General features: G+C 41.1%; 8 protein-coding genes and 1 long non-coding RNA gene across 37 annotated transcripts in view; 5 read left to right on the plus strand and 4 right to left on the minus strand.

The window, feature by feature from the left end:
* Positions 1-2,374: 2,374 nt before the first annotated feature.
* On the minus strand, positions 2,375-40,252 carry prim2 (DNA primase subunit 2). The gene is made up of 14 exons (XM_050071982.1): positions 40,160-40,252; positions 38,988-39,140; positions 38,745-38,857; positions 38,336-38,430; positions 38,108-38,228; positions 36,856-36,951; positions 31,359-31,496; positions 26,648-26,715; positions 24,492-24,564; positions 24,018-24,203; positions 9,495-9,621; positions 9,149-9,231; positions 6,520-6,588; positions 2,375-3,216 (listed from the first exon to the last, which is right to left on the minus strand). The coding sequence occupies exons 2-14, from the start codon at positions 39,133-39,135 to the stop codon at positions 2,983-2,985; spliced, it is 1,551 nt and encodes a 516-aa protein (XP_049927939.1). The 5' UTR covers positions 39,136-39,140; positions 40,160-40,252; the 3' UTR covers positions 2,375-2,982.
* Positions 40,253-41,545: 1,293 nt separating this feature from the next.
* rab23 (RAB23, member RAS oncogene family) lies at positions 41,546-48,823 on the plus strand. Of its 2 annotated transcripts, none has more exons than XM_050071524.1 (7): positions 41,546-41,920; positions 44,471-44,704; positions 44,789-44,874; positions 45,198-45,354; positions 46,035-46,117; positions 46,217-46,309; positions 46,405-48,823. In XM_050071524.1, exons 2-7 carry the CDS (start codon positions 44,550-44,552, stop codon positions 46,536-46,538), a joined length of 708 nt encoding a protein of 235 aa, XP_049927481.1. In that variant the 5' UTR covers positions 41,546-41,920; positions 44,471-44,549; the 3' UTR covers positions 46,539-48,823. The 2 variants fall into 2 exon arrangements, with proteins under 2 accessions (XP_049927481.1, XP_049927480.1); XM_050071523.1 differs by having other exon boundaries at positions 41,546-41,932; positions 46,405-48,821.
* Positions 48,824-50,196: 1,373 nt separating this feature from the next.
* bag2 (BCL2 associated athanogene 2) lies at positions 50,197-54,537 on the minus strand. Its single transcript, XM_050071525.1, has 3 exons — positions 54,033-54,537; positions 53,649-53,758; positions 50,197-51,188 (listed from the first exon to the last, which is right to left on the minus strand). The coding sequence occupies exons 1-3, from the start codon at positions 54,152-54,154 to the stop codon at positions 50,794-50,796; spliced, it is 627 nt and encodes a 208-aa protein (XP_049927482.1). The 5' UTR covers positions 54,155-54,537; the 3' UTR covers positions 50,197-50,793.
* A 2,428-nt stretch (positions 54,538-56,965) lies between these two features.
* znf451 (zinc finger protein 451) lies at positions 56,966-66,799 on the minus strand. 3 transcript variants are annotated; one of them, XM_050071695.1, is made up of 13 exons: positions 64,992-66,798; positions 63,491-63,551; positions 63,190-63,273; positions 62,988-63,101; positions 62,076-62,187; positions 61,771-61,921; positions 61,545-61,671; positions 61,280-61,439; positions 60,955-61,102; positions 59,258-60,759; positions 59,103-59,174; positions 57,896-57,958; positions 56,966-57,107 (listed from the first exon to the last, which is right to left on the minus strand). In XM_050071695.1, the coding sequence occupies exons 2-13, from the start codon at positions 63,545-63,547 to the stop codon at positions 57,067-57,069; spliced, it is 2,631 nt and encodes an 876-aa protein (XP_049927652.1). In that variant the 5' UTR covers positions 63,548-63,551; positions 64,992-66,798; the 3' UTR covers positions 56,966-57,066. The 3 variants fall into 3 exon arrangements, with proteins under 3 accessions (XP_049927652.1, XP_049927651.1, XP_049927653.1); XM_050071694.1 differs by having other exon boundaries at positions 64,988-66,765; XM_050071696.1 differs by lacking the exon at positions 56,966-57,107 and adding an exon at positions 57,139-57,297 and having other exon boundaries at positions 64,988-66,799.
* A 10,416-nt stretch (positions 66,800-77,215) lies between these two features.
* Positions 77,216-198,599, plus strand: dst (dystonin). 24 transcript variants are annotated; one of them, XM_050071946.1, is made up of 103 exons: positions 77,217-77,532; positions 77,833-78,046; positions 96,643-96,704; positions 100,413-100,502; positions 103,839-103,937; positions 105,131-105,208; positions 107,563-107,655; positions 115,782-115,948; positions 116,292-116,404; positions 116,569-116,675; positions 116,774-116,893; positions 117,230-117,325; positions 117,427-117,554; positions 119,098-119,191; positions 119,877-120,031; positions 120,121-120,589; positions 120,692-120,820; positions 121,434-121,511; positions 121,598-121,759; positions 122,051-122,155; positions 122,318-122,413; positions 122,501-122,626; positions 122,718-122,870; positions 122,962-123,116; positions 123,656-123,782; positions 123,885-124,068; positions 124,738-124,895; positions 124,980-125,158; positions 125,268-125,406; positions 125,493-125,686; positions 125,803-125,965; positions 126,054-126,137; positions 126,274-126,381; positions 126,476-126,574; positions 133,651-133,797; positions 135,545-135,633; positions 135,720-135,828; positions 136,408-140,529; positions 141,003-141,149; positions 141,241-141,456; positions 141,532-141,675; positions 141,763-141,999; positions 142,767-142,919; positions 143,705-143,938; positions 144,049-144,333; positions 144,805-145,353; positions 145,590-145,766; positions 147,631-147,754; positions 148,386-148,594; positions 148,734-149,051; positions 149,141-149,307; positions 149,437-149,593; positions 150,958-151,084; positions 151,273-151,323; positions 152,599-152,834; positions 152,962-153,091; positions 153,490-153,689; positions 154,596-155,094; positions 155,448-156,916; positions 164,910-165,071; positions 165,277-165,447; positions 165,735-165,901; positions 167,517-167,676; positions 167,894-168,220; positions 168,381-168,465; positions 170,049-170,290; positions 170,424-170,630; positions 170,780-170,899; positions 171,039-171,146; positions 171,233-171,451; positions 171,534-171,737; positions 172,514-172,745; positions 173,251-173,477; positions 173,829-173,951; positions 174,063-174,164; positions 174,698-174,799; positions 175,112-175,285; positions 175,716-175,871; positions 176,022-176,219; positions 176,847-176,975; positions 178,838-179,008; positions 180,147-180,302; positions 181,777-181,983; positions 182,260-182,379; positions 183,004-183,173; positions 183,907-184,066; positions 184,630-184,824; positions 184,906-185,034; positions 185,326-185,469; positions 185,654-185,842; positions 186,351-186,480; positions 186,671-186,834; positions 186,948-187,110; positions 187,200-187,354; positions 187,444-187,518; positions 187,719-187,736; positions 189,277-189,393; positions 191,432-191,549; positions 193,045-193,158; positions 195,223-195,413; positions 195,618-195,728; positions 196,312-196,438; positions 197,514-198,599. In XM_050071946.1, the coding sequence occupies exons 1-103, from the start codon at positions 77,521-77,523 to the stop codon at positions 197,768-197,770; spliced, it is 21,828 nt and encodes a 7,275-aa protein (XP_049927903.1). In that variant the 5' UTR covers positions 77,217-77,520; the 3' UTR covers positions 197,771-198,599. The 24 variants fall into 24 exon arrangements, with proteins under 24 accessions (XP_049927922.1, XP_049927903.1, XP_049927909.1 ...); XM_050071952.1 differs by lacking the exon at positions 103,839-103,937 and having other exon boundaries at positions 77,219-77,532; XM_050071953.1 differs by lacking the exons at positions 77,217-77,532; positions 77,833-78,046 and adding an exon at positions 79,267-79,444.
* Positions 131,167-133,698, plus strand: LOC126407228 (plectin-like). Its single transcript, XM_050071967.1, has one exon. It carries the CDS (start codon positions 131,268-131,270, stop codon positions 133,347-133,349), a length of 2,082 nt encoding a protein of 693 aa, XP_049927924.1. The 5' UTR covers positions 131,167-131,267; the 3' UTR covers positions 133,350-133,698.
* A 1,569-nt stretch (positions 198,600-200,168) lies between the features above and the next one.
* zmp:0000000760 (collagen alpha-1(IX) chain) lies at positions 200,169-218,634 on the plus strand. Of its 2 annotated transcripts, XM_050071826.1 has the most exons (27): positions 200,174-200,685; positions 201,199-201,310; positions 202,281-202,404; positions 203,876-204,269; positions 204,356-204,433; positions 204,516-204,611; positions 204,691-204,744; positions 208,745-208,798; positions 208,888-208,941; positions 209,024-209,077; positions 209,227-209,280; positions 209,363-209,416; positions 209,498-209,551; positions 209,932-209,985; positions 210,129-210,173; positions 210,260-210,313; positions 210,395-210,448; positions 210,542-210,595; positions 210,724-210,795; positions 210,881-210,916; positions 211,256-211,300; positions 211,400-211,432; positions 214,198-214,344; positions 214,792-214,968; positions 215,636-215,726; positions 217,224-217,301; positions 217,597-218,630. In XM_050071826.1, exons 2-27 carry the CDS (start codon positions 201,232-201,234, stop codon positions 217,797-217,799), a joined length of 2,292 nt encoding a protein of 763 aa, XP_049927783.1. In that variant the 5' UTR covers positions 200,174-200,685; positions 201,199-201,231; the 3' UTR covers positions 217,800-218,630. The 2 variants fall into 2 exon arrangements, with proteins under 2 accessions (XP_049927784.1, XP_049927783.1); XM_050071827.1 differs by lacking the exon at positions 214,792-214,968 and having other exon boundaries at positions 200,169-200,685; positions 217,597-218,634.
* A 6,714-nt stretch (positions 218,635-225,348) lies between these two features.
* Positions 225,349-248,620, plus strand: part of col21a1 (collagen, type XXI, alpha 1) — a 35,231-nt gene continuing 11,959 nt past the window's right edge. The window contains exons 1-12 of the mRNA XM_050071192.1: positions 225,349-225,536; positions 232,016-232,143; positions 232,344-232,904; positions 233,105-233,270; positions 233,349-233,577; positions 236,082-236,252; positions 238,613-238,690; positions 240,530-240,613; positions 242,337-242,399; positions 242,807-242,860; positions 242,949-243,002; positions 243,101-243,154. Of these exons, the coding sequence (XP_049927149.1) occupies positions 232,047-232,143; positions 232,344-232,904; positions 233,105-233,270; positions 233,349-233,577; positions 236,082-236,252; positions 238,613-238,690; positions 240,530-240,613; positions 242,337-242,399; positions 242,807-242,860; positions 242,949-243,002; positions 243,101-243,154 (1,611 nt within the window). The 5' untranslated portion in view covers positions 225,349-225,536; positions 232,016-232,046. The remainder of the gene's footprint in view (positions 225,537-232,015; positions 232,144-232,343; positions 232,905-233,104; positions 233,271-233,348; positions 233,578-236,081; positions 236,253-238,612; positions 238,691-240,529; positions 240,614-242,336; positions 242,400-242,806; positions 242,861-242,948; positions 243,003-243,100; positions 243,155-248,620) is intronic.
* The window catches only part of LOC126406731 (uncharacterized), a 54,554-nt gene continuing 42,345 nt past the window's right edge, over positions 236,412-248,620 (minus strand). For both annotated transcript variants that reach the window (XR_007571735.1, XR_007571734.1), the window contains exon 5: positions 236,412-237,507. This is a non-coding gene — a long non-coding RNA (uncharacterized LOC126406731). The remainder of the gene's footprint in view (positions 237,508-248,620) is intronic.

The raw sequence follows: 248,620 nt of genomic DNA on the forward strand, positions 1-248,620 counted from the left end.
GCTATTTTGTTGCTTTCTGTTGTCGTCACATCCCTCCTTGAGTATATCCAATCAGCACCAAGTAATCCCCAAGCCCCAGCCAGGAGTCTTTCGGGGCTGTTCTGAGTACCTATCCCGAGGCAGGGACTTGTTTAGCCCCTGTAAAAGTTCCGGAACTTTGTCCTTCGGGGGTGGTTCCTGTGGTGGAGACACGCACCAAAGGCCCCGGCCCCGTAAAATTACCCCAAAGTTCCTGCGGTGGAAACGGGCCTTTAGAGATAGGGTAAGGAGGAAAGACATCCGGAGGGAGCTCGGAGTAGAGCCGCTGCTCCTTCACATCGAAAGGGGTTAGTTGAGGTGGTTTGGGCATCTGATGAGGATGCCTCCTGGGTGCCCCCTGCTGGAGGTGTTTCAGGCACGTCCCACTGGTAGGAGGCCCTGGGGCAGACCCAGAACACACTGGAGGGATTACATATCTCATTTGGCCTGGGAACACCTTTGGTCACTACCCTGGAAAGCGTTGCTGGGGAGAGGGACGTCTGGGGTGCTTTGCTTGGCCTGCTGCCCACACGACCTGGCCCCGGATGAAAATGGATGGCTGAATGGAGTTTCATTATATTTGAGAGAAGGTAGATATCTACGGCCAATATCTTTAAGACTCAGCAACTCACATCAAAACAATCTAGACTGATAAATAGCTCTACAGGTAAGAGGAAAAATGTTTTTGATTTGGGGGTGAACTGTCCCTTTAAGCTCTGTCCTCCACACTCGAGCTTAACCCAAGATGTTGTTACTAATTTAACCTCAATCAGGCTTTACTTCGGATCTGCTCAAACTTTTTATTGCCCTGTAAAAAAAAATAGCATTTCCTAAAAGTGTGGCAGCGACTCGGGCGCAGTGAGGATAAAGTTTGTGACTGCAGTGCAGCTAATTTGACAAGAATCCACTAAAACCCTCAAAATAATCTGCTCTTCCTCCCACTGAAAGCTAATACTCCATCATGCCTGCACAACCTTTTATGAGATCTGAAATGAGGAATGAGACAGTTATCAAATAAACTGTGCTCATTTTTGTAATGCTCGAGGGCGAGATGTACAAGTGTACGTTATGGGATGTTATCTAATCGCTAAAAATAAGCAGAAAACAAAATGCACACAAATTCCAATATTAAGCAGAGCTGTTTCTGGTGAAGCATATTGAATAACAAATCAAACTGCTGCACATTTGGTCCCCAGGGTGAAATTATATTAGGGAGAGGACAAAGAGAAACATCATGCTATGAATAGAAATGTACAATGGAATCAATGTTGAGTATTCAATACTATTGACAGACAACCTTATGATTGGTTCTGGTGCATTTTCACCAGGCAGGTGATAATTGTATTCTGTAACTCTCCTTTAAAATACCTTAAGTTTTGCTTTCTGTTATTTGAATTGATATAACTCGTCTACGGATACGATGCAAATGAACCAGAGGTTGTTGTGTTTGCAGCGTTTACAAGCTCAAGATTGCAACACACTCACAAAGCTTCACTCCAGCTACACGGCACATCCCTGCATACAGATTCACCCTGCATGTCAGCTTCCATACGAGACTCATGGAACAAATGTTGCGGTTCAGTCTTGGATTAAATTTCTTGCCCTTTCGGATAATGCACCATCCCCAGAACACCTCTCGCCCATGTAATGAGCAAGGGGAGAGAACAAATTGCACGACGAAAAAGCAAGCAAGTTCATGACTAATGATTGTAAATCCATTCGGAGGAGATAAACACCGTCCTAGTCAACTGCCTGCCCACAGTCTAAGAAAGTGCCAGCTTTGTCAAACGTAGTCATGCACGACCAAATATTAAACATCAAGGGTGTCTTGCTGACAGCAGCCCAGCTGCGCTCTGTTATCCAGTTGCCTTATTATGCTGGATAAATCCTCTCTGTGTCAAGCACCATGCCTGGATTTTAAGACCTAATTTAATTCAAGCTATGTGCAGCTCTGGTGCAGGCCATGTGTTTGCGCTCTGACGTTACAGGCTTGAGACAGTGATGAACTGTGGTGTGAGTGTCACAAAGTCTTAAAAGAAAAGCCTGCGGAGCAAATGTGCATAACTGGTATGAATTTTTTTTTTCATTTGGCACTCTCAGGGAGACCAAATTAGATTTTTCTAATCATTAAATTACAGGAGGTTTTCATTCATACATTCAACATTTCCCTGACCTCCTGGAAAACACATTTGTATTCATGCAATTCAGGGCTGCCTGTTCGCTGCCTCTAATTGGATCTAAAGTTAGTAATCTTATAAAATGCATATAGTAAGAGTGGAGATAAGGGTGCACCACTGTACCTCCTAAAGAACAAAGAAGAGCAGCCTGTGTCACCACTCTAGTGCGAAAGGTTCCTGACTTTCAGACAGCCATTTCTCACAAATTACTGCAGACAGAAGTTGGAGAGAAGAAGGAGGAAATATCTCCTGACCACGTATGCTTTGAATAAATTGCATTGTGCATTATGAGGCAATATTCCAAGGCGACATAATACAACTGTGGAAATTGTTTATTTTCATCCGTCCTCCTGCCACCATTCATCCATACTCCTGCCAGCAAATACAATGACATTGTTTCTGAGACAGCTGGGAAATGTTCTAGTCATCACCCCCACAACCACGTCCCTGCCAAAACTCTGTGCACTGAGACTGGGCATAAGCCATCTGAGTTCAGACCAGAGGGAAAACAAAGAAAGAAAAACTGAGAGACCGCTTTTAACACTCGACTGCAGCAGCGAAATGTCACTAACATAACAAGGAATTTTAAGGTGGAAAACTCTGCTTTGGTCTGAAGTTTATAATAATGTCAAGTCAAGGTTAACACAAAGTCTGCTATGTTGAGATAGACACTAGACAAATCGGGGAGAAATAACTGATATGCAACTTTAATACTCAAAAAGTCATGTACATTTAGAGATTCCACCCCAATCTCCAGTCCTCATACGAAAAAATGTATAAAAATACATCAGGCATCTTGAAAGTAAGAGTCTAGGTCCTCCGTGTTTTCAGCCAAACCCTGAGAGGCGTTTGCTGCTGCTGCTGCTTCACGAGTTGCGCCGGATCCTCTGGCGGCTGAGTTTTCCTGCGACCTCTGTGGAGCGTCCATCTCTCGCTTTATGTCCTTGCCTCCTCCCAGAAGTCTCTGGCTCTCTATAAAGTACTGGTTGGGGTGATTGAGCGAGAAATTGGAGTCCTCGATCTGCTCAATAAAATAAAGGAAACACAGGAGAATATAACAGTCTTTGTTGTCACAGAAGTCGCAGCTTGGTAAAATACTGACTGACTGATTCTATGCTTTGTCACCTTTTATGAGATGGTGATGTAACATCTGCTTGGTTTACTAATTTACCAACAATTTACTAATTTATTAACAATGATGAGGACAGCAGACTTTAATGGCCAAATTAGCGAGCTAATTCTGTGAAAAGATGAAATGCCCTTTCAGGAAATAAAATGTCAAAATCACTCACGAGAAGTAAAAACCTATGAATCAATTAACAGATGGGGTTTGAGCTCTTTCCGTGACCTTTTCATTGTTTTTAAACCATTATGTGATTGTGATTGATATTTTCAAAACCATTGAATGGGAGTAAATGTTTTAAATGACAGTGACAGATCTGTACACAACAGTATCAGCGTCCTCCATGTGCCAAATGAAGGTCGGACATTTCACTTTGCTGTTTTCATCTGTTGAAGCACGAGAGTGAAGAAACTTATTGTATAAAAAAAATGTTTTGGTCCCATTTAAGGGCAGTGAGGATTTCACTGCTTCTTCGAAAAGCTGAAAGGGTTGTTGATCAAAACTGACAAAACATAATACACAACATAGTTCAGCTGAAAGTTTGCTTTTATCACCTTGTAGCTTCACAAGAATTCTGCAGAACACATATTTGGGTTTTTTGTCAGTGAGCAAACATGTGACCCCAACATTTTCCATTCTAGTCAACAACCAGCGTTGTTGTTGTGTTTACTCACCACCGAACTGAAAGGTTAAAGGAACTAAAGGAATACTTTGACATTTTGAGGACAACTCTTACTTGCTTTTGTATTGAAAGTTATTGTGGACATTAAGCTGGAGCCCAGAGTGTATTAGCTTTGTTTACGTCCTTGTCATTTTTACTCTTACATGTGTATGTTTGCGTACAAAACCGACGAGAGGGTTTGTTAATTAGTGACCTTTAGAGGTGCTGGCACTGTAGGTGGATTTTTTTTTTTTTTTCACTTTGGAAAGAGCCAAGCTGTTGTTTTCCCTGTTTCTAGTCTTTATGCTATGTACAGGGTTTCCACACAAATGTTGTATGGATGACATTTCTAAACTTTTACATGACTTTTCCCCACTTGCCCAATGTTTTTCATACATCAAACACTATTGAAAATACATAATTTCAGCTAGCTGGCACACATGAAGGGAGAGACGACACAATGACACATATTAGTGCTACATTTTGTCGACAGCTACAGAAAATAACTTTGCTATTACATTACATTATGTGGAAGGTTATCCACAAAGGATTACTGTAACAATGTAAGTACACACAACAAAGTTCCATGACTCTCCGAGGCCTGGAAAACGTGATTGTGAAATTCCATGACTTTTCCAGGTTTTCCATGACCATGGGAATCCTGTACATAGGGCTGGGTATCGTTTAAAAAAATGACAATACCAGCACCTTTAAAGTGATAGCAATACCAATAGAGTACTTCTTTTGATATCCATAATGTAAATGGGGTGGTGTGTAGTATACCCTAAGACTGTGCAATTAATCGTCTGGTGATCACGATTACGATTTTGAGGTCAAACGATTTCAAAATGAATGAAATAGAGGGAAAGCGATTTTTGGTCACGGATGCCTGGAGATGTTATTTTGTCTTCTACGGAAGCCGAGCATGCGCAATACCGCCCCCTCCCCTCCCCTCCCCTCCTCTATTCACTCCATGAGCCAGTCAAGTAGGTGAACTATGAATAATGCGAGGGGCAGGTGATCGCGGAAGATTTAAAAAACAGTGTGCGGAAAATGGCAGAGGGAGAGCGAGAGAGATTGGTCTGTGTGTGTGTGTGTGTGTGTGCGCGCGCGCGCGTGCGCACCTGAACTCCACCGTGCGTGATACAGAGAGCAGATAAGAATTGTAAACGCGTGACCATGTAGAGACAGAAATGACATGCCGTCGTGTCAACAATATAAGTCATCACGTGCGCCGCATAATCGTTTGCATAATCGTGATTTAAATTTTGACCAAAATAATTGTGATTATGATTTTTTCCAGAATCGAGCAGCCCTAGTATAGCCATACTTTCAAATGTTTTATTGGCATCTTGGCAAGCTGAACTGCCAACTACACCCAGCCGCACGCACACATTGACAGGGCTAAAACACATCTACCGTTAGTTACAGTTATTAACAGGTTTAACGACATAGTCGAGTCGTTTGGGCGTCAGTGTGAGTTTGATCCTACTGTTTAATGGTTCGGATTTGGATGTCAGCTGCTGCTGTTGTGTTAGCTCGTGCTAACCAGGCAGATGTTGAACTGACAGCGGCTACAGAGACGGCAGCAACAGAAAGTTTGCTGATCCGATTAGGAGTCGAGACTGTCCAGAATCACAATAAGTGGGAAAAGGATCGAATGCAGGTATTGCTTGACTGGAGACATTTTTATACTATTTAATACTGGGTTATTTCAGTCAATACCTTACTGCTCTTGAGTACCAATACCTGGCCCTGATGCTAAGCTAAGTGTCATCTAGTTTCATACTTTGTGTATAGACATGACGCTGAATCAATCTTCTCATCCAGCTGTCAGTGAATAAGTGTAGTTCAGTGCACATATGACAGTAAAAATGTAATGACACACAAAGCAAGCCTGTTTCGTGACTGTAGTTTCTGTAGATTGACCTCCCCACCCTCACCCTAAAACACGTTTAATGCTGTGCTTTAAAAACATGTATTATTTGCAATTGATTTTTCTGAACCTGACTTGTAACAGCAAAGGCACTTCTTTCCAGACAATCACAGTAGTTACACAATGGTGCTTTCAAGTGATTCATGGTTTTACACTGCTTTAATACTATGGAGGAACATTATCAACTGATGCACACTCCACCCTTGAATTTATATAACCCCGTCCAACATCTTGACCGTACCAAACTCAGCTGAATTTCAAGCATTTGAAGTCACAAATATGTTTTGAGTTCAAGACCTTGTTCTTTTTTTCCAATCCCTGCTTTTCTCTAAAACGAGGTCCTTGAGTGTGACTGAAAGGGATGATGACTCAAGCATCCAAACTAAAACAGATTAAATTAAATAAGTAACCATGGGGGACAAAATAGATCTAAATGCTATAATAAACCTAAAAAAATTAAGTGGCTATGACAGCCAGCTAATGATGGAGCCGGTGACAGTTCTGGGTCTCCTGAGCCTTCATGCATGAGATGTGAGGACCAAGCCACTGCGTCTGACACAGGTAGCCCCAGTTACTACATGCTTCAAATTAAATCTGCACTTACATTGTGTGTCAGCTCAAAGTACTTCTGGCACGCAAGCTGATAGTGCATCCCTTTAACCAGCTCCAGGATCTGCAACAAAAACGGTAGAGGATAGAAAAAGAGAAGACAGCAGGTTAGGCTTTAATTTGACTTTCCCTCTACTGTTCAACTGTTACACCTCAGATACGGACACAGTACATTTACAGGGGGTAATGTCAACATTTTGGGTTGGAGCAGCCCCGTATTCAAAATTGTTTTAACTGGCTTTCGGTCAGCTACCTACACAAACATTCCTCATGAATCATAATGTCAGCAGTGAAAACATCCTTCAAGACATCTTTGCAAATGCAGTGAAAACAGATCACAGGCTTATTTGGGCTAATTTAAATATTTACGCCCTGAGTCAACTCTGCTGCTAACTGCTGGCACCTCTAACACCTTCTGAAACACCTCGGTGGTGGAATCCCCTGTTTTCTCTTATTTTCTGAAGCTAAGTTAAAAAGAGAGGATGTGAGCAGATATTTTCAAGCCCAGGCTTTGGTTGGGTCACATAAGAACTCTCCCATTCTTGCACTAAAAGCACTGTGGTGTTGGCGTGACTGCATACTCAGGGTGACTGACCTGCTAAAAAATAAATCCAAGGTCTTCTGCAGCACTCACTAAGAGAGAGACTCTTCTGAGGAATCCGCCTGTATTCGGCTCCTTCATTATTCCCTATATTCCTGAAGGCTGCCTGCAGCGTGATACTGCCACTAGCATGCTCAACACTGGAGCTGCTATTAGATCAGTCATGAGCTGTTCTTAGTCTCTACCGGATATTGCAGTCTTTATTATTTTGTTTAGGGGAATACCAGGAACATTTGCAAAAATGCAAAGAAAACACTGATTAGAATGGGCAAACACTTGCTGTGCTGTGACTAATTATTTTTTCTCTCATGAAAAAGGGCAAATATCACACTGATGTGATATTAGTACTTCACATCCAATTAGTGAGCTTTACTCTGGACTGGAAGGTTGTTAGGGACTTAAAGAAACAACATGTCGAACATCCAAAAGACACTTGGTTGTACTATTACACTCTTAACTGTTTCTACATTTCAGGTCTTATTAGAAATAAACCACTACTGTAGGAAGTAAATTGTGGGTTTTACTGTGGAAACAGTATCATTTTAATTTTTAATACTTGTGTGTCTGTGGATTGCTGCAGACATTCATGAATGAGTCCTAATCACTTTGGTGATCCTGAGTTTTCAACTAGCACCACCAGCAGGTCAAAGTTTCACACATCATGTGAAATATAACCTCCTGTTTATTCTTTATACTGTAGATACGGTGAATACAAAGACAATGGGCTCTAGTTTCCCAGCGCGGCGCAGGGTGGCGAACCCCGCGCAGAGCTAGTTTCAAGCAGCGCAACCCGAGGCGCGCTCAGTTTGGTAGTTTGGCAGACCGAGGTGCGCTGAGATGGGTGTGGCCACGCAGCAGGGGGAGGTTTCGACAGATGCAGCTTGGCGCAGTGACAGTTTCGTGCCAAAAGGCTTCGCCGAAGGTNAAAGAGAGAGCGCGCGCACGTACGAGAGAAACGGAACATTGATTTACGATTGTGGTGACCTCCTCCCAGGCTACCTTTGCATCATCAGCCCGTGGAGGTCTGCTCGCAGTTCCGTATATTCGGACACTGCGAGCTTGGACTTCCCGGACCAAAACATCAGTTTCCTCCTGGGAGAAGTTTGGCTATCTGACACTGCCGCTCTCTTCTGCCACGGCGAATTGAGTAAACTCTCATTACGCCTTCGCGCAGTGCATTTAAGGGCAAGGAGAGGGGCTCATTTGATTGGTGTGATGTGTGTAAAACCCACTCCACGCCTTCTCTCCTCCCTCTTTCCACCTTGCGTAGGTAGGAGGGACGGAGGTGGGAAAGAGGAGTAGCTACGGCAGCGCGCACGGTGTGCCAAACTTGCAAAATCTGCTTGACCACACCCAGTTGGCGAAGCGCAGGTACGCTGCGCCTCCGCCTCGCCCGGTCTGCAAAACTAGAGGTCTATGTCTGAAGGCCCAGACACACCAAGCCGACAGTCAGCTGGCGGCTGTTGGTGAGCGTCTGCCAGCCTTTTTAGTGCAGTGTGTCCTGCACTGTTAGCTCTAGTTAGCGCTAGCTGTTTTGTTTTGTTTTTTCATAGATTCAGCATGTTGATATGGTGTTGGCAACAGTGGATCCCGCTGGTGAATGAAATCACTGTGACTGGCGGTTCAGCTCAGCGCACAAGAAGAGAAACGGAAGTGAGGAACGTGAACAAAAAACTAACATCCAGAGGGAGTAAGGTTGAAACTGTCTCTGACTGTCTCATTGAAAAAGGAAAACAAACACTGCTGAGATGGCTACTGTGATCTAACTTAGGTTGTGTTGCCGAATGGAGCTATTTTGTCTCACCGTAACTCGTCAGGGCACAATAAACGAAATTTTGCCATAATTTTTTATGTCAATTTAAAAAAAAAAATTACATTTTAGTTATGAAATAAAATAATGCAGTGAGTAGTTAGTGGCAAAATTGTCTTGCCAAAACAACGCTGCCCAGTTAGAAGCAGATAATGGTGGCTAGAGAGCTTTCCGACCATTTGGGAGGGCTACAGAAGACAGGAGGGCACCCACCTGACTGATCCCGTTGGGAGACACCTTGTAGAACTGAAGCTTCTGCTTCAGCAGCTCTGGGTCACTGTGGCGGAAAGGACACCCTACAAACACAAAATTAAAGTTAATTAGAATAAATGGATATATAAGTAAGCAATTAACACAGCACATTAGTTGTTCCACTGATGGGAGGAGACGGAAATACTCAGCATGTTAAACTACATATGCAAAGATGTTTGTAATGACAATGTCTACAGTCAGCTGTGTCACGATTTCCGGGCAAAGTACTTTAACTAAAAAGCCTGATAATGACAGTAGAGTGGCTCATCACATGGGTAATGGCTTCTCTCAACAGCCATCAACTCACCATGATGGTCGCCTTGGCTGGGTGCGTTTGATAAAATCACCTTCATGCAACTGTAGGGGGTGTAGTCTGTTCGTTTGCCTTCTTTGCCAAACATGTGGCGGATGCTGTACGCGTATGCTTTGTCAAACTACAGAGAGATGGAGAGAGGAGAGGGGAGAGGAGGCATTAGCGAGGATGAGAGTGTAAGAGGGACAAGGTTGGGGTGAAAAGAGACATCGTCATACATCATGTCAGTTTTGACAGGGTGTTTTCCTCTATGAAATATAGAGCTATTAGAGAGAACCTGCTGTAGAGGTGTCGTCACACTCGAGATAGCTGAATTACTGTAGAATAGCCATCTTTTCCTCTCATTTCTTTTGCCCCTTGTCCTGCTGAGTCCCTTAATACAATAATATCAAGAGTGGGCTTTAAATTAAATAATAAATGTAGGAAATCCCAGTACAACATACCAGTAGTCACTGCAATGTGCCCACTGTTCCTACCTAACAAGCCAGCAATTCCAATCCCAATTCCACTTTTATAATACTTAATAATTCTACTCTACTTCTTTGCAGGGGAGTGGGGGATGTGGTGGGGGGCTGCAGGCTGGAATTGAACCTGCGGCCGCTGCAGCAAAGACGTTGCCTTCATGTATGGGATGCCTGCTCTACCCACTAAACCGCCAGGCACCTCATGTTGAACAATATTAAACAGATGGTTGTGGTTCTTTATTGATTGGCTGTGCCGTGTTCTAAGCCATCGCAAAATACTCTATAAACAGTATTACTGCACCAATTAGTCATGTATTGTCAAATGGGACGCAGAGCTAAAGAGGGCAACCGCCAACTGGAGCCCGAATCATTCATCATCCACCAGGACGAGAAAGGTCAGAGGTACGCAACGCTGTCTTTCAATGAATGCACAAAAAAACCATTAAGATGCAGCGACAGAAACAAAAGAGAGCCTGCAGGACTTTATGTGTGAACAGCCAGGGAACCCACTGTGTCCTGTTGAGTCACTGGAGAAATACCAGTTATTGCTGCCACCCAATCCACTGGCTTTCTTTTTTTTCCATCCAAAGTGGACAAACTACACCAACAATCTACAGCAGGTCAATGATGTAGCTAGTAATGGTTGTTGACAGTGGATGCGTATGTGGTAAGTAACTGTAACATGATGAGAACTTTTCTTTTATTTCTGCCAATGATACATATACTAGAGCAGACAGAGGTGAACTTTTTTTGGCTCCACATTGCCACAGATTTGTAAAGCACCTGGCAGTTTTTGCTGCATCTGTGTGTTGCTTGGAAAACTTTGCCGAATTCTGTAATAACATGACAGCACAATATTTTCTGAGACAGTTATCGTACCGTGAAAATATCATACTGTTGGATCCCTAATATGTAGTAACAGCTAAGGGGCGTTCTTAGTAGGGATGAGCGAGTACACCATTATCTGTATCTGTTCAACCAACTACACTATCAGTATCTGTACTAAAAGTGGGTGGAGTTTAATTTGAAAGTGGGTTAAGCCTAATCAGAAGTTGCTTTTTTAAGCCTGAAATTTATATGGATTGATCAGATGTTGCAATACTTACTGATGAGAACGCGGAGCACAGAGAAGCAGTCAGAGCTACAGGCTACAGTGAGGCTAAAAACAGAGTTCACATGACGTTTTTCAAAACAACTTTTTATGTCGCAGCTGCAGCACACTTGGATCACTACGGATGAGCAGTATGGAGATACTCTGTGGATTCAATTTTGTGTTCTTGGACGTTAGGGTTAGGGTTGGCCTTAGGTATGCTAGCCGCTCCACCCACCGATCTCCGCAAGGGATGTGAGCACTCTAAAACTTCACCAGGGCCTCTGTCGGCATATGGGTGAGTAGATAATGGCTGAATTTTCATTTTTGGGTGCACTATCCCTTTAATTTTACTCTACTACAACTATAGTTACAGGTTACAGGTTACAAAAAGAAGCTGTGTAAAGCAGAGGTTGTTAGTAATTTCATCAAAGAGATATTTCTCATCTAAACGTCTTTGATGATGTAATTTAATTACAGTAAAAGGTAAGAGGTAAAATTATCCAACATTTCTCAAAGACAGAAGCTCCAAAACATGATTTCAGAATTTCGTTTTTTTTTTCTTCTTCTTTCCTTTCCCATCTGACAACCCCTCAGATTCATTTTAAAACTCACAGGAGGGGGGCTGACCTTTCGGTTGGACTTGAATTCAGTTAAACTATGCGAGTCCCTGATTTAATATCTGGAAAAATCGTTATATGGTCTCTCAAAAAAGCAAAATATCAAAGTCAAGGACACAAGTGAACTCTTTCAATAAAATGTCAAGTGCTAAACATCTGCAGACATTCACATTTTCCTCTGTCCAGTTTGTTCCAAACCTAAAAACCCTCATACTTTCTTTGATGGGGGTCATTCCACACAATCTTCACAGTGAGCTCTTTTTATATGTACAGAGCTCATGTGCAACCGTTAAAAATGATTTACAGAGACCCTGCCTCTGAAAATCAAACGGTAAAATACACACAGCGTGCTTCGGCAGTGGCAGAACACAATCACCGCGACTGCTCCCGTCATAACACGTTAATGTTGCAATAAAACCCTTGAACTTGCTAATGTGACAAGTTGCAGCGGCAATTCACAAATCCATAAAATCTTCTTTAAGTACAATAAATCAAATATTAATTATGTAGAGCTTCGAAGGATTCAAGAGGCAGTTTTCTGATTTAAGACCCCCCTACTCTATTAAAACGGATCTTGGAACTCCGCTGGCACTAAAGTGTGTTTAATATGTATTATGTGAAATAATTAGGGCATAAAAAGATCCTATGTGGTCCAAAAGAAGTGATACTAAGACTGTGAAATGATATATTAAACTTTCTTCCTTCAGGTAAGACCAAGGGGGTCTGACTTTTATTTGCTAAAAATGGAGATTGAACATAGAATTTAACAAGAACAACAGATTATAAAACTCTTTCTTGAATTCTGGGATTAAACACAAACAGGTTTTTGACTTGCCATTTTCTAAAGACATTTCATTTGTGTCCTCAAAAACAGTATTCAGATTCCCCTAAATGTGGCTCGCAGTTTGTTCACAACTCGTCCTATTTTTACTTGTACTGAATGCAACTCCTCTAAATATAATATGATATTTTCGGCATTCCTTTTAATCACCAACTGTGTTCCTACACTTCAGCCCACACTTCAGATAATCCTGGATATACTCTAACACAGCTGACCTCCAAACTGAGGGAATTCAGAAAAATCACAGTCGAGAGTCTGAGCACAAGCACAAAAGCTGCATTAAAGGAGCAGAGCCACAGCTCTTCTAGTGCACAGCTTGGCTCATGGGGCTACATCACTGTAACATCCCCCCACACTCTAGGACACATTCACAAAAACCTGCGGCGATGGAGACAGAGAAATAGGACACAATCAAAGGGATTACGTACGTGTGTGTGCGTCTATGTGTGTAAACTTGGCATGGCTTCTTAGGCTCAGTCCATAGTGACTGATGTGCCTGCAGCTCCAATTTCTCTTATATGTAATACCATTAAAATACTTCCCATTTTAAGCGGCACTACAGGCGTTTACAGAGCCTAAAAACAATAAAAAGGTGAGGGAACTATAAAAGACTGCAAGTGCACAAGTTAAGAGGTTTGATGTTGCAGACAGAAAAAAGGGACGGCTTTTTAAAAAGGTCATTTACACCCAGTGCACAAATAGAATTCTAAATTAAAAGGCAGTGGAGCCAAATTAGAACTGCAAAGGCCCTAAAATGCTGTCACAAGCCTGCTGCACACCCTAAGAGCTGCACTGTGCATCAAACCCAATAAAAGAGCCCCAATGTCACTGAAAAAAATTAAAATTCTGTCGTTAGATCTTATAAATCATACTTGTTGTTATGCAATTACACATCAACAGCAAAAACAAGTCAGTGCTTTCCGGTGCATGTAAAAACACAGTTTCTAAATTACCTCAAGCATGTCGTTGATATTTCTGTACTAAAATCTCTTCATACTAATCAGCCAACACGTGGCGATACAGATGTATCGGTGATAAGCTATACCATCAGTTATATAATTACCTGGTGTTAGTGTGTATTTCTCAGTGAAAGTAAATGCCACTTGTACAAGTAGCATGAGTAGTAAAAATTAAGCTTGGTTACATCCTCTGTATGATTTGAGCCCATTTTAGAAATTATTTCTGTGTAATTCCAACTCCTACTGTACGAGTAAATCATCTGCGATGTTAAGTCAAAGCTCATGAGTTATCTGCTCATACTGTATGATCTAATTATCAGGCTATGACCTGAGTGCTCACACTGTATGTGTAAAATTGAAAATAAAAGAAGCCTGTTAGCTCCTGCTGACCGTTGCAGCTATTGACAATTTTTGATTAGGCTGGTTTGAAAACTCTAAGGTGGCACGGTGGTACAGTGGTTAGCACTGTTCCTGGTACGAACCCTGGGTGGGGGAGCCCTTCTGTGCAGAGTCTGGGTACTCCAGCTTCCTCCCACAGTCCAAAGACATGCAGGTTAATTGGTGACTCTAAATTGTCCGTAGGTGTGAATGTGAGTGTGAATGGTTGTCTGTCTCTATGTGTCAGCCCTGTGATAGTCTGGCGACCTGTCCAGGGTGTACCCCACCCCTCGCCTCGTGTCAGCTGGGATAAGCTCCAGCCCCCCCGTGACCTCCAACAGGATAAGCAATTACGGAAAATGAATGAATGAAAGATCTGAGGTAGGTAGGAGTTTGTTAGCTAGTGGAGGTCTCTATCGTTATACCCGTACAGTTCACAATAATACACCAACATTTCTCTCCTTCATATCGGTCTTGATATAAGGAGGAAACATCAAAGAGGAACATATGCTGTTGCCAAGGCTTGACCAACCTGGTCTCCATATTTTACGTCCATATGACGCATCGTGTTGCTATGGTACTTTCAGGCGCAGTCAGAGTAAAAAGGCATCGAAACGTGGCTCTGTTTCAACTGTGCAAGAGCCTGGTGACAGCCAAACAAAATTTCTTATGTGTGAGAAAATGATTTGAACATTGGATAGTCAGTCGGGAGCACCTAATGGACCATGATCAGTTCTTGCCCCCCAGTACACTGCATGACCAACGATACCAGATGAAGCTGAAATTCTGGCCAACTCTAAAATGAGTCATGTGGCTTAAAGAATTCGGGTCAGAAATGGGCTCAAATCGTAAAGCGTATGCCCAGCTTAAGCACAATTCTCTACACATTTCAGTTTTAATCATTTATGTCAGATAAATAGTGTATTTGGCGATATTCTGTTTAATTAGGGATATGGATCATGATTGTCAACTTGTTGAAACAGTAGCACAACTCCGCAAGCAACTCAGTGTAGAAGATAAATGACACAAAGCCTTGGTAGGAGTCTCAATGAATTCCTAGATCTTAATGAAAGAATGACCCTTCTTTCTAATTACCACCAAATTGCCTCTGTTGTATCTCTTTAAGAAGAAAAAAAAACTTGTATTCTGAAGAGGAAAAATCAGGATATATTTTTATACAGGGTCACAGAAGGCACTCGGGGCTATTTTCAAAACGTGCTGGAAATACCAGTAATAAAACAATAACATGGTGTACCTCTGTAAGCAAACTTCCAGAGCAGTTAATATAAAGTGTCGTCCCATAAAAATCTGCCATTGTTGGAAAAGACCCCAGAGCAAACCAAAACTATAATGTGAAAAATGATGTCAGTTAGTGGAAATTAATTAACCTGAAGTTAACATCTGTAAAACAAGCAGTTCAAAAGCAGCCCGACCCCCGAGGCAATACAACACACTCAATGTGGTTCAAATAGACACTCCTCCAAATGAATAGGCTAACTTCTGTGGCAAGAAAAATGGATAGATCAAGTTGATTTCATCAATTTTCTCTCTCCCTCTAGTCTAATATTACCATCGCCTCTTCCTCCAGGCCTCCCTCTCGGCATCGCTGCCTCCCATCTTTTTCCTCTGTGCCTGTCGCATACTAATGAGCAGGCTTTGTGCAGCATGCCACAAAGTGCAGTCCCTGACTTAACACATACATCATTGTGAGAGCTGCGATCTGGTCAGCACCATTCTGCTGCCTCTGCCGAGGAACAAGAGCTGGGCTTTGTGCAGAACCCATCACACTTTCTCTGAGAGCTTGTACATGGGAACCAAGCCACCTTGGAAATGGGGCATCGAAGAGGGCTGTAACACGAATCCACTGCACTGTAGTTGCCACGAGGCTTACTGAGGGCCAACAGCAGATACTGGGACAGCAGAGACTGAAGGCAGAGTGGTTGGACACTGCTTCATTAGTCTAACAACATGCTTTAAAAGGTGTCAGTGGCAAGGCTGCACAAAAGATAGGAAATCTTTAGATGCCTCAACTAAATGTAGGCACACACACAAACATTTTTTAACAAATCTTTAGAGAGTAAAGAAAACCACAACTCAAAAATAACCATCCTGACTTTTAACATATTTTTGCTGCAGTGCGAAACCATTTCAAAGAGCTCCTCCACAAATTACTGGTGATATTTTTGTTTACGTTTCATCTCAGATTAGTAATGCAACCTTATTAGTTCTCTGTATCATTTCCCCTTCCAGTATTTTCCCCCAGTCTTAAACACAGGTGCTCACTGCATTTAACAGCTAACGCAGCAGGATACTTGTTTTTATAAATATAGAAGGATATATTTGCATTTTACGGTTTGATTTTTTAGAGGCAGGGTACCTGTGAATCATTTCTAATGGTTGCACATGAGCTCTGTACACATAAAAGTTCACTCTGAAGATTGTGCAAAATGACTCCCATCAAGAAAGTATGTTTTTTTTGGTTCAGAGCAAATCGTCAACCAAACGTTAGTTGACCAGAAAGGTCATTAGTCGGCAAGATTTCATTGGTCTCTCAGTCTGAGAAAAAAAAAAAACAATAAGAAAACATGAAACTCTATTAGGAGCTGCAAGTTGTCAAAATAAATCAAAACCTATATGACTGGACCATGTGGGAATTTATTTTGAAAAGAAAGACACAGGAAGAGGCCATGCTAAGCAGTCAGACAGGAGTCACGTTACAAACCAATCACAGCCGACAGATATCTTTCCCTTCTTGTGTAAATTTTCAGTCTGATAAACCGAGAAATGTTGATCATGATAGTCAGCGCTCGACAGTGCGAGTGTTTCACTCGCATTTGCGACTAAAAATAGGTGTGTGCGAACTGTAAAAAATATTTAGGGGCACGTGTGCATAAAAATATCAGCCGAAGCAGCCTATATTTTTGTCAATAAAAAAATATGATAATCTAACCGCAAATGTTGGAGGAACTCCAGCCGCCTTCCCTCTTCCCTCTTCCCTGTGTGACACGGTTATGGGCGGTTTTCAAAGCCACTGTCGGCACAATGAATATAAGTCCCACTGTCGGCAGGGTGGAAATAAGTCAAAGTGTTGCGGAGGAGACGGACCAGGTTAAGCAGCGGACCTCCGGGGAAGCCCTCTCCCCTCTCCCCGCAGTGATGGACCGTTCTCCAAGCTACCGCTGCTGGGCAGCGTGGAAATAAGTCAAAGTGTGGAGGAGACAGACCAGGTTAAGCGGCGGACCTCCGTGGAAGCCTACTCCGTTCTCCCCGCAGTTAGGGACCGTTCTCCACAGCCAGGCTGTCGGCTGGGTGGAAATAAGTCAAAGTGTGGCGGAGGAGACGGACCGGGAAAAGCGGTGGACCTCCGGGGAAGCCTGCTCCGTTCTCCCCGCAGTTAGGGACCGTTCGCCACGGTGCCACTGCTGAGCAGGGTGGAAATAAGTCCTGCAGAGTTTCAGAGGACCTGGAGAATGTTTTAGGATAGTAATAACATTATATAAGATAATCATATTGCAAAGATAATATATATAAGATAATAACATTAAAGACAAAATTAAATTGCAATACTTTTTCAAAACTTGATGATTTTACCTTTCTGTACATTTTGTATACAAATTCATTAAATAATTTTGCTTGTAAATGTCTATTTGCATCACGTTTATTACGGAAAACACATTATTTGATCAATTTACATTGTGCCCCTAAAGTTCTTTGTGCGCTCCTTACTTTTTCAACTTAGGAGCACATGTGCTCCTTGGGGAAAAAAGCGTAAAGCCCTGTTAGTGCAGGGCTACCCAGAGCTTTATATCTGTCCTGCGGACGATAGGCCTACACACTTATAAACAGCACCTGGAAGGAGATCAGCTCTGCACTCAGGATTTCAAAATAGGCTATATGGTGCTTGTTAAGGTTGCTTAGCAACCTCAGACGCAACTTCCCACCATGCTCTTAAAAGTTGGCACAGAAAAGGGACAAGAGTAGCACCCAGTGCCCGACCTCATGTTTTCCAGGGTGTTAAAGATGCAACGCTGGTACCTGCTGTTATTCCACAGGTTAGTTGATAACATGTCGGGCAGGAAATCCAAAGTGTGGGATCATTTTGAGAAGGTGAAGGGCGAACCCAAGGTGATATGTAAACTCATCTTCATTGGTCGACTACAAACATGACGTATCATCTGAAACATGTAAGTAGCTACTAGGGATGGGCAAACGATCAAAATTCATTATTCGATCATCAAAAAAATTAACGATCAATTATCGATTAATTGATAAGTGGGTATTTCAAAAGAGAGAAAACAAAAGAGTGCAGTGCAGACTGTCGCCGCAAGAAAGCGCAGCTGCCCCAGTTTTGAGCTTCAACCCCCCAGGCCAAAGAGGAAAAATGGCGCGCATGCACAGTTCACCCCTGCGTGTTTACAACCGTTGCCAGCCAGAGTTACAGGCTTCAGTTTTCAGCAAAACCTCCGTCTTTCAATGGCGTAGTGTTTTCAGAGGCCTCAAGGGAAGCCGCCGAGGCTTTGGAGAGCGATGAGAGCCTCCGTCTGTTAATGATTTTTTTTGCCTGGCATAGGTCCAGCGGGGGTCTCGTAGGCCCGTGCTCGCCGGGCGGAAGGGTCTCGTTGGCACGGCAACTCGCCGGGCGGGTCTCGCCCGTTCTCGTTTGCACGGTGGCTCTCCGGACCTATGCCAGGCATTGTAGGGGAAACACTGCGACTATCGATCAAAATTATTTGTGATCGATCAAAAGCCTTAACAATCAATCATCGATAATCGAAAATTGACGCCCATCCCTAGCAGCTACATGCCCATTAGCCACTTAGCACAATCATTAATGCTTTGCCGACAGCGTCGTTAACAGGCGGCTCGCTCAGTGTGTGACGTGCACTTGTAGATTAAATATAGGCCTATATTAATGAAGGTTCATTAGTACGGTTTTGTATTTCTCTGTAATGTAGCACAGTGTTAACAATGTTACTGATACTATTCTTTCTCACACCTTGAACTCAAACCATTGTGTTGCCCCGCCCAAAATATGATTTAATAATTTAATCAATATGGTAAACATGCGGACGACTAGTGGACTAATGGCTCTAAATGACGACTATTGGTCGACAAGGAAAATTCTTAGTCAGGGGCAGCCTTAGACTGGACAGAAGATGGTGAGCGTTTGCAGCCTTCTGGCTCTTATTGATACACTTCACTCATGTCCTTGAATTTGATGTTTTGCTTTCTGGGAGATTTTTCTATTAGGTACAATTTTTATTTGATTGAAAACTGAAAAAGTTTTGAACACATTTTAGATTTTTTTGTGGCTTTTATGGTTTAATTTTCCACAATTAGCGACACAGCACAGTTCAGGTCAACATTGTCTGCTCAATTAATGTTAGACATCAGACTTGCTAATTTCATTTTCTATTCACACCACGTTCACTGAGGATTTTGGGCATGGTTTAATGCTTTAACCTCTTTGTCACTCACATTATTCCTGTATAAAAAATCTGCTTCGCACTAATTGTGTATTAGTACACTCATTTCCCTCTTCTCTACACACTTATTCTTTTGCACGGAGCAAAAAGATGTGAAAACCTTACAAGCGACACCGTATCAGATTTTTGAACAGTTAAAAACATGAAGGACTCTCCGTGTAACATCGTGCATCAGAGACTAGTCAGAATTCTTTGATGTGTGCTCTCATTACATCTGAAACTGTGGCACCAGCAGGAAACAAAGGCTCAAGATATGCCCACAACATGCCAGGATACTTTGTCTGGCTGATGCAACACGTGTTTCCACACTGGAAAGAGTGCAGACAACCTGGAGTGACGTGCCAGCCATGTGATCTGCTACCACAAATTATTATCTGAGGACAAGACAGCCCGGGGATCAAGGCCTACTATGCGCACATACTTTGCCAGACTGCTGCACAGGGTGTCCATTCAGCTCACAGTGAAATTATTTCTTGGCACTCACCTTGCACCCTGTTAATACTGCAGCTTCTGATGAGCACCCAAAAATGAAGCACACTTATGTGTGAGTTTAATCTGTGTTTATTGGTGCGGGTCCAATGGAACATTTTTCTTGCGCTTGTACTTTTCAAATATAAATTACAAAATGAAAATCATTATTAAAACAGCTTACGTGGCTGATAACTGTGTCACAGTGCAGTCAGATCATGCTGATTTGATGAGTGTCAAATACTCCTAACCAGAGCTGGGCAATAAACACTCTTATGAGGTGGACATATAGTACTTTTATACATGTGTATTTAAAATGCAGGAATCATAAAATTACACAAACGCACAAATACAAAACTACATGGTGACAACCAGATGAGAACGATAGATATCTGAATAAAGACCAAACAGTTTCCCTACCAAGAAAAGACTTAAGCGACACATCTGATTCAGTCCCTTCAGGATTTTGCGGGCTGTTTTTGGGATTGTTGCGGCCTGATTTCATGGCAGCTTTTCAAAAAAGTTGCAGTGCATGTTGCGATGTTTATAGGCGTTTTTTGTGATACATTGCAGGGGCAAGTAAAATCTGCAAAAATAGTTGTGATACCGTCTAGGATTCAGAGCGTAGTATTATGAGCATTCAGTGTTTCTCACAGAATTAGAATCTATTTGTGATGGCAGTGACAGCTGTTCCTGCTTTTTGACACGGCACTGAAGGACTGTCCCCGTGTGACGTTCTCCTCCTGCTCTCTCTACCTGGTTAGCACAAGCTAACACACCCCAACATGATCTCATCACTACTCATCACATTTTGCTGCTTGGGCAGATGCCCAAATAGCAGCTGTTAACATCAGTCACCAAGCCGTTAATCTCACACTGACATCAAAATGGATTGGGTAACATTAGCTTTGTGATGCTAACAGTTAGCCCTGTCACTGTGTGTGTGAGAATTTGTCCCAAGCACAGAGCTCTGGTCCTGCAGCAGAAGTCTCATGATAAACAGAGAGAAAGTGAGGGGCTGAGTGAATCCTACACTGCGCGCAGCTCCACAATGAAATGAGATTTTAGCCCTTTAAATAGTCAAATTTTCAGTATAGTTGCAGTGACTTAACAAAAGTGCAAGGTCGTACAGAATTCATGGAGACTGGCTGAATTTGCGTTAATTGTAGCGATCACAGCATCGCAAAATCCTGGAGACACATTAGAAATGTAAGTTTTCAAAGTAAAAATCTGATACTTATACCTTTAAAATTAAGAAATATACCACAATATATTTCACAAATCTATTAGACATGTCAAGCAAATTATGCTGTTTCAGAAAGAAAGAAAAAAAAAAAAATCCCGAAATGTGTGTTTTTTTTTGTGTGTGTGTGTATGTGTGATTATAAGCCTGATTATTATTTGTTAGTATTGCATGTTGCATTCAGGGAACCTTTGAGAACAAAGTTACTGACATCCTGAAGGGTTTTGCTGAGAAGGGAAAACATAAACTGTTGTGAGTCAGAGCTGAAACTGCCACGATTTTACTTGTCAAAATCCTTAAAGTTTAACATTAAAATTTATTTTTTTAATGCCTGGATTTAGTTTTTACTGCTGCAGATGATGTCAGAGAATTAAGTTAACTCACTTAAATTCAAAGTTCATTTTCACATTTCATGAGCTTAGAGTGCATGATATCTTGACAACATATTCCTAAGTGGCTGCAGAGAGGATAAAAACTACTCAAAAACCTCAGTGAACTTTGAATCCTCCATATCTCTTAGATAGGCCAGCCGAGGCGAGGAGGCATACAAGGATGTTCTAACAGCCTTTAGTGGATACGATACACTCATATCTGTAAAAGCAAATCAATACGAGCCGAGCAATTATCTATTTAACAGGCAGTTATTTTCATGACAGCTTTGCTTGAGTACATGGTTCAGAAGTCTGACCTTATAAATGTTAATGCATTTCCTTATTGACTAAGGCTGTGTAACAACATATCTGCAGCTATCTAATGACCTGAGAGAGGAAACAAAACCTAATGCTGCTGAATGTTAACAACATCCTGTCAGAGCTGTTAAATAAATGTTGCTGTAGTCCAGGCTCGTTTAAAACGCATTTATATTAAAATCGTTACAACAAGAATCCGCAGCATGAAATCCTGTCTGTTCTAGCCGAACTGTTCCATCACGCAGAGTCTCCTGTCACTATCGTCTGTGACTCACATAAAGAGTAGTGGCTCTCCTCATGCAGAACAAATGTTAATGTCTTTACTGTGTCTCTGTCTTCTATTGAGAGACACAATATCTGAACCCACAACCACTTAAGTCTTCATTAGCCTCAACACAGTGCTGCGTGCAAATAATGATACCAGTGAACTTTCTTTTAATCAATACAGCTTTGATGGGGTCACTCTGTCATGAATGAAACAGCACCACCCATTTAAGTGTTGAATAGCACTCTGGAGAGGGAGACGCATTCAGACATAAAGACTGCTGTCCTATTGTCCACGGATCTTATGTTCAAGGATAAACTTTCAAAAAAATTAACAATAAAACTTGCTGGGTATTTTGTCAGGTTGTATATCATTTAGAAAAGCTGTTAAAGGTCTAGTGTGGAGGATTTAGTGGCATCTAGTGGTGATGATGCAGATTGCAACCGACTGAGATACTTCAGCCCCGTTTCCACCGAGCAGCACAGTACGGTTCGGTTCAGTTTGGTACACTACTGAGAAAAGTTGTAGATGGTAGCAATGAAACCGTTCTGTATTGTTTCCATTTTTGGTCCCCCCTCTGTTGGGGTACCTAGCACACAGATCTGGTACTAAAAGGTGGAGCTGTGAACACTGCAGTCTGTTGATTGGTCAGTAGCGGACGGTCACTCTGCTCAGGGATGAGTTGTGGCTGGTTTTGAAGCTCATGTAACCACTGTTCATATCATGGAGTTTTACACATATTAGTAAACTGTAACTATAAAATGAAAGGATGTTTTGCTGCCAGCAGCTGTAGTCTGAGAAAAATTATTCAGTGGGCCAACTGCCGGCAACTTTTAAATAGGAACCTTTACTTGTAATGATACTTCATGCATGAGTTGACGACGTGAATCCATCAACACAGTTTAAATTTCAATGTGACAACTTGACCTTTACTTTAGTTCTTATTCTCTCTCTTGGGTGAAACAGACTTTTAGTAATAAGTGGATCTTCAAGCGTTTATATATATTCATTTCAACTGTGGGAAGTGCATATATTCTAATCTGAGAAGAAAAAAAAAAGCGCATTGCGGTGCTTCGTTCCTGTGGGCTCCAGAAACACTAAACCCCCAAGCTTGCCTTAGAAGAACTAAATGCACAAACCTGGTATTTTAAAATATCACATCAAGAGACACTTTTACTGCAGCCTGTTTTATTTGGTTCTGAAAACCTTGTTCTGTGGACAATAACTGGGGACCAGACTTCCATCTGTGTCACCTATGATGGGGAAATACAGCCAGACTTCCATCTGTGTCACCTATGATGGGGAAATACAGTCAGTGCTGGACGGAGCAGCGGGGCTTCCAAAGGTAGCACGCCAAAAGTGTCTGATAGAGGTAAAGAAAACAAGTGAGTTTAAACTAATAAAAACATAGTCAGAAATATTTTATTTCATTTCTGCCAATACACTTGCCTAATCCAACACACTGGACTTTTACAAATAAATGGGCTTTTAAAACCAAGTATTTGATAAGAGATTTTAAAAAAAGGGGTTATTTTGACCAAACCATAGACTAACTAACTAAATGACTAACATGACTAAACAAGATGGTTTTGGTGAGTTTTATTTTGTGTGTTTAAAGTGTGTCTTATGATCAGGTAACAGGCAATTAAGCTAACAATAGTTGTAGTTTCGTGAAAGAGAGAAATTTAGGAAGTGTATGGTTGTATTTCTCTGTTTATTATGGGCAATGAATCTAATAATATTAAGTTTCTTGTCATTTTGTGAGTTTATATTGTTGGGCTGAGATTGTGCTGCACACTAATATCATCATATATTGTACCTCAGTGAAATTTCAAGAAATATAGATACCGCCCAATGAGGAAATGAGGAATGAGGAATTAAAAAATAGCGGCATCTGCTCATGTCTTTTATGATATGAGTGAACTAGGTTATTGCATAAGTCACATTCAAATCAACATTTAACAGGAATTTCAAAGTAAAAAATATATGCAAGTTTTCATGTTGTCAGTATTACCTTGTCTGCATCCACTTTGCCTCTGATGAACTCTGACCTCCAGAACTGCAGCGCTTGCTCCAGAGAGAGGCCGATACCTTTGAGGAAGAGGCCGTACTGCATGCGGCCACCGTGGCGGAGATGGTGGTTCTCTCTGAGGCTCTGGTGGAGCTGCCTCATGCAGAGCGGGAATGACTTTCCTGAAAGCTGGAGGCAGGCAACAATTAATGTCTAACATGCAGATAAGGACTACTACAATCCATGTATTCCTGTAAATACCTATTTACCTTCTTGTTTATTTTTTCATCTTATATTTTAAACCATACCTTCCTTTTCTAAGCGGCACATGTTACATAATGTGAACTGATTGGTCCTAGCTCTGGGCCACCAAAATTAACAGTCAAACCTCATTTCTTCCCTTCTACGCCTCCCATTCGAGGGCGAAATTGCACCTTGAGCTTGACATTTTAAGAATAAATGGTCGATGCAACTTACCGAATCAATTTGTTCCAAGGAGATTTTCCCAACATTCTTCTGGATGCTGTAATCCTGTCCCACGTAGGCATGGCTACAATAAGAAAAATACATTTTTTTAATAATAAATCATCAAGACTGTGACAAAAAGTCAATGGTAATGCAATTTTAGAAGCAATCATGGCTGCCATGAAATCTGATTATATTGTTTCCTTAATGTAATTAATTCTTTTGTTAGAAAATTAGACCTTACACTATTGAGCGGACATTTAAGACTGGACACAATCATTTCAAAATAAATACAAAACATGCCCTGTGCCCTCCTGCCAAACAAACTTAAACCCGCTAAGCTGCTATCATCAGATCTTTTAAAATCGATGACTTTGGAAACCCACTGAGTCCTGTATGGCACTGCTTTACATCACATTGTGTTCCCCCTACCAAAGAGATTAGTGGCCGGCCCACTAATCTCAACAACCTGCCCACTAATCCCCATCAACAATCACACAACACGACTTCTTCCACCCCTATATTCATGTTCTTACTTCTATCTAAAGTAAGATAAACACCCTCACTGTGATCTGAGCTGCTCTCCTCTGCTATTGAAGCTGAAATGAAGGCTGCTGCTATTAAGCCTCTCTTTAATGCAAACTCGCGCACTGTGGCTGATTCACATTAAGTTTCTATGGTGAACAAGTTTAAGGTTTTCACATTAAAAGGCATCTACAGGAGGTGCAGCCTTAGCAAGAGGAGTCAGAGGCGGTTCTGATAACTTTCATGACATTTCAGGTGCTTTGCTGTTCTTGGGTACAGTTTTTAATATTGGATGTTTTTGTGAAGTACATGAAGCAGCAGGTTTGTATTGCATTTGAGATGAAATGTAGCCCTCCTACACATCAGGAGAAGCAACAGCTTTTACAGCACCTTCCCTGTCCTGGAACACCTCTAGCACTGTGTTCACATCACTGGCTCTGATCCCAACATCAAGTAGGTACCAAGCTGGGGCTGAAAGGATTCCTCGAGGAACTTGAGTAACTCGATTACCAAGACTAGTCAATGCAAATTCGTTGCACTGAAGCTTTGATTAATCCAGATAATTATATACAGCGCAGTGTGTTTCGCACAGATGATTATTATTGTCACACAACGTGAACGTGCCAACGCTGTGGACAGGTGATGTCATGTCATGGTGCGGGAATGCAAAATGGAGAAAGAGAAAACAGAGAGGCGAAGAGAAGAGACAGGCAGCAAGCATCCAAAGTTTGGGATCATTTCAAGCTCCATACAATGCGTCTATTAAACTAGCCTACCACAAGAGCAGGTCATGCTTCAGTATCTCATCAGAGAGCATCCAATCCACAGAGTGGACCTGACACAAGGTAACGTTAACGCTAGAATTTAACGTAAACCAATATGACTGCTAGTTAAGGTGAGAGTCCCCTAGTGCTGGGGTTTGCGCTTGTTGAATTGAAGTTGCTACAGCTGCTAACTGAAGGTCTGTCTCTGTGGCTGGTGTCCCTTTTCCTCCCAGCGAAGTAGTCTCCAAGCAGCAGGAAGAGTGGTGGCATGCTACTACAAAACTCTCCCTTTCTCTCACACACACCCCCACATACACAGGAGACCTGTCTTATTTTCTCCTTTTTATATTTACTACTGCTTTTTATGACGCAAAAATATTTCTTGTTCTATTACTCAATGGAATAATATGTAAAATACCCGATAACTGCAGCTCTAATCCACACAATATGGAAGTTCTTATCCAGGGTGCACACTGAGCCCTGTCTGTATTATCTTCACCATGAAAATGCACCTCTGTACATACATGTGCATGTACTGTATATGTACATTTTATAAATTACTACTGAGGGAAAGCATGGCCACAAAACTAAACCACCAATACAGTGCATGTGAAATTGTTGGAGGAACAATGCACATGTTGCGTAGTCCTAATCACCGCAAGACTGAGTAACAATAGGAATAGATGATGCTACACACGCACCCAGGCACCGCAAGTTCCCTCAACATCTGGACTTGTCTACATGGACAGATGGGGTTTACTCAGACCAGAAACAAGCCCCCAATGTTCTCTGGTGCCAAAGGATCAATCCTGCTAAATCTCTTTTTCAACCGAGTCCTGGCAAAGTGGCAGCAAAGTTATCAATCGTGCTGCTGCTTACCTGAGGTGGTTAAGGAGCGGTTGGAGCCGTTCATCAGACTGCACTGCTGGTAGCGAGCGGGCTGTCAGCTGCAGATAAGATGGACATCACATGAGTAATGGTAAATAGTTGTAGGTCACTGTCAGTATAGCCCAATATTACAGGTTAAAGATTAAAGATTAAGTACTACATGGAACAATCAATAAAATACAAGGTAACGGCTCAGTGACTGAAGCAAGAGGAGTAAAAGAAGAAAGAAAGATGTTTTATTTATCGATTCACACAAGCAGTTTGACACAATGCAGCTGAAATGTTAGAACTCTCTTTACACACACATCACACACATGCTCATTCAAAGGGGTAGCACAGGGTCAGCCATATTAAACGTCCCTGGAGCTTTCTGGGCGTCTGGTGCCTTGCTGAAGGGCAACTCGGCAGTGCTCAGGAGGCAAACTGACACCTCTTCAACTAACAGTCCATGTGGGAGGAAGCAGGAGAGCCCATAGACGGGGAAAACATGCAAGGTGGCTCCCCGACCTTCGAACCAGGAACCGTTTTTGCTGTGAGGCAACAATGCTAACCACGGCTCCTCGTGCTGCCTAGAGGAATACTTCACCCACACAATGACCATTTGTATATCAATAAGTAATGCCGTGTTACCTTGATTCATGCCTCCACAGAAAACTGCAAACATCATTGACTTCTTCATTGATTGGGGACCACATTCAACAACAGCAAGGGCATCCATTTAAAAACTCTCACACAACAGTATAATCCAAGTCTCATTTATCCAGTTGTATGCTCAGTACTTCCCAACATGCATTTTCACTGAAAAGCCTTAGTATTGGAGTCTGACTTTGAAGAGAGCAGAGATAAGGTCAGTTTTAAAAGGCAAAATTACAAGAATTTAGCAAAAATGCATGTGTTTGGGAAGAACTGAGCATACGACTGGATAAATGGGACTTGGATTATACTGCACGAGTTGTATGAGAGTTTGTAAAGAGATGGTTGTGCTGTTGTTAATTGTGGCCCCCAGTCAATCAATATGTTCGCCATTATATGTGGAGGCATGTGAGCAAAACAAAGATTTCTTCACAAATTCAAGGTTACACAGCATGACTAAGTGATACGCAAACGATTATTTTGTGGGTGAAGTATTGCTTTAAAGGCTCGTGAACACACAGACGTCAGAGGAACAGCTTCCCAACTCAGGAAATGGGGCCATCTGAGTAGCATGTGACTGCAGTATTAGTACTTTATGTTACTGAATGTTTGATGATGGTACCAGAAGGCCGACTGTCACCACGGTGTGTGAGGGGCCCTTTAAAGTGATGACGTTAAAATTAAATGACACCATTATGAAACATCTGTATCATATGAAACAACTGTCAAGCGCTCCCGACGTTCGGTTTTCACATCCTGTCTCAGTCTGAACACAGAGTTCAGCTCGATGTGAACTGTTTCAGCTGTCTGTCCGACTGTATGCGCATTAGTGCCAAACAACAAGCTTCACTTAGTTTAATTGCTTTATGAACATGACTCCCATCAGCAAAACAAGCAAGAGTCCACAGTCTGAACCATTTCAAGGTCTGCTTTACACAGACGCAAAAAACCCCCCAAAAAAACAGCTTAACATACTATATTTCTGTTAATTTCTGTTAAAATGAACATCCACCCAGTAACTGCAGTCATATGGAGAAGCAGCTTTCAATTTCATGCCTTTTTAATGACACATTTTCCGCGATGCCCCTTTGTTGTCCCCAGTGGAGGAGAATAACCATTATAGCAACACACAAACAGTCACAATGGCACAGTTACAAGAAAAATAGTTTTGGAGCATTATTCCATTCCAACAGTTAGTGGTCCGGATAATTACCAAGAAATGGGAGAATGGCAGAACTGGACCCAGTTGCTCTTTTTATTTGTTTTGCCTTTTGTAATTTGGAAAAGATGGTCCTGCCTGTCCCGCGATGGAGGACATGTGTTAAAGCAAATCACGTACATGGTGCCTGCTGTGCCAAGATTACGACAAAGGCAGTGACTTTCTATACTACACCATGAGCAACACACAATCTAGTGTCCAATCACACTAGATTGAGTACATTGAACTCGGAGATTAGTAAGCCACATCCAAACTACTCAGCTATCACTATTTTCTAATTTTGTTAATTAGGTACATTCCATATTGTCAGTACCCACTTTTAGATGAGTGCTCCAATTTGCCAGTAGGCATTTTAGATCCCTGGCTAAACAGAGTCCACTCTGTGTCATGAACACAGGCATTACCTGCAGACGCACTGACTCAAAGTGACTACACAGTTAAATACAACGAGTGGGACGGCACAACAAAACCACAGGACAAAATGGACTTTTGTTCAAACTGCCAAATGATTGTCTGTGCACAAAGCAAAGGACTGCCGGTGATAAGGCAGACTCAAACAGCTGCTTTGTAAAGGCACTGCAATTGATGTGTCTTTTGATAGAGCGCTCTGTGAATGGACGAATGACATATTGTAAATATGTCATTCGTCCAACAATGATTTTATTAACTATCCTGTGACACGTATGACCATTCTTTCATTCATTTTCAGTAACTGCTTATCCTGTCAGGGGTCACGGGGGGGCTGGAGCCTATACCAGCCGACATTGGGCGATAGGCAGGGTACACCCTGGACAGGTCACCAGACTATCACAGGGCTGACACATAGAGACAGACAACCATTCGTACTCACATTCACACCTACGGACAATTTAGAGTCACTAATTAACCTGCATGTCTTTGGACTGTGTGTGGAAGCTGGAGTACCTGGAGAAAACCATCACTGACACAAGGAGAACATGCAAACTCTACACAGAAGGGCCCCTCCACCCTGGAGTTCGAACCAGGAACCCTCTTGCTGTGAGGTGACAATGCTAAACACTGCCCCACCGTGCTGCTCCACACATATGACCAGTGCAGGAGTAATACACACCGATATATTGATCCCATATTTTTCCACTAAATTCAAAAGAAGTTTAATACATAGTTTTTTTCTTCAGAGACCTATGTATACTTCAAGCTTTTTATCTAAGGGGGCTTTCACATCAAGGACCTGAGCCCGGGTCCAGCACACTTAAACCAGGGTCCAGTTTGATTAGTGCGAATACTGAGAACTGTACCCAGGCATGCCAATCCATGCTCAAGTCCACTTGAAAAGGTGGTCCGGTTCATGTGTACTCTGGTCCGGTAAGTCTCAGGTGTGAACACCACCTGAACCAACTTCTATCTAACACAACTACAAAGAGTTTTTAAGTGGTTATGAAACAGTCTCAGTTTAATACTGATGCCTCTATAACAGACAGCAGCAAAGCCTGCTGCAGCTTTGTTGCTGCCTTCAACCTGCAGTTGGGGCTCTGGTGGGAGGCAGAGAGCTCTGTGCCCGACAGCAGCGACTCCTCCTCTGGCCAGGAGCAGAGCTTCGCATTGCTGCTCCGCCGGTCCCTGCTGATGATGGTCCCCGGGGCAGCAGTGTCTGTCTACTGTGCCCTTTTCTACACTGAAGCACAACAAACATGTCACACAGTGACAAGTGTACTTGAGTACGAAACAACATTACTAATGTGAATACTGAGCGGCGGCAGAGTGGAAAGGAGGGGCACTCGTACTCGGGCACGGTATCAGTCAATCATACCTAATATAAAAATGCCTTTAATGGCAAAGACATCATGGATCAGACTGAGGACACGATCTTCTCTTTGTCACTGTTATCACTACTGTTACAATAATGTAAGTAATGCTTACATGATTACTTCAGGTGTAGCATTCACACATAACGCTGGCCAATGACACATGACATCTACATAACTGTATGTAGATTACAAAGGTTGAGACTCCAATCAGAACAGTAACGATTTGCAGGTCTTTATATTGGCATTTTCATCATTTCCTCTCTTTGGCTGTGAGTCATCCATATTGCAGATTTCTTCCACCTCATTAATAGGAAAAGTCTATTCATAAACCAGTAAGTGCCACTGCCTATGGCTGTTAAGCATGCTTGTGCCTGCTCCCTAGTCAGGACCCATCGCCACGATGTAACTCAACCTTGGCTGTCTTCTCACATGTATTATAAAGAATGCCTCTGGTCCCCAAAACACCATGTTCCACGTCCCTGAGGGCTTTCAACGATGCAATGCATGAGCATGCGGATACCCCCTTCCACAGCCTTTAAAAAAAGAACATCATGCCTGTAGGGATAATGAGCACTTTCATACTTGCTGTCCTAAATCTTCCCTCTAGACATTTTATGTCATGTGTGCATACTTAATTCCCCTCATCTGAACCCTGCATTTTCCCAGTTTCCCTCAGGGCACAGAGAGAAACAACCACAGCTGAAATTTAATATTTTTTCTTGTGGACCCAGACTTACAGTATACACGGAATGTATCTACATAAACTACATATCGAAGGTGTAGAAGGGTCAGAAGGGTGTTTATTAAATCTCTCTTACTTGATTTTAGTTCAGAGTCGTTGTTATATTGGATTATATTGCAAGACATTTCTAGTCTTGATTTACAGTCCTGTACATACACATACAATATAAATTTATGTTTCCATCATGAAACGCAGCAGAGAATGACTGGAGTTGTCACGTTAAGTTCAAAGGCAAATTCTCATTTGTCTTTGAGCTGTGTGTGATACTACAGGACTTATTATTCATCCTTTCTAAAACAGTGAAGAGCTGCAAACACTTACTGCGAGAGCTTTCGATAGCCGGGTGCGGAAATCGTTGAGTACGATGGTGACAATGTCCTGGTGAGGGATGTACACGTAGCCTGCTTTCAGGTACACTTTCCTCGCTCGCACTAGATCCAGGGCATCTTGAAATGGGACCTTTCAAATAAAACAAGAACCGGAGAGGAAAAAAAATGTTTAAATTATGAATGCATTTAAAAGATATAGATGTTAATATACCATTTGCATGCATAGTGAGTGTAAGGCCAACACTTTCATCATTTTAGCTGTGATATGAGGACTTACACTTACTCTAGTGCTGTTTAATAAAGGGTGTGTGATGATTTACATGCTCTCAACCACTAAGACTGTCAGTAAGAGGGCCTAAAATGTACTTTTAAAGTCAAGTAGCAGGCCGTGACATTTTCCCCCTTCATTTTCATTTTGTGAACAGACAAACTTTAGATTTAAATCCACTCAGCTGTGATGGGATATGACAGTAATCTGTCAATCAGCCCATTATTTTCCAGGCTTACCATTCATACTGATTCCTCCACTACATGAACATTCAGTGACTCAACAAAATTATGCCAAAACATTTCTTTAGAAGTAAGGCAAGGTGCTCATGCAGAGTGGAAATTCTACATTTGGGAGAACATGAGTTCTCCAATAAGTTGATTTAAAACTGCCTCAGGGACCAATATTTTCTCACTTATTTCATATCATAAATGGTCTGTCTCCATCTGACAAAATAATGGCCCCGAAGGTAGGGGAACTGAGGAAGAAAATAGAACTAAGCAGACAAATCAGTGTTTTACAGGCAGTTCACTGCCCTGCTTGGCTGGTCCTCTTGGGCATGTTAGGATTACACAGTGGAAGTGAAACGCATCAGAAAACTTGTGCAGTAATTAGTTCAAGACACTTGACACATGGCAGAAGTTACTCCAAACTATAGATGCAAGTTTTCCTGTAAATTCGATCCATATTGATTGACGTCACTGAAGACATTGTGCAAAGCCAGGTATACACTGTGTGATTTTGTTCTGTCCCAGAAGAAAGATGACCAGTGTGAAAGAACTGTGACAATATCTTTAGTCGTGGCTCCAAAACGGTGGTCCTACGTCACACTATGCGGTGAGAGATGTTCAAGGATGGCCGGCCTGGGATAACATTCTGACAATGTCAGAAATTTGGGATGACCACTCACTGTGTGACTGCTGTTAAGGCCAATGTCTACTAACCAACCTACAGAAACGCAGCATGAAATAACGCACTGGTGCTAAACACACACAAACAGACGGATAGCAGCTCGCCATGGAGGCTAAACGTGCTAAAAGAAACGTGTGGGATTCCAGCAAAGAGGAAAACCTTATCGAGTTGTGGCAGCAGAAGCCTTGCCTGTAAGATGTGTCCTCCAGCTCTTAACATGATTGCGTAAAGCATGGAAGGAAATGGCGGTGGAGTTGCAGCTGCCAGGTGAGCAAACTACCAGCTAGCAAACACACACACACACACACACACACACACACACACACACACACACACACACACAGCAGTCTACAGTGCCCACAAACTTCAGGTTATTTAGCCTGCGATTCAGTAGGCGCTGTCATCGTACAGTCTGCATACATCAAACTTGATGTTGTACCCAAGTTTATTAGATCCATGTCGCACAGTTTAGCTGCATTAAACACTGCAAAGTGTGTGATCTTACATGTCGTGGTGGTGGTTGGTTTCACAAAGACAAAGAGGGTTCGTTTGCCCAATGTTTGGCCAAGTAATCATTTAACCTGTTATCAGCATGGCGATGTGAAATACCGCACCTGTTCCGTCGCCACCTGCACATATGACCAATTAGTGTCACAAGCTGACCTGACCCAATCCGCCAACACAAGATCTGCGGCCTGACCAAGGTGGCAAATCCTCTGATACCCATGCACTGTTTCAATAATTCGGTCAGGCAACACGTCTAGTGTGATCATTTTGGGCCATTTCTTACATGTGAAACCAAAATAATAAATTTAAAAACGGAAGTAATTCAGAAAATACAATTTAAATTAATATTTTTTTGCATATTCTCATAACACTGAGCAGCACATCTCCACAGTTAACGTGCCTGTTAGTAACACTCCTGATTGAAGCGGCTCTCATATTCCAGCTGGCACAGAGAGGACAGAGCCGACAAGTAAAAAAGTCTGCCGTCAAGGGACTGAACGGTTAAAATATTCAATTAAATTATTATTTTCTTATTTAATTTTAATATATTTATCATCTGACACCAGCAGTCCGACCCATGTGTTCCTTGTTTAACCCAGAAGTGAACCCGGATATAAAATTAAGACAAAACACCACCCGCAATCACCTATTTGGCAGATCACCAGCCGGGTGCCTGACCTGATGCAGGACTCTGCCTGTTATAAGATGGTTTGTAATGATCATAGAGGGGTGCTGCAGCAACTTAGCACTGCACCTCCATACAGCTGGGGGACTCGCAAGAGATAGATTTAAAAAGAAAAGGTCAAACTTGTAACAGCAGAGGCCGAGATACTCTGACTTTTAGTCCTCAGTATGGGTCAAGCTCCAAAAACACTCTGGAGCTTACGTTACCCATAATGGCACTCTAAATCAGTGGTTCCTAAATGGTGGGTCCTGGTCCCCCAAAGTGGGTTGCGTATCCATTCTGAATGGACCACAAGTGACTCGTGAACGTGTCAAGTTTGTAAAAAACACTTTATTTTGAAGTATGGTGAATTTCCAGCACAGAGCTTTTATTTTGAAGTGCCGTTCTCTGCCGTTCTCTGCTGACTAGCGGACAGCTTCTTGACAGATGGTGCTTCTCAAAGTTGAGGAAGGATCCTTCAATTTCGGCTGAATTTCAAGGATGCTACGTCATCGAATCCCACAGAAGGACTGTCAAGGATCAGTGTCAAGAATCCTTTGAATTCTGCCGAGGACTGAGTCAGAGAATTTTCAAGGATGCATGTTTGTATTCTCAGTGGGCATGAAGCACCTACAATTCTTTGTGCATGATTTGCTAGAATTAAAGGCAGGGCCTTGTCAATGACGCACACCTGGGCACTCGCTAGCTCGTGTGTGTTCACTGAATGCTAGGAGGGAGTCTTGCCTAGCCTCTGAAGGACCTCACTTGGAAGGACCTGTCCTACCAAGGAAGTATCCTTGACTTTGAGAGGCACTTGAGGGACAGCAAACCTGCTCGACGACATGGCCAAAAGCAAGAATGATGCTGAGTATATTAAACTGTGTGGACCTTGAACTAATGACTAAGGAGAAATCTGGACCCTGAAGCTGGAGCCACTGCTCTGAAGCATCTTTTGTTTGACCTTCAATGACTAGTAAACACCACAACTTTTAAAATCCACACCTTCAGTGTGTAACGCAGCCTTCCTGTTAAAAATCTGAAGTCTGATGACATCATCAGGTTATTCTTTCAAACCGAGTGCTCTATCCAGAGTTTCAACAGGCCGACTAGTAACCCTCATAACAAGTAATCTTAACATCATGTGTAAAACTGGTGGAGTGCCCCTTTAACTAGTGCTGCATGATTAATCTAATCGCAGTTGCAATCGCAATGTCAGGCTGTGCGATTACATAACCGCATAAAAGGCTGCAATTTAATGTAAATGACTGTTAACGTGTGTGCCTGTGGACGTGACTACCTCTCCTGTAGTGTGTGGAGTTTGTTGACATCACGCCCACAAGTTATCCTGGTGTGTAAAGCACATATGGTCAGGTGACCTGACCTGGTGTGCAGCAGTGACCAACACAGACGCTGAAGAAGAGCATGAGCACGACCAAGAACAGGCTGAGTTGGTGGCAAAAAATAACCCAATGCCTATTATATGGCGATACTTTGGATTCAGGTATGGCAGTGTTGACCAGAAAGACGTGCTGTGTAAAACTTTAAAAGTTAAAGTCGCCACGACCCGCGGCAACACGACCAATCTATATCAGCACTTGAGACAGCACAGAGAAAAGTAGAAGAATGCATGCGAGAGAAAGACAAGCTGAGTAACTTCAAAGACAAAGAGACAACTGAGACCCTCATAAAACAACAACAAAGCACAATTACACATACATTCGTAAGTGTCACGTCATACGACAAGACCTCAAAGAGACACAGGAAAAATCATGGACTCTGTAACAATCTATGTAATAACAAATGAAAAATTGAGCAATTTTGCTCGGTTTCGGCCCACATGACATGCTGCTGTGTTGTGCAACGGCCTATTCACATGCTGGAATTTGTCATTTATGTGACAACGCCTGAACACAACACAGGCTCCACTCCGCTGTAGGTACAGTGCCGTGCTGCGCTGCTATGCGAGAGCCATGTTTGACTGTGTGTAACAGCAGTCTGTTGATGGTCATTTACACACTGTCCCTAACAATAACTATGTCAGCTCAGGTCAGTGCCCCCCTCATATAATGTAGGGGAAACACTGAATCAAGCAAGAAGACTCATGGTACCATTTATTTATTATATTTTATACAACAGTTAGTTCCGGCCCTGCAATCTGATTGGTCGAGAGACAGTAAAACCGTGACGATATTGGAGTACAACATCACGGTTATTTCACTGTGTATGTATCACTCCGCCTCACAGCTGATTGCAATCAACAATCAAATCAAAACTGACGGTTAGTGTCAGTTAGGTCAGCAGTTGCGTTGTAGGCTAATTAATTCATCCACTGTCAAACAGCCAAAAATATGGATTTATTTCCTAAAATAAGTTTTGAATTGAACTATGAATGGTCATCAGAGGAAGATGAGGGAGAGGAGAAGCTGAATCCATCTGAGCACACATCCAGGTTTGTCAGTGTTTCATCAGCGGAGCTCAATGACTTGGAGAAAAGCAACATACTGTCAGATATTGTCACGGCTGTGATTGTCTTCGGCACTCGGCCTGCAGCCACGTGCCTATGACCGAATCACAGCCGTCACGATATATGAGTATAACATCACTCCCTCTCGTGTGATATTGCTTAAGTAATTGCAACCGCAATGGCGATATTGTCCTCAAAATCGCAATCGCACATTTTTATCAAATCGTGCAGCACTACCTTTAACATGAAAATCCACAGTGCAGAGTTGCTGTTGTTTCATGATTCTGGACACGTCTTTGTCAAACTGAGCATTGACAACTCAAAAGTAGCCCAATAATGGACTCATGGGGGAAACACTAGAGCTTTTGATGGTAAATGCAGATAATAATCACTGAAGATAATTACAGGGTGATTTTAACAAAAGAACATTTTCTTGTCTGTGAAGATACCAATGCTAACACTGCCTTTTCTTTTTCAAAGTTCTGACATTTAGAACACAAAACAATGAGTTAACAGCACTATGTCTCGATGGCTTGCTTCTTCATTCACTGTGGGAACTACAGGAATATAAATCGTAGAATAACGGTGTACATAAAATGTGTTTTGTGGAGGCATAGGCACTTAAACATTATTAGTGGTCTCAGTGGAGAGAAAGAGAGAAATGAGTAACTCACTTTGTAGAAGTCCTGGTTCTCCACGGTGATTCCACTGACGGCGTAACTGGAGTTGACAAGTTTATCCGACAGGGCCTTCTTCTCCTCGACACTAATCTGAAAAGTTATTGATGAGAGTGATGAATTTCAGCGAAGAGCTGCACAGACAGAACTTCGCCAGTGTTTAGACACTGAAGGCTGAGGCTCACATCGTTTATCAGATGAACGCGCCGTTTTCGTCCTTGCTTGACACATTATGTTTGGATAAATTATTGAATAGCTTTTTTCCATTTTTCCTTTTAGGAGTCACCTCCATTTCATGGAAACCTGTTGCAGTGCCTTCCCTGAGTGGGTCTAAAGATGCACTTAAAAGTAAAAGACACTAAAAACAGAAATTCACATTTAATCAGGATTACTACGAATGTTAAAAATCGCACGTGTGTATATCACCTTGGAAACACTGTTTGTTCACACATTAAAACAACTATAGTACAAGACAAATGCTTTTAACATTAAAACTTTTTTTATCACCCTTCAAGGAAACCCTCAACATTCATGGGTCCTGTTACAGTGATCAAACAGCTCCACCTAGTGAACATGCAGCTGAGCACAAATATTACTTTCCCTGCCCTGTTTTTGGTTTTCTTTTCCCAATATCCACTAATACATGAGATTCTGTGTCGGCTTCTTTTTCAGTCAGATTTTTAATTATTCCACAATTACAACAGGACCCTACAAAGTCAGGGGAGACATGTGCCGAACAGTATCTGTCATTAGTGACATCAGTAGATATCATTTTAGCTGATATAAAACCTCAACTCTGCTCACTACTTTCAGAGTCTAAACACAGTTTTGCTCATATTTGAAGGTTTGTATAAATACATATCCTAAAAACACTTTCATATAGTGCCCTGTTCAGATCAGTCCACAAGCCTTTATTTGTATATATTTTATTTGTAAAAACAGATAAGAGATATTTTTAAAATGAATAACCACTAATTTGATTGATATTTATTTGATCGTACAAGAAAAACCTGCTTTATAAAAATGTAAAAACCCTGAAATATCTTATGAAAACATCCAACATCTGCTTGACTGATATTTCCTGGCTTGCAAATACACACATACGGCAAATATGGAAAATAAATGAAAATTGAGTTATCTGGTTTTCAAATAAACCCTTCAAATATTGTAGTAATTTTTAAGCAATAAATTAACATTTTGAGTCAAAGTATTTTTCTACATCAAAGTAAAAAGTGGTGTTAAAACTTACCGTGTCATACTGCAGATTATTTCTGTGCAGGAATTCAAGCTTTTGTTCGGGATACAGCTCGTTGAAGCGGTAGCGGAAAAGATCGACTTCCTGTTGGATAAACCACCGTCTCAAGTCCTCCCTTTAAGATGCAATTACAAATAAACATTTATTAAGACACTCAATTTCACAGCATGTTTATTCTTTTTTTTATTAACAACAATCATTCTTCAGAAACTACAGACTTACGTTTGGCAGTAGGCAAGTCTGAGGATGAAGTGGGAGATATGGTCCTTTCTTCGTTTCTCGAATTCAGTCGGTCCAGTCTGAGTTTTTCGGTCATCCTTAATGGGTTAAGGTACAGTATTTTTATGACATATTTGTTGTCATGATTCACAACTTTTAACTTGTGTTGGCTTGTTGGGCATAATTTTACTTGCAAGGTAAAATAAAAGATTTTTAAAGAAGGTTTTGTGACCATATCCACAAGTCAAGAGCGTGTTGTATACTATTTACAACAGTGATGTTTACAATACCTGTATGCCATCTTACATTAATTTAGGCTATGGGAATTCAGCTTTATTTGGGCAAGTAAGCAGCTTTTATGACTCATGGCAGGCAGTAATGTGACAATGTGCATCCTGTTAAACATACTCACAGCATCTGATCTGTACGCAAAGTTCAGGGTTTTACACTCATGTTCCAGTTTCTTTGTGTACTGCTCTGACAGCTTCACATAGCTCACTCCCAAATTCTCAATTGTCTTCAGCACTGTAGTGGTAACAAAAACAGACATTATAAATATCAGGCCATTTTTAAGCATATTACAAATGTATTTCATTACAGCAGTGAAAACACTAAATTTAAATATCATTAGACTGGAAAGAGACCCAGGTCTTACATTTCAGTCTGTCCACAGCAAACGCCTCAAATTCAGCAAGAGAGATGTTTTCAAGAGGAGGCTGCACATAGAACTGCAGAGGATGTCCATACAGCTCCGCCTGGCCTTCAATGGCGGCGATCTTCCTTCTTCTGCCAGAAAACAGCATAGTTCCTGATGGTATAGGAAAATAAGAATGTCTTTTAATAAAGAAGCATCATGTATCACCAGACAATAGGATACAAGTCATCATCACCACACTGGCATGTTTGGTACAACTACAATTTTCAGTAGAGACCAGTGGGAGCTTCAATATAAGTTCATGAAAATGAAATAAGTAGCAAGTGTCTTCTCCAATGCACCACGCTGTATTTCTGTTGATAGAGGCTTCAGATATTTTGTCTTCATTAAATGGTTGCTGGCATTTGGGGGGGAAATAAAATGTATATACATATATATATGTGTGTGTGTGTGTGTGTGTGTGTGTGTGTTTGAGACTAATTATTAGACGCCCCTCTTGTCAAAAATTAGCAATCCATTTACCTCATTTGGTCTGTCCTCTTTACACACACAAAAACATTAAAAATACTGCCTATTGTCTGAGCTGTATAACTTGGGCCCCTGTAAGATGGGCAGCAGATTACAGATGTGTTCACATACCACAAATCATAGTCCACCTGTTAAAGAACATGTAAGGGTATAGAAAGAAAATATTCATGCAGAGAGCATTTTATCCATGTCAAAATATGTTTTCATCTGCAACAACTTGGCTACAAAGCTGCTTACACTGAACAAGGTCTATTGTGCAGCTCTCTGCACATAAGGCACAAACTGACAGGCATCAAACCATTGAAATGACCTGATAACATTAGCTAACGTTAGCAATTTATTGTGTTACAACACAACTAAATAAGTGGTATCCCCCTTTCCCATAAAACCAGCTGTACCCACACGACATAATTAAGCATGAAACGACTTCGCTAAAGCTAACAATACTGTATCTTCAGCGCAAAGTTAGTCAACAACAATGACACATTTCCCCAACGCAGACACATATGCTAGCTAACACACAGCAGTTAACTCCATGGAAACGGGGTCGACGAGGACCGACTAAAACTATTCCAGGGACGTATCACACAACTTGAAACAAGTACAATAGCAGCATTTAAACGGTTATATTGTCGTTACATTACCGATTAGACGATGAAGCTGCTTCTTCTTAGTTCAATCCCGCCAAACAAAGTGGGCGGTTCAACTAACGCGGGTAAATGATGACGATTTTAGACAAACCAGGAAGAGAAACCTGTCACACAGTGTGAGCGCTCGTTTAGTTGTTCCGGCCGGCCTGCCATGTCTCTGCCATTGACGATATCCTTTGTGAAAGCATACAAGAAGAAAATGCTTCTCAGTTTTCTATGATGACTACAAACCAGTCGTGCAGCTGAATATATAAAATAAGCACTGGCTTATTTAGTGTGCAATTTTTATGACTTTTTTTCCCGCCGTCGACCTAAGTGCAACAGCGGCTTTCGGGATTATCTGCACTACATAACAAACGCACCCAGAACTTGTGGTTTTACCATAACCTGAAATGCAGATTTGTGATTTCTAAAATGCAAAATGTAGGTACCAGTGTGTCTATTTAACGAGATAGTCCCTGCAGTTACTAATAAAAGTAAATAGAAGGTTTGAAAAACTATAAACTATTATCTTGGTTGTTCTGTAATTAAGTGTAAATCCACGAACACAATAAATATTCATAACATTCCAACAAATGTCAAAAATAGGCTGTAGTGGAAAGTAACTAAGTTTATAGACTCAAGAACTGTACCAAAGTACATGCACTTTACTTAAGTATTCAAATGTTCTGCTTTATTTTGCAAATTATTTCAACAGCAGTCAGACTCTTTAACAAGACAGCATAGATAGATAGATAGAATATTTATTCATAAAATACATATAATACATATTCACATATATATGTTCACATCCATATCCTTTGTATTTATACTGTGTAACATGCTTGTGCAATTTCATACTGTACAATACTCAACCACTACTGTGCAATAATATTTATAGGTTACATTTCTATATCTTTACAGTAAATATACTACACACCATGAGTGTATTTCAGTTACCCTGTGCTACTATCAATCATGAACATACAGTATCTGTATAGGAGAAGGGTGTATATGTATTTAGATTTAATTTAATTTAATTTTATTTTATTTTATTTTATTTTATTATCTGTTTTGTCATTTTTTATGACGTAATCACATGTTTTACCTGCTTCTGACTCTTAAACTGCTGGGATTAATAAAGCCTTACTTATTATTAGTATTATTATTATTAGTAGTAGTAGTAGTAGTAGTAGTATCATTATTATTATTACTGAAAATATGCACATTTTATACCTTTACATCAGTTTCTCTGGAAAGCAATGTACACAGTATTGACATTTTATTTTTTATCATTATTACAGTATACCAGTTGGTGGCGGTAATGCGATACCTCAACACCGCCACAAACTAAACAGTAATAGAAGAAGAAGAAGACTCCTGCTGCTTAGCAACAAACATTAGCGAGCTAGCCAGTTGCCTGGTTGGCTAGTTACTCTCATGCGCAACGTAGTTAGCTGGAACGAAGGCTTGCGGATAGAAAGCAATGCGCTTTCATGCAGTAAATGTCACAGATTTTACTCAGTTGTCGACGTTAGTTAAACTTTACCCGACGTTTTGATGCAGAGAGCATTAGGTACGAGTAGTCATTAGCTTGGCATCATTAACGGGCGGAGCAGAGGGCTCTTTTCTCTGGGAAAAGTGGCTAACCTTAGCTAGGTAACCTTAGCACCGGAGTCACTGGCGTCTCCTCCTGCCACAGAGAAGAGCACAGGCAGGCTGAAGATATGTGAATGTGGATTAGCTCATGTTGGTGGACACTGGATGATCTGAAACGTGAGTTTACAGGTAAGACATTGCTCACTCTGTGGGTCTGCTAGCTTTACATCTTTCCTCACCGGCACAGTCAGTCTTTGAGTCATCTCTAACGGGCTACACCAGCAGCTGCTTGGTACCTGGAGACCTTCCTGCCAGCTATTCAACAGGTCCTATCTTGACCAAGGCAAGGCACTGTGATTTGAGGGTGTTAAAGCAGAATAAACAGTTGACTTAATACTTAATTCCCCTCACAGACTTTGGAAATACCACCTGCAGCCACAGCAAGTCTCAACAGAAATAAGTAGTACATCTTATAGCATTATAATAGTTTTATTCTCTGTAACATTGTCTCTTAACGGTGCCCCACCTTGAGGCCTGGGGGAAAGCAATGGTGAGTCTGTGAAGATGACTCACAGTCCAGGAGGGGAGGTGGGTTGTCTTCTACATACTTATCAGACCTCATTTATATGTGCATTGTAATGCATAGGATAACCTGCTATCTAAAATACAGGAGTACATTTCAGATTGTCTGTCATGTTTTAATATGTGTAGCATCAAAGGGAAAATTGTCTCATTGTAGTGTTGTCACCATACTGGGATTTCTAACTTTGATACAGTATCTAAAAAACCATTGATATTCAATACTATTTTTAACATCACAGGGAAAAATTGACATTCAGGGCATATAGTTTGAAATTCTTTATAAAAAGCTAAATAAAGCAAAGCTATAACATGACAACAACTATTCTTTTCTTGGTCAATAGCAGAGAACAGCAGAATAACTGAGGTTAACACTAACAAGAGAGAGGAGAAAGTGCAGCTGGTACCAGACCGGGGTATCAATACCGCAAAAAATTGAGTATTGACACAGTTTTAAATACTCAGAATCGATATGTATTGATAGATCAATATTTTTGACAACAGTATCTCATTGTAGATAGAAAAATATAATAACTGGAAGACCCACAATATACACAGGATAGTTGTTTGTGCTGATACAGAAAATCAGTTGTTTAAATGTCTGATTGGTGTTTATCATACTGGCGTTGATGGTAATGGGGTGTCACACTGGAACTCTCATTTTCGGCTGCCAATCTCAGGTATTTTAGAAATGATTGTAGGAGAACGTTGATGTCTTAATTTTAAATTTTCAGATTGAACCACACTTTGAGTAGAATATTCAAGATAAAACGTGATAGACAGTAACTGATCATTACTTATTACCTGCCCACCCCTATTATTGATGTTAACATCAGGATATATATATATATGTGTGTGTGTGTGTGTGTGTGTAGAGGTGGTGACACAAAATAGCAGCCAGAGTACATAGCCAGCCTTTGACTCCATTTCTGTCACTCTGTAACAAATTTCAATAACGCATGTAGAAATTATTACAGAGAGAGAGGAGAGAATTGCAAATGTGTAACTTGGCTTGTGAATCAAACTGGAAAGAAAGAAGGGGGTCTTGAGTCATAATATGAGTTAGATATATATAAGAGATTGCAGAGGTGAAATCAAAGCCCGAATGTATATTTTGCTGTAAACTAATTAAAAGAATTCATATCAAAAAGTCTATAAAAACAAGAGCACGCTGTTTATTTTAAGCCGCTCTTTGCCCGCCTGTTCCAACAACTGCTGCGTCACACAACTCAATTATAGTTGATGAATAATATCGTTGACTGCAATACATATTGTGACTCAAATCCAGACAGGCTGTTGGACACCACAGTCACACAGTAGGTTGTCAGTATCCACTGGGAACAGCTTTCCCACAATATGTTGTTTAGCATTGCACCCAGCAGCTACACGCATACAACTGTGGATGACCCAGTTGCTATGCGGAGTCTGCTGCTCTCACTGCTAATGGAAGAATAAACACATTGCACAGTCGCTGCAAACACGATCCTCGTAAAAATTTACAACAGCTAGTCCGACGTGAGCACACATGATAGTTAAAAGGACAACTCCAGTCATTGTGCATATAAAACCGTCTACTAGAGTGCAGTCCCTCAACAGTGCAGTTGTTGTCGTAAACTGTAGTGCTGATAGTAATAAATTTAGAATTTGGCAGGCTATATAAAATTTAAATTAAATACTTCAGAGTTTTCATATGTGTACAAAAAGATAAATGGAAAATTGTGTTTCATATTATTGCCAGATCCACTGATTTGTGTGCTAATATGTCATCATATAAAAGCTGACTACTTTCAGTTATATCAGTTATTATAAATCATATTAATGGAAAGGAACTATTTTTATTTTTTTGTTGGCAAATCGGAGCAAAGTTTAGTAGAAGCACAGATCTCACACATGGATTAATCAGTTTGGTGTCTCAAATTGGTTCAGTTTGGTGTCTAATAAAAGCTAAAGTAAGTAGATACAAGGGAGTAATTTCATTGTAACTGTTCCTCTGATAATAATAAACAGAAATCCATATTGATTTATTGAGTAAAGAGAGCTTACATTGGAATACAAGCTACAGTTAGTTTCCTGCTGTTTCTGCTGGATGCCTTTTACTTCTCCAAACATATGTCATACAATAATGTTTTGCTTATTTTACACTTCCAGGTGGTATATGTGTCCGTGTCACGTCACTGAAACTACCCAGACAGAGTGGAACTGAGTAAACCAGCCAAAGGTTGCCACCATGTTGGAGGAGGACATGGAAGTGGCCATCAAGGTGGTCGTGGTCGGCAATGGAGCTGTTGGCAAGTCCAGTATGATCCAACGGTACTGCAAGGGCATCTTCACTAAGGACTACAAAAAGACTATCGGAGTTGACTTCCTGGAAAGGCAGATAGTGTAAGCAGCTTGTTTCACAGATGTTTACATTCCTCTATCAATCATAGCCTATATTTCATCATCACTGCCTTCTCTTTGTTTTAGTGTAAATGACGAGGAGGTGCGGCTAATGCTGTGGGACACTGCTGGGCAGGAGGAGTTTGACGCTATTACCAAGGCCTACTACCGTGGTAAGACCCCTCCACCATGACAAATATAACACTGCTGCTCTGGCTCGCTGACCTCCCTGACCGCTGAAGTTAAGTTTAGATTCTTCACAGATTTTACGCTCCACTGGCAGCGTGGCTTTTAACCAGAGCACATGCACTGCACATGTTGCACTGTAAACATGTCTTTGAGCTAAAAATGAATCTCCAGTAGGGTTGCTCTAAAGTTGACCCAATGTTTTCCATCCTCAAGGTGGAGGATGAACTATATATTAGGTCAAAGTCATTTTTTTAAAGAATGACCAACTTGAAAACATGAATTGTTTCTGTGTTGTTTTACATTCTAGGGGCCCAAGCATGTGTGCTAGTCTTCTCTACCACAGACAGGGAGTCGTTTCAGGCTATCGACAGTTGGAGGGAGAAGGTGGAGGCGGAGGTCGGAGACATTCCCACAGTTCTCGTGCAAAACAAAATTGACCTTCTGGAAGAAACCGTTATAAAAAAGTAAGTAGATGTGTCTTTTTTTTTGTTGCAAAAATCACACAGTAACAGTAATCCATTGAATGTTAAAGGTATACTGTGCAGTAATTGTTGGTCACTAAACACAGCACAACATTCAAACGTGGCCCCTCCTCACTATACACTGCTTTTACATACACTGCTTTGTTATAACAGAAAAGCAGATAATTTAGAAAGCTAACTAAGCTAACCGTTGGCACCTACCCGTCCCACAGAAAACAAGCCAACTCTGTGTCACTCCTCATCCTAACCTTCAGCGCTCACCAGTGAAAATGAAAGCCAACTTCAGATTCGCTCTTGTTTTGGAACAAACTTTGTCTGCTCAGTATTTCACCAGCTATATTTGTTTTTTGTTTTTTGTAGCTGTCTGCAGGCATTTTTCACAGTTTTCTCTTGGATGCATGCTGTGACTCGCTACCTTTTTAGAAAATCTGCTGGCATTGGCTGGTAGCTACACACATAAACAAACATAGCAAAATGAGAAGATAAAGGCAGAGGGCAGAGTCTCTGCAGATAAATACACCGCCACACTATTCTAGTGGATAAAAAGTGATGATGAAGAGGGATTTCTTTTGCATTTGTCTCATTTTTTTAATTCTGCGTAGTATACCCTTGAAGACAAATAGTACTGAGTTTGAATTGTATTTTCTTTATCTCAATTGCAGCGAGGAGGCAGAAGGTTTGGCTAAAAGGCTCAAGCTGAGATTTTACCGAGCTTCAGTAAAAGAGGACCTCAATGTCAACGAGGGTGGGTTACTGAAAATTTGGACAACTTGTCTAATGCAACTGAAACAGTCTCATTCTAGATGTTAGTATTGTAACATTTCTGCTGGTTCTCTCTTTTTAGTTTTTAAGTACTTAGCTGAGAAGTATCTCCAGAGACTCAAACAGCAAACGGCAGAAGAGACAGAGGTGCTCCACACAACAAGCAATAAAATAGGTGAGGAGTCTTTCTGTTTATCATTTTTTATGTTACACTTTAAGTTTTATTTTGTCAGTAGGGTGACATTACTCATATATTCTGTTTTTCCCAAGGTGTTTTTAATACCACGAGTAGTAACGTCTGCAACCAGAGCTCCAGCAACGGCAGAGAAGTCATCACTTTGCGACCTAACAAACAAAGGACCAAGAAGAGTAAAAATCCTTTTGGAAGCTGCAGTGTACTCTAGATAAGAATAATTTAGTTTTAGTGACTCAATATTGTTTCTGAGACTAAAATTGGTCATTATTTTACTTTGTGGAGGTAGCCACATTTAGAAACCAAAGCCTAAACAGACTGGGAAACACAACTCCATACTACTTTAATAACCTGACGTTTAATCTGTAAGTTTTCTCCCCACACTGATGGCTGAATTTCCCTCAATTCAGCCTCGGCTCTCCGGCAATGATCTGCGCACAAACCTTTGTATCTTTGTATCCTTGTGGTTGCCCTCAGTAACAGCAGCAGCTACAGTACCTGTTTGTTATTTAGATACGACTCGACATACAATCCTGTCATCAAAGCAGCAAAGGTTGCACTCCTGATCTATGAAAACTCCTCTTTATGATTTCGACAGTCTCCCCTTCCTGTGTTTGACATTTCAACTGTGCAATATGTTTGCGTGTATTGTAGGATACAAAAAAAAAAAAAGTACCATATTTTTTCTGTCAGCACAATATGGTTCAAACTTTTATTGTGGACAAAACACTATCGAATCCACAGTTAATTCTCTGTGCAGAAGTATTTTTGTACGAATCAAAACAGTGTTGGGTGATATTTTCACTAAAGTGTTGACATAGTGCCAAATTTCCTCTTTCTGAACGTAACACTGCGGTGATGATGGATGTAACATGAAATGAATAGAATGTGCTTTTATCTATAACCAAATATCAATAACTATCGACACAAAATATTCCTCTATATATCTGCTCACACTCTTATTTACAGATTTGCTAATCGGGACTTTCACAAAGTTTTTACTTTGTGATGTAAAACACGAGTTGAAGTCACAGTCAGTTATAGCGTTATGTTTTTAATTGCAGTTGTTTACATTTTACATATGTAAATGCTTTTCTTTAACTTTGGTACAGCTTTTCCAGAGTAAGCAAATATCAGTATCTATGTTTTCATGTTTCACTTTATTTCTAACATTTCAAACACTAAACATGGTACAAGATTTTGGATTTTATTTCTCAGTTTTGCTTCTGTAGTATCTAATCAATTTCTACTTTGTAAATATTATTCTGCTCCTTTTTGATGGGTAAAAAAAGGAGGAGGAGTGGGACTAGAAAGTTGAAAAGCTCACTGCTCAGTAATGAGTGACCTCATGATACGGAGTTTTGAGCGGAATGTGAACCCCGGCTCTCTGAACGTACAAAAAGCTGACCTTCAGGGTGGGACGTTTTGCTTGTGTGTGCCTGAATATGCAAGAAAATTCAGTTTCTCCTCACTATTTGAGGGCCCTCCAAAACAGATCTCCCAAATGAATGCTCAATACTCAGTACATATCTGTGAACTGTGTCACTGCCTTGTCTGCACCATGCCTTTTATTTTCTTTCCCCCCAAATCTCATGAAGACACCGGTTTACTAAGCACAACAAAATTATCAACATTTCCATATTAATAGTATTTTACATGCATTTAGAAAACACGGGGCATCTGGGAATACATGTGCATGCATTTTGTCTTTTTAAAAAGTTTTGCAACTGATCTCAGATCTGTTTTAAATGAACTTTATTTTCGAGATGTTAAAGATGGGACTGTTGTGAAAATCCCAACAGGTGCTTAAACTATGTTCCAGTTCTACCATTGGTACGAAGATTATGTCACATTTCAAGCTCTCTCATTAGGTTGTCTGTAAACCGTGCTGTTTTGTAAAAAAGAAAAAAAAGTGGCATAACTGTAATGCATGCAAGCCTTTTTTCCACATCGGTGAATGTGCAGCCACGGCTGCAACGCCATAATGCCTTGTCTTTGTTTACATTCTCCCCCTCTGACCACCAGTAAGCATTTCAGTCCCTCCTCTTGCTGTTTGTTTTAATTGCCTGCACAGTAAATCTGTACATAATTATTTCCCTAAGCTTTCTTTTATTTGTAACATTGTGTTCACTTTGCCTTTTTTGCTTTTTTGACTGAATGGATTTAGCGCACTTTATCTTGACGATGGCATGTAATCTTAAGAGAACCGTTAAGTAAAAACTAACCATACTTATGTGCTGTCACTCAGGTGTTGTAATGATCTCTGTGTCTTACTGTTACTCTGCTTCTTCACAAATCAATTTCACACATTTAGATAGACAAACCGTATGTATGCTCTCACTCTGACAAAAACAACACTCATTGTTGGATTTTTTTTTAACAATAAAAAATATATCACTTTAACTTTAAGCGTGCCACACTGCTGTGCACCTGATGTTATGTTTGGGGGGGAGTCGATGGTAATCTGATATAAATAAAACTTTACTTTTTTTCCTTGGGCATCCAGTGTGTAATTTCAAATGACAATATTCCTCTGCCAGTACAATCTTTTAAAGGGACAGTTCCTCCCAAAATAAAACATAATTCAAATAACACTGCACTCTTATTCTGGAATAAAGGCAAAATGTGTAGAGTTTTGAAAACATGATCAACATTAACATGATTGCTTGACTGCAGAGCAAGACTGATTATAGATAATAAGGTAGGTGTGTTGGGAGCCTTCCCAGCATGTACTGAGGCAATAGATAAATGGTCTCTTTATGTGTGAACTAACTTGCATTGATATGGGTATCATTTTGTTCTACATTGTTTGCCACCGTGTTTCCATACTGTTAAACATTAGATATTACCAGTGAATGCTGGTACATGATGAGGTGAGGGTCTCCTCAGTGGATATGCAAGAGACTTTTAAGAGATAATCAAGCCTAATTGTGAAAGCCATTCATAATTTAAAGGTCCAGTGTGTAAGATTTAGGTGGATATGTTGGCAGAAATTGAGTATAATATTCATATCTATGTTTTCTTTAGTGTATAATTACCTGGAACTAAGAATCATTGTGTTTTCATTACCTAGAATGACCAGCTTTTGTCTATGTAAATTTGACTTTGTGATATTGTTTCTACAGTAGCCCAGAACGGACAAACCAAACAGTGGCTCTAGACAGAGCCAGCTGCATTTTCGCATCAATAGCCAAAGTTTTCCCGCATGCTTGACACACAGGAGAAATTTCAGTTGGTTGCAATTTGCAACCTCACCACTAGATGCCACTAAATCCTGCACACTAGACCTTTTATAAGTTTTAGTGTTCAAATGACAAATTTTAATTATAGTGTCAAATTAAATGCTGTTCTGGCTCCATTGTTCTTTTAAACAGAATCTTTTGGCTGCATTTATGTATTTTTGCTCACAGTATCTCAACTACATTTACATTGCCTCTTTTTTCTCTACAGACCTTTATTTTGTTTATATTTGATCATGTATAAGTATAGGCAACTTAAGTTAACTTAAGGTAACTTAAGTTGTGATAAAAAAGTAAAGATTCCTCAATAAGCTGCATGTTCTCTTCTAAAATTACATCACTTGGATTATAAATCAAAGGAAGCGAGAGACTTGTATTTAAAAACTACTTTATGTAGCATGTGGTTCATGATCCAGCAAACTGTTAATAAGCCTGCCATTTTGCAAGTTCAGGTTTAAGACTTGTTGCTCTAACAACAGTTTCAGATATTAATTAAGACAGCTTGAAAGAACCAAAAAAAAAAAATCTGACTCACTGGGTCATACATGTACGAAGAACAGGGCCCTGAATAAATAAATGTAGCTGCTTCATCTACTGTATATGTGTTTACATGACAACAAAAGGCCACCCTTGTCAGAGGACTTATTTTATGTTTTTTTTTTATTAATGTAAATTACACATAATCTGACACCAAAACTGCTTTGTGCAAAATGTGAACTACAATCCACAGCTTAATGTGATCAGTGTCGCCTTCACACAAAGAGGTAGTGTATGCACATCCAAAAACATTACAGAGCGTCTATTTTAAGAGGTGGGACAATAAAAGGAAAAGATACTTCATCATTGGGTTCATTGTTTGTCAAGCACTGGATTTAACAAGAAACTGTGACCAAACCTGCAACGGTGCACTATGCAATTGAATCTTTTTCTGTTACCTCAGTGCACATGTGAGCACACATTGTGAAGTGGGAATACACATTTTAAAAAATAATATTTAGTAGGGATATGATAGTAATCTAAAGGTACAACTTGATTATGTCCAGAAATCACTGTAACATTCCTTCTGGTTCAGTTGTGCTTTGTATTTTTGGCCCAAAGGTTCAGCATTAATGTAATTTCCCCAGAAGACCTGGACTTGCTGCTACGTTTAGAGTCCCTCTAAAAGTTAGTACACGAACAGTTCTTGGTGAGGTTAGTGGTATTTAAGACATGTTTTGGTGATGGGTCTTATTTACAGCCGTTGGCTTTTGGGATCTCCACTTTTTGGTGATCCATAATCTTGATGTTCTTTTCAGCATTTTCAGTGTTCCTCAACAAAGTCTCCAGCCTCCGCTTGATCTTCTTCTGGTCCTCCAGAGCACAGCTAATCACTATGGCCTGAAACTTCTGGTCGATGGGGACGGGCGGGGCCTCTGTCACACAGGCCGCATGCAGGGCCAGGAGCCGCTGCCGGCCGCTCTCCATGTCATCCAGTAACTTTTTCACTATTTCATCGATCAGAGCTGTGGCCTTGTTTAGAGCCTCCTCCTGCTGGGAGTTTCTGATTGTGTTTACACAGACCTCCACAGCCAGCGTCCGGCCCATCAGACGGTTTGCAGTCAAATTTAACTCCTCTCTCTCCCCTAGAAAATACAACACAAGAAAGAAATCAGTGCTGCATCTTTAGAGAACACTGGCTATACAGTGGTGGACACAATAAGATCACCTATATGATGTAATGCAAGGGGTAGCGCATTGGCTCAGTGTCACCTCAGGGCACGGAGATTTTGGTTTCAAATTATTTCCCTTTTCTCATGTGTGTGGAATTTCAATTGTGTTGCAGCCTCCTCCCTCCTCCACCCTTCAATATACTGCAATATAGCAATACAACAGTGCAAAACTATAGCTTCCACAAAACTGATTTTAAGGTTCACAGCGGTGGTATTTATGGCAAGGTTACTGCACTGGATTGTACCAGAATACTGTACTGATGAACACAGAGGAAAATGTTGGTTTCTCATCTGTTCTTTAGCATGATGCTATAGCACAGCTGCCACACAAAGACATTTTTAAGCCCTTATATGGTTCTTTAGATGTGCTCCACTGGTTCTTTCCTCACCAAACTAAAGTAAACTAAACTAAAGAACCAGTAAAGGACCTTTTAAGCCCCCGTATTGTTCTTGAGAGGTCCTTCAGTGGCACTTTCCTCACCAAACTAAACTAAACCAAACCGGAGAACTAGTAGAGAACCTTTTAAGCCCCTGTATTGTTCTTTAGAGGTTCTCCACTGGTTCTTGCGTTACTAAACTATACTAAACTAAACTAAACTAAACTAAACTAAACCTGAAGAACCAGTAAAGAACCTTTTAAGTCTCTGTATGATTCTTTGGAGGTTCACTGTTCTTTCCCTACCAAACTAAACTAAACAACCAGTAAAGGACCTTTAAAGCCCCCGTATTGTTCTTGAGAGGTTCTATACTGGCTCTTTCCTTAGTAAACTTAACTTAACTTAACTTAACTTAACTAAACTAAACTAAACTAAACTAAACTAAACTAAACTAAACTAAACTTAACGTTAACGTATTTGGCTTTCCCTGTTTTGTTAGCTTTGCTAGACCCTCCAGGAGAGCCTCTTTTCTTTTCCTCTGAGGCCATTCCACCTCGCAAGCTAGCGGGCTAAATGAGCGAGCTGTCCGTTAGCTAATGCTAGACAGGTGTGGAAATAGCTGAATAATTTGTTAGCGGGGCTAAACAAATATCCGTTAGCGGAGCTAAATGGCAGAGAGTGCGGCTAGTTAGCAAGCTTAACAAGCACAACGCAGAAACCAGCCTCGATAGGGACGTCCTGGGTAGGGAACTAGCTCACCTACTGTCGGACAGTTAAGTCTCTAGCGAGGGTTCTGCTGGTTGAGGACATGAGACTGTACAGGGTATTTATAGTCCTAACAGTCTCATTGGCCTTTACAGACGTTTTGAAAAAGGTTCTTCAGGTTGGTCATGTGAGGACGCAATCCCCATACATAGGCCTATGTGTTGTACCAAATGTAGGCCTACCGACCAAAAGGGAACCAGTAGAGAACCTTTTAAGCCCCCCGTATTGTTCTTGAGAGTTTCTCCACTGGCTCTTTCCTCACGAAACTAAACTAAACTAAACTAAAGAGCCAGCAGATAACCATAAGCCCTTGTCTTGTTCTTTAGAGGTTCTCCACTAGTTATTTCCCCAGTAAAATAAACTAAACTAAACTAAATTGAAGAACCTGTAGAGAACCTTTTAAGCCCCTGTATTTTCTTTTGTGGCTCCCTGCCAATTCTTCAGCTTAGTTTATTTTTCTAGGGAATAAAAAGAATGAAAACGCTACATAAAAATAGCCTACAAACACTGCATTTCCTGAGGATAACACATCAGAGCACAGACTCTCAACCCTTTAGCCCCCATGTGCACAGATATTCCAGTTCTCAAAGGTGATGTGTTTGTCAGTGAGCTTTTCGATTAGAACTTTTAAGCCAATAGTTCATAAGAAATGACTAATAATCATTCACATTTCAAGTAAAAGAGTCTTTTAAAAGTATACTGACTCCTAAGTGGTATCATCTGGCATCATATAGGGCCCACTAGGCTCAAAAATGTAATTTTATGGTAGCCTACTTTATGGAACCTTTAATGGTCCAATTGACAAATGCATCATTTAGCACCTTTCCTATGATTATATGCCAAAGAACCATCTTTGGTCACTGTTTAGCACCATTTTCTTTTAAATGAGGACATACTGTATGATCATTTGAATGTAAATAACTTTTGTGTTCTATAATGTAAAATATAGGAGGAAAATAAACTCCATGAACTCGGGTGGGGTGCAATAACTATCATGTTGCCTCCCTTCTTGAGTTCCCTGATGTTCTTGAATGACACCACCCAACTACAAAGCAGCATTCAAAGCATAACCTCACTGGATCACAATGTTACAGTGAAACCAAAGCAGCTGCAGAAACACGTGGATTACTGACACATTACTGAGTACTACACAGTCAAACAGGGTGGATCTGACTCTGTAATAGTTTTTCTGTAATGTCAGCCTTAAATTCACAGTAAACTCGTGACTCACCAGCGCTGATGTTTCTCAGTTCCTGGCCATTCTGAATGGACTGGATCATTTCCAGGATGCTCTCCCTTTCCTGCTCCATGACCGATGCTGTCTCGCGGAGAGCCTCCACCCTGACAGAGACAACAGGACATGACCACAACCATCCATTCAAAACCACATCCTTTCACATGAAAAATAACAAACTAGTGTAAAAACATAGGAATATTATAATGATTTGAGTATCATAATATATCCAGATGGTAAAGTACTATATGAATACAATACCTACATATTGTAATTGAATTAGATGCGATCGGCTGCCTCCAATAATATTTCTATAATACATAATGCGTGCAGCACCACAGTAGTGCCATGCCTGTATAATGCACATGGTGGGCCTCTTACCTCATTTCCAGCTGATCCAAACTTTCCAGGAGTTGTCCGGCGCGATCTGCCATGGACAGCGTCCTGCTGAACTTGCTGCACGTAGCCTCGTTCATTTTCGCTTGTATTTTAGCCTGAGCCATGATGGTAAATTATTAGTACTATTATTATTATCGTTATTATTATTATGATCCGTCTCGGAGAGAGATCCCGTGTGCGATCACCACCCTGAGCTGTCCGGTTGACTGCAGCAGAGCCTCAGGGAGAAGATTTCCTAACATGGGCTGCGACTTCCTTCACTCACTCCTCACAGAAGCTTCCCGAGGAGACCAGAACACTGGTTCTCAATGTCAGGTGCGAGGACCCCCTACAGGTCCCTGAGGAGCTCCAGCTGGTCGCAGAAGTACTTAGATTAAGCTGTATTAAAATTTAAGTAAAACTTTGCCATTTCTTTATAACAAATATAGCTGATGTTTTTAAGCACAAGGCATCAGAAAATAGGTACTTATTACAACTTTTTGGGATCCCTGGTTTAGAGTGGACCTGTTTTGTATTTTAAGTGGTTAATTTTTAACATAACTGGCAAATAAGATAAAAGAGCAAACACAAATGGCAGGGCAAAGGCACCTGACACAAGAGCTACATGTGCACCTGTTCAAATCTGAGTGTTAATCTGGGTTGATGTGTCAGGAAGTTAGTCTTTCATGCCGCAAAACTTTCCTCAACCAGGTGGCCTAAATAACACTTAAATCTACTTGTGAAACATTTCAGTTATATTTACTTCCATTAGTGACTAGAATATTATAAAAGACTGTATATTTTATGTATACCATAAAACTTCAATTAAAAGCGCAGTCCTTTTTGCTAGCCTGGGGTGGTTAAATGTTTTGACAAATAAATGCCTGTTTCAATTAGACGCCTGGTCTGGCTGCAAAGCAGTTCATTTTTTTCTATGTATAAAACCATGTTGTTGGCTACTTCAAATTATGTGTCCATTCCTTGATTACCCTGCAAGTTATTCATATTCCTTTAGTCCGTAAGGGTCCTCAGATTGAAAGAATCAAAATGGTTTTGTGAGAGTTGTTTTAAGAGGATAAAGTGGTGGTGTGTCGGTATGCCTGGTGCTGTAATCCTTGAGTGCTGTAACTCTCTCTAAAGTCCTGCCTGTCGGAGCTAGATCAAATGAATGATTCATTATTGATATATTATCTGAAGCCTAATTTTTGTACAAGTAATATTCATACAGGTTTAAATAAATAATTTGATTGTATTTCCCATCTTTGCTGAGCAAGTTTTGCATGAAAGGAATTAAAGGCCTGTCCCTAATGTAGGCCTGTTGATTTCAGTGATTTAATTGGTTGCCATGTTCAACACAACTTACTGAAGGCTCTGTAGTCTTCCCATCTAAATGAGAATTGCAGGGCTTCCCTCATCACATTCAGTCTTAGAGGAAACTTCACCTCTGAAGCTGTTGTTAGATGGTAGCTGCCAAATTCTACAACCAGGAGGCTCCAGTCCCAAGTAACTTGTTCCATGAGTGCATAAACATTCGCTGTTTCCCATCTGTCACTATCTCAAACTATTTTAGTACATTGGAGTTTCCTCCATTTTCCAGTTGATCTATAATTAAACTAGCAACAATCACAAATTAAAAACAGACAAGTGAGTAAGAAGACATGGAATAGCAAAACCTTTTTTTTCTTTTAAATGTATGTACCAGTTACAAAGGCAGCAACCCAAAATACGTCTGAATACCAATTTGTAGTGTGAACTCACTGTAAAAGGAATCTGTCAGAGACCTTCTAATGATTTTGGAGACAACATGAGGAAACTAATAGAGCCCAAAGAGCTGTTGCCAGAATTGCAGCTGCGCTTAAACACTTCCACTTTATCTTTTAGAGCAGGGGGGTCAAACATACGACCCAGAGGCCAGAACAGGCCCGCCAAAGGGTCCCACTGGGTGAATTTGCACACCTAATATTGATGAACTTCTGAAGGCTAAGAGGAGCCAGGTTTAAACAGTGAGTAGATACTTAATGTAAAATGCTGCCTCAGAGGCTTCTCCACCCCGACCAGACCACAGCTCTCTGAAATAACAATGAATACCTCACTGATCAGATTTAAAGACACTGAACATTGTGCAAAATATTGTCAACCAGAGGCTTCAGTACAAAAGAAATCTGTATCAGACTAATATCTTAAAACCCGGCTGCTGAGGCACTGACAAAACTTCAGTCTAAATGGTTTATAAGGCAGAGGATGACTTCATCTGCTGCTTCAACAGCTTTGACTTCAGTGGAAAATTATTTTAAAAAGTCTCTTGTAATGACAGTGAGTAGTAGACTGACTGAATGTGGAAAAACTGAGACATACTGTTGACTTTGTTCATATTTTTCTGAGGATATCACGGGCTGTTCATCATTTGTTTTGTAAATGGATGAACATTTTCAGAATGAACTTTACACTGAAGGGAAAAAATTGAAGGGCTTGTTTTACTGGTCTGACCCACTTGAGATCAAACTAGGCTGTATGAACTAAAATGAGTTTGACAGCCCTGTTTCAGAGGAGTGGTCTAATACCCTATCACCAAAAAATCTGGATCTACATGACATTACTTCAACAACATATAAAGGTTGTCCCTGTTCCTTACAGTGCCTACAATACATGCATTTCAAGTCTGCAATGACAACAGACTGCAGTTGGAGATTCAGTGAGCACTGTGGTCACAAGTTCAGCCTCGGCATTTTGCAGCGTCATCGATGCCATCTATAGCACATGTGTCGACACACCAAAGTGTTGGCTCTTCAAAGCAGAGGACATAAATCCACAGCCACAACCAACCTCCTACCAACTGAGTGGTTCCCTGTTATGGAAATGCCCTATGTTTATTTTATTATATTTATTATGTATTCACATACTGATACATTTATAAAATGATTAAAAGCTCAGAAAACTTAGAATAGCAACTGTTTATTCAATATATTCTGAACACAAATACCTGGTACAAAACATCTCAGTGGACATTGTGTCACAAAAACCGAATCAGATCACGTCCTTAGAACTCCAGAAGACTTCTTTTAAGAGCTTCTTCCAACTCTGTGAGAAAATAAAACAAAACGAATAGAAGGATCAAAGTTACACTATATCCCCAAAACACACGCTGCAGGGACTGACTGATCTTGTAAAGCACTTTCTCAACATTTTCAATCAAACTTACATATTGAGTTGTTAAATGTATATCCTCATTAAGTTCCACATTCATGTAAACATGTTGTCACTGCAAACACTAGGCAAGGCAAGACAACATTAAGTATATAGCACAATTCATCTGCAGTGCTGTACAGAGTAATGAAAATACAGTTAAGATAAAAGACTTATAATTAAGTGTGCAGACAACAGATACAAAAGATAAGGACAAACCTATCAATCCAGTAAAATGAAGGCTGCTTAAAAGCTAAGCTGAGCTAAGTTTTAAGCCACTATAGAGTAGAGTGCGTAGTGTAGAGGAGGAAAGTTTTTAGCTTTGACTTTTGACTTAAAGTTGGTCAGAGTCAGGGCTTGTCTAATATTATTTGGAATAATAAATATTTATTTATTTTTATTTTATTTTAAAATTTATTCCAGGTCTGTGTTGCATGGTGGCAAAACGGTGCCTAACCGTGTTTTGTTCTAACTCTTAGGACAGCCAGTAGGCAAAGCCCCAGATGTTCGATTAAACTTATTGTCTTCAGTTTATCCTCAACTAGCCCATTTCAGATCATTGTAGCCTGACTTATCACATATTTCAAATTTGTAACCAGCAGAGCAACCATAACAAGTACTCAACATATATTAGATTTTTACTAGAGTTTAACTGTCTCTGTATCAGCCATATAAACACATACCTGCTGACTCTCTTTCCTCTGCACTCAAAGATGGTTCATGGTTCATCTCATCATCTGATTCATCTGTGACAGAGCACAAAATATATGAGCAGCTGATATATGAAAATAAGTATTAAGACACTGGTTCCCATAATGGTGGTACACAAGCCCCCTTTAGTGATACAGAGGAATCCCCAAAATATTAAAAAACAGTAAAACATTCATTTAAGTAAATATGATGCTATCAAAAACTACAACAACTCAAATGAAAACGCTTTTAAACTTAGAAATATGATACAAATTAAAATAAGTTTTGCCTTTTCTGTAATATTTCTGTTTTGATAATAGCCTGCTATATAGTCACGGTCATGAACATAGCGTGCAAATATATCTATAATTAGTTATAAGCTAAGCTTTGATCGCATGATAGTAAAGGAAGGTAAAATAAATGGTTGAATGGCTATTAACCAAACTATTAGAAAGTGAAATGATCTTGTGATTAGGAATACATCTGACTCCTGTGGCTGAATAGTTTGCCTACACTACTGTATTATAATGTTTGTCACAGTAATGGTAAATGGATGGTAAATGGACCTACATTTGTATAGCGCCTGTCTAGTCATCTGACCACTCAAAGCGCTTTTTACACTATGAATCACATTCACCCATTCACACACACACTGGTGGCTGAGGCTACCATACAAGGTGCCACCTGCTACTCAGTTTTTCACACACTCACACACCGATGGAACAGCCATCGGGAGCAATTTGGGGTTCAGTATCTTGCTCAAGGATACTGCGACATGCAGACTGGAGGAGCCGGGGATCGAACCGCTGATCTTTCGATTGGTGGACGATGATTGGTGGACGACCACCTCACAGCCGCCCCACAGTGGCGGTACTTGAAGAGCCTAATATTTTATGAGGTGGTACTTGGTGTAAAAAGTATGAGAATCACTGAATCAAGATATCCAAACACTATTTTTTATAAAACAGGCATTACACATATATTCACAATCTTTTTCACAATCTGATTTCATGATGGACAACATTTCTAGCTATTTTAAATCTATTTAAATAAAGTTATTTAAAAGAACAAAAAGTCAAATAAAGTGTAATAATAATATTCTGTATATATGTTAAAGTAAGCTACGCTGTGCATTTGCTTGCTACCTATTTGTTTATATTGCATGAGTGACACAGTGTTAATGCATTGTTAACAGCCTACTTTCACATGCTTCACTCTCTTTGTTGGCCTGATCCATCTCCAATAACGTCACCAGTGTTTCATCTTCGATCTCTGAAATGACAATATGAAAACAGGATTAAATGCTGCACGCAAAAATAGTTAATAAATGTTAAAAAAAATTGTAACTGATTTACCAGTGGTGTCTGCTCTGATCTCCACAGCATTGAGCACTTTTACATTGGTGGGTTCTGCTATCATGTCTTTCCTGCAGGTCCTGGAGCTCATGCAAGGTTCCAGTGTACAGTGTAGGGCATGATAGTGTTTATGGAAACTTGGTACACCCATAAAACTCTCCTGGCAAGCTTTACATTCTACATTAAAGGTCTTGTCCAGGTTCAAGGCTGCGTGCTTTGTGTGGACGTGAGTCTTCATCTGTGCGTAGGAGGGCACAGATACGTCACAAGGAGCGCACACATACTGACATTTTCCCTCAGCGGACAGATTCCTCATGCATTGTGTATACGTAGCTTTCATTTCCTTGTTGCTCTTTTCTGGACCCATGCATGGGCATGTAGGCTCGCTGGTGCTTTCAGCGACAGCAGGCTGAACGACTTCAGCATCATCCATACAGTAGTAGTCCTTACTGTGAAGACTCTTATAGTGCTCCAAGAACTCGCCCTCGGTTTCAAACTGCATGCTGTCGCAGAGGCCGCAGAAGTGGGAGCTCTGTATCTGCCCGTCATGCTCGTTCATACAGTGTCTGCGTACAGTGGACTCTTTAAAGAACTTCTGCGGGCAGTGTCCACAGATGAATCTCTGAAAGCTGTGACTGCTCACATCACTGCAGTGTTTGCGGACGGCCTGTTCGGAGTCAAAGATGTCTTCACACATACGACACATCCAAGTCTGCTCTGCTTTTACAGAAGACGTCTCTACTGTGTTCTGCTGGATTCTGGACTTGGAGGATGAATGCAGGGTGACTTCTGTGCTGGTGGACGGCTTGGCATCAATGACTGTGGTGAGCTCCTCTGGCACTTCCTGCTCGGCGAAGAAGGTGTGGCCGCTGTGAGTGTCTGATACGTGTGACAGGATATCTTCATACCGAGGCATTTCCACTTTGCACTTGCGGCAGTAGAAGAGGAAGTTGGAGAGATGAGCTCCCCCGTGGAAGCGACTCATGTGCAGGCGGGTAATTGAGGACTCTCCCATGTGTTTGCCGCACACGCCACACTGATGGAAAATTTGGTTCGCAGCCAAGAGATGCTTACTGGCTGCAGTCTCCTCTGAGAACTGTATGCCACACTCGCAGAACCATGCCGTTACCGAATTTCTGCTGAAGCTACCATTCACACTCTGTCTCCTCTGTTTGGCTGGAAATTCCTCACCATCACTCCCCTTCTTGTGTCTTTTTTGAAAAGGAGCTTCAAGGCCAGCGGATTGTCTTTTCCTCCGCGCCTCTCTATCCCTCTGGGTGTGTTGAATTTCACTAAACCTGCAGTATTGAAGCAGGGCTTTCTCCATTGTTTGGTTGACCTCCACATCATGCTGGGTCGATTCTTTGTGTTTCTCAATTTCAGCTTGGCTGAAGAAGATTTTGCAGCAGAGGGAGCACTGCCCTCGCACCTGCAGCTGTTTCATCACCTGCACTACAGTTTTATCTGCCTTTGCCACCGCACAGCCCTGTCTGCAGTGCACACTGGGAAAAAGAAAGGAAAAATCAGTTCAACAAAACATCTGAACAAAATCTGTGTCAACAAAAGGTAATATCAAAAGACATTAATACATTTGCGTGGTACTGAATTGGGTATGGACAACTGTGGAATTTCACTGGTACTGGTATCGACTACTGAATTTCCAGTATTGTGACATCCCTAATCACAGTTTAACTTACTTAAAGTGAGCTTGAGCTGCCTGATGTGACACCAGCACTTTGTGGCATAAAGAGCACCGGACACTGAACGTTGCATCCTTGCACAAAGTGATGAGACGATTCTTAACGTATTGTGAGATGGGAACTGGCAGCGCTCTTCCTCTGGGTTCTTAAACAGGAGAAAGTAAAGGGTACATATTACTTGCTCATATCATATTTCTTACGTGCTTCTTTTAAGATGATCTTGTGTAAAATAAAGCTTAAGCTGACAAGAAACATTTGAGATTTGAATGTAAGAGATCTAAATGAGGATGTACAGAAAATAAAGATGTTGAATAAACCTTACCTGTCATGGCGAGTGACTCTGTGAAGTGGTTTTTGGCCGACATGTGCTGAAGACACTCATCCCGGAGGTTGAAGAGGAAGTAGCAAGCAGGACAGGCAAAACACACAATCCGCTGATAGTTCTGATTGATGCTGTGACCATCGGCAGTAGATGAGGACACCTGGTGATCAAAAGAACATCATTCAAAACATGTATCTTCTCAAATTGATTAGTGCACTACTGTCAATCAATAGTTTGTCATAGCACAGTCACAAAATGCACGAACCTTAGATTTCACATGTTTCCTCCACGCTTCTTCAGTCTGAAAATGTTGACCACAGGCAACACAGGCAAAGAGCTCAGATGGGCATCCTTTAAGATTGATGGTGGGGTCACAAGGGGAGTGATCAAACCTACACGAGACATGTTATTGCAAAATATGCCATATTCATACTCAGGGAAATGGTTAAATAAGTATTACACCTACACTGAGATAAAGAGAAAAGGATTACCTTTTTAAATGGCCATCGAGGAGGGACGCATTGTCATAAACTCGACCACAGTTGATCACTGGACAGGTGTGTCTAGTTGAAATATTCGGAGGGAAAGAAGCAGGTCTGTGTCTTCTTCCAAAACCAGCATTGATCACTCCAGGTTTAGGACCTACATAAAGACAAAGGTACAGTATGATAAGTTGACACAACATGTAGCATCACTGTGAAAGGATGACATGACAGACCCGGGCTTTTAAAGTTGTTAACTGGCTTGAATCACCTCCAACACTGACATATTTACAAGTGAGAGATGAATAATGTACCTGGCATCTTTAACCACATGTCTACACAGTGTTTTGCTTCCTGGTTAATTCCATTTGTAGAACTGAAAGCAAGCTCCTGTTGTCCATGAGCTCTTTGTAGTATTTGCTTCTCCTGAAAGAGAGACATAAAGAGATGTACAGTAAGGCACTCTAGTCTTCATCTGTTTCACACTTGCCTTATGTAACAGATGTCAGAAAAACCTACAGACACTGTCTCAAACTGTATGATCCTGTATGGAGTGAATACACCGCTGTATTTATTCTAGTACTGCAGATTGTTACAGTTATTTGTTTTCTATGCCTTCTGCCCACAAGGTGGCACCATTGCTAAGACAACTGACCTTATTTGACCCCTTGTATCAATATACCACACAAAACAATTCTACTGTGCATTTAAAGTCACATTTACTCTAAAAATGAAACAAATAAACAAACAAAAACAAAAAGCAGCAGTTATATCCTTATTTGTGTGGTTTTGGTTGCACTGAAGCTGCATGCAAAAATAGATAAGGACCTGTTAAGAATACAAACACATTATTTGCAGAGTAGTTTATGAATAAAATATTACGTATTGATAATATAGCAGTTGTAATTCAAGGTAGATCCCTGAGACTGCTTAAGGCAGTGGCCTCTTTCCTTTGCCAGTGATGATGTCGCAGATTTGGATTGATACACTGAGAGAATATCTCAGCACTGATTACATCAGATTTGAATGTGGAAACCTTATAGTATACATTACAACATTTCTTTTGCTTTTCAATACCATTCTGTGTGAGTCATTGTGCTTTTCAATGCAAGATGATGAAACCAACTGCAGACAATGGTCTAATATAGATTAAATATGTAATAGCTATTTCACGGTCTAACAAGCAACAACTTATAACAGCTCATATCATTCTGAAGCATCCATACCTTGAACGCTCTGCATTTATCTGATCTCTCCTTTTTCTCGAGGGCCACCTGGTGTGCAAGTCTGTCCAGTGTAGATGTGACATGCGCTTTATGACGGCTGATTTTATCCTCAATCTACAGGTGAATAAAACATACACCAATTTCAGAAATCTCTGGTAAGACACTATCTAATATGAAAAAAATATTCTTTACAGCAACTTACTGTGCCTGCCAGTGATGAACAGCCCTCATCCTCACTATCACTCAGCAGATCAATACAGTCCACTACTGGTCGGAGTGGGCCCTCCTGAAGCAAGTGGAAGACACCATGATATTTAGTGTTATAAAACACACCCACATTTCTAAGACTCAAATACATCTGCAAAAACTGTATGATGTAAAAGGGTGGTTTCTTCATTTTAACAATTCAGTCTGATTATCTAGGTTTAAGATTTTACACAGTTAGTCAAGAAGAGACTGAAAGTAGGCAAATTTCTGTTAAATAAATTGTACTCGTGACTTACTGATACAAACTCCACTTCTTCCACCTCATCATCGTCCGCTTGAGCTGGAGAAGACATTTATCTGTGGAAAAACAAACTGATGTCACTGTTGAAGCTGCAGCCCTTACTCTGAACATGCATGTAAGAGGAGGGTGTGTGTGTGTACTAGGTGTACTAAGTGAGCGAAATGAGTTTCCTCCGTTGGGTGGCTGGGCTCAGCCTTAGAGATAGGGTAAGGAGCTCGGACATCCAGAGGGAGCTCAGAGTAGAACCGCTCCTCCTTCGTGTCAAAAGGGGTCAGCTTAGGTGTTTCGGGCACGTCCCATGGGTAAAAGGCCCCAGGGCAGACCCAAAGAACGGTAGAGGGATTACATATCTCATCTGCCCTGGGAACACCTTTGGGTTCCCCAGGAGTGAACTGGAAAGCGTTGCTGGGGAGAGGGAAGTCTGGGGTGCTTTGCTTGGCCTGCTGCCCCCGTGACCCGGCCCCAGATAAGTGGATGAAAATGGATGGATGGATGTGAGATATATCAGAGGGCAGTTATTAAACTCAGCAAGCGTTAGGGAGATTTCGCATTGATGTGACACTTGAGTAAGGTAACAAAAACACAACTTACTTTGATATAATACAACAATATAATATAACATTGGGTGTATTTTATTTCATTGCCTACCCACCCGAGTACTGGTGGTGATGACGAGTGAGTCAAATCTGGCCTGCAACCATTTTCGAATTCACAATGAAAATAAGTTGATTGAAAATGGGAATTTCTTTTTCACTTTTAACATAACTAGCATACCAGGGGGCATAAAGAGAGCTTGTTTTTTAAGAAAGTGCCAGAGGAGGATCCCCCTGGCCCCTGACAGGGGTCCAGGCAAAGCCCCGGATGTCCTCAAATCCTAAACACGCCCCTGCGTAAACCTGCCCTGTGAACGGCTTCTGCACCTGGCCCCTGGCCACCTGTCATTTTGCAAAAGTGGCCCCTGGACAGAGCGAGTTGAGTATCTCTTGTCTATGCACTTAAATCGCGGTGTTGTTGCCCTACATCATTTGGCCACCTGTAGCAGCACTGAGCACAGAGCTGCTGAAAAGCACCCCAACCGTCGAGAAGTTAGCGCCACTGCAATTCCTATGGTCTGTATTGAGTTCAGCGTTAAAAGTCACATAGCTAGCTGTAACCCATCGGCTTAAGTCGTATTTCTGCTACTTGACATCGGTGTGAAACATCCTACTCCGTCCCTGAGAAGTTCAACTGCCTTCTGATGTGTTTGTATTATCAACCGTCTCCTGTTTAGCAACTTTAATAGCAGCGAAATCTTGTAATGAGCGTTTCAGTCTGACGGAAGTGGTGCCTAACGTCCAGGCTTTGGGTAAGCTAACGTTAGCTTTCTTACGTTAGCGGTTGCAGCGTCTTCACCTCAAGGTAACGCACGGCAAACACGCTAAGTTCGACTTGGGTTGGCTATATTGAAATATGGTTGAAATCAACAGATGAGTGAAGCTGAGCATCACATTACCTACTGCTTACTGTGTTGGCTCCTCAGTTTGACGGAGTGGTAGCTAGCTACAACATCGCAAATCAAAGCAAACGCAGCTAGTCTGGTCTGCAACGTCACATGGGAGTGAAGCGCTCCTTTTCTATGCGGAGTGTGCCGCACGGGCGGGGTTACTGGTCGTTGAGATAGAACAAATTAGAGAAGAACTCCGCCCGTCATACATTGTCCGGGCTGAAGTGTGAAACCATCGCAAACTATCACTCTGAATAACTTAAAGCTGTACTTACCGTACACTATTAACAGAATACTGCAAGTAATTTATACGCAACACAAATGCGTGGTCATGCTGGAATAACTGCAGGTTCAAAAATATTTTAATAATGTTTATTTATAAATGCATTGTGATTGTGTGGACATAACTTTTATGGTGCAACTGTAGTGCTTAAACACAACATTCATGTCTATAAGTAATTCGCAGTGTCCAGTCCAAGTCTCTTTCATTAGGTTTTACAGTCTTAAAGTCTCTTTACAGTCACATAGACATATATATTGACATACTCAAAACTCACCACTCTTGGCAGTTAATTGTATGGATATATATTAACATATGTGGTACAAACTTAACAGGTAGGTACAGGTACCCATATGCTGACATAGAGAATCATTCATATTTTGTTACGGCTTGTATGCAAGTATATAAATAGCAATAACATCCATTTATTACATTTAATAATACTATACAAGGCAACGTATGGTATATCCTCCTGAGACCCCAGCTTTTGTTTGGTATGCATTTTTAATTTCTCAGAGCTATTTGGGAATGTAGGACCTGATAAGTATAAAAATCTAAGTATTGCCTTTGAACAGGAGAAAGTTTTTGGAAAAAAGGATGTCCTCATATGGGGACACTGGGTTTATTTTTAATAGTCAAGTGTGTAATAAAGTAAAAAACTGTTAATTTAAATACCTGACCACTGTTGTGCAAAAACAAAATTACAAACAATGCAACAATTGTTTAATGCCTTGTAACTGAATGGGTTAGAGGTCACTGTTCACATCTACAACTGTTGATTTCAATGCCTGAACATGGCTGTGCAAAACAAAATTGCAAATAATGCAAAATATCTAAAAGCTCTGTATTATATTTTCTCTGCTCTGTACTACAGTCTATGAATGTCCTTTTTATCTGTGGGAACAGTCACGCCTATTTGGCCTGTGTGAAATGATGGGATAGTACAATAATAAAGTCCCAGTGTCCTCAAGCCAGATGATAATTAAGTATCAAAGTCCTCAAATGAGTACTTCCTAATTAACAGCACTTTAGCTTGTTGCTAAAATTTGTCAAATGTGTATTCCATATCAAACTACAGACGGTTATTTAGCACAAATAAACTAATTTCAACCATGAAATCTGATCAGCTTTTGTACCTTGTCCACTTTTGTGTCAGCTGTAGACTGATCATAAAGGTGCCCTCAAAGGAGGACAACAAGTCTAAGTTGAGCAAAATGAAGTATGAGGTGCAGGAAACCCAAAATGTGATGTCCTCATATGAGGATGCTGGGTCTAAGGAGGATATAAACATTCCAGTAGTTTAAATGTATGGTAACATACATGTATGGTTGTAGCGGTATACGGGTTGTAGAGCTTGATATGAAAGTTAACAGTTTTCACACCATGTACATTTACTTACCCACGATATTTGAGAAAAAAAAAGGTAACTTGACAGAGAATCCCACCTTTATTTTAGTCATTTTCAAAAGGAAGACTTTTTACACATACTCAAAACATGGTTTCAAGTTTCAGTTATAATAATAAAATGTTTCTTTCAACCAAAAATAACTCCTCCATTTCCTCTTTAAAGGGTCATTCTGACTGATAATAATTCTGACATACTGTGAAACTGTTAAATTGCAACATTTTCTGAGACGGTTGTTGTACTGTGAAAATGTTGCACTGTTGCAACCCTACATACATGACAATCATTTATTTTGTCATCATGTAAAATTTATATTGACACATGCAATGTATGGTATATTGGTTTACTGTACATATAGACACATTCACATACACAAACAGAATGGCTGTTGCATATTAGGTAGGGGCGGGGGAAAAAGCGAGATAGCGTAGTATCATGATCTATTGTGTGGCAATATTGTATTGTTAGACGGACACTAAGTATACATTTTTTTTTAAATTAAATTATTGATATTACAAATACAAATTAAACTTTAGGTAGCCTACTAGAATAGTATTACTAGTTGCTTTGAGTTGAGATGAACAGACTGTTACATACTGATACATACCTACAGATTGTTTGTTTGGATGCAAAATTGGTCTTTTTAATACTATAAATAAAATGTTTTTCTCGTCACACTTTGCTTGCCTGTGTCTTTTATTTGACTGAAGAAAAAACAAACGCTCTAAATGACATCAGTTCATCCCAAAAAATTACATAACCCATGTTGGATTATGATTAGAGTTGGTTCCTATTTTTTGCTCTAATCCTAAAAGGGTCTGTTCATTGCACCTGCCTCATTTCAGAGCCTTTTAGAACAACAGAGTACATTTCACTACTTAAAATGAATTATGTCAGACATACATATTGCATTACTAATGATATATTGTAGTAACATTGTTGGTGTATTATAGGATGGAAATGCACATTACGTTCCCTATAAACTGTGTCACTGTACTGTTGAGCTTCACAGAAACACATAGGTCTGTAATAGTAGTTAATAGTATGACAGCATCATGGTTTGGTCAGCCGACTCTGCAGCAGATTACTGCGATGCTCAGCTGAATCTGCTGACTCTCCCTGCCCCTGTTAGAAAAAAATAAATAAATAAAACTTGCGTCTCTGCTGAGTCATGCATTGTACCCTACAATAATGATATCAATAGTCTGGGCTGTCTTCTTTGAACCTGTGCGCTTTACGCGGTGTGCTGTGCGATGCTTCACGTATGTCAGTCAGTGTCTTTCTCCTCATCTTGAGCTCTCAGCAGCAGCGACACATCGGCAGGAGAGGAGCCTGCTGTCTGAGGCTGCGGGATCTGTCCTACATCTCGCCTTATGATGATTGCTGCGGCGTTTTTGGTGCTGTTAAGGCCGTACAGTATCCAATGTGTGCTGCTCTTATTGTTGCTTTTGCTCGGGACTATAGCGACTATTTTGTTTTTCTGCTGCTGGCATCGCAGGCTCCGTAATGGGAAACATCCAATAAAATCAGTGCTCTCCGGACGCACCAAGAGCCGCGGTGAGTAACGCAGGCCAGCCGCATCTCCTCATCCTGACAGCTAATGTCTGTAACTGCATATTCTGGATGTATTCTGTCTGTTTTATATCATATAGCAAGCTGTAAAGTCTACCCATATCTGCAGTATGGGCTGTAGGTGACAACATATGCGCACTCATATTGACTGTGAAGACACTGAGGGTGTTATTAGTTTGTAGCTTAAAATATCTGTATTTATTATTGATTATATAACAGTCTATAGTTGGTATCTGCCATGTCATACTTGAATGTAAATGTTCTCATACTAACATCTGTTATCTGTCCCATAGTGGGCCTCCGGTCACATCATTTTCGATCAGAGGTAGGATGAACTTTTTTAATTATGAGCCTGACTCAGTCCCCTGTGATATCAAACAGCTAGAATGACATCAGGAGTTAGATACGTGAACGCCTCATGCAGTTATGAGCTTCCAGAATAATACGAGAGATGCTTCACCCAAAAGCCTGCTTCTTTGGACTTTTACAGTTAACTGCATGACTATTTTAAGGACCGTGATGTGCGCAATGCGCATGTGTTACCATCAATAAATAATGTAGGAGATTCTGCAGTTTCATTCTTTGAGCAGAGTTGAATATCTGTACAGTGTTCTCAGAAAGGCTTAGGTTAAATCTGAGGTGTAAGTAAGCCAGGAGAAAAGCAAACTATTTTATGATACATAGCCTAAGCTATTTACAGTATGTCATCATGTTTGATGCCAAAATGTGTTAAGTAGAGATTCAGCCGCTCTGTTTCCGTTTTACGCACTTTGCTTTCAAAATAAAACTAGGAAAATGAAGTCTTATTAAAATGCATGGAAAGAACTTAAAACCACAACCACCTCCAAATAAAAAAAATGTATATCATGGCAAAAGCTGTCTTAGTAAACATAAGTATTTCAATAATTGATCTTCCTTGCAGGGTATCATTTATTTTTTAAATTTTCTGTAATTTAATTCAATCTAAAAAGGGGTTTGTGAAAAGTAATGTGGCACATTTCAATAAACTTTAAGCAAACTCATTATTTATTGATATTGAAAGTGCCATACACTGTAGGCCTTTGAGTTTTGTTACTGTATATTGCATTTGCATTTAATATGCCTAAAAATAAAACTCACTATACTAAAGTTATTATGTGAATCTCTGTGGTTTTGAAGTTCCAAATGTAAAAGTTTCAAATAGTTACCTTCCTTTGCAGGTTATGTTATTGAACCACAGGACAATGAATCCCCACCGGCTCAGTACTGTGGCCGGTGGGGATTCAGTATCATGTTCAAGGGCACAACAGCATGACAGCTGCTGAGCCTACATGTTGAAGAGTCTCCCATCCTTACCTTCAAAAATGTTCAGTGAAGGAAAACTATGTGTCAATTTGTGAGATTGCATAGTTTGTTTTTCCTTTTCCTGTCGTGATTGGAGTTGCTGACTCATCTTCCTCTAACACTTCTGACTCTGAAATCTAGGTCATATACTACAACAGTGCCTCCCCAGCCTGAATCACAATTAGTATTCATATTATGTTCAGAGCTGTTAATTTCTCTTGCCATGTCTGCTCACAGTATAATCTGTTCCCAGTCTGACATTTGCTCATGTTTCCCAGGGCTTCAGGCACAGTCCACGTCACGCGAGAAGGAGCATACATGCTCGAGTGACAGAGGAAAAGCCCAATCTGGTCGAGATTCCTGAGAGTGAACCCGATTCATCGTCGACTCTGAGAAAACGCAAAGTAAAGAAGAGAGTCCTGCCAGAATTTTACCAGTCTGTACAAGTCACCCCCACACGCAAACCTGTAGGTATCCCCCTTTTAACTGTACCCATGAAAAATACTGATGCTATTTTTTGCTTGCTCCCCTCCACAGGGACCTCAGTGTGCCTTTGAACCTGGTGGATTCAGTAGGTTGCTCAAGGACGCAGGGCAAGTGTTTGTCTACACAGTAAAATCACTGCTCTCAAAGGATGCTCATTTATAGAGCCTACGTTTGTTTGTTTTGTTTTAAAGGGTGAGATCACCCCCAGGTAAAAAATACATATTTTTACTCTTACCTGTAGTGCTATTTATCAATCTAGACTGTTCTGGTTTGAGTTACAGAGTGTTGGAGATATTGGCTGCAGAGATGTCTGCCTTCTCTCCAATATAATGGAGCTAGATGGCACTCAGCTTGTGGTGCTCAAAGTGCCAAAAATACATTTGAAAAACTCAATAGCAATGTCTCTTTCCAGAAATCATGAGCTGGTTACTCAAGATAATCCACAGACCTTTTTGTGAGCAGTTTCATGTAGGAACTATTTTCTTTCTACAAAACTACACCCACCAACCACATCACCAAGGAGAGGAAAGTGTGCATTTACTGCTAGCTCACCTAGCACCACTGAGCTAGCGAATACAGCTCAGTCAAGGACGACACCATTAATGTTTCATCTTGCACTGTCACAAGCACGAGCCTCTCCTCCATGAGTAGATGCACACTTCCTTCTGCACGGCGATACGGTTGGTGGATGTAGTTCGGTGGAAAGAAAATACACTCACTGGCCACTTTATGAGGTACACCTTGCTAGTACTTGGTTGGACCCCTTTTGCCTTAAGAACTGCCTTAATTCTTCATGACATAGATTCAACAAGGTGCTGGAAACATTCCTCAGAGATTTTGGTCCATATTGACATGATAGCATCACGCAATTGCTGCAGATTTGTCAGCTGCACATTCATGATGTGAATCTCCCGTTCCACCACATCCCAAAGGTGCTCTATTGGATTGAGATCTGGTGACTGTGGAGGCCATTGGAGTACAGTGAACTCATTGTCATGTTCAAGAAACCAGTTTGAGATGATTTGAGCTTTGTGACATGGTGCGTTATCCTGCTGGAAGTAGCCATCAGAAGATGGGTACACTGTGGTCATAAAGGGATGGACACGGTCAGCAACAATACTCAGGTAGGCTGTGATGTTTAAACCATGCTCAGTTGGTACTAAGGGGCCCAAAGTGTGCCAAGAAAATGGCCCCCACACCATTACACCACCACCACCAGCCTGAACCGTTGATACAAGGCAGGATGGATCCATGCTGTCATGTTGTTTACGCCTAATTCTGACCCTACCATCTGAATGTCACAGCAGAAATCGAGACTCATCAGACCCAGCGTTTTTCCAATCTTCTATTGTCCAGTTTTGGTGAGCCTGTGTAAATTATAGCCTTGTTCCTAGTTGACAGGAGTGACACCTGGCGTGGTCTTCTGCTGCTGTAGCCCATCTGCTTCAAGTTCGACATGTTGGTCTTCTGCATACCTCAGACGAGAGAATTGATGCTCACTGGATATTTTCTCTTTTTCGGACCATCCTCTGATATCCCTTGATAAATAGCACTACAGATGAGAGAATATGTATTTCTGATTTGGGGCTGCACTGTCCCTTTAAAGACAGATTCTATGTATACACTAATTTAGGACGAACAATTTAACATTTCTGCAATAGGTAATCTAATTTTGCTTTAATTTTCTTTTAAAGCCAAATACAAGTTTGTGTCATTAGAAATATTTGTTCATTACCAAATAAAACTATAAATTTGGCTTAGATTCAAAGTGAGACACCATACTGTAGTTAAAACTCAAAACAACTTAATTAATCCCACTGGGAGAATTAGTTATGTCTCTAAAGGTTTCTAAAGGTGTTGCAGCTTTGCATTAAAAAGAAAGTAATATATATCTGGCATCAGCAGATCACTGAGCATAAAATCATTAATCTATATGCATCATTTGTTGGCCATTCTGTAGTTACCAGAGGGAGTGCACAAACATATATTAATATGTGTCAGCTGTGTATCATATATATATATATATATATATATATATATATATATATTACCGATTTCCAGTGTGAATGTCAAATGATAATCCTCTATTTGAACAGACTCAATGATATCTTTTCATGTTGCCTTATTGTAGTGATCTAAGTTGACATACTGGTACAGGTCCTCTCTAATCCATTCAAGTCTGTTAACAATTTACTATGTTGGCATGGGAACATATCCTCATATGGATCAACAGCTCAGCTCTTTGTTAACAAGAGTAAGGCCTTCTGTGATCCTTTCTGTATCTTTGTTTCCTCGTGAATTAGCTGCTCTGCTTCCAAACAGGAGTGTGCTCCATCCTTCAGTTGCTGTACCGGTTTGTTTCAGATGGTGTCGTTAAAAAGTAATGTGTGGAAACAGACAGTGTAACATCTGACCCATGTATTGATCATTTTCTTCCTGGAAGGGAATGTATAAAAGTGCAGGAACAGAGAACAGAGAGCCGAAAAATCACAGGGCCTCAGCGGGACGTGTACTTGTGGGAACATAAGACATAACCACACTGGCCCCCTTTGGTTTGTCAGGTTTACTGTATGTGCTGCTGCTCTAATCTGAGAATATATTTTTCTTGTTCCAGAGAAAAGAATCCTGATCCCACACTCACAGAATCACAAAATCTGTGGGTGTTTCATTTTGAATGTCATTTATTGTGTCCAGAACATTAAAAATCCTTCTCTCTCTACTGTAAGGGCTGTAGCTGTTACTGCTGTATAAAGTCCTAGTTTAGGACAAGACTTGACATGACAGTGATGTTTGAACTGACTGTGTTCAGAGGAAATTATTGATCTGTGTGAAAGTGTTGCAACTCGCTGCTTCCATTAGTTGTGTTGCATCACCGTAGATAAAAGGGTAGATAACAGGCTCAGTAACAAAACAGCAGTTTTGGGCTTTTTGTTATTGACATTGTGAGCAAACAGCATACATATCAACTTGACCAGAGTTATGTCAATGTGTTAAAGTCACTTCTGATGATTCTAAACCAAATGTTTTGTTGCCGTGTGTGAAACAAAATCCACTTAAAGCTACAGTTGGTAACTTTTATAAAAAGTACCTTTTTGTCATATTTGCTGAAACGTTTATTGCATCCTGACAGCAGTACACATAGAGACAGATAATCTGTGGAACAAAAGCATGTTCCTTTGCTTCCTCCTAGTGCTTCCGATGGCATTTACAAAAATATACCGCACCTGAACTAAAACAACCAATCAGAGCTAAGGAGGAATTGATAATAAGGTCATATCAATTGCTACTAATGAACTGCGCTCATACTAGGCAATACTGATCAAATATGAATCAAGTTTCTGTTACTGCATTACCTATTTCTCACCCCAGATGTTTTCAGAGACATATTTTAGTGTACTGTTTGACTGTAATATAAGATAGTTTGCTCCAGCCAGTGGGCCGTGCTTAATTTTCAGTTTGAATATTTTCAGTATGGCAGCTGGGTCACGAACATTCTCATTTTACAGCTAAACAGAACACTAAAATATGTTTCTGAAAACCATTTGAGGTGAGAAATAGGCAATATAGAAACACAATCTTGATTCACATTTGGTAAGAGTTACCAACTACAGCTTTAATGTTTAAAATTGTATTGATTTGTTGTGCAAGTGAAATACTTAACGTGGCAGTGAGCAAAGATAAACAATACTCTGCCTGCCAATATTGTTATTCTTATCATACAAATGGCAGAGGAGTTTCACATATTACTTTAACCACACGAAGAATAGCAACCTGAAAATTTATGGAATCATGAGAGCTCGAAGATGTGCTGTATGTGAGGAGACTTTAATATGTTATAGTCTTTCATATACTAGCGCAGGCCTAGATTGGTCCATCATGCATCATTCATGATATATTAGCATGTGTAGCCTACACGAAACTGTGCAAAATGAATAATCCAGAGTGTTTGCCTTGTCTCAGTGAAACCATATTCTGTGTTTTTAACTTATAATCTCTTTGAATGACCCTGACTAGTGGAAAGGAATCACTGACTACTTTACATATTCTATTCACAGCAGGTCGAGCGGTTGCAGTCTTGTTTTCAATTCATGTTCAACACTAAAACACAGTGTGCAACGCTGATGAATCTGGTCATGAATGAAATATTTTATATATGCATCTGGAGGTGATATTTTAATGTGACATTTACTGAATAAGAACTGCACATATTTAAAGTATTCTGTCAGGGCTTGATCACAATTTTATTTTTCACTGATAACCTGTAGCCACTGTGTTTTCAGATTTTACTGACAATGATATTCAGATAGGTGACGGTGATGCCCTTATGTCCATTTTTTAACAGTAACAGCTCCTGAGCAAAGAATACTAGGTGTTAACAAAGAATAAAGAATTGTGTTCATCCCCTATTGGAGAGGATAAGCCCTGTATGAAGTGAGGGGAGGAAGGGCCTTTAATGTTTCAGCTTTTCTTATCCCTGTACAGTTTACTCCTTATATGAAACATACAGTTATTCCTATAGCAGCCCAACTAATAATTATTTCATAATAGGGAGCATTAACTTTCCTTGAGTCATGTAGTTTTTTTCACTTTTAGTGGTAGGAATTATGAATAAGCTTTCTAGCTGATAAAAACTGCAACACTAAGCTGCCCTTTCGGCTCTGCACTTTTTATCCTGATGAAAAGGCTGCTTATATTAACAGCATGTTGCTTTTTATCAGCTCTGACTGAGCACCGGGAACAGATTTTCACTACTACTACCATTTAAAAATAGAAATGATTTTCTGCACTGTCAGAAGCTTTTAAGTTCGTCCTCCATCTTTGCATTTATGAAGGTTTACCTTTTAATAACATCAAGACAATCCTGCAGAGTCATTCCTTAATGTTCATTAGTATGGGAGACTGGGTATGGTTTTAACAGGACCACTTTCACCAAGAGGGGAGAACCTATGAGTCATTAAATACATTTATTGTGTGACCACTTCCTTCCTGGGCTTGCATGGGAAACTTTCATAGCTGTGTGAAGAAGTATTTTACAGCAAAACACTGATTTCAAAATATGAAAGTATTTTTCTGGGCCAAGTCTATGTTTAGATTATTACTGATACTGTTAAAATTGGACTTATGTAACATGTATTTAGATTAGAGTGTATACTCTTTAATCTTTGGGTAAAATGTTAAGTATTTCACCTTTGTTCATTTCATACGACCATACAGCTACAGCTAGCTAAACAATGGCCAACGGGTGGGGTTGTAACACTTTTTGTGTGTTACAGCTGACCTCAATGGCAGCTAAACATGTTTTATCTTTCTATCTCACTCCTTTTTTCAGCACGTCAAGGGAGTTGGTGGAAAACTGAACTTCTACAGTCATCAGATAAAGTGAGGCAGGGAAAGACAGTAAGGTCAATCCTCAAAGAATACTCTATGTGACGCTGAGCAGATACTGCAAGAACTGAATCAACACAGCTGCCCCTGTGTGGGCTATCAGAGCTGTCAAAAAGTCGTCAGTGCCCAGCAAGAGTATGTCTTGATTGGTTCCTTGACTTTGGCAGCAGACAGGTTAGCGAGTTAGACCTTAGTAGGAAATAGTTATTAGTGTATGCAGTAGTTTTATATATATTTTTGTAAGTGTGTCATTTTAAATTCCGCATTCTGATTGTTACAGTTTTAGAGTTAAACTTAACCTGGTTTTTACACAGAGATTATGCTTTATTGCCGTTATGAAGTTCTGTCTTAATGCTGCCTTTGCATCTTTACACAGAACCAAGCAACAGCAGCATCATGCCATCTCAGTTGTGTGATTTTAGATATCATGCTGGCATCACGCAAGCAACAGAGGCGTGATAGGCGTGATGTGTAACACAACAGCATTGGCCTCTAGTGTGACACACAACATGGGTGTCTGCAGCGCTTTCTAAACACTAACAATGGCACTAACATGGCAATAGCAATCATTTTACCGTCTCTGTTATATGGCGGCTGATCTCATCCTCTCAGAGGGTAATGAGCTCCCAGACATCACTGTTTTCCCCAATGTGCAATGTTTTTGGCTGATGTTCTTCTTTTAGTTCTTTTAGTTAGCTGCTAACTGCTACTAGCTGCTTTTAAAATTCCAGGGAGTAGGTTACATATAATACATCGTGAAAACATCACACCCGTCCCTTCCATGGGTCCATCCTGCTGGCTGTTCCTTTTACACGACATCAATTGGGCACTGTTTCGACCTCCACTGCCATCATACAGGGGACATCCCTCTGCCCCCCCACGATTCTGTGATAGTACCTTTGAAAAAGAACACAGAGGAGGAATAATAGCATGGCATTCCTGCCTTAAACACTCCTTGTATTTGAGAGCAATTAATTGAAGAAGTTGGAAACATTGCTATTTGTAGTAGACAGATAAGGGTAATTTGGGTCAAATTTGAGAGCCCTTATACAAAAAGTTACAGGTGCTAAGACAAAAAGTGTTACAACCACACCGGGTCTCCCCTACTTGCCTTTCAGGATCATAGCAGTCTGTATTATGTTGCATTTCCCCTTTAAATACTCTTTTATCATTAATCAAATGAAGCGTCATTATACAGGTATTTTGTGCCTCACCCTTTTCCTCCATGTGTTTACCTGCATTTGTTCTGTTGCTCAATCCCAGGTGTGTCAGGGTGCAGCAGGACATTGCAACAGAAAGTCAGTCACTCCTAATTTTCTGTATTGGGAATGTGTTGCAGCAGGTTAGAAAGAAGACATCAAAGATTCAAGAAAGAATAACTAATCTGATATAATCCCCACAAGGATGCGTTTAATGGCATTAAGAGTTTTCTTATTTGATTTTGGTTATATTGGTTTAAATTTAAACCTGGTTAAACCTATTTAAAGTCGGTTTAATCCTTTTTTGTGCTCCCATGGTCCTCCCCATCCTCTCAGGTAATTAGCTCAACATATGCGGATGCTTTCACTGCACCCTATGTGGATAAAACCCATCTACGGTCAGTTATGTAATTGCATCCAAGGTCCACTCAGCAGTCTACTCTCAGTGGGTATTATGTACATCTGTTGTGAAGCCCCCGCCACGAGAAACTGTGGCAGCCCTTGTCCTCTCATTACCCCCGCGTTTGATGTATTTGTAGCCACCCAGCACCTTTTGTGCAGGGATGGCGCTCTAACACCACCGTCGCTGTTGGTAGCTGCTGTTGTTGGCTACCGGGTATGACGCGGAGACACATGCAGTCTGCTCTCCCATCACGGTCCAGCTCTGCCTCGACTGCACACAGCGTACCATCCGCTCAGCCCTCTGGAGATCTGACATCACCTCACATCCTTAATGCTCCGATAAGGAGACGAACTCGTGGCCGGAGCATCCCTCAAAGGGCGTGGCACCCTCCTTTTTGGAATTGACGCACAAAATGTGTGACTGAAGGGTGGGAGGCTAATAACGCGCAAATAGGATTGTTATTCTTTTTCTTCCAGCTGACAGCTCTCCATGTATACAGTGGTAAGTCTTGTTGTTGACCTGGCGGGGGAGCCAGATACTATTGATTTCACATTGCCTTCATTTGGTTCAATCTTTTTATTGTTATGGATTATTGCGAGTCGGCGGCGTCCTCACACCTGTACTCGCATTACGCACTTTGACCCGCGATGGTGAGAAAGAAAGAGATATGTTGCGTGTTATTCCTGCGCTGTGCTCTTAATCGTTTTAGCTGTGTGTGTGTGTGTGTGTGTGTGTGTGTGTGTGTGTGTAACCAAGACAAGCATTGTTCCTTTTCCTTATCCCCGTTTTCTTTTGTCTCAGAGCTCCAGTTCGGGGAACCCTTCCCTGCACTGCTCGATGTCTTCCTCGGCGGATTTCTCAGACGAGGATGATTACAGTGCGAAATCTGGGTCGGCATCACCTGCACCCGGGGACACATTACCCTGGAATCTACCCAGGCATGAGCGATCCAAGAGGAAAATTCAGGGAGGATCCGTGCTGGATCCGGCGGAGAGAGCCGTGCTCAGGATCGCAGGTAAGGGGCAGTCTCCTTGTTGTCCGGTTATCACATGGTAATGCGCCGTGACGAGAAAAACAATGAGCGAATATGGGGTGATATACGGTGCACAAGCTGGCTGCATGAGATTATAGCACTTGTTAAGGTATATCTCCCCCTATAGCATACCCACAGTTTTATTTAGGAATATAGGGTCTACATTTGTGGCACATGTGACAGTATTTTGGTTTTGCTTTCATTTTGGATATGATATATTTAAAAAGTAGCTCTTATTTGTCTTTGTTTTTCATCAAATCAGTGCGTAAACACCCATTTGAATACATTAAAAATGGATTATCATAACATAAGTCAATAATTAACATTGCGCACGGTGTCTGATTCTAATCTGGATTTCTTATTTACTGTCTTCTTTACTTTGCTTTGTCATTTGTTGGCTAATATTGTTTATTAATGTGTTAAAATATTCCCAAAAAGTTGATAATAAAAGTCAGGTTAGAATTAAGCAGATGAAATCACATAAATCCTTCTGACTTGGACTAATTTAAGTTTGTTTCACTTTTGATAAAATGCTTGATTGACTGAAGTTTTACAGCACTTAACTGTGTTATAATGAGACTTTGACTCTATTTGATGTTGTAAAATCGATAAAGGGGGGTGTTGTGGGCGCAGTTTGGCACCTTACTGTTATCTGTGTGACATCAGTGGCAGCTGATGGGCCTCTGTGAGCAGAGACACAGATATAATATCAAACAGTGGTCTTGTAAATCTGCCAGAGTTGTCTGAAGTCTCTGGCAGGTGGAGTACAATGAAAAAGATCGTGGTCCATGTTACGAGCCGGTACAGAGACGCCTGACAAGCAAAAGCGTTTATTATTACACACTGTAAAAAGTAGGCGCTCATTCAGTCTGGTTTTGACACCTTATTTGCGCACTCATGCGATTTCGTGCGTAATTGGGTTAGACTTTTGGAGATTTAGCCTCTTGTGTTAAGAGACTAGGATTCAATTTTTATTTTAAGTACATTTAAGACTTATATTGGCTCAATGGAGTTTATAAGTCAGACATTTTTTGCAGCGCAGCGCGTCCGGCAGTCCTTCCTATCAATCTGGTGAACTCCAGGGAGGAAGTGTCGCCTATTGGACAGAGCGCAGACAAGGGAGGGATGTAGGGCGTTTCCTTCAGTGCAACAACAGCGCCGATCACTCTTGAGTCCTCAGCACATACACATGCACACAAACACACACATACATTCACATACACACACTCACTGACACACACGCTGTGTCCCTGTCCGCCGCTGGTGAATGTCCAGTTTGTGGAGCCCGGGTTATGGCTCAGTACGCACCGCAGGGTTATGGTCTCTCGGACGAACAGGAATACCTCCAAGCCTATGAGGATGTTTTGGAAAAATACAAAGGTAGGATTGATGCTGATTGGATCTTGTTTAGGCTGTTGGGACGTTGGAGAAATTGCCTGATTTTTGTTTGACAGCTCAGTGACTGTCAGCCTGCCCCCACTCTCTCTGTGGTGACTGGCTGGTCTTAGTGTCTTTATCCCTGCAGTGGAAAAGTGGGAATATTTCCTGCATGACATCACAATTAGGCTTCATTTTAGTAGCCAGGACAAAAGCTTTATTATGATTTTTTTATGATCTTATTAGATGAGAGGATTGTTTCTCCTGTTGAGCAGTTATATGGAAACACTGAGCTTGAAATATGTCAGACCAGATGATTACAGCTTTCTTTGTCCTCAAATTGAGAGGTTGACATAGAGAAATCAAGTCTGTTGTTGAGTAAATCATGCTGTCATAATATAAATGATCTATTTGTGTATTTTTAGGGTGAATATCATTGACTGAACACTCCTCAGCTGACCTATGTGGTCTCAAGGCAGGCAGGACAATGACATAGCAGGGTGAGGCGTTAGCTCATAGCTCATGTCACTTCACATAGCTGCTCCTTTTAGGTCCATACATCTCATTAATTATACCAAATCCATCACACATACGAGGGACACGTCATTCAGCGTCCCTCTGACAGCTAGAGCTCGCTGACAAAAAAAATCATTCACATGCACTCTGAGGCCAGGCCTGTGGAGATCCACTGGGGCTGAATACAAACTGACAGCAGTGGTTTTAACTCCCATGTCTCCACAATAGAAACCAAAGTAAAACAATAAATGGCATAAACTGTGCAGTATTGTGCTGAATGCTCTGCCGCAAGCGTGTTCTCTCAGCTGTCGGAGCATTGTAGCCAGCAGGGCCAGTCAGCTGTGGTATAAGGCTTAAACTCCCTGATTGGGCTCTAACAGGATCATATGATGTAGCATCATTAGGAATCTGTAGCTGTTGTCTTCAGGCAGAGGAGCTGTGACTCACAATGAGCTTCTATCACTAACTGATCAGTTTTTACATGCTATATATTGAGTTTTGGGGATATTTGATTCCCTGACAGTTGAATAATGGACTTTTCAAAGAAGGGTAAGGCTTTGTTTTGTATTTCATTTGATAATTTCAACAACAAATTTTGAAGTTTATGGAAGCGTTGCAGCCTCGTAATAATGCTACTGATTTTTTCCTGTTTCTCAGAAGCAAACCTGACTCCATTTAATGTCTTTTTCTCTTGCTCGTCAATACTCCACTCATGAATGAGTGATCATGGTAGAAACTGGAGATCAGCTAAGCATTACTTCCAGCAAATTCACCTCCAACCCCCTGTTTCCATCAGCTTTGTGTACATCAGTCCTCTCATGGCAGGAAAAACATTCCAGCTTTGACCATTAAGGCAGAAAGAATGTATCAACATTTATTTACTAGAGGTCAGTTAAGGAGCGATGTTAACCAGTTCATAATTCATTTGCAAAGTTGCAGGCTGTTTGTGTGAGGATGGATGAGTGAGATGACGATTTATGCATTAAGATTTACAAAAACAAACAATCATATCATGTGAGAGGACAGCTTTAGAAGGTTAAATTGTAGTCTGTAGAAGTTATTGGTAAGCAGTGTATTTGAGTATATCTGATTAATTAAGGCTCAGAAAAGTATGTTCACATCTGTGTACATCTTCTACTTTCTTAAAACAGCTTAGTTCTTAATGTAATACAAAAAAAGTTTGTTTGCTTCTTCACAGCCGTGATGTTTGTCAGTAGGGCGCTGGCTAAGAGCTGGAAAAATCACTGGTGTTATTGTCACTTTAGTTTTATTTGCAGTTAATAGGATCACCCAGAGCCCCGAGCTTCAGTCCATGTGATACGTAGAGAATCACAGGGAGACATTTTCATAACAGAATCATCAACAGTAACCAAACAAACACAAGCAAACAGCCAGTGGCCCAGTTATAAAGTGGGAAACAGGACTGTCTTTGTCTTGCCAAATCAAGATGTTGCATTGGATCATTTTCATATGCATTTACCTTTGATAGCAAATGGACTGTAGCTTATTGTTATTGTCTGTGTCTTTGTTGGGAGCTTGTCACTTGAAGTATTTCAGTCATCAAGAACCTCTGAGGTAATGTCAGCTGACAGTTTGAGAGAAAACACAGTCACTGTAGGAAGAATATGTCCAGGCTCCATTGTAGGGAGTGAGTAACACCACCACTGTGACCTTTGGTGACCTCTAACCGACATAAGTAAATTGGGAAAACCACAGAAATGCTGGATCAAGTTCTGAACCACGTTGGTCAGAAATGTGAGTTCAGGAATTTTGGTGACTAAGCATAAATAGTACCATTGACTGGGAGCATGCATGTTGTTCTTGTCGCTCCAGCTGTAAGAATGCCACGCTAATTAGGCATTAGAGTTAATAGTACACTTAACAGAGGATTTGCTGTAATTCAATGCAGGCTTTACAAAAGAGTGTAAACTCGAGGAATGAGTTAAAGACACGGTTTCTTAGACGCGCACAACAGTTAATGGCAGTGGGCAGCGGCCGTGTGGGATCACAGTGTTCCAGCAGAGCCTGCTCGGTCAGCCATCAGCATGAAGGGGCCACTGAGTTTATCAACAGTTGATCATCCTCTGACATCAAGACAGATTTAATGGATTAGACATTTGGTGGTTCGGTCAGCTCTTCTTGCAGTTCATTTTGTTTTTAAGATGCCATATGGTGTGAATTGGTTCGTCATATTTAAGTATGGCACATTTATAGAGTTGAACCCATGTAAACACATCTCTGCAAATAATACCCCAAAATATTTTAATTCAAGCTGGAGAAACAAATTATTTTCATATTTTTTCTTTCATTTTTCTTGAAAATTGTGTCCAAAACTGATCTTAAGAAGGACTACTATGATAAAAACATTTAAATAAAATGTATTGTACATTGCACTAGCTAAAGCTATGTCTGTGTAAGGACACTGCAGCCCATGAAATATTCACTAGGGATGGGACAATATATGAATTAAACATGAACCGCCATAAAAAACACTCACAAAAAGTTGATTGTGTTGAATTTCTATCATGGGAATAATCGTGAACATCATGTCCAGCAGCTTCCAAAGAGACTGCCAGGCGACCAACGATAATAGAGACACTGCCAAACAGGCTGCATACACACCAAGCACAAAAAACACAAAAGATTTTAATCAGCACAGGCATATTTCAACAAAAGATATAATGCTATTTTAAATACATGAAAGGCCTGTTGTTGTTTTTTAAGGTAGTTTGTTTTTCACTTAAAAGATGCTCACTAAAAAAGATATAGGTCATATCTGTGATGCAATGAAAATATTTTTATCTTAACAAAATGTAAGTTTTAAAGTGATTCCAGTATGTTTTAATGTAATTTTAAGAGTTTGAGAGCATATTTGGATGATTATTGATACAACATGAATTGCAATTATAATTTCCACACTGTCTCATGCTTAATAGACACCCAAAAATATGTTTCTGCTCAGTAACACTAACATCAAAACATTCATAAAGCTCATTTTCTGTGCATGATATGATAAAAAGGTTTGATTTAAATGCTTTTATCTGGGTGCTGCTTAGTAATCTTCCTCAAAAAAAAGAGAAAAGACATGAATATAAGTAACTCATAGACGTATACAACCTATTGACTGAGATTTTATTTCTTTAAGAAGCATCACATGACAGACAGCCATACACAGCCAGCACAGAGCCAGTCTTTAGGATGAGATGGGTGTGGTCATTGCGGTCTGCATTATGACTTAATCTCTCATGACAAGCAGGACTTCTGCAGATACGTTAAGGACAGGTATAATTATTCAAATCAACCTCCCACACTTGTATCATCTTGCGTTATCAAACACAACATGGAGTGAGAGAGCATTGTGGTTTTTGCACAGTCACTGCCTTTGTCCATCCTCCTGGGCCGTGCCCAGCCCAACCCCTCTGCTCTATGTCGACAGCCCACTCATCACATTCAAATGGCCAAGCGGCCCACACACACAGCAGGCTGCCTCTATGGAGACGGTCTGCTACCGCACAAAAGACACTTTGTTTTTACGAGAGCAGCACCCAAGTTCCAGAGACTTGTTCATGTGTCAGTTTGATGGTAGTGACACTCCTTTTTTTTCACCTTTTCATTAAATGTCAAGGAGCCACACTTTGAAAGTGGTCTCTGCCAACCCACCTCAGCCCGCGGATTAACATTCCACACTGAATATTTTGCATGCACAGTTTAGAGCCCCAAAAATGGAGCACTAATCCAACAATTTATACTGTTCAAAAACAATAGGAAAGGTGCTTAAATTAAACTTAGTTTTACAGGTCAGTTAATCATCTTAAAAGGAGAAAATACACAAACATACTACATGAAATCAAAAGTCTTGAAATTTCTTAAGTTCATTCTGTAAATATGAGGCCTTAAAAGTCATTTAATAGGAGTTAAATTGGTAGAACAGGCGCCCCATGTACAAAGGCAATGTTCTTGCTGCATCGGCCACAGGTTTGATGCTGCATGTCATCCCTCACTCTCACCCTCTTTCACTCTAAATGCTGTCCTATCTAATAAAGGCAAAATTCCCAAAATAATCTTAAAAAACATCATTTGATAGTCTTAAATTAGAATTTGTGATGTCTTATTTGCCACAAACTAATTACATTTGTCCATCTTTTAATTTGTTCTGCATGAAAGTCCATGTCTGATGTGAAAAAATCTTATTGAACCTAATACTGTCTTTTTACTTCATTGCATTTACCTTTTGGCAGTTGTAGATTAATTTTACACACTCTCAGTAATCATATTCCTACATAAAACTTACCTCCGTACAGGATCACATATATACTTACCTTTATATTTAACTTTAATGCTTGAATAAATCATAATTTGTCCAAAAGTCAGTCTTGAATTTGGTTTAAATGATCTTGAAAAGGTCTTAAAAACATTAGATATTACTGTCTGTCACCTGTAGACACCCTGGTAGTAAATAACACTGAGCCAACCAATGATTTTTCACTGTAATTAAGCAGTTTTTATTTAAAGCACGTGGCATTATATTTTATTTCCTCATGAAGAGATTATCAGAAAAAAAAATTGGGCTTGGTATATTATTTATTTGATAGCTGGACAAATGGAACGATATGGTTTAGCAAGTCTGTAAACAAATATTTAGATATAATAATCACAAGGCTATCTAATTATTAAGGGTCAATTCACAGCTACCACAGCCAGAATCCTAAGTGCTAATGAATAATTAAGCGCCTTAGATTTTTTTGATCCAACTCCAGCTCCACTTGGTGCTGCCTTATTTCACAATAACGTTTAGCAGCAGCTGCTCGTGGTTTTAATTTACAGGGTTTCCCCACAGTAGATGTTTCCTCAGGTCACTTTACATCTGAGATGTTGTTTTGCTGTTATGGTCCATCAGTTTATCAAGATTTTATATGAAAAACAAAATGTTAGAAAACGAAAACCTTCTACAGTAAATGCACCGTACTTATGCTAAACCATAATATTGTTGTTGTGGCCAAGCCCTTATTGATCTAATCAATAGACTTCCTTGAAAATGGGCGGTGTAATCCAAACCAGCAGAGCTCTCAGAGAGCTTTTTACTGCTCCATCAGTCTGTAGCTACAGAAATATGTCTGTGTTTTAGTCACATATTCGTGTTACATTCATCATTTAGATATATACATGCCCTGTCCCTCTGGAATATATGTAATTAATTGAAATATAACTTTAACGCACTCCCATGCGTCTGCATTAAATGTGCGTCTGAGTGTGATGCCTGCTCACTGTTGTATTTCAAATGTTGTATTTACGTATATGCTGTCATGGTGATAGGAAGAGCAGCATGACTGAATCTCATTCCACAGCTTTGCTTAGCTCCTCTTACCATGAGATCATCCAGTGCGTCTCTGTCCCACCCCTGACTCATGCTCTGTAGCCTCTCCTCTCTCGCTCCGGCAGCACCACCCTTCTTTCCCGATTGCAGCAGATGCTGGGAAGCAGTCCCACACCAGCAGTAGGAAACAGATTTCTCCACTGTTTCAAAGGTGGCCAGGAAATGAGTGCTTCCATCTGTTTTTGTATGAACTCTAAAAGCCTTTCACTTTAAACCATTGCTATACTCGCATGGATTGTGTGATACCAATTGTGACTTGTACACAGAGAGGGAGAGCTGTGTGAAGACACAGATAAACATGACGATTGCAAATGCTTCCATACAGAGCAAGAGAGGTCACTGATTGGTTTGATAAGTATGAAAATAAGGTGACATGTCACATACTATGGCCCTTCACTCTCTCTGGATCTAAACATAGTTGAACACCTATTTTAGATTTTGGATGGACGTGTTTGACAGCACTCCTCACCATCGTCATCAGAACCCCAAATGAGGCAACATCTTTTGGAGAGCTTGTGTTTATCAGTTCAGTAGAGTTTCAGAGACTTGTGCAATCAATGACAAGAAGCACTGAAGCTTTCTGGCAGGTTGTGGTGGCCCAGCATATTACTGAAACATTATTTTGGGTTGCTGAATTGGGCTGGTCAAGAAAAGCTCTGCCTGAAAACGATGAATTCTCAAAGGCAGTCGCTTATAGTAGTTGTTATGCAAACGTCATCAAGTGGAACGATTCCAAAATAATTCACCATGAATGAAAAGTGTAACTTGATCTCGTATTACATCAACATTTTTCATAAAACTTAACACTGTGTCTCAAATCGCGTAATTCTGTACTTACACTTACTATTTTGAGTGCAGAAGTGCATTCACACTGAGAAGTATGGAAAAATGCAGTGCACTATGAGTACCCAGATGGTGCAATCAAAACAGACAAGAAGTTGAGCGTGGAACTATGGACACTTCTCGCCCTCAATGGTCACCATCCTGGCTACGTAGCGGAAGGGGAGGGACCGCTTTTCAAACTGGAAGTAAACTGCATTGTTAAAATTCACGTGTTTTTTGCGCTAAGCACCAATAAACATACTGCTGGCTTATACGGTTAATATAGCAGTCTGTAATGATTTGGTACCGTGAACGATAACGCGAATGCTAATGCTAGTTTGCTAGCTAGCTAATTTGCAGTCGCCATTTGGTTTGAGACAACACTACCCTGTCGAAATTTGCGCACTATGCCAATAAGTACATAGTGCACATAGTATACTACATAGAAGTATACTAACGGAAGTATGTGATTTGAGACACACCTATTATTTTGTTATATTTTTAAGTGAATTTCTGCAGTTTTTGGCCTTTTTGTATTTTTGGCAGTTTTCAGCAATGATTACTGTTTTTTTTTTAAACAGAAATCTGTTGATGTTGAATCTCAAAAAATGTTTCCATGTTAGCTTTGCTGAGACGCAGCTCAAAGCGTTCCTGTGATCACATGAAATTTGACTGCACAATATTGTAAATATGGTTGGATCTGGCTGCAGCAGTGGCAGAATTTTTGGAAAAAGAAGGACAAACACAACAAATGTACCGTCGAAAAAAACGGTGAAGGTAAAATAGAAAAAAAAAAAATGGCGATTGTGATTTTAAAAGTTACATTCATCAGCACATGTGCACAGAAAAAAACAAATCCAACCCCTGCTGTTATAAATGCAGCAAGTATTTATTCAGGATTCCCTTTAAATCCTGATACGGATTCTCCGTAATCTGAGTGAGTCTCTGGGGAGGAAAACAAGATTTCCTCACATGCACAAATACTCACTCAAATGTGCCAGTTGCAGCTGTTGCACATATGCAGGCTTGTAATGGATTGTCAGCAACTGTGTGCGTGTGTGTGTGTGTTCGTGCTTGTAGTGTGTATGACAGTATGTCTCATTAGCTGTCATTAATGCTTCCTCCTTTCTTCTCCTCGTCTTTCCGGAGTGCCTTTACAGTGATCAGTGCTCGTGCCTGAGGGCAGCTTCACCTTCCTTTACCGTTTGCTTTTGATCAAGGGTCGTACAGTAATTCAACTTCACAAGTGGGGAAATGAGTATTACATCCTCACAACCAGAAAATTAGTCTCTTGATTGATACAGTCCTTCTTCCGTGTATGCTGCCTGTTTCCTCAGAAGCCTACTTTGCATATATCACCACACAGGCACTTAGACATTGTCTTTGTTTCTTCTTTGCTTTGTCTAAAGTCTGGAGGTTAAATCAAACACTGACTGGAAAGGCTGCTTTAAGGCTTGGCAACCTGTTTCAGTTACTGAGTTGTTCCAGTCACATATTTCAGATGCTGCCCTGCCCTTCTGAGACTGACTGACTGTCTGTAGTATTCTCACTCACAAAGAATGGCAAAAATGCACCTGCAAGTATCCCCCCCACTTATCTTATCATCGCACTTGTATTTTTGTTTACCACCTATCCGGATACCATGTTCACAGCATGCCTATTATAAGGCAGTGGAAGAGGGTAGCCATATTGAGCTGAGTCATCACTTCAGTGGGCTTCTGTGCGTAACAAACCCCCAATGCGTCATCTGACAGTGGTTGAATAATAACATTAGAGGTTGCTCTAAGTAGCAACAGACCATTTTTGATGTGCTACTGGCATTTTTATTCTTGATAAACATCTTGCCGTTGTCACTGTGAGCATATTAGCATGCTTGTGTTAGCATTTAGCTCCTTAGCCGTACAGACCAGCTGTCATGGTTGTAGACTTGTAGTTTGTGTTCTAAACGAAAAGGATTGTGACACATCAAATTTTAGATCCAGACCTAGGCCTGCTCAACGAAATTAATTTGGGTGTTTTCACATCTGATACCGATACTGGGCTGATACTGACCTAAGTAGCTGATGACAGTGAGACCAAGCTATTCAATTCATTTCTGTTTATGTCTGATTACACATGCGTACACTATGTCATGCCTCAGCAGCGAGCCACGAGGCTGCAATTTGTTCTTATTTTATGCAGTTGTATCTTTTTAGGGCACGGTCACATGTGAGCAGATGCACGCAAGTGACCATCGCCTGCTGAGAATGTGGGCAGTGCAGGGTGTGATGCACATGAATCGTTGGCTTGCTAGCTAATGTTAGCTAGCTTGCTAATAGATACAGTGAAATATGATGTTATTGGTACATTGCCCATATTCTTAAGTTACATGCTTGTCTCCTGGCTCACTGCTAGCCAAGCAGCATCTCTCATGTGGGGTTTGATGTCATGGCCATACTATATCAGTTGGTGAAACATGGCAACCATTTGTGTCTCCTCTATACTCAACTTTTTGCTATTGGTTGAGGCTGTGACTCTGCTGGCTAAAGTTTGCCAGGGTTTAACTCCACGTGATGCAAAGATGTGAATCTGCTCTGCCCCTGGAGCCAAATGTCTTTTTAGCCCTTTCACTCACATTTAATGGAAGTGAACAGAAGGCGGATATTTTGTGTTAATTTTATCCATGTGCCCTTATACTGAAATTTTAATTCCTCTTTATGTTTTAATCAATGTTGCATTTAAAAGGGTTGCACTTGAATTGAAATACTTGGTAGTTTTAAGTTAAGTTTCTGATGCACAATTTATTACTTAAATAATAAATAACACTTCAGTAAATTTGTATCTATGAATGTGCTTGTTGCATGTTATGTTACAAAGTTAGGAAAGGAGTGTTTAAGTCAAGCCAGATGTTGCCTAAAAGAATGATAACAGTCACTTCCACACAGTGAGGTATGCAGCTTATTTATTGAACACTCGTATCTGATTGGCACTCAGTTTCGGTATTGTTTATGGCATTAGAACTGAAAATGTTGGATCGGTGACACCCTAATTGTTACAAGTACTGAGAGAGGGAACAATGTGCTGATGATGGGTCTTGTGTAAGTTTTGGGGCACGGCAAACTTTTTCCATATTGGATGCTTTTTATATTTCCTGTTTGTGAGCAGGATCAGATGTTGCTCTGCTGTGTAGGACACTCATTCAGTGATCAGAATCAGAAATACTTTACTGATCCCTGAGGGGAACTTGGGATTCGTTACAGCTGCTCCAATGTAAAGATTAGAGAATTATAAAAAGCGATGGTTTCAGTGGTTCATATCCTGTCAGTGTGTGCAATTTCAGAACTTTGTTATTCTATCATGATATGTTTACTTAGATCAAGAACACAGTGATGTACAGTAGACATGTGTTTCAAAATCTGTCACTGCTATGCAATAGACAGCCTTGTACTCAAAACAAAGCTAAGGTACACACACGCATGCCTTTGCATTCTGAGCTGGTTGTGACACAAGAGATGTGAAATGAAAGCTGTTCAGCAAGAATGTTTAGCGAGTCCTTGTCATGGGGCTGGAAGGTCCAAGGCTTTTCAGTTTAGTCTTTATGTCTGTTTTGATTCCCCTCCCATACGAGGTCAAGAGGATTACACCGGCTGGATTTTGATTGCTAGGACTTTTTGACTCTGCTCTGCTCAGAATGGGAGGATATTTTAGGCATCCTGACGTAACAAGACGCCAAAGGGTATCACCGCTCCCCTGTGCCAGGCATTCTGTGGAAAACAACAATTTATCCGTTCTCCTGTTCATGGAGGCGTGAGAAAATCTAGTAATGAAAGTGTGAAGTGCTGCAGACTGTTGCATTTCCAAGTCTGGCAGTGTGTTGTCGCAGGCAGTTTAGTGCCATTCATGCAGACGCCCAACCAGTGCCCTGAATTTCCAGTTTTTGAAATCAATACTGGCTATCCTAACGTCTAATAAACATTCATTTTGGGATGGATAAATCACATTCACAAACTAATAAGACCAGGAAAAAGACTTCAGTCCATTTCCACAAATACAAATAGATTAAGTCCACAAATTCAACCCAACCACGAGCATTTTCTTCATCAGTCATATTTGTTGTATGTAAGGAAATGAAGGACGTCACCTAAGTGGTACAGATTATGTGGCCTGCAGTTGCAGGGGCAGTGTGGTTTAGGGGTAGGGCTATTTATAGCACATGCACATGTGCTTTGCTGAGGTCTACAAATAAGTGTCTCAGGAGCTCTGTGCTGTCTGTTTGAACGCTGCAGTAGACTCTTGGATAGCACTTGGCTCAGACTGTAGACAGGGTCACGAAACGTTTCCTTTTATACAAGACTGGCTGCTGTGTCATGATTTTTAGTGTTTGCTGTCATTCTTAAATAAAGCAGTGCGCTTGAATGTCCTCAAATACTCTGCAAATAATTACAGAAGACTGTCCAGTGAATGACAAGTAATACTTAATTACTGCCGGTTTAACTTCCGATCATGGTGTTACTTAGGGCTGCACAGTATATCGTCCTTTTTATGGTCATTGCGATGTCAACTTGAGCAATAAACTCATTGTGAAAGACTGATATTGTCGTGATGGATATTTTGAGTTAGTTGAAAGAGAATATCAGTGAGTATTGTTGCCTTTTGTTTCTTAGTTCAATGTTCACTTTGTTCAATAAAGGAGTGTTGGAAATTATTACCTTTATTTTTGTTAACGAGCAACAGCAACAAGCATGCTGTGACGTGAATTTCCCAAGTGTGGGATCAATAAAGTTTATCTTATCTAATCTAATCTTATCTTATCTTTTTTGTATAAGTAAGTAATATCGTTAAAGAGATATCACATATTGCATAATTTTCTCATATCGTGCAGCCCTAGTGTAAACTTTCACCTCTTTGGGAAGCTTTATTGGCTAAATTTTCTTCACAGCCATTAAGGCTTAAATGTCAAGACGTTAAAATGTAATATGAGACAGAGGTGGTTAGTCAGGCTCTCGTGATCCTTCAAACATCAACCCATTAAAGTCAGAGGTCACGAGCTGCTGGTTAACATATTTTAAAGTGTTCCCAAACCTCAAGTGGACGTGAATCTGAATTTAAAGTGAGAATATTAAAATATCATAAGAACATTTGTGTGTTATCCCTAAATACTGAAGTGTTCCTGGTAAAATCATACTAGCTCTTTTTGTCTATTCTCACGATGTGGAGGATTTCACAGTATAAGCAAGCTATTACAATTAAATAAACATCACATATTTACTGTCATCAAGTGTGAGATGATGTGTTAATGTTATTATTAGAAAAAAAAAATCCCCGAGTATAAAACCAGAGCCAAAATAAGTTGGTCACTCAGTCACTGTTTAATTTGCACCTCAGCAGTTTCTTTATAGCAACCATGTCTGTCCTCCAGGCTTCTGCAGAGACGTATTAATACTGTGTGAAATACATTTTTCCCTTCAACTGAAAAGAAGTAAAACTAGACCCTGGATTCGAAACTTGCTAAGAAGTTAAAATGGATGTTTTTTTAATTCAGGTCCTCTGTGTTTTGGGGCTCAGTTTTTGTTAACAGTAATGTAGTTTGTGTTAAACTTGCAGTTACATGCCAGAATTACCTTGCTAGAGATGCTGTTTTGGCTTGCTGGTGAAGCTGAATGGGTAATATGATGTTAAATAGACATATGAAACAAAAAGAAATCTAAATAATGAGACAGGATGCAGATGCAGCTTTTCAGTAATAAATAACCTATCTGCACGATTAGCTGTTGTACCAGTTTTATGTAATACGAAAATCAAGTATGTGTCAGTCTTATAATCGCTTAATTTATTAGATGTGATAAGTAGAATGAAATTGATTGAGCTGATAAAGTTGTGCAGCATCAGGAGAAAAGCTCATATGGTATTCAATGTGACATTTTGCCATTGTCATTGTTATGGTAACAGAGCTGTTTCTTTTCTGTCTGATATCTGATCTTTATTAATCTTTACAACTGCATTCCTGCTCTGACCAGATAGTGTACAACTACTGTTTTAAAGGTCAGTGTCTTTTGGACTAATAACAAACCAAAGTTCAAGTTCACTTTTTATTCGCATAAGATCCTCCAGAGGGCACCATACTGTTAAACACACACCCTCATTTTTGGGTGGCACAGGTACAGAAATAACCTCATAACATATTCAAACCATCTCACTAGTGCTGCTTCAACATGAAGAGCAGAGATGATTGAAACTGGTTTTCACACCACCTGACTGTGGCTGATGCTGATCTGAGTCTGTTAAGTGGGGCTGTTATCCGTAATCTGCGCAGTATGTGAAGTACAGTTATTGCTGACCACGCCTGCTTGCTGGTTGACGATGCCCTCTTTCATCTCCCGTCTTTTGCTCTGAGCTGCAGAGTTTCCTGGAAAGCTCAGCCAATCTATATTAATGAGTTTTCTCTGGAGAGGTTTATATATTATGCAGCAAAGAGCTTAGATACGGGCATTACAAACCAAATTGGAGTCCTACTGCAGACTGCATTATTCCTGTAACTCAGCTGCGGAGTCACGGGGACAGATCAGCAATGACACAGCAGCTCTGACACACTGCTTTCTGCAGGGATTCTTTTATCGATGGGTGATGTTTCAGGAAGACTCGGATGTGATAGGCTGATGGGCCGCTACCTTTATGTGATGTGTGGCCTCATGTCAGACCTTGATCTAGATGTGTGGATCATCACACAAAATAATTGTCAGAGCAACCCACTTTCCAATTCTCTGCAGCTTTTACACACGCACTATTTTTAGATGAACTAATTGTAAGAATCTGCTGAGAGTACAGTCACAGGGCTCTTAAGGTACCGCTGTTAGTCTGGAAATGCATGTTTCAGACTTTATAATTCAAAAGTCGACAGTATGTTAGAATAAACTATGGCAGCAAACATCACATGCATGGGATATGATGTCATTAAGAACTCCTAATTGTCATCTGTTCAGTGTACAGACATCCATACTTTCTGATAGAGTAAGGCTGGCAAGATGATGATTGCTGTAGATTTTTGCTTCACTGTCCTGCACCCGAGGACAGGAACACTTTTATTTTCTGTAACCGTCTTATGTAACTGGTATGCTCCATATAATTTACAAAAAAAGTAAGATTCCACGAAAAACTCAGAGCTGAATAACCTCCATGGAGAGACAGCTCACCCTTATTTGGTATTTTTCATGTTGTATCATGAAGGGTGTTGATTGTTATTTGCCTGGATGTGTTCTCAGTGGTTTCTGCTGATGTAAACATTGTGGTGAGTCTTGGCAGCCGCACAATAGAGAGATAATTATCTGGAAATGTTTGCAACCTTAAAAATCAAGGTCTGTACGGGCGCTCAAGATACATAGATAAGAGTTTTTTGCATTAATCAAGTGATGCATGCTGTCATTTGAAGCAATGGTGCATGGCTCTGTGATTGCAGCTTGAACAAACCGGCTGTATCCTGCTGTGGTGCTGTGAGTTGGACCCAATTGGAAACATGTTAACAAGGAACTTTTCTTCTTTTTTCCTTTTTTTGTAAGAAGTGCAGATTTTTTTCTGTGGTTTAGAGCGCCGCTGCTAGATAAACACAAAACCGCGTGGAAACTCAAAATAGTGAGCAGCCATGGAAAACCTGACAGGACTCGTTCTAGATGCTTGATGAGAAAGAGAGTCACGGCTGCCCTAGAGGCTGGAAAGGCAGGCAGGCAAAAAAGAGGGAGACTGTTAGTGCTTCCTCAGTCGCTTATCCACATGGCATCCGTCTACCTGAACCACGATCCTCTCGACAGCCCTCAGGAGCTAGCTCACAGGATGAAGTACTTGCTTAAGGCAGAGAGGGAGCGTAGAGCTCACCTGATAACTCTCATGTGCTGCATGGGTCAGTATTTACCTTACTTGTTCTTCTTGTAATTTCCTTGTAAGGTTAGTCAAGTCTGTGCTCGCTCATTAGTAATTGTAGGCAAGGTATCCTTGAGCTAAACTTGTTCTGTAACTGAGGTTATTAAAGGGAGGAGGTTATCTGTGCTGTTTGTCCTGTGGTCAAAGTACTGATCGTCCACGGTGTTGTTGTCCTTAGCAGTGGAGTGAATGTGACCAAGCCGGCAGATCGCTGTCAGTGCTGTTGACTGTGTGTGTGAGTTTTTTGGTGTTCACTGTGGATGTTTCAGAGGAGTTGTGTCAGGCAGACTGGGAGACGTGGAAGCAGGGAAATGAGTCACAACTGTGGTGACTGGCCTGAGTCCTGCTCTGCTCTGACACTGGATGGAGGCCAATGTTAAGGAAGGATGGAAGCAAGGAAAATTACAAGTTGTTTGTAGTGTTGACAAGGAAACATAATAATGCAAGTGTAGTTTTTCTTTTTCTTTATTATACTACTTCTCCTTGGGGTACATAATTAGCACCATCTATTATCTAAATGCTTGTAACATCTGCATGTAGCGGGTACATTTGTTTCAGTCATCAGCCAAGAAACCATGGTAATCTACTAAGTGGCTGGTAAAATGTGAGCATTAACTAGCAATGTGGCCGGCGGACAAAAAAAGTTAATCTTGCATCCTGCTACTCAGTTTCCCTTTCCTTTTTAATTGCATCCATTTGCGTCCTGGTTTCACATACTGGCCGCAAGGAAACTATAAAAACGGAACAGTCATGATGACAGTGTCAGTCAGAGCTCAGAGCTATGATCTGTTGGGAGACCAATAACTAGAAAATTAACATGCACATTTAGATAAAAAAAAATAAGTAAGCATCACGTAATGTGTGTTTTATAATCTGGTGAAAGTATTTTTCAATCAAAGTTGAAACAACAGAGATATGATGGGTTACAGTGTGATTTACAGTGCCTGCCACATTGACTCCAACACGACTGACACCAGAGTCTGGCGCCTCGAACTCTGTCACTGTCATCATGACTGGTCCTTCTTTATAGCTTCCTTGACTGGCTGCAGGAAGTCCGGTTGCCATGGTAATAGGAAAAAAACATAATGTGGCATGCAGGAGAGAGTTATGTCATTTCAGCCTCTGGGAAATGACATCCGTCTTTGGAGCCATTGGGATTTGTGGTCTTCATATGTCCTTACTTTTTTACATCACTTTCACTGAAACTATAAATCCCAAAATAACACTGCATATAGAGATGAGAGACAATCAAATACCGCAGTGCTTTTGACAAAGTACCTTGACATTGATATTGCAGCAACACTGGAGGGCTGACTATTGGTGCTTTCACAAAATATTTACACAATGGGATTTTTGATAAATCACCATCAGTAATGTGGATATACTGACTAAGTGGGTAGAGATGAGCTAGAACAGTCTGGTATGTTCAGGAACTTGCATCACTTTTGAAAAATAGTTGGAACTGGTTGAGGAATATTTCGGATTGCACTCGCTCTGAGGTGTTGGTCAGGACACAGAAACAGGCGGCAGGATGTAGATTTGACCATTTAATGGCTCATTAACACAGCACAGCAGTACAGTACACCTACTGTGAGATATTTCAAATGTAGGTGTGTGTGGTCTGAAACACATAGGAAATAAAACACACATGCATCAGGTTATACTTCAACAAGTTCACTAGATTTTGCTGATACGGTTATTAACAGGGGAAACTTAAACAATAATAATCAAACCAATAATCCCATTAATATGAATGCTACTCTTATAAACACTCAAGTGCCCAAAGTATTAACATCAAACACCCGCCGACCATGTGGCAGGTGTTAAACAAACAGAGGTGTGATTAGCCACAGCTTAAACATGCTAATGTTGTCTGTTAACTCCTGCGGGAGTTTATCAATTAAAGTCCATTTTCAGTCTCAACATTAGTGAAGAAGAATAGAACTTACTGGTTGGACACTGATGCAAACAAGAAAAGGCGAGGAAACATGCCTGTTAACCCAAAGCAAAGTCTGTTCGGCCTGTCTGAGGCTTGCTTGGTGCCGCCACCTGAGAGGTCAACCCTACCAGTCTTGGATCCCATATCACAGTATTAATATAATAAAGTATTGCCCGGTGCAAGTGGCAAGTTACAACAGCTAACATAACAATAACTCGCTACATTAGCATTAGCATTAAATGAGTCGACTAAGTTACCCCTCAGCTAATGTTATGTGTCAGATTCAGTCTTGGGGTAGCCCAGCCCTGTTGTCCATGGTCAAAACAATTATAATAAAAATAACTTTATGAGTATGTTGAATGTTGTTGCAAGCAATATTATAAGGTTTAACACTCTACAAAAATGAACTGCTAAATGCTTCCAAACTTGAATGAGGAGAATTTAATTGTTAACCCATCAGAGAAGAGCTGCTGTTTCCTCGTTCGCCTCCGTTCTCAGTTACCACTAAACATAATAGGCTCCATAACAGGCTTATAAAAAGGGGAATTAGGTTCTCTAATGACAGCCTTCTTCAAAAGAGATTTGTGTTGCCCAAACACCTCTGTGGTGATTGCTTTATAATGACAGAAACTCACTGGTTTTCTTTTTTCTCTTCCTCAGATGAAAGAGACAGAGTGCAGAAGAAGACATTTACAAAATGGATAAACCAGCATCTCATGAAGGTAAGAACGTCTGTATGTAAAAACTGATCTCATTCATCTGTGTCCATTGTGTTATTATGGAAACCATACTCGTCAATAAATAGATGAACCCTAAATAACACTTAAAATTCCAGCATTTCTTTCCACAACAATCAGCAAACCATTTTCCTCTAACATAAACAACCCATTGGAGAAGTATTGGCGGTGATAACAATTACCAATCTGCGTGTTAAGTCCCAACATGCTAACATTCCTCCCCAGATATTATTAAAGCTGGTTAAAAGTCATTTAGCGTGACATGTGCTGCAAGGCTGCAGAAACAGGTTGTCTTTTGTTGCCAGGAATTTAAATTGTTCACTGTGGCACTTTATGTGTTAGTGTGGAATCGAATGAAACACTTTAGACAGACAGACAAGCACTGGCAAGTCTCATCTAATGTGTCTTTGTGAAAATGAATCACGAACCAGGAATCATGCGTGATGTTATACTTTATAGGAGTCATGTCTCAGTGGTGCATTAATCACTGCTATCAGTAGAAATCACACTCATTTCAAGACTTGTATTATTAAGTCTATGCAAGTTGATTTTTATACCATATTGATATACATAGAATCGATTTATCCCTACTGTAATATCCTTTGGTTAGTTATCATGAGTTATACTCTTTATGAATATTACACACATATACATGCATATTTTATATGTTTCAGTTTCTGCCATTTTATGTGCAGGTTTGTCACAATATATAACCATTCTTATTTTATTTCACTGTTTACTTTTTATTTAGCATTGAACCTTTTTTCTTGTTATTAAATGTTAATTATTTATAGTATGCATTCATGTCATTTTCATTTGCAATATCTGTCAATGTGGTTTATTGTCTAGTGGGGCAACACCAATATATGTTGTGACCTGTGTCACATGACCCTCACATGAGCTCTTAAATTGCACACCTGTTTCCAATGCATTTTACACCCTGATGAAGACTCTTTAGTTGAAACACACTGGTTTATCCATGTACTAATAAAGGATTTTAAACTGCAGTTAGAGTGCTTGGGATGGATTTTTGGACTGCCTGTCTGTACTTTTACACTGAGTGAGCTGGCCAGTCACTGTTTTTATCTTTAAAGCCACAGTGTGTAGGAATTTCGAGGATTCCGTCTCCCGTGATGCTGCATATGCATGATGCTGCATTATGCTCAAAGAGTGGGACTTTGTTATGCTGCAGTAGTGCCGGGGTAGTAGCGAAGTGCCTCTTGCTCCTCTCCTTCGACTTCTCAGTCAGGCAGTGCTGGCCTGGCTCTCAACTAAAACGCTGAAGGTGCTGCTGTATGTCCCTTGCTGGCGGATGTATTCTCAAGATGGCGAAACGTTATGGAGCCCCCCAGACGACTTACCCGCACAATGTACAAACAAATCCGAAATTCTCCTTTTACTAGAATAAGTCAGATTATTGGTGGAGGTAATAATACACCAATGATTACATATTTATGAATGCAGACATCAATTTTTGCCAATAAACAACTGAAAATGTTACACAATGTCCCTTTAAGTCAATCAAAAATGAATCGTATGCTTTGGAAAATGGACAACAGTGCTCTGAAGCATATTCAATGTTTAGCCACGCTCACAGTGTGGATCTAGGGATGGTAGTGTTGGTCATACCATCGGTCCACTTCATTGGTCCAGACATCATTCACAGGTTAAAGCAAAATCTTTGGTGATGCTCTTTAATCAGTAACACAGTCATATGGCTGCTACATCCTTACCTTTCTCCCTCAAACAAAGCAAACAAAGGGCCACTGTGTTAACAGACTTGTTACATGTCATAGTGGACCATTTTTCCCCAACCATATTGTATTTATTGTTTTGCTTCTTAGGGGAATATTTGTTCTTTGATCGGAATGTATTTATTATTTCCAGTATTAAAGTAATCATAAGACAGATGCATGAGGCTCTACAGGCTCCTCTCCTGTTACTGCTCACACTGATTTACATTTAATAAACTTTGTCACATTCAGAAGAAAGACGGAAATAATGTCTATAGCACTGCAATAAAACATGACACATGCAATGACAATGCACAGAGTAACATGTGCGTAAAAACAATATGCCAGGTACTGTAAATGTTTGAACCTGTTGAACTTGAGTTTATAGGTTTGAATATTTGTGTTTTATTTCATGTTTGACAGACAGATGTAAGTCCTCTTAAGCTTGTCATAAAGTCTGTTTCATCCATGAAAAATCAGAGGTGCTGAGTAATAGTTGGGGATCTGCTTTGTTGACCCAATAACACAAGGGTGCAGGTCTATTTTGGCTCCACAGCTGTGGCCACTATCTGGGATTACAGTGCTGAAAGCCCTGTGTGAAAGCAGGTCAACGGGCAGCGGGGTGATTTCAGAGGCGCGGTATTTAGGACAGGAAGGAGAGATGGGCCTGCTGGAAGGACCAGAGTTGTTAAGTGCCTCACTCAAGTGCTTAGATAAGGTGTCACAATGATACCCTGAGTGTTTTATGCCACATTAATTACAGTTTAGAGAGAACAAAGAGGAAAAAAAGTTTGTCATAAAGTGTGTAAAACAGTTTTTTTCTATAACTGGGCCTTAACTTAAAGGGATAGTTTGGATTTTTTTGAAGTGGGGTTGGATGAGGTACTTATCTGTGGTCAGTGTGTTACCTACAGTAGATAATGGGTGGCACACCCCCAGTTTGGAGAAGCAGACAGGAGTACCACCATGGAAGCTAAGCAATGCACAACTGTGGACAGGGGGCTGCAGAAAAAACATATTTTAGCCACCTTAAAACAGGCCAACCAAAGAAAATAAATCAAAAACAGTCTAAGTAAACATGCATGATACCATTTTCTGAGACAGAGAGCCTGCACATATATCGATATAAAAGATTACCCATTAAAGCAGGTTAGGTAGGCACACCAACAGGTATAAACATTTGGCTGGCTCTGCACCATCATGGAAGTTTAAGAAGCAGTCTCATTCCATCATTAAAGGTCTCCTCCTATGGGAGTGCCACAAGTGGGCAGTATACAGTGGAGTACACAATGCTCTAAAAAGAGCTATCTTCACATTAACTCAACACGTACTGAATTTCCGAGCAAGCCTATTAGCTTGAGCATACAACTTGTGACACTGTCTGTGGACATCTTTATCATCAGATAATGGTCAGCATGCTCCAAACTTGGGGCATGCTGACCATTATCTACTGTAGGTAATACACTGACTATGGATAAGTTCCTCATACAACCATGTTTCAAAAAATTACCCCTTTAAAATGAACACCAAGACTACTGAATGGCATAAGAATAAACAACAAAGGTTGAGTTATAGTTAAGCAAAGTGTACAAATGTGGACGAGTCAAAGATCTGTTCTTCAAATTTAATAGGATGTAAGATCAGAAATGCAGGGAGTGCATGTGTGATGTTGCAGAGTGCACAAAAGAAGCAAAAAGGGAACCAAGGATAAACTAAAGCTGATACATCACCAAGGGGAGGATGCCTGTCAGGAAAAGAAGGAGAGAGAATGACTTACAGAGCCTACATTTATATACTGGGAGCACTGGGCCCAGGTGCCACCAGAAAGTCCTGATTACTAGCCAATCACTCAAACCAGCACAAACACACTGACACTGCTGAACAACAGCAGGTGTCACAACAATAATGAACATGATATTTGCAGTTTGCTCACATTCTGCTCTCTTCCTCACGTCCGCAGGTACGAAAGCATATAAATGACCTGTATGAAGACTTACGAGATGGACATAACCTGATCTCACTGCTGGAGGTTTTGTCTGGAGACACACTGGTGAGTGAATGTTTTTTTGTTGTCTTAAATGTCATTGTCAGTGTTTCTTTAAGAGATAAGCGCCTAAAACAACAAAGTTATGGAACACTGATGATGTTTTGGCACATATGGGCATGTCGTTTGATCCTGTTGAGCTCTTAGCGTCATAGCCATTGAGGACAGTCTTACGAAATCACAAAACATTTAGATTTTCATTAGATACCAGTAGGAAAATCTGTTCATCCTCCCATAGAGCAACCTGTCACACCTTTGCATGACTGATGCACTTGGTACTTCTCCTTTTCTCTTACATAACTGCTGATGAGAGGGAATCCTGGGATTTGATGGTCTGTAATCAGATCTGCTGCGATTTTACATCCACCAAATCCCACTCAGTAAAGTCACATTTTTTGTGTACTGTGTGCAGGTTTCGAACACATCAAAATACCTTGTCTTTTTTGTGTCTTTTTCCTCATCCATTCAAGGAGCTCTGACACTGACTGATGTCTTCATCACTGTGATTAGTCATGCTGTGCTGTTAGATCAGGGGGTAGGCTGACGGGTGGGGCGCCTTGAGCTACAGCAGTAGTGGTGCTCAAGTAGCAACATGTTCGAGTGCGATATTAAATACTCTAATTATCCACAAAAGGTTGTTGTCTTTAAGTCAGTAAAATGTAAGCATATTAGCGAAAAGCTAGCAAGAAGGATAACAAGCTCTTTTTATTGCCCACTGGAGTTTCTGGCGAGTTCTTGGCAGCTGATAATTATAATTAACAAAGTTTAACTTGCTAACTAGCTTTTTTGTAATGCACTAACGGCCAAAGGTTTCTTTCATTCTTTATTTGGATCCTCAAACAAGAGCTAACCAGAACATTAAAGCTTGGCAATAAGAGTATGACATCAGAAAGCTGCATATTAGAATAAGAAACATGAACTGCTAGTATGATATGTCCCATTCAGAATACAGTAGGTAAGAAGAAACAGCACCAATGTATTAGCTGTGCAAGAAATTGAACATCATATTGCTACAGAGTCTCTGTGTGTGCTCCAACTGGAGAACATATTTATACACCACAATTACATAAGCAGTTATTTAAAACTTCTGTATGTAAATGCCTGTCTGTCCCCCGCTGGTCACAGCTGTGTCCTGAACTCTATGACCCTCAGGAGACAAACATTGCCTCTGTATATGAAATTCATGTCACGTCTTATTGAGGCTGCCCTTTCATGAATATTAAGCTAACAGGACAAACATTACTGCACATGACACATAGCCAGCATGAAAATGTGGTATTGTTTTTACAAAACTGCAGTGTGATGGAGTAATATTACAATCATGAGCAGTTTGTCTTTTGAGTGCAGGAAGCTGTGCTGTAATGGTGATTAAAACACAGCTGGAGTGATCGCTGTTACAGTGGCTCTGTCAAAACTAGAAGTTGATTGTTTTTTAAATTTTTAAGATGCTAAGAAACCAAAACATTTCACGATTATGAAGGTGTACTGGTACAGTGTTAATCCAGGTGCCCAACAGGTTACTTTCAAGCTGCCATTCAACCAAGCAGTTAAACCAAGGATTGTAGAAATGTGCAACATGTAAAGAGAAACTAAATTGAAAGACAATTTTAATATAGTAATGAAATACAGAAACAATAGCTTCTTCAGGGACAAAATTCTTTGCAACCTGTGATGCAAAACTACCACATTTAAATGGAGTTGTTCTGTAGTATTATAATTGAATAAACAATGTCCAAATCACACTTTATGTTAACCAAACAGAGGGAACTGTCATGACGTTTAGACTTTGGTTTGTGGCGTTGTTATAAATGTATAAGCAGGCTTAAATTTCTACCATTTTTCCCTGTTAAAGGGTTTTTTGGGGATATTTTCCTTATCCACTGTGAGGGTCCAAGAACAGAGGGATGTCGTATGCTGTAAAGCCCTCTGAGGCAAATTGTGATTTGTGATAATGGGCTGTAGAAGTGAAAATGAAATAAAATCTGGTATAGTTCACTCTGTATGTGAGTATAATCCCTCACATGTAGAGCACATAGGTGCACAGAGTATGTAGCTGGCCTAAGACAGGAGCTACTGAGGTGCTGCATGTTATCAGCAGGCTATGTGCAGTATTATTTCATTTCTCTGTTAACATGTCATTCTTTCATCTTATATTGAAGTATGTTGATACTGTCTTTGTGCAGTCCTGAGTTCCTTAAAGGAAAACTTCACCATCCAAATGACCATCTGTGTATCAGGTTACTTGTGTTTCGTTGAATTCTTGGAGAAAACTTTGTTTTTCATGCACGCCTCCCGTGAACGAAGAATCCAAACACGAAAAATTCTTGATGAATTTCAGTCATGGGGGCTACGATTAACATCATCAAACTCTAACACAACTCATGCGGTATAATCCAAGTCTCATTTATGCAGTTATATGCTTGTTGCTTTCAAAACAAACAACCTTTTCTGACACGAAACTTTATAGAAAGTGAAACTCCTCTTTTCAGAGCCAGATTCCATTGACAAAAACAGCAGTTTTACCTTGCTGAACACGGGAGCTGCTGGTCTACCACTCTCCCAATTGTTAGTTTGTATGTATTAATGTGTGACTTTAGTGTTTTAAAGGGTAAGCTGAAATTCACGTAAGTCACACAATAACACAAACAAACTAACTGATCAAGGCAGTGGTCGATCAGGAGCTATTGAGCGCAGCAAGGTAAAATTACTGTTTTTGTCAATGGAGTCTGGCTCTGACTGGAGCATAGATAAAATTCACTTTTAGTTTACTTCCCTGTCAGAAAAGGTTGTCTGTTGCAGCAGTGCTGAGCATATGTCTGGATAAATGAGACTTGGCTTATACTGCAGAAGTTGTGTGAGAGTTTGTAAACGGACATTTTGATATAGTCCTTATGTTGTTAAATGTGGACCCCTATGACTTCAATTCATCAAGACTTCTTTGTTTTTGATTCTTCATTCACCAGAGGCATGTAAGAAAATGTTTTCTTCATGTATTCAGTGCAACATTGGATGAGTAATTGATACACAAATGGTGATTTGGGGGGTGAAGTATTCCTTTGATGATATCATGCTGTGATGTCCCTTACTGTATTTAAACTGCATGTATTCCTGTGCAAGGAGCCCCAGCAGTTACTCCCTTCTTCAGTGTGACTAACTTTCATCCTCTTAAGGATCTATCTGTTTTCTGTTTACATCCTGTTTCCCCTTCTACTTTCCCCCCTTCTTCTGTTCTTCTCTCTTTCATTGGTTTCTGTCCATTGTCTAACTTCCTTTTGATTTGGCCGCCCGTGTGTGTCCATGTCTTCCTTTCTCCCCCCCATGTGTTGCCTTTTCGGTGATAAGCCGAGGGAGCGTGATTTTCTGAAGACATTGCGGTTGGTGAGTGGGACAGAAGCATGTGCAGTTGAGCAGCATGAGGACACGGTGGATGATGATAAGGGGGTACGTGTGGCTTGCCCCTCCGCCCCCTTTTAACAAACTAATTCAGAGCTGTGCTGTGGCCAGTTAACAGGAGTGTAGAAACAATCCCACTGTATGATTTGTCTTTTTGTAGTCTTACATAATTGCTCTAGCAGATACTGTAGTTCTTCTATATGCCTGTAGAGTTCTCCTTTTCCTGATTTAGATACATCTGTGATTTCTATGCAACAGTATGTTCCATAATGCTGCTTCTTTTGATCAGGAAATAAAATCAGAATCCTTGTTTACATGACCGGATAATACCGATGATGCAGAGGGATGTGCACATGATCTAAAGACCCAGGCATCCTCATGCTCAAATTTTCTTTTGAACATGCATCAACAGCAAATTTGGCACTTTAACCTTCCAAAGACATTAAGGATATTGCCCATAAAGCTTGGGTCTTTATATCCATCTCACTAGCTTTGCTCATCATTGAGCCATAAAATCAAAGCGCTCCAAACCTTGGTGAGCATCAGGACATTTTTCATCTGCTGCTTTGACGCCTCAAAAGGGCTCCATAAGAGTATGAGATTCACTGAATGAAGGCTGTGGGAGATGGGTTCATTAAATATTCTTCATTAAATATTGTTGCTTTGTTATTGAGATGAGCAATAGTTGTCTCTCAGCTATTATAAACTTAGAGATATGGCTGAATGCAGCACAAGTCTTCTGCTGCTGCCGCTGCATCCTGGCTTTAACGCATTTTCCATTTCATTACCTCATGCTGTGGCCCCTGACTGTCCACGTGCATTTGCCACATGAGATTGGATACGTACTCGAACAATGCAGCATCATTTTTAATATTTGACATTTAATTTCTCCAGCACAGTATTAAAATGTTTTATGTATACTTTAGCTGTTAGCGTGTGCTAACCAGCAGGGTGACTTGGTTTGTTATTACACTGTAAGAGCACAGTTCTAGGGATGCAAATGGTGGAAAATGTTCTGTATATGCACAGATTTTGAGTGGGCCTGCAGAAATGGTCACTCGCACTACTTGTGGGTAGAGTTTTTGTGTGTGTCTGTACCTCACCAGATCAGCGGGTAAGAACCTGGAAGCATGTCCAGTGTCCACCATGTTACTAATCTTTTTTTTTAATTTATTTGTCCACTGATATTGAAAAGAACTGGATTACCATACATGTCCCTTCTTCCCTCTTTATGTCCACAGCCTCGGGAGAGAGGGAGGATGCGCTTCCACAGACTCCAGAATGTACAAATAGCACTGGATTATTTAAAGAGGCGGCAGGTAAGGATCAATCTAAACACACTCTCAAGCTATTGTTCAGTCACACTTTTGATTGGAATAAATTTGAACCAACATTGTTAGAAGCAGGGGTCAGTGTGAATGTGTGTTTTTTTTTCTATTGTCACTTGCCCGGTCAGGCAAGAGGGTCAGAAATCCACTCATCCAGAGTCATTTTTTACTTGCCCCCTATAAAAATTGCTCAATCTGTTATTATTTATGTGGGCCTCACAGCAAGAGGGTTTCTGGCTTGAACCTGGGGTGGGGGGTTCGAGCCCAGGATGTTCTCAGTATGTCAGCGTAGGTTTTCTCCAGGTACTCCAGCTTCCTCCCACAGTCCAAAGAAATGCAGGGTAATTGGTGACTCTAAATTGGCCGTACGTAGGTGTAAATGTGAGTGTGAATGGTTGTCTGTCTCTATGTGTCAGCCCTGTGATAGTCTGGCGACCTGTCCAGGGTGTACCCCACCTCTCGCCCAGTGTCAGCTGGGATAGGCTCCAGCAGCCCTGCAACCCCTAACAGGATAAGCAGTTATAGAAAATTAATGAATATTAGCGGTTATCAACAAAATAAATTTGATGTCATAGTTTAAGAAACCTGACTTGTCTTTGATTAATGGCCCAGTTTTATCTGCCTTGCTCTCAAACTTGAAGCAAAGTATGCATTGCAAAGTTTGAGTTTCCCCCATTTTCTCAAACGCCACCCAACTAAACCCAGGATCATTTTTTATTTAATTTTTTTTTATGTAGTGACAAGATACAAACAAAGCAAACAATAGACACCCAAATTACACAATTAAACAAAAAAACAACAACAAAATTAAAACAAAAAACAACCAAGCAAACAATAAATAAATAAATAAAAAACAGGATAATTGAAATGTTTGCTTGCGCTTTAGCTCATAAAATGTGTCTTTACCGTAACCGTTTTCACCATGAGCTCCTGATTCTGGTTCTGCATATGTGCAACTCTCAACAGAGATGAGAAGAAAGCTCAATCCTTTAGCTACTTCCATCATTAGCTCTAAAAAACTACGTTCTTAATTCATTTTAAATACTTGCCAAATTGGTTTTGTGAGTTGGTAGTTTTACAGCCCAATCCTTATTGTTGAGCCCGAAACCTTTCGAAGTTAAGCCTGTTTGAGACGCTGGGTGTCAGCCTTCAGTCAGAGTCCCATCCATCATACAGTGATGCAACAGCAAAAACAATTTTATGTTTCTGCCTTTCCTGTCCTCTCATGGATTTATAGCAGCATCTAAAGTCCACATAATAATTAGGTATTTTCACACCTTGATACAGAATAGCAGCTGAATGGCTCATGTAAATGCATCAGCTCGTGTGTGCAGCTACTGTCTATCTTGGGAGCTGCATCATATTATGAGACATTTGTTCACTCGCAACCACTAAGGCAGACAAATGCAAGCGAAGGGACAAATGTAATTGAAATGGGAATGCAAGTGGCACACTGTGTCTGAATGTCTGGGCTCAGACACAAAGTGCCACATTGTGTGGGACGGCTCCATTCAGCGGTGATTACCTAGACACAGCCTCCAACATCACACACTGTTGGACTCCAGGCATTTTCCATCTTTCTTGATGAACCAATTCACTTCCCACAAACAGTAATAGCAGCATTTAGGAGCGCTGACTACAAATCCCATCAGTGGGGTTTTGGGAGAGTGCTTTGATTGCCCTCCCCTCCCCCACTGCTCAGGATGTGATGAAGAACACAGCCTGGCTGAGCCGTAGCCAGATGTGACGTAAGGCTTGAGACAAAGGAATCATAGATGGTCACAAATGAGTTGTTCTTTTGTTTTAGCTGCAGTACATACCAGACACATCCATGGATCCTCTGTAGTCATTAAACGTACAGCGATCCAACTGCGTAAACTTCCTTAAATCTCCCCCTGCAGCTTATTGATTACGGCTATTACAGATAATCAGGCCGACACCGGAGCGATGAATGAACAGCTCCATTAAAACAACAATGTGGTTCAACTCTGCTTTCTGGTTCCTGTTTGTTTGTGTGTGTGAGTTTATTAAACTCACATCATTTTTCACTGATATGTGGCAGATTCAACAGTTTTAGCAGGTTTACAGCATTTAATTAGTAGCAAGCATTTTTCTCTCTGTCACCTCAGACCCATGTGATCATAGTGAGTGTTCCCTGAAATAATATCATGACAATTGTGCCACCTTGTGGTGCTTGTTAAATGACAGGCATATGAGTCAATAGACACAGTCACACTCATATTTTGTGCTTGATCTGAATAAATGTAAAGGTTTTAATTAAAAGTTTGGACAATTAGAGATATTGTAAATATGCAATATTTTAATGATGTGTTTCCTGTCATCAGGTCAAACTTGTAAATATCAGGAATGACGACATCACAGACGGCAACCCAAAACTTACCCTGGGATTGATCTGGACCATAATTCTGCACTTTCAGGTCAGTGTTGTCATCTCATGGTTTCCTTTTATTAGCCACGATATCAAGATGATTTATCACCCAGATACTGCATGATTGCTTACTTTCATTTCTGTGTATTATATGGTATGTGATGAGCTCATGCCAATAAGAGCTGATGATTTGAAACTGTTTTTTTTACATCCTACTCAGTGTTGATCTGTTAGATATTTGAATGCAGCAGATTTTCAGCCGTTGCCTTTGTCTGTGCGGAGTTAAAAGATATTTCAGTGCGACAGAGATGCTGCCATGTTTTGGGATTGAGTTACATAATAGCGTGTCAAATGCGTTCAGATTAATGCTTTTAAAATGAGTTCACACAGGTGTCAAAGCTGTGCAGCATGTATTATGCTGAATGTTGTGGTTGCCGGGGTTCCTTTAATTCACGTTTGATTCGTCTCGAGTTGTAATTTGACAAGGTAACATCAGGTAGCTTGTATTAGCTGGTACTTACAAGATGTATTGAGAAATGGAAAATGTCCTTGCACGCAGGTCTGATGAGTCTGGTGTTGCGTTCCAAATCGCATACTTTTTCTTTTTATTCAAATTTGGAGCTGCAGACTGTGACTGATTTTTGCAAGAGGGTCAAAGTTCAAGGTGCAGTATTGTGACAAAGTGTCCTAGTATTGTGCATACTGCATGCAACAGTACGTACTTTGTAAGGGCAGGTGCGGTACATGCTTAAAGCAAAAAGAAAAAATATACAATTTGGAACGCAGCTAATGTTTGAATACAGCAGGAAATGGCTTGAAAGTAGGTTTTTTTATGTCAGTGCAATCCACAAAATGTTGTGTTGCCTAGAATCTACAGGGTTTTATAGAGGCTTTAAGATCTGTAGCATCTACTTCTGAGTGTTTGTGCACAGATCAAGCTTTGCAGTTTGGAGGGTTGGGATTGTTTTCAACATTTTTTGTGCTCTGGGCTAAGTTTTTATTCCCCCCTGAATGTTCTCAAAATATTCTTTCCAGGAATGTTTTTCATTTTATTGCTGGAATGACACAAATCATGTCAAGTGGGTTAGTCTGCGTGTGCATGCCAGCAGAATCTGTCGACCCAAGTTTCTATCCAAAATCAAACAGCATGCGGAAACTTCATACTTGAACTACTTCTCACCCACACTCTCTCCTCCCTTCTCTCCGACTGTTTCACATTGGATTATTAATATCTTTGACACATGTGACTCACGTGACTCAGTGGTTGGTCAGGGACGGGAGTGTTGCAGTTGTCTTTCATGTTTGGTGCTTTGATTGAGATGAAACTGAGTTAGGATTTGATACTGGAACAAGAATGCATCTGTCTGACTAACGCCCTCTGTGAAATGATGGTGAATAAAGTAATTAAAATAATTTTGCCTGGACTCGCTGACAGGTAGCGTTGATGATGGTGCCAACACCTGCCGTTGTCAGTCTCACGCAAGCCCTTGAGCAGGGCAATGGGCCTGTTTCTTCTTGATTCAGAGGGATGGCAGGGCAGAAGAAAATGTTGCCCTTCAGTCACAGTATACACCTTTGGCTTTTTTATTTAAGCACAGCTGACAGCAGATTGACATTTATGGAATGTTTTTATCATACATGCTTTGATATGACTGCTTAAAGTATTCAGGATCTGTTCCTGTTTAAAGGACAGAGTTGGTTTAAGGACATATTTTATGGGCTTTTATTATTGCTGCTGGCTAATTTTTTATGTATTAGAGAGAACTGACAGGGCGTGTTTTCTGTACTGACTGACCTCAATTCGCTTGCTCATACTGTAGCTGTTGAAGTTTTGTTAAAGGATAACTTTGGTGTTTTTCAATCCTCACCCTATTTTTGCATGTTTTTCTGTCTAAGTGACGAATGGGAACAAGAATTTTTGAAATTGGTCCAGTGTTGAGAGAGACGAAACAGGCTAAAATGTAATCACTCAGGGCAATTGTGCACAGTCAATTTACATCCAATAAAAGTGCTTGTTTTTGCGACTGACAGGATCAGATTGTTATCCTAAATTTGTGTCAACATTATGGAAATTATCCCTACAGAGACAGACCTTGATAAAGAGAAAGATCCTTTTTGTTTAAGGAGAAACAGCCCTAAAATTGCACCAAACTCACCAGACTCCATTTAAATAAACAGTAGTTGTATGATCGTAAAACACACTTCATTCAAAGTAAAAAACAAACAAAATAAAACTCACAAAATCCTTCTTGGTTTGTCTTTCCACCGCTCCAACAATCAACTCTGCTTTGGTTGAAATAAACCCTTCATTCACCCGGTTAGATGTAAATATATGCTGCCTCTGTACACGCTATAATTACTGTTTATTTAAATAGAATTTGGCAAAAGCGATTTTGGGCTGTTTCTAGTTAAACAAAAAAGATCTGGTCACTTCTGGGGTTGTCATGGGCTACACTGTCATGGGCTACACTTGATGTATTTTCAATATGTATATTGTGCACATCTTGTGTCTTCTGTATTGTGTCTACGTGGTCGCTATGAATTTTAACTCTGTCTTTTGTCGCTGCTGTTCACTACATTTTTTACATCAACCTGCCTATAGGGATAGTTGATGGAAATTAGCCGTGGGCTATTTACATATACTCATGTATTTGTTCATTAATATGCATTGTCCCTATTTCTAAATAAATAAATAAATAAATCTCACTCTTTAACAAAAGGTCTGTCTCTGTAGGGATGCTTTCTTTGATATTGTCAGACACTTACATTAACAATCTGAGCCTGTCAGTGGCAAAAACAAACACTTTTAGTGGACATAAATCGACGATGCACAATTGCCCCAAGTGTTTACATTGCAGCCTGTTTCTGTGCAGCCAGCTGCAGTTCCCATGCTTAATCCTGAACCAAAAATTGTGGTTCCTATTAATCACTTGGGCAAAAATGATAGGAAAACAGGGTCCAGGTTGAAAAACACAAAAGTTGCCCTTTAAGGTGTTTCAGTCACCATCTATTGTTTGATCATATCTGTACAGATAAGAAGCTGATTTCATCGCACCATGCTGTATTTCACCCGGAACGTGCTGTTGAAAACACTAATGTTTATTTTAGTCTAGCTGGTGACAATGCACCACCATGGCAATGCACTGTGGTCAGGGGTTTCTCTACTCGTTTGTCTTGCTTGTTTGTTTTGCCCTGATTTAGTGTCACTGTCTCTGTGATGGCCACTGCTTTGCACACAAACATATTGTTTTGATTTATCCGTTTCACACTTGGAAAAAACCTGTACAAAGTAAGGCTATATAAATCATGTTAAATAAGGCATCATAATCTAATGCTGCCGTAATACCAGTAATTGATAGGTTGGTGCTAAGTAGCAGAGTGAGTAATGATACACTGTAGGTTGAACTGTGTTGGCTGTCAGGTGATTTTGACCTTCAGGGAAACTTCAGTGGTGTACAGATATTGTAAGCTGGCATTGGCTCAGTGTTATTTTTAGTGGAGCTGTGTGGTGACAGTATATTTACTCTTTCACACACTTCTGTCTTTTTTTGCCATGTCATAAAAGTATTGATAGATTCCTCTACAGTGGACATGTGCCACACGTTGTCAGGCAATGTTATGTGGTTTTATGTGGTGAATCACTTCCTGGTCAGAGCATTTGCCCTGTTGTGAACTGCGGTGTTGGTGATCTGTCTAGATAATAGTGTTTGTTTAAACCATTGGACTCACGCCCCATCTCTGGCTCCAGCATTGTACGTAGCTTGATTAATAGACAAAGTGAAAGCACTTTGTTGTCCAGCACGGATTTGCCCGTGCTTCTGCCGCTCTCGTTGACCTACGCTGTCCTGTTTTTCAAAGCCTGGGACTCTGTCTGGTTCGCGCAGCCAAACTTGCTGAGCCAAAATTTCTCACAGCATAATAGGTGGCCATCAGCTGTCATCTGCTTACAGTTGAAACCTCCCTTCCACCTCTGATTACAGACACAAATATCAGGAAACCTAAGAGGCGTCTCTGGCGTGGTCATGTTGTGTGTGTAACCTGCACAAAACAGGTCTGTCCACAAGTCTCCCATTCTTGCTCAGCTGAGGACTATAAGCACATGGGCCACGTCTGTGTGTGCATTTATGGTGTTTGTGCTGGATTAGCGAAGCCGGTAAACGTTTCAAAGGTCAGAAAGGATTCCAGTGTCAGAGGAGAGACTCGCCAGAGAGCACGCAAGCAAAAGAGGGAGGGAGAGAGGCTGACCATTTCTCAGCTGTGAGTCAACGCAGGGAAAAAGTCAACTCTGCTGTGAGTGGAGTGAGCTCTCCGTCTGGCTGCCGGCTCGTCTGTCACTGTTTATTGTGTGGTAGTCGCACAGCGTGAAAATGGCTTTCTGTCAATGGGATAGTGGCTCTTCAGATCAAGCGGAGCTCACTGGATACTTTGCCTGAAAAGCAGCTTGCTGTCGGGAATTCAGCACTGTCAATGGGTAACAGACTGTATGACTGTCAGCCATGGGAAACATCTGTGGATGTGTTCGAGGCCCTAAAGAGGAATGCTATGTTGACCCTAAGAAAGCTCCACTGAGCCTTGAAGCTAAAGAGCGCAAGGGTCGCCGCTATTTTCAGAGGAAGAAGAGGAAATCAGGGGACTTTCAGCCTGCTGTATCTCTCAAGAGTCCTGGAAGTGAGGCTGTTACAACTGAGGCCATCTGCAGTAGTGCACAGCCTCAAGGTGGCCAAGATGGGAAGGCAGAGGAGTCCCAAGCAGAGCTGGATAAACCGCCAGAGGTGGAGACACATCTTTCCAGGCAGGGCAGCATCAGCAAAGGTGTCTACGTTGGAGAGGTACCAGTTATAATCCTCAGAGATCCCTGTAATCAGACAACCAGGAGGTTACCTTATAGGCCGGGGAGGTTTTCCATAGAGCAAACGGATGATGACAGAAGCAGGTCCAGTGTAGAAGAAAAGCTTCACTGTATAAGCACAACTTCCAGAGGCGTCTCAGCGAAGGATGGTCTCCTTGTGAAGAAGCTGCTGCAGCGCCAGTTAAGGAGGGCTGTCAGCTTTGGAGCAGTGGAGCACACGCTGCGGACTCTGAGGGGTAATGACAGACCTGGGAGTGAGGAAACGTTTGCCAAGATTATATGGGGCACTCAGGCACACAGGAGGAGGACACGGAGGGCCCACACCTGCTCTGGTTACGCAGAAGATCTTCCTGCTCCTGCCAAATGTATTTCTGACGAACGGGAGGTAAACCAAGAGCGTGCTATTTGTAGCTGTTATTGGTGTGATTCATGATAGATTAATTAGGGGTTTGAGTGGGGGTGTACTGTGACTGGAACATTGCAGGGCTGGTGTTCAAATCATGGAAGTGTAGCACTACGATGAAAATATTCTTAAGTTCTTTAGAGCAATGCCAGTTCACTTGTTTGTCTGATTTTCTCTTCACATAATTTTACACCCAATCAGCATTATGTCATCACTGCTGTCCTTCTGTCTGTGTTCACTTCATTCTTGGACGTACAGTAACTCAAACATCACACTCTGTAGAATGTATACACACTACAGGCATCTCCATGTGCAGAAGATTGTGTACTTTGCCTGCATAATTTTGCATTATTTACCTGAAGCCTGTGTGCAAATATTTACGCTGCTTGACGTGTATGTAGAGACAGGAACATTATGTTGACATAGAGGTGAAGGTTAAACAGCATCAGAAAGAATGGTAGTGTCATGTAGGCGCCGGTGGGGCTTTGGTTTGTGGGATAAAGAACATTCGTGATCTTGTTACAACAGTTGGTTTTGTTTGATATTATAGTGATTACTGTGGGTCTATAGGAGGCTGAAATGTGTGACAGTAAATGGCGCTTATTTTATTTATATATGAAATCCTCCAACCCTGTATGGCTGCTGTGTGTCCCCTTAAATTTATATTTTGTTTACCCCAGCTGCCAGAGTTTGTGTGAAAGTCAAGGCATTACAGAATCCCCTGATGATACAGTGATTGTCAGTCTTCCTCAGCAGCAGGAACAGTTAATGAGTTTGTATTGTGGTGTCATTCCTTCATTTTTATGTCGACAGAACAAAAGACATTATTGTTGATTTCAGGAAATATCTCCCTTGTTCAACATTAACTGTAGTACAGCGCATTGAAATCACCCTGGTAGATAATTACAAATATCTGGGGACAGTTACCGGCACCAAACTAATTTTGCTGAAACAAAGAAAGCACAGCAGCATCTTTTCACGCCTGTGGGTCCATAATGACTCTCAGCTGTATTACACCCACCTCCGAGGTTATGTTTGTTTGATTGTCTGTCAGCAGGATTATGGAAAGACTATGGGCCCATTTTCATGAACCTTGGTAGACAGATGTGTGAGATGCAAAGGAAGAACCCATTAGATTTTGGAGTGGGTCTGAATCACATTGTGGATACACAAATTGCAAGATAGGGCGTCTGGCCTTTGCGGAGGTCTGATCTGTTATATCTTTTTTCATTGGGGTGTGTTCTTGAAACCTCAGCCTGTCTAGTTGAAAGAGATGCAACAATCATGTCAAAGTGTCCAGTAAAATCCAACTTTTTGATCTTTATATTAAGTGTGTTCTTTGGAAGGCTGAGGCTAAGGCAGTTAAAGTCATTGTATAGAGTTCCAGCTGGACAGACTAAAACGATTAAATCGGTGGCCTCTTAAACTCCTGGGACAGGTTGCACAAAACACCTTAAGTTTTCTCATTAAGTATGACATTTAAGGCTTAATTTCTACTTAGCTGTGCTGCTTACACAGTTGCACAGATTCCCTTAAAAGGTTTTCTTAGTAAAGGAAAAACGTTAACTCATTTACTGCCTTGAAAAAAGATTTTACAGCGGTAAAAGTGTGTTTTGTGCAGCCGGCCCCTGTCATACTTTCTCTTAACTGGACTGTAGATATGTGTCAGCCTTTGGAAGTTGTACAGTCTGGATGAGCTGGTCTGTGGGGATTTTTTTCTTCAGGATGATGTGATTGGTGTCTCCATTAATCTTGTCTGGGCTGACAGTGATGTCACCGAGCTGGCTGGCTTTCCTCTCTGGAAAAGATTGATTGATTAGTTTATTGATTCATTGGTTGATTCATCTTGTAAAATCCACTCTGCTATTGTGCTTCTTGGTTTTGTTCGACTCATGTTGTGACGTAAAATTCTTTGTGATATGGTAAAAAGACGCAAACCTTTTAAAAGTTACCGGAATTACAGTATTTCTGACATGTGGTGTCGCCATCATTTTAGTTGTTTGGGATGTGTGTCACAGGAAAACAAAGGCTTTGATCAGCAATATTGAATGCTATGTAAGATAGAAACTCTTGCACAGTCATAAATGTGCTTTGAACCCAGTGCGCCAACAGTGCTGTGAAGTGGCACTGTTTGTTTGAGGTCGTCTTAATCTATAACACGTCGTTAAACAATTAAGTCATCTGTTACACAACTCTATCTCACACTTCTGACCTGCTGACATTTTCCATGTGTTCAAGGAAACTATTACCCAATTTACACTTAATGCACACTTGACTCTTTCCAAATAGATGCCATATATACATTACATATTTTTTATTCACTTTGCACAATAGATTATATTTTTGTGGAGCTCAAAATGTCCAGTCTTTGTTGGGACATGAAGGGGGTTGACTGAGGGGTAGACTATTGGTGCTTTCACAAAATACTGACACGAGATTCTTGATGAATAATCATCAGTAATGTGGAGATAATAAATAGGTGGGTAAATGAAAAACCCACAGCTAGAACAGTCTGGTAAGTTCAGAAAAGTACATGACTTTACTGCAATGAAGCCTTTTTCTGGAGACAGTGGACACAGAAGTGAAAATGTTAAAATGTTGGTTTGATATTAAAAAGCTGTTAAATTTAAATAAAACCAAATTCATAATATTTGGATGTCGAAAAATGAATAAGCCAGCACAAATTGTGATAGACAATGTTGAAATAGAAGGAGTGTATGAAAATAGATTTTCGGGAGTTGTAATAGACCATAAATTATCCTGGACACTACATATAAATCATAGAAAATAAATCTAGATGATATCTAGACTCATTAAAATATCAATTTGATATTGATATATTGCCCAGCCCTACTCTGAACCCAGCTCACATTTTACATCAGTGCATCTTGTATTTAATATCCTGTACGTCTCTTTGTGACAGATCTCGGAGGTCCATGTGATAGGGGAGTCCGAGGACATGACAGCCAAGGAGAGGCTACTGTTCTGGTCCAGGCAGATGACAGAGGGCTACGTAGGTGTACGATGTGACAACTTCACAACATCGTGGAGGGACGGGAGGCTATTTAACGCCATCATTCATAAATACAGGTACTTTAACACTAAAGGAACTGCAGGGTTTTTGCAGAAAAGAAAAACACTGTGCCGAGGTGCCCTTGGCCCGAGGCACTGAACCCCCAACTGCTCAGGGTGCCTGTCCATTGGCAGCCCACTCACTCTGACATCTCTCCATTTAATGCATGATAGGTCCTGTTTGTGCATGTGTGTGTATTTCGGGCCTGTGTGTGTATGACAGCAGAGTGAAAAAATTGAATTTCCCCTGGGGATTAATAAATATATCTTCTTCTTCTTCCTCTATATCCTGATTTTTCCCTTTAGTTGGTATGCCTTGTTTTTCAGGGCTTACTTACTTAACTCTTTCTCTCCATTGCAGACCAGACCTGGTTGACATGAGCCGCGTGTCGGCACAGGCCAACCGGTCCAATTTAGAGCACGCGTTCTGTGTAGCTGAACAGCTGGGGGTGGCCAGGCTGCTGGACCCGGAAGGTGAGATCCATACACACTGTTATGTTTGGCTTAATTCTGAAAACATTTTGAAATCATGTTGAGTGAAGCTGAGATATTTTTGGCTTGAGGAATAATTCCTTTGAGCACAGCTCACTGCCACGTTGCTATGTTTGTGACCTTCTGGTTTTTACTTTTCCTATCAGACGTAGACGTTCAGACCCCTGATGAAAAATCAGTCATCACATACGTCTCAACACTGTATGATGCCTTCCCCAAAGTACCAGATGGTGTTGAAGGAATCAGTCCTAATGTAAGTTGATGGCATTGGTCCACCAGTAACTCCACCCCAGTCTGAGTGAAAGTGCTGAGAGGTGCATCATGTGCTGATGATCCTTTTTCTCTGAACAGGATGTGGATATCAAATGGGTGGAGTACCAGAACATGATCAAATACCTCAGCCAGTGGATCAAACACAATGTGGCCATAATGTCAGATAGATCATTCCCCAACAACCCTGTGGAACTCAAGGTATTAAAGATTTATCATTATTAGCTTTAGTTTGCATAAGCTGAACATCAGCTGCCTCATTTTAGGGAGTGCTTACAATCTGCATGTAGCGTCAGGGAGGATAAGTGTCTCCTTCAGATAGATCACGTGCAGCCTCTATCTGCTGTAACTGAGACTTAAAGTGATATTGATGGATGTGAGAGAGGTGCAGCATCCATTTGCTGCAAGAACTTGATAGCTTCTAACAGTGCAGGCACTTTTACGCAGTTGTTTTAAAGACAAGGGGACTGACAAATGTTTAAAGATCTTTGTATAAGATTAAAACATTTTTATTATGATCTCTGCTTTCCTTTACAGGCACTTTATACACAGTATCTGCAGTTTAAAGAACATGAAATCCCGCTCAAAGAGAACGAGAAGACAAAAATCAATAATCTCTATAAAATGCTCGAGGTATGCAAATCCAAAAACAGAATATCATGTTGCTTTGATTCACACATCACAGCGTTGGTAGTGTAGTGTTAACAAATCTGTGTTTGTGGCTTATCTGACAGATGTGGATCGAGTTTGGGCGTATTCAGTTACCCCCGGGTCATCATCCTAATGACGTGGAGAAGGAATGGGGTAAATTGATTGTTGCCATGCTGGAGAGAGAAAAGAGCCTGAGGCCAGAGGTGGAAAGGTATGTGAGGGCAGTGAGAGTATGTTTTGCCTCGCTCCACATAATGGGATTTAAAGGTCTAATCTTTATGGTCTTAATAACCTAATATTATGGGTTATTTGTCAGCCAAAAGTCAATAGTTAACTGACACATGTAGACACTTAGCTTGTATTTTGATAGGATGAAATGTGTGACTGTTTGAGGCTAAATATAAGGATTAAAAGCAAGAAACAGATAGATGGATAGATGCAAATTTTCCCAGTGTATTCATCCACAGCAGCAGCAAATGAACCATAAAATTTTGTGATCATGAGCTGCTTTTCGAAGCTAATATGCTACATGAGTCAGCATAACATTTTCTGAGGCTGGTGCAGGCTGAGTGCTTCAGCATCACATTGCAAGCGTACTAATGTCTCTGCTGCTACAACCTAACACTGAGGGTCAGTGTTTAGTTTTCCTTATCAAAGAAGAAATCCCCTCACTTAACCGCTGCACGCTACGATGTGATTTCTATCAACATATTTATGAGCTGCTGTACATAATATTTCTTGATTAGATTTATTGCAGCCAAAGTGCTCGGTTTGCATATGATAAGGTTGAGTTTTGCTCCGCTTGGATGATCAGGTGACAAAATAAAGAGAGAACAAATTCATCTTGTGTAAGAAAACAGTGAGAAAAATAGGTGCTTTCAGTTCAGGAATAAAATCATGACTAATCGAGTGTCTAGTTACTTTAGAAAGGCAGAAACTTGCAAATGCTAAAAACAAAAAGAGTTTCTGTTTTGTTATGGCAAGCTCTGTCACGTTTTTGGGCTCTATCTGGTGCTCTGTTCATCAGTGTTTATTTGCAGCGTAGATCTTATTTCTATGGAAACTAGATGCCAAATCCAAAGACGTCTCTGTTGACAATAGTTTAGACAAGTTTCCCCCCTCATTCCTGCTGTCGTGGTCTATGAACACAACATATTTACAGCATTAATGTGGGGTGTGGTGGCAGAAACAGCAATCCCAGCAGTTTGGCAGCGCTTTATACAGTCTCAGTTGGTACAAAGGCGTACTGTCTCAACCTGCTGTTTAATTTTTATCCCCTAAGGACAGCACATTATTTCAGGGTGGGAGTCACTTTACACGCTCCGCACCTGGCTGCGCTGCTATAAATATGAGCAAGTTGAAAGCCGCTCCATCAGTTAGGTCTGCGAATGCTCGCAGTCAAACTGTCAAGGCTGGGTCGAGGCTGGGATCCTCTCAGAGGGATGATCAGGATGAGAAATGCAGCGGTGGTTTTTTGAGTGGTTTGGAATAGCAGCAGCAGTGGTGGTTTGCCACGTGAAGTAAGATGGCCTATTTAGGCGGGTTCTCGTCTGTTAGCAACAGCAGCTTCACCAGCTTTGGCTCCAATGATACGGCTCACACTGAGCCGTTACAAATTAACAGCTCAATCTTTCTCAATAACAACATTGCCTATGGATCCAGGTGAGGTTACAGTGTGAATTGTGAAGATGATTTTGTTTTTATCAAAGGGATAACAACTGTAAAGTAACAACTGAATCTTTCTGTTTTTGCAGGCTCGAGACTTTGCAGCAGATTGCCAACAGGGTCCAGCGGGATTGTGTCAATGGAGAGGACAAGATTGCACTGGCAAGAATTGCCCTGCAGTCTGTAAGTTTTGTACAATCCATATTTGACTTAATGCAAGTTGTCATGAAGTGGGACTCCTTAAAAACTTGGTATTTGGCTCGGATTGGCATGACTTTGCAGGATGCAGCAGTGCACCCTTCAGCGAGCTCTGTGACTGTCTCAACCTCTGCTCTAAGTGCACGTTCATACTTCATATGATACTTTAAATGATCCTTTGTAAGAATGCAGAACAAAAATCCTGAATTATTTTAGTTTGATAGAAATCAGAAGTTGGACTGAGTGGCAAAGAATGAGCTAGTTTTGTTTCTAAAGCTTGGGAAATTGGGCAAACTAGACTGACTAATACACGCATACAATATGAGATCAGTTTATTTTAAGCATGTAGAATATACTGGTCATGTTTTCCTATAATTTGTATATTTTCCTGTTTGCATGGAAACTGACAAGTCTCTCTTGTAAGCCTGTTTGAGCATCTGTTGATCCAAGATACTACATTTATATCAGAATACAGAGACCCCTCCATCTGAGTGGATTTTTATCTCCAGATTTTAAATGCTGCATACAAGTTACAGTTAACAGTAGACGACATAACACAAAGCAAAGCCCCCGGGTGAAATACTAAGTTTTTAAGGAGTCCTGTGATGAAACAGTACTGAGTGTACATTCTTTGTCTTGAGTTTTAAGTCTTTTCTTCCCCTCTGCTAAGGATGCAAAACGTCTTGAGTCTGGCATCCAGTTCCTACATGAAGCTGAGATTGCCGGCTACCTTCTGGAGTGTGAGAACATCCTCAGACAGCAAGTGGTGGACATCCAGATTCTTCTGGATGGGAAATTCCCTTTTGCAGATCAACTGGTCCAAAGGTACAAAGTATATCCTCTATCAAAGATAACAACTGAATCCTCTCGTACATTGAAGACATCTCATAAAGTTTTTTACTTTTTGAATACAGGGTGTCAAAACTCCGAGATGACCTCCTGGCGATGCGAGCAGAGTGTTCCTCTGTATACAGCAAAGGTCGCACCCTGACGACAGAACAAACCAAAATGATGATCTCGGGCATCACGCAGAGCCTGAACTCCGGCTTCTCCCAGAACATCAGCACGAGCCTGACACCAGCCCTTACTCCTGCACTCACCCCAGGGGGGTTAGGTACCCCTGGGTCCACATTCACCTCTAGCCTTACACCGTGCCTCACCCCGTCCTTGACTCCTGCCTTGACCCCCGGCCTGCAGCCTGCTTCAGTCCAGAGCTACATGGGGAGCGGTGGTGGCATGGACCCAGGCAGCCTCAGGCATTTGAAACACATGCAGATCCGCAAGCCATTACTGAAATCCTCCCTGGCAGACTCCAACATGACGGAAGAGGAGGTCAACATGAAATTTGTCCAGGACCTCTTGAACTGGGTGGACGAGATGCAGGTAAATAGTCACTATCAGTGTGTTTATAATGCACTATAGCTTTATTTGTACACACTTAAAATAAGACGCTGATTATTTTATTATTATTTTCCCATATTAAAGGTGCAGCTGGATCGTTCAGAGTGGGGATCAGATTTGCCAAGTGTGGAAATGCATTTAGAGAACCACAAAAGTGTACACAGAGCCATTGAAGAATTTCAAATGAGTCTTAAAGATGCCAAGCTGAGTGAGGTAAGCAGGTTTTGGAAGTTCTCTCTGTCTTTCTCATAATCTAAGTGGAAACATTAACAACCCTACATACTCTATCGTTAGTCTGAAATGGTGCTGCAGTTTCCTGCCACAACTATGAGTTCAGCCCAGTTGCCAGATAAAAAATGCTGGCATTGTGCATTTCTGCAAACCACTGATATGTTACATTTTTTGGTTTCATAAGTATCATATCAAGTGACAGTTCTGATTACATGTGTTAAGAGCTGACTATGTCGTCAGGAGGAGGAGGGGATGGTGGCTGGTATGATACTTAGGCGAGACAGCCGCTAAGCAGCAGACCACTGTCCGAGACAAACAAACAACAAAAGCGGGTGTTTATTTAGCGTCACATTGCAGCATTTTCAGCCGTGATTATGGCACCAAAATTGTTTTTTGAAGCAAAAACGTGATTTTTATTAACCGTAATCAAGTTGTTTTTGTGCCTAAACATAACCACATGCTAACCACAGTGTTGTTGAAATACAATTGTAAAGTAACAAATGTCAAATATCAGTAGTTTGCATAAAGATAAAGAATAGGTTGCTTAGTTTCTGCAGAGAAAATATGAGAACTAAAATTGTTTTTCCCTCCTCAGATTCAGATGACCCTCCCACTGAAACTAACTTATTCAGACAAACTGAACAAACTAGAGAAGCAGTATGAAAGGCTATTGGTAAGTGATCCGTTGAGCTCTAAAATCTGTGCTGCCATAAATGCTATAAATTATTGATGCACTTTCATGAATGCCTGTTCCCTCAGAGCTGTTCAAGAGAGCGACAGAGCCACCTGGAAAGCCTGCATGAACTGGTGTCGCAGGCAACCCAGGAGCTCATCTGGCTGAATGAGAAGGAGGAGGAGGAAGTTGCCTTTGACTGGAGCGATCGTAACAGCAACATCTCCAAGAAAAGAGACTACCATGCTGTATGTTTAGTCCTTTTAATTAACTGTAACTCTATCCGTAAAATCTTTCATGCAGACAGAATAATAAGGGCTTGTTCAGACATTTCTTTTGGGTGTATAGGTTTGGCTGCGTTACAGCTGCATTCATTGAACAGAACAATAATCTCCTTGAAGGGATTTGTTTATTGTGGCCTGAGTGATTAACTTCATACTCCGAGACAGGATATAAGATTCTGTGAGAGGATGGAGTGACTGGGTTTTTGCCACGGCTGGATGCCAGAGATACTCCTAACGCCTAATGTCTCTATACAGGACCTGATGAGGGAGCTGGATGAAAAGGAGGAAGTGATCAAGTCTGTGCAGGACAAGGCAGAGCGGCTTATGCTTAAGAACCACCCAGCCAGGCTCACTATTGAAGTAAGCCCTGTGTTTTATGCTCTGCGGTCAGCATGACAGCAGCGTCTCCACCCTGCATACAACTCCCATAATTAAAGATGCTGAAGTCCTGTAATCTTGTAATTTTCCAGGTAATTATACCTGGCTATTGTGTTTCTTATTCATGAGTTGTGTGTCTTCCAGGCGTACAAGGCCGCCATGCAGACGCAATGGAGCTGGATTTTACAGCTCTGCTCATGTGTGGAGCAGCATCTCAAAGAGAATGCTGTTTATTTTGAGGTGAGTTGCTGCCTGTTTTCTGTCAGTGCAGCAAAGTGCTTTTGTTTGTCACATCTAATTCTTTCTGGTTCACTTCCCCCCGTGCAGTTTTTCCGTGATGCCAAAGAGTCCATGGACTACCTTAAGAGCCTGCAAGATGCCATTCAAAGAAAATACAGCTGTGATCGATCGAGCAGCCTACACAGACTGGAGGACCTCATCCAGGAGTCCATGGTAAACTGAGAGGAAGATATGTAGTGTGTGTGTTCATATGGAGGTGGCTGCAAATATTTGTATATTTATTTTTGTATGATGTGTCCCCTAGGATGAGAAAGAGCAGCTCCTTCAGTACCGCAGCACTGTAGCAGGTCTAGTGGGCAGGGCCAAGAACATTGTGCAGCTCAGGCCCAGGAACCCTGAAAGCCCAGTGAGATCCTCCATCCCTGTCAAAGCCATCTGTGATTATCGTCAAATAGAGGTATGTATAGGTGCCGTATGCCATGTTACACCTCATTTAATCTCATTTCAAATCTTCATGTTATGCTGTGTCTTTTTCACTCCATAAACAGATTACCATTTATAAAGATGATGAGTGCGTACTGGCCAGTAACTCTCACCGGGCCAAGTGGAAGGTCATCAACCCAGCAGGAAATGAGGCCATGGTGCCCTCTGTCTGTTTCACTGTGCCTCCACCCAACAAAGAGGCTGTTGATATGGCTGCAAGGTGAGATGCTAGGATTCATTTTGTGTCCTTTAAAGGTTGTATACTGACAATAATACACGAGACAGGTAATCTATGAAAAAAGAATGTTATTCAGGTTCCTCCAAGGCTCCTACTGGCACCTGGAAGAATCCACAGCGCATGAACAAAAACAACCAATCACAACCAGGAGGTGTCTTTAATGCCAATGCTTGTGTGCACACTGCTCAGCCCCACTTCCCCACGCATATTCTCACTCAGGTCTTCTTCTGTTTATTTGTCTTCGCCATGTAAGTTGTTGTTGGCAGCACAGTGTGTGCACGAGCAGTGATTGACATGCATCAGAGACTCCTTGGCTCTGATTGGTTGTTTTCGTTCAGGCACGTTGGAGGAGCCAGAAGAACATGATTTTTCTGTCTTATATATTACTGTCAGGATACAGTAAGAGTTTCAGTTATTTTTTATAAAAGTTACCAGCTGAAGCTTTAAAGTAAAGTTTCCTCTTGACTTCAAATGACCTGACTTTGACGGGATGAATTATTTATGTCTGTCTTTTCCTGCAGAATCGAGCAGTTGTACCAGAATGTCCTGGCTCTCTGGCATCACTCCCACATCAACATGAAGAGCGTGGTGTCCTGGCATTACCTAATGGCTGACATACGAGCCATCCGCAACTGGAATGTGGCCTCAGTATGTCTGAATTACTTTTTCACCACCAACTGATGATCATTTTCGTTAATCATGCTCAGTTTTGATGATCATGTTCGTTTAATCCCACTGTTATTTCTCCAGATTAAGACCATGCTACCAGGTGAGCATCAGCAGGTTTTGAGCAACCTGCAGTCCCACTTCGACGAGTTCCTGGAAGACAGCGAGGAGTCGGAGATATTCACGGTGGCGGACTGTGCCCAGCTAGAGAGAGACGTGACAGGCTGCAAGGAGTACTACCAGGAACTGCTCAGATCCGCAGAAAGAGGCAAGGCTCAGATCCCCCCTTCTTGTCCCTCCCAACACAGAGCTGCTAGTATACATAGAGCACAACACACGAGGGAAACACATGGCTATTTAAGCCTTTTAAGCCTTAAGTTAATGCCTTTTGGAATTATGTTGTTGTTGTTTTACTAATTTAAGTAGAGTTATTAAAGAGATGGCCGGCTTTGGTGTGAATGAAAAGCAAACACTAGTATGTTTTTCATCTGCAGTTATGGTTTTTAAATAGGGTGGAATATCTGGAGAAAAAAATCCAGAATACTTACATGTTATGATGTTGGATAGGAGACAAATTTACGTCTATATGAGGGCATTTATATTTATGCTGCTATTTTCCTATCATTTCGTGTATGACTTCATTTTAGCAGTGCGCAAAGTGCCTTTGATTTAGCTGCATTGCAACAGGTCCTATTTGGGGTTATACTGTGATGATGATGCCACCTAGAGGTGCACTTGAGTGCTATCAGTTAATGTGTGTGACACTGTCTGTAGGTTTAGTGTTCCCTTTGTTTTATCATGCAGTTTTGACCCTCAATACAAGCAAAATTTTACATTGTTTTTATTTATTTTTTTTTCTTTTTACAAAAAAAGAGTACAATTAAATTTCTGTAAATTTTATGTGATTATTTGTACATTTTTTTAATCTGGTAAACAGAGGAACACGAGGAGTCGGTGTACAATCATTACATCTCAGAAATACGCAACTTCCGAATGCACCTAGAAGCCCATGAAGAACACCTCATCAGGCAACTCCGCACGCCGCTGGAGAGAGACGACCTGGAGCAGAGTCTGCAGCGCATCACAGAACACGAGGTACACGTCTGGGCAGCTAAAATCCTTTTATATAGGAACTTACTGGTGTTTTTTTTATCCTGATTTCTCCATGCCACTTTGCAGAAGAAGACGGCGGAACTGAATAAGCTAAAGGAGGACCTCGATGTCATGAAGGAGAAGTGCGAGCTGTTCCTCAGACAGGCTGCAGGTTCTCCTTCTGTGCCGACACTTTCCTCAGAACTCACCGTCCTCGTCCAGAACATGAGCCAAGTGTACTCCATGTCTTCGATCTATATGGACAAGTAAGTCATCATGTCTTGAAGTAATTATAGTGGCATTTTAATATTTTTAATAGATAGATATTTGCTTTAAAAGTACCTGGACTGAAGGCGTGTTCCCTTTGTGTGGCAGACTGAAAACAGTGAGCCTGGTGGTAAGGCACAGCCAGAATGCAGAGGTGCTAGTTAAGGCCTACGAATCCAAACTCTATGAGGAGGACGCTATGAACTCTGACATCAAGTCCATCGAGGCTGTCATTTCAACACTGAAGGTAATACGCTGTTGGATTCAACATTTCACCAACATTGGCAGGGTTTTTTGTTCATTTTGAGTAATCATTTCCCTTTCTGATTGTAGCAATGGCGGTCAGAGATTGACGAGAAGCAGGAGGTGTTCCATGACATGGAGGATGAGCTGCAGAAAGCACGCGTCATCAGCGACCGCATGTTTAAGGCACATAACGAGCGTGACTTTGACCTGGACTGGCACAAGGAGAAAGCTGATCAGCTGAGCGAGAGATGGCAGAACATTCACTCCCAGATTGACAGCAGGTTAGTGCTTATTACTTTAACACTAAATTTTTGCACCAGAAGAAGTAATTTACAAGTAAAGTGTGCAAGTATTAAAAGCATAATTGTACTCATCAATGTTAACTGTTCAATTTCAGGCTTCGGGAGCTTGATGGTATCAGCAAATCTCTGAAACACTACAGAGACTCCTACAGTAGTCTTGATGAATGGATTAGAGACATGGAAGTAGAGCAGCTAAAGGCCCAAGAAAACAAACCTGAAGATAGCAAGGCGCTGGCTGAGCTGTTAAACAAACAGAAGGTGTGACAAGAATGAACTTCCTTACAATAAGATAAACAAAGTATATATATAGATGTCTGAATATATATTTAAAATATCTGTTTTTCAGGTCCTTGTTGCGGAAATTGATCAAAAACAGAACAGAATTGATGAGTGTCAGAAGCACTCGGAGCAGTACTCATCTGCCATTAAGGTAAGCTATTGTATCTTAAATTTCCTCCTGGTGTCTCTTTTACATTTGATCAGCAGTCAATGGCAATGTCAATAAGCTTTGTTGGGCAAAGACCAAGGAACTGTGTTGTAAACTTACACATAAATCACTTTTTCAGGATTATGAACTTCAGCTGATGACCTTCAGAGCGATGGTCGACTCCCAACACAAATCCCCTCTCAAGAAACGGAGGATGCAGAGCTCCTCTGATGCCATTCAGCAAGAGGTACAACTACAATTTAATTCTGGTAGAGCAGGACATTTGTGGTGTATGTAGAGTACGTCGCAATAACACGATTGTTTTTCTTTGTCCTGCACAGTTTATGGATCTCCGAACCCGCTACACTGCGCTTGTGACTCTCATGACACAATATGTCAAGTTTGCCAGTGAAACACTGAAGAGAACTGAAGACGAGGAGGTGAGATCCACATTTTCAATACTTACAGGCTTTTTGCTTTCACATTAGCTTATGCAGCACAATTTAGACCCTTGGGGCAATGTGGGTGCTTAAACTTATAGTGCCTATATTGACTTTACCTTCATATCTTTGCATGGTTGCTAGATCCTCTGTTTTGCATCAACGAATTTCACTGCCTGACTTAGAAATAGTGCATTGTAAGTTGTTGACTTCCTCCGAGGCTTGTTTCTATTGCCATGTATGTTCAGCTCATTACAAGTGAAGACATTTGCTTCATTGCGCAAAAGAAGCAAAGGAAATGTGCAAATGCGGTTCATGTCTGCAAGTACAGTAACTACTTACTGCTGGTGATGGTGATCTGCTGGGAGGAGAGATTTCTTTTTTTTTTCTTTGACAGTAAGTCTTTCTCATTTGGTCTGTGGGAAAATCAAGCCTCTCCAGGAGTTTGTGTAGTATTTCACAAGTATTGTTAAAGGCAGAAGTGCAGTGATCAAATCAGTGGCAAGTGCTATTAAAGGGATAGTTCTGATCTTTTGAAGTGGGGTTGCAGTATACAGTAGATGTCAGTTGACACACCCCCAGTTTGGAGAAATGGCAGGAGTACCGCCACGGAAGCTAAGCAGTGTACTGCTATGCGCAGGGGTCAGCAGCAAAACATATTTTAGCCAACTAAGAAAAAGTCCCACCGAAAAATATCACTTATAGTTTGAGTGTGCACAATATTGTGAGTGATTTTCACAGTTTTACCTTTCCGTCAGGCAGCCTGTTTGGACGGAGAACTGGAGTCATATCCATGTATGCTCTTTTCAAAGCCAGACTGCATTGACAAAAATAGTAATTTTGGTTGCTGAACACTGGAGCTGCTGGTCTACCACTGCCTTGATCAGGTAGTTAGTTAGTGTTATTTTGCGAATTTGGTGAATCTGAGCTAAGTCTTGTAAATGCCAAAGTCACACAATAACACAAACAACCTAACTGACAGAGGCAGTTCTAAGCCAGAAGCTCCTGATTTCAGCGATGTTAAATCACTGTTTTTCTCAATGAAGTCTGGCTTTGAAGACAGCGATACAAAAGCTTCAGTTCCCCATCAGAAATCACTGTCTGATGGCAAGGTAAAGCGATGAAAATATTCTAATTACAGCACTTAAACTGATAATGTTTTTTAACGTTTTGTTGCTGCACCACCCCTCCATGTCAGACTCCAGCCTGCTTCTCCAAACCGGGGGTGTGCAGACTAAATCTACTGTATGTTATACACTGACTATGGATAAGTACCTCATACAATTCCACTCCAAAAGATTCCAACTATCCCTTTAAGATAATCTACAATCAAGCTCACATATTGTTGTTAAATGTGAGTTTTAAAGCTCCATAACATTTCTGACTAACTCAAAAATCACAGTCTTGAATTTGCAAATTCCTGGAGAGACTGTAAGACGTAAAACATTCATGCAATTTATTCTACAATCTTTAATTTAAAGTGAAACAGTGGATGACTAATTTTTTTGCATTATAGACCAGAAAGGCTTTTGAGAGAGCAGAAAATACAAAATGGACAGAGAGCGCGGAGCTCCAAAAAGCTGCAGGGGAATTAGAGATTAGTCAACTTAAACAACGGGTCCAGGAACAGGAGGCTCTGCTGGTTGAAAGACAAGCACAGCTGGAGAAGTTGGAAGGAGATGTAGAGACTCAAGAGAAGACAATTGATGATCTGTCTTTCCAGAAATCACAGCTGGAGCACGACATTAATCAGTATCGCACCAAGTTAGAAATAGCGGTGAAAGACAAAGCTGCCAGCGAGGAGGAATTAAGTCACACCAAACAGTTAGTTGAGCAGGCCGAGGCCAAGTGGTCAGTGGCTCAGAAGAAACTGGAGGAGCTCTTAAAGAAAACTAATGATGGCCAAGATTTTACACAGAGCCCCAAACTTCAGAGAAAGATAAAGGTGGAGGAAGTTATTGAGGAACAGGTGCATAGTGTCCAGGTTGAAGTAAAGGATCTGGCTCAGCAGCTTTTGGCAGTAGAAAGTAAGCTGAAGGTCGACAGTGAGCGCGAGTTAGCTGCAGTCAGAGAAAATGAGAGAATGATGGCGGATGCCCTGCAACAGAAAGTAGAGGAACTAGTCCTGATCCAGAAAAGGGCAGAGGTGGCTGAGGAGAAAGCACAAGGTTATAAAAAGCTGTTGGATGACAGCAACAACAGACTGAAGAAACTTCAGATGGACATGGAGACTGACAGAAACAACATGAGGCAGAAATCAGAGGATCTCCAGCAGGAAGCACTGATCCAGAAGAAATCAATCAATGAACTTCAAGAAGAAATCAGATCTCTCCAAAGAGCAAAATCCTCCTTGGAACAAAACGCCTTTTTCCAAAGCACCGAAGTCGAAGGCCTGAAAGAGCAGCTGAAGATCACCCAAGGAGAGCTGCAAAAGAAAAACTCCATGGAGCAGGAAAATATTCACAAGATTAACAACTTAGAAGAAGAGGTAGCTTCCAAGCAGGCAGTAGTAGATCAGCTGAAGTTCAAATGCGACGAGCTGACAAGGATAAATGCCTCGTCTGACAGTGATATTAGAGGTCTGCAGATCCAAGCAGAGTCGCTGGAAAAAGACAGATCATTTTCTGAACAAAAGATCAAGTCTTTAAAGAGTGAGTTAGAGAGCTGGAAACAGCAGCTTCAGACAGTTAAGGACGAAAACAACTTAATAAAGAGATCTGAGCAGGCGTCGCAGCTTCAGTGTAAAAACCTCAAAGCAGAACTTCAAAAAAGTGAATTACTCGCTTCTCAGTTGCAGAAAAGGGTAGATGAGTTGAAACAGATAAATACAGAGATGGAAAAGAATCTGAAGAACGTAAAAGCCAAACTCGATCAGGTGACAGCGGAAATCGACAGCAAGGATCAGCAAATTAAAATCTTTAAGTCGCAGGCGGAGGGCACCAAATCGCAGGTTAAAATCATTGAGGAGGAGCTAAATAAGAAATCTCAGACCTCCCATGAGCTTCAAATGAAACTGCAGGATTACAGTGAGGAGGTGAGGAAAATGACCGAACTTCAGCAGAAAATCGTAATACTAAATTCAAAAATTAACAATTACGAGAAAGAAGTAACAGCCCTGAAATCAGAGCTGAAGTCAGCGTTTGCTGAGCAAAATACTGCAAATGAAAAGATCCAAATGCAAAATGCTGAAATTAATGATCTGAATGCAATGCTAAAGAAAAGAAATGCAGAACTGCAAAAAGAAACCGTAGAGAGCCAAAAACATCTCAATAAAGTCAAGGCATTAGAAGACGAACTTTTCAAACATAAGCACAACATTATAGGGTTAACTAGCAGCTCGGAGAAAATGACAGAAACCCTAAAGCAGGAGATGTATTCTCTTCAGAACGACAAGAGAGCAACAGACAGGAAGATAGAGAGCTTAAATGCTAAAATCTCAGAGCTCAACTCTTCCTTACAAAGAACTAAAGATGAATTGCTGAAAGAGACCAGAGAGAGGAAAGCCAAAGAATCAAAAATATTGCAGATGGAGACTGAGCTTCAGAAAAATAAAGCAGCGATGAAAGAAGTAGCGTCGAATTCTGACAAATCCCGATCAAATCTGCAACATGAAAATACGATCCTTAAGAAAGAGAAAGCTGAGGTGCTAGAGAAAAGCATCACATTGGGATCTGAAGTCAGAACGCTGAAAGAAAAGCTGCAGCGCTCCCAAACAGAGGCTGAACTAAAGCAGAAAGAAAACTCTGTACTTCAGCAGAGGTCCCAGCAGATGGAAGAGCAACTTGAGAAGTGCAAGAAAATGCTAGAGGAGTTGAAGAGTAAACTAGAACTTCAAAAAGAGGGCTATGAGAGGCAGTTGTTGCTAGTGAAGACTGAAATAGAGAAAAAACTTATTTTACTACAATCTGAAATATCAAGTGAAAGTGGGAAGTCAAAACATAGCACAGAGTTAGCAGAGATGCTGAACAAGTATTTCAAACAAGAAGTCAAAGAGATAAAAACAGTACATCACACCATTGTGGAGACAAAGCCACAATCTGATCAACTGCTGCAGCAGCAGATCAAACTGGACAAACTGCAGCAAGAAAGAACGAAGCTCGAACACGACCTCTCAAAGGCAAAATCACAAATTTCCCTACTTGAGGAAGACAGACTTAGACTCAACACGAAAGTAAGCGCTCTACAAAGCCTCTGCAATGAAAAGTCAAACGAGGCAGCCAGGGTGACAGATAGTGAGTGGAAACTGACACTGAGGGAAAAAGAAGCAAGATCTCTCCGGGACCAAATCGAGTCGTACGTCAAAGAGGTGAAAACTCTTCAGGAGAAGCTTTTGACGCTCGGGGTGAGGATGAAGACTGAAAACCAGAGGATAAACAAACAGGAAATCATTGAAACCAGTCGTCAATATGTCAAGGACAACGAGATGGCTTTGTTGAAGACAGAACACACGGCGAGGCAGAAGATGGTGCCCTCGTATGAGTGTGCAAAGTGCAACCTGGAGGACGAGATTCTCAAAATGAAAGTGTCCTCAGAGGTATGGATGAAGTTAGTTCAACATTACCACAGCACAGTATTATATTTATAAACTGTAATATAGTTTTACAAATTGCTTGTTTTTATTACAATATCTATGTAGCAATTGTAGCTATCAGAAAAGTGAAGTATAGTCTTCCATTACTTAAAAGTTCTTCCAATGTCACATCTACAGATGGCAGCAATGGAGAAAGAAAACACTGGAGTGAAACAAGTCAAACAAGATAAAATGGAAGTCACTCACAGCCAAAGCATCCACGATTCACCAACAAAGAATATCTTCAATAGCTCTACTTACCAAACTCCCTCTCTCCTACAAAAAGACATGCAAAGTGTGACCTATAAGAGCCAAATCAAACCTGATGAGCCCATGGCTGTGACGACACATGGATACATGGCCTTGTGTGGACTCACTGACCAACAGCCTGGTGACACACGTAGCATCATTAAGACAAGAATGTATCAGATCAAAGAAATACGTGAAACTGTAAACACATCAGACAGTGAGGGGAAACTGAGTGCGATATATTCAACTTCACAAAAGCTCCCAGAACTCAAAAGCAGCACAAGTATTCAAACCTTAATCAAGTACAAGCTCCTGGATGAAGAGGTTTGGCATGAGTTTGAGATGGGTCACATCACAATGGAAGAGTTGCAAGCATCGCTCGCTCAGTACACTGGCAAACCAACTGCTATTGCTGGAGTTTACGTGGAGTCAAGTAAGAAAAAGATATCCTTCCTAGAAGCTGCTGAGAAGGGCTTCTTAGCAAAGACGTACGCCGTTGAGTTTCTGGAGGCTCAGGCTGCAACAGGAAGCCTTACAGATCTGTCCACAGGGCAAACATACTCAGTTGCTGAGGCTCTGGAGAGAGGTATTGTAGAGACAGGCCTGAAAGATAAACTGATAGAGGCAGAGAAAGCTGTTAGCGGCTACATCCATGCAGGCAAAAAGCTGTCTGTGTTTCAGGCAATGCAGGAAAGAGTTCTTGATAGATACAAAGGCAAGAAGATTCTTGAGATCCAGGTAGCCACTGGAGGGCTGATCAACCCAGAGATTGGTGTCAGGGTGCCAGTTAGCATCGCTGTTGATCAGGGTCTGTTAAACAAGGAGACTCTACAGGGTCTGTGCGATCCAGTCAGTAACCCCAAAGGTTTCCACAACCCCGACAGTGGACTGAAAGCATACTACTCTGATATACTGAAGGAGTGCCTTTATGACATTGATGGTGATGTGTTTCTCTTCCCGTTCGGTGAGAAGCATCTCACAAACACCTCACCCACGAGTTCTCACAGAGTGTCTGTTGTCAGCAGCAGCAGCGGCATCGAAATGTCAGCGTATGAGGCATTCAAGGCGAGACACATTGACAAGAGGACGTATCTGTTTCTGTCACAGCAGGAGAGTGAATGGCAGGAAAAGTCCACCTCTGACGCCAGTGGAAACACAGTTCACATCATTGCCGATGTCAAAGGTGGCCGACAGCTTTGTCTAGAGTCTGCTCTCAGTCAGAGGTTTCTTGAAATATCCGAGCTTGAAAGCTATGGCAGTGGGGATCTTAGCATCTATGAGATTGCAGACATCATATTTTCAAGGATGGTCGTTGTGGAAGATATCAACAGCCCCATTGCTGGTCTCTGGGACGTCACACGGAGGAAGAGGCTCTCTGTGCTTCAGGGGTTTCAACAGGGCTTTACTGACAGAATCTCTGCCTTAAGGCTGTTGGAGGCCCAGGCCTGCACTGGAGGTATTTGCGACCCTTCTTCAGGGGAGAAAGTTGGTCTTGCTGAGGCTCTCAAAAGAGGTCTTTTAGATGAGGCATTGAATCAACAGCTCCAACAGTTTGAGCAGGTATTTAACGGCATCCTTCACCCCAAGACCTCAAAGACTTTGTCCATCTCCCAGGCTATTCAGGAAAATCTCCTCCCAAAGGATGTCGGTTTTCGCTGTATCGAATTCCAGCTCCTGACTGGAGGACTGATAAGCCCTGACACTCACGATAGAGTCTCACTCGAAGAAGTCATTCAGAGCGGCCTTGTTGACAAAGTGACGGCCTCTGCACTTAAAGATGAGAGGTTCCACACCAAAAGCCTCACCTGTCCAAAGACCAAGAGAAGAATCACGTTCAGGGAGGCACTTGAAAGAAGCGTGTACGACTGCCACACAGGGTTAAGGTTACTGGAGGCGACAAAAAGTCATGGGTTTGGAGCCAAATCAACATTTCATTATGTTTGGGCGTATAAGTAATAAGCATTTGTAAATATATGCTTGTCCATAGCATAAAAACAACAGCAGCAAATAGGATTTCCTGTGGTTTTGTAATTGGCTGCAAAGTTACTGCGACTTAACTATTGAATGTCTTTTTGTTTTGGTTTACACATTTTAACACAGTGGTTGATGCAACTAACACTAGTTCTTGAGATTTGTTGTTTTTAGTCTGATTGTAAATGTATTATTGCAATGCCCCTTTCCTTTTAGGATTCCTCGCTCCAGTGTTTTTTGTAACAAAGTTAACCATTTGTCAAAAACCCATCTGTTTAAATTGTAGAGATCTGTTGATGAGGAGAAGAGAGAGCATGGTGATAAAGTTAGCAAACTGTTGCACTGGATGTCCAATGTGAAACAGACCCCGAACAATGCCGCGAATGCTCTGACAGATAGCAATGCCAACACAGACGCTTCTAATAAGCCCCAGGTAAATGACATAGTATGTACTGTTGTGGTGTTTTCTGGTGTTTTAATATCCTGCCACATATTTGTTGTACATTAGAGATGCTTTGGTTTAATGGTGAAGAGTATTTTTCTATTCAAAATGATATTGCAGCCTTTTTGCTGTCACAGTGTTTGAGTTCTAATAAAAACACACTGTTTTACTTTCTGATTCATGTAATTCCATATATTTCACACAATAGGAAGTGGGCGTTATTACTTTATCTTATCACACAAAAGCATGGCTTACATGGATTTCATGATATTTTTGGTAATATCAGTCACCCCCAACTGATTCAGTACCACCAAATGTATAAGTTGCACAAGCACTCACATTTCAGAACGTCAGTGACTAATAAATTGAATCATCCCAACAGGTTATTAATAAAATATCAAATACATTTCAGATGTATGCCCCTGTGTTAACACTGAAACATAGTGTAGTATACAGATGGTCCAAAGCTGACATTATTAAATTGGAATTTGAGAGAAATTTGAAATGTCCCTTAAGTGTACTGTATTTCACATAGTGTTGTAAAAGTGATAGAATAGTGCTGAGAAGCTGTTTGGTGATTCACAAGGGATGGGTTGTCAATCATTAATGGTTTATGTAATGTAAGAAAATAGGAAAGAGAAAAGCTGGATGAATTACAGGAATCATTACTCATTTACTGTAGTCACTTAAAACAAGAGCATAACAGTAACCAAAAATTAGAGAATTAGAGACTTGTTTTACATGTAGAGGTTTTATGTAGAGGTTGTTTTACATATCTGTGGCCAGTTCAGATTAGTGATTAGAGATGAGTTGAACTGTGTACAATAAACGGCTTAAAAAGCACACTGTATATGTAAGCAGTTGTGCTGTCATCTGGGCCACGAGCAATAACATTACACTAACATTATTTATTTATTTATTTTTGTAAATATGACAACCTTAGTTGAAATACAATGCGGCAATATAAATGAGATGTTTGATTGTTATCATTAGAATTTTTTTTAATGATTTTAGGACACATAAAAATATGTCAGTGAGGCCTGTTTAATAAATTGTTTTTATGTTATTATTTAATTTAGTTTAGTTTAATGTAATTTAATTTAATTTATTTTTATTTTATTTTATTTTAATTCTTTTGTTTATTATTTACATTTTCTTGTGCATTATGCAAACAAACATAGAAATACAATTCCAATTCCAACAATAACAATGTAATAATGACAGCTTTGGACTACCCTTTTTTCTCCTTAAATTTTTTCCAAGTTATGAAACTGCCTCTCCTAACGTGTTTCTAATATTCTGTCCCTCCATGTAAGGGACTGAATAAGTAATGCACAATTCAGTCAAATGTAACCATACCACAAATAACAGCCCGAAAATGGCCATAGAGTCACATGTGACACATACTGAACTTTTAAGTTTGACAAAGTTAATGTTTATTACATAGCTGTTTGTTGGATGGCATTATTTTGTAGGGAGATTTACACTGAATCTAGTCACTGGAGTGCACAGCATGTCTTTATTCATTAATTAATATACTTTATAGAAATTAGTCAATGGAAAAATGTAAATTTTTCTTTCAAAACAGCACGAGTGTGTGAATATGTTTGAGTATCTGTAAGCTTCATGTCTTTACTATAGTCTTACTGGCTACAACATATTTTATTAGTCCTGTGAAGTAAAGAGGAATAATTTCACTACATATAAAGTATTAATATGCCACTGTTTGATGTTGTAGGTGTCGGTGGAGGAAATGGTCACTAAGAAGGAACAAATTGCAGAAGCACTGAGAGCCACACAGATGATGCTGAACAAACACAGTGATAAGTAGGTTGAGCTCCTGTGACTAACATCCACAATACTGTTTCCACTGTTTACAGTCACAGCCTCATTCTGTGTGTTATGTCTTTCAGAATGACAGAAGAGGAACGAGAAAAGGCTCAGGAGCAGCTGAAGGCGCTCAATCAGGCCTACAGTGAACTCTCCCAGCACTGCTCAGATCAGACAACCTCTGCAGAAGAGGTTGGACACTACGCTGTTCCTTCTATTGAGTGGTTTGCGTTTGTGTCTTCTGATGTGTTAGAAAACAGTGCCACCTGATGTTCAGTTGCATGACTAACCTTTTTCCTCTCCTCCTTAGTACAGTGTGAGCAACTGTCTTTTGTTCCTCTCTTTTTAGTCTCTTACATTAGGGAGTGAAAACTGAATTTATACAGTTGAAGCCCAGAAAATCAGAGTATGCTGTAAACATGCTTAGTGTCGCCCAGCTTTGGTCTGACATTTCACCACTGTTAATATGGATAACAGATATGACACGTAACCCTTTACCTACAGTATGTGATGTGACTAACCACCCTCTTTTTGCAAGATGCTGGACACTGCATTCCCAGATGCATGATAGCTTTAAATGTATTATCCGTCGCTCTCCTGTTGCAACCCTGATGCAGTCTTGCACTTGTGCACATGATGTTTTAACATGCCCATGTTTGTCTGGTGGTGAGTACACATTTTGTCTTGCTTTGAATACTTGGCACACAATTGATTATACAGATTTTTATGCTGAAATCAGTTCAGTAATTTGTTTAATTTATATTTTTTTAGGATTTAAAATCCAGTGATGTGAGGCTCGGGACTGGACCCATGAGTGGCCCGATCGATCAGATGACTGGGGTCAAACCTGTGACCTCCAACCTCTTCCTGCCTGAGCCGCGTGTCTGTCTGGACTGGGACGACACTTTCACACAAGATCTCGTTTATAAATCCAACCTGAACTGCTTGCCAATGTTAAAGGAAGACAGCAAGTGTGTAGAGAGTTCCCATGCCTCCTCTGTGTTGCTCTCTGACATAGCAGCAGCGAGGGAAGGAGCCATGTGCGAAGATCCGATCATCAAGATGATCGAGGTCAAAGAAGTCGGTGATGGATTGGAGGTGTGCTACACAGGGGACACGCTGACCCTGGAGAGGGCTTTCCAGAGTGGTTTGATACCTGCTTCTGTCTATGCAGAGATTCTTCAGGAGCAAAAGACCTGTCAGGATATGATGAATCCCAGTGGTGCTGAACAGCCCGTGCAGGACGTTGAACCCCATGAGGTCAACAGACTGATATTAAAGTGCCTCAGCCAGAATAAATCACTGACATCAGGGAGGGGTGTTAACACTCTGAGGTCTTTTTGTCATGGTTTAAGTGATCAGGAGGCAGGGTCAGAGGATGTTATGAGAGATAGGCTAAAGGTTGATGCAGCAGTTCAATGTGATTTGATGAGATCCAGCAGCACGCTTATTGTGCTTGAAAATCAGCAGCACTTTATTGGACTCGTGTTGCCTCCTTCTGGCGGCATCCACACTGTGTCCACCTCATTTCAGTACGACCAACAAATCACTACAGACGAGTTCACCAGCACTCTGTTCAGTAATCGGGAAAAGATAGCAGCTTTTTACATTCCAGAAATGTCAGAGGTGGTAGACATCAGCTCCGCCGTTCAAAACGGTTTGATCGACACTTACACAGCGGATATTTTGAAATCTGTGGAAATTCCTGATGTGTTTCCTGACGCTGATTACCTTAATGACAAGTTTTCATCTTGGCTTATGTACAAAAAACTCATAGTTGATGGATGCCATCACGCTGCAAGCTGCTTAAAAGTTGATAACATCCCAACTGACGCAGAAGCGAAGCAGCTATTCATCTCCTACCTGATGTTAAACAGTTATATAGATCCTGAGTCAGGGCAGAGGGTCCTGATTCTTGATAAACAGATGAGTAAAATGATTAAAATGTTTCTTGAAGACCCAATATTTTCTGAAAACACTGAGAAAAATGTCACTTCTCTGACTTTAAATGTCAGTGATCTTTCAGAAGAGGACGATTTAGAGATACCGCTGCACATAAATGAGGACGCAGAGGAGTTAATGGAATACACGCAACACACATTTGATCCTCAATATTTTATTTCATCAGAAAATGGAAGAATTAGCTTTGGTGAGAAAACATACGCAAATGAAGAGGCTCTAAAACAGGAATTTTTAGTAGATGATGACATTGACATGGACGCTACACAGTCTGGTGTAGCGGAGGACATCATGTGTCAAAACAACACAAATTGGACAAAATCAGATGAATTTGCTGACAGAATTTGCAGGAATAGTTCCCAGATTGATGTCGGAGGTGATGATAGTGAAGATCTTTCATATTTTCCAGTGACGTCAGTCCTTCACACTTCGTGCCCTGTAAACAAAAATATTAGCTCACCGTCAAGGATGTTCGACTCTGAGTCTCCAGTAAATTCCAGCCGTCAAACACTACCATACTACGATGCGGAGTCCCTTTGTAGTGATAAAGAAGGTACAGATATGACCCAAGATGAGTTTTTATGCTCTGAGGACATGGAGAGTGAAAATGAACGAGGTGCTGCTATTCATCTACTCAAAGCACAAATGGATGAAGGGGTAGGTGTCCCCTTAGGGAGCCGTTATGACCTGGAGGCAGCTCTCAGTCAGGGCATAGTCGATGAGACAACAGTACTGAAAATACTTGACCTACAGTCAGATGAAAAAGGAAGTGTTGCAGGAAGTGAAGAGGACACAATGTCTGTGTCAAATGGATCCATATCCTCAAATATTGCTCTCCGTGTAATGGAACAGCAGAGCCTATTGAGGTCTGGTTGCACCATTAGTGTAAGTCAGTCTGAGATTGAACATGTCTATTTAGAGCCTGAAGCCAGCATATACCCAGAAGACAACTGCACTCACTCCGTCTCCTACGATCATGATCTGCGTTTAATTAATAATGAAGCTGAAACCACGCAGACTGAGAGGAGAGTTGCTGTCACGGTGCTCGATCTGACCAGCGAGGACGCTAATAACAGAGAGACAGACAGCGAGAATGGAGATACAAAGGTGGATTGTGAGACAACAGGAAATGTAGGAGAGATGAGTAATTGCCTACATCATTCCCCCGCTGCAGTTAGCGGCCACGAGTCTCTGATGATCTCACCCTCCTCACGGAGTTCGGTGACTGCTCAGTCTATTCATCACGTTGACAAATCACCTTTACTGTCTGAAGACAGTGACTCACAGGGTGGAATCAATAGCTGCCTGACAGAAACGGCTATTGTTGGAGAAAATGCTGCTTCAACTACACCGCCACGTCCATCTAGTTTGAGTGACAGAACCTCCACTGATCCAGAAAGCCAGACTCAACACACCACCTCTATTAATCACTCTAAATCTGACAGCTCACCCACCGATAATGATTTCCCCATTGCTGGATATGATGCCCAAGTGGGAAATCAGACATTTAGTGAGAGTGACTTAGACATGTCCTCATCACATGGTAATGCGTTGACTGAGGAGAGTACAACGGAGAATGACAGGAGTGCAGTTCAGTCACCTTTGGACGGCGAGCCAACTCCAAATACAGATTACTCATCGCCCAGGGAGTCAGTCAAAGGTGCAGTCATCTCAGAATCCAGGGGTAATGGTAACTATGACAGCAACATTACAGAAGATGGCAGCAGAATCGCATTACCTCAGCGAGCAGCGCTTCATTCAGAAAGTGATTTTAGTGTTGGATCTGAGCCCAGCTGCTCTCCAAATGGTCAGAGAGTGCTTGTTGGTGAGAGATCTCCACAGTCGCCCGTTGTTTCCGATGAAGTCACCGCAACAAACACTATCAATCTTAAGTGTTTTGATGGAGGAGATTCAGAGCGCTACACTCCAGCTACCATCAGAGTTTCACTTGAAACAGGGCTGGCTGATGAAGATTTGTCAGGCTCACACCACAGTGCTGCAGAGGGTGTTGAGTTAAGCACAGAGAGGCAACATGAGGACATTTGCACAGTCACCAGAGACACTGAAGAGATGCCTGTGTCAAGAAATGCACAGACAGCAGACAGAGTAGAGACAAGTGATACGGAAAATGCAGATATTGGTAGAAATGTGTCAGGAAAGTCTGAAACTATAACAGGAGTAGAGTTTGGATCTGATATTGTGCCAGAGGAAACAAGATTAGATGTGTGTGCTTCTGAGCGTCCCCAGGTAGACTTCCTGTCAGACAGCTGCATTACATCTGATGCTACCTCTTCAGATCCATCAGTGTTTTCTAATGCTGTAAGGACAGGTGTGGATGACGAGGGGGAAATGGTAACAAAAGGGGCTGATGTCAGTGATTTGCAAAAGGCACAAACTGGAGACATTGAAAGCACCATTGCAGTCGTTCAGAATACTCAACAACCCTTAGACGAAGGTGGCTGTCATGACGAAGACACAGCTCATGGACTTATAGAGAGCAGTCACCCAGACCTTCTCATGGATTTGCTGAAGCAAAACACTCTCAGTGTAAAGACCAAAGAAACAGGAAGCTCAGAACTGATAATGCAGGAAGAGAAAGTCGAAGAAAAGACAGAGAAGTCCGATGCTCCAAACATCCAGCTGCAGCTGCTGCAGGTTCTTAAGACTGTCTCCACGAGCCAAGACCTTTCAGTGCTTCAGGAAGTGATGGACACCCTGAACAGTGCTCTGGGGGGCGACTCTCTGGGCGCTGGCTTTCAGGAGGAGCGGCGGCACACACTGGAGAGCATCAAGGAGGAGAGCTCAGAGGGGGAAGATGAGGGTTCAGCAGTGGAAGATGAGGGTTTCTGTCGCTCTGCAGCAGGCAGTCACCAAACGTCCGCTCAGTTGTCTGGCAGCTCAGATGCCTGCAAAGTTGAGGAGGTGAAAAAAAAGGTACATTTGATTTTATGTTGTTTCTGTGTTAAGGGAATACTTCACCTCCTGTATGATCTTTTGTACATCAATTATTCGTCCTATGATACATTTAATTTGAAAACTGTTTTTCTTGTGAGCGAGGTAAAATTACTGTTATCGTTAATGGGGTCTGGCTTTGATGAGACCACAGATAAGCTTTATTAATGCAGTTCCCCATCGGAAAGGGCTGTCTGTGTTTTGGGAAGTACTGAGCATAGTTTTGCTGTTGTTAAATGCAGCCCCCCTTTACTTAAGAATTTCCTATGTATTTGGATTCTTGGTTCCCTATAGTAGCATGCAAGAAGAAAGTTTTCTACACAAATTTAACGCAACAAGTGGTGAGCAAATCGCCATTTGGGGGATGAAGTATTTCTTTAAGATAATTACGTCCCTCAGTTTGTGACACAAGTAACATCTTCTCCACTTTTGTTTTGTGTTTTCTTTTCCCACAGCTGTTCTCCATCCAGGATTATTTGGAGTGTGTTGGGAGACTGCAAGACCACGCTGATGTTTTAGAAGATGTCAGAAAAGAAATTTTAATCCTGACACCTGTGAGTAGCAACATGGAAGAACTGCAGATCCAATCAGAGGATTTTCAGGTTAGAAAATAACAATATTAAACAATATTATTTCTTCTCAGTTTTTAACTTTACGCATTAGTTCCTGACTTTTTTTTTTTTTTTTGTCCAGTCTCTCGAGTCCCAACTTTCTAGACTGGGGGGTGTTATAACAGTAGATATGGAAAAAGCCAAACAGCTCTTAAATTCTGCTGATGAGCACATTCCCATACAAATCCACCAAGACTTGGCCTCGACATATCTGGATTTAGAGCCAAACTTTACTGCTGTTTCCCAAATGTGTGCAGAGAGGAGTCACTCCCTAATTCAAGCAATGGAAACAGGAAAGGTCAGTGCTCACCTCTAGTAATTCACATGATGTAACAGTTGCATCAGCCATTGACTACTTCAAATGTGATTTCAGGCACAGTTGGAATCAACATACCTGAAACACCTCAGTGATCTTGATGAACTCGCAGCCCTCATCCAAAACAGCTCTGAGACGTGTGACGTGGATTTGAATCCATGTGATGTGGACGCACTGAAACACTTGATTCAGCAGAACAGGGTATCTATAAATACATTTAATTAAAACCATCCAGTATCTACAGCGACTACAGAAACTTACTCCGCATGTTTCCATCTTTCCTTCCAGGACTCGGAGAGCAGTCTGCAAAAAGAAGCCAAGCTCAAGTTAGAGGATGTCACGTTTGATATCCAGTGCTTTATTTCTGAGCACGCTCAGTTCCTAAGTCCAGCTCAGAGCAGCTACCTCCTGAAGTTCCTCAGCACCACACAGCGAGCGTTCAGGGACCAGACAGAGAAGCTTGTTACCCAAAGGAGCGCCTTAGATGTCCTACTGGACACCAGGGAGAGGGAGAGCCAGGAGAAGGTCTGCCTGTGGATAGACAGATAGCTGTGTATACATGTTTTGTTTGCTGAGTAATAACGAATGCTTTCAGCGCATGTAGAGTGGGCTGTGTAAGCCATGGTACGATTTAAACATTGGTAGTATTATTTGTGGATTGTGACAAGTGATTTATGACAAGACATTTAACATAATGTGGTTTCTCATTATTGTATTGAGTACTGGCTTTTGTTTCCAGGATTCAGATTTAGGAGCTTCTACTGTGATGTCTAAATGTTTAGGAAAAATAACAACGCTGCATGCTCAAGTGCCCGATCGCTCCTGCAGACTAACTCTGTGTGCTGGTTGTATCCTGCAGGCCTTCAAGACACCAGTGAACGATTAACAGTGGACAAAATGCACCTTCTCTATTGGAAAACGTTCACCCACAGCGACCCCATTAACACACCAAACATAATGTTCTTATTACCATCACGAGACCAAAGTAGCGAATGACAAGACAGCATGTTTACAGCATACTAGATTTTTACACTGTTATGATGATATGAAATGTATCCTAAAGCTGATTTTGCATGTAACCTTTAAGTGCTTGAGTAATTTCTTGTCCCTTGTTTTGATGTTTGTGTTGCCAAATATTGACTGGGCTGTTCACACCATAGGAATAACCTTTTGTGCAGCTGCTGTAGGGTTTTGTTTCATGTCACTGTTATATGGAGTGAGGATGTGAATGTGTTTAATGACAGCCTCAAGTTGTGATATTTACTGGTGTCTTTTTAATTCCTGTTTGGCAGTCTTTGTTGGAGAAACACAAGGCGTTTACAGAGAAGTTGGAGGAAGTGTGTGACAATCTCACCCTGACAGAAAACCAGCTGATTGGTCATCAGCAACAGGCTGAGAACGCTGAGAGTGTGACAGACCTGCAGCAGTACCAGCAGGAGCACCAGGTTTGAAATACAGTTCCTTTGCTTTTAAGTAGCATAGTGTGTGTGTGTCCAAGTTTTTATTACGTCCATTCCAGTGGGTGGATTATGAGACAATGGGCCCCTGGACACAGGCATGCAAACGGCCCCACCACATTTCCTACACAGGAGCAAGACACACAGATTTTGTGCTGTTTTGCTTCTTTTCAATGTTGTTGTTTTGTGTCTTGTTGTAGTTGTGAGCATCTTTTTGTAGTTTTGTGTCTCTTTGTGGTAATGTTGTGTGTCCTCGTGGTTGTTTTGTGTTTCTTTGTTGTCATTTTGTGTCTCATAGGGAACATTGTATGTCTTTTTTGGTCATTTTCCTTCTCTTTGAAGTTGTTTTTGATCTATTTGTAGTCAGTTTGCGTGTTTTTGTACTTCCTTTATATCTCTCCGTAGATGTTTTGTGTCTCTATGAGGTATAGTTGTGTCTTTTTCATTATTTTGTTTCTCTTTGTGGTCGTTTTTTGTCACTTTGTGGTTCCTTTGCATGTCTTTGGTGTCGTTTTGTGTCTCTTTAAAAGTTAAATTGTGTCTCTTTGAGGTATACTTATGTCTTTTTTGTCATTTTGTGCCTCTTTGTAGTTCCTTTGAATCTCTTTGTAGTCCTTTGAGTCTCATCCTGGCCAATACTTGTTAATTTGAGTGACATTTTGTAGCTGAAGGCCAGGGGCCCTGAACACTTTGGGCCCCTGGGCCTGTGCCCTCAGTACGCCCGCTCAGTAATCCAACCATGTCTGTTCTTATTTCTCCCGTCTGATCCTAAGGCTCTGCAAAAAGACGTACTGACTAATGCCAGTGCCTTGAATGAGGTCATCAGCAGCACTAAAAAGTTTCTGGATGAAAACCGGAGCAAGCTGATGCCCGATCAAATCGCCGTCATCGAGAGCAAGTTGGAAGAGGCTAAGAGCAAAGCCAAGCTCATCAACCAGCGGGCTGAGGAGTCCAGGAAAGATTTGGAGAAGGTTGTTACCACAGCCATAAAACAGGAGAGTGAAAAGGTCAGAGTTCAGATTACCTCATTTGTAGTATCCATGTAATGCATTGTAGCGTGTGGATTTTGTTCAGGACTCAGTGTTTTGTTAATATGTTTATGCATCTGTCTTTTCAGGCAGCAGCTGTTGAGCGGCTTGAAGAAAGTAAGAACAAAATCGAAGGTCTGCTTGACTGGATATCCAACATAGGGAATGAAAACGAGAAGATTCTGGATCAAAGTGACCGTATAAGTAAAGACAATGGAAACCTGCCAGAAGAAACGTCAGCCATGGGACTGATAGGAGAGGATGACGATGCCAATGGAAACGCTTTGCAGACCACTGAGAACGATTTTGGCAGAGAAAGTAGCGAGAAGAAAGACGCCTCCCTGGACCTCGATAAGCAGTATGACAGGGTCAAGGTAGAGTTGGTTTGTTGCTTAAATGTAGAGAGAGAATTCTCTGAAGTAGTCCACATGTCGGAGTTTTCTTTCAGGTACTGACTTTCTTTACCAAAAATGCACTAGTTAATAAAGATCCCAGGGTATTATTTGAGGCAGATCATCATGCATGAATCTAAAGTTGAATCTAAAGACAGAAGCAGCAAAGGAATGACAAAGAAGAAGAGATGGAGATGAAGAGAGAGATTCCACTGTGAAATGTGCTTTAGATACAGGTTATTTAATATGTCAAAAAGTCGCTAACACTTTAGTTTAATAATATTTAGCAGACTTGAAATTTGCAAATTAAGAAATGGGACAAGGGACTGGAATATTAAAGCTGGTACTGCAGACCAGCATTTAAAGCCACTAAAGACAAAAAGCAAGAAATGGTAGAGAATAAAATGAGTATAAATTGTGTATTGTTTCCTCAAACCTTTACTGTTCCCACAGGCCCGTCACCAGGAGATCCTGTCCCAGCAGCAGGATTTGATCATGGCCACCCAGTCGGCTCAGGCTCTCCTCGAGAAGCAGGCTAACGTTCTGTCCCCAGAGGAGAAGGAGAAACTTCAGAAGAACATCCAGGAGCTGAAGGGGCGCTACGACGCCTCGCTGACCCAGGCCGAGCAGCAGATGAAGCAGGTGCAGTGTGTCCAGGAGGAGCTGAAGAAGTTCCAGGGTGACTGTGAGGAGTTCGAGGGCTGGTTAGACCAGGCGGAGGGAGAGATAGAGAAGCTGGGTGCTCCTGCAGACTCGCTTAATATCCTCAGTGATAAACTCCAGAGACAGAAAAGCTTCTCAGAGGATGTGATTTCCCACAAAGGGGACCTTCGCTTCATCACCATGTCGGGGCAGAAAGTGCTGGATGTGGCTAACGCCTGTGGGTTGGCTAACTCTGCAGCTAAGAACGCTCTGCTGGACGTGGATACTTCAGGAACCTGTTCTGCTGTCAAGGACAAGTTGGATTCTGCAGCCAGCAGATACAAAACACTACATTCTCAGGTATTTAGTCTGCAGATAATCAGATGGAGCTTAAGAGGTTGCAGTGACTTATTCTTGCCACTGGGTGGGAGCATTAGTCTTGAAAACAAGGTGTCACACTTCAGTGAAAGTAACTGCCAGAGAAAGTGACTGTTTCCCATTAAATTGTTGTCCTCACACATTGCACCTGTGCACTTAATCATTTGTTTTCATGATACATATTACTCATACAGTATATTTTAATGTCCTTTTTTTAGTGCAATCAGCTCGGCAACAACCTCAAAGACGTTGTTGACAAATACAAGAAATATGACGACTCTAGCGCCGGTCTTTTGAAGTGGCTCAACAGCTCGGAGGAGGAGGCGAGACGGCAGCAATCAGAGACCATAGCAGCTGACCCACAAACCCTACAGAAACAGCTGGAGGAGACCAAGGCAAGGAAAACTGTAAATCAGGGCTGTCGGGCTTTAGGCCCAAGTCCAAAGCTCAGAGACTGTTGCCTTTTTTTATCTTGTTGTACATTTTTTTTCATGTTTCTGTGACGCCTCCATAATTCTTGAGGCCAACACAGAAGTCATGTGAAAAAGCCCTTTTGATCTTTACTGCCATGGAATGCATATCACAATGATGAAAATTAGATTGTTACAGTTAATGTAACTGTCTTTCATGTGTCAGATGGTGTCCTTAAGATAAGATAAGATGTTATATCATACTGCTTATCCCAAAGGAAATTTCTGTGCAGCAACACAATGCAACACAAAGTAGGAAACTACAACTCTAATCAACTCAATCTGTATATTAAAGGGATAGTTCAAATCTTTTGAAGTGGAGTTGTATGAGGGACTTATCCATAGTCAGTGTATTACCAACAACGGATGTTTGGAGATGCAAGCACGAGTGCTGCCGCAGAAGTTAAGCACTGTATGGCAGCAGTAAAATGTGTTAGCCACTTAAAAATAGTCCCACCGCAAAAAAATCAGTATCAGTTTAAGTGTGCACTATATTTAGAATATTTTCACCACTTTACCATACTGTCAGACAATCATTTTCAACGGGGAACTAAAGCAATTATGCGACTCTCTTCAAAGCCAGACTCTATTGAGAAAAACAGTAATTTAACATCGCTGAATACAGGAGTTGCTGGTCTACTGCTGCCTTGATCAGTTAGTTAGTTTGTGTAATTGTGTGCCTGTGGCGTTTAAAGTGGTTAGTTCGGATTCACTAAACTCACACAATAGCGCAAACAAGCTAACTAGTTGAGGCAGCAATAGAATAGCAGCTCCTGGGTGCAGCGAGCTTAAATGACTGTTTTTCTCAATGGCGTCTGGTGGCTTTGATGAGAGCATAAATGGGGAACTGAAAACGTTAACAACTCACTCATTGGAAAGGACTCAGTGCTGCAAGGTGAGTGATGAAAATGTCAATAAAGTCAATATAGCAGACACTTTTTTTAGGTGTCTAAAATATGTCTTAATGCTGCCCCCATCCACAGCTGTACATTGCTTAGCCTCCGTGGCGGTACTCCTGTTTGCTTCTCAAACCTTGGGGTGCACTGACCGACAACTACTGTAGGTAATACACTGGCTATGGATAAGTTCCCCATACAATCCCACTTCAAAATATTGGAACTATCCCTTTAATGGATGTCAAGTTTTGAATGATGGATGTAAAGAAATAAGAATAGCTTTATTAAGAAATAACACGTGCAGGACTCAAAGCATCGACTGGGTTAGAAGGTCATGGCACGACAGACCTGCCTTACCATATACAGTGTTTCCACTGACTTAAGTACAGCATGGCTATTTTTAGCTCTGTGTTCAAATTCAGGCCCACATGTGAATAGTTTAACTGTGGTTATTTGTAGCCTGCGTACTCCTACAGGAGGATAAGAAACGATGCTGTCTCTGTCAAAGCTTTTGGCAGCAGTTAGCTTAAACATTTCTCTGTAGGGAGGTAGTGACTTTCAGCATTGATATGCCCAGATAAGAGGCGCCTGTGGGCCAACCAGGGAAAGCTGTACTTTCAGCTTCAGTTACAAATCACTGCAAAGAATCCTAAGCCTTTCTCTAAGTGTTACAGTCGAGGCAGACAGGTACTTCTAAACATATCTGTGGCATGACTCAATATTTCCATAAATGCTGTCCAGACGGTCTTGTGCATCATCATTTTTTATCTGCAATCTACTACAAAAGTTATACACATAATCTGACAGTACAGTATAAATGTCAGCAGAGGACTGTTATCTGTGTGGATGCTTTTATTTTCTCTGACTTCCACTTCTTGCGTATTGATCCACAGGCCCTGCAAGGTCAGATGACGGGACATCAGACTGCTATTGACACACTACGCAAAGCAGCTGAGTCCTTGGTAACATCTGAAGGAGACCTGCTGAGCAACTCAGATGACATCCAGGAGACAGTAGGTGAGGGAAATAAATCAAAACAGGGAGCAGATTTTGCACCCTCCACAGAATATCTGAGTTTAAATGATACTATGTGTTATCATTGACACTTAAATAATGGGATTAAGACTTTTAATATGCAAATTGCAAGATGCCAGATATTGAAATACTGTTTCAAAAATTAAAGATCCCAACCTAGCACAAGCAGGGCAGATGCTAGATCTAGAATTTCTCAGTGAGGGAGACAGAGCAGATCTGCTTCCAGAAAGTGCAGCTTAAAGTTAATCTCATAGCTCTGCAAAATGTTAGCCTTGCAGCTTGTTGCTTGTAACTAGGTAGGTTGTTACGCAAGCACACTCTCCAAGTGTCCACAATCCCATTTCTAAAATTTAAACAGGTTTTCAATGTGAAATGTGGCTTTTAATGTGTCTTATTTGTATCACTTCTCTCTAAACATTGGTTTCTTGGCTTACAATTAAAACTGCATTTACTCTACCGAAATCTTAACAAGTATAATCTTTAGCCTCAATAAACTCATAAATGTCAAATGAGTTTCTGCTTTGGTTTGAAATGTTTATCTCACAATGTGTCCCCAAACAATGAGAAATTGTTCAGTTTTAAACACAACCTGATTTGTTTGCCTGCGTTGTAGATGACATCGTCGAGCGCTACGACAACCTGTCCAAGTCTGTAAGTGATCGAAATGAGAAACTGCAAATCACCCTGACTCGCTCCATGAGTGTCCAGGATGGTTTGGATGAGATGATGGGATGGATGGAGGGAGTGGAGGCCAGTGTGAAAGAGAAAGGACAAATTCCCCTGGACTCTGCATCCATTGGAGACATCCTCAGCAAAGAAGTGGTATGTATTCCTGTCAGCATGTCAGCCGTCCACTAACTAGATCCTGTATCTATTATTTTATGCATTCAGTGGTTCATTCTTTTTTACCATATTCACTTTATTTAGCTTTTAAAACAGTTTTCCCTCCTGTGTTTTCAAGGCATTAGAGCAGGACATAGCAAGTCGACAGAGCAGCATCTCAGCCATGAAAGCCAAGGTGAAGAAGTTTGTGGAGACGGCAGATCCCTCCGCTGCTGCGCTTCTGCAGTCTAAGATGGACGTTCTCTCCCAGCGCTTCTCTGATGCATGTGACAAGCATAAGCAAAAAGTCTCCCAGCTGGAGCAGCTGAAGGACAAGGTGGAAGAGTTTGAGAACATCGCAGATAAAGTTCAGCAGTTTGTCGTGAAGCGTTCGCAAGATCTGCACGAGACAGACGGGCCGGGGAAAACTTTCAGTGAACTGTCTCAGCTAATGCAGGTAACTGTAGCGCAACCAATGCGATGTTTTCATCCAAAAATGTATTTTATGCTGCAAAGAATGACTGACAATTATATATTTCACTGTAGACCACTAAAGCTGAGATGGCTGAACATGCCAGTGATCTGGAGAAGCTGCAGACCCTGTCCAAGGAGCTGTCTGAAATAAGCCCAGATGGAAACAAAGCCCAGATCCAGAGCAAGATGGACAGTCTCTCGAATATTTTCAGCACATTCACAGACACCGTCAAAGAAAAGTAAGTTCGGACAGGGGAGGGTTAAAATAAGGTCTTTGTATCTCCACTTAAACATCCTCTTTCCTTAACAGTTGTGTTTGTATACTGTATAGGTGGATGCATGATATGACTGATTCTTGTCTACCACAGGGAAGAGGAGGTATCATCCTGTCAGGACCAGCTGGAAGAGTTCAGATCTGCAGCCAGCGCTCTCACCAAGTGGCTGGAGCAGACCAATGAGAAAGTGCCTGCGGTTCAGCCGAGCTGCAGCGTGAAGAGTCTGGAAAAGGACCTGCAGATAGTCAATGTGAGTCAGGAGATAAACAGAAAGTCTTTTCCAGTTCTATCTCACACATGATCTCTGCTGGACTCTATTGGTAGTACTCTCCTCCAATCACAAGCACGCATTCACAGAGAGAGAGTGACTGACTAGGAAGGCAGTACCTTTATGCCCTCTGGGAGCCCCACCCAGATGGGCAGGTATGACCAGACGATCCCCCCACTCCACCCACCAGCATCTGCAAACACAAACAGCAGAGTAAGATAACTGACAGGCAGAGTGGAAGGGGTCGTCACACCACTGATCAGCTTTCTCCATGGCGACTAACCATTAGCTGGTCAGAATTAGTGTGACTGGGCTGATGTTATGTCATCCATCAGGCTCTTCATATAGTCCAGTAGAGGGCGGAGCCTGTGTGAGATAGAACTAAGGTTATGATCTTGTAACCCTAGTTCTATTAGCACTGGTGAAGCCCTGTACTAAGGGGACCTGGCGCTCCTATGCTGTTTGCTGAGGAGGATGTAGGGTGATGACAGGACATATGGCTCCTATATACACTGTGGGTTCCACACATATTCGCCCTGATTTTTTCCCCCTTAAAGGGATTTTTTCAGGGACTTTCTCCTTATCAGCTATGAGGGTACAAGGACAAAGGAGTGTTGTGTGCTGCCCTCTAAGGCTAATTGTGATTTATGTTATTGGACTTCATAGATCAAACTGAAACTGAGGCGTGCTTTGTGATTGGGCTATAATAAATTTTGGGATGCCAGAGTGGGTTGGTATGAAATGTGCTATTTAGATAAACTAGCCTTGCCTTGCCTAATTGGCTGGCTGTGTTCATGCAAATTACAGTAGGCAAATGCATGCTCGTGATTGGAGGAGAGAATTACCCACAGAGTCCAGTAGAGGGCTCCGCCTGTGCTAACAGAACTAGAGTTACAATATCGTGGTTATTCCCATATATATTATGTCTAACTGCACTTTAAGTGCTGGAACAGAAGTCATTGGTGTTACACTTTGCACCTGGCACAGTGGAGGAGTCTGTGTGTTTTGCAATAGATAAATGTAAGTGTGCTTTTATAGATTAGAGGCCCATCCTCCCTTAACTCCCCAACATCCCAGCCTTGCTTTCTCTGCCAACTAATGACAGATGGATGGTATGTGTTTATACAGGACAGATCTGGGAGTGAAACACTATGTTGTCCAGCAGAGACTAAGATGTTACAGAAAGATCACAGAAGTAGATCCTAAATCCAGTGTGAAAAGCCAAAAATATTAAAGGAACTTAATTATAATTTTTTTCACACATCTCTCATGTGAATTTTTAAACATCAACTTTTGCTTTTATGTGTTATAAATGGAACGCTCCATTTACTTGTCTGGTTATTCAGGGTTTATTAGACGAGTGGACATCCAAAGATCCTGCTGTCCAAGACCTGAACAGTAAAGGATCAGAGCTATGCAGCCTCATGACGTTCCTCACATCCCCCGCCAAGACAAAGACCCCGAACAAATCAGGTAAACATCAACGCACCTAACCTCATGCGTTTGAATCATTGGGTGGAATGGGAAGCATGGTGTTTGGGCGCACTTCTGAGTACTGTACGCTCACTAACCATTAGAGCTCATGGAAAGATCTTGTGCCAACAATCCTAGACAGTCTGCCTGTCCTTTACACAAGCTTTGTCTTTATGTCTTTGCATCAGCTCTTACTAATGGTGGTGGTCCAGCGAGCCATTCCTACCTAACCAATAAAGGTAAACAAGTGTGTGTGGATGCTGCTGTGGAAATTAAATGTTTGTGGTGAGCTGTTTAGGTATAATGGCTGGTTTTTGAAAACTCTGCTATGGCTGTGGTGCCTCTGTGTCAAACAAATAGCAACTGTTGGAGATGACTGAAACAGCATGTTCAGATTATGAGTAATACAGTTACAGAAGAGCTAACAAATATATTAGTGTCCCAACTGAGCAATGAAACCTCAGCTCCATAGGGAGTGAGTTATTTCATCATTTTCCATCGAGCTTTTTCAAAAATTAATCGACATTTAAAGGGCCAAACATCCCTTTACACACACAGGGAGGACATATAATTAGATTAGATAGGAGCTATATTCGTTAGGCCACATGCAAGAACATTCATTGATACCTCTCTTGCTTTGTGCTGTGAGGCTTGTTCCAAATGGAATCAACAGAACAGCTCGTAGCTGCACAAAATCGTTTTAAACTGATGAATGCCACCTGTTTATGACGAGATGGATGTCGCTAAGATTTGATTATATGCAAACTCAATGCCCCTAAATATCTAGTATACAGGACTCCAAGTTTTACTCCATTTTTTTGGCAGGTTTCATTCACAAAAATATCTTAGGGCGGTCATGCAGATGTTCCTGAGAATACACTCTGTTATAATTGATGCAGCAGAGGATGCTCACCTGGACAATAACCTGCTTAAGGATTCTGAGACAGCTGTTGGAGTGTGAGCGCAGTTCATTAGTGTGACACTGATGACCTGCAGAAGTTGTTGTGCCAAAATACATAGCAGTACATCATGCACATCACATTGATGCAGTAAACAAAATATTAATTTTATATGAAGTTTCTTTTATTTTTAAATGTCCATTTTTGTTGATTTCATTATTATTTAAACTCAAAATTTATTCTTATTAAGGCATTATAATTCTTCAGTCAAACAACAGTTTTCCCCCCTGCAGAGAAAGTCAGACTAACATGACTTGTGCATGACTTGTACGACTCGTATTGGTAAATGCACAAGTTCTCTTAAGTCACTTATATGTGCGACTTACCTACATCTGTTCATATGAGCGGCTCTTGAATGAGTCCCAGTATTTTATTGAATTCATCATTTAGCTGATGATTTCCACAAATGCTGCTACTTTCCTCACTCATATTCTGAACATACTGTACCACAGAGCTACTATATTACGTGTGCCTAACTGTTATGATAACCTCATGATGACACTCTGACTATAAACCCCTGGTAAGAAATGATTGAATTACGTTTAATGTCTTCAGAGCTGATGATAATTCAGCAGAACACGTCATTCGTCAACGAGGGTTACGCGAGCCTGGGAGAAACGCTGAAGAGTCGAGCGGCAGAGCTGAGTGGTTCTGTGCAGGAGGTGAAAGAGGCCCAAAAGGAGACGGACAACATGATGACTTGGCTGAAGGACATGAAAAAGACTGCAGCATCCTGGAACAAAGCAGCCACAGAGAAAGATTCAGTGAAAACACAGCTTGAACAGCAGAAGGTACAGTAGTCTGTTTAACTCTGTTCTGAAACCGCAACCATTTGTTCTGCTGTGAATGAGATAGTCATATGACACTTAAGTTGGGAATCACAAGATTGAGCGCTTATAATTTCTTTGATTCTCTCAGGCATTTGAGGATGACATGAAGCAGAAGCAGGAGCAGCTCCAGAAGCTCAGAGAAACGCTCCTCAACTTGATTAAGACTCATCCGAACTCCACTGAGGCAGCAAAGTGGAAGCAGATGCTGGCAGAAATAGGTATGCACCAAGGTGTTGTCTCCAGCTGGCCCTGTGTAATTTATGTCACTGAAACTGTCAGAGGTATGCTGAATCCCGCTGATGAAAAATGTATCTCATTATGGCACTGGCCTTTGAGTAAAGGCTTTTACAAAATGACATATATGATATGAGACATTAGACCAGCTGTATTAGTACAGTAGTGTTCATGTAGTCATCCACCCACAACATACATGCAGCACATGTCAACAGAACGTGTCTCAGTACCTGCTCTCTGCCACAGCAGTTAAATTAACACGTTCATAATGCCAAGTCCTGCACAGTGGCAGGTTTGCTGTCAGAACAGTAGGACAGTGGATAGAAAGGTGCTGTTTTGCTGACTAATATAGACTGGTGTGATTGTTCTGCCCCCTGTTCAGATGCTGCTTGGGCTGATATCAGCGGCTCTGTAGAGGAGAGGAAGCAGCACCTGGAGCAGTCCAACAAGAACCTGGACATCTTCCAAACAACTGAGCTGCAGCTTGGTCAGTGGCTCTCAGAGAAGGAGCTTATGATGAGTGTCCTCGGACCCCTCTCCATAGACCCCAACATGCTTAAGATGCAGAAGCAACAAGTTCAGGTAAGCATGGTGCATGTTGTTGGATAACCTGAGGCTTGTGTATCCCAAAAATCAAAAAGAAATATTTTTCCTCTTACATATGGTGCTATTTATCGAGAATGTTTTGATGTGAGTTGCCGAGTGTTGGAGATATCGACCGTAGAGATGTCTGTCTGCTCTCCAATATAATGGAATTAGACAGCACTTGGCTTGTGGTGCTCAAAGCACTAAAAAATACATTTGAAAAACTCAACAGCAATGTCTCTTCCCAGAAATCATGACCTGGTTACTCAAGATGAGCCACAGACCTTGTTTTAAGCAGTTTTGTGTAGGAACTATTTTTTTACTGCTGAACTACACCCACCAACCATATCATCGCGCAGAAGGAAGCGGGCATATACTGCCAGCTCACCTAGCACCACTGAGCTAGCTAATGTTACAGCTTAGCCGAGGAAAGCCATTAATGTTTACATCATGTGCCGTCACAAGCACGAGCCTCTTGTTCATGAGTAGATGCACACTTCTTTCTGCCCGCTGATACTGTTGGCAAATGTAGCTTGGTAAAAAAAGAAAAAAGCTCCTACATGAAACTTTTCACAAGGTCTGTGGATTTTTTTGGGTAACTGGGTCATGATTTCTGGAAAGAGACATTGCTTTTGAATTTTTCAAATGTATTTTTTGGTGCTTTGAGCACCACAAGCCGAGTGCCATCTAGTTCCATTATATTCAAAAGAAGGCAGACATCTCTACGGCCGATATTTCCAACACTCTGCAACTCACACAAAAGCAATCTAGGTTGACAAATGGTACTACAGGTAAGAGAAAAAAAATCTATTTTTGATTTTGGGGTGAACTGTCCCTTTAAGAACCAGAATATCCTATGGCTTTCTGAAATAATGTTCATCTTGACTGATTTGTGCCTTCCAGATCCTCCAGAATGAATTTAAGAGCCGCAAACCTCAATACGAGCAACTCGAGGAAGCTGCCTCTGCCATCCTGAGCTCCTCAGGCAACCAGGACCCCTCAAGTGGGAAGCTGGTGAGGGAGCAGCTCGGTGCCGTCACCCAGAAATGGCAAGGCCTCACAGGACAGCTTGACCAGCGAGACAGCCTCATCGACCAGGCCGTGGTGAAGACGGGCAAGTTTCAGGAGTTGCTGAGGAGTGTCAGTCAGACTGCCACTCAGCTGGAGAATCAGCTCACCAACCACCAGGGCCAAAGCACCCAGCCCGATGCTGTGAAGAAGCAGCTGGAGGACGTCCAGAACATCTCAGCGCAACTGAGAGAAGAGAGGAAGAAGCTGAAGGAGGCTGAGGCCATTAATGCAGAGCTCACAGCGATGGTGACTGAGGACTATCTCAAAGCAGACCTGGCCAGGCAGCTGGAGAGTGTCAGCAAGCCTTTCAAACAGTTGGAAGAGAAAGCAGGTTGGCTTTTAAACTTAACCTAATAATGCAGTGTTGTAATGTTTGGAAAGAAAGCATCATTCTATTTGTGTTGAATCACACTAAAATATATTCATGCTATGACAACAACTTCCCAGCAGGCTAAATTGTAGTAATCACATTTGCTCTCCAGGGGGAATCAAACCATGGCTATATTTTCTTCGTCAAAAAATTTGGCGTCTGGTATAGTTAACTGAAATTGTCCACTAAATTATTTCAGACATGTAGAATGAAAGGTCACCTGCAACAATATCCCAGCTACCCTTTGGTTCCACTTTTTGCATGAGCGGTATTGAAGCATTTAACTTGCTAATTGTCACATTTCTCTGTTGTAGCAAAACGGATCGAGCAGCTCAACTCAACCTTTGCCAGCTCTCAGCAGTTCCATCAGACCTCCAAAGACTTCCAGTCGTGGCTGGGTGAGAAGCTCCAAGACCAGTCTAAGCCCCAGCCCATCTCTGCCAAAGTGGACGTCCTGCAACAATCCTTGGAGGAGCACAGTAAGCTCCAAAAGGCTCTCAGCGAACATGAAGAAACTTACAACAAAATCACAGGGGAAGGCGAGATGCTTCTGCAGAATACTAACGGTGCAGAGAAGTTGGCCCTACAAGGGCAGCTTACTACACTTTCCTCCAACTGGGAGGAGGTGAAGAAGAGCTCTGCAGAGCAAGCTGACAAACTCCAGACTGCTCTGCAGAAATCCCTGAAGTATCAGGAGCACGCAGAGAAGCTCAGCTCTTGGATTCAGGAGTGTGAAGCTAGCGAGGGCCGAGTCAAACTCACTGTCGATCCTGTTGCAGTGGAGAGCTCCATTTCTCAGGTGAAAGCTCTCCAGAAGGATGTGGACAAACACAGAGGGATGGTAGAGCAGCTCAACACGGCTGCAGATAGCCTCCTTGACGTGGCCAACGCAGACACTGACGCCATCAAAGAGGAGAAGGCTAGCATTTGTAAAAGAGTGGACAATGTAGTGGAAGGTCTGCAGAGCAAGAGGGAGTCCCTGGAGAAGATCTCACACACTGTTAAGGAATTTAATGATACCTACAAAGAGGCAAAGGGTCAGCTTGAGGGAGCTAAGAAGCAGGTGGATACCTATGAGTCACAGGGAGTGCAGGCACACAGCAACAAGAACCTGACCAACATGAAAGCTCAACATAAGAGTTTAGAGGGAGTGCAGAACCAAATAGAGCACCTGAAGACCTTGGCCAAAGACCTTGTGGTTGATGTCCCAGATGCTGACGGGGTGACAGACCTCCTACTGCAGGCTGACAGCATGGAAACAGACTACAGCACACTTGACAAGAAACTAGAGGAGACGTGCCAAGTCTTGGAGGGTAAACTGCAGGGTATTGGGCAGTTCCAAAACAACATCCGTGAGATGTTCACCCGTTTCACAGACCTGGATGATGAACTGGACAGCATGGCTCCTGTGGATCTGGACTTGGCAACACTTAAAGAACAGCAAGACAGAATTCAGAGCTTTGTGGCCAAGCTGCAAGAGCTGATAGCCAACACGGCCAATGCTGGAGACAGCTGTAAGAAGATGCTGGAGACGGAATCCTCACCTGACCTGTTGGGCCTGAAGAGAGACTTGGACGCTCTGAGTAAGCAGTGTGGTAAACTGTTGGACAGGGCTAAAGGCAGAGAGGTGCAGGTGCAGAGCACTCTCACCAAACTGGAGGAGTTGTACAATAAACTACACCAAGCAGAAGATAAACTTTGCAGAGCTGTGGACAAGGAGGCGTCGCAGGAGGCTGTCGGCATGGAGACGGACGTCATCAACCAACAGCTGGAGGCTTTCAAGGTAAGGTATCCCAGATTTAACATTTATTTTATTGTTTAGATCTAAACATGGAATTTCACTTAATTTGACTGGTTGAAGGAGCTCTATATGATGTTCAGAGTATATCTGTGATTCAGAGATTGTCTGCACATGGCTCTCAACATGGAGGTAGCTGAGTTGGCAACTAGCAAGAAACAAGAATGTGCTTCACTGACTACAATAACCTTTTGGGTGTTTCCCTAATACAAAAAGTGTGCTATTCAAGTTGCTGTGAGCAGGACGGTGGCGATGAGTTAGACATTGGGATACACACACTGAAATCACATGCAAGTGCGGTCGGACTGTCAACAACAAACAGAGAAGCTAAGATTATAAAACACAGAGGGAGCGTGACATCATTCTCTGCTCAGGACGCCATTACTCCACTATATCTTTACATGACAATAATTTTTTGCTGTTATGTTAGTGCTCTGAATGTCGCACAGAGCTCCTTTGAATAAGGTTAACATGTAGACATACATGATAAAATCACAGCAGCCCCTACCCTTGTTATTGCCTTTTTTTAGCATCAGCAGTATTTACTGCAAACAATTATTTACACAACTGACTAATTGGCTGATTATTTTCGCAATTAATCGTTTTTCTTATATAACATTTAAAAAACAGTTAAAAATGTCCATCACAATATCTGAGAGCCAAAGGCGATGTCATTAAATGTCTTTATTTTGTCTGACTAACTGTCAAAAACCGCAGAAATATTCAATTTACTCTGATGTTAAACACAGGCAGGGGAAAGTAGCAATTTCTTTACATTTAAGAAGCTAAAACGCAACAATATTAAATGTTTTACTTAAAAAATTACTAAACAATTGATTATCAAAATAATTGCTAGATAATGTTCTGTCACTAAACTAATTCAGTTAAGGTTCAGCTAGTGTAGATATTATATAAATTACAGCTATTTGACATCGATTTAAAGAAGGTTTAAAACAATAAGCAGACTTTTGGGTAGTAAGGATAATGGTGGGATGGATTCACAGCTGAAAGCATAATGTTTTTCACAGCAACGTTTAATTGCACAAACATAATTACTGACACGTGTGGTCTGACATTTTGGTTACATACAGTGAAACTGAAGCTCACTTGAGAAAAACCTTTCTTGAAAAATTAAACAGTAGAAAATGGAACTTGCATACATGTGATATGCAGATAGAAAAGTCTTATCATAATCTTTTTTATTTTAATTCAGATTGTGATCAGTGTGACAAATGTATTCACAGTAGCAGTGACTGACAAATGCTGCTTTTATTATTACTATGACTTAATCTAGGTTAAAAGCTACATGCTCAAAGCTTTATTCTCTCCTGGGTTTCACATATATTTCAAAAACTTACAATTAGTATTTTAGATGCTGTCTATCCACAAAAACCTTGCACCAGGGCAGAGAACCAACAGGCCCTGAGCACTCTCGCTCTATACATGGCAATCCTCTGGGGACTGCTGGTTCATTAAGGGCATCTGGTGTTAACAAAGGAGCTGTGGCCCATACGCAGTGATGGTGCAGGAGGGATGGACCGTCACAGCCAGGTGGTCGCCAGCAGGGCGTCACTTGATTCAATGGTCTCAGTAATGAAGCTGGGCCTGCGTCTGATCTCTTAACATCGATATTATTGCTACGCCTGAACCTTCACCGTCAGACATTATGTCAGGCTCTAAGCTTAGAGTAGCCTGGTGTTAATGTGACCATCTTGACATAGACACCGGTTAGTACGGTGATGCTTAGTAGTTATTAGTATGTCCTAAAACCTTTATAGTATTCACTGCTGGGCTGAGTGTCCATTAGGGCTTGTGGTAATATGAAGACACACACTAGTAGTAGATGTATAGCTGGTACAAAGTAGGGATGTTTGTAGTGACTGAATTTCATTCCTCATTTAAAATGAAGTTTAAACTTGGACTAGGTGACTAGTCTAATAGTAACAGAAAACTCAGCCAAAATTGAGCACAATTTAATCTATAATCTTAAATATTGTCCAAAAAAATATTGCGTATATTATTATATGACAAGTAGATAATTTGCACCCATCCCTGGTACAAATCAGTCTGAATGCTAATGCTAATGCTAACATTATTGTCCCAAATGCTTTCGATTATGTCATTATGCTTTTGTCTATTGTATTATAAATGCTTGGACTAAGTAAATTTAGTTTAAGTAATTGCAAACAACAACAAACACACCCACCCACAGTGTCCTAATTGTCCTAATGGTCTGTTTCAATTCCTTTAACTCCCCATGTTGTCTCTGAAAATGTAAAGGCCTTTGTCAGTTTCAGTGAGGGATAACACAAGGGGTAGCCATTAGTAAGATTCACAGACAGATGCAAAATATTTTAAAAGCCTATAAATTCCTGTAGAGATGTCCAAAAGAGGATTAACCTATATTTAGAGGTGAGTCATTTATAGTATTAGATAGTATTATGATAAAACAATGTAAACAGCCGGGTATAGGCAAATGACACAGATCAGTCCTAAGATGTAGGTCAAGGGATTTTTGTTTTTGCAATTAAGGGGGTGCTGCACACCCGCAGGAGGGCTCCGTCCAAACCTCCAGTCGAGATACATGGATTAAAATATCATCGAGGTCGCAGGGGCAGGAGGGTGTCAGTTTGGTTTAAAGGCCTCTCAGGGAAACTATTAAAGAAGTGATTGATTCAAATTGTTGCTGAGCAGCGTTGTCATGGTGCATGTTTTTACCCCCTCTTTGTCCTGTCATCAGTCCGTGTTGAGAGGGCATATCCAGCCTCAGCTGCTGCTGGAAAGCCCCCTTTGTACTCACTCGTACCAATGCTTAGCATGAGGAGGAAAAACTGCCAAAAACAAAGCAAAGCTTGACTCTTTATTTAGCTGCAGCATGAAAACATTAGATGATTGTGTCATATTGTGTTTTATGTTCAGTGGATCTTGTTTCTGTAGGTAAGTTGGCTTTATTGGCAGCTGTTGGGAGAGAAATAAACAGAGAAAGACAGCGCGTTGGATTCGTCTCTTTCATGTGCTCTTACCATTTTAGGTCAAGTTTTGAAGGAGACATGCCTGACTTCATGTGTTTACTCTCGTTTTTCACATGAGGTTTGCAGCAGCCCGGCTGAGGGGAGTCCTGGTGTATGTATATCTTTATGTGTACCTTAAAGGGCAGCTCTGGTGACTCAACGCCACTGGGGGCTGGCGTGGGCGTCTTTTCTCTCAGACATTACATCAGTGTCTCTTGCACACTTGGAAAGGAGTTTCTACCGTCTGAATCATACTGCAGCTAACGCGGTTCATTGAAGTAAACGAGGGCAAAAAGTGTCACTGTGACGACGTAGTGTTGCTGACTCACTGCCACATAGCAGTGATACACTGTTTTTAAAGTGAAACATGAGACATGTGTGGGACAGTTGCTATAGAGGTAGAGTGCTCATTGTTTGGCTGTAAGGCGATTATGGTGAGTTTGCTATTCATCAAAGGTTTCTAGTCTTTGTTTCCAGTGCAGACCGAATTCTCAAGTGTTAAAGCAGTCCTCAACTGCACCTGAAGGCCAGAAGACAAGTTTGAAGACAATACTCTGTACAGTCTCACAGCACATTTAGTCACACTGACATGAAAATCCGTTAATTAACAGTAGAAAGTTGTCTCAGACCCCTGGCTCCTCAGTCAATCAGCTGACTTTATCTCTTTTATAGTAAATATGATGTCATTTTGACAACACTGAAGACATTTACACTATAAATTGATGCAGAAAAGGAGAAAATTGGTGCATAAATCTTCACCAAAATGCTGGAAACAAAGTGTTTGATGCTCAAAATGTCCTGGGGTAGCACCCCCCACCATAAAGTTGAAACAAAACCTGTCTTTGAATACATCAGTCAGCTTGGTTTGCTGGGTAACAGCTGAATCGATCTTAACAAGTATTCAATCTAGTTGGCAGAAAATGCATCAGCAACAGACATGATCATTTATTTATCAAAGTAATTCCTAAAGCAAAAATTCCCAGGATTTTTGGCTTCTAAGTTTGTAACAGTTTGCTGGTTTTCTTAGTCTTCTCTGATGTTGAATCGAATATCTTTGGCTTTCGGACTGCTGACATTTGACATTTGTCACTTTTTTCAGGCATTTTTTATTTCAAAAGATTAATGGATTAATAAAGAAAATAATTAGCACATTTAATTGATGAGGAATGTTATTGTATTTCAGAATCCATGCAAACAAGTCAGTTAATAATCCAGGAAGCGCTCCCCCAATTTTTCTTTCATTTTTGGAAAAGTTACAGCTTCATACCAATAAAAAGAACAACGGCAAAATATTTGATTTAAAGATTATTTATCACTGGTAATATTTGACAATGCTCAGGTGTCTTCCACAGAGAGCACATCTTTCTCCCTGTGTGTTTAGCTGTTGTGTTGTTGTATGCTTACATTAAACGCGGCATTAACAATTTATGTAAAGTTCACATAGTATCAAAGATATATGGGACAGTGGGGACAAAGGGATCTGCAGCAGCCAGGAAGATGACTAGAAGTGTAATTTGTATTCATACATACAAAAGCCTGAATATTTAAAACGTCTTCAGGTTTCAGTGGCTGAACATCCCCTTTTTAAAACCCCACCAGATCTCAGCTGCTTATTTATCTCTGCCAGCGTCCCCTTTCCGTCTCCTCTCATGCGTGCAGATCTGGACAAAGAAGTTGGGATTGTTTAGCCCCTCACGGAGCTACTGTGGTGTAGACAATCCAGGAAACAAAAATAAATTCCTTTGATTATCTCCCCTATTCTCCTTTCTTCTCCTATCCCCGGTCACTGGACATAAAAAGCGCCTTCATGCACTTGGCAGAGCCGTCGGTGTTAAATTACCTGGGACCTGTGCCTCCCTCAGCATTCCACAGTAATTAAGAATATCTGCAGGGTTCACAGCAACCGTCCACGAGGAGCCAACAGAGGGCATAGAGAAAGAAAAAAGGAAAATGTGTATCTATTTCAGCCTAGTGTGATGTCATCAGAGTGGGAGCTGTTGCTGCCTGCTGGTTTACGTTTTTTTATTTTTTTTATATGAAGTAGAAAAGCTGGTGCGTATCTCTTCCCCTCCCCGTTCCCTCAGTCAGTGAAAGAAAAAAAAAAAAGTAGAAAAGTGAGTGATTGTGTCAGGATGCAGGAGATGGCTTAGAAGTGAAGTCATATGGGCCATGCTGACATAAGGGGGAATTAGAAAGGAGGAGAAAAAAAAAAAAAAGGGTCATGTGTCCACCAATCAACATGTGCCGGAGCGGCTCTCAGCACAAATGGAGTTGTGGCAGATGTTGTCTGAATAATGAGCGGGGGCGGGGCATGAAACCCTCTGCCAGGAGGGTGTCTGTCATTGCGAGGGAGCGATGAGAGAGAGAAAGGGCAGGCTTTTTTGTTTATCCAGGAGTACCAGCTCTCCTCAGAACTGCCCACAGTTTTCGGTCGAGCCTGCTGGATTTGCCCTGTGGATATTTTCACTATGCACTGAAGCTTTTTCCTTTGGCTCGCCTGGATGCTGTGAGGATTTCAGGGAAAAAGAAGCACTTTGGACCAGGGGAACGGTGATAAGTTTTGGCAAGGCACAGAGAAGAGCCTGGGGGAATATATTTGGGATCGGTGACTGTATTGAAAGACTGGATTTTCATTCCTGATACGGAGTATGAAGCTGCTATATAGTCCTAGCATTTGTTTGGGATTTTTTTAATATTGTTTTACATATTTGTATTTCTAAAGCCTTTATTTTTTAAATGTAGATCAACTTAATTGTGTCCATATTTTTAAAAGGAAGCCTCCATGAGTGGTTGATTTTATTTTGAATAATAGGTGGAAACATTTAGTATTTATTTGATATTTAAGAGAGGATTATTTTGCACACAGCTTCTTGTGTAAATTGGTGAAATTGTACTTCTTCTTAAACTACTCAGTGTGCACTAAAGCAACATATACCTCAGAGGATTTCACTACATCCTTAATCTTCTCTTTGTAGTGAGCAAGTGACAATTGTTTTAGCATGGGCAAACCGCTGAGCAGACCAGATTGCCTCAGACAAAACCCTTCCTGTGTCGGGAAGGGGGAGGAGGAGGACCTGAACATTGATGACTGCTATGTGCCCCAGAGGTCCATTTATGACACCGTCAGGCTCAATGAACAAATAGACTCGGGCTCTAAAGGCAGCCTTTCCTCCCGGCACTTCACAGGCACCCTACCTTACACTCACCGCACGTTAGACCTCAGCACCCTGTGTGGAAATGGAGCTCTCTCTGCTTCCAGTTCGTTTGAGCTCCGAACCCGCAAACCTGCCCTGCTGGATGAACGTGCGGTCTTTGATGGACTTAAACTCAACGGGCACATAATCAGGGCGACTGACACAGTGCTGCCGAAGTCGCGTCTCCAGGGAGGAGAGAAGAAGGATCATCCGCATCACAGACGTTCATGGCGGACTTTTGCCCCAACTAATTTGGGGGAGTATGTGAGCCGCAGTGGCACCTTGTGCTCCGGGAGTGCTGAGAGGCCGGGGCTGATCAATGGCAGGAGAGGGCAGAGTATGACCAGCTCACTGACATCTGAAGAAGACTCGGGTCTGTACAGCCCGACTGTGGAGAGGGAGCGACATGCTCATAGATCCCACAAAAGAGCAGGGCCCGGCACCAGGAGCCTCTCATCTTCAGAGGCGATGCATATGTCCGGGGACCTGAGAACTGGGCGATCTCTTAGCTCAGGGCAGGAGGAGTTTCCTTTCTCACCTGCGAGGGACAACCGGTCTCTTTACCACAGCAGCAGCTTGGTCCAGGAGCTGCGACAAACAGAATCTGGTGTGGTGGATCTAAACGAAAAGGACTCCCTCAGCAATGGAGAATACAAACACTCCACCGGGAGGTCATCCTCAGGGTCAGCCTCCAGGACTCAAAACGAAAGCTCTGGGTGGCGTTCAAGGACTTTAACAGACTACGATGAGCTGTCCACTGCCGAGCTGTTGGAGGATGTGTCATGTCAGGGCGACTGTGAGTTGGTCAGTGTGGTGGTGACACAGCCTGAGACGTATGGAAACTCTGTAACTCTACCCATAGAGAGCCGCCAGCACACAAAACCATGTACTGTCCAACAAGGAGCGTCCAAGTACAACATGGAGGAGCTGGAGGAGTTTTTGCAATCAGTGGAGGCCTGTCTGCCTAAAAGTTTACAGACGTTCCAGCACGCAGGAGAGCAGGAGATAGAGGCCTTACTGAGTGCCATCGCTGCGTGTCCTGAAATGGACCCGATGGGTTATTTCTCCCCACAGGTGCCCAAAAATAGCCTCTTTCTTCATTTCTGAGTCTTTTCTGAGTTCATTAGCTGGTCCAGCACATTTCACGAGATCATATGCCTCTTTATGAGTTTTTCACAGTTGCTGGCTTGATATTTTTCTATCCGATCACATCATGAGTTTTGCTCATGAGCTCAGCCATGAAGTCGGTCTGTGTGATTGTGCACAGCTGTGTTGCAACTGTTAATTCTGCTTTTCTAGAAGCTGCTGACTGTCTAGAGAGTTGTTTATGTCAGCTGGATTTTTAACCCCAAAACCGAGGTGGTGTCGTGGCGATGGTGCCTCTAGATTTGGTAACTTCCCGGCATCATCTTGGACTTTTTCCTATTAAATCTTGATCTAAATCATCCAATTTTAAAGATGTTTATTGTTAAATTTTTGATATGTTTCAAAGAACGGGTGTGTGTACAGCTGTGTAACACAAAATGATTTTTAGACGACATGACAGGGAGCAATAAATTGTGATAAAACTCACTGAAAAGGGGAATTGTTCAGTATGAATCAAGTACTTAATTTGGTCTATTTACACAAAATGTAATAAAACTAATGCCTCATGAAATCTCTGCTTTTTACAACTGGAACAGTAATCAAGTTGGTTTAATGAACCTTTTGATAAGACTGATGGAATTGTGAACATTGTGAACATTTACCGTGATTTGTTTCATTTGTATGTAGGCCTTCCAGAAAGAGGACATTGATCCGTTACAGACACAGCTTCAAGACATCAGCTCCCTCGGCCAGAGCCTAATCCAGAATGCAACCAAAGGCACCATTACCAAGAAGCTTGAGGATGACCTGGAGGAAGTCAACACAAAGTGGAATACCCTCAATAAAAAGGTTATTTGTTTTATACTCCCTGTCTGACTGGTTTAGCTTTGCTTTTAAATAGTGGTTATTAATGAAACCATTGAGAAGTATCGTGTGTGTAATGAGTCATCCACTCTTAGTATTTGTTATAGTGCTGTTCTTTGATGAGCTACTGGGTGCAGTTTGAAGTTGGCTTTTAAACAGGTGACCTCTATGTTTGCCATGTGGTTTGCAGATTGCTGAGCGTTCAGCCCAGCTGCACGAAGCCCTGTTGCATTGTGGGAGGTTCCAGGATGCTCTTGAGTCACTGCTCAGCTGGCTGACTGACACAGAGGAGCTCATTGCCAATCAAAAACCTCCGTCTGCAGAGTTCAAAGTGGTCAAGGCACAGATACAAGAGCAGAAAGTAAGCCGGTCTCACGTGGTACAAACACATAAACACACACACACTTCAGTTCTATTTTAATCTTTCCACCTCAACGCTAGAAAATCCACACAACGTTATTACTTTGCCATTCATCTTATTTAATTGACATCCATTGTTAAACTTGAGTGTGGTACACAAAGCTTTTCCTTTAACGGCCACTTAATTTGTGCCCGTTAGATTTACTGTTTTTCACCACCAAGCAATGCTCGTGGTCAGAGCATGTTAAAGGCGCCCAATAACTCTCCTCCTTTGTTTGCCTTTGACAGCTCTTACAGAGACTGCTGGATGACAGAAAGCCAACAGTGGAGCTGATAAAAAAGGAAGGAGAGAAGGTTGCAGAGCTGGCAGAGTCTGTGGATAAAGACAAGGTTGCAAAAGAGATCGAATGCCTGGGGCAGAGGTGGGACACTCTGCTCAAGAAGGCTGAAAACAGGTCTGTATAAAACACCTGTAATGGTAAACCTCCTTGTTAATGCAAAGCGTCAGTGCGGTTAAGAATTAAATGTTCCTGATGAAAAGTTTTCCTAAGAATCAAAGCACTGTTTTTCCCCATAATTGAATTTGTGTTTTTGCCTTGATTTAGATCTGGATATATTCAAAACTTCATAAGAATGTCAGACTCCTAAAGTCAGCTTTACTTTCCTCTGCATGAGCTTAAAGGACTACTTCAACAAATTATATGGGAGGATCGATACCTGCCTAATGTTTGTACTGTAAATATGAAACTAGTTGGGAGCTTGTTAGCTAAGCTTAGCACAAAGGAAACAAGGAGAAACAGCCTACCTGTCTCTTTCCAAAGGTATTAAGATCCACGCCCTGGCACCAGCACGAGATATAAAATGCTAATTGATGAGATTAAGAGGTGCCTGTATGCAGATTTTGTTACCTTTGGATGTTGCCAGGCTAGCTGTTTCCCCCTGTTTCCAGTCATTTTGCAAAGCTAAGCTAACTGGCTGCTGGAGATAGGGTAGCTTTGTGCGGACTGTACGGACATGAGGGTGATATCAGTCTTCTCTTCTAAAGGCCCAGACACACCAAACTGACATCAAAGAATTTGTGGCTACAAAGGCTGACTGTTGCTTGTGTCTCGGCCAAAAAGTTACCCTTACCGCACTGCAAAGACCACAGCTCACAACCAACTAGCACACAAAGATAGTCTGTATTTGTCAATCAAACAGGGTGACAGACAGGACGGATTCAAGACTCTAGCTAGCCAGTTAACACGTTAAAAACACAACCTGATGTTGAAAGAACAAATTATATTTACTGTGTGTAAGAGAACAGTAACATAACCAATTACAAACCATTTTTGCTTAAGAGCTCAATACAGAATTTTTTTTTTTAGCCAAAATAACGTTTGTTTCGATCTCACGCCCTCTTGACTTGAGCCGTTTCTGTCTTTTTCTCACTTAATTTTTTTTCTTGTGCACTGAGCTGAACTGCCAATCAGAGTGATTTCTCTCAACAACGGGCTCCGATGGCTCAGACACCGATTAAACATGCTGAATCGGCCCAAAAAAAAACAAGCTGACAAAGGCCCAAAGTGCTAATAGTGCAGGACACACCGCAAATACAGGGGCAACAGATGCTCACTGAGGGCCCCACATTGACTGCCGGCTGATTGTTGGCTTGGTTTGTCAGGGTCCTAACTCTCTCAGTCCATTTCCAGAAATGTTGGACTATTCCTTTAAATGTTGCCAATGAAAGTTTGCCAAGTCTTTCCATTTTTATTTTATTTTTTTGCCTAATTTTGTGTTTTGCGTTGGTTTGGATCTGGGAATATTTTAAACTTAAGACTGTAAAACTCCCAAATTCACTTCTTCTTCTTTCCTCCAAGTGAATAAAGAGAGGTCAGTTTTGAAGGGTCAGGCCACTATGCAGAGCAAACCTACAGCTACCTTACATTTCTCTCAGCTCAAGTTCAGAAAAGAGCTGTAAAACATTATAAGGTCCAAACATTTCCCCAAAACACATTTTTAATAGGTTTTATTGGAATAAACTTTCCTGCTTCTAATCCACTTCTGTTACTATCTGCATAAATGTCTCAGGCACAAGCAACTAGAGAGCATCTTAGTGGTCACTCAGCAGTTCCACGAGACCCTGGAGCCCCTGAGCGAGTGGCTCGCCGCTACAGAGAAACACCTCGCCAACTCTGAACCCATCGGCACTGAGACGTCTAAGCTGGAAGATCAGATCTCTCAGCATAAGGTAATATTCATCACCTCACATCATTACCATGTGTTTTTATGACACAATCACTTCTGTCCAGCTGAATTCACTTTTATTCATTTTGCTCGTTACTTTGAGTTTGTGCTTTTCATTATTTCCCCTTCCGTTTTTCATTAACTTTCATATTTTTGTTTTATGTGTGTGTTTTCTGTTTGTATCACATTTCCTTGGTTTGTTTCCCATCCCCCGTGGTCAGGCCTTAGAGGAGGAGATTATGAATCACAGTAAAGACCTGTTACAGGCCGTCAGTCTGGGTCAGATGCTCAAAACTGTGAGCTCAGTCGAAGAAAAGGAGTTTGTTCAGTCCAAACTGGACGCCACCCAGGCCGGTTACATAGAGCTCCAGGAGCGATGCAGGAGGAAAGCCGAGATGCTGCAGCAGGCTCTGGCAAACGCCCAGCTCTTTGGAGAGGATGAGGTGGCCCTCATGAACTGGCTCAACGAGGTGCACACGAAGCTGGGCGAAGTGTCCGTGGCTGACTACAAAGTAGATGTTCTTGAAAAGCAACTGGCAGAACAACGGGTATACACTCCTCCTCAGGCCATGCATTATGTTTTTCCTTCATTTAAGTTGCATCCTTTATGTTTCACTTGATTTAAGTCATTTCTGTGTCGTACTTTGTTTACAGTAGAAAGTTTCTTGTCACTCCGAATGACTTTCTAAGATTGTGTTTTCCTTATAGGCACTGCAAAGTGATATTGAGTTGAGGAAGAAGAATGTTGACCAAGCCATCTCTAATGGGATGGAGCTTCTGAAACAAACAACAGGCATGTCTGACTTCATCACTCTCCTTTCACAATTCATGCACTTTCATCTCAGCAAACAGTTGTGTCTTTGTGACACATCATCATAAGATTTTTGGCCTTATTAGGCAGCGGACGAAGTCTGTATCAAATTCATAAATGACAAACATTGTTGTTCAGAAGTTCTTTGAGGCTTATGAAAGTGACATCTTTTGCTTTCTTACTGAGAGTTAAATGAGAAGATGCCACCATCTATGTTGTCGCAGTGAAGACTAGAGAAGACTTCAGGAAGTTACCTTGCTTGGATGAGAAATAGTCTGGCACGTTACCTATGTAAAACCAAAATGTGTTGTTTGTTCACTTTGTTTTTTGCACACAATAACAAATGAGATATAACATGTTAGTGAGCTTTAGAGGTGCTTGTAAGCATATTTAGCCAGGCTAGCTGTTTCCCCTCTGTTTACAGTCTTTATGCTTAGCTAGGCTAACTGGCTGCATCGACCTTCTCACCTAACTGTCAGCAAGAAAGCAAATAAGCTATTTCCCAAAACGTAAAACTCTTTCTTAAGAAGCTGTATCCGACATTCAGAGCATGTTTATGATTCAGAGTCTGGTCTTTGATTGCTTGCACACAGTTCTCAACATGGAGAGGGCTGAGCCGACGGCCAGCAGCTAACATTGCTAACAGTGAGAGCAATGGTAACAACGGCAACAGTGCTGGCAGAGTTAATGATGCTAACCTGGGGGGAAACTGAAGGGTGGGTGTTGCACTTTTGCAATGATGCTGTTTCACAACCGCCGGTCAGGATGGCATTATCAGCAGTTACCATTGTATGAGTGCTGTGTAGAGCGACGGCGATTAGCTAGCCAGCCGGACAGTCTGCCACAACAACTAACAGAGAAGCTTGGATTACAACACACACAGAGGAAGCGTGACTTCAGTCTCTGCTCAGGACCCCATTACTCTATTATATCTTTACATAGTAAATTTTTGTTTGGTGCTATATTAATGCTCTGAATGTTACAGCTAATTGTAAAATGGTGTAAACCAGTGGTTCCCAACTGGTCCAGTCACAGGGACCAGATTTCTCCTTAGCCATTTCAAGGTCCACACAGTTTAATACATTCAATGTCATACTTGCCCTTAGCAATGTGTTTGATCTCATTTGCTGTCTCTGTCAAGTGGCTGTCTGTTAGTCACTCACTCTACAGCTGGAAACACTTTAAAATAAAAGCTCTGTGTTGGAAATACACTGTACTTAAAAATTTTGACACATGTGCGAGTCACTCGCGGTCCAGTCAGAATGGACCCATGACTAGCTTTTGGACCACGACCCACCGCTTGGGAACCAATGGTGTAAAACATGCAGTTGGTTGTAAGCATGCATTCTTTTTTATTTTGGATGTTCCAAGATATATGACATTTAAATGTGTGGCCTCAAACATAATGTTGTCTCAAATAAATCACTGACAGAATTTCTGCAGGATGCTGCATACATGAATCTGTCTCTGTGTTAAGACAACTGAACAGCATACTGAACTTCCCCTCACTAAAGCAGAAATACAAAACTCCTTGAATCAATGTATAATTTACTTTCTATTTATAGGTGATGAGGTGGTTGTGATCCAAGGCAAGCTGGATGGAATAAAAGCAAAGTATGCTGAGATCAACTCCATGAGTGACGGCGTTTTGAAGACATTGGAACGGGTTTTGAGTCTGTCCACTAAGCTGCAGCATACTCATGAGGACCTGAGCTCATGGCTCGAGAAAGTGGAGGCTGAGGTCAGCGCTTTTGCTGATCAGGAGCCAGTGGGCGAACAGCTCGTTCATGCACAAAACAGACAGAAGGTAAGAGTGTCGACAATAAAATACAATCTTTAACATAAAGTACCTCTAACAGTCAGTGAACTGCTTTATAAAAACACGTCTGTGTATTCATTATGCTGCTTATGTTTTCTTAATGTCATGTCATCATGTCCAGGCCTTGTTGAAGGAAAGCAAAGACCAAAAACAAGTCATGGACAAGCTGAATGAGTTGAGCAGCTCTCTTCTGGATCTGATCCCTTGGCACACTCGTGAGGGTCTGGACAAACTGGTGACAGAGGATAATGAGCGGTACAGAGCCGTGTGCGACACCGTCACCCAGCAGGTCAACCAGATCAACGCTGATATACTCAAGTCACAGCAGGTAAACTGATAAACAGCTTTTTCTCCTTTGGCTTTTCCCCTGTGTTTTTTTTTCCTATTTTAATTGTTCCCCTTCTACTTTAATTTCCGTATTTAATTAGGAGTTGTTTTCAGCGACGGAAAATGTCAATGATCTCTGTCTGTTTCCAGTTTGAACAGGCTGCAGACACCGAACTCTCCTGGCTGACCGAAGCTGAGGGGAAGTTGCAGTCGATGGGCGAGATCAGGCTGGAGCAGGATCAAACCACAGCCCAGCTCCAAGCACAGAAGGTTAGCCTATCATACTGTATGTATGTATGTATGTGTGTGTGTGTGTGTGTGTGTGTGTGTGTGGTTAGACTACAAAGTACAGTAAACACAGCGGCTTGTTTTGTAACGCCCAGCCCAACTCACTCTACCGGTTTTCCAGATCTTCTCCATGGACATCATGAGGCACAAAGATGCTGTGGATGATATTGTGAAAACAGGAAAGGCCATAATGAACAGCAAAAACCCAGAGGAGAAAGAAATGTTGAAGGTGAAATCAAATTTCCAATTTGAAATGGGTAATTATTCATTTAGCATGTGCACATGAGTAAAAGGACCTTCTTGGTTTTCCATCAGGCTCGGACCGAGACACTCTTGGAGAAGTACGGCGTCGTCAGTCAGCTGAACTCTGAGCGCTGTCTGCAGCTGGAGCGAGCCCAGTCTCTGGCCAGTCAGTTCTGGGAGACCTATGAGGAGATGTGGCCGTGGCTCCAGGAAACCTTGAGCACCTTCAGCCAGCTGCCTCCGCCTTCAATCGAGTATGAAACACTCAGGCAGCAGCAAGAGGAGCTCAGGGTAAGATGCCAACAGAAGCAGGTGTCCAGTACAATACTTTTATTTGAGCAATGAAAAACCTAATGTGTCATATCCTCTCCAGCAAATGCGAGAACTGATTGCCGAACACAAGCCTCACATTGACAAGATGAATAAGACTGGGCCTCAGCTGCTTGAGATCAGCCCGGTAGAGGGAGTGCCTATCAGAGAGAAGTACACCGTCACAGACCAACTCTACACTAAACTCAAGGCTGATGTCAAGCAGAGAGCTGCGACTCTGGATGAATCCATCTCCAAATCCACCCAGGTGAGCAGCACTTATTCACTGGGTTGTTCTAAGGCAACGTTTCTTGCCTTTTTTTTATATGTATATTTGAAATATTCAATTTAATGTCATAATAAAGTTAAAAGAACCGTCTGCTTCCTATCATGGTCCCCATCGTGTCTATCCATGATAAAAGAAATTAAACATTATTTAAATGTTGACTATCAGCCAATGAAGGTCCAGTGTGTAGGATTAAGGGGCATATATTGGCAGAAATGAAAAATAAAATAAAAAACATGCATTTTATTTGGTGTATTATCACCTAAAGGTAGGAATCCTCATATTTTCGTTACCTTAGAATGAGCTGTTTACATCTACATAAGGAGCGGGTCCCTATTTATAGAGATTGCCATGATGTACTGCCATGTTTCTACAGTAGCCCAGAACAGACAAACCAAACACTGGGTCTAGACAGGGCCATTTACGTATCCATCGGCCACAGTAGTTAGCAGCCCCTCCATGATGAGCTAAACAGCATAGGAAAAACATTGATTTTAACATGTAAAGGCTTTATTCAGTGTTTTTACCGGGTTAAGTCACCGGGTCACTTTGTTTTGGAGAGGAATAAACCTCTGCGGATAATTCGTCTCCCAGTAAAAACCTCCCGAACCTCTGGATCTTGAGTGTTCGGAGAGAAAAAGTTAGCAAACATTAGCTAGTGCTCGGCTAGTGGCCGTCTGCAATGAGCTGAATGAGTGAGATTGTTGTATAAAGTATAATTACAAACTGAGGTGTTTCCTCTCTTCATTCTCCTCCAGTTCCACGATAAAATTGACCCGATGCTGGAATCCCTAGAGCGGATCGCTGAGCGCCTGCGGCAGCCTCCGTCCATCTCAGTGGAGGTGGAGAAGATCAAGGAGCAGATTACTGAAAATAAAGCTGTTTCTGTGGATTTGGAGAAGCTGCAGCCCTCTTATGAGACACTGAGGCAGCGGGGCGAGGAGATGATCGCACGATCCGAAGGAGCAGACAAGGACATATCTGCCAAAGGTATGGTACATGTTATACCATCTTATTTGTTTGACTTTATTCCCTTTCTTTTTTTTATTTCACTGAATCCAGTTACAAGGGTCATACCATAATAGGGCTTTGGGCCGATTATAAGAGGTAATAAGACAAATAGTTTAATGAAAAGTCAACAGTAGGAAAACTATCAGAGGCCAGATCTTTAATTCTCCACCTATCAAAACATGTGCAATCACTCTTGAAATCCTTGGCTTTAGGTCTTAGTTTGAGTGTTGGATCAGACGTTTTTGTTCGCTGGATTGCGAAAGCTTTCCTCCAGGTGTGGCTTTAATGGGGATGCCATTCTTTTTTTAGGTACACGGAAAAAATCAAAGCACTAAATAGTTTCTCATAAAACCTGTGAATGTGTGAGACGTGTTCCCGAGAGCTCACAGCTGATGAACACAGGTCGATTGTTGTTGTCTGCTGTTTGTAGCCCACATTTTATGGTAATTGATTTATTTATTTATTATTTATTTTCCACCACAAGTTGTACAAGACAAACTGGACCAGATGGTGTTCCTCTGGAACGACATCCAGGCCTTGATGGAGGAGCGGGAGGCGAAGCTGCTGGATGTGATGGACCTGGCAGACAAGTTCTGGTGCGACCACTGCGCTCTCATCATCACCATCAAAGACAGTCAGGACCTGCTGAAAGAGCTGGAGGAGCCTGGAGTCGATCCCTCAGTTGTCAAACAGCAGCAGGAGTTTGTCGAGGTAGACAGATCTCCAAAATAAAACTATTGAAATGACCAATGGGTAATTAAGACTTAAGGAGGACTTCTTTCAGGGGCTAGATCCTTTTAACTCTTCCACTCCAATGTAACAACATATCATTGGCTTAAACACAAAGAACAAGGGCCTATGATACAGGCAGAGTCATAAATGGCGCAACACGAGCTCCTAAAATCAGATTTTAAAAAAATCACAATCCATCGCCTTGCTTATAGTATCACGATATATCGCAGTATACTGCATCGTAACCCCTGTATTGTGATATGTAATGTATTACCAGATTCTTGCCAAGTCCTAATCTATTTGTTTTAAAACTGCTATTTATTTCTGCAGGGATTCAAAGAGGAGATCGATGGGCTGCAGGAAGAGCTTGACGTGGTTCAAAACCAGGGTGCAGAGCTGTTGACTGCCTGCGGGGAACCTGATAAACCTGTGATAAAGAAAAGTCTTGATGAGGTAACAGATAACACTCAAAATCATCTTTACAAAGACAGTTTCTTTATACTTGTGTGTCAGTTTCTTTGCCTGCATATGGCTTGTGGTGAAGTACTGGTGTCGTTTTTCCAGGTGAACTCAGCGTGGGAAAATCTCAATAAGACCTGGAAGGAGAGAGTGGAGAGACTGGAAGAAGCCATGCAGGCTGCTGTGCAGTTTCAGGACGGCCTGCAGGTACTTTGATCTTCGCTTTGTTGTATTTAAAGGGAATCATGAATGAAATGAGGTGTGACACAGTAAGATGTTCTCTAAATTCTGATGTTACTCATCAAACAGACTTTTTCATTACTGTTATTTATTATTTGTCTTCATTGTAGAACTTATAATAGAGTAAACTTACAGATTACAGTGCTTTTTTTATTGCACTTGAATGAAGTGATGCACCAGTTTATGAGAGACCTATTAATTTTGAAACAATAAACACCGACCACAGTGCTTCTCTATATTTAGCTCAAACTTTGCCTTGAGTGTATAAAGTTCTGCTAAGATGTTTTCATGCCGGGGAAGGAAGAGTCCTCTTCACGCCTGCTTTAAGGATCACGCTCCTCTAAGATGATTTTCATTTTTAGTGTTTGTTTGTCAGCCATATAGCTTTACTGCAGACTAGCTGTAAGATTCAGGGCATAACATGACACTAGATGTGAAACTTGACTCCCTGTGCACTAAGCTTTTCTCACAGTAACAATGGTTTCCCACGTTGTGCGCAGGGTATGTTTGACTGGGTGGATATTCTGGAGAACAAACTGGATTCGATGTCACCCGTAGGCACAGACCTGGAAACTGTCAAGCAGCAGATTGTAGAACTCAAGGTAAAGTGTCCGATTTGTTTTTGTGAATATTCTTCTTTTGCTCTTGTGGATTTACCTCTTTAGCTTTACTGCAGCATCCACTGTTACAGTACCTCTGTCATATAACAGCTGTGTTTATGTTCAGTGATTCATAACCTGCTCTCGTTAGTACAAAAGCTTTATAAAAAATAGCTTTATAAAGTAGTCACAATGTCTTTGATGTACAATAAGACAAATCTAGTGCTGAAAGGACGTAGTCAATAGGACCAGATGTAATACCTACAAAGCTTTGTACTTCTGTTGACTGACTGGGTGTACCAATATGTGTTTCAGGAGTTCAAAGGAGAGGCGTACCAGCTACAGATTGAGATGGAGCGCTTGAACCACCAGGCAGGCCTCCTGCTGAAGAAGGTGACAGAGGAGGCTGATCGCTGCGCAATCCAGGAGCCGATGTCCGAGCTCAAGATGCTGTGGGACAACTTGGATGAGAAGATCATCAGCCGACAGGTGAGAAAAGGGAAAGAGGGAGGGTAGAGGAAGAGCTTCATTTCAAAATTAAAAGTTTTACTGTACATCCAAATTTTTGTATTTTTTTTTTGTATTTTTATAAATTTTGTTTTGTTTCTTTTGTTATAGTTTGTTTTTGTCGCTGAATTTAGGGGAGATCTGTTGTATAAGCCTACATAAAAAGAAATCATGGCTAATTTATATTTTGCAGTTCGGAAATGAATCTATTTACACCATTCAATGTGGCTGTTAATACAATATATAATAAGTCTCTATGAGTCGTATTTATATCATACCTCTACAGCTCCTATTGGACTAGCCAACAGACTCAACAATGGATCAATCAGGCTGTAAAATGTGTTGTGTTGTATGCATGTCATGTGCTTTTGCGTGCTGCAATATCGAATGGTTTAATCTGTCATTAATCCAGCACAAACTGGAGGGAGGCCTTCTGGCACTGGGCCAGTTCCAGCACGCACTGGACGAGCTTCTGGCCTGGATGAGCCACACCGAGGAGCTGCTCAACGACCAGAGGAAGACCGGAGGAGACCCCAAAGCCATCGAGATAGAGCTTGCCAAGCATCATGTACGACAAAAGATATCTTTTTTCCATTCAAATTCAGTGTTACATTTCATTTAATCCACAGAAACAGAAGAAGGCAGTTGAATCATCGTCCTTTTGTTTTATAGTTAATTCCAAAATGAACTTTGGCTATCCAATGAACTATCTCTACAGGTTCTCCAGAATGACGTGTTGGCTCACAAGGCAACAGTCGAGACAGTCAATAAGGCCGGTAATGATCTGGTGGAGTCCACAGCTGGAGAGGAAGCTTCAGGTCTGCAGAGCAAACTGGAGAATCTAAACCAGCGGTGGAAAGCCATCCTGGAGAAGACAGAGCAGAGAAAGCAACAGCTGGAGAGCTCTCTGCTTCAGGTATTAAAATCGTTTTCATCACAACTTAATGGCCTCATTTGTCATTTTTCAATGTTTAATAAGCTGTGATTGATTCTTTTCTCCCAGGGGAGCGATTAAGTTATGTCAAAGTCATAAATTGTTTTTGGAGGAGTGATCCTTATCGCTGCCCCCTCCTCATTCCTTTTCTATTCATAACTTTGACCTTTAGCGGGGTGCTTTGATGCGAGAGGGGAAGAAACAAAAATATGTCCTGGATTTAGATTTTATTCAAGAAATATTTGAAAAGTTTCTCCAAAAAATACAAAATCTGTTCCAGGTTGAGACCGTTTTATAGATGAGAGGATTTATCAGAAAGGAAGTGCCAAAAAATCCTGTCAAAGGATTTATTTGGTAGCCAGTTAATTTACAAAGTTTAACAGTTTTAAAAGTAAATTTAACATAAAAGCAACACTTTCTTATCTTGCGATTTTTTTATTAACATTTCAGGCTTCTTAATTTGTGCTGCTGAATACCACAGATAGTCACTTCTCGCCAAATGAATCCAAGGAATTAATAACTCAGACATCCTCCTGTCTGAGCCGTAGGTTGCTAACAATGAGTGTGTGTGACACCTTTTGTCCTGACTCAGGTTGTATTGTGTTGTAGGCCCAAGGTTTCCATGGTGAGATAGAAGATATGCAGCAATGGCTGAAAGACACAGAACGTCAGCTGTTGGCATCAAAGGCTGTGGGAGGCTTACCAGACACGGCCCGGGAGCAGCTTAACGCCCATCTGGTATGTGTTTAACAATATGAAAGGCCGCATACAGATGGCAGGCTTGTAAGGAGACGACGATGTCTTTTCTGTGTTTTATCTGAAGTGTGAAAATTAAATGACACTGCAAAGTACACTACTTGCATCCCCCTGCAGAAAACGACAAAAAGCCTTTAAAGTGTTTCAAATTGATTAAGCCGTGTCAGGCTATAATGAATTTAGGAATGTTTCCCGTCTTTGTTTTCCTTCTCTCTAATGGAGAAACCCAAGACACTTTCACAACAAACTCTCCCTGAAGGAGCATCAGTAGTGACATTTTATGGAACCAAAAACAGAGGGATTACTGGTGGGAACATGCCTCTGAGAGCCTAATTCTTTCACCATTTTTGGACTAGATTTGGACTAACACAAAAATAAAGTGCACTGACTGGTTCCTTACATGCACGTCAGACACTTCAGACTCTTATATTGTTATCCAAAATTAAAGCAGAGGCATCATTACAGAAACTTCCTAAGCTTTTTATTGAATATTATTAAATTACCTCACTTTGGGATTACGAGATTTAGGATTTTGGGCATTACAGAAACATGTTTTCTGACTGCATTCATAGGGGAAAAATCCTATCTTATCTTAGGATAATAAATAGCTATTACAGAACCATCTTAACTTAGAATGTTGCCAAAAATGGCAACAGCAGTGTTTTTAGGTCTTTATGACAGTGACAATGAAGATGGCAAACATGAACATCGATAAGAGGGCTGTTCAAACTGTATAATGATGCTTAAAACTTTGACCATGTGTTAATGGGTTTATATCAGCTGCCAAGATGATTCATTTTTAATTGGACTGTCATGCTATATGTGGTTTTAGAGAGGCCTACAAGGAGGCATTGTTGTCTGCCAGTGGTAACAAGTGAGAGCTCTTTTTATTATGGCTCGAGTAGGCTACTGGTACTAATCAAAGATACAGGCATGACAGGCCGACTGAAGAATCAAATTTACAGTTAAAAGCCCTGTTTGCACAGGACTTATGTGACCTGGGCACCTCTCGTGTTTTGTCAAAATTGCAGAGGTTGTCTGTGGTCTTAATCACATACAAATCTGCCATGGAAGTAAAAATTCAACTGCAAATAACCTACCATATTTCACCAAATGAGAATGAGAATAGTCCCGTGCGAATGAGCATCTCTGTGATTTGGGGTGGTATATAGGTTTTCTGTTTTCCCTGCCCCTGGTTTCCACCTCTTTCCCAGTGGAGAATTATGGAGGCTGCATTGGCAATTATGAATGAATGTTTTGAAAGCATTTTGGATGCAGTAGCTCATGTCGCTACACAGCATTCATCAGGAAAGCAAAATCTCGAAAGACGATAAGAAAGATCACGTGTGGTAAAATCTGTTTATTTATCCCAATTTTTTTTGAAAAAGAAAAGAAAAACAAAGGGGGTTAACACTGTACGTCACTGCTAGTAGTGCTGTCTGATGTTTCTGTGTTGTGTAGAGTGGAGTTACAAATGACTGCGTATCATACCAGGGGGAAAATATCAGACTTTTCTTATCTTGTGTGAAGGTGCTGCACAAAACTCAGATGTGGGAGGGTTGTTTCAACTTCACTTAAGGTCCCCAGGTGATACTAGTCCAGTGTAAAAAGGGCTATAGTTGAGATTTCTTTAGTTAGGAAAAGAGGTCTGAGATAGGATAGAACATAGCCATGAGTTTGGGAATTGCCTCTGTAGTAGAAAGATTTTTCCTATCTTTGAAACTCAAGTTAAGATAGGACAAGCAGTCGGGATATTTTCCTGTAATGAGGCCCCAGAGCTGTAATGTAGTCCGTTTGACGAAAGCATCGCTCCCCTCATGTCTTTGTGTCTTGTTTTCTTGCAGGAGTTGTGTTCTGCCTTCGAGGTGAAGGAGGAGCTGTATCAGGAGCTGATGAACAAGGGCCACCAGCTGCTCGCTTTAACACCCGAGGGTCCAGACAGCAACACAGAGCAGGACCTCGCCAACCTGAAGGACAAATGGGAAGCGGTGCAGGGGAAGGTCGCTGAGAGAAAGGTATGGAGTTAAGAGTTGCGGTGAAGCTGCGTTGCTCTCAGTTTAATGATTCACAACTTGAGCTTTAGGTCTCAGTAGAGATCTTTGACATACACTTGAGCCATGACTCTGTATGTGTAAGCCTCTAATCCCGGTGCTGATAATGAATGGTGTCAGGACAGCGTGCTGGCAGGGACACACAGGATGCGGTTTACGGTGTAGATCACAGCAGGCGAGTTACCATCTGAGTCAGCGTGGAACAACTGCGGTCTCGTCTCGTGTGTTTCCACAGTGAGCAGTTGACAAGTGCATAAAATAAATAATCGAGCTAAGCTAATAATTGAGCCAAAATAAAGACTCATCAGTCACTGTGTTGCTCTTTTGGAAATCTTATTTATGTGTTATGCCTTTGTGGCATTTTCTCACTTTTGTTGCTACGATAAATAAACATCATTTTACATCACAAAAAGAGAGATAAATCTTCTTTCCTTTACCGCTCTCACTCCAGATATGGAGCTGCTCATTCTGGCTGCTTAAGAGTTTGCTTTTGCTTCCTATTTACTTTGGTCCAGTTCCCAGGAATTCAAAGTCTGGTAAATCTTAGAGCCGCACAGAGTTTGCAGCTGCCAGCCAAACTCTCCTCAGCAATGTGACACTTCTCTGGTCTAGTGAGTCGAAACCAAGACTTTATTCAAATAATAAAATAAGTAGAGACGACTACACTGCAGTTCCATATTTAGCAAGACTCTCAACATGACCCACAATGCATGAGAGGAACACATTATTAAACCCTCATCAGGTTTGTAATGTCATTAACGCAGCGTTTACAGTCATGTGATGAGTCCCGGCTGTAGCAAATGGATGTTTTCCAGTGATGGAGTCACTGTGGATGTTTCTCTCATTCAATTAAAAGCTCATCATTCCCCTTTCTGCTCCACCACCAGCCTCTCCAGAGATGTTAACTTCCCCTGTTTAAACAGAGGTCATGTTCGGCACAATTGAAGTGTAATTGTTCCCCCCCCCTGTCTTTATCTAGTGTTGTGGCAACCAAGCATTTTGTTTTCAGCATCATGATACAGGTTATAATTGTGATCTGTTTAGAGAGAAACGATTATTTCCATCGCTACAAATGGAGCCTGATGATGTGTCCTGTCTGCAGGTGAAACTAGAAGAAGCCTTGACGCTGGCCACAGATTTCCACAACTCTCTGCAGGACTTCATCAACTGGCTGACCCAGGCTGAGCAGACGCTGAACATGGTTTCCCCCGCTTCCCTCATACTGGAGACCATCATGTTTCAGATTGATGAGCATAAGGTAATGTTTGTACAGAGACACGGCCTCTAAAGTGAAATGAAATGCTGATGACATGATTTATTTTTTTTTTAATGTTTGCACATGACTGCTGTTACTGGCTTTTTTTCCTGATGCTAAGTGGAAGTGTTTTATGCTGTGTCTGTTAGCCAACATCAACTTAAAGGAATCTTTGCAGCTTTAAATCCTAACAACGTCGGTAAAATGTGTAAATGAACTGTGGTAAACTTCCCCGCATCTTGCCAGGGCCCAGATCTCCCTGCTCATTTGCCAGCGGATTGTTGCTGGCTCTTGGGGTCTTGAACTCCAGATTGTACTTCCTCATTTTTGGCAGCCCTCCGCCATCACAGACCGAGCCCCTAGGAATAGTGCCAGACTTTAAAGCCAATTTACATAATAGCCAAAAGTGGAATTACACCGTCTGGGTCCGTCAAGTGATGCCATGAGGCCCAAAAAGAGTTTTTCGCATAGACTTCCATCGTAAAAGAGATGTCTGTAAATCAGTGGATACATTTTTTTTTTTTACATCAGAGCCTGTCCAAAATGACTTGTTTCTCGATTAGAATTTTAGAAGTTAGCCACTCAGCCGCCCTCGGCCCGCTGTAAGTCTGTAGCGTGCTGTCTGTGTGGGCCCCATAATGTGGAAGATCTACTGTAACGTCATGCAGTGGAAACAGAGCACTAAGCAACTTTTATCGGAATGAACGGGGGCCGGTCTTCAGTGTGACCACGTCTCTTAATACATCCATGCCACGGACACAAAAATGATAGAAGCAGATCAGACTGTGAAGCTAAGCAGTGCTGATCAAATAGAAACCATGATTATGTCACTGTGTCGTCTTTTTGTCACCTAAAATGTCTTCAGAAACATATTTTAGTGCACTGTTTGGCTGTAATATGAGAATTTGTGAAAAGGGAGCACCACAGAAGCCACACAGTTTCCTGTATTGAAATACGGAGGCTGAAAATACTGACATCAAACGGTAAAACTAAGCAGTGCTGATCAAATATGAACCAAGATTCTGTTTGTGTGTTGCCTGTTTCTTGCCTCAAATGTTTTCAGAAACATATTTTAGTGTACTGTTAACCTGTAATTTGAGATTGTTTGGTACATACTGTTTTTCCGACAAGCAACTCGCATTAGTCACCCCCCAGCGGGAGTGTTTATTTATAGGTTTTCTATTTCATAAACAAAACAAATGTCACAGTCTTTTTTTCTCTGTCTTCACTGGTCATATAGCAACAGTTTCAAAAGTATTAGTGTCATTTTGCATCGACAGCCGAGTTTTGTGGAAAGACCACCGTTCCAGCAGTGAAATTCTTCATTAATGACTCCATCTGTTGCATCATGTAGAACAAAGCTCATTAGCACATCAATGAGATGAATCACATTACCTCCGCTGTCAATTAAAAAGCCTGTTCCCCCTTTTGATACTATAACAGCTGACCTAAAGCTCTCTCCTCTCGCTCTGTGCAGATGTTTGTGACAGAGGTGAACTCCCACAGGGAACACATCATTGACCTGGACAAGACAGGAACACATTTGAAGTACTTCAGCCAGAAACAGGATGTGGTCCTGATCAAGAACCTGCTGCTCAGCGTGCAAGGCCGCTGGGAGAAGCTGGTGCAGCGGTCTGTTGAGCGAGGGCGTCTACTGGATGACGCCAGGAAGAGGGCCAAACAGGTACTGATATGTGCATATTTATACTGGGTTTGAATCAGGCTTTGGTTCACTGCTGTTGGGACTTTTTTATTATCTTTGGAAAGCTCTGGAAATAGTATATTAAGCCTGTTTCATATTCTGTCTCCATCTTATTACAGTGTTTTCATTAGTGTGACCCCTTTCTGTTCTCTGGGCCTGAAAAGTTAATCATTTGAACATTTAACAGGACTCGGCCATTAATCAAGTGAAATCATACCTTCTTCAAAATGCTTTGTTTGTTTCTTTATCCTTCATTAGTTCCATGAGACTTGGAATAAACTGATGGAGTGGTTGGACGAATCCGAGAAGACTCTGGACTCGGAGGTGGAAATTGCCAACGATCCAGACAAAATCAAGACGCAGCTGGCGCAGCACAAGGTGACTGCGAGTCGTCTTATCATGATTTATTACCAGGAAAAGAATGAAAGTTGACATAACCAAGCACCTTTTGGCAGTAGTTTCATTCATTTCTGCATCCAAGCTATTTTTAAGTCAGAATAATGAGACAGCTGTTTAAACGCCATGTTTACTGCGTGATATATGAGTGTTGGACGTAGAAGATTCCAACAGCAAAATCTATTTATGGGACTTACAGTATATACAGAATGCATTAGTCGTGTATTTGCTTGCGTTACAGAAAGTCCTGTCTTGTTGTCTCTGCAGTGTTATGTGGGGATATTGTGCTAATCCTATCATAATCCTGGGATGGACCAAATGTATCATGAGTGACCTTGCTTTTGGATACTTTTAATCTCTGTGAAGCAGTGGCTCTGGAGTTTTGACCTCTTTTTTGTTTCCCTCACAGAATACAGTCTCCTTAATCCCAAAACACACACATACAGATTAGGATCTGACATGCCGATAGTATTAAGGAGAAAATCTGAGAAGGATCACTGTAACCCTGTGCATCTGAAACTACAGAGTTTGAACAATCCACTAAACTTGACTACTGTCTGCTTGTTCATTTTCCCAATTTTCTTTTACAATGTTTCTCAAACACAGGAATTCCAAAAAGCTGTGGGCAGCAAACACTCTGTGTATGACACCACCATTCGAACAGGGCGGGCGCTGAAGGACAAGACCTCCCTTCAGGATGATAATCAGAAGCTGGACGACATGCTGAGTGAGCTGAGGGATAAATGGGACACTGTTTGTGGCAAGTCAGTGGAACGGTAAGGATATGTCCTCTTGCATTTGTTGCTGTATTTTACATCATAAACTACTCTCCAGACTGTTTGTAGTAAGATTATTCACTCACTTTTTAAGGGCACCTATTATGCTCTTCCTTATTTTTCTGTCATATATATATATTTATATATACTCTTACAATGTTGGGTGTTCATATTAACCATGGCCAAAGTTTTAAATAATGAGGTAAATGTGTAAAATGAATCCCTATGAGCAAAAACCTCAGGCTTCAGACTGTTTGAATACTCTGTTTCCAATTATGTTTTTCTACTTCAACACAAACCGATGTCAGCTCTTGATGGATTTGGTTGTATGCTTATCTGTTCCAGGCACGCACTGCAAGTGTTTACATCACGTAGACGCTACATGCTAACGTCAGGAAAACATGTAATCTCTGTTGCCAATGTTGTAAATTTCTCTCCCGCCTGCTGGAACATGTCCAGTTGTGTTAGAAGCTTTTATTGGTGATTTTAAACAGGAGAAAGTTCCACTATAGTCAGTCCCCTCGACCAATCATAGCAGAGGGTATTTTCAGGAGGGCGGCTTAAAAAGATGGGTGCTAAACTGAGCTTCTCAGACAGAGGGTGAATACAGCTGTACAGCACAGACAGTATGAGGAAAATTAAGTGTTTTTGAACCTTAAAGCATGTAAACATGAGCTGAAACCCAAAAGTATGAGCCTGAAAATGACCACTTTCCATTTGTGCTCTCCTGCAGACAAAACAAGCTGGAGGAGGCCCTGTTGTTCTCCGGCCAGTTCACAGACGCTCTCCAGGCTCTCATCGACTGGCTGTACAGAGTGGAGCCTCAGCTGGCTGAGGACCAGCCCGTACATGGAGACATAGACCTCGTTCTCAACCTGATAGACAACCACAAGGTAGGCGACAACACCAGACCACATAACAGCACGACCCAAAGCTGTGTTGCTCTGCGAGTTGAACGCAGGTCAAAGACGTCTTTAGTGGCAGCATCGAAACCCAACTTCAGAAGCTTAGAAGTTTTCACTGCTGCATCGACACCACCCTCTCTTTTTATCACTCATTGTTTCTCGTCACAATAGGAAACAAAGGACACTTAAACCTCACCAGGGTTGGACTATTAATTCAAACAACAAAAGCACTAGCATTGGAGTACCTTTCCACTGAGAGTCCCTGTTCTTTGAAGTTTTTCTTTCCCGCAGGCGTGTCTGGAAAACTGATGTTATTGTTTGCTCATCTGCAATGTTGTCATCAATAAAAACTGCACGACATCAGCAACACAAGTGCTCTGTTTTTTGTTGCACCAACAGCTGTGACTGTGACCAAAGTTGTAATGCACAAGTAGAATTCCCCTCTGTTTTTTCTCACTGAAGTTATAAATAGCAGAAATATGCTTGAATCTTATAATAGTAAGCATGTTATCTGTGGGTTTATATTGTACTTATCTGATTGGCTGCCGCAGGTTTTCCAGAAGGAGCTGGGAAAGAGGACAGTTAGCGTTCAGGCCCTCAAACGTTCAGCCCGGGAGCTGATCGAGAGCAGTCACGATGACTCGTCCTGGGTCAAAGTCCAGATGCAGGAGCTGAGCACTCGCTGGGAGACGGTGTGCAACCTCTCGGTGTCCAAACAGGCGCGGCTGGAGCAGGCCCTGTGTCAGGTACTGTCAAGCACCTACAGACTTTAAATAAAAGGTATAATGAATCTGTGAACCTGACTGATTTGTGTCCTGTGGCTGCAGGCTGAGGAGTTTCACTCGACTGTTCATATCCTGCTGGAGTGGCTGGCTGAGGCGGAGCAGAGTTTGCGTTTCCATGGCAGCCTGCCTGATGATGAGGAGGCCCTGCAAGCACTTATTGAACAACACAAGGCAAGCAAAACATTTATCTTTTGTTTCATCTTGACCGAAACTTGTTTTAATAAATACATTTACATGTTGACATCTTTTTGTACTTTGCTTGATTCTGTAATTGCAGCATGTCTAAAAGTAGAAGCCATGTCATCTTTCATGCCAAAATGCAGTCTTGCAGATATTTTACTTAGCAATGATTTCATCTTATTGAACAAGCTCTGCCTTGCTTAGACATCGAAACGACTTCATGAGCAATCCTTCAATTATCCAACCGTAAATCTAAACTCGCTCCCATTTGCTGTGTTTTAGGAGTTCATGAAGAAACTGGAGGAAAAGCGAGTGGCTCTAAATAAAGCAACCAGTATGGGGGAGGCGATTCTGGTCATCTGCCACCCAGACTCTATCACAACCATCAAACACTGGAACACCATCATTAAAGCCCGGTTAGAAGAGGTCAGTTCACAGCTGCATACATGCCTTTCATACCCACACGTATGACCGAGCACACAATTTGGATGCTTCAAGCTACAAAGAGGAAGACTTCCTCAAAATTTACATTTTGTGGTGGCACGTGTGTGCCTCTTCACACAAAAGGAATTGCTGTGTGTGAGTAATGTGTGTGATGTTACTGTTACAGGTGCAGGCTTGGGCCAGGCAGCACCAGCAGCGGCTGGCCACGGCCCTCACTGAGCTGTTGGCCACTCAGGAGCTGCTGGAGAATCTGCTGACCTGGCTACAGTGGGCCGAGACCAACCTCAACGATAAGGACAAGGAGCAGCTGCCGCAAGAGCTCGAGGAGGTCAAAGGCCTCATAGCAGAGCACCAGGTAAACTAAAGCTGCAGATATAAAGAATCCTAGTGTAGTTTTCAGTCTCTTAAAGGAATTCTTAATCCCCTAAATTTGTATATCAATTAATTGCCCCGTTTTAAGTGGAATTTGAATAAAACTTTAATTTTTAGCATAGATAAGTTTCGATTTTAGTTCAGTTCCTTGTTGGAAAGGGCTGTCTGTTTGAGAATTACTGAGGATACAGGATAAGTGAGACTTTTACGGATTATACTGCACAGATTGAGAGTTTGTATTTGGATATTTTTGACATAGTTTTGCTGTTGTTAAATGTTGACCCCTATTATTTCAATTCATCTCGAATTTTCTTGATTCACCGTGGCGGCATGCACAGTATGAATTCAATGTAACACAGGTGAATTATTGATATACATGTTGCCATTTGGGGGGTTAAGTATTTCTTTAAACTGTTACATTTTATTTACAGTAGCTGACTGTAGGTGTACATGAACCAAACTGGAGGCATACATGTTGCTTTTCCCTGCAGGCATTCATGGAGGAAATGACCAGGAAGCAACCCGATGTTGACAAAATCACCAAGACACACAAAAGGAAGGCTGCTGTGGAACCCCCAGTCCAGTCACAGATCCCGGTGCTCGAAAAAGGAAGAACTGGAAGTACGTATCCCACAAATACCCCTCAGAGAGCGTGACCTGAGCCATCTGGCCCAGTGTTTAGTCACTGCAGGGTGACTCCACATCCTCATCTTGTCCATTTTAACACCTGGAATGATGTCATCGCTAATCTATTCCTCATTACATGGTGTGAGCACAGTCACTGTGAAGGTTTTTGTCTCTTCACCAACAGGAAAACGTTCTCCCACACAAACGATGTATGCGTCAGCAACGCAGCCTCCCATTGAAACCAAGAACCCCCGGGTTAACCTGCTGGTCACTAAGTGGCAGCACGTGTGGCTGCTGGCTTTGGACAGAAGGAGGAAACTCAATGATGCTTTGGACAGACTGGAGGAGGTAATCAAACACTAAGTTTTTACACACACCTGCTCTCAGTATAATTGCAAGCATTTTTTCTGAAAATTTGTCCTTTTCTGGCTGATATCACCCCCTGTTTTTTTCCTATGCAGTTGAAGGAGTTTGCCAACTTTGACTTTGATGTGTGGCGGAAGCGCTACATGCGCTGGATGAACCATAAAAAGTCTCGTGTCATGGACTTTTTCCGCCGCATTGACAAAGATCAAGATGGCAAGGTGACCCGACAGGAGTTCATAGAGGGCATCCTCTCCTCCAGTAAGTGGCCAACATACAAACTCACAACTGAACAGCGAGTACCCCAGCCAACAATTCTCATTTGTAACACTTTAATGACTCTCCAATAGAATTCCCCACCAGCCGTCTGGAGATGAGCGCTGTGGCAGACATATTTGACAGAGACGGTGACGGCTACATTGACTACTACGAGTTTGTGGCAGCTCTTCATCCCAACAAGGACGCTTACAAACCACTAACAGATGCTGACAAAATAGAAGATGAGGTTATTTGAACTCCCGTGCCCAGAATTTTGAAATAAAAATCTAGATGTGTTGAGGAATTATGGTTCAATAATATGTTGTCTGTTTGTAGGTAACACGACAAGTAGCGAAATGTAAATGTCCAAAACGATTCCAAGTGGAGCAAATAGGTGCCAACAAGTACCGGGTAAGCAGATTTTAATTTCTTACACTCACAAAAAGAGCAAATGTTTCAACAATTACAAGCAATTGCATAATCATAAAATGTTTTAAATACGAGCAGCTCAATTTCACAGAGAGGTAAGTGCTGCAAAAAGTGTCAGTGCAAACCAATACATGGTAAAAACTTTAACCTCTCTTTATTTTTATTGTTCCTCACATCACCAGTTCTACCTTGGAAACCAGGTACATATGAAAGCCCTCTTCTGTTTTTACCCTTCTGTTCTGTGCCTTATCAAGCCTTATGTCCTTTTTCATTTACCATGTTTGCTTTCCAATTAACACTCTCTGCCCAGACTCCTGGCTGATGTTTACAGACTGAAACTCAGAAGTAGAAATAAAGATCTATGGCCTTTTGATTTAATCCATAAGGAACGCTGGCCTAAAATGTGTTTTCAGTCCAGCGTAAAATTTTGTTTAAAATGACAAATGAAGGCCCTGTATTTAAAGGAGCAGTGTGTAGGATGTAGTGACATCTAGTGGTGAGCTTTGCAGATTGCAACCAACTGAAACTTCTCCCATGTGCTAAGCGTGAGCTCCTGTTTAGGATTCCTGAGGTGGTTTTTTTTTTTTCTTGTTCAGGGGGTTTTTAGCGGGAGGTGAACTATCTGCAGAGGTCAGCGTTTCTCCGACACTATTTAGCTGGTTGCAGACAGGCTGCTAGCCCAGTCTGCGGATGTGTGCTCACCTTTTTTCTCTCATAATTTAAGATTCAGCCATTCAGGAGGTTTTTACTGGGAGCCAAACTATCCGCAGAGGTCTCTTCCTATCCAAAACTAACAGCCACAGTGATTTAAATCAGTGAAAACACAGAATAGAGCAATTACGTGTTAAAAATCTACATTTTTCTGATGATGTTTGGCTTGTCGCGGAGGGGCTGCTAACTACGGTGGCAGACAGGAAAACGCAAATGGCCTTATCTAGAGCCACTGTTTGGTTTCTGTTCTGGGCTACTGTAGAAACATGGCAGTGCAACATATCTCCATAAATAAGGACCTGCTCCCTCTGTAGATATAAACAGCATTTGAAGTTAACAAACATGCGAGGATTCCTATTTTCAGGTGATTATACACTTAAGAAAACATACTTATTATATTATATTCAGTTTCTGCCAATATATCCCCCTAAATCCTGCACACTGGACCTTTAAGTTTTATCTGATTCTTCACTAATTCTGACGACAGTAATTTTTGTTTTGTTAAGAAATAAGACAAACCAGGTGAAATAAGTGTAGTAAATATTTCTAAATCTGCTTTTGAGTTTCAGAAAATACAATATTACAAGCCAATACCATTTCAGCCCATATTTTTTATTAGTCCACGGGCATAAATTCATCTGCTGGGCAGTTTGGAGAATAATGCTTTCTGTGTGCTTGCCTTTGGCGCTTCAGTGTCATGGGAATGATTTACCTCAACATTGGCTGACATACTTTTGTGTAACTGACACTGTTTATTCATTTATTTTCATAGTTGGGCAGCCTTGATGATTTCAATGAATACTTTGCTTTTCATTTTACCTACTGAGTTAATATGTCTTGACAAATTGCATGTTGCAATTTTAAAACTCATTCCTGATATGTGTTCATATGCCACATGCTTCCTGAAGCTTGTTTGGATTAATGACGGGAGGTGTTAGTAGGAGGGGTTAGGGGCTGTAGTGTTGGTTTATGAATTTAGTTTGTATTGATGTGTCACACAACATTGAATTGAAATAATTCTTTTGACAGTTTGGTCTGGTTCACTGCTTACATGACTCCTTAATCGGCGATGAGACAATAGCAAACAGGGAAAATCAAAATCTTACCCCCCACCTACACGTTGCAGTTTTGGAAAGCTGTATTCTGGTAAATGGTTATTCTTAAGATGTTTCTTGTGCCTCTTTTTCCTCCAGATCATCATCACCTTTTAATGTATTTGATCACTAAAATCACCAGTGGCATTAAATCATTATAATAATCATACAAGATTTCTTACCAGCTGAAGAGACATCATAAGATAATAGGCACCTAGCGGAGGGTCATCATTGTTTGGTCATGTCTGCGTGTCACACTGTGGTGGATTAGACAGAAATGATCTGAACCATTCCTCATGTTGTTCTCGGTGTGTCAGCTGCATCGGATCTGCATCAGTGTCAATGCATCCCGAGCATTTGAGTCGTAGTCGTAGAAAGTGCAACAAAGTTCTGGATTGCAGGAGATTGCTGTCTGTCCGCTTGATCATGATGTGGAATTGTTTTATTGACAGAAAGCATGCGGCTGTGATCGTCCTGTGTGAATTACGTCTTTGTGCTAATGCTCGTGGTCACATCCAACTGGCTGACTTCCTGTCACCTCATAAAGCCTGAACCATTTGCATCCATAACAAGCTCAGTGTCGTTATGTTTGGTCTGTGTGGTACTGTGAGATGAAGGCAGATTATTATACACTAGCACCCCCTTGTGGTAGAATAATGTGCCTTCAGTTAATGTTTTTTTCACAGGCTCAACCTGCAATAATGGCAAAACTGAAGCCACTGTGGGGATAAAGTCAGACATTACAACATGAAGACAAACACTAGCTGAAATTATTCAACTTCAAATAACATCCACTGATACAGGCTGTAAAGGTTGTGTGACTGCTGTTTAAACTGTACAGCTTTACAATACAAACAGGAGCTCCATTTAAATTAGCTATAAACTGTAACAGATTTTAATGTAGAGCCTGACTGATACTGTAGTTTTTGGCCTGATTATGTGATAAAAGCACTGTTTTTAAGTTACCTGACGTGCTTTTTTTTGGCATTTTATTGTGTGATTTTGTTTCTTATTGGCCAAAACTGCATATGCAGATTCCAATATACAGTATCTGCTGCAAGCCAAGATCAGCTAATAAGTTTGACCCAACAATAAATGAGTCAGGCTCAACATCAGATGATTGTATGTATGACGAAATGTTACTTATGAGTAGGGCTGGGTATCAGTAATCAATAACCTTTAAGGCATCAAATGAAATAACCCAGAATCAAGTAGCATCAAAACCTCTGCAGGCAAACGATACCTGCATTTGATCCTTTTTGTACCGAGATCTAGAAAAAAATGATTATTTGTATGAATTTGCTCACAGCCAATCACTGCAAGCATTCTTTGATTTAATGCGACATGTGACTGGCCCACTACCACAGTGGCTACAACCCATATGGTCAGTGATGTGGTGAAGTCGAGCACAGTGTATTTGCCACCGAAACGTATCGTTCTAACACACGCCTGCAGTGTCTGGTGGCATTTTACCCAACTGGCTGCTTCCATTCACATGATGGGTATCAAATGAAGTAGAAAAAAAGTTTTGAATTAAGTCATCTATTGGTACTGGTATCACTTTAAGGGTACTGGTATCATACTTTTTAAGCGACACCTGGCCCTAGTTATGAAATAATGAAACAATTTAGCATGAGCTCATTCAGGATTAATGGACAATAGCAATTTAGGAACAATTTAGGAGCACACATAGACACTAGCACAGACTACTAGAAGAAACCCAGTTGGATTGACATTTGTGTAATTTGTGTCTTTGAGAATGAAAACTGAAAATGTATATTTTTGTGTCATAATCCTGTTTGTGTTCATTTGTGCACCATAGAGAGGAAATCAGCACTGACGTGGACACAAAGTATCTTTGATGGATATTTGATTTTTGCACTGAAATGTTTTGATTGAATTTTCTAATTCCACAATATATATGTATATATAAATAAATAAATGAAAAAGTAAATGAAGTGAATTGGAATAAATGTGATTGTCCAGACCAGTCTGGTTTCCAGTGTTGCACAGCAGTAAGAACAAGTGTTCATACACAGGTCAGTGTTTTCACATGTCCCCTCTCTGTTTTCCTTCCCCTCCTGCCGTAGTTTGGAGACTCTCAGCAGCTTCGCCTCGTACGGATTTTACGCAGCACCGTGATGGTGCGGGTGGGAGGTGGCTGGATGGCTCTGGATGAGTTCCTGGTGAAGAACGACCCGTGTCGAGGTGAGTTCAAAAGTTCACCACAAGAAGTCACAATCCAGGGCTGATAGATTAAATCATGAGAAGTGTGCACACCCGATTTAGTCTGAAATCTGTTTCAATCTGTTTTTCTCTGTTATTGTGTGATAAAATGATTTGATTGACTTTGATTATCAAATTTCTGATGTACAACAACTATTTCTATTGCTTTGCACTATTACTGTATGAATAGTTACTCTTGATGAAGATTATTATCATCATTTAGATTATTTGCTTATTATTTTAACAGATACAGAGTGAAAGTGTTAACTAATCTGAAATCATCACAGCTTGTTTAGGGTGAGAAATACACAAGTATCCTATACATAAAGCCAACTAATCCATCTCTCTATTAGGGACACTGACATTCTTTTCAACAAGATGACATGATAAATATTGTTAGTGTCCATTAGTTAATATGATAACTCAGAAAAACGGATTGTAAAGGGATCAGTATTTCTCCAGTTCTAAATCCAGCAAAGGCTTTGGAGAAGCTTAAGAGTCTAATCCTCAGTTTGAATATAAGTGGAAGTTACCACTTTAACCGTCTTTTCTTTTTCTTTTTGTTGGACCGTGGAACTAATTTGAAATCATGTCAGTGTTTGTTTTACTTTTCTCTTATAGGAGTACTTTCCCAAATCGGTTAGTCATGACGTGTTACCTTGAATCTGTGAAGAAAACTTCTTCTTCTTTTTTTTTTTTTTTTTTTGGTATTGCATGCCTCCACAGGAAAACAGTGAACATATTGATTTATTGATTGAGCGAGGACCACATTTAGCAACAGCAAAACATATCAAAACAGCACTTTACAAACTCTCATTTTACTTGTTACAGGTATGATACAAACATGCATTTTTGCAAATAAAAAACTTGAGTTTTGGAGTCTGGCTTTGAAGAGAGCATAGATAAGTTTCATTCAGTTAAGTGTTAAATAGCAAAAGTTTTAGCGAAGTTTATAGGAAGTACTGAGCATATGACTGGGAGCTGAACTCTCTTTTCTTATTCTTCATTTTCTAGCTCATTTTCAGATAATTTTCTTCTTCACCTTTTAGAAATTTCTTGTAATTTACAGGACATTTTATACCAAATTGCTGATTGCCTTTTTTAAAAAATGAAGTAAAACTAATTTGCTCAGGTATCAAAGGTTTAAATCCTTGTGAAAGACAAAAAACAAAAGTGATGTTTCAAAGAGTTAAAGTCTGTTAAAGCTATCTTAACACAACACCAAAAATAACTAAATGAAAGAACACAACGAGGCTCAATTTACCTTCCAGAAAATATATTTATAGCTATAATGCAGCGTACAATTACTGCTCACCACCTACATATGTATATCAGTATGAGACCATCCTCACTGTGCCACGTCTACTGCAATAGCTTTATGTTCTCTGCTTGTTTCTGCTCTCTTCTGTATTGATTATCAGTTCCTGTATTTCCTGCTTAACCTTCCTCCTGCTGAACATGATATCATTTCTTCTAGTTCATCACCACGGGAGCAAAATGTTGCGCTCGGAATCAAACTCTTCAATTACTCAGTCTCCTATAGGTTGGCAAATCTCAAACTTACTCACCATGCTCCATGAACCCACCTGTGGTATGTGTGTCTGCACATCCGAGTGTGTGCCGCTTGTGTTGTGCTAATGTAGCTGTGTGAGTGTGAGCGCTCATGGTGAATGGCCTTCTCATAAACCGGATTCACTCACAATCAACATGTCATTCAACTCCGGCTGGTTTTCATGCATGCAGTTGTTTTGTGTGAGTCATATATCCCGCTGTCACTTTCTCCGAGGCACTGTTTTGGGAATTGACGCGTCAAATGAGCTCTTTTGTCTCTCTCAGCATGTCAGCGGTGCTCAGCTGAGCTTCTTTTGCAGTTTTCAGGTTTGCTTGACAATCAAACAAACAAAAACCCTCTGAGAGGCTCAAGAGATGCTTAGCTGAATATATGATCTGTAAACAAACTGAACTAACATCATCATTTGGGGAAACCATGAAGTCGTCTCTATAACACACACAACAAAACTGAAACAGTATTGATTGCACTGTTTGCTCTGTTTGACAGTGTGGCTCAGTGATTTAATCTGCATGTAAGCCAGTTTGTTTTTAACACAACTGGTGCGAGGTCTGTTTGGTTTACTCTAAGTAGTTTATGTTTCCTTGGTTTTGTAATTCCTCTCATTTTGGGCCGTTTTGGTTTGGGAGTGTTTGGACGCAATTTGGTTCATTTTAATCTTTTTTACCATTTGTTTGCAGTCCGAGCAAACAAAGACGTGTTGCTGGTTGAGAAACAAAATGTTTATTCCACATCTGTTGCTGCAGTGTGGATGGGATGTGAAACAGCATGAGTCTTGTGTTTTCATTGTTTATTTGGAACACAACTTTTATTTGAATTCATTTTAAACATTCAGCTTTATTTCAAATTAGACTGTCACATCTTTGTAACACTTTACTTTCCATATTTCCCTAATGATTTCCCAGAAGGTTATTTAGAAGTTTCATTGGAATGACTATGTGATGCGGTGCTGATTATGGGGGAAACAGTGTGCAATTGGTATGTTTCCAATTAATTAATGACAGTTATTTGAGTGAATTCCAACCATGATTACAAAAAAGTTGGGACGCTGTGTAACACGTAATTAAAAATCAGAATGCAGTTGCAAATTGCAAATCCTTTTTTGATCCAAATTCATTTGAATACACTACAAAGGCAAGATAATCAGTGTTCACACTCCAGAAACGCTAAGACAGGGGCGTCTACCACTGTGTGACATCACCCATCTTTTCACAACACTCAGTAAGCATTTGGGAACTGGGGAAACTCATTTTTGAAGTTTTAAAACTGAAATTATTTCTCAAGATTCACAACTGTGTCTCCCAAAATCTTAGAGATTTTAAGACTGGCTGTGTGAAAGAATGGGCCAGAATCCCACCTGAACACTGTGAGACATTAGTTCAGTCAGAGACACTTAGTCAAAGAAACTTTATTTCCATTTGCAGTATCATATTTGGCAGTATGGCTCTGTTCTGGGGCCTCTGTCTTTCCTCGGTCCTACACAGAAAGCCTGAGGCAGAGAAGGCAAACCTCTCTGCCCTTCCTTGCACCTACATGGAAAGCCTAAGGCAGAAAGAGCAGAAGCCCCCCCAGGAACAGAACAGAGCAGCATCAATGACAAACAGAAATGACACACAAGTCAGACACAGCATGAAAAGGAGGAGCTGGGGTGGAGTCGGGTTGCAGAGGAAGCAGCAACAGTAACCAGATCAGAGCAGTTTAAATAGGAATGAATGAGATTCGCCAATTGGTTGCATGTGATCTATCAGCTGAAAAAATTACATGTTGAACACTTATTTCCCCCACTGCATGTGGTAAAGGAGTTGCAAATCATTGCATTCTGATTTTATGTATGTTTTACACAGCATCCCAACTATTTTGGAAGTGAGGTCGTATTATCTGCTCGAGTAAAATGGAGCAGTTCTTTTAAGGAAATTTCTGTTTTGCCTTTGATTTGTACCAAATTACATAGTTATTAAGAAATTAGGGACCAAAGTGGGAAATAAAGTGTTACCTCGCATCATCATCATCATCAACACAAAATAGCAGATGAAAATGATCCCTGTTGTATTTATGTAATGGCTCATTCGGACTGTCATCTCTCAGCTAAAGGCAGGACCAACATGGAGCTGCGAGAGAAGTTCATCCTCCCGGAGGGAACCACTCAGGTGATGGCGAGCTTCCGCTACCGAGGCCGGAGATCTCGGCCGTCATCCAGAGGAGCTTCTCCCAACAGATCCACCTCCAGTCAGAGCTGTGCGGTCCCATCAAACCCAGCAGCGACCAGTACACCCAAGGTGAGAGGCTCCACTTCTCCACACGTCTGATCAACCACTCCCCACCATGATTTTCCTTTCATCTATCTGCCTTAGTTGACTTATTTTACATTATTTGATCACTTTCTTGTTTATTTATTTTGTGTTTCTTCCATTTAGTGTTTCTGGTAGTTTTTTGATTTTTGAATCCATGTCTGTGTTTTTTGATTTGCCATTGTTCCCCAGACTCCCCAACACATAACCCGCAATTATGATAAGCCCTGGCTTACAAACAGCAAACCCTCCACTCCTCTTAAATCATCAGACTCCTTTGGGAGCCAAGGTTCATCTTCAGAGGTATAGTCATATAGTATGGTCATATACAGCACATGATGTGGAACGCTTCAGATTTACGACCCAACTGAAATCTACTGCGTAATTATCAAAACAGAGACAATATATATAAATATGTATGTTACCAGTCAGCCTCAACAGAGCTCATAGTTTGTAAAAGGTGCGTTTGTTCCTGGTATATATTTCTGATTTAGCTGATATTCATGCAGACTTCAGTTGGGTCTAAAAGCACTAACTTCTGCAATTAATAATGGGCTGAATATGTAATTCTTGTCTGACAAAAATGTCTGTCTCATTTTAATGCCACTATTCAGCTTTATGTGTGATCAGTGCATGTGTGAGTGTTTAATGGTTTTCTAATGACAGGTTTAACATATAATTAAAATACTAACTGCTTCAAAAAGAGATTTTTAAGCATTTTTAAAATTGAATTTACAACTAACTCTGCAACATCTGTGGTGCTTTCTGGTACAACTTGTGCTCTATGTCAGCTGATAAGGACCATTTTCTAAAACACTGTCATTGTAGTGTGCAGTTAACTCCCATTGATTGCAAATAAAAGTAATTAAAGTTCTGTCTTTTGCAGAGTACACCAGTTCAAGGCAGCAAATTACGTCTTCCTGGGTACTTGTCGGGAAAAGGATTCCAGTCAAGTGAGGAGGGAACCTTGATCAGCGCTGCCGTACTCAAAGCTCGAACACAGACAATAGGCGGTGAGTGGAGAGCAACTGCAGGGACTCCCAGCGGTGCCAAATGGGAAATGTTTATGATTATCCTTTTTAGAGGAAATTTAGCAAATGTGAGTTATAACCAAGAGAACAAACAGGTATAATGTGTAATTGCAGAGAACACTTTCTGTTGCCACTACCTGTGCTGGCTGATGTGTGCTTTCATAAAGTCCCACTTTGATTAAAAAAAAAATCTTACTTACTAACATAAAATGTCTTATCAGTTGAGGCATAATGGGGGAAAAACATGCATGTTTGAAGCTGTTTTGACAGTGTGATGTTTATAGATGTTGCTTTGGACATCTAGACCACTGTCCAGTTTGTGTCTTTCCTCTGTGCTCTAGTTGTGTTTTTAATTTGCCACAGCACTGGAAGGCAGCAATTAAAGTAGCACATACAGTTTGCTCTGTACCAAGTGTCACAAAATGATCAAATTATCATGCATCATGCGACTTTGGGCATTATTAATTGTACAAAGTACAGAGGGCAAAAGCATCGTACAAATACAATAATATATCTGGCAATGCTGGTGACTCTTTGCATTATATTTTGAAGAAAATATGTTTTTATCTGCTGTTTGGGGCAGACTCACAGCTCCTTTAAGTGTGTGAATGTTTAACTTAAAAAAAAAAAAAAAAAAACATGTTGAGGTTGCAGTAACCTTTTCAGGGGTGTAAGGAATGATTTCCAGTCTGTAAGAAATGAATAATGAAGCATCTGAGATGTCGTTCTGAGGTCACTGAGGGTGTTGCAGAAATTGCAAGACAGTATTGGACAGAATATTACAAGTTCACATTCACTTTACCTACAAGGCTACACATGAACCTTGCTTGTCTGTTAGCACTAAACTGAAATTTCAAACAGCAGTCAGTAGGCAGTATGTATTGATAACAGTCCACAAAGTGCAGATAAAGGATGCTAATTAGTATTTATGTCAGTTATGCACCTCTGAAAGTAGCAGCCAGTGGCACAACACTGATACCCTCTACTGTTTAGGCTCATTCTTAGTAGCTCATTAGTTCATTATTATTAATTATTGTCTTTGATTTTAACCTTCTAGAGTCGAGAAAAAATTCCAGCCGACCTGGAAGTAAAGCCGGAAGCAGAGGGAGCAGTCGCAGAGGAAGTGACGCCTCTGACTTTGACATCTCAGACATCCAGTCTGTGTGCTCAGACGTGTCCGAGACAGTTGGCGACTCGTCCCGAGCGACGCCGCGCTCTGCTTCCCGTCAGCACGGAGGGAAACCCTCTAAGATCCCCACACCTCAGAGAAGAACCACTCCCACGAGCAAACTGGCCAAGGGATCCAAGCGATAGTCAGTGGCCTTGAAAACAAACAACCCAGGAGCTAGTTGCACCCTAAACACGTAACGGACACTGGAGACATCTAACTTAAGAGACTGCAAATGTGTTGAGTGTTATTTAAATTGTTGCGAAGATGTAAAATATTCTGTTGAGAGGCAATATGGTTTAATATTATGTGAGAATGGAATGTTAATGGCCTTGTGTATTTGTTTTTAATGTATTTTATTTTTTGTGAAAAATGTCAAATTGTTTTTATTGTATTTTATTTTATTGATGCAAAACCTGTAGAGGTTTGACGAACACTAGAAAACCCGGGAATGACTATGTCGTACGGTTAGCTAACATTTCTAAACACACTAATGAAGGGCAACATGTGGGGTAGCGCTCTGAGAGTTACTGAATGTACTGTAATTTATGTTTGCTGATGTTTGGAGTAGATGGTGCATTATGGTACCATTTGAGGCACTGCAATTATCTATTTAAGTGCTATGATATACTGCCAACACGCATTTAAAGGGCAATGCAATATACTACAATAAACCCCAGTAAGCACTGCAGAAACCTTTGAAAAAACACTATTTAAGGCAAGTAGCAGAAACCTCGTAATCATGAAGCTTTTAAGTCCTGTTTGTTTGTGAGCAGCTGAAGTCCCTGTTCTGTTTGACCACTTCACCGCAGTGTGTGCATTGACCTCAAAGAGGTGCCACTCCATGTAGACATTCTCTTGTGCATCCATGTCAATGTATGGTTAATTTCGGTAGAGCTGAAATTGTTACTGTAACATTACTTTGTAATAAACCTGCTTGCAGAAAGCCACCAGAGACTGGTGTGGACCACAAAATCTTCTCTGCTTCGCTTTTGGCTCATTTCATTAGCCGTGCTAGCAGCAAGCTGTCGGTTGGTCAATCTGTCCACCATTTTGGTTCGGACCGCAGACTGGATATACTTTACACAGTCTGTGGTTCAGACTGAATTATCGCAACAACTGTCAGATGGATTGCTGTGAAACTTCGTACAGACGTTCATGGTTCCCAGAGGATGTATCCTGACGATTGTGATCCCCTGACAATTCCTCTACCACCACCATGGGGTTGACATTTTGGGTTTTTAGTGACAAATTTCTACAACTTTTGAATGGATTGCCATGAAAATTGCTAAATATGATCACGGTCCCTTAAGGGTGAATCCTAATAGTAATGTAGCGGCTCTGGATCAGGTGGTAGAGTGGTGGAAGATCAGTGGTTCAATTCCTGGGCAAAATACTGAACCCTTGATTGCTCCTGATGGCTGTGCCACCAGTGTGTGAGTGCATGTGAATGTTCCAGCTGAGCAGGCGGCTCCTTGTATGGTAGCCTTGGCCTCCAGTGTGTAAATGTGACGTAGTGTAAAAGCAGGGCTGGGGGGCCTGTCAACCACTTTCTAATTCACAATGACAAAAAAATTGATTCACACTAGGAATTTCTTGCATAAAAAAGTGTGTAAAAAATAATCAAAATAGAGCTTGTTAGATTAAAAAAAAGTGTTCCCTGAACCCCCTGACAGATGTCCAGGGCCTGGCTAATTATTTATATATTAATTTTTAATGTTTGTTTATTAACTGACACCTGGCCTCCTGTCATTTTGCAAAAGTGGCCCCCAGGCCAAACAAGTTGAGTATCTCTGCTCTAGTACCATCATGATTTAAAACTTTTAACATCCAGTGAAATATCTCTGCTTGATGGATTGTGCAGGTTGCTGATCCCAGATTATTTTATATCACACCATCAGGTCTAAATTTTGTTCTTCGTCAGTACTGCTGGTTGAACACCCTTAAAACATTCGCCATATCCTCAGCTGGACTTTGTGTTTAGTGCAAGATTAGCAAATGTGATGCATACAAGTTGACTAAGATGTATACAGTAAACATATAGTATTGTCACTGTGAAGACATTAGCATGCTGACATCAGCATTCAGCTTTAGTGCAGCCTCACAGAGCAGCTAGCATGGCTGTAAACTGTAGTTTTATTTCCTCCTCATCTCATGTCCCCCTCTTTAAGTCTCTGTCTCCTGTGTCTCTGTCTTTCATGCTGCTGAACTGAAGTAATTTGATGAGCATTAAAGGTGGACATGCTGCTTCACACAGGTTTAATAAAGTAAAAGGCAACGGTTCAGTAATTGGACAATTAAATCAGTAGCTCTTATCTCTTGTATCCATGAGCTGAAGCATTTTTTTCACTGTATATGTGTGTTATTCAGAAGTCTTTCCCACAGTGTCCCTATAGCCTGGTTGTTAGCTGCAGTGTGGAGGGTCAGATCGAAGGTGTGGTCTCCTCTGGGTGGAATGTTTGCAGAGCATCTTGTGTGTAGCTGTGACATACTACATCTTTCTCTCAGTGAGACTCTGCAGACGGTAAAACACAGTCCTGAATGAACATACACTAAAATTGTGTTACTGTTTTTTAAAGCAATTATAGTCTAAGTTTCTTTAACAGCGCCCACAAAGGTCTTTTTTTCAAATTGTACCAGTGGCTGTGATCGGAGACGTGTAAAACCTCTGCACAGTAAAACTCAAAATACTCTTTCCTGAGAAGTGCGCTGAACAAACCTTTGCTAAAATATAGACTCATTCTTTGACAATACCATTATTATCTTCTGTCTGTAGCTACATAAAAGCCCTCGTATGTTATATTTCCCTCATGTGATGACTCAGTTTACTGGACTAGGTGTAACTGGCCTATGAGGAGAGACAGATCCCCTGGGGACCAAAGGTGGAGTGGAGCTCAGGGGTCAAGCTCCTCAGGGACCCAGAGTGTGTAGTTTGAATGGTCCTCCTGTTCAGCTCAAACACTGGGCCGCCGATGGCACTTTAGAGTTGGATACATCCTCACACCAGGGACTGATAGAGACCCGTCTGCAGGAGTCAAGGGACTTTCTTTTTCAGGAATATGTAAGTAATACCTTTCTCTCTTTCACGTTCCCTTATTTTTTTAAATACATTTTTATATAAATTGGGGTTGAATGTGATGCCAGGTTGCTAATCAAAAGGAGGATGATGAGGGTTTGATCAGCTGGTTATGTTATCTAGTGATTTGTGTATTGTTTTTCTCTAATTTGGTGAAAAATAGGAATATTTGCATTGACAAATATTTGTTTTGTAGAAAGATAATCTTGTAGAGGTCAAAGAAATTAAAATATTTAGCCAATTTTAAAAAAATTAAAGGGCAATTTCACCAGTTTTGCTTTGCTACACCATTAAGTTAGGTGGAAGAAATTTAACATCACTTGTGTCTTTATAGGTTTTTTTCCTTCAGTCTTTCTAAATCTTTAACATCTCTGCATTTAAATGTATAGTTAGGAACAAGTTTGAATGCATGACTTCAATTTAACAGCCTACTGTACACTCATATATCAGAGGATCTGATTTATTGAACGACTGATTCATATAATTGCTCCGCTGCAGGCACTTATAGCCTCTGACTTCAAACATTTGAAAATGCCAGCCTCCAAAGAAATGCTGGTGTTTGCAGCACTCTGTGTCTTCCTGGTCCTCACCCAATGTCAAAAGCTGCCAAGTAAGTTTTAATAAATTTTTTTTTCGTCTTATTTGATGACAAAAGCATAATTCTCACTGCATAAAAGTAACACTGGATCATTACCCACACAAAACGCTGGTTCTGTATAGTTGGACTTGTTAAACATGTTGCTGCTATCTTTGCCAACACACTGTGGTTAAAGAGATTTTTAATCTCAGTGAGGTGTTACCTTGTTAAATAAATTTAATAATAACCTACATAATCACATACATCACATTTATAATGTGCTATAGTTTAAAGGTTGGATACTGTAATGTGGCACTATGACCAGCAGATGTCAGTGTTTGTCAGTTCACAGTCCATCGTTTGCCTCACAGCAATCGACCCTGTATTGTATTTCCTGTTTTCAGTGCCTATGTGGACACTTAGAGGTCAAGAGGTCAGCCTGGGGTTAATCTGGGTACATGAACTTTGAAGCCCTGCCATCAAGTCGCCCTGTTTATCTAAATAAACCAGTCTCTATCTGAAGTTGTCCTGCTTAAAGATAAAACAGACAGTACTGAGCTATAATTCCAGTTGTAACGGGTTTCAGTGCTGTCACTTTTACTTAAATATGTATTAGAGCAGTTTTCTGACTTATTTTCTACTTGAGTCATAAAATTTATAATCATAATCTTTCACCAGCTTTCACTCACACATTTTATCCTCAGAGGAAACACCACAGCCACGCTGATCTCATTCAAACTGCAGCACAAAGCACCCAGTGTTTAGGATTCAGTAGCCAAAACCACCAATGACAGAAAATAAACAGCCTCTAGGTGTTAATGGGTTTCATAAATTACCTCACTGTACCTGTGAAGTGATGGTGTTATTAATGACAATGAATAATGCAACAATTTAGAAATAAATAAGTGATATTAGCGCTGATGTAAGATCTAGAAGCAGTCCAAGCGCCTTTTGATGCTGAATCACTGTGACGTCAAACTAAGCTCAGTGTTTGTGCTGTGAGGTTTTGATCTGCTGGAGGAGTTTCGTGTGCCCGAGTCGAGAGGAGTGAGGAGAGTGGACGGCTCTCAACCAGAGGCGGTGGCCTACCGTGTCAACCCCTCTATACATCTACGGAGATCCATGAGGTAAGACAGTAGACTGTATGAGCCCAGTTAATGAAGCTGGAAAAATGAATAAAGAGTAACTTAACACCGCCTGAAAATCTTGTTTATGCTTCTGACCTGGTTGCAGTGATATAGAAGTGTACTCTAGGGTGTGTTAGTACCATAGACTGTGCAAAACTAATAAACGTAACAACCATGACATTATTCATTGGCTCATTAAGTCCCATTCTGAAGCCTCAAGTTTGGCGATTTGCCAAACGCCATTTTGGATTTTTCCAGACAGAAGTGACCAAATTTGGACAAGAGGGTGGAGCTGACTTGGCTCTGGTGACACCTTGCAGACAGTCTGTCACACATAGCGGCCTCACCTTTAGTTATGCATAACTTTAAACCCTTACAAATGTAATCAGGTGAATTTCACTCCCCCATACAGTCAGCATAAATTTGATTCTGAGACCAAACAGGGGTCCATGGGGGTCGATAGGGATAGGGATTGACTCACTTCTGGTTCCAGCCTCAAGTGGCCATTCAAGGAATTACAGGCCTGGGTGTTGCCACTGCGTGTGATATCAGTGATGGGTGTGGTTACAGGTGCAACCAAAGTACAACAAAACACTGCCTTTCATCCTGGTATTAAGTTACTCTTTAAAGGGAAACTTAACACCAGGCAGAAAAGCAGTTTTGCACCTGTAATCCCAACCAACAGTGATGTCACAGGTTGCTGAAGTACACTTGTGCTTCACTACAGCAAGGAAAGCACTGAAAGCACTGGAGGTCGGCAAAAACAAGATTTTCAGATGTAATAAGTTGGTCATGAGTTCTAATAGCACATCTACATGCAAATGGCATATTTGATATCTTGAAAGTTAATCTATAATTAGTCACATGATTGGAAATGTATAACAATAATGACAAAAAGGTATGAAAAGGTCTCTGATGGGCACTGATTGAGTTTTTAGCCATACTACCTGCCTAATTCTGTTATTAGATGGATTGCATTTGCATGCTAACATGCTAATATAAGTTGGTAAACATGGTAATATTACACCTGCTCATCATCAGTATATTAGCATTGTATTGTGAGCATGTCTACATGTTAGCATTTAGCTCAAAGCACCACTTTGGCTCGCAGAACTGCTAGCATGGCTGTAAACTCCTCTTCCTTGAGTTCTCATACCTTGACAATGAAAACAGCATTGCCTTTTGAGTTTAAGTTAAGTAAATATGTGCTTGTTCAAATTAAAGAAACAAAGAATGGTTGTCTGCTAAATAGTACAAGATCAAAAAAAGGTTTCACAAAGTAACAAAGAAATGTGTCATACGCTAAAGTGGAATTTATGCATAAAATTCAAGGAGCTCTGTTTCTACTTATTCGTGTTCTTATAAAATAAAACCCTTTTGTTCCTACAAAAGCCCTTAATTATGTTTTGTGAGGAAAGCCGCCGGTCTCTGATGATACCCAGATCTCTAAACCTCACTCTTTTGCCACAAGCGATGTGTATCCAGATGGACTTCCTTCCGACTACTCTGTCATCGCAACATTTAAAGTGACCAAGGACACAGCCAGAAAATCCTGGGACCTGTGGCAGGTCAGTGACCCCAAAGGACGAGAGCAAGTCGGCCTGCGTTTCCAGGGTGACACACGTTCTTTAGACTTCTTCTACACCAGCCCCCATGGGAGCCAGATGCTGAGGACCTTCCACGGTGTGGAAAAGTTGTTTGACGGAGAGTGGCACAAGTTGGCGCTGAGTGTGAAGGGCAGCCAGGTGAAGCTGCTGATAGACTGTGAAGAGGTCAGCGTGGAGTCCATTGATGAGCCAAGGCCAGTCATCCACCGAGGGTACACCTCCATCGTCAAGCGGGCCGCAGGAGATCGCTCTGTGTCTGTATGTTCACAGCTCTGATTCTCATACATTTCAACTTCCTTTGATTTTGGATTCAACTTTAATGTCTCTTATTGTCCCTTTTCCAGGTGGACCTCCAGCAGATGGAGGTGTCATGTGACCCAGAGCAGGCTTACTCAGAGGGCTGCTGCGAGCTCTCCAGTGTGGTGAGTCACCTCCCATTTAACATAGTTTCGCTCTCTCCCATGGAGTGTGTGATTACAATACTTGCCTTTCTGTCCACGGCAGTGTGGTGGGTACGCAGAGATCGGCCTAACAGCTGGAAGAGCGTCTTGCAAATGTATGCATGGACAACCAGGCGTTCAGGGACCTCCAGGGCCACAGGTTAATGCACCTATAAATCAGTAAAACACTGATAAGACAAGTTGAATCTGTGTTTACATGTTTTTCTATTCCTCTGCAGGGTCACAGAGGGCTTCCAGGAAAAGCCGGAGACCAAGGAAGACAAGGAAACTGGGTAAATAAATATACAATATGTCTCTCGGTCATGCAAATATTCAACCTTGTGAAACACTGGATGAATGGTGTTTACTTGGTGTATTCTTAGTGTTAGCAGCCTCCACTTCCTCTCATTGCAGCACAGTCGCCAGAAGAAAATGCTGGCATTCTACATCCCTGCGAATCACTGATACGTTACATTTGCTTGTTTCAAATGCTTCTAAAGTTACATTATATATGAGCTCGCTCTGTCATCTGGAGGTGGAGGGGATAGCGGATGGCGTGTCACCCAGGTGAGAAGCCTGCTGAGCTGCAGACAACTGTTTAAGGCCAACAAAAAACAAAATCCATTGTGATTTAGTGACCTGTTACTGTTTTAGAAGCGGCTTTTAAGTCCCCAAATGTGGATGTTCTGTGGTGATCCACAGACAAGGATAGTGCCATGAAAAGCGACTGTTTTTTACCAAGACATCCCTGCTTTTCCTGCTAGGATTGTGCTCCCAATACTTGGTATTTCAAGCCCAAACATGATCTTTTCCTAACCAAAACCAAGTGTTTTTTGTGCCTAAATCTAACCACACTTTAACCCAAAGTTTTAGGTATCCACTACATCATAATGAGCAAATGTGACGTATCCATGGTTCGCAGAAATATACAATGCTAACATCTTTTTCTGCAGATTGGGTTGCTTGCTGTACATTAAAGAGTTAAACTGAAGCGTGGGTGAGTGACATTGTAAAACTTTTATTCGTGAGACAGCAGTGAAGCTGTGGAAAATGGCAACAGGAGTACAACTGAGACACGACAGGATGGAAACAGATCTGGAAGCAGAAGTGCTTAGCGATAGTAAACATAGAGGCTCCTTTCATAGTTTTGAAAACTCGTGTCTGCTTTGCAAAAGATCTAAGAGGAAGCCAAGACAAACACGAACCAATACGGATGTGACAATAAATTTGTTTTCATCGTTCTGAAATAGCCATTTGCTTCTCAAAACACAGGCCCTGTTTAGAATATAGGATTTAACTCAAACTGGCAAGAGATCACAGGATCTCTAATGGTTTTGCTTTTCCATTTGGGAGACACTGAGCCAAATGTAATGAATCCCACACACACAGGAAAACCAGGCCGTTGAGCAATACCCTCCAAGTGACTGGTAATGAGTGGCATTAGTGTGCATAACTGTTGTGTGAAACCTGTCTCTTAAAACACTTTTATTTTTGTGGACAAGGCTGATTAATTCCCCACGGGAAGACCAAATAGTGAGAGAGAGAGAGAAGAGGTTTGAGAAAATGATAATGAACAAAGTATTGTGCTGCAGGAGCCAGTTACACACGCATCAATGAATGAACACTCACATTTGTATCCTTCAGGGAGCTGCAGACGTGATTATTTCCACTTTAAATTTATGACTTGTTAATCTCTTTCATGCTTAGCAGTCGGTGTTACGTCGAAGCAGATCTGAGACTCTTTTAAAAACAGTCCGGAGAACATGTGTTTAAAGATGGAGGATTATTTTTTTTATACATGATCGTTTGGCATTTAACATGCCCTTTGCACTCAAGGAAATCCCCCATGCTGCCTGAGCAAACACATGTACGCCTCCAGACCCACGTACATTCAAAGCACATTTCCAGAGCTCTAAGTGCTACATATTCATGTCCTGCGTTGCAGCTGTAGCTCATCTGGGAATAAACATCTGTCTTGTGTAACTCGTTAGAGTTTTGACCTCCTGCCAGCTTGTGAATCACGGAGCCCCAACATGTTTATCTCCTCCCCTGCTGGCATCAGTGGAGGGCATTTCCTGGCACAGATATATGAACTGTCCATCTCAGGTGGTGGGTGGTCTTGTGCTTCTCGGAGCTATACCGCCTAAGAAACGTCGTAAAATTCACGGTCGTGCCTCTCGCCGCACTGTCGGCCATCTCTGAGGTTAACCTTCGCCCAGCTGACTCTGCGTAAAGTTAGGTGAGATGGTCACATAAACTGACAACACAAAGGCATCCTGGAACTTGTTTGTTGACTCAGTAAAATACAGCCAAGTGGAAAACACTTTTCCTTCTACTACTGAGGAAGTCAGCATCTGTGCAAACAATACGGCTCCATTTTGTTGTCTTTATGACTAATGTTTCCTAAATCCGGCTGAACATGCTTGTATATATTTTCCGCTAATGTGAGTGTGCCCAAAACTTATACCATGTTCACACTTTAAACCTAACTTTCCTCACTTTGACATTATTTGTAGAGCTTACGTCAAAGGGATAGTCTGATCGTTTTCTTGCAGAGAGTTTGATGAGACTGTTGGTAACACTACCATATTTGTGCTGGCTAACAGCCAGGAGATTGTTAGCATTAGCTTAGCATGAAGAGTGGAAAAAATATCTAGCCTAGTTGCCTGGGTCCAGACCATGTACTGTAAAGTGATCGACGTAGCTTGTGACATCACCCATATGTTTGTGGACCCTCATTTTAAACCCTCAACTTCTGTATTTTGGTCGTTGCCATCTTGGATTTTTGGAGCCAGAAGTGACCATATTCAGACAAGAGGGTAGAGCTGTGGAGAAGAGAGGGCTGGATCTGACTTAATTATAGGCAACTCTAAGCCTTTATTAAAAAGTAAACAGGTGCTATATACAATTTCTCCCCTAGTACAATTGTCATGTAGAGACCAAGACTGTTTTTTGTACCAGGCTGTTAACATGTTTATTTCAGCTGTTAAGATCGTCATTTTAACATGGGTGTCAGTGAGTATTGACTGGCTTCTGGAGCCAGCCTCAAGTGGCCGTTATAGGAACTGCAGTTTTTGGCATTTCTGCATTAGCTTCACTTTTCAACGCAGGAAGTTACCGCTTGATCCAGACCTTGGAATCTGTCCACTCCACCAAGTCGACCTATTCATCTGGCATCACGGCATGAAACAGTGGTTTGATTCAATGAGCACTACTGGGGGACTAACAATTAGCCAGTCAGTGCCATGCGTGGGACTAATGCCATCGCCTGATATAGAGGCAGTTCTAAATCGACATGTCCCTTCAATAGGGCTGGGCAATATATTGATATTGTACTGAAATGGTGATACGACACTATCGTCTTAGAATTTGGAAATAGTAATATCGTAAGTGTTGTCTTTTCCTGAAAGGCTACTTTACAGTAAAATAATGTAATTTTGTAAACTTATCAGACTGTTCTAGCTGTCCTGATATTTGCCTTCACCCACTTAGTCATTATATCCACATTACTGATGATTATTTACCAAAAATCTCACTGTGTAATTGTTTTGTGAAAGCTCCAATAGTCAACCCTGCAATATCACTGCAATATTGATATTGAGGTATTAGTTCAAAGATACTGCAATATTTAATTTTCTCAATATTATTCAGAAAAACTTCTCAATATCGCCTGGCATTGTAGTGTGTTTTTACTCCACTCTACCCTTACAACCCCAGCAAAACTAGCAAGTTGGCATGGCTACACATCAGTATAGACTTAAAATGCTGTTAGATTCAGGCACTTACTTTGGTCTCTAGTGGCTCCAAAATTGACAGATTAACATGTAGTATCTGATTTGTTTGTTTTATATTAAAAACTGTAACATTTCATGGTTTTATAGTTTTAGTGAACTTTAGAGCAGCTGATTTTGCTACCATTGGACAACTGTTTCCTCCTGCTTCCAGTCTTTATGCTTACCTAAGATAATCTCTCCTGGCCTGAGTTCTACATTTACCCTTCAAGCGTGACAGGGCTTCTCTCATGTCTTTATTCCCTGTCTGTCTTATCATGAACACTGCAGAAAAGCCATCATCTAATATCTCAGTGTTCAACCAAGGAGCCAATGCTGTCATGTCGAAACAGTTTCTCCATGTGATGCATCCAAAGTTTAATCTCCCAGAAGTCGTTAGTGTCGACTTTCTCTGTGGAAACAGTCGCTACCGTTTACATTTTACGCTCTGTTTCTCAGGCTGGTTGGTTTACAAACAAATAGCTGCAGTCTTGCTTGTGATTGACTCAAACTTGTCTTGTAGGGAATCCGAGGAAACACAGGAGCATATGGCAACATTGGTGAGACAGGCCCAAAGGTAAGATCTACTACACGCTCCCATCAGGGTTACACTTAAGTTTGGCTCGTTCTCAAAACGCATTAATGAAACCTCACGCGTGTCCTCAGGGTGAAGAGGGAATCAAAGGCGAGAAAGGAATGAGAGGACTCTGGGGCCAAGTGGTAATTTATCACACTCAGATTAATCATTTTCTTTACCCCTGAAATGATGCAAATCTGGATTATTGACATGTTGTGTTAACAGGGAGACAGAGGTCCTAAGGGGCTGAAAGGATTAAAGGGGGCAGCGGGCTTCAAGGTAAACTCTTACGCCGGGTTCAGGCTTTAATTTGACTTTAATTCGGCAGCCAGCTAATGAAGTTGCAGACTTTTCATTGGATTTCTGTGCAGTTTGCTCTTAAAGTTGTAAGACTTTATAGATAACCCTTAATGTGGATGTTGTTAAAGGGAGTTCGTGGACCACCTGGAGATATTGGAGAGACTGGGAAACTAGGCGAAATTGTAAGTTAACCTTTCAGACACTGTAATAAACCCTTTTTTGCAATGTAATTATTGTATTACTAACATTTTGGCCTCCTTGAAGGGTACTAAAGGCGAAATAGGATATGAAGGGATTCCCGGATTTCAAGGAGTTAAGGTATTCATGTTCCCTTCCTTTCTCCATCTTATTTTAAATCTGTATATTATGATTTAACTCCATCGTGCTTTTATTTTTAAGGGAGAAAAAGGAACCTCTGGTGTAGCAGGGCGTGCTGGGCCCAGAGGAAAGCAGGTGGGTCGTTGTGGGATTCCCTTTTCCATAATCCATGATGAGACGCTCTTAATTCTTTGTCCGCTATACCTTTGAAATCCCCTCATGTGAGCGTGGAGGCCAGTGAATCATTTTTAATGTGGTAAAACAGTGGAATAGAGCTATGTTTTTGGCATATGTGCCGTCTCCATAAACAACATTAGTTCATGTGGCTGGATTTTGGCTGCGATCTGAGGGCCTGAACTGTATCAACATAAGCTGGTGAGTCACTGAAAGAGAAGCCCCAACTGCAACGATAACCTACTCTATTGTATACGAAGGAAGGCTCCCTGCGTCAGCATGTTGCTGCAATCCTGGGATATAATGTATAACTTATGTTGCTTCCAATGATGATCTGACAGGGTATTGTGGGAGATCCTGGAGAGACGGGAACTCCTGGAGAGAAGGGGACGCCTGTATGTATCACACATTCATCACAGTAACATGAAAATGATGTGTCTCTTTTGTTTGTTTTAATTTACACAGACATCACAAATATTTAAAGCTGCTTTATTTTGAAATGATTTTGAACTTTTTTGTCTGTACTTGTGAAAACTAGGGGATCCAAGGACCTGTGGGCAGAGCTGGCACCATCGGACCGAAGGTGATTAACTGCTGACACACCTGAGTGCTCACTTACACTCCCCAAAATCATGTGTCTGTCTTATAATAATGATATCGTTTTCCTAGGGCATTATTGGAGATCCGGGCTTGCCTGGCAGAGACGGTGATCCAGGAATAGAGGTATTATATTCTGCTGATGATAATATCTTAATGAAGAACCAGTGCAGTTGTGTTATTATGAGTGTCGTCTATTCCTCACAGGCTTATCAAGGACCACAGGGTCTCAGTGGAAGACTCGGGAGAAGTGGAACAAAGGTAACCCCCTGATCTTGTGTGTTTCTTTGTAAATATATGCACAATTGAGTTGTTTTTGGCAGATTCATTTGTTGTGGTTTGGGGCTTTTACAGGGAGAGAAAGGCCAACTTGGGCCAGCGGGAGAAATGGGTCCCCAAGGCCAAACTGTAAGTCACTTTTTCAGAGGACACGCACATAATACATTTTCTATGTAAAGTAGTTTGCCATCTTAAAGGAAAACGACAAAGAATAAAGCCGTCCCTTAGGTCGGTTTAATAAATGTTTTATTCTCGAGGGCCCAAGAGGTTACAAGGGTTCTGCAGGGAAGCCAGGAAGACCTGGATTTATCGGCCCACCGGGACCTACTGTAAGCACTCCAGATGAATTTTCTGAACTCCTCCAAACACTAGTTCATTTTCCTCAGGCCATTAAACCATGTCATCTCTTCACAGGGACACGTGGGTGTGCCTGGAAAACCAGGGTCCAAGGTAATACATCCTCATCCATTACCCATTAGAAATAAAAGATGACGGCAAAATACCATTTAATGCCACAATTAGCTATTCAAGAAATATTTAGTGATTCATGAGCTGAATGCTCAGGATCTGTAGATGTTTTCTGGTAGAAAAAAAATCCCATACTGTCAAAAGCTGTATAATGTCCAACCTGAGGCCCTGAAATTACTTTCAGCATTGCTGTGTGGATTTGATAGAAGCTCTAATTTATCAGTGAATGAATCATCAATCTGTTCATGCATCAGGGCACCTGTGGAATTCTGATATTTGCAAGCTTCTAAATACTGTTTATTTTTCATCTGCCTTATGCAGGGTGACACAGGAATCCAGGGAATTCAAGGAGTTAAAGGTGGACAGGTACTGCCTTAAATATTTTATCCTCTGCTCATCATTACAGCTGCTTTTTTATGTGGCGATCCCTTACATTAACATAAATGTTTCTCTTGTTTTTTAAAGGGGGAAAAAGGAGTTAAGGGCCCCAAAGGAAAGGTGAGCTGTGATTCAGTTGTTAGAGCTTTACTGATAAATACAATAATGTTTCCAACACATACCAGCACTCAAAAGTCTTGGTACACCCTGTTTACTTTCCTCAGCAAATCGATATGGTTCTGATTGAATTTAATAAGTGCAATCCTCTGATTTAAAGGTCCATTGTGTATGATTAAGTGGCATCTAGCAGTGAGGTAACAGAACTGAAAATTCTCCCATGTGCCAAGCATGTAGGAGAGCTACAGTGGCTAACGTGCAAATGCAGATGACCCTGAGTCAGTGGTTTTTCCATATGGGCCACTGTACAAACCATGGCGCACTCTCTAACAGAGGACCTGCTCCGTATGTAGATATAAAAGGCTCATTCTAAGGTAACAAAAACACTTTTTTTTTTTTTCTTTACTGACGTAGTTAGGAATATTACGTACTGTTTCTATAGACGCTCCTAAATCCTACACACTGGACCTTTTAAAGATAATTTGTAACCTGGCTGTTATGATTTGGGTCACTAAATAGAGCAGTCATACCAGACTATCAACATTTTATGCTACAGTCATCACATTCTCAGTCTGAATGAACTAATAAATGAAGAAATGAAACCGGTATTGCCTTAAGGGGAATTTGCCCTGCACAACTGAGCATAACAGAAAATCAATAAAACATATTACCAACATAAGCACAAAAACCCCCCAAAATGCGATAAAATCAGTAGGGAAATTAAAAAAGGACATCAAGATTCCAATTCCAGACCATGTGAGCTTGGTAAGCGGCAAAATGCTTTGTGGGACAAATAATGTGATGCTTCTTTTAGTCCTTATCTTGGACATGTTGTACTTACACCCTGAAGGTAGGAGTGCATATTCAGACCACAGAGTGTGCAGTGACTCTGCTATGATCTTGTGAGCTAGATTCATGGTGTACTAGTCTGTCATGTGAGTAAAGCTCCTTTCCCACTGCACAAAAAACCCGCTAACATCTGGCTTTTTAATGCAATGGGAAAGGCTTTAATTGGCATTCACTACCGGGTCAAATAACTCTGCATAGTCACGGGTATTTATCGTCTTTGGCTCCGATTGGCATTGATGGAAACAAAACACCCAGGTGAAAGCACTAATTTGAACCACTTTACCTGCAAGATGCAATGATAAGCCACCACAAAATACCCTTCACCTCCGCCTAACCAAGGCTCAAACATCGTTCCAAATTAGTCTGCACTGAGATTAAAAGAGAGACTAAGTATAAAAAAAGAAAGCACCGTCAAGTTGTCATAGGCCTCCATGCTCCTCGCTGCTGTTTATCTGTTCTTCAGCCTGTCTGTGTCATTGAACGTGACACACCAAAAAATAGAATATTAACAAAAAACCCACACAGAAAGGCATACTCATCTGCTGTGGAGCTAAATACGCAGCGCTGATCTGCTGCCAATGGGAAAGGAGTCATTTGCCAATATTCAGTGGGTTTACTCTTGTTTAAAAAACACACATACACATACTAATTTTGATGGAAAAGGGGTATAATACTACACATTTGGTTCCCCAGTTATCTTTCCTCCCACTCTAACATCCCCGTCCAATTTGTACTTGTTTTGCACAGACCCTCCCAACACTATATACGAAAGGTCAGTATGATCTAGATGAAGGTCTTGTAAAACAGCATCAGCATAGATTTGTTCTCCTCTGGAAACCACCACATGTGCTTACAATCTCAAAGTGGATTAATACTTACATTGAGGTAATTAATATGGAGCCTAGCAAGACTATCTCTTCCTGGGCAGAGACACTAACTCATGTTGAATGATTACAAATTACCTGTGAGTAAAGATAATGAACTGGCCAACAACTGTTTGCTTTTATTTATGTTTGCTTTGTTTTGTGGTTATTTTACACTCATGGTGAGTGACGGTGTTAAAGAGACAGTCACTCAGAATCACAGACTGATATGCTATTGCCTTTATCTCACAATTTACAGCCATGACTATAAATCTGAAAGAAGATAAAGACTCAGAAAGTTTAATTCTGAATCTCTTTTCTGTGCTTTTATTCCTTTTCTTGTGCTGATCCATGGGTGGGGGCAGGGGGGGACATATCGGTTGCCATGAGTGGGAGGATGGGGGTTGGGGTGGGTAATATGATGTATTATTATTACTAGGGAGTGGAATTAATATTAGATATATGAGTAAACACCAGTTACAATGTAACTCTTGGATAATATAATACATGGTGCATGAGTGTGAAAATCAAAAAAAGCATTTGACCCCAAAAAGCACAGCTCTGTCTCACATTAAAACGTCTAGGTTTCCTTAAAAAATAGATGTCACTGGGTTTTGCAAACTGAATAGTGAAATAACATTCCAAACATATTTGAAGCATCTGTAGATGTGATAAAAGCGGTAACACCCACAATTGTACCAAAATGAATATTGCACATTTCCCAAATGTTCTCTGCCAGATATGATTTGTTTTACGTGAACATTTACCTTTTCTTCCACTGCAAGTTTTGTATTTTTCATTCTTTTTCTTTTCACATTTTTTAAAAGTACTTCCATTTTGCATGTCTACTAATATTTGCCTTTGAGAGTGTATAACTTGCTACTTTGCCTAACTGTGACTGTCAGCTACTATGTTTTACTATTCACATGACATAATAAGCATTTTAAGCCGTTTCTGCTTTCAATTAAAGTTTGTGTCCATGCTGAACTCATTTCTCATTGTCCTCTGATGGACACACTGGCTCTGTCCTGCTGATGTTGTTAACCTGCTCTGTAGGTTGGAGACAGGGGTGCGCAGGGTCCTCAGGGAGGACGGGGGAAGCGTGGCCCCGTAGGCCCACCTGGACGTGCAGGCCCTGTCGGAGTCAAGGGGATCCGAGGTGAAGGAGGACCAGATGGCTTTCAGGGGCCCCCGGGGCCACCGGTAAGTAAAATACAAGCCTCTGGCTTTTTTCTGGCTGATAGAACACACATTACACAGTTGCAGCATAGTAGTGCTGCTCTCCAGTCTCTACTATAATTGACACTTCATTTATCTGTGAATGATGGCACAGAAACAGCAGAGTAATCACTTGCACCAGCAGTTACACTGGCACACACACAGTGTTTGCTAACAGCTCTGGTGTCAAGAACACATTTAAAGAGTTTCACATTAGCCCGTAGTTATAAGTGACTCACAGCAAGGGTTTCATTTAGTGTGGCTATAAATCCATAATGAGCCTAAGGAAATATTGTTGGCTTCATTTCTTCATTGCATTTCCTCTGAGAGGCAGCCATTGCTTCAGCATGCCCCGTCCTGTAATATTCCTCATTACATGTCCCACACTTGGGTCCCTTCCAGTGATGGATGTGGTAATGATTTGTTACGCAGGGCCCAACCCTCCCTGCCCAACATGTGATCGAGGTTTGTCAGAAAGTGGTCCTGGAGCAGATGTCCACCTTTGCCAACTCAGTGAAGAGGACATGTGCTGCAGTTTGTCCTCTATACGGGGACGTGCCCATGGGTGCCCCTGGTCCTCCCGGACAGAAAGGACCCCCCGGACCTCCTGTGAGTTTTACAGTTTGGGTGTTAATTGTTCACAGTGTCACCTCGCCTCCTGTTGACCTTTACATCAGACACACTGCCGGAGCACTGTACAGTCTCCATACATTGTTCGCCTTTGTCTCCCTGGCTGAGTAAAATGCAAACACATTGTGAGGGTCTGGACTGGACTAAGAGAGCTGAAGTATTTGGCAGAAAAGCTTGGAATGAAAACATTACGATTTTCCACGTCTCCATGCGGACAAATAAGGAGTCACAGACTAGACACTTGGTCTGTGTTGAATGGTTTTTGGAGAGTATCAAGGCTGTCGTTGGATTGGAAAGCCTTTTCCACATTATTATACAGAACTGATACATGTTCCACAACTTCTTTAATCACAATGGCTCTCTGGTTGATAAATGCTCTTGAAGCCATGACTATATAAAAATATTCCACTCTATTAGATTATGGCCGGTAAGCTTCATGTTGTGGCGTTTAATGCCAAACCAAGAACAGTGATGTACCAGTACTGTACAATGTTTTCCCAACAAAGTCTTACATAATCTTCAAATAAATCTTGGAACCTTAATTCATGACTTGAAACGAACACCTGAGAAGAAAACACACTGCAAGGTTTATACATAAAACACACAAAAGATTAACGATGTGTTTTCCTATTGATGATGTTGTCAGGGTGACCCTGGTAATGATGGTGTTGATGGAGAAGCTGGCCTGCCGGGATTCTATGGAGAAGCCGGGGAACTGGGCCGAAAAGGAGAAACAGGTGTGAAAAACAAACCTGACAGATTATATTTATGCATGTGATGAACACCAAAACTATAATTCACCAGTGCTTGTTTTGGGATGCACCAGTCCTGGTAAAAAAGAAATGAAATCTCTTGCTGAAACCTGCATTAATTGATTTTTCTAGGCCTCTTAGGGGCAAAATAACAAGCTGCAACCAAATCAGTAACATAGCTGAGCACACAGTTGCTTATTTACACATCCAGCAGACATGCATTGACATTACTATTCATTTTAAGTTGTTTTTCTGGATACCTGATGAATTAGGACCCAAATTCACTTGTACTGTTTTTGCTGAAATGCTCTGCTATGTTCACCAGCTAGTTGCTACCTTCTGTTAGCAGGTAGAGTACACAAAAAACAGATGCATCCTGAGAGTGGTGACAGTGAACTAAAACAGTGAATTAAAGGGACAGTTCACCCCCATATCAAAAATACATATTTTTCCTCTTACCTGTAGTGCTATTTATCAGTCTAGATTGTTTTGGTGTGAGTTGCCGAGTGTTGGAGATATCTGCCGTAGAGATGTCTGCCTTCTCTCTAATATAATGGAACTAGATGGCACTCAGCTTGTGGTGCTCAAAGTGCCAAAAAAATTCATGCGAAAAACTCAACAGCAATGTCTCTTTCCAGAAATCATGACCCAGTTACTCAAGTTATACCACAGACCTTGTTGTGAGCAGTTCACTTAGGAACTATTTTCTCTCTACCCAACCATACCCACCAACCATATTGCAATGCAAAAAGAAGCGCAGATCTGTCATATAGTTCCATTAGATTCAATATTCAATGATTTTTGAGGTGAACTGTCCCTTTAAAAGGTGCTAAAATGCCCAGTAGTGCTGAAAGGGACTGCAGAGTTGGATGGTAATGCCCTGTAGGATAGATAGATAGATAGATAGATAGATAGATAGATAGATAGATAGATAGATAGACTGAGTGAGCCTAGGTAGCAGCACAATCAATGCTCTATTCTGAGTAAAGGTCCAGCATTAAAAATAAATTTTGTGGAGTAAAATTACAATATTTCTCCTGTGATGTGATGGAGCAGAGGGCTCGTCAAGTCAGACTCACTCGCTTCAAGGCCCTTTTAAAGTTGCACGTTCAGACAAAATGTTCTTCTTCTTTCCACCACTGGAAAGAACACACTCAACTACCTTTCATCATGAACCGCACTGTAAGAAAACTGCCGAATCAAACTACTGTGAAACTCGTAGACGAACGTGTACATTCTCTAATTTATGGTCAGAGGCCCGACCATGATGTCACACTCATGCCACATTCCCGTGCCAGGCCAATGAAATCGAAGAATATTTACAAGGTGTTTTAAACGTTTATTTAACAATGATCTCAGTAACACATATGGTCTTTAATCAACATGTACAGCCTGTTCTTGAGTGGAGCTCACTCCTGTGGGAATGGCATTTCGGTCTGTCTGCTGTTGAGACCAATGTGTGTGTCTGTGTCTGGCTGGCAGGTGACCGAGGAGAGCAAGGTGATAAAGGACCAAAAGGTTACGGCCTACCTGGCTACTTTGGAGACCAGGGACCAAAGGGTAAATTAATCTTGGAATACTTAATATTGTTTGATGACTTGGCTAAAATTAGGCACTAATAGACGTCCACATCTGGGTGTCATTTTCCAAACTATATTCAGCTGAGTCCGTGCCTCATATCCAAGGAAAGGGGAGAGGAGATGTGTTACTGTAAGAGGAGTGTATTATTTGCCAAAAAAGAAACTATTTGTCTCTGTAAATGCTCTGTTCTTGGAATCTGTGAAGTAGTCTTAGTCAGCTAACTGAGCAGACTGAGAGGCCTGAAGACTAAACAACATTTTTGTCTTAATCGCAGGTCAACGTGGACGTCCCGGCCGAGCCTTTCATGGTCAGCCAGGGAAGCAGGGTGAGAGGGGACACGTGGGCAGGCCTGGACTCAGGGGCCACGCAGGTCTCAGAGGACCTCCAGGTGTTTGTGTCACCTCTGGGTGTGCTCAGCTGAACTCCACCAGTGGGACTCCTCAGCCCGCACCGCGGAGGTTGAGGAATCGCCCATAGAGGGAAAAAAGGAGGCTGTGTGGACGGTGAATTGAATATTGAGCTTAAAGGAGGAAAACACGGTAGATTGTCTTTGTTAATATGTGTTTGTTCAAATAAATTGAAATTTTCATGTAAATATGCAACCCAATTGGAACCTGAACTGAACTTCTGGGAAGACAAAGACAGCACCTCTGTGATTTGAAGGGTAACAAAACATATTTGTAAAAAACAACTGTCTTCATTTGAAAGTTTTATTTAAACAGATTTCACAAGTCTGAGTTGTCTTCAAACATCTGTTCTTTATAATAAAAATCCAAAATTTATACTGATGTTTTTTAGACCATTGTGTAAAAGCCTGATTAGCTCCCCCAAGGAGGTTATGTTTTCTGTACAGTTTGTTTCAAATCTGTTTCAAATCCGCCAGGTGACGCATTTTCACTGGCTCTAGGGCTGTTGCTAGAACTAAACATTGTACTTCCTCATATTTGAATGCCTGCCACTGGGATACAGAGTATAGAAGCAGATCAAGAGAGAGACCCGCCCCTCTCTTGAATTTAGACCAAACTCAGTTCAAACTGTAAAACTAGGCAACACTGATCAAACACAAGCCGAGATTCTGTTATATTGCTGTTTATTTTATATATAAATGTCTTCAGAAGCATATTTTAGTGCACTGTTTGGCTGTAAAACAAGAATTTGCAAACAGAAAGTGGGTTTCATTCTGTTTCCTGTATTGTCAAAACTGAGGCTTAAAATAATGAGATCAAACTGTAAAACTTAGCAGAGCCGATCAAACAAGATTCTTTTACAACACTGGCTATTTCTCTCCTAAAATGATGGAAAAAAACATATTTTCCTTACCGAACTGTAATTTGAGATTGTTTGTTACAAGCCAGGCGTCATATTGTTTCCTGGTCAAAATGGGCAAGCTCCAAATATGTTACCCACCAGAGAGAATGTTTATTGGTCCAGTGTGGCGCAGTGCATTCTGTAGTTGAAGATTTTCTACCTCTTGAGACCAAGCGAATGCCACAGACCTTTTTCCCTGTTTTCTCTGGTCATATAACAACAATTTTAAAAGTATTTGCATCTTTTGAGTGCAAATTCATCATAATTTGGATGTCATACGGTGGTGATATTGTTGTGTTAAGGAACAGCAATGAATCCGGCCTCTGGGTTGGGAGAGGATTTTAGTTTAGCAGTCACATTCTGTTTTGCAGTATCATGTGATGCATATTTGCCAAAAAACACTTTATTCCACTTACAACCATTACCATTAGAATCACTGTAAAATGCCAAATGCATTTCTCTGACTGCACAAAGACCCCAAAATGACTTCAGAATGTAATCCATTCAGTACGATAAAATAGCCAGAAAGTTATTTTGCATTTTTGATCAGAAAAAAATGATCAGGAGACTGTACTCCTCCAAAATACAACCACATACTGTATGTTGTTTGCACAAGCAGCTTATTGCAACCCATGTTTACCTTTCTTGCTAGGCAGCAAGCTGTAGCTGTAGTCATTATGACAGGAAAGAAGAAGAAGGAGGATGATGTAGTACAAAGAGTGAGAAAGTCTGCATAGGAAGGAATTAGGGGTTAATGGGTGGCTTAAAGAACACAGGACTTTCAAACAGGAGACTGCTGTTTGTGTCCCGTATGAAACCAAAATTCAGTGTTAAGTTATTTCAACTGCTTTTAACCCAAATCATGATCTTTTTTCTAAACCTAGCCACGTAGTTTTGGTGCAACTGCGACAACTTCAACAATTTCACAACACGTGTTTAAAACTGTGACTTCAAGGGTCATAAACAAGCTGCTCAGTCATTTAAGCATGATACCAGTGGGGGCACAACTTTAGGAAATACTTCTGTGAGTCGTATTAGAGGCTAGGAAAAATGGCTTATGTGGTTGTGTAAGTTGGAGGACTTGTTGGAGTGAAAAAACCTCTAATGTGCATGTTCTCAAACAATATGAAAGGCTGACACAAGCTTTACACTGTCATTTTTTTAATAACACCCACTATTGGCCCCACATTCCTGAATTTTAAGATCTGGGGTTCAACTGTGTGCTATAGTAATATCAGGGAATGTCTTTATAACTCTTTATGTTTGACAACCTTAGAATTACTCTGCATTTCCCTGAGTGGAAGGTTTGTAAATTCCATATGTAATGCTTTCTGGTTACACTCCAACTGCTTGCAAATCTTAATTATGTTTCATCGGACTGCTGGGATTACACATGAGTTCAGCTGTCAACAAAAAACTTAATGACCTACAACCTGCACTCAGTCTTTTTTTAGACGTTGTTGTAGCGATGAGAACAAACAATGACACAAACAGCAATGTTTCCCATATGGTGGCTCGGCAGATACTGTTGTAGCGCTGTTGCACACAGCAACACAGAGCTGGTTTGATTCCTGGCCTGTGTCAACTTTCCAGCTGAAAAACCTGCTGGTCAAGTGGAATAGAGACTCTAAATTGCTTGAGGTGCCGCATCTGTCTATCTGTATTAACTGTGCAGTGGACCACCGCCCTGTCCGGGGCATTTCCCCGCTTTGTGATCAATGCATGCTGAGGAGAAAGGAGAAAAATGATGATTGAGTGTTTTCCACTGCTCCAATCTAGTGGAGAAACACTTCTAAAGGGGGAAACTCACAGGGAACTCTGCGTGTGGCTCTTCTCAGTGTCTTTCCTGGCGCACATGTGTTTCCCTTGAGAAGCCCATCGACTGCAGATCGTCATCCTCCACCCCCTCTGCGACTGCAACATCATGTGCCATGCTGCTCTGGATGCTACGGTCACCTCTGTCATGGAAACTATTACTAATCCACGATTATCCTCTGATTTTTCTTTCTGGGCTCAACCACTTGCTTCAGACATGCTCACTATTTATCTCTGTGGCAAACCATACAAGTGATCAAGATAAATGCAGCTTAATGCATGTGAGCTGATTAAAACGACCCAGGACGGTTGGGCTTCAAAGTGATGGCACAGAATCAGAGGTTATTAGAGAGAGGTTTTATGTTGTCCTCAGGCAGTTCTTTAAAAAGTTTCAGAGGAACTGCCAGACACTGTAAATGTTAGTTGATGTAAGTAATAAGCTAAATATGTTATTGTGTAGAAGTGACAGTGAGCAGAGCGCTGGTGCTGTTAGGCCCAACTGTAGACTTCATTGAATATCCTGACACAACTGTTTACCACATTCACATGTTTTAATATACTGGCAGAATGAGATGCTGCTCTGTGGGCGGATGACAAACTTTTTCTGGTTAATTTGATTCCACATTATATGGATGTACAATTTTCTCATTTGTTCTAACCAACTGCATATTTGCTTTAAGCATTTGATTAATTTAGCATATTAGTAGACTTCAAACTGTTTTGAGAACAATTGTCAGAGATTCTTGGGTTGTGTTTTGTACCAAAATGTTCTCTTGTGATCATGTGGGGAAAAGACTTTAAGGGCAGTGCAAGAAGAATCTGTTAAAAGGCCTTTATTCCTTTTGTCCGACATTGTGGGGCCACATCATGGGAGCAGTTATTAACTCCCAGTTATGAATAGCCACATATAAAAGAGGCTTTTTACTAATTTTAGAGTGTCTTTGATCTGTATTTTCCCCTCACGATTGCCTGAAGGCAATTTTGTACAAAAAAAAGTTTAGTCATCATCAGCCCACTTCTTCATGACGAAAGCAGGCTGCCAGACGTCAAGGCCCGATGATTGGCCGCCAGCTTTCTGCTCGCCAAAGCCATTCAAAGAGACTGTTGCTAGCTAGCAAGCACACCCTGCAGTCCCTCAGCATCATCATTGCTTGGAAGCTCCAAAGCCGGAAAGTTTACTTATCCACGACAGCTACATTAGCATGGAAATAGTGTTGTGAGTAGTTACACAGAGACTTTGAAAATTTTCAACCAGCTTTACATCATTGCAGGTTAGGCAGTGTGTGCAGATGAGCAGTTTTTAGCTTTTGCAGCAGATGAGCGGGGAACCCCAGGTGTTAGTGGTATGGGAGGGAGCCAAACACCCAGAGCTCCCCGCTCACTATCCAGCAAAAGTCTGGCAGAACTCCTGCATGGTTGAGCAGGGGGATCAGAGCGCTGGCGACACAGGGGAAGCCAAACACCTTCGATCTGCACACACTGTGATGACAGAGCTGGTCAAAAATCAGCTCGAATTCAGCCAGCGAATGTTAGTAAAACCAGATAAACACAGGGGAAGTATACACATGTAAACAAGACACAGCGATACATAAAGATGGTAGAGGAGCATCAATACCTAATTTCCTGCCTCTTAGGAGACGGATGAGAGGGGGTAGAGTTATTCAGTGTATTTTGGCAAGGGTGGTGGTCAAAGCCACTGATGAACTCTAGCTGTGTTGTCTCACAGGGTGCCCAATTCTAAAATGCCTCTTTGAGCCAGCACCTAAATTACTGCATGCCACAGCAGTAGGCTGGCAGCCAATCACTGTGCATTGATGTCTGGAAAAACGATAGACACCTATAACAACATATCTATGAACGGGGGTCAGTACATTTGTACTGATTTGCCCCGACTTTATATATTTGCAAATTTTACATCAATTTTAATACTGTGTATGCCAGAGAAGTGCATGTTTAATTCACCATTAACATTCAGGACCTCACCAATGAGTCGCAATAGGAGTGGCATAATGATTACCCGGGTAGAAAATAAGAGAATCTAAATTCAGTTACACAAATTTCAGCTTATATTAAAGTCTTTTTTTCAAATCTTCGCTTCTTTCCTGTCAATCAGTGGATGGTTTCCCCCTGTCACAGGTGATCTAAAGCAGGCACTGCCTTGTATCAAGAGATCACAAGAAAAAAGCACTGGGAGAAGTACTGCTGTAGGCCGCCACTGGATGACAAAACCCTGGAGGGATTGAAAAAATAGAAAGAAAAATATTTTTGAGGCCCCAATTGCTCATGGTCTTGTCAGGATTTGATTCCACAAGACGTTTGTAGCTGTCTTGTTTTGCTACTTTCATTGCTTTAAAATTGCGATGACATTACTTATGTGAACAAATTATTTCACCTGTTTCCACAAATTAATATAATGAGCCGTTTAATTGTGTCTATATAGCTTAGTTTTAAACTGACATTCCTTGATTACAAAACTGTTTTATTTCCTCAATCATACTGCAGCAACTTATTTTAATGACATCAGACTTGCTGCAGTTTTCTTGGGTGCAGTTTAAACTATGGCAATTAATACAGTGTTTCCTGCTCTCTAGCCAAACATATTTATTATGTAATCTCGATCAGCTCACTGCTAAATATAACCGATGTCACGTTTCCAGATATGACCACAGTCATATTGATCAATGGGCCTCTGAGGACAACTAAAGTGGCTTCTTGTAGGAAAATAAGAGATTTTCTGCCGCGGGGTTTCCTTCATGTTGGTTACAAACCAGAGAGCAGTAAATAGAGACAGAAGATTAGTCAGCATTGGAAAGTCTACTCTCACCAGCAGGTCGGCCACTCCCAGGCTCCAAACACCAGCTCAGTATTTGCCTGTGTGAGCCACCAGAGTGTGCTGAGGCTCAGGGTCAACCAGGCCGTCATCAGGAAACCACTGCTGATCAATCTCAGCATGAGATGAAAGCTGATGACATCTTTAGCACTTTAGCTTTATATTTCATCACATAACTGTTGGATGTTATTAGCAACAAAATGTAAATGTAAAAGTGTTTATTTTTATAGAGAATGGCTCCATTCAAATGGTCAGTATTTTATTTACTTTAACAATGCATGCTTTTGTGGATTGACCATGTACTGTTAAAATGTAAAGTAATTAGTAGTAGCAATTTAGCTGTCAAGATACATGTAGTGGAGTGAAAAGTTCAACATCTCTCTTAAAACATAGGGTTAGATTTCACGGGGAGGGGACACAATATTTAGAATATGGGCATTTGTCCCTTCCAAAAACAATAAAATCATGACAGTAGCTTTTATTTTTACAAAATTTAAGACATTTACACCATAATTTGATGCAGCAAATGCAGAAATTGGTCCCTAAAAATTCACCAGAATGCAGGAAATGAATAGCCTGGTAGGACCATCCTAATAATGTGAGCTCAGCATTCTGTTTTGGCCCTTCTGTCAGAGGGGAGACACACTACTTCAACCAATCCATAACAGAACACCAAGGATCCTTATCACCAACGTAGCCAGTTGATAAATCAAGATTTTGCCAAATCCAGTCGGAAGAATGTCAAAAAACATCTTCCGAGTGCATACTCTTGTTTTTGTTTAATTATTATTGACTCTATTTCTTCAATAACTTAACTTATTGCTTATTTACTCTACTAGAGAGCTGTAGCCACCATTACTGTTCTGCAAGCTGCTGCCTGCATTTTACGTCATCAACTACAACGCAGTGCCTGATTGGCTGCGTACGGTGTCAACAACAGTGAGGACCCTTGATTGGCCCAGACTGGATTTTAATTCCTGGAAAGTGTTTGGGGCGGCAGTAGGGATAGACTGATAGAGACAGAATGTTAAGTGCATGTCATCAGGATGGTCTTACCAGGGTAGGAAATTGAGTGATGCTCAAAATTTTCTGGCAACAGACCCCCAAACCCCCGTTTCATTTGTCATCCCTTGTCAACATACACACTTGCCTCTGCGGTATAGCGGAGTATAAGCATAAAGTGGCAGAATATTAAAAGTCCAAAGCACAAGTAAGTTCAAAAACAAGTACCTAAGTTCTTATAATTGAGTGTAATTGGAGTAATTTCCTCTCTTGGATAAAAGCTTACTGAATATTTCACATAAGGAACAAAACACTCATTAAAACTTTTACTGAATAAAATCTGTCATACAAGCAAGTGGCTGCAGTCAAGCTCCTACTACACTGTAGTTAGCCTGACTCCTAACTCTTCATTCTAAACTGTGCTCAGTGCACTATCAGGGAGCCTTTAAGAGAGCCTTCAAACACTGGAGCTGCTGTGAGTTGATGCAGAGCAGGCTGCCACTGAGTACAAACATGATAAAACTTGTTAGAGTGGATCAAACTGAGATCTGCCTGCTCTACAGATAGCAGATTCAGTTCGGCATTTCTAACGACTTCCAGCTGCTCGTGCAGAAAAAAGCGCCGCAGTAGCTCTTCACACCTTGTTCATTGCTGACTTGTAAGAACATAATCTGCTGTCCATTTGGGGTGATGAAGTGGAATTCAGACAGGAGTAGTGTAATGCAATGCTGAGCGCTCGGGGTCCTGCTGAGGGTACCGTAAACAGTACAGTATATGTGTTCCTGTATACTAAATCTCGTTGGCTGATCTGGTGCTTGTCTTGCATCCAGAAAACTCCATGTTCTCTGGTTATGCCCCTAGCAACCCACACACGATCCAAACCTTCAACACTTGGAAGGAGGCTGTGCTCATTGCTATTATTTTCCTTTTGGACTGTCAGAGATGGGCTGTCTGCTTCACTATTTCATGCTCTCCTTATCTGCTTCTCTTTCCACCCATGGTAATTGAGGGTGGCTGTAGGCCAGTAAAAGTCCGGAGTGAGGGTGGAGGGCGGAGGGGGCGGCAGTGAAGAGGAAGAAGGACAGAAACAGAGGAGACAGAGAGAGCTGCTGGAAAGGGCAGGCTTTCATTCAGCAGAGAAACATGTGCACTTCTCCCTTAATCTGGTTTCTGTAAACCCAGGGCTGTGAACAATATTGATCACTGGCTCTAAATGAGAGGACTAACAGGAATTCACACAAAGGCTCGGACGCTTACTGGTAACTTTTTGCTTACTTTGTGTCTTTTTTGTGAGGCAATGTATTGTATTTCTGAATTTAAGACAATATTGTTTTGCATTTACAAGTTTAGAGTGTCTTTTTATGCACAAATATGTCATGTTTATTTATTTAGTAGGTGACTGAACAATTAGAATTGACTCAGTAAGTTTTTGATTATTCAAGTGAACCTGCTGGACTGATTTCAACGTTTTAATTTCTTTTTTCATGATGCCGTGTGTTTAGATTATCAACAGTTTTGCACTGTCTCAATTTTTACTTTAGTGTCTGTGCTGCAGCAGTTGCATATTGAAGACATTAAGCTCAGTTATATCAGTCCCTTGTTTGTGCTACTGTCATGCAAAGAATGAATGGAATCAGCTCAAGACTTTTTTTTCCTGGCCATTTCACTTCTCGTAAAAAGGATTTTTCTTTCATATTCCCCGAATCCATGTGAGAACACTGCATAGTGACCCACAGCATTGCATGTACCGTTCTCATGCAGTTTTTATAAATGTAAGAATTGCATGTATGTGAAGAACGATAATCTTTGTGAGTAGAGTAGGAGATATCTGACAGCATCTGACAGTGGACGTGCGATGAGACTCCCATGAGCAGACGTTTTACAAGACATTATTTAACTGTTTGGATTAGGTGAGCACATTTCCACAGAGTATAACTGATAGGGCTCGCCTTTCCCTTGTTGCTTGAAGAATTTGGCAGAAATAAATTCCCCTGATATTGGCAACCGTTCAGTATGAACAGCAGTTGTTGTTTCTGGAATGGGATAACTTCCTTTTTGCCAAATTTACAACAGATAAGTATAACTTCAGCAGGTCAAGTGGAGTTAAAGCCTGCAGTTGTATTACATAAGCGTCAGACACAAAACAAATAGAAAACTCATTTTTGTCTTTGTGAACTCAACAGTTAATTATGGTTTCTGCTAAATGAAAAATGTCAAATTTGAAGGGGAGTGTAACCTGTTCAGCACGAAATCCGTGGGCTGATACCATTTTAAAAATCTGTGTGATGACTTAGTGTCGCCCACCCTGAACAAGTGAAATGTTATCTGGTGAAAAGGGAGAAATCATTTGTTCAGCAGCTTCCTGAACAGCATTTCCAGCTGGAACTACACTGCAAATAAAGTGCAAAGTCTCACATAAATCTTATTAGGTTTGCAAAGTATTGCAACAAACAACTGGCTCAACCCGGAATTAATTCCATGTGGTATTCATATTCACAGCTAGAAAGTCTTCAGACTTGTTTTTTCATACTTATACCTGTGTTACAGTTCTGCCATTCATCATCAAAATCTGCAGCTACGAAGTGTCTGTGCTGTCCCAATAACATCAGAGATCAGTGGAGTCTGGTACTAACCTGCGACACAAGTGCACCTGTTAATTCTGCTACATTATGCATGCATTCCAAGCATTATAGCGTAGCACGTGTAATGTTGCGTTTTTATTCCTGGATGAAGGTTGCTTCCCTTCATCATGACTACATGTGTTTGGTCACAGTCCACAGGCGGAATTTCACTGTCTGATGGTGTAAATGAATTCCATGTGGCTTGAGCAGAGGTGTAGAAACACTGCGTTTGGGGAAAGTCAGTCGAGGGGAAAGTCATCCTGACTGGACCTGCCAGTGAGGGGGTTTTCCAGCTAACTCCTTCAGCTCTCTAGTGGGGAAAAATTCTGAAGAAAACGGCTTGCACAACTATGGCAGCTAAACGCCTCCTTCAACTGTGTTGCTTCAGCGCTGAGTTTACATGGTGGAAAAATGCAGTCATGTTAAAGAGTGTGACCCCCCTCTCTGGCTGTGCTGGAGTAAAAGCCTTTGGGAGGCCAAGGGTTATGTCCCAGCCACTGTTTCGTTGACCTTCACGTGTCACAATCAGAAATAGCTCTGGTCAGTTCCTTCCTATCAAATTCCTTCCACAAGTCCTGCTACTTATATGCAGCATATCTGGTCTTCATTTGCAACTGCCTCCTTTTAGGATGTCAGCAGTTTCTTTCTTTCACGTGTTGGAAACTACTGTAGAAGATAATTTTGATAGAGCAGCCGCAGAAACAACACACGATAAGAACTCTACCCTCTGCTCACATGCACAATGTAAACACACTCTTTTCATTGTTTCACCTGGAACTTAATATCCCATTTCATCTCTAATTCCATCAGCATGAACGTAACCATCATTGTACTCCACTGTAATGCTACATGTTGTTTGCAGCACATGCGATGATAATATTGTTCACCTGTGACTGAAATGACCTTGCAAAATACAGTAAATAGCACGTATGTAACATGCCATTGTTTTGTGTTTGTCATTAATCAATGTTAAAGGGTAATTTCCGCATTTTTCAACTTGGATCCTATTTTCCCATGGCTTTGTGTCTAAGTAGCTAATGTGAGCAATGATTGTTGAAATTGGATCAGTATTGAGAGAGAGGGCTGCTGCAGCACAGCACTCTCATTGTTGCCAGATGGGGCAATTGTGCAATGTCACTGTACGTCCATTGAAAGTGGTTATTTTGGCCACAGTTAGGCTCAGGTTGTTATTTTAAGTGTCTAAAGTGTTTCTTTTCTTTCTGCTTAATCCAGTCTGTTTGTTAGTGTATCTAAGTCTCACTTAAGGAGAAGTCTCGTTCTGAGATCTCACAGGGCGTGACTTGTTGCAGGAAGACAACGCTGGGAAGACAACGTTTAAAATCTTTTAGATAAGCTTCACCTTCTGTACTCCAACATAAAACACATTTCATTTTCACTCGTGTTTCCAGCATTGTCCATGCTGTCACGTCTTGTCAAATTTTAGGACTTCTCTTTGAGCGAGACTTAGACACAGTAGCAAACAGACCAGATCTAGTGAAAGGTAAAGACACACTTCAGACACTTATAATAACGATCTAAGCCTGCCTGTGGCAAAAATAACCACTTTTAATGGATGTACAGTGCACAATTGCCCCATCTGGTTACACTGTGGGTGTTGCTCAGCTGCTAGCTGCAGTCCTCTCTCTCAATACTGGACCAAGTTCAAAAACTGTTGTCTCCATCAGTTAGTTAGACACAAAAACATGAAATAGGATCAAGGTTAAAAAATACCGAAGTTATCCTTCAAAGGACAAACTCGACATTTTGTCGTGTGTTGCACTTGCCTTGACATCGCTTCATTAAAATCTGAGTGGGATTCATTTGCCATTTCTGAGTTGGTGGCAAGGCATTTTCAAGACTAAAAAAAGAATAGATTTGGTTAATGGTTCAGTTGGCTTGAAATGGTCCTGTTGTGGTTTTGTGAAGACTACGAGTTTAGAGCCATGCTAAATTTAAGTTAAATGCTAGTTTGAGCATACTAACATGCTCATGTTGGCAGGTTCACCATATTCACCATCTTAGTTTGGCATGTTAGCATGCTAACATTTGAATTAAATCATGCAATGTACAGCTGACGGTAATATTGTTAGCCTTGAAGGTATATGGTCATAAATCAAAGTATTAGACAAATTGAAATTTTGACCTCATGGTGGCAGTAGATTAAAAAGTCAGAGGACCACAAGAGTCATTGGGATTCATGGCTTCATACAACCTTGATATATGTACCAAATATTATGGCAATTTTTATGGTAATTTTTCATGGCAAATCCAGAGCTTCAGAGGCATTCAACTGAAAAAACAAAAACAATTTCAGATGCAAGATTAAAAAAAAGCACTGTGAGTGTCTTTTTGTTCCACTTGTGGGGGCGCCAGATCAGGAAAAACCTCACGTGGGTTATTTTGGGATGCATTGAAAATGTGTTGTTAGGATAAGCTAGATAGATGGATCAGGTTCTTCAGAAAACCACAATTTGATCTAATTACCACATGACATGAGGTTATATTGGGACACCAGCTTCTATGTTTGGACATCTTTGTTTTGAGTTCCTGCCCTGCAGTGCAGAAGCAGCATTTCAACAGTCAGCACTCAGCCATATAGCCAGGATGTTGCTGTGCAGGTGTAGAGTACAGAGCCCTTAGGGCTGGGCACATGCAGCGAAATCATTACGGATTAAGTCAATCCTAAAAAGGTTGCAGGGCAAAACATCAGCACAAGGGAGGCTGTTTTGGCAGATCTGACACAGTGGATAAATTAATAAAATATAGAAGAGCTGCAGGGAGTTGAAAGGTGCTGAAGCAAACCAAAAGAGATTAATCATATGTACAAACTGTTTCACTAACATCTTCTCAAAATGTCAGTTTCCCATACGCTCAGACTTGCCAATGTTTTGAAACATTTTGCCAGAATAATCTAAAGAATGACACACCTGCTGACATAACTATTGTAAGTGCTTCAGCAGCACGTGACAGCAAGTGGTTAAAACTACTTCATCCGCTAATGGGAAGGAAGGTTTTCGAATTGGTTTAATCCACGAGGGAGGAAAAGTGTAGGAGTGAAGCTTTTCTGGGCAGGCGTGTTGTATTTGGGCCAAGGGCGGGCAGAGATTGGCAAATGGCAGCAGATTTGAGGAAACAGCTGATAATCCCACAGGAAACAGTGAGCACTGGTTTAAGGGCAGTTGTGGTCAGAGGTTCAGTGAGTTGTTTATTTAGTAAAGCTGACAGTGCCATGTGAGGATGTGGTAGATGAGGCTTGAAAGGAAAATGCTTAGGTGTGCTGAGGCCGTGAAGCACGATTGGAAAGACAGAGTGCGCCACATAGAGGTTGGATGCAGAGTTTAGAGTATAACTTTGTGGTACAAGTAATTGAATAAGGGATCTGTGGGTAGTACAGTAGTGTTTGCGGTGGCAGTGGGAGGTAGAGCTATAACTTAGGGGAAAAGAAAGCATGGTCTGATGGGATTTGCACTTGATAGCCCCAGTGACAGCTATCTGCAGTTGATTTCTTTTGCCCCGTAAGTGCAGTTCGTTTGTGCAGGTGTAAACACGGCCATATCACTCGGGTGTGCTCCAGAACAACCGGACCGAGACCATTTTGAAGAGGTGGTCACAGTCCAGTAACAAATGAACTCCGGTGCGGTTCATTTGTGGTGAGAACGTGTTCCGACCTTGATCCAAGCCAACTGCAGTTGCATTACACATTGTTTGGGTTAAACAAACATGAGCATGTTAAAGTCCTGGAGGATTATTAATGTGCGCCTCCTCCTGTACTGCCTCAATGTGCGCATTCGGCACATCCAATGCATGAAAACATTGTTTTCTAGTTGGTGTTGCACCTCGTTTCCAAATTGTATGGTAAACTGTATGGTAAAAAACAACCACGTTTCATAGCACTAACCCCACCAAGGGGTCACTTCCAAACACCCTCAATTGGGTTTTGTTGTTTGTTTGTCTCAAACAGTAGTCTGCAGCTTGGCAGCCATCTGGCCTAGGTGACTCGCCATCTGCCATATCCTCCACCTCATGATGACAAAGTGATCTCATATATTACGTCACTTTAAAGACATTGATATCATAAGTATGACGTGTACACGTAAAATTTTCATTAATATTTGCCAACATTTTGCCGTATCAGCTTTATAAGGTAATAATATGTCAATGTTGTTGCACTGTCCCCAAGTGGCCAAATAATCAAAAAATGCAGTTTTTACATACTTTTTGTCAGACCTGTTGATTAAACCGTAAGTAGTCAGACTATTTTGTTCAGTCTCAAATTAATTGTTTAGATTTTTTCTCCATTATTTTGACATTTGGCAGCCATTTTTTTTAGTTTCTTTAGTTTTCAAACCACAAATGTACTGTCTGTTCTGTGCTTGACTTGGGCTTTGACCTAAGTGCAATGCATACAGTATTGTTTGCACCAAGTCAGCTTGTATGTGTGTCTCCTCTGTACTAATGCCAATCCTGGAGATAGTAAGACGTCTGCAAAATGCATAGCTAAGTTGAGGAAAGATTTAAACCTTTGTACAGTATGATTAATACAGATCAATATTAAATGCATTAACCAAGATATGACCCCATTGAGTCACAAAACCTAATCAGCAATTGATCACAGTGGGAATGTGTGCATGGACTGTTGGACCTGTTGTCATGCTTGAGTCATACACATTCACACGAAGCTGAATCAGATCACCCTCATCTAACACTTAGGCTGAACTTCGGTGCATCTTTCAGAGAGACAACATGATCATTACAGCACAAATGCTGCTAATTTGCATGTGTATACAATTCTTAAATGTTTTGGTGTATGAATTCATTCATATTTTGCAGAGCCTGGCGGCATCCTAGTCACATAACTCCAGGGATCACACACCATTTAAAATTACTTATGTGTGAAATTGCAGGTAGCATGATCGTTTTGTGTTTAAAGTCTATGGAAAAGGGATGAGCCAGAATAAATGGCGGCCAAACATCTCAATAATGGAAAAACGATAGTCTGAGACATTAACTTCTGTCAAGGCAAGAATAACACAGGGACCACATTTCACAAATGCTTGCATTGTCCTTTTTCTTTTTTTCCCCTGCAATACAAAGCATGTTTTTCCCTTTCCCTGTAGGTGCACAATTGGAACTTGGTACTGCTGCATAATGGGTTACAAAGCGACATCCATGCATTGTGTCTTAAGATGCCTGTGCTTCATGCTTCTCCATTTGTTTAGTGCAGCTCAAGATGAAGACTTAAGAAGTAAGAGTGCTTCTGTCTTCATTTTCTCACACTTTGTTATGCCTGTTGTCCATACATTAAAAACTGTCAAATGCATACAACTGGCAAAGGTGATTTCATGTACTGTAAATGCATTTCATTACATGTATTCCACTAGACTAGACAGGATGTTTTAAACCATTATTTTACACTACTGATGGTTTATTCTCCGTCTGCTTCAGGTTGTAGGACTGCACCATGTGATTTGGTCTTTATTCTAGATGGCTCATGGAGTGTTGAAGATGTCAATTTTGAAATAGTAAAACGATGGCTCGTCAACATAACGACAAGCTTCAACATTGGACAGAAGTTTACCCAGGTTGGCGTCGTCCAGTACAGCGACGACCCTGTTTTAGAAATACCTCTGGGGAAGCACTCCTCCACCAAAGACCTCATCAAAGCAATGGAGTCCATTGAGTACATGGGTGGAAACACAAGAACAGGGACAGCCATTAAGTTTGCTACAGAGAAACTGTTTGGCCTCTCTGAGCGCGGCCCGTTCGGCATTTCCAGAATTGCTGTTGTCCTCACAGATGGGAAGTCTCAAGATGAAGTCTTGAAAGCAGCAGAGGCAGCGAGGAAAAAAGGAGTAATTTTGTTTGCAATCGGTGTTGGGCCGGAGACTGAAGCGGCCGAGTTGAATGACATTGCAAACAAGCCATTTACAACTTACGTCTTCTCTGTTGAGGACTACAAAGGTATTTCCAGGATCATACAGGTCATACGACAGAAACTGTGCGAAGGTAAGCAACGGCTGATCAGTGTGTGGGACTAAAAGTGTTCTGCTCAAATATTATGAGATCCAGTGAGGTCAAATATTATTATTATCAGTGGTATCTCTTTACCTCAGGCTTCTCCATTTGTCCTTTTGTCTCTTGTACTATTATTCTCTATTAGTCCCTATGTTTGTCTGTTTTTCTATTTTACTGTTTGTCTGTTGCAGAGACGGTTTGCCCAGCAAGAATTCCCATAGACTCCCGTGATGAAAAGGGTTTTGATATCCTGTTACATTTAAATCTGGCTAAAAAAACAAAGAAGACACAAGGGGCATATTACGGGAGTAGGGCCTATGAAGTAACATCTCGGGTCGACTTGAGTGAAGCTACGCGGTAATAGCCTTGCTTTTATTCTTTCTTCATCATCCCCGTTATTCACAAGTTGACTGACTTTTATATTTGTTCATCCAGGAGCCTTTTTCCTGATGGCCTGCCTCCATCATATGTTTTTGTGGCCACACTGAGGTATAAAGGGTCAGTGGCAATAGAGGAGTGGGACTTGTGGAGAATACAGACGCGTGACGGAAGACCTCAGATGGCAGTAACTCTAAATGGAGAAGAGCGCACCGTCATGTTCACCACAACCAGTAATGCAGCAAGTGGAATTCAAACGGTTAAATTTTCACAGCAGACAGCGAGGGTACGGTAACACTGAGTAATATTTCTTTGTATTATTTCTTTGAAATAGTCTTTCAAGGGCACCCCACTGATTTTACGAGACTATCCTCCAAAAATTGTTAGGTGGCGACCACTAGTGGCTGTAATAATTATTAGGGGAGCAAAGGAGGAAGTTAGGTGACATAGTATAAAGAACAAGAAAATCCACTTAGGGTGGGAGGGATAGAGACGGAAGGGACGGTTGGTGAATGGGCCAAACCAACATCGGACTTTCATCCAGATGAGGTGTTTGTGTCCCATGTGAAACCAGAAGTCACCGTAGAATTATTTTAACAGTTTGTCAACATGTCATGTAATTGATTTTACCTAAGCAGACATTTTATGTGAGATCTGTTTCATTGCCTTAGTAACAAACAGACTTACATTGAGCCAAACCATTATTTTTTTCTAAACCTAACCACATAGTTTTGGTGCAACTGCGCCCATTTTACATTAACGATCATACAAGCTACTCTGTTGTCAACCCATTGGTGCGCTAATGTAGTATTCGTAGACTTACATAGTGGTATGCATTGGAAAACTTGTTGGATTTTACACATTAAGATCATTTTAGCGTTCTAAGACAGTACTACACAGTTGCATAATGTCTTCTGTGGCTGTGTGGGAGCTTTGTCAAGTCCAAGTGACTCACAATGTGGGTGTTTTCCAGGCAGAGAGGGTCAAATTAAGAGACACAGTGAGTTGCAATATGGGAAATGAAGCACCCAGCATATTGACTAGATTCTAAAAGTTGGGATATGTCAACCTCTAATGTTCAGTTGTGACCGCTCTTCTTTTAATCTGTCTCTCGGAGTCCCCAAACTTCATGACAGTGCAATGCTAAATTGCTGGAGTACACCTCTTAGAGTCTGATTGGTGCATTTAGACTGTGAATTCTCAGTATAAGCCTTATATTCTGTCCAAGAGAAAGCACACTCATACTGTATGATACAGGTAATCAAAGGGTATTCTTCTGTTCATTATTTCACATAATGCAACTCGGGCACAAACTGTTTTAGATCAATGCAACTCCAAGGCTTCAGCATTTTCTTTCAACCATCAATCCTAATCCTCCTATTCACACATCCAGATGGCTTGTATAAACGTGTAGAGCTCCAGAAGTCTATTCAACCTTCACAAAAGTAGACGCTACTGTACATCTCTCTGATTAGCAGATTTTGTTCCTTGAATAAGTAGCACTACCATATAAATGAACTCTTTTAAACAGACAAAAGACTCCACTATTCAAAAGCTGCAAAAGCACATAGAGTCTATCTCTGGAAACTGGTTGCTGTGTAACCCCGATATTGATCTGGTAAATGATACAACACAAATCTTCTGAATCAAAGTGGGCATATTACCAAAAAAGGGTTTAAAGGGGACCTATCATGCTCTTGTAGAAACCCAGAATACAAATCTGAACCTTAAAATGAACATGTTTATATGCTTTGATTTTCAAAAACACTTTATTACTCTCACACCGTTTGTGCTGGAACACCTGTATTTACCCTCTGTCTGAGATGCTTAGGTTTAGTAACTGCCTTTATGGCGAAGGGGCATGGTCCGCCCCACTGTCCCTCTGATTGGCTAGTACTTGTGGCCTTTGTTGACTGGATTGGTTAGGTTTAGGAAAGAGAATTTACATTGGTTAGGGTAAAGGTAAGAACATCAGGGTAAGACTGAGTAGGGTGGATCATGCCTTCACCATCCTAGGAAAAATAAATTACCCCCCCCCCCGAGAAAGTCTATGCTGCTCTGATTGCTCAGCATTTCCTGGTCTTTCATATCTGGTCATCTCTGCATCTTCATTTCAGTTGGGGATTGACTGTAATGGAGGACAGCTGCAGTTTTCATGGGGAAAAATCACCAATAAAAGCTTCTGAACAATAAACACAATCGGATATGTTTAAGCAGGAATATGAGCCAAAATCTGGGAGAAATTAACAATATCGGCAACCGATATTACATGTTCCCATAACGTAACCATGTAGCTTCATGTAGCAGTGTACTTGCAACATGAGAATGTTTTAAACAGAGTAACTATAGTAGACTTTTGGGCTGAAGCTCGTCACAAAAGTAGAAAAAAAATGTTGGAAACAGAATATTAAGAACAGTCTGATGCCTGAGGTTTTTGGGCTTACTTTTACAAAAGTTCACCTCATTATTTGAAACTCTGGCCACGTTATTATCTATGAGAAAATATGGACAGCATTATAGGTCCTCTTTAAAATGCCACAATATTTTCGATAGATGTTTTGTAACCATGACTCCTTTTCTATTGTCCAGGTCTAAACTATCCAAATGCCCCAATCAGTGACTGATTTCCTCCTGCTTCCTGCTCTTAACAATATTTATACCAATGTACACACCCTCTTTGGGAGGCATATTGTTTTATTGTTTGTTTTGTTAATGTCCTTATCAGCACACTGCCAGCATGCATCTCTTTATTAATGACCTTTTCCTGTTCTTTTCCTTTGACAAAAAAAGCTGTTTGACGAGCAATGGCACCAGCTGCGGCTGTTGGTCACCGAGGAGGACGTTACTCTTTATGTTGATGACCTGGAAATTGAAACCCAAGCCCTGGAGCCCCCTGTTGGTATTTTCATCAATGGAAAAACACAAGTTGGAAAATATGTCAGAAAGGAAACAACGGTGCCAGTAAGTTTATTAACGTCACCATCTTTATTTTCATGAAAATACATGTTCCCAGAAAAGTAATCTGGCAGTACATCAACTTATAGAAAGAGAGACCAGTTTGTTTAATGAGTCAGACTCAGTGCTGATATATGTTTTAAACAGCATCACACAGTTTATTGCTGCCCCCTGAGAGACATGCTTGACTCTGTGGATAATAAATCCTTGGCAAAAATTAGCCTATTTCTCCACAAGGTCTTATTAATCGCTGTTTTATTTGTCTCAATTGGCACATTATGAGCCAAAAATGTTGCATTTGTAATAAATCATAATTGTGCTGTGTTGTAATTTGCTCTGCAGAAGACTATATAGTATGCACTTCCTTGACCATTGATGCAGATATAGTATATTTAATGTAATGATAACAGCGTGGGAAAGATGAATACTGTATTCTGCACATTTCTTCCTTTTATTGTAATTGTTAATGAGATGTAACACCCTTTTTTATTGTGAAACAATGGCACAAATAGACCATTTAAAATAAACAGGCACATTTGTGAGCAATTAGGCAGATCTGTCATTGTTGCATTTGTAGCAACAATGATGGTCAATGATAAACAATAAAATACATGTTAAATGCATCAAAATTAAATAATGTAGCCATTTTTTAAAACTCAAATCCTGAGTACAGCTGTATTTAAAACAATATGATTTAAAGGTCTAGTGTGTAGGTTTTACTGGCATCTAGCGGTGAGGTTGCAGAACCGAGACATCTCCCTTTGTGCCAAACATGCTACTCTGGCCGATGCGAAAACGGGTATGGCCCTATCTAGAGCCAGTGTTTGGTTTGTCCATTCTGGGCTACTGTAGAAAAAAATGGCGGACTTCATGGAAGAGAAGCTGCTCTGTATGTGTCTGTTTTTACACAGAGATCAAGCGAAGTCCCTTCATTAAGCCACCTTTGCTCTTCCATACAGAATCAAACAATGCAGGCATAATGCTGCCCCATCGTGTTATTTTAGACAGCATGTTGGCATCCCGGAAGTAAAGACTAAGTCAGTGAGAATCCTTTGCTGTCCATGTCATATGGCAGCTGATCTCGTCCTCTGCCTGGAGGGTAAGGAGCTCCTGGACCTTCTTGTCTCCCCAATTCGCTGGCATTTTTCGGTTGCTGTTCTTCTTCTTGGAGTTAGCTGCTAACTGCTATCGGCTGCTTTTTAAATTTCCTCATCAAAACGTCACACCAGTCCCGTCCGTGGTCTCATCCTGGCGGCTCTCCCTTTTACACATATGTCGATTTGGAGTTATTACTACCCTGCTGCTGACTTAAAGTGAGTCAACTCTGTCACCCCATTCCACATTTCTGCCTTTAATAGGCAGTGTAAAAGGGGCTATAAACGACTAATTCTAAGTTAACAAAAACACAACTTGTGTTTTTTTCAAATGAAAACATAGTCATGAGTATTATAATCCACTTCTGCCAATAGATGTCCCTTTATCCTACACACTGGACCTTACTAACAGGATTACATACCAAAAGAAATAAGTCTGTGCATAAAATCCTTTGTTTGAAAAGAAAGATGGAAAGATCATAACTCATTCATGACTTTAACATATCTTATGCCAATCAGTATGTTGACACATCATTATAGCTGTGGATATTAACATGAGCCACAGCTCTGCAGTGAATGTTATTGTGCATACTGATCCATTGTTATAAGGATCATGTAGTTTTAAGCCATTTAACAGAGTGAATGCATTTATGTGAGTATAATAAACACACTTGTAATTGGAAACAGATTTTTTTGTAATTAGAAGTCTAAAATTACCACAATGCAATTTCAAATAACACTGAATTGGCATGAACCACCAGACCACAGCACAGATTCTTATCATGTTTAAGTACACACATACGAACCATCGTTATCATTAACAGAATGTAAACTTAGTTGTATTACATTGATTGATGCTCCAGGCTCATTCTAATGTTTTCATGAGGCTGGAAATAACATAAATCATACATCTGGATCATCTTTCTGCTCACATGGTAACTGACGTGAAACAGTCTATGGGACACTCTGGAGCCATTTTACCACCAACATCAACAAAATACCAAATAATGGAAGAATAGTGTAACGTTGCAGCAGAGTGCTTCCAGCACTGAGGGAGGTCTGGCAAAATGGAGCTGCTCAGTGCCCAATGAGGGCAATTTAACAGTTGTACAATAGCAATTTCAATTCATTAGTGGCAAAGCACTGATAAAACCAAACTAAACATTGCAAAATTACCCCCATATTACAATGTGTTTGTTTTGTTACCTTGTTTGTCTCTAACAGCTAAGGTTGTATTTTTAACAAGAGTTTCCTCTTTTAAATCTTGTGTAGTTTGAAATCCAGAAACTTCGCATTTACTGTGACCCCGAGCAGAACAACCGAGAGACTGCGTGTGAAATACCCGGTGTTGTAAGTACAAGAGTCTGCTTGGCTCTAAACTTGTTTGTTCAGTCCAAAAGCAACAAAGATAACTTCTTCTCACCTACTTGTCACCTTGTCCTGCCACATCTGTTTGTGCTCTGAGACTCGCAATTTCACCATCAGTTACCTCCACACCTCATACTGCATGAAATAAAATGGTTTTCTCACTTTGTATCTCATCAGCACAGTCTATTGTTGAATTGTGTAGTGAAAGTGTAAAGTCAGCATATTAATTTCAAGTCACATCTGTTTATGCATAAAATAATTTGTTGGAGGCGGACCCGTGGCTGAGCTTCAAACATTTTGCACTCAGTATATTTTTTTATAGTCGGCTGGCTCTCACTGTGTTTGCGAAGCAGTGGTCCATTGTTATGTTGGCTTCGAAAATGCTATAACCACAAAGCTGGTGCCAAATCACTGTTTTTAATGTGAGGAAGTGGGAATAAAATATCAAAAGAGACAAGATGAGTAGCCTAAAATTACAAACGCTTGCCAAGTATACCAACGCTCATCTCCTCTGTCTGTGTGCTTTTTAGTGGCTTATTTGCAATGGGATCTAAAAGTTCAGTTATCAATTTCCTTTGAATGGAGGATCAGATGCCTTTCTGGCAAACTCACACCCTTTGATTTAAAAACAGAAGACTATTCAGTTTACAGCGTGCATGTTAGCAGATAAACCTGCTTATTCAAGTAAAATACAGACTCATTTTGACACACACAGCAGGTCAGGTAAGCTTTTGTGATGACAATGGCTTCAGAGTCTGGGGTGGCATATTCTGGACACAACATGGAGGTGGCTGAACTGCTTGATAGCAGCTAACGGTGCTAACTCCATAAAAAGCGCTTCAACAGAAAGAGCGCTAACAAAGCTAATAGTGTTAATCAGAGTGAAAACTGAAGGGTGGATGCTACGCCTTTGGAATGACACCATCCCAATATCAGTGGTAACCGCTATATGAGTGCAGTGCAGAGTGGGGCTACTTAGCCGTCGAGATACAAAGACGGGACTCACATGCACTAACATCCTGGCACAGCCAGACCAGCTACCAAAACAGAGAAGCTCACATTAGGCCCTACAACACATACAGAGGGAGTGTGACTGGACGCTATTACTCCATCATATCTTTGTATAGCAAATAGTGGTTTGCTGCTATATGAATCAATCAATCAATCAATTTTATTTATATCACAAGTATCACAAATCACAGTTTGCCTCACAGGGCTTTACAGCATACGACATCCCTCTGTCCTTGGGACCCTCGCAGCAGATAAGGAAAAACTCCCCCAAAAAAACCCTTTAACGGGGGAAAAAACGGTAGAAACCTCAGGAAGAGCAACTGAGGAGGGATCCCTCTTCCAGGACGGACAGACGTGCAATAGATGTCGTACAGAACAGAATGCTCTGAATGTCGCATACAGAACTTCAATTGTTTTCAGGCTTCAGTTTTGGATTTTGAGACTTTACAATCATTCATTGCTAAATGTCAGAAATGGTTAAAAATGTCCAAAGGTACAGCTTCATCTGCTTGTTTTGTCCAACCAGCAATCAAAAACCTATAGATATTGAGTTAACAATCGTAAAAGTCTAGGGAGAGGATAAGATAAGCCAGCTATTTTTCACATTTAAGAAGCAGGAACAAGACAACTGTGGCATTTTTCCTAGCAAACATGACTCAGAAAGACTGATTATTAAAATAGTTGCTGATAACTTTCTATCTACTAAATTAACTGACCAATCCTTGCAGCTCTTTTACATATGATTCTGTAAATGCACTCAATGTCTGGTCCTGTATACTATCTATTAGAGCCTAATTTTGTTCATTGCAGTGCTCCAACAGTCCTGATTACCCTGAACCAACTCAAGAACCTTGTGTCTGTCCTCCCGGACCTCCCGGACTTCCAGGAATAAAGGTCAGTTATTAAAAAAAAAAGTTACATCTTTATGTTACCTTTCATTCATTGTCTTGTGTCATTTTGTTGTTATGTGTACAGCCCTTACTGCCACACTAAAAACTAGACTACAAGCAAAACTAGCCTGTAGTTGGCAAGTCGCTGGAAGCAAATGTTGGCATTGTATGCTTCTGCAAACCACAGATGTGTCACACTTGCACGTTTCATACATATTACATCGTTTCTAAAGTAAGGTCGCTCTGATTGAATGTATATGAGCTGACGTCGTTATCGGAAAGCAGAGGGGATGGTGTATGGTGTGACATCTGTGCGAGATGGCTACCAATCTGCAGACCAATACAACTAACAAAACTGTTTGTTTTTTGCAAGACATCAGTGGCATTTCAGCTGTGATCATGCCACCAAAACTGGGTATTTTAAGTCAAAACATGATCTCTTCCTAACCACCTGGTTTTTGAGCCTAAACATAACCACACATTATCCACAGCATTGCGTTAAGTTTCAACATATCCGCTACATAATAACATATAAATGTAACATATCTATGGTTTGCAGAAATGTCAAATGCCAGCATTTATTGTGGCTATGGGTTTCCTGTAGAGGTGAATGCTAAAATGCCCACACTGCTGTGAGATGTCAGAGCGTAGAGCCTGTGCCTGGTTTGGCACAAAACTCTACTTCGTCCAGCTCCATAGCGTTCAGACAGTTGGCTAAATATTTACTTTCAACAGTGGTATTCTGTTGAGATTAAATGACAGAAAAATAATTAATCTTTAACAAGGTTGGTTTATGCATTAACTCAAGAATGACAAAGAGACTAAGTGGCTCCTGTGTGGAGACAGAGCACAAATGCACTCTTCTTCACAGCTTAGCCTTGAGGGAATGTGTGCTGAATTCCCAAGTGATGTCTAAATGCTGCTCTTTGTGTTGTATAATTATGGGATGAACACAAGAGGTTGCACATTATCAATAGGGCAAATCCAAGTACAGTCATTACAGCCTGTACACACAGATTTCCTTCGTGCCAGACACACTGCTGTGTAGGTGTTAGCACTTAATCATCTGTTAAATATACAGTTACCTGCTGAAAACTACAAATTGTGGACGCAGCAAATGATCTATTTTCTCCAGTTAGACAAATTGTGGCTTGCTGTTGTGAGGAAGTTATGGTTAGCCTTGTAAGATCTTGTTGTAATGGGCTGTTTGCATGAAGGAAACCAGACCACTGCAGAAGATAAACACTGGTTAGAGTGGAAAATTACCAAAGTAGGAAATAAAACCTACATGTTGCTCTTTATTGATCACAGGGTATCAACCAAATAATAGCAGCCCCGGTCATAAAAGCCTTTACACAGGGACCACAGAGAGATATTACCTTAGCAACAAAGCTCTTTGTTAATAAAACCTACATGGGTTCAGGCATGTTTGTGTTTATAATGTCCCAGCGATGCTTTTACTACATTTACTAATAGATCCAAAATGCTGGGACCATTGCAGGCAGATGTTCCTTATACCCCCACATACTGTAGTGTTCAAGAGCATCTTACACTACATTCAGCATAGTTTATAGGTAAATTAAATCAACACTCTAAGCCAGAAAAAGCATACTGTTACCAGAGATGTTATTAAATGGATTCATTTATGCTGCTTCAAGGTTGCACGATAGATGTGCAAACAATTTGTTTTAGTTACACATTAAATAACCTCATTCCACCTTCTTTAGGGAGATCAAGGAAACACTGGCAAACCTGGTCAGCCTGGAGCTGGTGGTGCTGATGGTAAGCCTGTGAGTACTACATAGTTCAATATACAAACATACAGATCATATCCGCCAGCAACACTGTCATAGCAACATCCAACAGCATCTGAGAAATACCAAAACCAATTGAGTTAATGTGCCCGCTAAGTCATGACAGTTTGTTCATTCTATGTGGTCGGCCTGCTTCGGTGGTAAATATACTTATTTACTTCTTTTTCCGAAGGGTAAATAAAAAACATCTCTGATTATACCACTGCTGGCAACACAGTGGTGATTTTGTGTGATGAAAACCATCCAAAAGTGAACCACATGTTCTACAGCATGATCAAACACTCACCCCGCAGCCTAAACCTCTTTGAGAACATGCACACAGTTGAGGGGGTTCAAAATGTTTAACTGAATGTGTGCATCTATTGTCTTTTTCCCATTTTAAGGGTGTCCCTGGTATTAGAGGAAGTCCAGGGCCGCCAGGTCCACCAGGAGCAGAGGTAAAGAAAATCTTACTTCATTTGCCTAAACGTTAAACTCTGCATCAAGAATTGAAGATTTAAAGCTGGTTGCCTTCGTTTCTTTCAGGGTCCACGTGGGTCAGACGGGTACAAAGGCGAGCAAGGGAGGCCTGGTGTTTCGGTAGGAAGGTCAAAAAGCACAACTGGTTTAATTATCATGCTGTTGCACTAATTTGTGACCACTGTGAACGCATTTGTAACACAAGTCTGTTCTTTCAGGGCGAGAGGGGTAGGCCTGGATTACCAGGAGCGCCTGGACAACCAGGAGAGAAGGTGGTGATGTTAATTATTCAAATACTCGATAATACAGTTTCCAGATGTTCAGTATTATTTATAAAAGGTTTAGCTGAAGCATGTAAAATTTCCGAATGCACCGACTGACCAACGCTGAGAGAAAAATGATTTCCGTAGAAAACAAGTGAGACTTAAAAAGTACAAAACACACATTGAATTGTCAAGGTAAATCTTCTTTTTATGAGATCAAATGTAGGATTAACAGGAAATCCCTGCTAGACACATTAACTTGAACCGTTTGAACATCATCGCATCAATCACTCTAGAAACCATATGTTATGAATATAAAGCCAGATCCCCTGGGGGAGTAAAAAAAATACAACTTCTATACGGTAGGACATGAGGGAGAGTGCAAGGGCCGTCTGAGACTTTTTAAATGTGTTCATATTTCCTGACTTTTGTTCTGCCCTTTCCTTAGAAAGCTCAAACAGTTCTCTGCTATTTTTAGAGAGCCAGTATCTTGCATGTCTTGTTGCCTTTTTTATCCCCTCACTTGCATCTCCGCCTCGCTCCTTAGTTTCCCAGTTACAGATGTGAGGTGGTGATGCAAGGAAGGCATGAAGATAGAAAACCCAATAGAGTCTAACAAAACAGATCACACCCCTACAGAGAGTAATATATGTCCCACAAGGCTAACAGTGAGAAATAAAACCTTGTAATTCAGTGTGACAGTGCCCCAGACCCTCTACTATATAGCCGCCTTTATATTGTTAAAGCGAAGGCGTGATCGTGAATGAATCTGCTTGATAAAACCTGACAGCTCGACATCTTTCACATTCAAGGCGAGGATTAGAATCTTCAAAGCCCATGCAAAGTGTCAAAATGTTAAGGGATCAATACACTATTAAAAGATAGACTAGTCCACATTGAGCGGTGTCCTCAGCTGGATAACTGCCTCTTGCACTGTTCAGTCACACAGACTGGAAAACATGCATGCAGTTGATGCTGCATGTTACTAGCATTCATCATAGATGACTATGGCTCAAGACATAGAGCAGCTTGTCCCCTAATTTGAAGATTGAGGGTTCAATCCCCAGCTCCTCCAGTCTGAAGTATCCTTGGGTGAGATACTGCACCAGAAAACACTCCTTATGGCTATGCAATTGGCGTTTGACCATGTGTGATGTGTGAGTGATTGGGTAGGCTATTTATCATGTCAAAATATAAGAGTTGAGCCACTTATGTCATTTCTTTGCATCAGTTTTCCATAGGTGGCAGACTTGTTTGACCGCGCATGTCCAAAAACCCGCTGATATCCAAGCCTTTCATAGTGTTTGAAAATTAGCTCGTTTTTCTCCCTCTGACGAGAAATGTGGGCTTTTCGTTTGGGCATGCATCTCTACCCCACAACCTTGCAAGCTGTTAGCGAAATGATTTGTGTACAACACATCCCCAGTGTTTTCATGCACAGCGCTGATGGTAAACAGGCAAGAGGGCTCGTCTCGCAAACTGAGGTAGTAATTCAGAATATCTAAACGGAATATGATGTTTACATGACTGCTATCAAATACAGAATATTGTCATATTCAGAATTATATTGGAATATTAGTGTAGTCAATATGTAAGAAGGTGAAAAGCATGTGAGCCACAAGAGGAAACCACCTGTGAGATGAATTGTGTTAGCTGCCACAGCCAGTTCAAATTAAAGTAGAGCAAATTAATTCAATAATCCATACAGAGCAGCCCGACAGTCCCACAGCTTTATCAAGAACTGTTTTGCTCTGACTCCTGTGACCATTTTGCTTTCATCGTTATTTTGAGGCACAGTGAGGTAATACATCCTCTCTAGATTGCATCACCTCTGTCATATCATCCCACCTTGTAATCAGTGTGACCACAGGAGGTTCATGCCAGCTGGCTGAAGTGGAGAACAATTCAAGCAGTTAATGTCATTTTGAAATTTGTCTCAGCTGTCTGCAGACACATGTCTGCACCTGGAGCAAATCTCCCCGTACCATCTGTCTCATTATTAGAGTTTCACTCACAGGTCCAGGATGTATCAAATTAAGTTTTTACTAGTGCTTGGTCTGTCCGCTCAACTTTGTTTGATTTGGTGAAACACTTTGGAATGTTGCCACGAACAAAAAAAGGAGAGAGAACACAATGATGGAGTGCACTGCTTAAGATCAGGTGGATTAACAAATCTTTTGATATCCTATTTCCAGTAATGCTTACAAGATGATAGGATCATAACTCTTAATGATCTGTCAAAGTGCTCTTTTAGAATCCCATAATTACACATCTAATTAGTGTAATGGTCTGACGCATCATGAATGATGAGATGAGCGTCTAGAGAATGTGCACTGCTAGTGATTTTCCACCACTTCTTACATGGCAAAGCAAGACAGCTGCCAAACATGTTAAATAGGTTAAATAGGTTCTGAAAATAGATGAAAATTTTACAATGCTGTAGATAAGACGGTAAATATTCTCATACCACTACTCACATGTGGTCAGCTCACATTCAGAATTAACTGTATTCTTATTATCTGTATTGTGAAGTCTACAGTCATGCAAGCAGATCATTAAAGTTGTACTTATGCTGAGTTCCAGACAAGTTGGAACAGGAAAATTTCTGATCTCCTACTAGTAAAAGTACAATGGAACGCCACTCAAAGTCAGAGTTCCTACTTGTAATCTCGGGGCAAATCCATTCACCCCGACATCATGGAGAAGCAGTTGTCACACACGAATGTCAACACCCACGGTAGCGCACATTGTACATGGCAAACCATCAACTAACAGACCATGTAAAGCATATTTGCCCGTATTTAATTAAAGTGTTACATATAGAAATATTTCATATCGTATGTAAACTGATGTCAGTATATAGTGCGAATGTTATAAGGTTGCTGGTTACAGGAAACAGTCTCTGAACGTTATCATCTCTCAAAAGTTATTCAAGCCAAAATGCCAAAAAAGGTGAAAACATACTAAAAATACTGCACTGCATTGCTGAGAGTTGAAGTGTATGTAGACTTGCCAAAGAAACATCAGTTTGTCTTGTTCAGCCATGTTGTTTTGTTTACTTTTGGCATCATGCACCTGGCATGCTCAGGGTCGGAAGTTGGAAATTTCACCAGGGAAATTCCGACCTCCTACTTGGACTGGAACAAAGCATAAATCACAGTAGTGCTCTGACCTAATGCTACCATCACAAACATGCTAAGGTGCTCACAATGAGCAGGCTAACATGCTGATGATTAACAAGATTACCTATCTTAGTTTGTTGAGATATTTTAACTTGGATCAACCAACCGGCCAACTTACAGATGACGTTGTCTTCCATAAAGCCATGCTGCTACCATGGCTAAAAATACGTAAAGCAATCCCCTTTGTATGACATAGCAAAGAACTCAGATGCCTTTTGCTCTCCACTATTCAAACTCTAGCCATTTGACATTCATCTTTAAATTATTCTTAGTAGAGCTTAAAGGAAAAAAATTACAAAAGTTTTAGTCTTGGTAACTAAAAACCTGTCATGTCTGGGTCAAGAGGTGCTTGCACCCCAGGAAAGCTTAAAACCCTGCATGCACCACAGAACAACAACCAGCAGGGAGCCACTTAAGCTTCTATTAAAGTCAGAGGGAATCCTCATTTAGTAGGGCATAAGATTTTCTTTGGAAAGAAACGCATTTACATCTACCTTTCCAAATCGTTCCTATGTTGTAAGACCACCCAAGGGTGTAGTCTCATTTTCCTGGCATCTATAGAGCGGAAACACGAGACGTCTGCTAAATTAAGTCTGAGGTACATAATTCAAGGACACAAGAGGAAGAAGGAGTGTTAGCTGCATCGCCATATATTGGCAGTGTTTGTGTATGCACAGTCTGCAAAACGTGTTCATGAACACAGCCATATATCACCTTTGAAGGAACATTTTATTGCTAATTATGTTATATTATATCATTACATCCAGTCTGTGCTAATGATCTCTGTGGGTCATTAAAACTGTAACTACATTCATTTTGACAGAAATCTGTGTTCCTGGAGAGATATCTGATACATGTTTTCATACCAGTGGAACATGAACACATGTTCCTGGGACCTGCTTGTTAACTGAAAACTGATTTTAGCTCAAACTGAAAGAAACAGACTGTCGACACTTTTTACAAAACATTTTTGCACATGAAGCAGCGATAAAAAATGTTCCCCGATCCAGCCAGTGATTAAAACGTCATTTGGTTTTACACTGTAGCTAGAGTAATTTGTTCCCTTGTGAGTTGATTAGCATATTTCTGAATGATGGAATGCAAAATTTGAGAAAACAAATGATCTAATGTCCCGCCTTGTTTCCAAATGCTGTTTTATTTTTTCATTCTGAAAAAGTGAAAATGCATCATTCCTCTGAGTTTTGGCACCATTCAACAGATAGCTGACGAACGTCTAGCTTTAGGTCAACCAGTGCAATCTTAAGAATGCCAGAATGAGACAGTAAAACTCGTCCCTCCCTTAAGTTTCAGTCCAAGTTGTTGCAAAATTCATTGTCTATCCCAGAAGACAAGACCACTGCTGGCTAATGCCAAACACTGACTGCATATTTGTGACCATGTTAACTTTACAATGGGTCTGTGAAGTGCTCTTGTCCCTCACTGTATAACTTGTGCCCCCTGATCTGACTGATATTGAGTTGTTAAAGGGCCAGTTCACCCAAAAAAATGTACCTGTAGTGCTTTTTATCAGTTTATATGGTTTTGGTGTGAGCTGTTGAGTGTTGGAGATATTGACCGTAGAGATGTCTGCCTTCTCTCAGATATTATGGAACTAGATAGCACTCCGCCTGTGGTGCTCAAAACACACAACATTATATACTACACTCTGAAACTCATACCTAAATCAGGGGTGTCAAACATTCGAGAGCAAGTTAAACAATGCGCTGCCTACTTCATGTAAAATTCTGCTTTAGAGGCTTTTCCACCCTGACAAGGATACAGTTCATTGATACAACAATGAATACTTACTGTGACCATGTTTAAACAGGGTATCTGCAGGTTTCAGTAAGTTAAATTTAAGACTTTTTAAGACCTTTTTAATGCCACCTTGAATGGAATTTAAGACCGAAAAAACTATAAATATAAGCGATGGTTGGGGGATCCCGCTGTACTATAACCAGTGCTTAATTTGTAAAATTAGAAGTGGGGGAACACTTTTGGCCTCTGAAAGAGCAGTGTTCCCCCACTCCCAAAAGTGGGGGAACACTGCTCTAAAGAACACTTTTTTAAGCGGCACCAGAGCCACTTCACTGCGCAACTCCGAATGGAATGGTTGTGACATCTAGTGTTGTCACGGTACCAAAATTGGGACCCACGGTACGATACCAGTATCACGGTTCTGAGTAGTATTACAATACCACAGCAAAAATGAGGCAGATGTGCCTTTTGTCATTTATAAAAAGATAAATCACTTTTCTATAATACATCAATGATATTTCAGTGGAATAAATTA

The sequence above is a fragment of the Epinephelus moara genome, chromosome 19, assembly GCF_006386435.1.
Source record: "Epinephelus moara isolate mb chromosome 19, YSFRI_EMoa_1.0, whole genome shotgun sequence".
In the NCBI taxonomy this organism is placed as follows: Eukaryota; Metazoa; Chordata; class Actinopteri; order Perciformes; family Serranidae; genus Epinephelus; species Epinephelus moara.

What these genes read in the sequence shown, in the direction of transcription:
- prim2 (XM_050071982.1), bottom strand. Translation starts at nt 39,135, where the DNA reads ATGCTGTTTTCTGGCAGAAGAAGGAAGATCGCCGCCATTGAAGGCCAG. An exon ending in CAGCCAAGGCGACCATCATG is followed by an intron (nt 9,232 to 9,494) that starts GTGAGTTGATGG and finishes TTGTGTTTGTAG; the next exon opens with GGTGTCCTTTCCGCCACAGT. An exon ending in ACTTTGAGCTGACACACAAT is followed by an intron (nt 3,217 to 6,519) that starts GTAAGTGCAGAT and finishes TTTATTGAGCAG; the next exon opens with ATCGAGGACTCCAATTTCTC.
- rab23 (XM_050071524.1), top strand. Translation starts at nt 44,550, where the DNA reads ATGTTGGAGGAGGACATGGAAGTGGCCATCAAGGTGGTCGTGGTCGGC. An exon ending in TTCCTGGAAAGGCAGATAGT is followed by an intron (nt 44,705 to 44,788) that starts GTAAGCAGCTTG and finishes TCTTTGTTTTAG; the next exon opens with TGTAAATGACGAGGAGGTGC. An exon ending in CACAACAAGCAATAAAATAG is followed by an intron (nt 46,310 to 46,404) that starts GTGAGGAGTCTT and finishes GTTTTTCCCAAG; the next exon opens with GTGTTTTTAATACCACGAGT.
- dst (XM_050071942.1), top strand. Translation starts at nt 112,103, where the DNA reads ATGGGAAACATCTGTGGATGTGTTCGAGGCCCTAAAGAGGAATGCTAT. An exon ending in CCCAGCTCCAAGCACAGAAG is followed by an intron (nt 170,900 to 171,038) that starts GTTAGCCTATCA and finishes CCGGTTTTCCAG; the next exon opens with ATCTTCTCCATGGACATCAT. An exon ending in AGCAGATTGTAGAACTCAAG is followed by an intron (nt 174,800 to 175,111) that starts GTAAAGTGTCCG and finishes TATGTGTTTCAG; the next exon opens with GAGTTCAAAGGAGAGGCGTA.
- LOC126407228 (XM_050071967.1), top strand. Translation starts at nt 131,268, where the DNA reads ATGTCACATCTACAGATGGCAGCAATGGAGAAAGAAAACACTGGAGTG.
- znf451 (XM_050071695.1), bottom strand. Translation starts at nt 63,547, where the DNA reads ATGTCTTCTCCAGCTCAAGCGGACGATGATGAGGTGGAAGAAGTGGAG. An exon ending in AAGAAGTGGAGTTTGTATCA is followed by an intron (nt 63,274 to 63,490) that starts GTAAGTCACGAG and finishes CACTTGCTTCAG; the next exon opens with GAGGGCCCACTCCGACCAGT. An exon ending in AGAGGAAAGAGAGTCAGCAG is followed by an intron (nt 57,108 to 57,895) that starts GTATGTGTTTAT and finishes ATTTTCTCACAG; the next exon opens with AGTTGGAAGAAGCTCTTAAA.
- bag2 (XM_050071525.1), bottom strand. Translation starts at nt 54,154, where the DNA reads ATGGCTCAGGCTAAAATACAAGCGAAAATGAACGAGGCTACGTGCAGC. An exon ending in TTGGATCAGCTGGAAATGAG is followed by an intron (nt 53,759 to 54,032) that starts GTAAGAGGCCCA and finishes TGTCTCTGTCAG; the next exon opens with GGTGGAGGCTCTCCGCGAGA. An exon ending in ACTGAGAAACATCAGCGCTG is followed by an intron (nt 51,189 to 53,648) that starts GTGAGTCACGAG and finishes TGTATTTTCTAG; the next exon opens with GGGAGAGAGAGGAGTTAAAT.
- zmp:0000000760 (XM_050071826.1), top strand. Translation starts at nt 201,232, where the DNA reads ATGCCAGCCTCCAAAGAAATGCTGGTGTTTGCAGCACTCTGTGTCTTC. An exon ending in AAGGAAGACAAGGAAACTGG is followed by an intron (nt 204,745 to 208,744) that starts GTAAATAAATAT and finishes CTTGTCTTGTAG; the next exon opens with GGAATCCGAGGAAACACAGG. An exon ending in ACGGTGATCCAGGAATAGAG is followed by an intron (nt 210,314 to 210,394) that starts GTATTATATTCT and finishes TATTCCTCACAG; the next exon opens with GCTTATCAAGGACCACAGGG.